The sequence below is a fragment of the Netta rufina genome (assembly GCF_964035555.1).
Source record: "Netta rufina genome assembly, chromosome: 9".
Taxonomy (NCBI): Eukaryota; Metazoa; Chordata; class Aves; order Anseriformes; family Anatidae; genus Netta; species Netta rufina.
Window position 1 is genome coordinate 12897738 of NC_140132.1, and position 243793 is coordinate 13141530.

The following is a 243793-nucleotide window of genomic DNA, read 5'->3' on the forward strand; positions in this document are numbered from 1 at the left end:
TTTTTTTTTTTCTGACATTTTGCCAATGCTGATACCTTAAAGAAAAATGGTATTCTGTTCTAAACAGTGATCCCAAACCCCAATCCTTATATATATTTTCCCAGATATTTTTCCTATATGTCTAAGGACTCCATTTACTCATCAGCTTCACAGAAACTATGTTCTTTAAGAACATAGAAGGTTATGCATACTTTTTTCACTCCCTCCATCCCAAAAAGCTTAGTTAGGTAAGTAACGATAACACATGCTTAATAGCATTCCAAAAATCAAATGAAATTTTGTTTTATTAAAAAAAAAAATCCTAAAATAATATAGAAGAACTTTTCAAATTGATCTTGGTCCTGTCAGTGGTAGTACCCCTAAAATCAGATTCACAGATTGTGAATTCACACAGTCTGAATTTTTTGTGATTCACACAGTTACATGTCTTTATTTATTACCCAGTTGTACATAAAGCCCTTTGCTATCCACTGTAAGTTATGGTGGCTCTGAATCTTTTCAGTAGCAAGTGCCCCACTGTTTTTCTGGATGAATTCATGTTCTTCTTGATCAGGTACTTCCCTTCCCTTGTAACATCCATTTTTAAAATACGCATTTAAAATCTCTGTCTTGAAATGAACACTGCAGACCTGGGGAACTTTCAGATAAACTGCAAAGCAGTTTGTTAAGAAGAGAAGGGAGAGTGAACCATCTGTCCGTATATACAAGTCTCGAAGCTCCAACTGTTTAAATAAATAGCATTCCATCTAAAGCAAAATCAGCTTATCCTTGAACAATGAAGCATACTAAAACTTCTCCTAGAATAGCCTTTAAAACTACCCATTTTTCCTCCATGCTCATTTTTAACCTGTTCTAATTGTCAGCTCTCTTTTGAGATAATTTCACTGATAGTGTGAAAACCAAAAAACTTTAAAAGCCTAAGACAGTTGTGAAAGCTTCTTAGAATGTTCTACCATTTTTTATTATATACATGTAGCTCTAAAATAAACCTGAAAACCCAAAATATTCCTATAACTTCTAATGCTTTTTAACATACAAGTTGTAGATGTCATTCAAATTTCAGTTCTTCTTTCCAGCTAGCAAGTAATCCTCCTCTTCATCTTCTATTTGTCCATACTGCAGTGATAGTTACCAGCCACTTTCCAAACTGGAGACTTGCTAGCCAGCAAGCCAACATCCCTTCTCCAGAACAGCCATATACTTCCTGCTGGGAATATGCCAGTATTTCCTCTAAGATAAAGAGCTGACGCAGAGATGAAGTGTTTCTCCAAGGCCCTATAGGAAGCTTCAAGCAGAAATAAGAATGAACAGAGATCTTCAGTGCTTTTGCAGAGTGTTGAGCAAATTTCTCAGACTGCAAAGAATGAAATCCACCATACTGGAAGTTTAAAGCTGGTTTGAGCACATCCAGAAATACAGTGCTGTTGGGATGTGTGTGGACCACCAGTGCAGGGCTCTGGAGAACAGGGTTTGCACACACACTGGTTCCAGCCAGGCTGCTGTGTGCTTGCAGATCCACGTAAGTGGTCTCCAACACAAGCAAACATCACGCCCAACAAGATCTCCAGGCACATGACAAGCAAGTCAGAGGTGCCTGGGCTGGCAGATACCTTGAAGAAAGCTGGACGAAATTGAGCACATGTCCACAAAAAAAAAAAAAAAGATGTTTGCAGAGCCCTAGTTTCAGCAAGATCAGAAATGTCATGAGATCACATTGAGATCACTTTCTTTTATTGTTTTTTCCACGTGCTGTCTCCCCTACCTCTCTAACAAAGAGGTACTCAAGCCAGGACATTTTCTGAAGTGCACTGGTGTGCTGTAAGAAAAAGGGGCGATTCAGTAGGCAGCTGTCCTCTCCCCAGGAGAGAGTGGTGTATCCAGGACTTCTGGACAATGTGAAACATTCTACCATTTATGACTGCCAAAGTTCCCAGGATGTCTTTAGTGCAGCCTTTGCCTGTTTCCAGCAGCAGCTTAAGTTCTTTTTTTTCTTTTTTTTCTGTTCTTTTTTTTTTTTTTTTCCCTAGGAAACTTTTCCATGCTTCCAATGCATTTTGCTGATGTCAGTCCCCCTACACTCACTGCTGGGCATCCTAGCTGGTTATTTATGTGGGCTGGGAAATGAAAGGCTGCACTTTTCAAATGAACACTTGCAGTACTTATGCCATTTACAATTTTTATCTGGGCTAAGCAAAGCACAAAAGTCAATCCAGCAGCTATTATAATCAGCATTTGTTACAAGCCAATCCAAGCTCTAAAACACTTGCAAGATGACTGACATTTTCAAGCATGAAATATTCATAGCTTGATAACTTTCCATTGTAAACTAATAGTTCAGTTTTCCTCTGCAGTTATAACACTTTCTTCTTTTTTTTTTTTTTATGACCTCCCCCCCCCATTCAGTTACTTGCTTCCAAGAGTTGGGACTTTCAGGGAAAAAATTCTAGTTTGAAAACTTTTCCTGCCAACATTATGAAAGCTATTTTCTCCTGAGTATTGCCATTAATAATATTTATTGCACATTCCAGTCTATCTCCCCCACGCTTCTCACCACACCTTAAGGGCCTTCTCTCTTTTTAGGCAGGGAGAGACTGGCTACCACACTGCGCTGGGGTTGCTCATTTTGCTAATAGGATTATAGCAAATAATACCCCTTAATAAAAGAAAAAAAATATGGAAACAGTATTAATCCCTTTTGCCTGCCCCACCCCATAACTTTCTGCCTGCACACAAAAACTATCTGTCTGCTTTGGCAGCAAAGAAACATTTTCAAATGTTTCCAAATACTAGGAGGTGGGTTTTTTTCTGCATTCTTTTTTTTTTTTTTTTTAGTTCTGCAGGAAAATACAGACAAGAAGTAGAACAAAGGCTATGTCATTCTCTCTTGTGTAATTAATGCAGGGCATTTCTATTCCTTTTTGGAGAATATCACAATTACAAGGAAAAGATAAAGTAAATACAGGAGAAACTGTAAATAAAGCCGTACCTTTTATGCTGTTCAATGTCTCATACAATGCCACCATAGTGTGTCACTAAGCAATATATAAGATTTTAGTAGCTAAGACTGCAACACAACATAGTATCACATTTTTCCAGATGATGTCCAAGTGACAGATTCATATCACCTGCATAATATAAGGGGATGCAATACTGACCTTGTTTGATTTAGAGAGTTTCACTTACATTAACACAGAGAGTTAGCAGTAATGCTTAAAGAAAGCAGTGATGCTGGAAACTGGTTCAGGTGGCAGGTTCACATCCTACTACATTGCCCCTGCAGCAGGGGCAGTATCCTCTGGCAGAGTGTCGACAGGAGAATTCGGAGTGGTAAACCTACACAGACACCTCTTGGAAATCTGCCTGTGAACCTGCCTCTCTGCCCAGAATTTGCACCTGTACTAAGAAATGTTACTGCCTCGATTCCTCTGCTACCAGGAAGTTCTCTGAACACCAACACTACGATCACATCTTGTGCACAAGTAGTTACTAAGGTTTATCCCATCCTTTTCTTTTTCTAGAATCAAAATAATGGTCCACCTGTAGTGAGCATTATCAGGATTACATAAGTTTCTCTAATCTGTGAATAAATTCACTGATTCCATCCAAAAACAAAGCTGAGACTTAAAGGAGACTTAAAAACTTGTTTTTCTCCAAGGAAAGAAATGGACAAAGCTATTAAAACTCAAAGCAAAGGGACTGCTTGTATTTGTTTGATTGATTGGTTGTTGTTGTTTTGTTTTAAATTATCTGTATTAGTGTACATTATTTTTACAGGAGTGGGGAAGTGTCTTTGAAGGTCAGATAGCCTTAAAAAAGGAGCTTTTCCACACTGAAACACATTCTTCCTCAGCGCAAATGCAAGTTTCCAAATAAATGAGAGAGGAGTGTGTGGAAAGGATACACTTGCAGGTATTTAGAAGTTCAAATTTGATTTTACTCCTTGTTACAAAATGGTAGAGTGATCTAGCTAATTTTTAATGCTGTCCTGCCCAAGCAACTTTGTGGTTACCTAGATATTGTGCTATCTGGCAACATCTCATTCAGGGCTTGCTTGTATTGTGCGGTTGTCACACCTCCAATTCTGCACTCTTTGCCAATTTTCATCCAGTTCTGTAAGTTTATAATAGAGCTTTTGGATCACTGTACTTGAAGCCTTTTTTGTTTTGTTTTGTCCAACACCAGCTCTGCTTTTATTCCAGCAGAAAATACCAGGAGGAGAGAAAAAAAAAAAAACACAGCACCTTCTTAGATGACTGTAATCATGAGAAACTTTCTAGGAAGAGCTTAAAACATTTCAGCATGCGCAGGAAGAAATCACTTGTTCACAGTCTGCCCTGTGTACTATACTAGACACTCAGGATTTCAGTCATTTTTTTTCTTACATAATTAGAAAGTAATAATTGAACAAGAAAAATTTCATAGAATGGTTTGGGTTGATAGGGACCTCAAAGATCGTTCAGCTCTAACCCCCTGCCATGGGTTCCTCCACTGTTTTCCATTTCATTGCTTTGTCTTTCTACAGTACTGGGTCCCACCCAGCACTGCACATACCATTTCAGGATAAGACAGGCTGTTTTAATATTGCTAGCCCAAATGAACCCTGAATATTTGGGCATAAATGAAAGGAAAACTGCATCAAAGAAGGTCAGAAATATTTCCCTTGAACAGTCCCATAGAACTACTCATGATGTTTTAGGAGTTAAGAGTGTATCTGATCAGACTGCTCACTCTAACAGCCTGTGACCCTAAATAAAATATTGGCAATTTTGATCAAATAACTGAAAGGAGATTGAGCATTCTCACTGACGCCTCTGAGAGAGCTTAACAAACCAGCATTCCAAGGGGGTCAGAGAGAATGTTTAGGGCTTCCTGAAATATATCCCTCTTCAGTTGTCTCAAGTTGCACTTCTTGAAACACTTGGCTTTCACTCTGAGGGCTGAAGGCTAACAGTAAGCTTCAGTGGAGTTCCATTAACAGCCAAATAAAAAAAACATTTTATAGGGAAAACACATATTTCTGCAAGCAGCTGAACCAACACAGTCTGGTTTTCTATGTTCTCCACAGTGGAAATGGAATCATTTACCTTTCCCTCAGGAGGGGCATTAGTTAAGTCTCTGCTTCCAATCCCTGCCTACCTACTTCTGCATCCCTGATATGAACTCTGCAGCTTCTGCCTCACTCAAATTTTGCTGAAATTGGCCACTACTCAAAAGTTAAAGGAGTTACAGACACAGCAAGTTCATGTAAACCATTAAATAACTAAAAAAAAAATCTTACTGTTTCCAACAAACACTTATGTTAAAACAGTCGGAAAATAACTGTGAAGGGCCTCAGCCCGGTCCCACTGCAGTGTTTTCATTTTTTGATATCAGACCGCAACCTACCAGCACAGGGCAGGAAGCACGGTCCACTGGCTAAGCCCTTGTCTCGCACTCTGTAGCTCAAGATTCATCTCCCTGCTCTGCCAAAAGCTTTCTGTGACCTGAGTAAGCTACATTTGGACCAAATTAAGAAAATATAGAAGAAAGAAAGAAAGAAAGAAAGAAAGAAAGAAAGAAAGAAAGAAAGAAAGAAAGAAAGCAAGCTCAAATTGGGTTTTCCAGAGCCAACTTCCTGTTTTTCTTAAAACATACAAGTGTTCTCAGCAGAGTACATGAAGTGTGTTAAAGACAGAGTAACAGCAGGCAACAATTATATCTGATCACTATAAAATAATGAAGAGAAGATCAGTCTGAAGTCCCTTTCCCCCTTCACTAGACAGCTTTCTTAGGGGTTGTTTTTTGCAATCCACAGACAGACCTCTCTCCTCAAGAAATCACCAACATCTCTAGCTTCCAGTCTGATGTGTGTAGATCCTGGAATGAGAAATAAGGTATACAAAACGTAACTGACTGCTCCAAAAGAGGCCACAATTTCACTGAAGATCTTTCAGAAGTCAGCAAATAACATAAGACTAGAACTTCGTATCTGCATCTTTCTGTTTTTTTTTTTTTCCCCTCAAATGGAAGGCAAACGAATGCAGGTAGTGCCACCAAACCTCCTTGTGACCAAAGCCTAATGGCTAGAGGATTTATATACGATATCTGAAAACCAGACTGCTCTTACTTCTCAAAGGGGATTCATCCCATGTTCTTGAACAGGCTGCCTTTACCAGTGCTACAGACATACGGAAAGATAATCCAGTCCTACAATGTTTATAACCTGAACTAAAAATCAAACTAAAAAAAAAAAAAATCAACAAATGTGTTTTCCCCTTGACAGACAATGAGCTGAGCAATGGGCAGTGAGACTATGATTGCAGAGTAATGAATCCATTGTACAGCTGAGAATTAAGCCCTTATGCTTTAAATCACAGGACAGTGATTTAAGCACTTCTATCTTTCATTTGGGATTCCTTCTGGTAGGTTCATGTAGCATGTCACAGCTCCTAGTGTTCAAGTTGTTATGCAGCAACAGTAATTGGAAGCTCCTTAGTACCACGAACTCAAAAGGATGCATACAGACAAGAAATTTGATTACAGATCTGCCTCACCATTTATTTTGCCTTTTATATAGATTTTGGGCTGTTAAGGAACACCAGCTGAGCTGACAGGAAATTCTTAAGGTATAATAATTAACAGGGATATCACGTGAACTAATCAACTGGTTTTGATATACAGCGGTACTAGATGTTACTGAATTGTTGAAACAGAAACTAAAATTGTGTTAAATCTTAATTAAAGCCTGCTATTATTGTGAGGTTTTGAAAAGATATTCTGACCTGAATTCTGAATAGAACAGGACATCCACCCCCTCTCCTTTGTGACTACCTTCCTTTTGTCTTAGTGTTTCAGAACTGATTATTTTGACCATTTAATTTAAGCTAGAAAGGAATCAGCTTATTTAAACCAGTATAAACCATTCTTATATACAACAAGGGAATTGCCCATAGGGGGCTATGACAATTTTATCATTTGTTTCTAAAACTTTTCTAAAGTTCATAAAGCTGTTTGCTTCTTTGTGAGCAAGTACCTTGGGATACAACACAGTAAGCAGGCAAGAACTGGAAAATGAAGGGATTATTTACGATGCAAAGGACGACTAGCAGAATGAAGACAGGCTGTGCTTAGCAAGTGTGAAAACAGACACCAATTTGTGTGCACACTCATGCAGTTTGACACAAGAAAAGTTGTTCCAAAATAATCAAAGTCTACCCCTGTGCAACAGCAACAAATGCAATTACAATGTGAGGGAAGCACTGCCCAAGTCTGAGATCCAGCACCAGACCGGCTCTCACAAGGTTTTCAACTCAACCTCACAGATCCAACAGATTGCATTACAATTCAGACTACTGGTTGCAAAACCTGCAGCCCAAGATGAGAACCTCAACAACTAATTTTGATAGTATCTGGGAAATTAGAAAGGCCCCGCCTATTGACAAGCTGTGCTGTCCAGCCAAATGCATCTTGGATAGAAGCAAAAAGCTTTATTTGTTCTTGTGCATCTATAAATGAGTGCATAGGAATTCCTTCTTTACAACCCTTCAGTGTTCATACATGGGGCTTGAAAAGGAGAACCAGCTGAAGGGATGGAAGAATAATCTTTGTGGCATATGGAACACTGAGAAAGATTCAAGTCGTCTCTCTCATCCTCACAAATTGTGGTGATTTGAAGCCTACTTTCAGACAGGTGACAGAGGGGTTTCCCAGGTGGCAGCCTGCAGAAGACTGAGCGGGTTATGTGGCTCCTTACACCACTTACACTCAAAGAAAGGCCACACAATTCTATTTCCCCTCCAGGGATAGCACTGATAACGAGTCATAGGCAGCCCCTGATGTATTTCCAGGCCATGAGCACACGGAGCCCTGTGTGTAGCCAAGAACTGGATTGGTTTTGATGTGCAGGGGATGTAGAGAGGCCATGAAATGAAGGTGGCTCTGTACACACCAGCACCATTTCACTCCTGTAGGCCTCACCTTGGGGCAGGCTTGCTGGACCCTGTTAAGCTACAGAACACTGTGCTGATTTTGTTCCTGTGAGTGGGAAGGAGAAAACAACTCACTCTTTTAATGTCAGCTAGGACTTGGAAGAGACTGAAGTCATGGAAGAGCATCAGGAAATAAGAAAATGGGGTCTCAAATCTGAGCAGTCTTTAAGAAAGCTCAGCAAGAAAGAAGCATTAATAAACGAAACGTTGCTACAATAAAGAAGTTTAGTTATCTTCTCAGCTTAGTCAGGGCATTTTAAGGTTCTCAGAAAGCTTTCTGAAAAAGCCTGTGATTTTAACAGAAGCTCTCCTCACTCTTTCATGTAGTATGAATTGTTTCTTCCTGAACTGAAGGACTAATATGCACTGTGCAAGTATAATGTTACATGCAAACAGATACAATCGCAGGCAGGAGCATCTTTCCTAAGTTGTGTGTTTTAATAGCACTTCCTGTTATTTACAAAATTATATCCTCTCAGTGATGGAGCAACCAGAGAACACTCCAGCCATAAGCATCTGTACAAAGTACTAAATGACACCGTGTAATTTACAGCCCAGTCCACATGGAGATCTTTGTGTAGTTACAGGCTTACATGAAGAAGGGAGGTGAAAGGACATCAGGCTTCCTTGGCTAGATTGTCCATTCCTGCTGCCCTGCATGGTACTGACATCTCATGCTTTTCCTTGCATCAAGCACTAGCTTTTTACCCCGTTTTGTTTGCCACTTGTCAGGTGTAAAAACAACCATTTATACTAATGGATAACATGCACACAAGACTGTTGTATGCATGCCACTTAAAGTTTTATTCACATGTCATGATTAATGCCCCCAAAATCTATGCATTGGCAATGAGTCCAAGGTATTAAACTTGCCGTATGCACCCAGATTGACCATTGGATGTAAGCCCACTAGCTTTGTCTCATTCTGCAACAGTTATGGCTCTTAAAACCTACAGATTCAAATGTCTGGTTGCAAAGGGGTCAAGTCACGACAAAAACAACAAAATAAATTAGCAACTTTCCAGACAAGGGGCAGTCTTCCCCTCCCGGGATCAGCACTCTGCCAAAACACCTGGAGAGCACCTGCATTTCCCCAGCATTGGGCATCTGCCCACATGATGGCCCTGACTTGTTGCTCTGGCATCTGCCCCGGGGGCTATTCATTCCCCCCCCACCATATAACTCAATGGATTCCGACCCCTCTCAGTCAATCTCACACAAGATGACTGCAATAAGCAAGCAGAAAAATTACAAGGAAAAGTCAAGTGGAGGAAAGTGTCTGTATCTGCCCCCTAAAGCAAGGATGTGGTAAACCCTACCAACAGGCACAGGCACTGCAAATATGGAACACATATGGAAGCAAAGCTATCTAACAATCTAACAGATGAAACTGTTAGCACTGTTCAGTTTACATTTTATAACATTTTTGCATAGCTACGCTGGAAAAAAATGATGCAGCTACTGACACAAAACTGCCACACATGGAGAGGAGCCCATAGGAGGGGGTTTGCTGCTGCTGAGGCACCATGTGGCCCCACACCTGTGGTCTGTGGCACATCATCATCATGTATTTCCTGTCTGCCACATACTTCTGAAAAAACAAACAAACCAACAAAACAAAACAAAACAAACAAACAAAAAAAAAACAGGAAAGATTGCTTTGACATTTATTTTGGCCTATCAGGTGAGCTTCCCATTGACTAAATACCTACAAAAGAAAGTCTTGAATGCAACAACACAGAAGACAAAGGAAGAAATAATACACATTCCAAATGTATTCAAATAGCATTGCTACACATAAAAACACCAACGTGCTATGCTCAAGTGTAAAGTCCTTCTCTGATTTAATCTAAAACCTTAAACCTATCATGTGGGTAGGACTGAATGTTTCATATGTAGGTCTGCAAATCCGAGCAGCTTTCTGCAAAGTGAAATAGCCTGAACTATAGCATTTATAATTGGTTTGATGCCTGATTTTTTCCTTAGTAACACAATAAGCAAAAGCATTTTAATTAGATGTGCTCAGATCACATTTAAAATAAGTGCCACCACAGTCTCTACACTAATTCTCCACTATAATTGACAAAATATTCCAAACCCCCATTTTTTGACTTTTATAATGCTTAGATTTTCAGGCCTGAAATACGTTCTGCTGCTTATTCAAAACAAGAGATGAATGTAAGACAATGAAGATCACCACAAGAAATTTACACTTAGAAAAATGCACTTAGAAAATAAGCTAAATTAATATCAAGTCCTCTGCAAGTAAGTAACAGAATACAGAGAGAACCTGCTTAGCAGTTACTAGTGTATTGCTTTGTATACTACTCCACTAGTAGTCCCTGCAAGTTTTCCCTTGTTGGCTGACCTATTTCTGGGTACAGCGTCAATATTTACAGTGCTCCTTTTACAATAATGAGTGAAGACAACTGTGTGGTACAGTTGTCAAAACTGTATGGTTCGTATTAACAAACTATCAAATACTTTAACAGAGATTTTGCTCACTCTGCCTTTTAAGCACATACACAGTTAACTAAAATATCATGCATTTGCACTAAAATCTCTTACCTTGTAGAGTTTCAGCAATAACCAGCACATCGAGTATGCTGTCCCGGTGAATTTTGCTTTCATGTATCTTTCAGGCAGAAAGGTAAGGTACATTTGTACCAAATCCAGCTCTTCATGGGCAACACTACTGCCAGCATTGTTAATATCATCGTCCCCACCCTCTGTTCTTCCTTCTTCTGCTGCTGCTGATGCACCCAAACATCTATTGAATTCCATTTTAAGAATGTTTTTCCCCCTTCTAACAAAGCCCTGATCTTTCCAGACACATCTCAGTAAAGTTTTTATCTCCTATAAGTAACAATATTCCTCACTCCTCTGAAACTACGTAGCCCTGTCTTTAAGCCAATCCAAAAAGTTAGCTTATGGTAGAACAAAGTTTCTTTACACTGCATTGACTCTTTGCCCTTCTCTTATTGAACAATCTCCTGCAAGCCTGCATACAGCTGCAAGATAAATATAGCACCAGCTAGCCTTGTCATACAGCACAAGAATACTCCTGCTGTTGCCAAGAGAGAAAAGAAAGATTCCATTTATTTAAAGAGCAAGTCCATAGCACCAGTACTTCCTCATTCATTTGGGATGGGAGGTGGGAAGATGAAAAATCTGTGATTTTTTGTTTGTTTGTTTGTTTGTTTTTGCCAACTGTGGCAAAAAAATGTGCTCAACAAATTCCAATTCTGTTAAAAAAAAGTTCTTATGGAAGAGGGTTTTCTTTCTTTCTTTTTCTTTAATCCTAGAGGCTTCTAGTCACAGTAGTTCATTGTTTGTGATGCTGTAGATGCCAAGCTTGTGAAGGCTACAAATTTCAAACGGATAAATGAGGTCTTGCAGATATACTACGGCCAAAACATTTTGAAATAACAAATAGCCCTTCCAAAGGCCAAAATATGAAGAAAATATGCAAGAGATCAACTAAGCAATTTTTTAGCTAAACATTAAGCAGCTCATTTGTGCTTTGTGGCAGCTCGAATTTGTATGTTAAGAACAATTCTAGCCCACTCTTGGTGACAAATAGAAAAGATCTTCAGATTTCAGCTTAATTGTATCAGTTTTGAGAATTCAACAGCATCAACAACTAAGTACTTCATTTTAATCAACAACATTAATTTTCCAGATAATTTCATGTAGCAAACTATGCTTTCTGCCAACTTTTTTTTTTTTTTTTTTTGGCACTGTGTGAGCACTATTCAAATAAAGGAAGGAATCATTGTGGTTTGCAGAAAAACTAGTCAAGTGCCCTGGTATCTAGGAACATAGCCCTCTAACATATTGAAGATCAGATACCCAAAGCTTCCATTGCCTTGAACCTTTCCTAAGCAACAGACATAGCAATTATTAATACTTAATACCAACTTTTATAGCCTTCAATCATATTAAATACAACCTTAATCTAATCTCAATGATTTTTACAGGACTACCTGTGATTTTTACATTGTTTTAACATTAGAATGGGTGTTTCAGAATATAAAAGGTAAAGACAGTTACTACACACCCATATACAGTGTGTCCATAATGAATGGCAAATGAAATGCAGAAAACCTAACACATATCTCCTGTCTGAGACATTCTGTGAGGTATCCAGCTCACCTGGTTCCCCTGATGGGTTCAGCTGCCACTATTTCCCTTTCTCTTCATATTCACACCAATTTGAGAAAGAGAAAATACACTGAATTCCAGAGCCAAACCTTGCTGTGGTTGCTTGCTGTTACAATGCAGAACACCATTTCTACTCCCACAGTACAGATGTTGAAGGTGAGCTGGTTCTAGCAACCACGGAGGAGTTGGATAGCATCCGAGCCTTCACTCCTCCTAGCCATATCCCTATGCTGCCAACAACACGTGCCTGCAATTCCCACATGATGCTCACTCAGATATAACACAACATTTGAAACATCTTCAACAGCAGTCTCTATCTTTTCCTACCTGCATCTGCTTGGGGTACTGCTCATGGAGCTACAGATGTCAGCAAGCAGCGACCACAGCCTTTGTGGTAGTCTTCTCTGCACAGCAAGCTAGTGCTCCTCTCCCCTGATTGTGAGAGCAGACTAGTTCATGCAGAGGAAAGTTTCACAACTTTGCTTGCTTGCTTGTCTCTAGAGGTGAATAGTCTATTATCTTTGTTTGAAAGTAATTGTGGTTGTGCCAAAAGCCTGTATCTCCACTGCTGCCAATTTTACACGTAGTTAAGGCACACTTGACAGAATATGACAGGAAAGAAGTCAAACCAAAGAAATGTCAAGAATCGAATAGTTAAGCTAGCTTTCAAATTTCAGCACACACTGACAACTGAGCTTGAAATTACAATAGTGGATGCAGATTTGTTTTTAAAACTAAAAATGATTCAAAGCCGAAGCATGATGTTACACTCCAGAAGGGTGTATGTAAGCTCCTGGCAGGTCATATCCAGCTCCCAGTTCCCTGTTCAGTTCTGCCCAGTCTGAAGTACAGCTGCTTACAAGAGCTCTAGATAGGAGGACTATGCTTCCCAATCCCAAGATTTAAAAAATAAAAACAGTTTTTATTTCAATTACCCTCCCCTCCACCTCATTTTTCATGCGTTTCTAAGCGTATTGTAAGAAGACTTTCTGCAAATTGGAATCAGCAAGTAGCTGATATTCTTCAAATCAGTATTTTTCTGGTATCCTTAGACAATCCATCCCCGACCTGTTAATAACATTAAGTAGCTCTGAGGTATGTAAGAGGTGACCAATGTTTGACATCACAACTATTGCATGTCCATTCTCAAAAGTCACTAAAGGCTGTATAGAGGAAGACAAGAAATTTCAGAGGAATGGGATTTTTGAAGGGCAAGCAGCTAGGACCTAATAAACTAAAATACCAGATAATGACAAAGAATTTACAGAGACAAGATAATGAGACATAAGGCAGTTGAGAAGCTGTTCCAGTTAGGAAGGACATATTGGCAGCACTACTGTGATGACTTAAATTAGGTGGTGAGATAAACTGATCTCATACAATGAGTGAATGGAGCAGTTTAAATCTCACTCTTTGCTTGCCAGATTCTACATTGATGCCTTTCTGAAGCATGGAGAACTCTTAGCTCAAAGACTCCAACAACTTTATCTAACTAAACGTAAAGCCCCAGGAATGTAGTTAACCTTGACTTGAACAATAAGACTGCTCAACCCTGATACTTTCCCTGAAGGCTTATATAGCTAGATTAGGTATCCTGTCATTATGTATCAAATTAAAGCTCCAGTTCTGAGAGGTTTCTACCAAATGTCTAGTTGCATACAAAGTACAGTCTGAGTATATACATAAGTTAAGTAGTGTAAATTTGTATGCAGCTGATATAATCAGGTTTTAGATGAACAATTGATGGTCACGGGCTCTAGTAATGCACAGACGAATGGTCCACTGAAATGGCAATAAAGAGCATTTTAAACTCCTACAAAATGTTGATAATCTATATAAATGAAATCCTGAAATGATGTATAGCCCGTTTCAGTTCTATTAGGACTGATCACTTCTTTTATCAGACTTAGTTCTAGCAGTGACAGTAGTAAAGATACTTGTAAACTGGCACTAATACTAATGGTACCTAGAATGTTCACAAAAAATAACTGGTTAAATCATGCTACCTCTAGTTACTCCATGACAGCACAATGGTCATTTTCTACTGTTTTGCTTTGTTTGTTTGTTCAAAAAAACAGAAGAAGCTTTTGATTTAATTGCTGTGGTAGGTGTACAGGGAAAGACAGGAGTAAATCCTTCCAGGATGAGACAACTCAAGATCTGAAACAGAACATGAATCTGTTTCCTCCTGATGGAGGACATAAGGCAGTGAATGCTCCCAGACTAGTGTTATTTAACTGGTTTGTGTACCAATAACAGTAACACTATTTCAGCATAGATTTTACAGAAGAAAAAAAAAAAAAAGAGGAGCTTTGGAATTAATCTAGTCATGAAGTGAACTCCACATCAGTAACAGGAAAGACGGAATGTGTAGATCTCTACACACCATCTTCTGGGTGATATGCAGCCTTTGTGCTTGGTGAATCAGCATTTTACCTCATACTAAGGCATGAAACTGGATCATATGAAAAATATGAGGCTTTCTCACATAAGTGCTTAGATTTGAAAGAATTCAGGACTTGGTTTAGCTAAACGTAGAAAGCCAAAAAACGTAGTGTTTATACGAACCCCACAGAGCACCCAAGCCTCAGAAAACAAAACCAATAAATCTTTTGAGAGAAAGCATCCTTTTTTAACATACTCTCTGATACTTGCTGCTTGGGATTGGGTCAGCAGTGTCCCAGGAACATGAGCTTGCTCTATTCTGGTACATCTGGTTCTTGTCCCAGACAGCTGGAAAGGTGTGAAAGTGAAAACTGTCTGGTTCCAAAGTTAATGGAGCTCCTCTGATCAGCAAAGAAGTTCAGCTGAGGTTTCAACCAGCAGCTTGTGGTCTGGCATGAAATAAACTTGTAGTTTATAGCAGGATGTAAACACCCTGTGCAAGCGTTATTCTTCCTTGGGAAAGCTCTGGCCACCTGCTTGAGCACTCATCTTTACTCCTAGCTTATTAGAAGTGCCCTGGGATTCGGTGCGGAGGAGTGGCAGTAAATGCATGTTTTGTTCTCTGTTTCTGAATCTCTGCAATATCCCAGGAGAAAGGGGAAAAGCATTCAGGCTCCCACACACACTGCGGAGGCTTTGCCCAAAAGCCTCGCCCCCCTTTTTACCTCAGAGATCTCCCAGCCTGCAGCACCCCGGGCTGCACCATGTAGCCTTCCCTCCCTGACCCTGGGCATGACGGAGCAGGGCCCCACAGGCTGCCATTAGCTCCCCAGGCCTCTGAAAAGCCATGCCCTGCTCATACTGCTTGAACCCTAGCACCTTACCCCAGCCTGGCTGCTGCACCCTCCACATACCTTCTAGAAGGATCCCCCCGGGCCTTCCTGGCACCCCCAGAGGGGTCTCCCAGCAGATGCCCGATCCTCCCCACCGAAGGGGTGGCCGCCGGGGCCTGCTTCTCCTCAGCATGACAGGAGGCTGAACTGCTCGGCTGTGGCCTCCATGACACCTCCATTTCGGGGCTGCAGCCTCCCCTCAGGGCTGGGCACGAAGAGCAGGTCAGTGCCCTCAGGCACTCTCACAGCCCCACACCAGCCAAGGGCATGCGGTCACCATTTTGCCCTCATTTTTGTGCAGAGCCACCATGAGGAAACCCTGAGGCCTTGAGGGGTGTTCCTGACACACAGCTGTCCACAGACATTAAGGCCTTGGTGTCGTTCTCCACAGCTTGGTGATAAGCCTCCAGCAGCAAGGTTTACACCAAACCAGGGCAAGGCCTGCCAGAGAGCCACTTAATAGTTACCTGTACAGTGACAAACACTAAAATCAGAGGTACGAGGTGACTGAAAATATTTGAGGCTTTTCGTTTGCTTATATTTTAAGAAGCTAAGTGTGTGCCCGAGATTGTGTCACTCTCTGGTGTTAATCGTGCCTGTCATTACCTTGTTTTTGATAAGGGTTCTCTGCTTCTGCTGGAGGCCCACCTATAGGAATATGTAGTTTGGTACTTTCTAGATTTGTTTGATTACTTTGGTGTTTCAAGTTATGGCAGCTTTTGTTGTATTGGTGTTCCATCATAGCAAGATGAGCTTCTTCCTTCCCTTTCTGCAGTTTTCTTCATATTAGAATTAATACATGGCTCTAATTATGTTAGTGTTAAGCAAATTGTTGCTTCAAAAAGCCCTTGTAAATGAATGACAGATGCTTATGACTAAATCCATTTTAATACTCAATTTGAGACAAGCGAGTACTCAGGGACCAACCTTCTTAGCATCCTGAGTACTCACCAACTTCAAGGGGAAACGTGGTGCTCAGCACCACACAGCCAGTTTGGAGTTCCCTGGTTAGCAAACATACATGTAGTTCGAATCAGCAAATGCTATGGAAGTTCAGACAGCACCTGCACAATGTGTGTCGAGGTGTAAATGAATCTGAAGCTAGGGTGGAATATAGATTGACAATAATTTAATAGTAGTGTAACAATTTTATTTTAAATAGTCTGTTTGCAATAACAATGAAAGGAATGTGTCTGCTAGCTCTCATTGTATTGTTCTGAAGTATTTAGAAAGTATGAGTTGTACAGATGTATTTAAAATACTACTACAGAAATTAAACTGATAAAAGTAGTTTTTCAGCTTAACAACATGAGGCATATTCAGCTTGCTGAAATTCTGAAGTGTTTGTAAATATACTTTTACTTAAATGCTTTCCCACAGTTAGAAAAATGAGTAAATATAACATGCATATATAATTAGTTTGTGTTAAGTTTTAAACTCCAGTCTGTGCTCTCTTGTGACAGATTTAACCCTTAATTTATTTTCCTTATTTCTTCAGACAGTTAAGACTTACGAAGATGGGACACTTAAAGATGCACCTGGAAATAAGTAGTTCCTTCAAGGAGTCAACCAACTAATTTGTAAAGCATGTCATAGAAGGTAAAGGTGATTCTTTGTTAAATAGTTAGATCAGGAGTAGTTTCTCAGAGTGGCCAGAACTTCCATTCCTCTTAAACATGGCTATTCTTAAAGCAGTAACTGGCTAAGTTTAGAAACTAATCCACTTTCCAAATGACTTCCTCAGGATAAGATTAGAGTACATAGTATTCTGATCTCAGTGTTCTGATTCTACCAATGCTGATTGACTAATATGCCAGGTTATTCTGTACAGAGGAGAAGAATTAGAGGGATAGTGCCTCTATAAGCCTCTGTTATAGGCTAGGGATTTAAAAAAAGGTATAAATTCTTAATAAGCAGTAGATCTTCTTTCCAAGTGATGAATTTTCAGTGGTGGAAAATAGCAATTCATTAATGTCATGTAAAACAATGCAATTATGTTGATTATAGACCAAATGTAACATAGAATTCAAGTGACTTTAATACATAATGTAGAATATGGTAACTAAAATATAATACATAAAGCATATATATATCAAATGTGACATATATGAAAAATAGTTAACAAAATATGTTAAACATAACATATAAATGCATGTAAGTATCATAATTACATAATAAATAATATGTATATGGTAAATTTTATTAATTTACTAGTTGGATTTTTTTAAATGGTACATGCTTCTTATTTCTTCCCTATTCTTGAACTCAGCAAGTTTGCATGAACCATATACATACAGTATGCATGCATATTTCAACCTCCAAGAGTACCACAGGTCTATATCCTTCTAATTGAGTAAAAGTCAGAATATGCAACATTTTTGTCTCCTGAAAATCCCTTAGTTTACCTACAGCTTTATTGTGCTTCTTGTGCCTTTCCTGCACAGTGTAAGGATTTACAGTATCTTGCCACCAAACACTCTAACTTAGTTAGGAGAATGAAACATTTTAAGTGAAGCAAAAAAAAATTAATCTTGAACTTTTTGTTAATTTCATGTCACTCATCTTTGATTGGAATACCCAAACTTCATTTTAATACTCTGCTTTTGGAAGGAACACTTACTTACCTGACAGTGCATGTATGTGTGATATTTCTTCATACATTTTTTCTGGACGTTTTTACCTGTATAAGATTATTTACACTCTGGTTCTCTAAAGTGGTAAGTGTTCTGTCCCTTCACAGCAGTAGGTAGTGTTTTATTAAGGGTACTCAGTTACCTGATACTTCATATCTGAAATTTAGGTCTATGTGCTGGAAGTTCCCAAAACATCTCTGAAACTCAAATGAACACTGCATTAAAAGAAGGAATGTCAAAGCTTGATGTCCTTAACAGAAAAAAGCTTTTCCAAAATAATCTTTTTCAGAACATTTTTCTACATTTTAGTGATCCATAAGAGGGAAAAACCCTCTTTTCCTCTTTCAAGGTTGTCCGTAGCACATAGGGTTTGTTTGTTTGTTTGTTTGTTTGCTTTCGAATTATTTTTCTGATCTTACTTGTGCACTTAACTATTCACTACTTCCATTCGTGTAAAAATAGGACAGGAAACAGACGAGCAGTTTCATAGAAACTTATCTGAAATTCTGTAGTTAAAAGTCTGTGCAAGTTTTTTCATCATTTATCTTAATTTTCTGTATTATCTATTTTAAGGTTTTAAGTACTTTTTAAGACTTCTAATTCTGAATGGGGAACAGTACTATGTTAGGCTCTTAAGCAGGCTGAGGGAACTTGTTCTCACAGCTACACCCCATATATGAAATTGAATATTCCCATTTATGGGCTCATTTCACCAGCATCTCTTTCTTTCCTAAGATGTTGTTCATCTTACTTTAAAGTAGTTTGCAGCCAATCCCAGTAAACACAGAATTCAATATGATCTCAAGGAAGTGGATTTTCTGTTTGTTCTTCAACTGGAGAATGATTAAGCCATGAAGATTTTGTGCTTTCCCCCAACTTTGCACTGGCATTCATGCAGCTCTGTGGGGAGAATTAGAATAGACTACCCACAGGTGTTTTTATTTTCCATGGTATATAATGCAGTTCCACAGTTGTTCATTTGGCAGCATGGACCGAACCCAGGACCTTTGAATTTCAGAGTACAATATGCTTTCTGCTACAGCTGGATGTGCCCATAAACTTAAAGGCTGGGATATAAGAGGAAGAAAAGCCCATTTTTCCTGTCTGCACTTGTAATATCACAAGGGATCAGTGGTCGAGCATTGACTGTGCCACATAGCCCAGCTTTAAAGTGAGAAGCACTCACTTCCCTCTGCAGTAAGGGCAGAGATCACAAGAGAGGAGATATGGGTACTTTTAACATGAGCAGCAGCAGGGATTGGGAAGCTCCAACAGATGATCAGGACTTGCAAGGAGAAGAGCAGAGAAAAGAAGACACCAATTTCAGGGAGAAAAAATGTTAGACAAATCTTTTTTTTTTGTCCTGTGCCTCTGTAAGGTAGGAGGAATAATAGTCTCCTTTGTCATAATGTTTCCTTTGCTATATGGAACAAAGTGACTTTTCTTCTCCTGAATTTTGTTTTAAAATGAATATTAGTTACCACTCATCTGCAAATATGGTTTCAAGTGTGTGAAGTTGTCAGGAACTCCTAACTGTATTGGTTGGTTGGACAGGCTGGCATGATCTGCTTCTGTGACCCCTCAAGTGGGACCTCTGGAGAGAAATCCTTGCTGAGTCTGACATCAATGTAGCGTTGTGGTACCCTGTCATGCGATATAATGTGTGGAAGGAGGGCAGCATCCAGGTCTAGAAGTGGATTCTTCAGCATTGCACCTGCAATATAAACAAAAATAGCCTAAGTTCACATTTATGTGTGATTTCTTATTTAACAATATATTGTTGAAAGAATGAACAAAGAAACATAAATAAAAATGGGAATAATTCAAAATGTCACATCACTGTCTCTGCTGTTGGTTTTCACGGTAGTGACGCTAAACCACATCAAATAGGCTTGGATGGATCCAGCTGTTTTCCTCTGGAGTCATTCATGTGTCTTCTTTCAGAAAGCCAGGGCCAGCTTAGCAGAGTCCTTTGCAAAGGCTCAGCAAAGTGACTTGCTTCATGGGTGCAAAGGCACTAATATAAAAAAGTCCAGGGAACTGAGAGTGCAGCAATACTGCGAGCCACAGCTTCAGGAGCTCCTAAGTCTCTATACCAGTGAAGTCCCTCCCAGCTGTTTTTGTTGTTGTCGTTGTTGTCGTTGTTGTTGTTTTGCTTTGATTTGGCTGGCCAGCACAGGAATTTGGGATATTCATAAGCTTTCTGCAGTTTATTTTCCTTGACCCAGGGGCTGTTTTTCCATGGTTTAAGTGACCGATGAACCAATTTCTTATCGAGCACTGTGCAATACAGCCCTGACACCTAGTGGCTGATCTTTTAGCTTCAAGACCCTGGGATGTAATCTCTGTGTGTCTGTCTGCTGTAGCAGCCTCAAGCAGAGGGGCCCTTGCTGCACATTTTTTACATAATGAACATGTTTCAACTTTTGGGCTTCCTATGCCCAGATTGATGAGGCCAGATTGGCTGCAGCTAGGAATTTATGGGGTAGCCTCCCAGGTTCTATCACTCCTAAGATTTTTGCTAACAAGTACATTTCCTTTTCTATGTCTCAAACATTCAGAGTGCTTGCCAAGGATGAGAGGGTTTTGGCACTTGAAAATCCTCACGTAACCTGAATATTGGCAGTCCCTGAACAATAGGGAGGTTTAGCATGTGTCTGTAAAACTGATCTGAACAGCTACTAAATGCAAAGGCATTCTTCATCTGTTTGGATTCCTGTGATTTCTTTTGGTTAAATGTACTCTGCTGGGCTCCCAGTGCATGGACTGTCTTCAGGAAGGTGTTTCTGGCAGTTTGCAAGTAGTGTGGTTTGCAGATCTCAGAAGCGTCGTCTGCTCTGAAAAATCTCACCAAAGCCCTGTTGCCCTGGTGAAATAAATGTCATATCCATTTTGCAGTGAGGTATGTAAGCCTCAGGGTGGTGGTGTGCTTATTCTAAATACTGCAAGTCAGCCTCAGATTTGTTAATGGGATTGGGGAGTTCTTAATGTGTGTCCCCTGCTGCAACATGCTTCTTGAAAGGCCAGAAGGTGAGGACAGAGAATAATACAAAGCCTCTAGTAGCAATAGTGAGAAATGTCCACCGTGCAGATTTTACTTGATGATTTGACTAGCAATGAACTCAAAACTATGCCAGTAAGCGCTAAAAAATCTGAAAACATCCATGGAGATCTTGACCTTCACAAGAATACAGAAAGGATGTTGCTGGTACAGCATTCCAGTGCTCATGTTTCCTGTTTATAGGTGCGTCATATGGCACAGACTGGCTTATGCATTGTTATTGACTCCAGGTTTAAGCCAGAAGGCCTGTAATGATCAGATCGGGCAGCTAACTCATTCCGTGAAGCAATGTATTGGCAGCTGGCGAGCACACGGTGGCACAGCAGAGCAGGAATCCCAGCCGGGTGAGCAGATCCGACAAGCTGGGCGTTCAGGTCCCGGCCGCAGCCTGGCAGTGCAGGAGTGCTCTGCAGCCTGCCATCTCCGAGGCTAAGTCCAGCTCTGTGTCACAGTGTTGGCTTCTTAATGTTCCCTTCTTAAAGTTCTTAGTCATTTCATCTGCAGATGCACATTCCCTAGAGTTATGGGTAAATATCAGCCCAGCCTTTATTGGTACCTAATTAATCAGCTCGTCTTAGCAATTCCCCCTGCAACTCCCCTGCAACACAAAGTTGCAGGTTTTGTGATATCTCAGCTGTACCAGCAAATTAAAACTGTGGGATAGTCTCAGTGATGTCCTGACTCTCAGTCTTGCCTCCAACAAGCAGATTTGAATTTTTTTTCTTAATTCTCTCGTGATTTCTTAGAAATTCAGTCAAATTTCTAAGCCTCACTGTATGTACTTGGATTTTTGCAATTATTTTTCTTTTCACATCATATACTTTTCTAGAGGTTTGCTAAGAAACATAACATGTTCTAATCTTTTGTTTAATGCAGCAGAATACTGGCCCTTTAAGGCCAGAGGGGATGTTTTGCAAGATTGGTTGTTCATGTGCCTAAGCAAATCTGTTTAAAAAACATGTGATGTATCCTTTGATAGAGAGAAGAGTGTCTTGGGAGCTATTAATGCCAAGGCAAGTTAGACTGGAGGGTCATTGATCCCTTAAGGGCATGGAATTAAGAATTTTGTAATAGGGCAATATAAAGTTTCTCTTTTTCTCGTCTGGGACAAAGATATGCCAGCATTATGAGCCTCAGAACTCAGAGTGGTTAGATGAGTGAAGAGTTAACCAGATACCTGAAGGAAGATTGGGCTAATGTGTACTCCCCAAGCTAGGAGAAAAGCCCGCTGATAATAGTTGAAGGGGAACAGGAGGGTGAGATTCTAAATCAACGTCAGGAGTGGAATGCTAATAACAGAATCAGTTAAGAGATCAGTTGAGACCCCAATGCCTCCCCCAACCCTTAAAAAAAAAAAAAAAGCTGATGAACTTAATTTAAGTAGATGCTTGGAAAGGGAAATTGAAGCAGACCCTTTGCAGGAGTTGTTTCTACCACGAGGGAATGCCCTGAAGCACTCTCTGTCTAGCCTTGCCATTTGAATTTCCATAACCTTGATGTCAAGGTTATTTAATAGCTCTGCTTTAGCATTATCACACAGAGCTCATTGCTCCAGCTGGTTATGTAGATTAGAAGTTAGCTGGGAATATTTTTGATGGAATGATTTGCAGATGGAGAATGTATTACTTTTCAAAAGTTTTGAATTTTGTGAGAATTCAGATTTACTAGAACAACAACAACAAAAATCCTTCCAGGAAAACCTGAAAAATGCATCATTGCCTAGAATTGCCTGGAATGCCTAGAATCACTTGCCCATTAATAGTACAGAATTGATCAAAAGCAGCAGATCCAAATCACACAGAGAAACTATTCCAACAGACTGCCATGGAGATATTCAGAAGCTCCTCTTCAATGAAAGATGGTTTTAAAATATTGTAATCACAAACTGGCCCATTTTTTGCAGGAAAAACTTTCATCTCCCACTCATCTCTGTTTCTCTGGGCATGCATCGTTTCTGAATAGTACCTTGTGCACACTATTGCACAATAACAAAAATAAGTGCAGTGATTTCTATTCAGAAGCACATTTTGTAGGAAACTTCCAATACTATTGGTAATACTAGGTTGGATTTCAGTCCTGCTGAAGACTCACCATTCAAATAGAAACAGCCCACAGCTATTCTGGCACCCCATGAGTTAAGAGGAACTCTGCATAAGAGTCTAGAGATATTGATGATGTCAATCAATCTTTTATATAATGTTATAACGCTGAACACTGTGCATTTTTGTTTCCTTGTAGACCTCAAATTCTCAACTTGAGTTAGAATGAGCTTTATGGCAGGCAAGAAATAGAGCGCAAGCTCTGCTCCCTTTCTTTCTCCAACCTTTAATATGTTCCTCCAGGGGTCTTAAAAAGTGTTTTCTAGGTAGGAGAGTCATTCATCTATAGCTCAAAGGCCAGGACTGTACTACAGATTTTGCCATGACACAGTTGGGCAGAGATCAACATGCTGGGGTGTGACCTGTCAGTAGTGTTGCCAGAAGCCACCTTTGTAAGAAAGCTTATCTGTCACTCCCAAGGAATCAAGAAGCTATACTGTAAAAACATTTTCTGCTGTTACAAGCTCATCTGCCTGAGAATGCTGTGCCAGCATAATACACTGCATATTATAAAGCATAATACCTGTGCTGACAAAGCACTGCCAGTCTGGACCTAACCTAACCTGCTAGGAGCAGCTTCCTGTTCCCCAAGCTACACAACAGAAAAGGCACAGAAAGGAAAAAAGAAAACAAACAAACAAACAAACAAACAAAACCAACAGCCTTTTTAACTGTTTCTTGTTGGAGAAACATAGTAATGTAGTAGTAATGTGGTCCCTGGTTGTGCTGCTGGGAATCAGGTCAGTTTATATCTGTCCCCAGAAGTCAGTGACAGACTTCAAATGTTAAGCAGCCACTCTTCATTTTCCCTGCCTTTCTTAACTCTATCACATGTAGTTTCCCTGAGGTCAGTAATTTTCTCTACCTTCATGACTGTATTCCTCCTTTGAACCTTTTCTTTTCTGCAGACACATCCTAAAAAATTTCAGACCAGAAGGTCAATTAGTAGAAGTATTCCATGAGCATGTAACCAAATGTGATTATCACAATGTGATAATGTAATTGATATATTGCTTAGAAATCTCTGTCCATCTGTCTGTCTGTGTCCCTCCTTCCTTCCCCTACCCCCCCATACCACCCCTTTTTTACCACAAGTGACTCAAGTGACATCCTTGTAAAGTGTTATTCCTGGGAGGAATAGTGTCTGAACTCAGTTGTGCTTTCATACATGTAGGTACCCAAATGTCCCTGTAAATTAAAGTATTGTCACATGCTTAGTGCACATGATTTCATGGGCAGGATCAGGCTGTCAGAATTTGTGTCTGTAATCTGTGGTTCCAAATGAAGTCTGCAGTTTTGCTGTCTGCAGCTTGTTCCCATCCTCGTTGTCTGCTTCACAGCTCACATTCAACCTCTGAGTCAAGGTCATAGGCAGTCTGAAAATCAATTTGCCTCCACTGCACCTTCCTCAACCTTATTTCTTTTCTTATCTCTCTTTACTAAAGAGCTGCCTGCACAGACCTATATCTGATGCATTGGGACAAGTTCACATGTGCAAAATCTTTGCCAAATAGGAGGCCTGTAATAAAATTGCCTGTAAATAATCTCTTTCCCTAGCTATCATGAACCTTTCAGATTATTTATACTGAATACTCATTCAAATCTTGTCAGTGCTGCATTTTGCGGCTGTTGATTGAAATGGTAATGAAGGCAAGTACAGCCTCCCAAATTGTTCAGTTTTTCACAAATACACTTACAGGCAGTTAGCAGTGTTACAATTGCATCTGGCTCATCGACTGTTAAGAACAAGCTAGCTGTGTCTGCAGGGCACAGTCGGCGTGGATCACAGTGAATCCTATATCATATTTGCCTTGCAGCTCCGCAGTATGCTTGCTGATTCCCTTAAGTGAAGATCACTGAAAAAGCCCCTCGCAATCATTGTGGCAGGTACTAAACTGTACAAAGTATGTTTACAAATAATTTTCCTAAGCCAACTCCTCTTTTTCTGGGCATAGCCCGCTATCCTGCCAGTTACCGCAGTGCTGTGATACTATTTTTGGTAGTAATTTATTGTTTAGCTTGCAATTATCTGATTTATGTATTACAGGAAAAGTAGAATGAGGAAGCCATCCATACTTTTAGGGCTTTAAAAACTATTCTGGTATTTAAAGAGCAATTGTCTTCAAATGCCCCTCAAACCATAAAGCTAAAGCTATGGCCATACAGCCATAAATGCCAAGATCTAGGACTGCCACCGCAGCACAGGCAGCTTAGGATTCTCTGAACCTTTTCTTTCTGGTCTCCATCAAAATCAGGCATTGAGGACCCTATGGTGCGGTCTTCCTTTCCATTCCTAAACTCTAGTTTGTTTCGTTGGCAGCAGGAATATTTTCTTCAGTTGACCTTCCCACACCTGATAACTGCGTTTCTAATCACAATCCACACATTGACCTCCTAACAAAAAACCTAAGCATTAAAAATGTATGAGACTAGTAAAGGGGGGACAACTGAATGGCTACATTAGCACTAAAGCTACGGTGGACCTGAATTATTGATAGAACGGGCGATTTATACTTTTCTTTTAGCTATTGAATAATAGATTAAAAGCTGCACAATAAGATTATTTTCATTACTCACATAAATAATTTGTTCAGTTAAAAAGAATGAGGAGAACAAATGAAAAGTGCCCTGGGGTGGCAAATAGATTTGGCTTTAAAATGTTATGTTCTAGAGCATATATTCATTTTGGACCTATTTTCCAATAAATGTTTTGATTTAACAGATAAATTAGGGAATGTTTTCTATAATTTAGGATTTATGTATACAATTTGTTTTCCCTGAGTGTAACTGTGATACTATCGATGAAGTTTATCAATAGAGAAAAATACGATGTATTCTGTATTAGTGGGTGCACATGCTAACCCAAATAAAACATGTTATTTAGCAGTTAAAATTACCAGACTGATTCATTCCTGCATATCTGGTCTTTATAATTGTTATGTTTTTGAATCCCTCATTCTTGCTCTGTACAGCATGACGCACTGAGAGGTCACCATCTACATAGCCATAGAGATGTATTAAGTTTGTTTGATTTTGCTTTTCCTATTTAGCCTGACTGCAGCAAAAATAACCCTTATGTAAGTGTTTCCAGGGATTAATACTGTTTGGCTTTCTAGACTGCCTTTGGCTATTAGATCTCCTGTCTAGTTATTGATGTACCCAGCAAGAGTCCTGTTGCAGATTTCTGTTAATCAGCAGCATTCTTACTGCAGGTATTAGATGTCATGGTTGCCCTGAATTGTGAATAGACAGTTGCCTCTACATTTCCACTTGTTCTACTCTTCTGCAGGACTGGGTGATGTTGACTTTGAACCGGACAGCTCCTTTTCTATCAGCCTTGAACTTTTTTTCAGCACAGTCTCAGCAAGTATCTGTTAGGCTGCCCGGGCAGCTTTCTGCTTATATCCCTGTGGCAACAATTTTAAAAAGAGAAAGAGGAAGCGAGTTTCCTTTAAATTAAATTATTCAAACTCATTTGTTACAGCCACTATGGAAAATTGGGACTTCCAGAATAGCGTGCTTCCATTCTTGTGTTGGTATTTTCTCAGTAAAAGAACCAAAAGTAACACAGCTATCAGTATTGCTTCATGTAAGTATCTCAAAATGTTATATTTCAGTCATGCTATGTATTGATTTAGACTCCCCTCAAGTTGCTCGAAAGATCTGCAGGGATTTGTGATTCTTTAGAGTATCTGTGGATGGGAGGCTTTCCATTTAATGCAGCAAATTGGGATCAAATTTATACAGATTTGTACCTTTTAGTAGTCACGCAGACTTGTTTCCTTGTACTCCCCCAGCTGACATGGAATAAGCAGTATCAATGCACTTATTGACACAACCTTCTGGATGACTCAGCCTTCAAACTACCCCACTTCAATCTCCATGCATGTTCAGATGACAAGTTCTCAAGAGGGTTGGCAAAAGTTGCTAGGTTTTGTGATGCTGAAGTCTGTCTGGTGAGAGGAGAAAGCAGCCAGTCTGAGTTCAATGTGAGTAGGCTGCTCAGTGACTAGTGGTGAAATGGAAATATGTACCACTGACCTACTTAGTGTTGGAAGTCTTCATATTCCATTATTGATGAGCTGATCTACTTAATGCCCCCCTTGTTGTGTGCAGCTAGCTCAGTGTCAGGGTGATTTTAACTTTCTTTCATTTCTGGACTAATGTAATTAGAATGTCCCTGTTTTAGAGTCTGACATTTTCACCCAATGAAATACGTACAGGCTGAGTCAGAATTTTGGATCTGCTTTTGAAATCTAAATTTAGACATGCAAGACTGTAAATTTTAGTCTGACTAATGTGATAGGGACTATAAGGAAAAGTGCTGATAATGCTAGAGTCTTGTGCTTTTTGCAGTTTAGAACCAATTGCTTTTAGCAATAGATTTAATTTAAGACAGTTTCTGCAGAATTCTGAAGTATTGGAGTTGTATTTTTGTTTCTTAAATACAAACTCCAGCAATCAACTATGTTTATCACTGTTAAAGAAACTCAGTTGCCTCCAACAAGCTAAAAAAGGAAGATTAGATCCCAACAAAACTAAGATGTTATTCTAAGAACTTTTTTTTTTTTTTTTTAAGATATTTTCAAGACTTACTTTTGAGTTTGGTATATGTCATGCAGGTAGCTAGAGATTTGAATGTAGAGGTACATCTTAGCTTGTATAAATGACTCCATTCATATTGCTGAAGAAAAATGTTTTAATTTTGGAAGCTACCTTCTTGTGTTTTTTTTTAACTGTCAGGGCTGGGAATCTGATAAATGTAACTGTCAGCCATGCATAGCATAGAGAGAAGGGAGAAAGAAATTTTCTTGTGCTATGTTTAGCAGTGTTTATGATGTAAAACAGCAATATGTCTGGACTGTCATAAGTTCTTTAAGTATTACAACCTTGTTATTTAGAAACTGTCTGTATGACTATTTGGGTTTAACTTAATAGTAGCCTCTTAGAAAAACAGGAAGACAAAGAAGTGAGTCAGTCCAGGACACATCTTGGTAAACACTTCAGGGTAGGCAAATGGCAAATGCCTAAATTATTTCCTTTGAGCATATAACTTCCTAGGTTTCTGCCAAGGTAAATAGCTTACATTGCCCAGTGATGGGTACAATAGGTTACAAGTGCTGTGAACTAAGAAGGGGATATTATACTGGGAGTTGAGGGAGATCCATTGAAGGAAAATGAGTCTCTCCTACAGACTCCATTAGAGTAAGTACTATGTTGAGCCATCTGGGTTTTCTAATGGTGAAAACCTCCACATTACGTTAGATATTGTGCAAACACTGTTAAAACATAACATACTTCTTTCCAGACGCTATTCTTTTTTTCTAATACTAAATATGAAACATGGTATTCCTCTGTGAAGACTGACAGGTCTTTCTGTTGTTGGTTATCACCATGAGCCAGGTAGAGTGAGCCACAGACGTTGCATCCTGGCAGATCTGCTTAGATAATGGCGGCAAACACAGAAGATAATACCTGTGTTACTGAACTTGCTCTAAAAGCAATCGCAACCTAGAGGTAAATGCAAACAAAAAAGCACAAATGCAGCTAAGTTTCCTGCAGTAGCACGAGCTATACCAGCACTGCTTTGACAGGTGAAGAGAATAATTCTGTGTTATCTTTCCATTCCTCTGCTTCAGTTATCTATGAAGGCTCTTCTGATGCCCTTGTTTCAGATCCTAGAGATCCTAGAGAGTTGCTCTGCCAACAGATTAGCCAGTATGAATGTGTGACCCAGAAGTGTTGCTGATTTTTGATAATATGATAATATTGTTGAAAGGTTTTTGTTTGTTTGTTTGTTTGTTTGTTTGTTTTTTCTTAGCCATTCAGCTAGTCCCTTTCCACAAAGGCACTCTTTGGAGAAAGGAACCACTGGATTTACAGTCCTTCATCAAACCTAAGGTTATGGCCTGTGATTTACCGTCTTCTTGACTGCCTATTAGGGTTGCTCACCCACCACTTTGTCAGAGAACGTTGAATCACTGACCTATTTTCATCTCATAACTGCAGCGCAGACTGTTTTGTTGCCTCTCCCCAACATTGTCCAAAATTAGGACACAGCCTATTGTAAACTTGCATGTACTTCAAATGATGTGAATATAGTATGGGTTGGAGTCTATGGGAAATTAAGTCCAGGGGTTCCCCGCTGCAATAAGATCAGCTGAACGTGGCTTTTTTTTTTTTTTCTCCTTCTGGGGAAAGGAAGCACCAATTGATAAAAGCAGCTGACTAACACAGTTAGCATTTCTGTATGGTAATTATTTGTGTTCTTGCAGATGAATCAATTAAAAGGTCATTACACCTATACAGCATTATCTACACAGTATATGGACATCCTGTTTATTTAAAAGATGAAAAGTGGCAACTTAGACAACCTAAATGAAGATTTTGTTGTCTTTTCAAGTTTTTATTTCCACTGCCTTAAGAAAGTCACTTAGAAGGTTAGTGGGACACAGTAGTCAGGGTTTTTCTAAATTTCATGGGTAACATTTGTAATAAAAAATTGTAGAATAGAAAATGAAGGGAGCAGTATCATATGACCCCTCAGTCCTGCTAATACACAGCATACTGCTGAGCTTTCATCACCTGATGAAAAATGTTAAGAAATTTGTATAATCTTGGCTTCTGTAATTTCAAGGAGAATAGTTAATATTTCAGTTGTATACATGTTTCTGTATTATTCTGTATATTGGAAAGGTGATTGCTAGAAATGTGAAAATAACACATAAATGGTACATAAATGGTGAAAAGGGAATGATTCTTTTTGTCATAGAATACAGGGCCTAATAAGTTCCCAAACACTGTTCAAGCAGTAGTGGTAAAGTAGAATTTAGTAGCACAAAATATCTTGGAAGCCGAAGTGTGTATTGGTTCAAAATGAGATTAAATAGCTAGTGGGAGATAGATCTATTTATTATATACGGTGGCATGAATGTTGTTTGCCTCTAGTTAAAATAGCTTAATGCCACTGATTGCCAGACAGTGAGAAACACAGGAGAATGTGGATTATTTTTCATTTGCCCAACTTTTATTCTCTTTCATAAGTGTTCTCTCCTGGTCACTACCAGGGAAAAGATAAATGGAGCTTTCATCTGTTCCAATATGCATGTTTTGCATATTCATATAAATGCAAATGCTTAGTGTCAAATCTATTAATAAAAGTATCCATCCTAAAAATCTGTCTATTTCTGTCTGCTGTAGCTGTCTGTGTGTCAGAACTGTCACTGTGTCTCTTCTTCTGTCACTCATGAGTACAGAATTCCTCCGGTAGACTGTTGAATTATGGAAGGTGTGAGTTCAGCTTTGTGAAATATTGCACAGAAGTTCAAGAATCTTATTTCCATTGCATTATTTTGTTACAAATTTAATCTAGGCCTTCATGCCTAGCTCACTTGTGATACCCATTGAAGTGAACCTCATTGATACTACAGCTGAGCTGAGCAGTGCTTTTCCAGATTTGCAATTTAGATGAAAACGCAAAGATTTTTTGTTCATTTTCTGTTATCTGCCAGGGTATAAAAAGCACAAGGCTTCCAGAAAATAGTGAAGGATATCATCCATTGCACCTTGTACTCTTAGGTATTTATGCTTGTGGAAATACAGTTATGAAATAATACTAACTTATAAATTAAAGGAGAGTTCAGAGTTTTGACTTTGGAAGGTGCTTGACAGTAGTGTACAAAACAGAAGGAAATCAGTCCTGCTAGTGATCCCTCCCCATCTTAAGAGATTGTCTTTGAAGGACTTCAGCCCTTCAAGCAAAATCAGATCCATTGCTATCCATTCTTGGTTGGTTTATGCTGTTGCCTAACTTTGGATTGATCTTTAGCACTGTTCAGTAGAAAGGAGGTTAGCCCAATACCATTAATAACTTTAAATGTGGAAAACTAGGTGAAGAGAAATAAAACAATAGTCACAGGAAACTGGAACCGAGTTTTCTTGAAAAGGCAGGTGCAATGACATTGCCCATCAGACTGCCCACCTGAGAAACCTTTAATATTTAGTTGCAGCTGGGAAAAAGACTGGGTTCTCCAGCTTGCAGACTGGAGATTTGAAAACATACCTGAAAAATTGGTGAAGTGTTCATATTCCCAGCATGGAAACTGGACAGGTAGAGAAGTGAAGAAAGAAACGAAAAACATGAGGAAATATACTATGTACAGATCTATAACTTTTTAGAAAAATTGCCAATTGGTTATTTTGGTTTGAGAGTATTTATATTATCATAGACTCATGTCCAAGAAACTAAGAAACTATTTCCCGTAAAATGTTGTGAATCTCCTGTCTCAAAGCATTGTAAATCAAGGTTTTCACCATTCACCAAACTTGACTTGATAATAGTCAAGTCCTTAATCAAATTCAAGATTTTTTTCCTGTATACTAGAGAAAATTCCCTTTATGGTAGGATTTGTTTTCCACTGTGAAATGTTTTCTATTGGGCTTCTATTCATAATTCAGTTGTCCCCACTTTAAATTTCTTATCTTCCATTTCATTGTTATACTAAATGGATTGCTGAGTGATGCAATGAGTGATAAAGTCCTGTTAGGTGAAGTTTATTGATTTATATTCTGTGGATGATTGCCTTATTAGAAATCAATACTTTTTACAGATTTCCTAGGTTAGTTAAATAAAATGAGGACTGAGACGATATCACATGCCTGCAGTCAGGTTAAGGGTAAGTTGTTCTCTCTGCTTTGAGTAGAGTAGAGTCTGGAAGTCCATTCCTGGAAGTCCTGAAGCTTTGTGTCCAGACAACATACAAGAAAAGATAGAGGGAGGTGGATAAGGAACTGCTCTCTCTGCAGCCACTTTTCTGGGGCTACCACATCAAGATAATGCTTCTAGTGATGTTATCTTCTGGTCTGCATCTCTTCCCCCCTGCAGAAAGGAATTGGTGCTAAGTGAAAGAGGCAGCAGAACCAGGGCAGTAATGCAGTATTGTGAGAGGCTGTGTCTGAAGATTAGAAATAAAATCTGGCATCCCGTCCTTACGGAGAGTGCTCAGGATATGCAATTGCCAAAAGGCAGTTTTCTTTAAAAGGACTGTTTTGCTGATTTTTTTTTTTTTTTTCCAGACCAGTAAGGAAGCCAGTCTAGGATCCTTTAGGAATCCAGTCTTTTTCCTCTGAACAATAGTTTGGTACCACAGGGCTGTAAACACTCATCTATTCTAAATATAAGCTCTCTTAATTTAAAATATCTTCTCTATAGCCTTTTCCAAAAGCTTCATGAATAATTTAAAACAAACTAATAAGAGAAGGTCAGTGGTAATTTACTTAGCCAGCAATTCTTGTAACTCTGCATTAAGAGGTGGTAGTTCCTTGCTAACAATGCTACTGTTGTCTGAGTCCTTCTAGGCAAAGAACCAGAAAACATCTCCAAGCTAATTGGAAGCTACATGAAGCATTCATCCTTTCAATGCATGTAGCATCCCATCAGAAATCCCAGTGTCTAACAGTGCATTTATTGATAGAACTGGCTTCACAAACTAAACAAGTCAGCTTATTGGAGCACTGCAGTTCTTGGGCCAAAGTCATTGCCTGTTTCACAGACACACTAGCATAAAGAAACTATATAATGGTTGGGCTGTGAAGCAGATTGTGAAAAGGAGATGTGAAAGGATGGTATATAGCATGTGCACTGTAGGGAGGGTGCTTTTCAGTAAATCAGTGCATAGAGTCAGAGGTGACCAGTAGATTTGCAATTACAGTTAATGCTCCATGATCCATGGGCAGTCACTCCAAACGTTGATTAAGCAGGCTGTGCGTGCAGGGCTGGCTAAGGTGCCTCATGATGCAAGTGCGTGGAAGCATGGTGTACCTGATCTGCTCTCCCAGAACGCAGGTTTATCTGGGTTTCTGAGCCCCTACAGCAGGTCAGGCCAAATGGAAGCTGTTCCATAAAAAAAAAAATAAAAAAAACCACTTTGTCCCACTGCTGTGCCCTCCTGAGAGTCCTTATTATCTATATTTTTCCACTATCCAGGTCTTCCCAGCCCCCTGAAGACTCCAAAGAATGGAGATCTGTCAGCACTTGAAGAAATCTGTTCCTCAGGAACACAGAAACAACTGTTGGGTTGATTGTGAAGAAACAGCTGTCCTTCCTCACTGCCTGTGTATCCTGGGCATCTGCAGGAAAGGGGTACGTGATTTTAAAAGTATAACAACAAGAGTGCCTGTGGGATAGCTAAATTGTGCTGCTTAGGTTATTGCCAATGTTTCACTAGCAGATTTTTAAGGTGCTGGTACGTAATAATAATGCTGGTTGTTCTTTTGAAGGTTATACAGAATATTTTAATTCTGTTAACTTTCTTCTTTGGAGTTAGCACAGCTACAGTAACTCTAGCACAATGCAGGAGGTCTGGACACCACCTCCATTTTGGAACTGTTCCAGTGGCTTCCTGGATTGCCAAGAAGTCCATCTGGTGTACAACATCCATCCTGCCCAAGCCAAGTGGCATCGGCTTATAGAGGATTGTGTTCCTGGCTTGCTTGCTTCTTAGTACAACTGAAGAGTAATCCAGCTGCTCTATTTGTCTCCTGCTGTAATCTCCTAGGCCTTTTCTGGGTGGTAATAGAAAAGTAAGCAGTTTTAGAGTGTATTCCTCCAGGAGATTGGTATTGCCTCTCAAGAAGATGTCTCTAAAGCTTAAAATACGTTACCACAATACATGCCAATTTATTATTCATTGTTGACTTTCAGCATAAAGATTTCAATGTTTGCTAGATGAAAAATCTTAATTATAGTCTACATCCATCCAGGTACATTCATTTGAATTGCTTGATTTTCCATTTCTTTTGGTAGACTGTAAGGTAGTCTTACATTAGCTAAAGAAATGGAGAAACTGTTTATTAGTTTCTTTTTTTATTTTTGCCAGTACTGCCTGACAATGTGGGCAACTTAGAGTGACCTCCCTGAAGACAAGCCAAAAACAGCTGAGGTCCCTCTGCTACTCAGGATTAGGTCAATAACAGTTACCATCCAACACTATTGTAGACTTTTTCTTTATTTCTTTAGCTAATAAAGGAAAATAGCATACCTCTAGACATATGATGATTTAGTTCAGGGAAGAATCCTACCCTGCTGATCTGAAGAGATAGGGCACAGCTCAGTGAAGCATGGTTCACATGAGAGTACACATGATGAGGATTTGTGACATTGATTTCTGAGGAAATCCTGCAGGTTTTAGGAGTAGTATGCTATCAGTTTACCGGTTGTTAGACTGAAAATGAACTATAGGATTTGGCACTGCAAAAACACAGCTTCCCTAAAACATGATTAAAGCATAGAGAGGAAAAGCAGGATGGGAAGGGTTATGGTATACAGTGGTGACTGATAAGGACTATAGCTAAGCTGGAAGGAAAAAGCTTTTATTGGAAGCTGACTAGAAAGGTGGAACCTCCCTTTTCTGGTTGTGAAATCTAGACTTTTTGGAGGGCTCAGAAAAACACTCCAGAGCTTGGAGTTCTGGGGTTACTACCAGTCTGTAAAATATTGGAACAGAGATAACTTTTGGGTTCCAAAATGTAATCTACAGTAGGCAGTAATGTTTGCACTTAGCGTTGTTCTCTCTGTTATTTATTTGATTTGTGCAAGCTCTTGGTTAACATGAATCTCTATCTTGTTTTTATAGATTAGTCCCAGCAAACAAGTACTAGAAAAATTTCCCTTAAGGGCATGAGGCTATGTACAATACTACTGGGAATGTTAAAAGTCCTTTTGTTTGACAGAGTAATCAAATGGGTCCATTTAATTGGGGATGCTTTATCAGCACTTCAAAGAGATTTGCCTAGAACTTTCTGGAGGAAGAAGGAAGAGAAAAAGGAGTATAGTGGGACATGTACATGCCTAATTCTTAAAATTCCTTCTGAACTTCAAAATCATAGACCTAAATTCCAATTCTGAGGTCAGTCTGTGGGTGCATTTTAGCCTGGAGAAGTAAGAATGTCAAACCAACATTTCTTGAATGCAAATACTGCCTTTTTCTTCCTTTTAAGTGTCTGTACATATGTATATCTGTATAAAATCTCTTAACATAAATTCTTCACATTTCTATTGCTGTCATCATACAGCTCTCAATCAACAGTAACTGTCCTTTTTAAACGAATCTCATCTGTGCTTAATTTGTATTTCAATGATAGCACTTAATCATACAGTGTAGCTGTCATCCCATTTAATAAACACTGAAGGAAAAACTAACATACCCTTTTTTAACATATTTTTTTTTAAATTAGCTTTATTACATGATTTTTACATCAAATGACTTTTGAATTGTGAAAAGAAGTGAAGGGCATTTTTGTATCTGTAAGTATGATTCACTAGGTGTTCCAGTTTTTTATAGATTGTAGTTGAAGAGCACTTTTGAGAGCTGAGTTGATTCAAGAACTGTCACATTATTAACTGAGGCTTTGAGGAAGCTAGCAAAAAAAAATATATATATATATATATCCTTGAATTTCAACCCTGCTTTTTCCTGCCATCTTCTCTGAGTTGCGTATAGCAAGCTACTTCCAAATAGCTAATCACTCTTACAAACTAGCCTAACCAACCTTGCCCTGATAGAGTCGAAGCTGTAAACTCATTTTATTTTTTTTGTTTGTTTTGTGTGTTGTTGGTTGTTTTTGGTTTTTTTTGCAAGATGTATCCTGTAGGTGGTTAGATCACCATCTTAATTATAAATGGATTTGAAGGAGTTGGTTGCTATAGCAACAGTCTATTTAGTGCTTTTTGCAGAGGAAAACCCAATTTGCCGTTATGTTTGAAGGAAGGCAGAATGGCTGAGGGAGGGAGATTGAGTTTGCATTTCCCTGAGCCGCAATTTGCAGCATCCCCTGTGTCAAGGATGTATGTGGGAGAGCTGCTGCATTTCCTCAGCATTTTTTCCACCACTGACAAACCCCTTTGCTGTTTTTATAAAATACAGCCTTACGTGGTTTTAGAAATGCAACTGCACCAGGGTTACTTAAGGATAACACCTAACTGATTAATTCCTAAACGTGCAGCTGAAAACAGAGGGCACAATCTCCCTTTAAAAGATGGAGCTCTGCAAATTTACAATACAGTGTCTTGCCCAAAGTTTCTACTGCCGTAAAGGAGACTCCCTCTTTGTCCTTACTGAAGTCAGATGTTTTTTAAAAAAATATATTCTGCTATTGATTCATCTGCAAACATCTCTGTGGTTGTGTATCATAGCCCAGAAGCCTCCGTAGCTTGTTTTTTTTCCCTTTATTGGCTGTGAGATGGAAAAACATAACAAAGGTGAGTGGTGGAACAAAAATACTTACTCCAGTGTAGTCTCAGGTTGTGATCCTTCCCTCACTGCCACCTTCAGTCACTGTGCACCACCTGCACCTCTGCCAATGTGGCCAAAGCACAGAACCCAAGGCTCAGTTTTGAGGCTGCTGTTGGAGTTAAACAGAGCTTTTGCAGGCATGGCACTGCAGGTGCTGTGCAAACCTGGTTGTTCTTGTAGTGTGCTGAGCACTCGATTTCATTTTGTGCATAACAATTTATAACATGCTGCAGATTGGGATTCTGTAGAGTCAGCACGTCTCGTTTTCAGAATGAAAGAGGGAGGAGAGGGGAGCCCACAGTAGTGCAGCCTTGCTGGAGCAGAGGGACGAGAGGGGAGCCCACAGTAGTGCAGCCTTGCTGGAGCAAAGGACTGCTTCTAAATGATGGCTTTGCTTCTTCTGTGTGCAATTGCTTTCCCAGGGCTTCCCCGCCTCTCCAGGCTCAGCCAGTGAGGTGGGGATGCAGGGATCTTATGAGCCCGGGGAGCAGGCTGTGTCTGCCTGAGTAGGGTTTCCAGGCTCTTGGTGGGAAGAGCTGTCTGGGAGGGATACTGGGCTGCCAGGAGGTGCAGGCTTGGCAGGCAGGTGGGAAGAGGGAAGGGGGGTGAAGGAGGTTGTGTCGACCAGGAGGGAGCAAAAGGAATGTACAGAATGTGAAAGGAAAGAGATGAACCTGTGCGAGGCAACTTGGAGTCAATGTTGTCCTGAATGGAAAAGGGGTAAATTTGGGAAGGAAAATTAATACAGTTAGAGAAGATCAATAATAGGGAGATAGGCCATTAAAATCTGCATTCTCCTACTTTGTTCTCTGTTGTGAAATGAGAATATTACAATTTGATATAGGGACAAAGAGGGCCTTCCCTTTTCTCAGATCTCAAATAACCTCCTTACCCTGACCTGCTGCCATCTGACGGTATCATCTGAGCAATTGTCATCACTGGCTGCCACTGGCACTAAGTGAGCTTTACCTGAATAGGCCTCCCACGGTGCTTGGAGAGAGAGGTTTAAATTTAACACCTTACTCAGCTGGAAGAATCTAACATGCAGCACCTCTTCGCTCCTTCTTACCCTGAGCTGCATTGCTGTCCAAGAACTGTGAACTTCTTTCTCACTTTCAAGTGGTGTAAATGAGATGCAGTCCCTATGCTTTGAACGAAACGAGAAATTTGCCACACCAGATGTATGCAGTCTAGCCTTTCTTGAAGAACTGAGAAGGAGAGCTGCTTAAACAAAACAGCCTTCCACGAGACCCGATAGGAAACTGTGCTCATTTGGGATATTTCCTTAGAAGAGTCCTTCGAAATGCAGTTCATTGTGCAGGCTCCCTGTGCTACTGTTCATTAGAACTGACTCACAACAGCAGAGCTTCATGCCTTTCACTGTGATGGTCAATTTTTTTGCTTTTCTTCCCACCCTTATGTCTTCCTGTGCATCACAGCAAAACAGAATGGAAGCAGGTTTTATTCAGGATATCAGAAACTGATTCATCCTCTCATTGAAACAAATGGGACGATATTCAGCTAAATTCCATGCAGATACTATAATGTCATAAACTTCCATAACCAAAGCCTGATTTGTATTTTTGCAGTTGTGTCACACCCCCAAATAAACAGTTAATTTGTTTGCATTCTGCCTTGGTTTCTCCCCATGTCTCATACAGAGGTGCTGTTTTTGTATACTATGTCCCATCCCTCACCCCATATGGCTGCCCAAAGAAACTGTTCTTTTTTTTTCCTTTCCTCCATCGCCACCCCCCTCAAGATCTCAGATGCAAGGCTGCAGAGACTGGGAGACAAATTCTGCTCAGTTTTAAATCTGGGAATCATTCCCCTGGCTCCACATTCATAGTGGTGCAGAGAAGAAGAGAATGTAGCTTTCTGTACTGTTGTCAGCAGGGGAAAAATAGAGTCCCTATAAGACTGTATCCATGGAAACCATCCTACTGCAATAGCAAGTAAAGCAGCAAATCAATCTCTTCAATTTTAAAATGAAACCCATTTAACAGCATTACAGTGCATCTGCCATGTAAGAAATCATCTGTGCTGATAACTCTGTTGAAAAACCTTTCTCTAGCAAATAAGCTGGCAAGAACCTTCCTTCATTCTGGTAGAATTCTGATTTGGGGTAGAATAAGCATTGATGACAAGGTCCCATGAAGACAGTACGATGAGACAGAGCCAAGTCCAGCAGCAAGAGTGTTCAATGAAGGAGAAAATTGTTTAATTTAGCATTTAGCCCAAGTATCTGGGCACATGGTGACTAACACTTGAATGTTTTAGCAGAGGCAATGACCTGTCACCTCTGTCTCCATGCTCCTTGGTTATGTGGTACCGTATGTGACAAACAGGACATTTGTACACTACAACGCTTTCCTCGGAATGGGAGTGTGTGTGTATGTGCTGGCACATGTGTGTGTGTGTGGCTGGTGGACTGTCAGATGAGATTTCAGTATCTGGTTCAGTGCAGGACAATCTGGGCAAATCACGTTATAAAGGTGTATGTTTCAGAGCCAGGGGCATTTCCAAGGCAGTGCATGTGCTGGCTGCCTGTGCATTTTATTGTTTTTACATTTTATTATGTGAGACTTGGGAGAGGACCTCTTTGCTATGCCATAGAGAAAGCATAGGAGGAATATATGGATTTATTACTCCAGGTTTTGAATATGTTACCCTGCTCTTTCTCTGATGTGTCCATTTCAGAGGGATTTTGCCTTTATTTTTTCACCTATTGAGGCATCTCTGTGACCATTTTGAGAAGTAATACTGTAGTCTATCAAACATTTGCCTATATACATACGAGGCACATTCTGCACTGCCTTTTTGTCTAACTTAAGTCCTGCAGTCTCTTCCTTTCCTATGTCTGGCTGATAGAGAAATACCTGCCTGGCAGAAATGCAGCTTTATTTTAGACAAAGGGGATAAAATTGAACAAGGAGGCAATTAAAAAACATTACAGAAACTGCCTAGACTGCATGTAGCCCTGCTGTTGGTAAAGATCAGATACACAATCCTGTGTCACTTCACAGTGTCTGGGCTGTATTTTATCAGCCTCTGAATCTCAGTTCCTTGATAACAGCAATCACATATGCCATGCTGCCTTCTTTCATCTACAGCTGCCCTATATATTATGACATCCCCTCTTTGATAGACAGTTATCTATTCTTTTCTGACCTGAGGGCAAGCTTATTCCAATGCACTCCTTTTAGTGCTATCGCTAAAACACAGCCAAAAGCATCAACTGGTGCATAATGTGGCTGCTCAGCATTCGAACGAAATGAGCACGTATTGGTGGGAGCACGTGTGGTTTTTGTCACTCCACCACGTTTACCAGTCAATGGAAGATGCAGTTCAAACCGCCTTAAGTGGTAGAAATAGCTCAGTGGTCTGAAATGCTGCTGTCTGCAGAGATGCCTTTGGTCTGCCTGAGTCAGGTGCTGTGACATGCAGTATTGTCTGCCTGTTCTGCCCGATCCAGAGATTTTCACAGCCAGGAGAAGAGATCCCAACACACTGCTTTAGGACAGGGGTCCCTTGTTGAGACTGAAGAGTTTCCTGCTTGAAGACAACTAGCTGGGGATTTCCAATGTCTGCATAACCCTTCTGTACCCCCATACAAGGGTGCTGTTTACTACCAGGGTTCAAAGTCCTGTTGAGTTCAAATATGAGACATTTGCAAATTTTTGTCGAAAACACCAGGGAAGAGAGAAACAGAAGAGGAACTGGGACTGCCACTTCTTGCACTATTCATCACTGAAGCTGTGCATCTATGTTTAGCATCTATGTTTAGAAACCCAGGAGGCCAGGTGTGGCTCAGGGAAACACCACGCACTAGTTGCAGCAGAGGGGATGGGTTCATTTGTTCCTGTATGCATGGGGACATGTGGAGAGGGTGGCAATGGATGGAGACTTAAATGGCTTTTTGCATCAGCTTTTCCTCAGCCTGTGATAAATGATAAGAAAGTTGACTTCCTTCCCCACCATAAGAGTCCATGGGAGAAGCAGGGGCTGCACTGGAGCTGCTCATGCAACATTTGTTTTAAGGGACAAAGCAGGGATCTGGCTCTGTCTCTGTCACTTCTCACAGCTCCCAAGTCTGCCATTTTAAAGCAGTGAACCTTAGAGCATTCTTTGTGTATAAGCTCCTGGGGTTTACACAGGCATGTCTGAAGTAGGAGTGTTTCTTGATGATGTCTGTCTCCATGGATTCAGAGTTGGTACCATGTTTGTATCTTGCCTCATACACCACCACCCCCGTGGTTAAGGTAAAGCTCCTGAGCCATATTCCAAAAAACCTAAGATTTCCAGCAAACCTTTAAGCCATCTGTTAATGTGGGCAGGCAAGAAGACATTGGGTAGGAAAACTCAGTCATATGGCAATGTTTATATGTGTCACCATAGCCATTTCTTCTAATAATGTTAAATGCCATTTTAATTATTATGTAAATTCATTTTCTGTAAGAAATTTGTAACCAACAGCAAGCCTGTAGTGAAATGATTCCTCTAGATGAGACCTTTTCTCAAAGTCGCTCAAATCCCATCTATATTTCAAAATGCCATTCATTTTACTGTTAGAAAACCTCTATCAGAAATTGGCAGGCCCCTTTTGGAAAAAAAGCCTGCGTTATCACTCTGGCACACAGGTAACAGGGCATGAGATGTGTCACATTTCTGACACCACAAGCATGAGTGCTGACAGGCGGTGACAGCCAGCAGCTGCCATTTGATACAAGGCATTAGAAAGTGCCCCGGGTGCAGTGATGTCTACTCCCATACGGTGTCTTGTGCAGAGCAAGGACACAGCCAGTTGCCACGTCTGACAGTCACAGCAGCTATGGCTCCATTCTCCATTTCTACCAATAAGCAAGTGAATTCTCAAAATTAGAATCTCTCTGTGAATTCCTAGCCTGCAAAAGCTGGGATATTCTTGGCAGTACCTGTGGATTAATATCCACAATGAACTGAAAATATTGGGCCAATACATACACTGATCTGCTGTTCTAACCCAAAAAGCTGTGCTGAGCACTGGTATCTTGCCATATATGATCTATGACCACAAACTGCTGAACAGGTTATAAATGGATAATATATTAGTAAAGGGTATTGAAGACTGACAGTCTCTGGCTCTTAACTTCACAGACGCCCCTGAAAAACACCTCTCCCATGCATTGGAAGACTTGTTAGTGGCGAAGGGCACTTTCATGAAGATGTGGATAGCAAAGTGGGTGGCTGAACCTCCCAGGACTTGAAATTGTAAGGATGCTTTGTGCTCACACACAGAGAGAAACACTGTTCTTTTTATTTTGTGCTTCTTGGGAAGCCTTTAGAGATCACCAGGAAGCAGTCACAGTGCTGTGAGCAATAAGAGCCAGGGAAGTGCTGTGCTGTCTGGGCCCCTCTATTCAATAATGAGCTGTTCCTTAATTCTCTGTCCTGTCCCTTACTACAGCCTCTTCTCCACCTTCCACCACCTCCAAAGGCTTCCTTCTTAGGACAGATTCCTCTCAGCAGCTGGAGGTCAGAGGATTTCTCAGCTGGAGTAGAGTTAGAGCACTATAAATAGAGTCTGCTCTGGCCTAAAGCCTTGTGTGATGGACAAATCCAAACGAGCACAGAGGCTGTGTGCTTGATCTGCCTGTTGTACCGCAGAGGTGTTTCTTACCCTATGTCAGAGACCAGTTGCTGGATGTCCCTCTGCTCTATAAGTGTGGTGCAAGGACTTTCAAAAGCTAGAGGTGCAGTGCAGACCCTGTAATCCCACTCCTGCACAGCCTGTCAAGTTGTGCTTGCCAACCATGAGGTTGTCTTAGCCCCAGCTTCCACACTGCCTGAGACCAGCTGCACTTTCTGGGGAGAGCCTTCCAGCCCGAAACCCTGCTGGGAAGAGCATTCTTTCAGTAATCTCAGCAGCAGCAGAGGACTGTTGTGGGCTTTCCCTTGTGCCTGAGGGTGCACCACATGCACACATCTGCAGGACACGGTATGTTTGGCTGCCTGTGACAACACTGTCAGTGCCTGGCTTTCTCAAGTGATCCCCCTGTGCAGCAGCTCACGCATAAGGACTCCAGCAGAGAGCTGTCTGATGTCCAGTTGTCACCAAGGAGGGGAAGCAGGGCATAATTTTGAAGCTGTCATTATGCAGCAAGAGCATGTCATGATGTGGTGAGAATCAGGCTGAATGCTTTCTGCAGTCTGTGGCCTGGCAGCCACGTCCCCAGTTTTGTTCCAAACACGGCAGATCCTGGAGAAGGAAAAGGAGAAAGTTTCCCTGCTTCAACTTGTGTAAAAACTGCTGCACTGAGGAGGAAGATTGGGCTTCAGCCTTTGCATGACATTCATAAGATTCAGTGAACGTGATACCTTCTGTACCTGGCCTCTGGTATGGAGAACTGTGTAATTGAAATTCTGATCACTCTTACCAACCACACTAATGTGACAATTATGTTTTCACATTTATTGTGTATTATATGTTTGTCATTCACATTTCACCTTTATTTTCAGACTTCCCGTAAGCACTCACCTTCTCTGCACAGGAGTGTTATTGCTGGTTCCTCCCCACCACTGCTGTGTCCGGGGCTGCTGCCTCTGGGTGAGGGGACAGAGCTGGTAACCCTGTCAGGCATCTGCAAGGGGACTCTGCATAATGCCAGGGCCCTGGGCTGCCCTGCTCGGCCTCCTTGTGCTGCAGTGACTCAGCTGGAGGGATGGAAGTGCCATAGGGAGCTGATGAAACAGTAGCAGGTATGTCTAAGCAGACAGAGTTAAAGAGAGGTAAAAATGTTGGCCTGCTGAGCATTGTAGCAGGAACAGAATCGCTTCCAAATGTGAAGTCTTGTAAATAGGAGAACGCTTGATTATTTAGCTGGGCATATTCAAAATTGATCTTGTCTCTAGCAACTTCATCTAGGATTTTTGCTCTACCTTTCTGGTCCTCGGAGCAAATTTGCTCCCCATTTTGTTTCAAATGATATAGACTGCTGGCTTGGAAACTTGTTTCATAATTGTATTGGTTTGTGCAAGCAATACTGGAGTATTCTGGCTTTTGAGCAACACAATTGCATTCATTTTGCAACAGTAGCTTGTTTTTGTACTGAGACATCTTACAAATAATGTTGTTCATTTCATTCCCAATGTATTTGTCTTCCAGGTGCTTGTTTTCATAGCCAAGTTTTAGTGATGCCACTTGCGTTACGCATCGCTCTAAGAGCTGCACGATGTTAGTGCTGCTCTCCCTTGGTGTGGGGCTGATGTAGCTCTGCAAGCCTCTGAGAGTAAGAGGCTGCGGTGGTTTGTCACAGCAACCAGACAGAGAGTGATACATTGGTTTATTTCTGTCCTCCCTCTCAAGGGCATCCAGAGGTGAGGTCGCAGCAGTCTTATAGGAGTAACATGATTCTACTTCATGATTATCATTTAACAAAAGGCTTTCAGAGCTCTGTGAGCTACTCTGTCTGTTCAAGCTCTCTGCCAGTGGAATTCTATCTTCAGATGTCTCGTATCCTTCTGAACTTGTCGCCTTCTCAGTTGAAGATGTCTGCAGATTGTCTCCGTTTGCCTGTGATTGTGGTGCGTAATTTGATGCACCAGTGGTTTCCGCAGTCCCAGGCACTGTAGATGAATGCTCATGGTGATTACCTTCCCTTCCTCGGAAATCCAAATCAGATGTATTAGTGCAAGAGTCCCTTTCAGCGACATTTACTGAAGAGGCCTGGGTTGCATCTTTGCTTTTGTCCACAGACACCCTTCGGTTAAATGAATCTTCCTTGCTTTGTTTCTCCCGCTGTGCTGTGCTCACGTTGTTCTCGGGACCAGGGCTGGGAGGGATTGGTGAATGATTACCCTTTTCTGGCTGTGGCTGAGGGCTCTGAAGAGAGTCTGGGGAGGAAACAAGCCCCGAGTGTTTTCGCAGCCAGTTTATTATCCCCATGGTTAGTGAAAGCTCAGTATCACAGAGCTTTAGCAAACATTCTTTGCCTTTCCATGTGCTGTGGAAAAAACCCTGGCTGATGATGTCTACAGCTGGTTGGGAAGCCGTGTTTTCCTCAGCTCCAACATGAAAGCTGTAGATGGACAAAGGGATTTCAATGGCTTGTTCTGAAATGCTTTCAGATGTACACAAGTCATCATCTAGGACTGGGTTTATTTTGACTTCATTTGAGTCATAGAAGAGCTCATAAAGGGCATCTCCACTGTAGCTGTCTCTTGGAAATCTGCCTGGGACCCCAGGGGTCTGAGCTTCCTTCACTTCGTCATCTTGTCCAGGAGAGAATGAATCGTAGTAGCCTTCGTCACTTGTGGATATAGATTCCTGGTTGTCACTTTTTGGTGTTTCTGTTTCTGTGGAGCTCTCTTTGGAATTGTCACCGTCTTTATCAGGTGACATCTGGGGGTCTGTCGCAGATGCAGCAGCTTGGCTTCCAGCCTTGCCCATATCAGAACCAGGCATCGTCAGTAACTTCTTATCAAACAGCGTGCTCTGATGTAGCCTCACTGATTTGTTAATGTTGTCCCAAAACTTCCCAAATTCAACAGTCTCATTCTGGCCAGGAGAGGCCAGCTGCTCCACACCCCCTTGGAAGGAGCCCATGATGGGGCTCTCTTTGTGCTTGCTTCTTCTCAGCAGAACTTCTTTACTGTTCTCCAGCTCCAGGTGGGCAGAGCTCTCATCAGCAAAGATTTCCCCACAGCCAGTAAGGGAGTCAAAGCTCTTCAGCGATGCAACATCTTCACACAGAGGGTTGCAGTAGTCATAGGAAGAGTCAGACTGCAGTTCACTGTCTGAGCAGTCTTGTGACAAGCAGTCGGCTGCAAATGGTTCTCCAGTTTTGAAAAGGTACTTTGCGAGACGCCCAGGCAACTCACTCTTGCAGCCTGGAGAGGACAGGTTCTTGTCCTTCTCAACCAGGAATGCGAGGCTCTCTGGTTTATTTTTTTTAATATGAAATATATCTCTGAGCCCTTTCTTTGATCTCTTGAGGGATATCCTCTTCCTGGGGATGGTTTTTGCAACAGCTGGTACAAAAGGCATCTGTGGCACAAAGTTCCTGTAATCAATCATCTGACTGCTGCAGGCAGACTGGCTGGGGCTTACTACACACTCTTTCTTACTGCTGGAACTGGACATCCCCGAAAAGCTGATGCTATTGACGAGTCGCCCTTTCCCCTTTCCAGAAAAACCTTCCTCACAAGCCCTATTGCTAGGGCTGCACTGCTCTGTTTTATCTGCTTCACTAACACAGTCATGGGTTTTACTCTTCCTTACAAGTTTGTAGGAGGACCCAGATGATTTGTCCAGGCTGTTGTCACCAGCGCCATTCCTTGCTGCTCTGGTGGAGAATCTGTAGTTCTTGTGTGCAGCCAGGTATGCCAGCTGGACTTCAGCTACACTTTGGTTTCCCTCCAGGGCTGCCTTTTTGTCTTTCCCTATATCATTTTTGTTTGTAGAAGCTGTGTGCTCTGGTGGCACTTTCTCGTGTTGCACACTGGATTTGATGAAGGTTTTTCCTCTCTTGAGCTCCATGCTGTTTTCTCACATCTGCTTCTGTAAAGGAATCAGCAGAACAAGAGTACTGTTAGGTTGATGGCTGGCACTGAGCAGTCAGCTAAAAGTCTCTGAAGAGACCAGCTGGAACAGGTGCTCATCTGTAACTGGGGAATAGAGGAGCAGATATTAAGCGTTATAGCATTATATAATTGTTGTTTGCCACCTGAAATTCCCATCACTGGTATTGCATGAGAAACAGAGCAAGTGAAAGTTGAGTTTGTAGAGGCAGGAAGATCCCGCAGGGAGAAGACAGAACATGTTGTGTTGGGAGGTGAGGCCCCAAGAACATTTTTTTCATTAGAAAGAAGGGGTATTTGGATTTAGGATTAGGACTGTGGGCATTGGCAAGGTGAATCTGCACTGCACATTGCTTAGCTCTTTCTAAACTTACTGTTACTTGTATCAACGTCAAGTTTGGTCTCTACCTATGTGGTGTAATATTGAACCTGTTTCATGTTTTCATACATCTAATTATTAATTTTGCTAGCTGTGACCTTTCCATTTTGCAGCAATTATTTCATAGAGACAGCTGATTCTTTCCTGCCTTAAGTCAATTTGAATTGTGAGTAAGGCAATAACAACAAATACTTCCTGAAAGATTTTAGAGAACCATTTTTTACTGGATGGGAAGCAGAACAAAAATTCTAAGTCCTGTTCTTCTAAGAGTCTGCTTGGAGCTTTCCTTAATGAAACCTCAATCAAAGCTTTATCTTGTTTTAAATTGTTTAGACGTAACTAAAACTGCCTGGAGCCTTGAACCCTGAAATGCATACAAACAATACAGCTCTATACCTATCAGTCCTGGACAAACCACATATATCAGCTCTGATGAAATGAAAATCGCTAATACCCACAAGAGAAAAATCTCATATAAGATTCTTGGACCCAGTATGAAGTAAGCAAGGGAAATTTTAAATTCAGCACCAAGACAAGCTTTTGCATACTCCTAAAGTAAAAGTTAAAGCTGTCTTTAGGCTTCCTTGATCTTCAGCAGCTGTCTGTAGCCTCCAGAGGCTTACCAGTTGCCAGGGTTTGCTGGGAGCAGTAATACTGTGACCAACACCTCACAGGATACAGGTCTGTGTATCTGCCAGCTCTGTCCCCCCCAGCACTTCTCCAACAGGCCGATGAGTGACAGCTGGCTTCTCATCCAAGCTGCAAACTGGCAGGCTATCAGCGATATTTACAACTAAATGTAGGTCACTGACAACAGGTAGGAAACATAAGGGTAGGGTGGGAATATTCTACATCAACAGAGCATGAATGCTATGGAAAATGTGGTGGGTGGTGTAATGGGGGGTCTGTCAGTATGACTGGGATGTTGGAATATTTACTTGAATTTGGGCTGCATGTGAGGATTGCAGAGTGTTCTTAATGAAAGCCAGTAAACATTTTACTACGCTGTCAGTTAGCTGGAGTTCACTGGTGCTGCAGTAAACCTGGTTTGCATATTCAGAAATAGGTCACTGGGACACGATTACACTCCTTGTCTGAAAAGCAAGGTGCAATTGAGAAGAAATTCAGAGCACAGAACTCCAACAGAGTTGTGAAAATAACCAGGAACAGCCGACACAAGGCCAATTAATAATAACCCAGAAATAAAGTGTCTGACATTTCAGTTCCTTGCAACGGTAGAAGCAGGTGCTGTGTTCCTGTGGGAAGTCCTGCTGCTGAGAATTTCCTTAGAGGCCTGTGACTTGTCAAATGCCAGCATTATAGGAATGTTATACTTAGAAGGGCTCTTTAAGTGTCCTACAGCTGTCTCTACCCATTCTGTGTGTTAAGCAAGGGTAATTTTTGTAGGAAACTGAATATTTCTGAATAAATACTTTGTTCCTGTCTTAAAAGGCTTTTTAGAGGTGGCTTTGTTTTATTGTCAAGTACGACAGTTGTTAAAGCGAAGAATTCAGTATGTTGGTCAATAATCTTTTGAGAAAAGAAAACTTTGATCTGGATTGTATCTCCTTGATAAGAGAAACAATGGACTACTGGTTTGGTAGCTGGGTGTAGAAACTTCAACTCTTGTTTTTCTTTCCTTTTTTATAGATTAGGTGGACAACTGTAACATGAAATCCCAAATGTCCTGAATAACATCTGCACTGAGAATACATATAGCATGCCTGCGCTGCCAGGGATTTTGACAGGGCCATCCTTCACTATCACGTGGCATCAGTTTTTAGTGAGAAAGTTATAAGGCAGAAAGGCAAACATTTTTGAGAGGTCTTCGGGTTTAATTTTCAGTTTCCTCTGATGAGAAAAAAATATATATTTTAAATGATCTGCTATGCATTTAATCATCATCTTTGCACTATGATTGTTTAATGTCTCTATTTAATTCCATGTATTCTTTTTCTCATTTCCCCTGGGATTCATGCCAGATTAGTATTTAGTTCATTGTGTCATCCTGCTTACCCTATTTGAACACTGGTACATCTTTGGGAATCTTCCCTGTTAAAATGTTAAAAATGAGCTTCAAAAAAGGAGTGCAAACTACCAGAACCTGCAGATTTTTCTGAGTATTCACCCCAGGTGTTGTTTTGCAACTTCCGCTACTATGAGTTCCTCTGCAGCCTCATGACATAAATTATTGATTTGCTTCTTTTCAAATATAGAACAAAAATATTTATGCATTGCCACTCTATTCCCATACTTATTAATGCTTTTAGCACTTTTGACTGTAATGGGCTATACCACAATACATATTTTTTTTCTTTCCATAGGGATGCAAATTGTAACCCCAGAAGTTGTACCAGTGAAGTTAGAATCAGTGTAAAAAAAAGTTACCCTCCAGTGGTTACGTAAAGCTCAACAAAATACTATGAAAAATTACTCATTTAAAGGTGGTACACCTCTGGGACTTCTTGACATGTGCACTCAGCCACACTACTGCCTATGTTCCTTTTTAATTATTCTCCTTTTGGACATAGCTTGCATTATCTCTCTTCTTCCACAGGGATCAAGAGTGTATGAGGGATTAATTTCCACCTTTGGAATAGAAATATATTTTGCAATTAAAAATCACTACAAAGAACAGAAACCTGTGGAAACCAGCGGTCAGTTTACTAAGGCTGGTTTGTTCAGTTTTGAACATACTCTGGATGTTTTCTTCCTTAGTGGTTCTTGGTCTCTTTTCCATGGAATTACATGCATGTGATTACTTATGGAACACATTTGGATAGAAGGCATCCTTGAATCTTCTATTGGGCTGCAGATCAATTGTCATTTGCAGAGGTGTTAGGTACAGCAGTGCTGAGGCTTCCAATCTACCATAACCTGTACTTCTGTCTGTCTTGGTCATACTAGCTGCTCACCTTTAGGATTTTACAAGTTTTTAAGCATGCAATTAGATCCGAATGTTGGGCTTATATGGAAATAAGGATTTTCTTTAAATTTGGATAACGTTGCTCATAGAACACAGATACTTTGTGCTCAGATGTATACCATCTGTGCAGGGTGTCTGACAGCCTTCTCATAAACACAGAAGGGTTTTACTGTGTCTGTGATGCACCTAAAAGTGAAGTGAAGTTTTAGAATGAGGAGGTAAATATGTGTGTGGGCTGAGGAGACTTGTTTTTAGGGCAGTCAAAGCAATTGCAAATAGTCCCGGGTTAAAGGACTAGACTGAATTAGGTAAGTGTTCTGGTTAATATGACCCATCTTCAGATGGCCTAAATTCAACCTCAGTGCAGGTCAACAGACGAGGAGACTAGAGAGGAGCGTGGGATGCCTGGTCTGGAGATTCATTAGGAAGCAGGAGGCAAATGAGTGGGGACAGGATTCAAACTGTCTGAATATTACTTCCAGCATGGAGAGTGGAGAAGAGATGGGCCACGTTTGCCTCTGTCCATGGATCCCAAAGACTTCAGCCAGGCTGAGACATGGGAATTTCCTCGGATCTCCCCCCTCTGGAGGAATGGGGGAAGACTGATTTTGACTTTTGGGCTGGTGTCCAAGTTATTATCTTATACTTCAACAGCTTATCTGTCAATGGAAAGGTTAGGTTAAGTTGTCTTCTCAGAAATGGTAAAACAGATTGTGCTTTAATGTGTCAGTACCTAAAATACCAGTCCTCTTGGATGTAATTCGAGGAAGACCAGCCTAATGGGAAACTAGGAATATTTGCTTCATTGAGTGCACAGATAGAAATAATAGGAATATGAAGAGGAAATTTAGATGAACTCTCTGGCTTCAGCACGTTTGGCTCAAAATTACTTTTGCTTTAAGCAGGGAAAAGTATAATTGAGGTTCATTTATTCTAAAATCTTTTCAGCTGTCTGCCTTGGACACTCTCACTTGCTTGTTTGATGTGTAATTTATATATAATTGTCTCTCTTGGAGACTAGAAATTAGCAAAATTCAGAATACAGATGACGTTTTTCAGAGTAGATAGGAGTGCCCTTTTCACTTTTTTACAAGCAGTTAATTCATAAAAACTGGCAAGCTGTGGAGGTGGTGCCTCACGGCCTTGTTGAGCAGAATTCTGCTTTCCACTTGGGGTCTAATTTCACCCCCCTTCAAGCATTTCCCTTTATTAAATAGAAGATTTGATAATCCTTGCATACTCCTCTAGTTTGTTGTTGTTGTTGCTGTTTTATTTATTTATTTATTTATTTAAAAATATGAGGAAAAGTATATTTGCACTGCTTTTGTGTTTTATGATAAAAGTCTGGAATGAGTCCAAAATCCCTTTTTCACAAGTGGCTTCATATCAATGAGACTGAAGATCCTGAGTATCAGTTACCTCTGAAAATGTTACTCCTGCTTTTCAAATGAAAATGGTAGTATAATTAAATCTCCTGGCAACATTTATCTGCTTTAGGCATTTGGACATGTATTATGCTTGAAATGGGTGCACTTAAAAATGAAATTTATTTTAGAATATCTCTTGACATATTGTGCAAAGGGAGAGGGAAAAGAGCTGAGTGCTCTGGCAGGCTCTCACTTCCTATGGCTAGTTAACCTCGAGAGGATTTTTGCTGGGCACCAGTTGGAAGTCCTAAAATGCATCAACAAATAAGCCTGGGGAGCTGAAAACCACAGCCACCTTTACAGTCAGTCCGTGGCTGATACTCATTTTTAATGCTTAGGATCCAATCAATTCGCAATGCGTGAAGAGCTTGTGCTCCCAGTAAAGCGGGGCTTATTTTTTGAATAAGATCATTTATTTACTGTTGAAAAACCTTAGCTCTAGCTCCAAAGATGAATGTTAATAATGGAAATACATACTAAAAATAATGAGCATACATTCCATTCTGTTAATTGCATTTTTAATTATAAATCAATACAATGCTTGCTGATGGGTGGTGATATCCTGTCTGCAGTCATTGTACACTGTTTCCAGTGAGCAAATAAGCATAACAGTTCCTACGGTGAAAACCAAAGAGGATTTTAAAGCAGTGTTCATCTTCTCACTTGAACTGATTACTCTTGGTAGTATCTCATCTCCATCAGATAACAGAGCAGAACAGGGTGGAACCAGGGTGGGAGGGATGGAGGATGTAATCAGGAGAGTCTTGATTCACAATGCAGAGGAATGTTTATTTTGAAAGAAACCTGTGTGACACACAAACCTGCACTGAGATCATGCTTCTTGTTTGGAGTATTCCTTGTTTCTGGCTGTATCTTATCCTTCCTCTTAATCATTTTTCTCTCTAGGGTAACCCAGGATGCCTAATTATTTGCATATACATTTAGGTCAGGCGGTGGCTTTCTCACAAGAACCAGGAAAAAGCACATTGTGTTTTGTTTTTTGTTTTTTTTTGTTTTTCTTAAATCTTAATTCCACTGAGCCCACAAAGTAAAATCTTATACTCCCCAGCAGAATACCAGAAGGATGTGTAGTTAAACGTTTAACCTTATTAGCTATGTACTGTAGGGAAGTCTGAACCTTCTTTTAAGCCCTGCCAACTGTTCTGTAAAGCTCAGGCTTTAGCATAGTAAAATTAACCACATTTCTACTCCCAACATAGTATCCTGCTATATGCTGACAGGAGGGATCCCTGTGGTACAACAGCACCCACTGGCTCCCCAGCCCCGTGTGAGGCATGAAGAATGAGGGTGAGACCATGACAAAAGGAGGCTCCTTCTCTGACAAAACCTCAGCACCTCTCCTTCAGTTTTCTTCTGCACCTGAAGCTGAAAGAAATGTAACTGCTCAAAACATTCTTAAACACACCATATAAAAGACACCATAAACTCCTGCACAGGGAGCTATTGAATCATCAGTCTATTGCAAGGAGAAGGCAGCTGAGCAGAAATTTCTGCTGTGTACCTGAAAGAGAAACAGAGCATCTTTACTTGCCCTGGCCAGCAGCCTGTTGTACCAGACAGCAAAGTGTTAACCCTGTCAGCTTTGGCCATTTTCAGTAATTTATTGCTTAAAAAGGAGGTGTACATTCATATAAACACAGGCATACACTTGTCAGATGTATGGAAAAAATAATTAAAAAGTGATGCTTCAAAATCAAGCAGTCATCCCCAAATAATAGTCCCTTGGAGTCTCTGTCAGAGCAAAGTGCCATTGCACCAGAGCAAACAACAAGGCAGATCACAGAAATCCTACTCACCATGTTTTATCTCTGAGCAGAAATCCTCTCCCTCCTAGCTTTGCTACTGAAGCTGGTCTTTATCCAAAGGCTCCGGTGATGCTTTTCAGATTCAGAGGGGCTGGATCACTGCTGCTCTCCAGTGTTACTCTCCACCCCCCGTCTTTTCCTCCTCCTTCTTCCTTCATCCCCACCCCCTCATTCCTCCTGCTAGCAGCTTTTTCATACCTTACATAGATTCTAGGCTTCCACATGTAGCTTGATTTAGGAAAGACGCTTATTTCAGCCATCTGCTTGGTGTCACAGAAATGCTTCCCTTGTTAAGGAATAAAAACCCAGAAGATAAGCCTGGGAGTTCTGAGCCAGCGTTTTGGTTCCTCTCTATATGACAGCTTATTAAATGGGGAGGAATACATCCGAATCAATTGCATTTCTCACAAAGATTTTTCTTTCTGATAGAATTCAGGAAAAGCAGTCATAACGTGTTTCTAGGTGAATGAGATGCAGATTATTGGACTGTGCCACACTTTGAAGAAGTGGTTAGTAGGGCTTTTGTTAATGCTGAAGTCAAATGGGATTTAATGTGGGAGCAAAGTGGCATAAGGGGAGAGAATAAGTATCTCTGCTGCCCAAAGCCAGAATGCCTGGTGTTAGCCTCGTAGTGCCTTTGCTGACCATCATTTATCAAGTTCTCCTTACAGTCTAACTTCTGCTTGAGTGTGCAGTGATGTGATGACAATAAATTTACGTCCGTAACAAAGAATGATGTCATCACAAACACCACAGCTTTAATTTCACAAAAGTATAATGCTGCCATCCTTGCCCCAGCCTTCCCTCTATGAAGGGCTCCCAACCTGATCACATCTTGATTGTCCCCCCCAATTAACTCTCTTCAAATCCCTTGCCTTCTCCTTCCTGTTTGTTAAAACATATCTGGGGGTGTGATAGACAGCCTCTTAAAAGCAAAAGTGTATGTTACAAAGCGCTGGCTTAATCCACTGCAGTAGCTCTCCTTCGAGCTGGAGTTTCAGAGCTGTGCTCTGGGATCCTGCAGTAGTTTGTGTACAGACTGGTGTACCTGTGGGCAGCATACCCACCCAGTACAGGGGCTGGCATCACTGTTAGTAATGACTGTACAGCTCTCAGGGGACTGAGTGAAACAGAGCAACTTCAGACAAGCCAGATCTGGGCAGGCATTTATCAAATGTGAAGCAAAGGTGAGTGTTCCCTTAGAAACTGGAGAGGGTGCATCGTTCATAGCTGTCCCCCATATGACAGCAGAAAGGGGACAGAAGCATTACTTAACCTGTTACCTGTTCTCCTGGTTTGGGCTGGGATACAGTCAGTTTTATTTTTAGTAGTTGGTACGATGCTGTGTTTTGGATTTTAGGACGAGAATAATGCTGACAACACTCATCTTCTGTTTCTACAGTATGTTTTAGCTGAATTTTGGAAACAGGGAAAGGAAGGAGCTTAAAATATTGTGCTGTCTAAGCCTCCAAAGCTAAAAACTTGGCCAGTGAACATTAAAGGAGGCAGACCAGAGTGCTCCTGCTCTGAATGCCCATCAGTAAGCCTCAAGTGATGGTAGAGGCTGCAAAGTTACATCTTGGAAAAGGCCCCAGGGTAAGTCCAACTTGCAGAAAGTAGAAAGTCCTTGAGTATGTTCACCGGAAGACTGGAGGGAGGAGGGAAAAAGTAGTGGGTGAACCCTAAACCTACAAGGGTGAAACCTAAAACCATAGTTTTAGAATTTTGACCTGAAAATTATGCATGCACATTATTTGTGAGCTCGGTTTCTGAACTCTGAAGTGTAGTCACTAAAGTTAAAGGTGCATCAGAAAAGGCATACCTAAATGTGCCACATGGAGAGGGAGATAGACAACAGCAAGCACTTGTAATTGGAGGTGAGGTCTGATTATATTCAGTTCAAGCTCGGTAAGACAAGCCTTAAATATCTAGAGAAAAGAATCTGGACAGGGAGAAATTCTTAGCCCCAGTTGCATTTCAGGTAGGTGCTGGACCTGCTGGCTGTAGGACAGTGTATCACTGCTCCTCAGAGACTGGGATAGCTCTTAGATAGGTGTTCTTGCTTCTGACAAGTAGTACCTGTTGCCACTTCGCTGGGCCTCTTAGAGGAGATCACTCTAGACATGGATCAGATACACAAATCTGTTCACGGTGACTCAGGTAAAGCAGCTCCTGTGATGAAAGAACTCCATAATTTAGGATGTTTGTATATTTTACGATGTCCCCCTGGACAAACATTTCCATCTTCTGAAACTGTTTATTTGTCTTCTGCAATGAAAATGGCGTAATCCATCGCTATTGCCGTATGTAGCGATAGCTATCCATGGCCTTAGCCGTCCATGGCCTTAGTAGTCCATAGCCTCAGCCCTGAAAAGCCTAAATCACAATCTCATTGCATGTGTCAGCAAATATGCAGTGCATCAACTGGCAGCTGAGCCATGGTAGCCTTTATATGTTGCAGTGGAGCTTTTTTTCTTCCTAAATAGTTCTCAACTTATAGTTCCATGATCTATGCCTTTCTGCTGTCACTTCATTTCAGGCTCTTTCACTCTGGTTATTGATCAGCTTGGTTCAAACGGTTATTTCTTGGAGAATCTAATCCTCTCTGATTAATTCAGTCTGTTCAGAATTGTTTTGAACATGTTGGGAATAAAAGAGATGGGAAATCAGAAAACTGCAAATGAGGGGCATGTGGAACAGCTGCCATCTGTTTAGCAGAAGCACACAGCCTTTGGTACAAGGAGTAAGAAAAGGGTCCTTGAGAGAAGAGGGACCAAGGAGCATACAGTCCCTGGCGTGCCAGGAGGGCAGCAGGGATCCCTGGTGTCCAGTGAGGAGGACTGGGGAAAGGAGGAGGAAAATCCACATGAGGGCAGGTATGGAAAGACAATGAGGGAGTCTTTAGGTGAAGCAAGCTCAGCCTGCCGGAGCTTGGAGGCCTGCATCTCCTCCGTGTGGGAAGCAAATGGTTGCATCAAGTGATTGAGGACAACTACTAGCATGAGAAACTCACAAAAAGAAAATTATACTGTTTTAGAAACTTCTTTCATGAAAGAATGTAACTGATTCTTTAAACCTGCAGAGACTCAGGAAAAAGTTGTTTGCTGGACAGCTGTACTTGTTTCCAATGAATTACTTCAGAATGAATTTGACCCAGGCTTTTTCCTGCCAGTGAGCCAGTGAAGAGTCTAGTTGAATTTTCTGCTAACGTCAGCTTAAATTTAATTATTCATGGACTCCTAACAGTATTTATTAGTTTTGCGTGTTGTAGAGAATTGGTAATGGGTTATGTAGGTTTTTCTCTCTAGTTCATTGGAGAAGACTCTCATAGGTTGAAGCAAACAATCTTTGCAACTGATCTGACTGTTTTCCAGGGCTTAGATTAATTGCTACTCCCTTCTCAGTTATTTGGTGAACCACTGTCTGCTGCAAAATTTAGGATTGTTATTAGCAACATCAATACTTAACAAGAAAATAGAAGCATTTTTATCCACAGGTTTCTGCAAGTGTATTCGACCTCACCATCTCCTGTCTGTCTTTCCTGTGAGGCAGTGTTGTTGCCATAATTGCTGCCAAGAGGATGAGATGGAGTGGGTAGGGCTGTGAGTGCCTCTTTCAGTACCAGTATTAAAGAGCTCAGCCAGCCTGCCAGCCCTTGGAGTGGCAGTAAGGACACCAGTAAGAACACAAAGGAGTGCCTCCAGGTGGGACTGCTCACATTCTCAGTGTTGCCATTCTGGGCAGTATGGATGACTGACTGCAAATTGCTTATTGCCTTAAAGGAGAATGAAAAGCGATTTGAGGGGGGGGGGGGGGGGGGGGGGGAAGGAGGACATTTCACCAGGTGCTCATATTAAAATAGTGGCTGCCATTAAACTTTTTGCTTTAAACAAAAAGCTCTCAGGCAATAAATGCTTACTTGTGCAGTCAGCATAAGAAAAATTTATTGCATTAAATGCAGTAGAGAATACTCCAGAAGAGTTGTTTCACCAAACCATGAAGAATGCCAAGGCTCTAGAGAACAAAAACAACACCTAGGAGGGGCATAACACCTTGAGGACATGACTACAGAAATGGTTAAATGCAAATATCCAATGCACATGTTCAAAAGTTTCTCCATTCCAGATATGCCTTTGTATCATAGATATCTGTCTAGACGAGGCAAAAATAGCTCTGTTTTATTGATCTTCTACTGACATTAATAGACACTTGCTGTCTCAAATGCAAAATAATCATTCAGCATCGAGCATGGGGGATGGCAAAATGCACTCCACAGGCATCCCAGTAAAACCTATAAGCAAAATTTTCTGTTGAAGAAGATGCTGGTGTGGTGACTTGAGGGAAGATTATAGGAAAATTTTAATGACTGTTTTGTGGGACTTGGTTTCCCTGCTTGATTTTGTATTGCTCTTTGCTAGAGCACATATAATTAAGTGCTCTGAAGTCTTCGTTAAATGCTTAATCGGGAAACCAAAAACAAAGATACGGACGAAGTAGACATAGATACACAGCTTCAAATGACAGAGACAGGCTGTCAGTAAGGGAGAAGCTGTTTCAATGGCTCTAACGGAATCGTCTTTCAAAGGCCAAAGCGGGGATCAAAGGAGGGCGAGAACCAAAAAGGCCTCAATAAGAAAGAAATTAGCCATTACATAAAGTTTCTGAGGCTAAGTGCAGAAACACAGCAGGCTGAGATCTGCATGCACAGATGGGGATACTGAACAGGGAGCGACACAGGCTGCTGCTCCCATTTCTGCCTTTCATTGTCTGTAGGCTTTTATTTTATATCTGTGAAAAAAATAAATCATGTTGCACAGAGACTCTGGCTTGGTCACACTGCAGATACTGTTCTTTTCACAGGTCTTGCAAATGAGTCCTCACGGGTTGTATGAGGGCTGTAGGGCAAATCACAATGTCTGTCCTGAAAGAAGAAACCTCTGGGCTGAATGTGTGTTTGGTGGGACCTCAAGGAAAATGAGCACTACAGATGCTAATTGCTACAAGGAGACCTCTGCTTTACATGCCGTCCCAATTGTCTGCCAATCAGTGTCTAACAACAAGCAAACAAAAGAAAATTTGAAAGATAGATGGAAAATGAAGCCTTTGAAATCACCAGCAGTACAGCTGGTAGTAATGCAGTTACAAATGCTTATGGCTGATTACTTGATCAAACATACATTTTGGAAACAGATCTGTGTGTTGGATTTGTACTGGCGGTGGTAATTAATATGTCAGAGAGAAATTTTATTTTGAAGTGGCAAGAGGTACATCTTAGAATAAAATACTGGCTTTGAACTGCTGTTTGCTAGCAGACCTAGAAAAATGTTTGATGATATGCATCTGTTTTGTTTTCTCACCTGCTGTGGGTTCAGGAATGGCCAACACTAGAAGCTGGCTGCCTGCTGCTGCCTCAGCTGCCTTTGCAGTTGGAAGGTGAAACTTCTGAGCATGGTCCTTGAAGTCTTTAAATGACATTTGTGGTAGAGTATGGCATTCCAAGTAAAGCTTTTATGGTAGTGAAACATGACTATTAATATATTTTTTCAGCTGCAGTAAACAAAACAGTAACACTGAAAGGACCTAGCTTCTGATGGAATGCTTCAATAACGTAACATGAGTATTGACAATGCCAAGGTCATTGTTTGGTTTGGAGCCACACTAATTACCTTAAGGTTTTAAAATACGATATGTTATCGGTCCTCTATCTGTCAGGCCATTTAGAGAGGGGTGATTTGTCAAGAGCTATCCTTTGGGCTTTATGCTTTCATGGCATTGGCACTTCCGTAGCTCTGGAACGGAACGATCTCTCCCAGCTGTTTGATTTTTCACAGAGGGGTTATTAAAGTTTCTAAACCAGATGATACACCTAGGCACTACTCAAGCGTATTAAACTGTTACATATTTCTCTTACAAATGTGCAGTAGCCATTTTCCAACCAGTAGCAAAGTGGCAGTGCAAGCCAGGATGGTGTGGTGACTGGAAGACAGGAGCGACATGCTCATGGACAGGAGGCTGGGAGACAAGTGCAAGCTGGGGCTCTGCTGGCTGGCACTGTGTTGTGGTAGGGTGGGTGCTGCATTCTGTGTTCCTGTGTGTTGGCAGGTGTGCCAAACCTGTGAAACAGGACACGTTTATTTGGGAAAAGCAATTCAGAAATCATTCTTGAGCTTTAAATACAGGGATGGCATTTTCTTGCCCTGCAGAAGTGCTACTACAATGTATACTTCTAAAGAGAACTAGATTTTTTCATTTATTTTTTAACAAGTCTGTTCTTGGATTCCTGGTTTGAGACATCTTATAGGGAGTTCAACTCTTCCTAAAAATCAGACACCTTAAGGTGTTCCAAAACTCTGTACTTACTGGGATTTACTGTAGGGAAAAAAGAAAAAAGAAAAAAAAAAGCGAAAAAAAAAAAAAAGCAGAAGATTGATGAATGCACAGAGCCTAGGTAAAAAGGTGCATGAAAATGTACGGAGAGGAGACTGCTGCTGACCACATTGTGACAGCTACACAGCCTGCACTCTCAGCTCCATAGGCATCATGTGGGGCCTGACAGGATTTCAAAGAGCCTGGTGCACTCAGACCTAACTGCGAGTGGCAAGCCACAAGGGACAGAAGCCAGCCACAAAATGAGTTCACTTCTTCCTCAGCCCACTGACTGGGTTACCCAGCCAAGAGTGGAGTCTGGGTTGACACGTAGGTACATGTGTCGTCACAGAAATGGTATGTGAATGGCAGAGGGACGGGGACCTTGATTTCATCATTTGTTCCTTCAGCCTGAAGTGCTGAGCAGAAGAAACGTCGCTGCATCTCCTCACACCCTGCAGGGCAGTCACAGGAGCCATTGCTGCTGGCTGGAGCTTGAGTCAGGCAGTCTTCTCTGCCTTGAGCTCGATCCTATTACAGGCATTTTCCCTAATGCTAACGTGGATCAAACCCAGGTTAGCCTGCCCCAGCTTGGGAAGTATTGCTCCAGTAATTAGAAATTACTTAAAATAACAAGGTGCTAAGATCTCTAGCTAGAAACATCAGTCAGCAAGGAGGCAAGCTGCAGCTGCCACAGGCCTCGGCCTGCCACAGCAGGGGACGCAGGCTGGAGTCGCCTCTTTCGTCCGAGCAGCTCCCAGGTGAGTGCACCCACAGCAGCTCGTCCTTTCCCCGTCCCATCGAGGTCTTCATCATGACCTACACGTGAATGTGAAGTTGTGATTTTTTTGGGCTATTCTACCCGCTGTGTGCTGCTGTCTCCACCTGAAATGTCTGACTTGTTTCTGGTCGTTAAGGTGCTAGCCTCCCACGTCCTTTCAGCATGCAAGGGGCTGGGCTGGGCAGAGCAGTGTTTTATTTCAGAGTTCTCATCTTCAATTCTTTTTTCAACCTCGCAGGTTGGGCAGAAGCCTTCTGTGGAGGTGATCGCCTGTCAGACTAGGGCGATCATCAGCACTGTCTGGAAGGAGAGGGAGACCGGATCCACTGCTGAAGCAGGTAGGCTTAATGATGCTGCATTTTAGCACCTCAGCACTAGGTTATCTTTGTGCTCTGGCCCCCCTCCAGCACTGGGGTAACAGGCTCAGTGACAGCCTGGCTGTGCAGTGACATGGCTGAGGACAGGGGACAGGGCAAGGGAATCAGGGTTGCTGCACATATGGCTGCTGCCTCCACAGCGTGTGCACGAGCTGCCAGCATTGCTGCTATGGCAGGAGGGCTGCAAGAGGGCACTGAGCAGCACCAGGGGCTCCAGTGTCTCGCTGCTTCAGGGGCAGTGCGTGCATAGTGACCCTGTACAATAAGAGAGGAGAGGAAAAGGGGAGTCAAAGCAAGCCAGGAAGAATAGCCCTGGTTTAATAAGCATTTGAAATATTCCTACACAGAAAAAATATTTAGGGAAATTTGTGGATTATTGCTGCTATTAATTCTTTATTGTGGGGTTGTTTTTTTCTTTTTTCTTTTGCTGGTTGAATTTGGCATAATTTGTATTCATAAATTAATTATTGCATTTTATTTGGTTGGTTAGAGAACAGTCCAAACTATACTCTTAGGCTTTGCATGTTCTTATTTAATATATTTAATATAACTGTGTCTGAATTTCCTTTGTACTACAGAAGAAGTAAGTATCCCAAATCATCTTTAATTGAATGAAGCAACTGGTTGCACCCTCTTACAGAGTTTTTAACAGGAAAATTTATATCAGTATTGTATATTTTTTTTTAGCTTAAATTTCCAGATCTGTCAGATTCTTGAAGTTTTATACCTGCCTGCTTGTCCCTGTCTTTGAATAACTTTGAATAACTGCTTCTATTAACCAGGTTTTTCCTAACTGAAGGGCTAACCGACAGAGCTCTTAAAAAAATACCTTTTTTCAGCTAGCAGAGAGGGGCCATGTAATTGCCTCCACTGGGAAAAAAAGTCTCGAAAGAAAAAAACAAAAAAAAAAAAGAAGAAAAAAAAAAGCATTGAAGGTAGATGAACATCTTGGGTACCAAAAGCAGTTAATCAATAACACATTGCAGAATCCCAGAAAGGTTTTGTTATAGTGCCTGAACTATTTACGTTATATGGATATCAGTGGGGAAAAAAATAAAATAAAAATCTGTGAAGCATCAATTGTTTATAAGCTTTAATGCAATAGTAGTTAAAGTATGAGAAAATGGTAAAAACCTAAATATACAAGATTTCTCCAGGCTTTCAGAAATCCTAGGTGTTTTTCAGATTTGTGGAACATACACGTACAGGCAACCTTACAACTGCTGCACTACCCACCTCACCTTCCTCTCTGCCCAGATGGGTGGGTGGAAGGATGAATCTGAACCTCTCTGAAATTGTTCCAGTATTTTCTGGGTTATTACAGTCCTTTAACCAGAGAATCTTGCTCAGAACACTCAATATTTCTGTGGAAAATGCTGAGTAGCCAACCAATTTCAGTCAAATGCCAAGGTTGCAGCAGCACATACATACTAATGCCTTTCTGCACTATCCCAGTATGCTGCCTGATAGTTTTGCTGAGACTTTTTGAACGTGTATTACTAACAAAAATTGAAACTAGGTTGGTTTTAGTTTGGAGTCTTTAGTTTGCTTGCTGGTGATGGTTTGGTTTTGGTTTTGGTTTTGGGAAAGCTTCCTGAAGTGATTTGCCAAGGGGAATTAATTTTAGGAAATGCACGTTTTATTGCAAATGGTCCTGCAGTAAGACAGGCTTGATTTTTCGTTTCAAAGGCTCTTCTGTGGATGTTGTAGGGGCTCAACAGGGGAGCCTTCCGCCTGAAAAGGGAAGCTCATAAATTCATTTGCAAGATGCTAACAAACAAGAATGCCTTTGTTCAGACTGTGCTGCAAGACACGACATGTAGTTCAGGCTGTTGTTGCAAACGCAGAGACTTTCCACTAGATGGCTCTCTACATCAAGCACTGAATACAGCTTGTAAACTGCAGTTTCTTGGCTTTGAATTTCAAATTAAGCTTTGTCAACAAGAGGTCCGAGGAGATCCAAACTTTCCATCCCGTGACTCGTATAGGCCAAACTCCAGCATTCCCCAGTCCTGAAACTGGGTGGCCCTATTCCTACAACCCTATACCTACATTAAAATACCCTGTGTTTTTTACTGTCAACCTATACTCAGAATATGTATTCTTAAAATCCTGCCAGTTTTATATGGGAGCTATCAACAGAGTTATAAATATAAGTGGCTTTTAATTGTTCTTGTTATCTACATAAAACAAATTGGGATCTAGGACTTCAGGTGGTGAGGTTGTGTGTGTTCATGAGCACAAAGAAAGCATTGGTGTCACAGTCTTGTTATTTGCCATGCAGCACCTATCTGCTTACCATTTTTACATCTGACAAGGTTTTCTAAGGGAAAAAAAAAATAAAAAAAAAAAAGAAAAATAAAAAGAAAAATAAAAAGAAACACTAAACTTTCAGAGGATGTAAACTGACATTATTCACATTTAAAGAGTTACATTATTCAACCTCAGCTTTGGCTTTGGTTGAGAAATACTGAGAGTTCCACTCTGATAATCTGCCCATGACAAATCAACAGGAGGCTATTTTTGGAGGTCTCTTTCTTGGAGTGGGGCAGAGAATACTTCCTTATATTTGTTGCTCCAGGTCACAGCTGTTTGTCCAAACAACGCCTTCCTGTGTTTCTTACATTTTACCGCTGCTGCCTACTGTTAAATTGCAGGATGCTTGACACAAGTCTCATCTTCCTGCCATGAGCTCCGTGTAGGTAAACTCCTTGTACACACTGCTCTTTCCAGTGCTGCTTATTCCCAGAGGACAGCTCACACATTGCAGTGCTACACAGCCCCTCCAGAGCTTTATAAATGGGCCTGGGGGATGTGTAGCAGAGACTGTCCAATTCGGCTGCTTTGCAGGTGGTTACAAAGGGAATTTCACCAAAGAGCTGATCAGAAGTTAATGCAAAACATCACTGGTGCTAACTTGATGTTGTATGCACAAATTGCAACTCACAGCACCTGCAGAAACCACACACCAATTTAAGAGATGGAAACAAGCCTGAGGAAGAGCATGAGACCAAGGGTAAGGTGTTGCTGAGGCTGGGTGTATTTTAGGTTGGTGGTAAGGAAGGGGTTGGAGACTAGGTTTATGTGTTGCAGACTGCAGTAAAAAGATGGAATAGAAGAATTTTGCATCCTTCCCCAGTGCAGTGCACATAGCCCGTTGCAGAGCTGGGAGCTATTGCTGTCCTCTCAGTCACTGCAGCTAACTGGGGTACTCCAGCTAAGCAGGTTGGAAATGTCTGTACTGAAACAAAAGCAAACATCTTCCTTCTCATGTTGTGACATTTGGACTTTGGGTCTTAGACTGATGCAAAACCTGAAATAGGCTCAGTACAATTTGAAATGGGTTGTGTGGCTGGAAAAGAGCAAACAGTGGTACTAATAACTGATGCTGGAATAAGTAAATAAGTCACAAACTGAGTATGTGAAGGAGGCATTCACCAAGCAACGCACAGAGGGATTAGAAAGTTGAAACTAAATGATTATGACTATCAAAAAAAAAAGAATTTTTAAACATACTTTTGTGAGTAGGCAAGAACTGGTATATTCACTGGGAAGGAAGTGCAGCAGGTTAACAAGAATGCAGCTGAATATTGCTGTGGGCCCTGGTGAATTCTCTTTGTTTTGCCCTACTGCCTTCAAGGGACTGGAATTGGTTTCTCTTGCTGAGAAGGGTGATGTTGCTAAATGGTATTAGGATAACTTAAGGAGAAATCAGAGCAGGTAAGTCTTGACAAGGCATCCGGCTCTCGTTAATTAAAATAAAGTCCTACCATGCTGCCAAGGGGAATAGTAAAAGCACAGACGGGCAGATTTGATTGCTTGCTGTGGATTAGCATGGTTAGTGCAGAGGTCTTCAACAGACAAAGGGACAGTCTGAACAACCTCAAGGCTGGAACCAGCATCCAAGAAGAGATGTAGACATGTGGACTGCAGAAAAGACAACTCTAAAAGGGTCAACAGCAGTGTGTATTTGTGAAGGAAAAGGCAAGCTTTAGTGTGAACCCAACTGCTTCACAGTTATGGGAATAGAGTCTGGGAAAAAGGGTGCTTATACATGGTCATGGATCATCACGGTAAGTTGGCCTAAAAATTAACTTCATGCTGTAGCAGAGACAGGCCCAGGCCAGAGCAGAGTAACAAAAGATCATCCTGAGCCAAACTGTTCCTAGTCCAAGCCAGGCTGGCCCATCCTTTTCAGCAGTACAAGGCAGAGGTAGTCAGAGGCACTCCCCCAAACAACCTTGTGAGTTGTGGAGTTACCACTCACAACTCTCCTGGGCTCTGGTAGCAAGAACCTGTCTGCCCTAACCCAGCAGGAGAAAATGCATGTCACAGGCTGAGGCTCCGGTGGTTCTTCTGCACTGCTTGCAGCAACCACAATCCTCTAAGGTCGAGTCCTTGCAAGAGATCATAGTGCAGAAATGTCAGTGGATCAGATGAAAGCACTGACCATACTTGCTCGGCCAGAGAGTCCTGTCGTCATCTCTCCTCCTCTGCTGTGCATCCTCTCACACGGGCTTAATTCCTACGTGGGTTTCAGAAGCATGGTACATCTGCTGACTGCATTTGTTGGTGTCTTCAGTGGAACTCCATGGAGATGCAGGAAGCCTGAGCTGATCAGCTTCTAGGTCTGGGTTTGTACACAAGAGCCCTGACCTTCCTTCCCCCTTCTCCCACACCCAGAAAAGAAAAGCTCGGCGTAGGCTTGATGTTTCACTGGGAAGAGGAAAACATTACACAGAGGCAGAAGGAAGTTCCAGAGTAAATGAAAATGGAGAAAAAATCCAGATTAGGAGAAGTCCTGAGAAAAATACAGTGCATGAGTGTAGGAACATGTTTCTGCCCACCTTGAACAGACTAGATGCTGCCTAACTTCAGACCAAGATCTCTGTCAGGTTAGAGATCTTCCTGTGCCTAAACAAAGCCGGCTGCTTGTTCCTAGGCTACTGTGTTATCTCAACACAAATACAGTAACAGTAGTTAGGAGCTGGTTTTGCTGGACCTCTGGCTGGAAATCAGTCCTGGTTATGCACAGATTGTCAGAGCTGCTGGTCATTTACAGCACGCTAAAACCAGAAAAGGACAGTGTAAAGGGTGGGCAGGAGGAACTGGCCCTCTCTCAGTTCATTTACAAACACAAGTCCATTTTTCTAGTTCTGTGTCACTGCAGACACGCTGTAAGACTCCGAGGACCCTGTCTGGAGCCTGGCAAACAGGGAGCTGTCCTGCTGCAGCTGCTCACGCAGAGGCTGAAAGGCTCTGCTCGATAGGGGAAAGGCACGGGGCTGGTGTTTGCCGAGGGCTGCTCATGAGACAGGGCGCTCTCTATTTTGGGAACAGGAAGGGTGGGCCTGGGAATGTTGCCAGTAAACAACTTGAGGGCCTTTACTTTCCTCTGGCCTGTTCTTACTCTCTCACTTTGTGGCTGAGGTCACCGCTGCTGCAATGTTTTTAGCAGATGTCAAGACGGGGCGCTTGCTGGGAAACCAACTGCAGACCTCACAATGGGCAGCCCCGCCGTCAGCCCAAGCAAACAGCACGAGTTCAAGAACATTTGGTTGGTGTGGAAACCCTGTGTGCTACTGCCTGTGCCAGTCTGAAGCTTCCGGTGCCGAGGGGCTGCCCCTTAGGCCAACTGCTCAGCCCTGGGGGCTGCCAGCAGCAGAAGCAGCCACAGATGTGTGTTGGCTGTGACTAGAAGAGGGGCACGGGGACACGTATCAGAAACCGGCTCACAGAGGGCATTCGCAGGAGCTGAAGCAGTTCACAGGTCCACAGCGAGAGAGGCTTTGAGGTCAGGTAGCTGACGTGAAAAGCGGTGTTGAAGCGATAATGAAAACGAGATGTGCAATCTCTAGAGGACAGGAGAGGGAAATAAGCAGTAAGCAGGGAGATGTCTGAGAGCTCAGAGCTCTCAGCTGAAGGAGTTGACATGATACTTGGCATGAAGGGAAGAGACCTGAGAGGGAAGGGGCTGGTACTGAGGTGACCATTCAAACATTGATGGTGGCAGTGCTCCCAGAACAGCAGCTGCACCGGGGGGTGCCCCTGAACTGCCCCAGACATCACGGAGGAGCTTCAGCTGGAGGACCAGTGTGGCTCTGAATCGGTTCAACTCACAGCTCATTAAAATGGTGCACATTCGTATCTGGGTTGGTAATTCATTTGTTTTTGTCCTGCATACATCATCCTGCAGCTCCTGTGATCTTGTACAACAGTTTCGTACACCTTGCATCGTTCATTGCTGTCTGTTGTGCTGGGCTGGCACTCAGCTCTTTTATTTGGAGCGAGAAACTGCTGCTCCATGGGAGGAAAAAGCAGCCCAACTACAGGAGCATAGGAATTCCCAGGAAAATGTCGAGAATGGGTTAGAAAAGTTGTTTGTTTTCTAGTTGCCCCCTGTAGCTATAAATATCAAGAACTCTTACAAGATGAGCATTTGCCAGTGGATAGCTGAGCTGTGCCTGAGCTCCCAGGAGGTATTTTGGAGCTGGTGGCCATGCCAGTAGGTTGCAAGCACAGAGAGGCTGGAAAGGCAGTAAGATATATCAGCACCCAGCAAGAACTCAGCAGATGAAATTATAATTCCTGGATCTGCTGCTGCTTGTCAGTATGATTTGTGTTAAATTAGTGAATGTGCCCCTGGCCTCAGTTCTTCATCAGGTAGCATCGCACCACTGTTCACAGGGCCTTTGCTGGCTCTTGGTGCTGCTAAGGACAGCAAAGGGAAAAAGGGCACGTTTTCCCCAGCGCTCCTCATGCACACACTTTAATGAGCCGGAACTTGGATGGAGATTAAAGAAACAAATAACTAAACTGGAAATGAACTTGATCACGTTTAGTGGAGATCTGAGCTTGTGGGCTGCCGTCAGCAATGTTCTCTCCAAGCCTTTGTTTCTGCCTGCGGTGGGTGCAGCCCCGCCAGCTGGGCGAGAAATTTGGGGCACACAGCAGGCGACTGCCCCCTGCCTCGAGCCTCTGGTGGTGCCCAGAAGAGTCAGTCTGGTGTGGACTGATGTAGCCCAAACATTGGTATTTTCTCTAACAAACAAAATCTTGGTTTTCTTTATGGACCTGGAGCACATGTCCAGCTGGCCTCCTCCCTTCCTAATGCTGCTTCCCTGCAGAGAGCTCCAAATCTCCCGCATGAGGTGAGGACAACACACTGCTGTGGGAAGGAGCAGGAGCAGTTCAAAGCCGCTGTGACGAGGACAAGGCAGAGTGAGGCCTCATGGAGAGAAATTTAATTTCAAGCACCTGTGCTGGATAGGTAACAAAAGAACTGCTGGGAAGGGATGACAGAGCTTGTGAATGGCACTGTGTATGTGACCCACGGCAACCCCCCCACTCGGCTAATAAGAGATGGTGCCTCTCACTGGGCACATGCTGGCAGTTAATCTCCCTGCCATATGGTGGCCGTGCCTGGCACCTGCTTCTTCCGTGTGAGATAAGGTCAGCGTCTCCCTGCGGACACAGGTATTTCGGAGAATCAATGTCACTTCAGCATCTCTGGCAGCCGGGAAGCGCTGCCGCTCCTAGGTGCAGTGCGGGGAGCTGGAAGAGAGCGTCCTGGCCTTGGCACTGAGGCTCCTTCCAGCCCAGGATGGCACCGAGCCTCGTGCTGACCCGTGCCCCACACAGATTACACCCCTTCATTCACAGTCTGTCATCTAAAGGCACAAATAGGAAGAGATAACAGATGTATTTGCTTTTGCGCTGCTTTTCTCCTCCTTTTTTTTCTGTTTCTACTCCAATTCTACCACATTTCCTTCCATGTTGCTTCCTGTATTCTCTTCGCCCCCAGCTCATATAGTGCAGGCAAACTCTGCCTGGCTGGGAGGGAGGAAGCGAGGCAGCACTCAGCTGTGGCTGGGGTCCTCCCAGCTGCTGAATCCCCACCAAAACCCCTGCCTGTCTGCCTCTATATGCAAACCTGTCTTTTCTACCCTTTTTCCTTCCATCTCTCTTTGGGTATTTCATTTTATCTTCCACTTTATGCTCTCCAGACATCTGTCTCCCTTCTCATCAAATCACCCTTAAAGGAAATACCATGTGTGAGACAGAGACAGAAGAATTTGGTTGCCAGCCATAACCAGAAAGCCTGAGATGAAAGAAGCTTGGTGATCTTAGGAGGTTGGTGGATATAAGTAGCTTCCCTGTTTGAGAAGCTTTCCTTCAGAAGAAGGAATTTTCTCCGTGACTTAAAGGACAGAGAGCCGCAAATTCAGACATATATTTCTTGTTCTGCTCATGACTCCATGTGATCTTGAATATGGTGTTTATCTGACAGCCAATAAATCTTTGGGTAAGAGTGCTATGGTATTGTTCTTCACCCAAGGCTTTATTTTTATGCAAGTAATTCCCATTAGTGCCAATGTTGTATGGTGTTGTAAATTATTTTAGAAATATTAGACTGATGAAGTTTCCTCTATATGAACTAAACTGCTTTAGGAAAGCAGACTGGTATTTTAAACGCAGGCCTTATTTAGTAAGGTGTTTCCGCTGTTTTGCAAATGCATTGTTGTAAAGAAGGTAGGCAGGAGAGAACTTTCAATCTCAGAAACAGCCTAGGATGCTTCTCTTGGTCTTCTGTGAATCTGTCCATAAATGACCATGCAGGTGTTACCATAAATCCCTGGTCATATCTGCAGCTCATCACATGAAAACACAGTAAAGGATGAATCATACAGATCCTTTCAGTACAAAAGAATCACTGTGGCAGAAGAAGAAAACCCATCTGGGTTTGCTTCTTTTTCTCAGGTTGTATAATTTCTTCACCCTTTAATTGAAATATTGGTCATGTATTCCAAAATCCTGTTCTTCTGACTTCCAGCTTAATTCTCTATATTACACCTGAAAGGCGAGTTTGGTACAAAATCTGCCTTGGCTTTGTGATCACGATGGCCTGATGGTATTTGGAATTAGAAAAAGTGATTGAGGGATTTCATGTTGAGCCTTCCCCGTCTCTCAGTGCCCTCTCTTTTCTTTGGGAAAATCAGATTTCATTTGACCTTTAAAATCATTGCAATCTGAGTTTTGTTTTCGCACCCATTTCTTTACTTCTTTAACTTTAATATTTGATATACCTGATTTGTGAACTTTGTACAGTTACAAGAGCAATGTGTGTGCTTCTTATCTACAGCAAATAACAGGCAAGACACTGAACAGATTTCAATAATTCTGGAGCCAAGTGGAGACAGATAGCTGAAACATGAAGATAACTGGAAATAAGATGAGGACAGTCAAGCTGTACTTCTGCACCTGGGGCTCCCGACCCTGAAGACTTGCAGAAAAGCTTACAGGGAATCTTGAAGGTTTAGAAAAAAATTGTATTTTAACTGACTTCCTATTAAAAGGAGAATAAAATGAAAAAGCTAGACCAGAAAACAGTATAGGTAAACTGTTCTGATTACTTGTTTTTCACTGGCAGTCATTTCCCCATCGTGAGAATATGGATATAGACAGGAAGGAATTACAGCTGGTTCTCCCTGCCCTGTGGGGAGAGCTGACCTGCTCATAGGCACTCAGCTGTTCACAGCTGGGAGAGCTTCACCAGCAGGTAAGGTGCCTTCTGGACCTCAATAAGCCCAGTTGAAGAAAAATTGAAGAAAATTGAAGAAATTGAAGGAAATTGAAGAAACTGCAATAGCATGTGAATGCTCCTGAGATCAAAATGCTGTTACTAAACCTGGCTGGAAATACCACCATGGAACAATAACCCTTCTCTTGTACGGTTCTTCCCAGATAATGTCATGGCAGCAGTGTGGTTTTCGACCTGTTGAATTGGTTACACTAATCTCTTCGTGAAACAGGAGGCTTCCCTGTGTGCACACAGTTAAATCCATAGCAACTTCTGTAAGAGGTAATATTTCTGACCTTTCTTTTTTTCAATTTAGCAATATCTGTTTATAGTCAGTACCAAGCTATAATAAAGTATAGCCTTTGCTGGATTGGTAGTGCTCAGTCTGGCTGAATGTGTGCTTTCTTAGATCCCCAAACTCAACAGATAAGATAGCTAGGCTTTCACTGAGATGTTGGTTGAAGCAGAAATGAGTAAAGTAATTAATAGTGTACTATTCAGTTTTAAAATCGATAAACTGTAAAATAAGACCCAGAAGAAAGATTGTTAATACTATAGGTCTGGATCAGCAAGATATGTAAAAAGTGAATCCATCTAACATAAATTCACCAGACAACATTTAAAAAAATCAATAGAGCATTAAGGCCAGATTTACAGGAAATTGCAGGAGAACCATTCTGGTTGGTACCACAAAACATTGAACATAATGGCAAGGCAGCTGCCCAAGGTCAATATCCTCTGGAGTGATCTTCAAGTTCACCATCTCCTTGCAAGCAGTCCAGATGTGGAATTCCTCCTAAGCTCAAGAAAATTAAAAGAAACAACAACCAGATATTCCCCAGAGCCACCTATTCTGTCTCTGTTTCAGTGTACCAAGGCGCTGATCTTTTGGATTAAGTCTAGCAGAACTGTACTCAACAATTACAAGACTCACATGGAAATCTGAGGGGAATGGCTCTGGGTGGACATGGCCAGGTCTGATGAGGTTTACTTTGTCTTCCAGTTATTTGTATTTTCCATTTCTGTAAAACTAAAGCCTACCTGCACTCCTAAGGCTTTTACAGGAGTACAACTAAAGTCAAACAAGGGAAGCCTTAGGGCTTACATTACCATCCTTAGGCTGTAGAGGATGATTAGCTGAGCACAGGATGTGCAAGGCTGTGAACTTCGGTTATCTCCTGGGCACTGTGGTGCTCTGCATGAAGGCTAAACGAGAGAACCGAGCATTTCCCACTTGCCATGGGGATCCCCGGGCTCAGAGTGGACCTGCAGCCAGCTACTGCAGAATGATTTGCAAGTTCATACCTTTGCTAACACTTCACATTATTTACCTGCTGATGCTTTTTTGGCCATAGATGTGGACTTTTAAAAGTGGTAAAAAATTACTCTTTTGATAAAATTTACACAAATGCCACAGCTGTACCAGAACTAAAGCTCTCTGCATAATCCTGCTGTTTGAACTTTAGTTATTGCTCTCCATAGTGATTAGCTAGGTGGTTCAGGGGAAGGTTTGCTGGAGTTTCCACTTTTGCTTTGTACTTTTTGGTAGTGAGGATGTCAGTGCTTATTGCTCTCCCAGATATAGCCAGCTTTTTCCAACTAGCTCTTCTGCACAAGAGGAAGGAATAACTCTGCTATAAGGAGGTTGTTTTCAGGCCTCAGGATAAAAACTGTTAGATAAAAACACAGTAATTATTTGTTAGCAGAAAAACTCTATGCAAACAAAAAGTCCTTGAGGTATATATTTGCTGAACCTACACTGCTGTGTAACATCAGTCTGCAAAATACTTGACTGCATTAATCCTGTAAATGCCAACAGATCATATGTTGTATTTGCATTTATTTTTACCATCACCCAGAAGTGTTCAGCTGAGATGCCAATGAGATTTTTTGTTTGTTCACATTTAATTCTGACCAGCTGGTGGAAAATACAGGTGTGATTTTACACAGAAACAAGACAGTCTGCTCAGTAATACGACATCCTGGGAATGTTGGGAGGCAGAGGAGACTTCCACTGTTAATAGAGGTCTGAAATTATAGCCAGAGGTGATTCACACACACTTGAGTTTTCTTTGCTTCCTTTCCATTTGGCAAGAGTACTATAATTCAACAGTTAGGATTTTGGGGTGCAGGACATGATCCCGAGGCCAAATGTATAATTGCATCATTATTGTTCCCATACTTTCCAGTGGATGCAGGACTGAGAAAGAAAAAATAGTCACTTTCTGTTTTGCCTTCCCAGGCACCATAGCAACTGAAAGGCTACTCTTAAAACAACCATTGTTTTTTCTCCTATCCCTTTGTTCCATATGGTGCCACCCATCAAACTGTACTGACATGCAGATCCATGGATGCCAGCTATTGGTGTGTAAGAGATGCATTGTACACAGGGTTTGATGACTGATGCTGAGTTTCGTAAGCTGTCTGCTTTGATACTTGGCATGCCCTGAGACAGTATGTCCAGGGCACAGCATGTCTTTCTCTGAGGTGAGACTATGCACTGTCACCCATGGACAGAGCCCCACTGATTACTGTATGCTGGCAAAGTGTTCAAGCATGCTGGGGGCTCTGGGGAAATAATCATTCTGTGTTGCTTGAGAAGAGAAGGAAAGTCATAGTTAAAACAATAGTTAGACTTGGCCACGCAGGTGAATGTGGGAGGTTATGTTGGACTTGTCAAGACTGCCAAAACAGTTGTCTGAACTTAGATAGTTTTATTTTAGGCACCTAAATGAATAATGTAACTTAAACGAGCTGAGCAGCCAGCAGATTTCACTGACTATTTTGACTGTAGTATTAGACGCTTGGCTTGAGTGCACGCTAGTTTTCAAATACTGGGAGTAATCCTTTGATGTTTGATGTTACTTAAAAAGCTTCTGGATACCCTTGCACCCCTGGTGAGAAGAGCACCTAGAGCTGGGAGGTGACAAATCTCTTGTCTGTGTTGCTTGTGTTCTGTGTAAACAGCAAAGTACCGTGATGTCGTAGCAGCAATGTGTGGCTGTGTGCGGTGCTCACCCAGAGGTAAGTGACTGCAGTAAACAGTAAGTGTCAAGACACGAGAGCTGTAACAAATTTACTCATTCTTTTTTCAAGAATAGTTCCTTTGCCCAAACCACAGCTTGGTCTTTTATAGCCTACTATGGATGCTTTTTTATGACTACTTAAAATCCACCAGTGTTTTTTCTGTATAACACATAATACCAACATATACATACCTTCCTTTCTGTGTTCTCCACAACATGCAAGCAATGTTGCTTACTTTGCATCACACAAGATGATGAACAATTGTGTTAATACAGTCTTTTTTGACTAGTTAAGACTGAAACATTATTAGCCAATGTGGAGCCTATGAAAAAAAAATCAACTTTTATTCTGAACAGACCACTCCTGAAAGAATATGAAGAGTTCCTTCTCCACAACAGAGAATCTTCCCATTCTCTCATTGCATCCCCTGCTCTGACACTGAGGTCTGATGGTCAGAGCAGTGCAGCACAGCACGGCAGCAGTGTGCTTGCCAGCAAGCCAAGAAAAAGTATCCAAATGGACGTTGGAAATGCCAAGTGTGCTGTAGGGTATGCTGGTATGTTACAGTGCATGACATTCAGCCTGGACAATTTACAAATTGACTGTAGGGCAGCAATAGATGAGAATTCAGTATTTGTGTATCATGCATTAATAAAGGCAGGGAAAGGTTTATCGTCTGTAAATAAGATGTTTTGATTCACTGAAGCAAAAATGTTTGTCATCTATAAATAGGATCATTTAATTCACTGGAGCCATTGTGACACAATTTTACAACAGGACTGAAAGCCATTTTTATTGATGACTACAAATCAATTGTGGTGTTTGACACAAATTGGTGCAAAACATCATCTGATCCCGTTTATGACTCTCCTACTTCGGTACGCTTGGAATGTTGTTCTGTATCATTTCACATCTGTTTAATCGAGCTAATATTCCATCTGCTTCATTGGAGTGATAATGTGATGAGCTCAAACTCAAATTACTGATAATGAGCAACTCGTTCATTTCTCATCAAAGAGCTAGCTGAGGGACTTGATTTTTTTTTTTCTAAAGCCCACAAGGCTTCATTCTCTTATAAACATTAGATTTTGCCGAAAGAAAAGAAAGTCTCCACTTCAGGCAAAAACGTCTTTTGGGACCACAGAATTTGCTTACAAGTTTCAGCTTGTCCTTGAGAAGAGCTGGTCAAATTGGCTAAGGAAAACACTTTGCTTCCAAAGGCATTTGCATCGTCTGCTTCATTTGCCTGTTTAAGGACTCAGCATAGAAGATTTTGCTTTTCTCCAAGTTGGACAATCATCCCCGAATCCTAAGGAAATGAACTTCTTTCTCTGTGGTTCGACGACAAGAATGAATGCAACTGCACACCTCCTCCGGGAGGCCAAGTCCAACAGCTCCTCAAATGTGAGCGAAGCTTCTTTGTACTACTTGCTGGAGGAATGGGCTCTCAACCCACAAGACACAAACATGAAGATGTTTTTAATTCCTCCAGTTGTCTGCCTCGTGGCAGGTGTCCTCATTATTCCTTCCATCTTGTTTGTGATCTTCTCGAGCTTTAGCATCCGAAAGGAAACGAGGTACATGCTGCTGGGGAATGCTTTGCTGTGTGATCTGATATACCTTTTGTTCTACACGCTGTCAGCTGCTCTCAGCGCAGCACATGTAAGTCTCCCAAAGGAAGCCTGTGTTCTCCAGTTATTTCTGCTGGCAGTGGCTTACTGCGGAGGACTGTTCACAGCTGCTGCCATAGTGGTGGACACGTACATAGCGATTTTGTTTCCTTTGCGCTACGTTACTATTTTGCCTTCTTCACGAACAAAAAAAGTGATTGTATTTCTGTGGATCTGTTCGGGGGCTCTCCCGGGGATTTTCTTCTTGGTGCTATCCAGCACTCACAACTTTGTGCCCTGCGTCCTGGAAATGTGCTCGATTCCACTAATAATAATATTAACTCTGAGTGGGACCGATGCTGTGAAGCTCTGTTTCTGGCTGTCTGCTATGGTTATCTTTCTCTTCCTTTCTCTAATATTTTGTTGCTATGCTATTCTTTATTTTAAAACCAGGCAATCAGGTATATGGGAGAGCATCTGTTCCAGAGCCAGTGTGACATTCTTAATGCACAACACTGTGTTGTTCTTTTATTTCTCTCCACTCTTGGTTCTTTTTGTAGAATCATTCTTGTATGTTAACATTGTCGTTGGACTGGAGACAGGAATCTGGGTCTCCCTGACAATCTGCAATGTCCTGATGATTCTACCTAAAGTTTTGTTCCCTTTTCTGTATGGACTTCGATACAGAGAGATCTCAGCATCTCTCAAATCCATCGTCAGAATGAAGCATCTTCACCTGGTGTCACCTGCTCCATCACCATCCTGAGGCAACGCAGAGGACAGCTACAACAGAAGAGTTGTCCTTAACTTGTTTGCATGCAAGCCTGATGGAAATCACTCAGCTTCTTTTGCAAGATGTGGGCTGATCACTCTGCCTCCTTGGTGCCAGAAGGGCACAAGTCTTTCATCACATCACAGTTGGGATTACAGCAGATGCTGCCGTGGACAAAATGCTACGTTTTGTTGTAATGTGGGAGGGCAGCGTATTTTGGAGGACATGGTGAGTCAGGATCATTTCTATCCATCCATGGCAGATGTCTTCCTGGAAAATAGAAAATGAAAAATAGATGGTGCAAAGCACACGGGTGCAGGGCAAAGGGGGTAACCGCAGGTCTCTTGACAGCACTGCCTACAGGAGACAGGATTCTTAACCAAACAAACGTACTGTGAGCAGAGCAGCTATTTTTTTCATTCATGGTGTACTTGTGCAAGGTTGGTAGCCACTGTTCTGTTCTGTAACACGTCATGAGATGCCTCTGGAAACTGCCATACTCAGTGAAACACTGTGCTTCACCTCAGGCAGTGTGCTAGAGTACTATCTGCCTTATGGATTCTGTCTGACAATGTGCAAAACAGTGTGGTTTTGTAAAATCTCAGTTTGATGGGAAGTCATCTTTGATCAGTGTCTGTCGGGCAGCTCAGTGAGGGAAGACGAGCAGGAGCAGCGGGTGGTAAAGGGGCAAGCAGGCAGTGCCTGCCGCGGGGTGCCAGGCTCAGCGCAGAGCCAGGAACCCTGCCGGGTCCCTGCCAGTGCTGCCAGGTCGCAGACTCTCTCTGCCTTCTCTGTACTTAAAGCAATATCCCAAAAGTGCTGTTTGTGTGTTTGGGGTGTTGCACACTCATCTGAAGAACGGCACTAAGCGGGAGCCAGGAGGAGATCAGTGTCTGGTTGCACAAGGTGTTTTTGGCAATGCAGCCTGTTTGAGAGGTTCCAGCTTCTCTCCCTCATTCCCCTCATTCCCCAGGTGCTGGTTACTCTCCTCACTCCACAGTTTGCTGATCTCCCCAGTCTGCTAATGCAACTGCTCATGGGGTTGCAGGCTAAAAATATCCCTCTGAAGAGAAGTGGTGTTGTTTTCATCTTAACCAAGATTATCCCAGGGATCTGTTTATTAGCATGTTCTGCAAACATCTGTGTCAGCACAACTGAGGGGGTGACAAATTTCATGTCAGAGGTGAGGCACCTTGGGGGCTTTGCTGTGAAGGGACACTTCTTGTGTAAGAGCATCTTTAAGCTAAAGTTGTTGCAAGTGAAAAAGATATATATTTGTGCATATTTGCTTTAAGCATGGTTCTGTGCTTCCCCTATTTTTACCCAAAGGAACATTAAATTACTGAGTAATTGCTTTGTTTTCCAGGAAAAAAATCTTCATCCTCTTCAATAAAAAATTAGGACCTGACAATTGCTTTTTACTGGCTGCTTTTATTTTTCTCCAAGATGAATGTCCTGTAGACATCTTCCACACAAGTTATGTTTGTATAAAGCCTTCAGTTTCAGCCTCAAACAAGGGTCTCCCATACCACAGTAAGGATGGGGAAAATACCTGTCCAGCAGATAGGTGCTTTCTGCTGAATTTCTTTAACATGCAGTATGATCAGATATGGAAGATATACCAGTGCCTCCCCAGGCTGCTCATATCTTGGGGCAAATCTCTACACCTCTGCCTTTTGGCAGAAAGGCCGGTAACTTACAGGATGGTTTCTCCATGGAAGATTCTTTCAAGCTTTATTGCCCAAAGTTTGTCTGTATTGTAAATTGTTGTGCTGAATAGTGAAGAATCCTGTGTAAATGGTGCAAAGGAAGGTGGTTGTACATATGGCTGTAGCTGACTCTGTATAGCTGCAGGTTAACAGTGCTTGATTTCCCAGCCAGCCTCTGTCAGTTATAAAGTTAACCTGCAGGACAGACTCAGACAAGAATAAAATGCTAGTTCTGTAACTCTTTCTTAATATATACATCCCAACGGTGTGTTTCGAGGCAACAACAAGTTTGGTATCATAAAGACAGACACTGAAAGAAGGAATTTGGTGATCATGGCAAGTTTATGTACATAGGAAATTTGTCTACAGTGTTATCATAAGCAAACAAAACAGTTTTGTGGAAATGACCTAAGAAAGATGAATGCAGTCATCTTACATGTGTCCTTGAACTCCTTCCTAGAACAGGTGTTTGCCTAAAAGAGTTTAGTTGAAGTGAAATTAGTTAAGTTGAACTGAATTCTAAAAAAGGCATCCACGTGGAGAGCTGATGCTATTTTATTAACTCATTTTAAGGTGGTTTAACATTAGATAAGCAAAATTTTCCAAGTGACTGCTTGTAGATCACTTCTTCCCATAATGTACTCCTGTGCTGTTTGATACAAAAGCAGCACGTACCAGCATGCATATGAGAAATACACCGTATACCTGAATCATTTACCTCTGGGGGTTTCCCCTGTGTATCTGAATAGGACCAAAGGTATCACCAGGGCAGAATCACAGGCACGAGGTTCCTATAATTCTTCTCATAAATGTCTTGAATTTCATCTTAAAAATAGTCAGGCCTCTTCATTTCCCAGAGCTTCAGGGCAGTAGTGATTAGCAGCCTTCTAAGGGTGTCCCCAGATAAGCTCTGGAAATTCAGGTTGAGATTATTTACCACAGCCCAGCTATCAGCCTCTCCAAGGTCACATAAGGGAACTTATTGGATGTCAGGGTGTCTGCCCAGCATTTTAATTTAAAGTGAAATGGAGAGCAGTTGACTCTAACATGTGATTTAGCAGCTGGGGGCAGTAATCCTTTAACAAATTGCTATAGCATGAGTCATGAAAAGTCTTCCAATTTGTAGCCTAAATGTGTTGCACCCCTGGTCAGTTCCTCCCCTCTTTTCTTGTGCTGACATTGTCACTGAGCTCACCGCATCTCTCTTCCCTCTTTAAGGTGGATTCACAGGGCAGCTGCATTCTGCCTGTAACCTGCAGAGCAGAGGGAGTCTGACCTGTGTTCCAGGAGCTGGCTCTGTGCCTTGCAGCGCTGGAAAAATTGCTAATTCTGTGCTTAGATCAGCGCCCCAAATTAGAGTGGTTTCAGTGTCAGGAGAAACAGAGTCCCCAGGCAGGTAAACGATCGTACAGCTTAGAATTTAGATTTCCCTTCATTTGCTACAATTTCAGTAATTATTCAGTAAAACTGATTAGCCTCCTGCAGTTTTAGTAATTGATATCAGAGTGCCTACTCCTGCTCCATCAGTTTACCTTGGCACTTTCAAAGGGAACTTTGGTACAGCAGGAGGTCAGAAGGGAACCAGCAATTGCCTGGTTGCACTGGAGGGAGCCCTGAGAAGCCAGTGCTGCCTTTCAGCAGCTGCCCTGAGATGGGTCCCACTCAGCTCTTGGCCTTGCTCATCACTCTTGTTGTACTCTGAGACACCGTGCACCCTTCAGACAGAAACCGTGCTTGTGGCCATTCCCTGTGGGAGGCGGGTGTGTGTGACAAAGGAGAGAGAACACCTGATAGGAAAAGGAAATGACAAGTTTCCTTGAAACTTGGTCTCTGCTGTGTGCGGTCTCCACCCTCGCCTCACTGCTGGTAGCTGAGGGCACAGCACTGTGAGTTGTTGCCATTTTTTCACAAGCCTCGTGATGATTTTTGGCGTCTTCATGAAACCACAGATGCTGAGTGTTTTTGTTTTTCAGCATGCTTCTAGTCCTTCCGATTGCAACATAAATCAGTGAGGTACAATATGGACAGAAGGTACCAATCTGAAAGGCAAATAAGACCAACTCTTCATGAACGGCTAATAAAACATCCAAGTTTCCAGGGGAATATCAGGAGCTAGGAGAGGAAAAGGAGCCAAGCTATGGTTCTGTGGTCTGATGGCTGTCAGCGAGGGATGTTCTTGCAAGTGCTTGTCCAAGCTCTGCAGGTTTGTCTGGGGAGCCAGCACAGATCAGACAAGATGTTTTCTGTCTCTGCTAAGCAGAGCTATGGATTTTGTGTGCTGAAGTTTATTAGGACAACTTTTTCCAACACAGTGGATTGTTTTTCTCAAGAGAAAAAAAAAAAAAAAAGGCTTCTGATGTTGCAGGGAGAAAATCAGCAAGCAGCTCCTGAGGGCTACTGGTTTTCAGGATGATTCCCAGTAGGAGGAACTGGTCAGCTTTGATGGCAGCTATCATTAGTTTAGGCACCAGGTGAAGGTAGGGAAGTGCGGATCCTCAAGGAGTAACGGGAGACTCTCCTACCCACCTGCTTTCTGCACACCTGCCAGTAATGCTAGCCAGGTCAAAGCTGGTGCCTTGTTCATGAAAACCTGTTGAAAATAAGTAGTTTTTTTTCAGAGGGCATTTCTTCACGCCCTCTGAAAAGCAGATCAGTCTGGACCTGTGTGGGAGTACAAGAAGTGCTGCACCCTGCAGAACAAGGGCATAAAGGAAGAGAAACAAGATAAAAATAGCTGAAGATTGAAGGTCTATAGGAAGATTTAAAATACAGAAATGTGGGGATGAGCTGGAATTACAGAACTGAGTTTGGAGGAATGGGGTAAATTGAAGAGACACGATTTCTAGTGGGTTTTATGGGGGAAGAACACAGTGGAGCCCCCCTGAGGGGCATGCACCTGCCCCACACTCTGTGCCTGTCCTGCACAGCCCCACAGAGTTGTGACAGGCTCATCGGTGTGGATGGGGGCCCCATGGTACCACCGAGCACTCTGGAACTAGTGTGCTGAAATTCAGGAAGAAACATTTTTATCTCAGAGCAGCATGAGAGAGAGAAGATTTTTAATACTGTATAAGGCAAAATGAGACATTGCAGAGAGGGAGGGAAGCTGGAAGGAGTTGGTGCTCTCTGCTTGAAGAGATTTGTTTTGTGAAGTGTTCTCTGGTTTTGATTTAATGGTGGGTTGGCTCTTTCAAGCAGCTAGGCAGGGGAGGAGGGATGGGAATATGTTCCCAGACTTTGGCCACAAGTGTCCCAGTGTCCCAGGCATGACCTCTTCAGTGTTTATTTTTCTTTCTCTACAACTGACCCAGATGCTGAGACTTGAGACTCCAGCCCTCCTGGCCTCTTCTGGTACAGCATGTCATGGTCCCAGGGATAAGACTGGGTACAGTACCTGGAACTGTTTTTCTTTCAAGCATACTGTTCTGTCCATTTGCATTCCAGGAAGTCAAAACCCACGAGGAAAAGCCTGGGAGAGCACTGCCACCCAGCGGGGACGCAGGCAGAGATGTGAGCAGCCCGGGGACACTGCTTTTTTCACTCGTGTACCTCGCTAGAGAGAGGAGAAAGCCTTTCAGACAGAAGAGTAAAGCACACCATAACAGAACAAAGGGGAAGCTAGGTTTTGGTCTGCTTTATTAGAAAACAGCAACAACGAACGTTCGCTGGAACGAGGTTAGCGTTCGTTTAGCGTTCGTTTACATTTGCAGCCTGCATTGTCTCCTTCCTGGGACTGACAGCAAGGCTTGCAAATTGAGATGGATTTTATTTTTTTTCATCACTCAGAACTGAAAACCTAACAAAGTGTCTTCAAGTGAACAAACAAACAAAACAGTTTTAACTTAAGCTGATGTGCCAATCACTAAGAAAAAGCACAGCTTTGGAGGAAACAGCATTGAGTTCTACCAAAGTTACAAACCTTTCATTCCAAAAAGCATCTTCTCTGTTTCACTAGTAGGTGCTGCAAATCCAACTAGTCACAATAAATAGTTGAATAAACTTCAGGGCCAAGCTGAGCCAGTTCAAGCATGTCTCAGGGCAGATATAGCAGGGAAGTAAACTTCCCACCTTCGTATCACATTTCTTTGCCTGATGGGAGGTACTTTATTGGCAGAAGTAAACTACAGCTGGTCCCTTTCTTTTTTTCTGGAGGGAAGGAATTAAGATAATTTAAGGATGTACTGTACAGAGGAAATGCAAGGGCTGAGCATATATACAGATATTCCCCAGACGACCCTAGTGGCTGTATTGCCATCCATTGCTACCTACAGCTAAAAAACATCATCGTTGCAGTCTGTGCCACCAGGGCACTGAGGTATTGGGTTTCCGTGCAGTTTTCCTGCGGTCAGACAGAAACTGCCCCGGGCACAATCCTACGGATGTGTGTGTAAGACTTCCTGAGGGTAACGCTCCCGTGATGAGACACCCCCCGAGGCAGGACACACTCTTCAGTCAGCTTCTGAGTTTCAGGGTCCCAGCACAGCACTGTCGCAATAACTTCGTTCTTTTCATCTCGGCCCCCAGTGATAAACAGCTTGTTGTTGCAAGGAGAAATCCCACAACTGGCTCTCTCATGGGTGAACTGAGTCACGAGGCACCACGTATCTTCCTGGGGGCTGTACGAGTAGAGTGCTTTCATCGCCCCACCTGGAGAGGAAATGGATATCAGTTTGCGCCAGCCATTCCTGTGAGAGATTTTAGCTAAACAGCCCACTTCTGCGAGGCTCCATTCCTGACATTTGTAAGAATGATTTACAGCCCAAAGCTAAGAAAAAACAAGGTCACAGGATACTTTATTGTTTTGACAGCCCGATTCACAGAAGGTCACTTATTGTTCACAAGGCTGTGGAATTTAAGGCCAGGACATGCAGCAGGACCACAGTGCACCCAGCAATGGACCTTTGTCATATCTGCTGTTTCAGCTAAGGACATGACTTTAGAAAAATACAAACTTGTCTAAAAGAGCTCAGATCATGAGGGACTGTGTGTGATAAGCTGTCATGATTAGAAATGGATATGTGATTTCTGCACTGACTCCTCTAAAGGCAGTGTCCACCTTCCCATTAAACTACCTTCAGCCTGAATCTGGCTGTTTTCAGAAGCCCCTTCCTCTTTTTAGGGGTTTGTTAAACTAAGCTTGTACACTTCTTATGGGTAAGCTAAACAGAGAGTGACCTTCATTTTCTCCATGTTTTCCAGTCATTCTTGAAACGTTTTGTACCCCTTTCCCGATTTTACCAGGTCCTTTTCTTTTGAAAAAAAAAAAAGTCAATGGTTCAGTACCCAAGAAAAGCTCTGGAAATTTATTTCCTCCTGAGAGTACTAACAGCTGAATGGTTCCTATTCTGAAATTTGCACAGACTGGGTGTGTTTTCTACTTCACCTGTATTGAGTAGGGCCAAGGAAACCTAGAAGCCATGGTCTTATTGATGAGTTATTGATGCTACGAAGCCTGGGATCCTACCTGTTGCCAAAGTAAGCATTTATCTGTTGTATTGTACTAAAAGTTGCTTTGGACAATACTAATCCAGTACTGGAGGGATGGTCCAGCCACTGTGACACACATGCACACTATAGATCTGCCTTCAGCACACCACTTACTATTTGGTGATTCTCCTTCTCTATGCCAGCACTCAGCACCGTATTGATGACACTGTACGAGACAAAATTTCTGCACCAAGGCTGAGAGAGGGGAAGGGAATTTTTCAGGGCTCAGGTTTTTGAAACAAATGGTCCTCATCCTTTTGGCAGGCATCATCTGGAGATGTGCACAGGCTCCTTTCTCCGTCCACAGTACAGCTCACCACTGTAATCCTGTCTTTGCTTCCAGTTCTGGTAGTTGACAGAGTTAGCCCCGGCCATGATCTAGTGAAGAGGTGGGCATCACTGGCTTTGCTCCCAATAAGTGCTCCTAGTACTCATTTCCCTGCATAAATCCCATGTGCATTGGGCTGTGTAATGCTCCTGGGGAGGAGAGGGAGACACAACACAGCCACAAGCTCATGCCCTTGCCTCTACACACCCACCTTTGGACGGCTTTAAGTTCTCTCTGAGCAATCTCCAGCTTTCCAAGATAGCTACCACGCTGTCAGGGGGTTTGACTTGGTGACTCCTCACTACTGTTTGTAAATGTACCAGATTCCCATCCTTGGTAGGCTTAGTGGGAGGTCATCTGACTGTTTGATTACACTCCATAGGGTTTGTGGGTAAAGCCAACACGCAGAAACAAGCCCTGGTGTGTCCGGACAAGACAGAACATTAATGCTCCACCTACCCACAACATAAATGTGATCACGGAAACTCGCAGCATTGATGCATTTGGCTTCTACTGGCATGGGAGCTTTCAGGCTCCACGTGTTGTTTGCAGGGTCGTAGCACTGAGTCTTGTCCGTCGCCAGCTTCCCGTTGGGTCCTCCCCCGATCACATAGAGCTTCTTCTTGTAGCTCGCTGCTGCAAAGGAGCTTACATTGACCATGAGGGGAGCAGCCTGTGTGACCATAACAAATGATTAGTGGCTGTTTTGATTTCAGGTTGTGAAACTGACACCTATAGGGTGACATCCTGCTGAATATTAAGTCACACATCCTTTTTAAGGTGATCAGTAGGGTAATGAGAATAACATATATTTAAGAATAAGGGAGAAGTATTTTTTTTTTAAGACCATAAATCCCTTAATAAAAATATGCTGAGTTCAAAAGCTGTTATTAAAATTACATTGTCAGCAATTCAAAAGCTAGGAAATGTCAGAATTGCCCCAGATCTCCTTACATACTTCTGTACATCAAAAACAAACAAAAAGAAAACCCAAGAAAGTTTTTCATAGTGATCTTTGGTCTTTCTGCTTGAAGCTGCAATTGTTAGATTTCTCTGCAGTGCTTTGCATCATCTGAAAACTAGGATTTATCTTCTTTTATGATGCCTAATCTCACTAATTTCATGGATTATTGGCTGTCTAATACTCTGAGCATGTGAAGTAGTTAGAACTATTTTTTCTCCATCCTGTTTACCTTGAAACCTGCACTTTCAACACAAATGTGCAACCCATGGCATATATAATGCACAGGTTGATATATCACTTTTGTATCATATATCAGAGGGATAGTTTGGAACCTGTACTCTGGTTCATACATACTGTGTTCTTGCTTGGTGCTTGAAAAGCCAACTAAGAAAAGGAAAGTTAGGCATTAGATGTCTCACAATTTGTCAGGTAATCCTGTGATTTCTGGTTCTGGAAGGATGTCCATTTCTAGAGAGGAAATGGTTAGGGTGCTCACCAACCAGAAGTGTTTTAAAAGAACTATACTAGGTCTGTCTTCTTCAGTTTTATTTTTCGGTACCTTAAAGTTTTCTGATTCAGATGTTCCTAGTAAGTCAGAAGTTGTATGATGCAGTCTCTTACCTCTGACCAGCAGTTATGAAATGGATCGTATGCCTCCATGCTGTTGATTCTCTGCAGGCCATCAAACCCTCCAATGGCATACACTTTGCCACCCAACACAGCCATTTTGTGCCTCCACCGCCCAATATTCAGATACTCAATCTGTATCCATTTGTTGATGGAGGCGTTGTATTTCCAGACATCATGCTGTGTTTCTTTGCCACCTGCAGTGTACATGACACCATGACACATGTAAATATGATACCGTAGCTTGTATTTCCTCAAAATCTTCAATATGTTTAAATTTTAATAAGGCTTGCTCATAAAGAAGTCATTGGTCCTTACTGTTAGCTTCTTAAGTTTCCTACACCACTGGCCTGGCCCTGTTACACAAGGAGAAAATTTCTTCATTTATAGTTTATTTGCTAGTGAAGGAAACTGAACAATTTCTGCAGCAAATATTCAGGAAATAGAAATCACTGTTCCTCACTTCCGTGCACCACAACCTTTTCTTTGCCACTTTGGCACTTCCATTTTAACACCGAGTGCAATGCCAACCGCACAGGGCATGGTAATATGCAGGAGATCTTTGTGCACTGCAGGGGCTCTGCAGGATGCCGAGAGCTGGCAAATAAGCAAATGTGCTTTAAATGAGATAGTGGCGACTGCTGCAGTCCTAAGTGCCAAATCCCTTGAAGACAGGCCTGCTCTGGGGAATTGCCAGTTTGTGCAGGGCAGATCTACCCAGCCAGGCTAGTGCTTTATACGGTAAATGGAGAAGACCTGCCTGAACCCCCAGTCCATAGTAGTCCTGCATGAGTGTTAGAAGTTTCCCTAGTCAGCCTTGGGGCCATATGTCCGGGATCCCATTTTCATACCTCTCCTTCTGGTCTCTTTCTCTGCTGACATGGATTAATTTAATACTTGAAGATCAGAATTGGACCCTGTAAATTCATCCTAAAGCTGGCTTGCAAGTAAATCTTTCTCATTCTAAAGCAGAGAGTAATGTTTTAACCAGTTCTTTTGGTTACATATCATTTTAGATGTAATTGGAATACAAACAGAACTAGTTAAGTCCCAAACCCCATGAACAGATGAGTAGCTTGCTCTGTCATCAGATTAAATATTCGCTTCACTGATGAATATACTGAAAAGAGATTTCATATTCCATTGAGAAAGTGTCTGCCTTCATTGGTATTCTGTACAGCAGCCAGATCACTGCAAAGTGATGGGCTCATCTCGGGGCCAAATAGCAGATTGAATAGGAGATAATTAGCATGCTAGAAAGAGCCGTTTGTAATGCTTTTGTCTAAGTATTTTTCACATGTATGTGTCGAATTTTATTTGCACTCAAATAGCTCAAGTGGCTGAAGGGCCTGAATGCAGCATTCATGCGTACAATAGGGCTGAGAGGCTGCAGGTGTTCCCCTTACCCCCCCTGAAATCCTCCATTTCCATGAGTTTGTGCTTCCTTGCACAGGCTGAAAACTCTGGCAGGAGCCTGAGCTGGAGCAGGGGGACGAATTTGCTGTACATCGGGGAGTGGGAAGAGATTTTTGAGAGAACTGGAGATTTATTTTGTTTCTGTTCTTTCTCTAGACCACAGTTCTTTCTAAGTTCAGGAAAAAATGTAGCTACATTAGTGAAAGTAACAGAATGGTGAGGACAGTACCTGGCATTTTTAGTTACACTTGACATGTTTCTATCCATCTAGTCAAACCATTCAAACTGCTCAGGGAAATAGCGATCTAAAAGTAGTAATGCATCGTGCAGAGGACTTTCCTATTGTTCAGAAGCTAAAAGAGCAGGGAAGACTCCAAACAATATACAGAGGGAAATGAGCTTGTGGGAGGGGAGATCATGTTAGGAACGATGTAAGTCAAGTTAGAAAAGAACCAAGCCACAGGAGCTAGAAGAAAGCAAGCAGAGTGGAAGGAGGCAGATGTTTAAAAGGGAACGAAGTGTGAATAATTTGGTTTAGCTGGAAGGATACTGCTGAGGACTTTGGCCCACCCTTTATTTGAATGGAAAGGCTGAAAAGCAGGTATAATAAAAGAAAGAGGGAATGGAGGGAGAGAGGGAGGGAGTGAAAGACGTGAGGCAATGCAGAGAAGGAGGACAGAGGACCTGTGAGACTGGCAACAGGAGGAAAGCCAGCTGATACTCACCGCAACGGGAGCTGTGTTAGCCTGGCCTGGAGGTAGCCTGGATAGAACATAAAGGAAAAGCGAAGAGTCACTGGAAAAGATGACAGGAATAGGAGAAAGCAAAAAGCCTGTGACTTTGAGAAAGAGGAACGGGTAAGAGATTAAAGGCAAATAGAAAAGAGACCTCAGCACTCAAGGGTGTGAAGGTGTGAAGGATGTTCCCTAGTCAGGGTGTTTGACTTAGGTTCCTCTCCAGAGCTAACCTTTAATACAGGGTCTGCCACCAAAGTAAGAAGAAACTCCCTGTGGCTGGCTGAAAGAAAAAAACTCCTTTATTCGTAAGTAGGGAAGGAATAGTCTAATTCTTATCTGAGGATAAAAATTGAATAAACTTTAAATTGGAATGAAGTAATAAAAATCTGGATTCCCAAAAGAGAAAAAGCAATGGAAAGTATTTGAATGAAGGCAAATCATACTTAAACAAAGCATTCATACTTTAGCCCTCCCTCCTCTATTCACACATCCTTTCTACTTTCCTGTTTTAAGCAAGAATAGCATTTGGTGGATGATTGTGCAGGAAAAGGTTTCCTACCCGTGGAGGCACTGCTCTGTATTATGTTCTGTAATGTGACAATAATTAAACGATTGCTATCTTTTTTTTTTTTTTTTTTCCCTCTGGAAAGCAGATCAAGAACACCAAACTTGATTTTGACAGACCATCAAAACGAGCTGTCAAACTGTAATGATTAACAAGCTTGAGTTTAACTTTTCTGATCATCAAAGTAAAAACTCCATAGCTCCAAGATCAGCCTCTTACATGGAGCTCAACTGTAGCAGTGTGGGAAGGTAAACACACCTCCTGAAGCTCTCAGGATGAGGGCCTGTAAATGGACCCGTGCTGTGTGTCTGAACCACTGGGTTTCTAATAGTGCCTCTGGCAGGTGGGCTCTTCGAGAGTCCTGGACTGGACTGCTGAAGTGAAGCTGCAAAAGTGCTCCCAAAAGTGCAGTTTTCAGGTAGCAGCCAAGCAGTGGTGACAGTTCTCTGCAAATTCTGGACTGATCCTTGCGGAGTGAGTTAGATTCTGGCAGATTATTTCTATGCCTGCAGAGCGGCTAGTGGACTTCTTATAAGAAGATGCTGGAGCAAGCATTCTTCATTTGATGTCTGGTAAACAGGTTTCTGGGGACCTTTCTGTGGCCATGGTCACTGGGTGTTTAGGGTGCTGCACACAAGTAGACCTGCATATGGATGAGTATTGTTTGAAAAGGAATCCTGTGCTAAAACTCTTGCCAGGGTCAGGCAGTGTCCTCGTCCAGCCTGCTGAAAGCCAAAGTGTTAGCAATATCTGCAGTGCTTAATTCTTCTAAAGCAGCCTCAAGCATGCTCTCAATAAAAGCTGGAACTGATTGTGAGAACCGTGTGCGCCCCCCATCCACTCCCCAGGTCTTGTTCCTTACCCGATATGTAGACTTCATTTTTTAGCGTAATGCATGCAAACTCCACCCATTTTTTATTCTCATTGTCCGTCTCCTGCTCTGTGATTGGTAATTTGGCTACTTCCAGGCGGCTTCGCCTCAACGGATCCAGGCAAGTCACTTCTGCTACAAATTTCTCATCTTTAGTACAGCCCCCTATGATCATAAACACCTCAGACTGGAACTCGTGCATCCTGGGCTTGGTTCTCTCTGTAATAATCTAAATGCAAGCAAAAATGCAAGTAAGACAAAGTGAGTACACAGGGCACTTACACCTACAATTACAGAAAGATCTGCTTACCTATTTTTCGATTACCTATTTTGCAAATCCTAACTGGCTTACAATCAGCCGAACCAGTTATCAAATGGTCTATGAGCTGAAAGCCTAGAAAACATCCCAGAAGCATTGCAATAGAGGTTGCTTTCAGGATTTCTCCAGCACTAGACTTGGTCATTTCTGATTACCTGCAAGGCTCCTTTCAGATCCCAGCACCCTCCTGGGAGCTCCCAGTGTGGCACCGAGAACCATTACAGTGAGAGCAGGAGTGACAAGGCTGCATGTGAGTAGCTGATGAAGAGAGGTTTCCTTGGGGCTGGCAGAGTGAGGACAAGGTAGAAGGAGGGCCACAGGGTTTGTGCCTGCCTTGGGGAGCCTGGAGAGAGCAAGACTGCTGGGAGTGCTAGCAATTAAACTAGAAATGTTAGAAATTAAACACTCATTATTTGTCCTGAAGACATACGTTAAAGTGTCAAAGCAGTAGTAATTCTCTAATGTATTTAAAAAAAAAAAATGTTTCTTTGTTTATAAGCTTTTATTGTAAGCCAAAACATGAAGATTTACGTAAAACCAGCACCAGATTCTGAAACGTGGTTAGTTGTAATTTACTGCCTGTTGGCTCACTCCATCAAACTAGATCTTTGTTTCAGAGACCCTGGAAAAAGTCACCTCCCAGGTAGATGTTCACCAGGAGCAAAGAATGCAGGGGGTGCTTGGAAACTTCTGCTCTGCTTGGAGGAAATACTTGCAGGCAAGTGCAGATGAGTGTGTTACTGTGTCCCAAGGTATGCCAGCTCTGTGCTTGCTGAAGGACAGAAGGAACAATTGCCTTCATCCCCCTCAGTAATTCATAATGGAAGAAATGTGGTCTTAAAGGCAAGGGGAACACATAAAGCTGTTCCTCTGCTTCTGCCATGTAACGGGGCATCTGCCAACCTGCAGACCCTCGAAGTGTGCTGGGAGAGCACTGCTGGTGAGAATCAAGTTGCAATTGTTCCCTTCTGCATGCCCCAGAGAAGCAGACCATGAACCCCAGGTTAAACACTGTGGCAAAAAGCAGCATTCTTACAGTTTTAAACTACTTGTAATATGTTTCTATAAAATGGGATAATGTATCTATATTTACAAAGATTATTTACACAGACATAGACCTTTTATTCTCCCTATGCTTAAGAAACCATTAGGCAAGTTTTTTTAGACATCTCAGACCTTTCTGGCTTTCATAATTCTCTTTTTAAGCCATCTGTCACCATTTCCAGGCGTTAGCCTCAGGCAGGATAGCTGGCAGGACTGCCTCTTACCATGGCTGCCCCTTTGAAGGTGAGTGTAATGAGTGTTCAGCCCTGAGCAACACTTCTTTTATCTGTCCCCCACCGACCTGAGGCACCGCTGGCACTGAAGAGCAGGCCCCAGTCTGCGGGCGCGTGGGGCAATGCCTCCTCGGGGAGTTCCCACCAGGCCAGCCGGCCTTGCCCTGTGTGGCTGGGAACCATCTAAGCCAGCCACCAGCACCCAGCTCACCCTTGGCCTTCTTCCCCTCCAGTGGCTCACACCCACCGCTATCAATGGATCCACAACACCTTCCCTGAGGCCTCCTACCTTCTTCTGGCTCTCTGACTGGGGAGGCACACACATTTCCTCACACTCTCACATGCCTTTGCTCCGGTTATGAAATCCAACCTCTGGTTGCTCTCCCCTCTACCCCACATTTTGGTCCAGGAGATATGACTGATACCTAACTTTCCAGAGAGGATGGGCAGTTGAGGAACTGGAGATTTACCACAGCCTCACTTGAGCAGGCAGGACAGAACTCAACTGGATGTCAGGATGAGCCTGTCTCTCTGAATGTGGAGAGCTGTGAAGTGAGGAAGATGGACACATCTCTCCTCTGGGGAGAGACCATCCTCCTCCCCTCCTTCTGAAAGGTTTCTGCCCATGTGTAATAGATGGAGGTGTTCTATACTCAGATGTGAAAGGGTCATTGCAACTTGTGACAGAGTTTAGTGTGGAAATTATTTTTCCTTTCTTGGGATTGAAATATTAGCTAAGGTGGTGAGATGTGAGGAGCAGCACAATTTGCTTTGCGTTTTCACTAGGGAAGTCATCTGGGTTTTTTGTTCAGCTCCTCAAGTCTGTATGAAGGTTTGAGCCCAGATGTTCACAAACAGGAAGCTGTATGCTTTGATATTAAAACAGGCTACCAAAAGCTTCCATGCTTTCTAAATCGTCAGGATAACTGGTGAGGCCAACCTTGACTTCTCAGTAGTACCAATTAGTGAAAAGTCAGTGTGAATACCTTTTTTTCTGCTGCATAGTAGTGCTTCCTTCCCATGGGATTTTTGAGCAGAAGCATGAGGCATTTCAAAGGAGCAGCAAATACCTTCCTTTTTACTCACCTCATTGCCTGACAGATGGTACATTCTTGCTTCCTGGAGCAAAGGAAAGACATCTGGACACTGTCTAATGAGTTGATCAGCTTCAACAGTCTCAACAAAATACCAAGGGTCCAAAAGGGGCAGACGGACATTCTCCAGCACATAGGGCAAGAGAGGAAACCTTTCCGACTCCTTGTAACGTACCCAGCTCATTACAGTTTCAAACACCTGTGCTTCTTCTGTGACATAAAGGTCGTCACTCTTCAGTGTGCTGCAGAGGACATCGGCTGGGAGCTCCAGGAACTCCTCATAGTGCAGGACCTGGGTGAAATTCTGGATGATGTAGTTCTGCACTTGTTGTTTCAGGCTGCTCAGGGAGTGGGCATCAGCCAGCCTCAGGATGCCGACGCAGTTGTCTGGCTGAAGGGCTTCGGTGAGAAAACTGGCACAAGCATCTACCATGCGAAGGAACTGTGGACAGAAAAAGCATACATAGCACAGAGCAGTTACTTGTATGGCTACAGCACAGGGGAGCTTAGCAGCTCTGCACCAACCATGCACAGTACAGCAAGGAGCTGGGAGAGACAAGAAACCAATAATCCAAGGACAAGGTGTGTCCAAGAATCTGCAGTCTGAAATAAAATTTTCCTCTTCCTGCTGTTTTGGTTTTGTTTTTCCTCTGCATCCATATTGCTCCTTCTTGCTGGACACAGACAACCTGTGACAGTCATGAGTTCAAACTGTTTCACAAAAGTAAAAGTATTTCTACCATTCTTCCCTCCATGAGATCTGAAAGCAGTAACAACCATGGAGTTACAAAGCACAGATAAGATCCTCAGGGTTCAGATGTGCTTACCCTCCTTCATCTTGAATGACAGCTCAGATCAAACAGAAGAGACTCTGGTTTTGGAGTGCAGGTGGCTCCAAACACTGTCTGCATTGATCCTCCCACCATCCAAACTTTGAGTGTGTCTGAGGCCTTGCAAGGGTGGTGGAAAATGAGTGCTGAGGTGTGCAAGGTTTGGACCAAAGCTTTGCCCTCCCCAGAGCCATGCTGTTCTGCTGGGGGATGTGGCAGCAAGAGATTCAACACCAGCAAATTTTTGAGTTGCTGGACAGCCAGGGATTTCTGGCTAAGGTGTGTTGTGGGGGAGACCTTTGGACATCTTAGTGATCTTTGTTTTCCTTCAAAAAACATAGATGTGCCTTCTTAACCAGAGTCGTCTTAATCAAAGAATTTCCCATGTTTGTGTTTTATAGGGCATCAAAACTATCATCATTAATTTGCTTGGCACAACAGCCCCACCTGAGGATCCCAAATGTGCAGATCCTGGAGCATCAGTGGGGCGTTTGCCGTGAACTACAAAGTGAGCTGGGTTGCTGGTGATTATTCAGGAATTGGGAACCTGTTTTGTGTAGGAAGGTTATAAGTTTTTGTCCTGGGCTTTCCTTTGCCTCTGTGGTTTTGGATGTGGACAGGACATCAGTATTTTGTATTGGTTTTGGCAGTGAGCAATGCAAATAGTAACATCCAGAAAGATGGGTCAGGACCATTGCTGTGCATTTCTGCCCATGCCTTTTGGGTCCTTTTTCCATCCAACGTCATCAAGCAGACCGTTTTAACTCATTCTGTCCCACGGGGGAAAGTTGCACAACAGTAATTCAAGGGGAAAGAGGAAGTGAAACAAAGGAAATGCACTTTTGAGCACTATTTAGATTTGTTTCAGTAATTAGGGTAGAATCTTCTAGACCCACAATGTTGTGTTGACACATTTAGACTGTTTACCAGAGCTGAGCGATCGCAGACGCTGGGCGCAGACTACCTGGTTCCTGTTTTACATTTAGATGTGGTCAAGAGTTTAGAGAAATGCAACTGACTGATGAACGAAGCTACGCATGGTCTCAGAATATGTTGCTGCCATATGTGTTGAACACGCCAGCAGCACGCCACAGGACCGCAGCAGAGCTCGGCAGCCCCTCAGTGCTGGCTATGCTCACGTTGGCTGTTCTCTGGGCTAGCAAGAGGCCCGTGCTAAGAAACCACCAGTGCATTTCCCTGAGGACCTGGAAGGATTTTACCAACACCGGGCAGTTCACGGCCCTGAGGAAGGTTAAGCATTAGCTCTTTCAAAGTTGGCAGTAATGAGATGCAAGAACAAAAATAGGTGGGATTTGCCAAGGTCACCCGTGAAGTCATTCACGAGTCTGGGAACAGACCCTAGTGTGACGTTGACACCATATGGCCCAGCCATGGTACAGTGCTCTGATTACTGACACATGGCTTGTTCAGAGCAATACTCATCAGGTGACACCGGAGGTTTTCTCCCAGGCAGTGCTGGTGTAACAGCCACGTAGGCACCTCTGAGTGCCCCGGGTCACTGCACGTGCAGCCAGACAAATGAGGAACTGCGAGGCGTGGGTGTGAGAAACGGCCCCTGCCAGGAGCTTAGCCTGAGACCAGGAGTGTATCAAGTTAGGACTTCCCCCGGCTGCTGCACCTCACCTCAGTGCTGCTCTGTCTCCCCATGTAGAGACAAAACTCCCCCCAAAATTCCCCCGAACGTTTGCTTTCCTTATGCTTCTGGCACTCAACATTTCCATAATTTTCTCCCATGAGTATCCCTCCTCATGTGACCTGGGCATTTTAAAAGCCTCTTTGAAAGTTCTCTTCCCTGAGAACAGTTTCCCCAGTAATGGGGTCCTTCTTTTAATACCCTTTTGAATGCAGATTCTTACTTGCTGGAGACATCCCATATGCTTGCTTGATCTCCACTTGGCCTTCTCTCTGAATAATAAAACCTTGTGCTCCCAGTTTAAGTCCTTGCTTGTCCCAGTGTTGATCCAGCCCTTCTAGTGTAAGCAGTGCCAGTAGCCCTGCCCCTGCTCTGACCCCTAGAAAGGCAGGGGAGTGGTGGCTGAAAGCCCACGTTCATAATCCTGCTGTGTGCAGCATGCTCTGGGGTCAGCTCCTGCACCCTGCAGCTGCTCTGTCCCCGCACGCCCTGTCTCGTCACTGACACCTGCATCCCCCAGGGGCCCAGGGCAGGGAGCAAAGGGACACGGTGACCCTTGCAGGGCAGCTCTCTGGGGACTGGCAGCCTTCTGAGCCCTTTCTCCCGTGAGCCAGCACTGCCGAGGAGCCCTTCACTGGCAAAGCAGGCCTTCTGGTCTGGTGCTGTGCAGCAGCTCAGTGTAACTACCTCAGCCCAGCCACAACCACCCTCGCTGTTCACTGCTACGTGGCTACAAGGAGCTCCTCAGATAACTGCCAAGGAGGAGCAGGAGCCTACTTTCTTCCCACAACCTCTTCGTTTTCAGCAATGCAGCTCAGGTGCCCGCCTCACACACGCCATGCTGAGGCAGCGGGGTAGGAGAGAGGCGCCGGGGGCCATGAGGAAGGGAGGCAGGTGTGAGGGTTGTTGTGGAATTTCATCAGATCGAGCAGCCCAGAGAAGCAGCTGAGATGCTGGCACTGAAGGTGAGCAGGTGAGCTGTGCTGCTTGCTGCTCTGCACGGCAGCGGGCGCCGCGTGGGGCTGAGGTGGCACCAGCCAGGGCAGATGCGGTGGCAGGACAGACGCAGCAGAGGAGGCGGCTGCCAATGTGAGTTCACACACTGCAACTGTGCTCTAGGTGGAAACATTCCTCGGGGTCACTTCAGGGTGAGGCTTAGCTGTTCGGCTGCTCCCTGCTCGAAACCCTTCACCTCTTTACCCCAGAAGGCAATGTGTGTGCACAGAGCACACTGACGGCGTGGCCTCCTGCCCGCCGCACAGCCTGCCACCTCTCCCTGCTGTCAGTTTTGGCTGCGTCTGGCTAAAAGTTATTAGAAGGGCCTAAGAGAAGGCATAATTATGTAAAACTATTTCCTGTAGGAAACCAGGCAAATATAGTTTCTAGAGAAAAGTGGAGTGTCTCTATTGGAACCTCGAGAGCTGGGCAAGTTACTCCTTTTCTGGTTCTCGGTCAAGTCACGGAGATCGAAGAGAAGCACTGCCAAAAACTGTTACTAGTTGGGTAAAAAAGTTCTGTTTGGAAATCAGTTTTGTCACATCATTAAGTGGAAAGGAAATAAATCTCTCTCTTCCCCAATTACAATAAATTGAAGCATTAATCTTTTGAGCTGCTAATATATTGAAACGAAACATTTGACTCTTTTTTTTTTTTTTTCTTCAGCATAAATCGGAGAAGCAAACTGGCAAATGCTCATAGTTACTAAATCTTTTTTACACAAAACAGATTTTCAGCCAAAAGCCTTGCCCTTCTTCAATGTGAGGCTTTAAGGCCTTATAAATCACAGTATCCAAGACAGTTGCATTAAGGCTTGGAATCACTGCTTTCAGTAAAACATTCCTAGTTTTCCAGGTTTTTGTAGTTTGCTTTTCTTCCTCATGGCACTCATGATTTTACCATTACTATTACACTGGTTAATAGTTTTCTTAAAGCACCAGCTCTGGCAATCAAATTTAGTCATAATTTTCAAGAAAAATAGGGTAAAGAGAAGAAAAAACGTAAGTGTATGCTCTCAATAGTTACAGGGGAAAAAAAAAAAAAAAAAAAAAAAAAGAAAAGGAAAAAGAAAAGGAAAAAGAAGAGCCTGAGGAATGATCCTAAGGAAAAAAGGTTCAGAAAAATAAATAAATACATACATACATAAATAAATGAACAATAAAAAAATTAGGAAAGTGTCCTGAAAATGAGCCAAAAACAATCTCTGAGTGCTGCCAGTTTGCAGTATTCGTCTGCTGCTGAAAACTTCAACAATCTACTGTACTCCTGCCCCAGACACCATTAAAACTGCACCACCTTTTCCTTGCTACCTTAGGGAGCACCTTGAGATAACTTGCCCTTCTCTCCCCACACCAAGCGCCACAGGTCATTTACCCCAAAGGCCACAGGCTCATCTCGGAGTAATATGTGCCATGTGTGTAAGATTCAAGAATCCTAAGTGCATAATGAACCCTGGTGACTATGGAGTCGGGTGTTCTGACCTTCCTGGAGGCACAGACCGGACACGCATACACACATTGGCACTTGGCAGGTTATGCTGGTTGCAATGGGTTAGCAATTTGCAGCTTGGTACCATGGACTGCAATTTGCTAGACCTCACAGGTGATTTACAGGACATGTGAATTCCTCGTGGATCAAAGGCTGAGTGAGGCTGTGCAAGTCTGACTTCCCACCAGTCCCCAGCCAGGATTAAAACCCTTTACATCACGAGTCCTGCAAAGGAGGATGCTGATGTTATCTGGTGAGCCTAGGCAATGGAGAGGGATGAAGCTGGCTTCCTGCTCCACTGACTTGGCTGGGCTGGGCAGCAACCAGCCTTTGTGGGGCCCTGCGGAGCTGCAGCCCTGGCCTGCTGCATGGCGAGCACCCACGGGGGCAGCTCCTGCAGGCAGAGCCCAGCTGGCTGCCTGTTTGTGCACCCCAGAGCAGGGATGGGACAGCCAATTTTTACCCCAGTGTAGGTGCCTATGAAGGCGAAAGCCCCTGGAAGGCATGAAATCGGAGAAGCATGCAGTGTTGTAACTGGGTATGGCATGGTGTTGCCAGAGTGACAGGACTGGAATAGTGCATTGGGATTATCTGTACCTGAAAGAGGCTGGCGGCTTCCAAAACTTTCTGTACATTTTGCTTTGTGATGAGCATCTTGCTGGTGTAGGTATAGTCCAAGAGTATATTCATGGTTTCTGCATCAACTCCTTTGAGTATAATCTTCTCTTCGTATTTCTCTCTTAAATCATTACAGAACATGGCCCTGGAAAGAAAGACATTTGTCTTTTACTGCAGCCCAGACAGGATGAGGCATTCTGAAAACATTTGATTAGATAGATTTCAAAACAAAATACTCTGATTGCTTCATATTCTATGCAATTAGCCCTATAGCAAAGTAATAAGGAAAATCCTTTTGTTGTCTTCATATCTTTTTACTCATTTGATAAGGTGCACACAAATGGTTGATACCCCAGAGCTGGACTTTGCAGCAGACCTGGAGCTCCGTGGCAGCAAAAGGCAGCCCTGGGAAGTGCTCTGTATCTGGGCTGATGCTGCACAGTGGATGTGCCCACACCGATGTCTCATCTACTGGACTCTTACAGATGCCCTCACATTTCTAGTACAGGCACAGTTCATTAAGCCCAAGCCTCCAAGCCACTGGCATTCTCCATACTTCATTAACCCGTAGCACGTGTATTTTATAATCCTGGCAAGGTCAACACCCCGGGGCTTCAGAGATGCAAACTGCTGCTCAGACAGCAGTTTGCATCTCAGATCTGGCCTGAGGTCCAGGCCAGATCTGTGTGTCTGACAGCCTCACCTCTCAGCTTCCCGACTTATCTCTGACCCCATTAATACCAGGGATAGGCCAGGAGGGAATGACTTAGTGATTTGCTTTTAATTAAGAGGCTGACTTTTTCCTCTGCTAAATTTTGGGAGCTTCTGGTAGGACTGCAGAGTCAGTACCTCTGGCCCAGAGGAGCGTCTAGATAACCATGAATAGGAACCAGTGTTAGCCTGAAAGCCCAGTGTTTTCATGCATAGTGGTAACACCTCTCCTTCGATGGCTAATGCTGAATTGGAAAGGCAACAGACACATACAAGTTTGACACTAGTCAGATTTTTCATGCGAGATATAATAAGAAGATTCTCTAAGAGCTATTTAAATCCTCCTTGCCTTGTGGAAGATGCAAGGCAAACACACCTTCATCTGCATTTTCAATCCATAGTTCTAAGTGTTTCTTGCAATGCTTTTGATTTTATTTACCAGGTCGATCAGTCCAGTCTTGCTCACTGCATTCAGGGTGAGATTTCACATCACTTGGAACCTGGCTCAACAGATGAGAAGCACATGAGCCCTCTTGTATCTGCACTAGGGAAACCAGGCAGAGCTGAAGTGTAATTAGTGGTGTTCTTTGCACTGCATGCCCTTCTTTGTTAGTCACATAAAATGTTGACAGGACACTGCAACCCGGGAGATGTCTGGAGGTCAAAGGTCTTCTTGGAAAAGTGGTCCCGGGTTTACAGCAAGCGAGCTGTCTGACTGGCACATCTTACAGCAGCCCAAATGTTAACAGGTTTTCTTGCAAAGCAGTTAGGCAGGTGATTGGCAGATGGATGGAAGGTATCAACTGCTCTGCTCTAATTGCTCCCCACCCCTCGTCTCAGAAGAGATCTTATAGCAAGAGAAATACTGGTGTATAAGGCTGCATTTTGGTAAAGAGACCTATCTTTTGAGCAGAATAGTTGGGGAGAGAAGTTAGTTGCAAAAGGTGTTCAGCCAAAAGTCTCATTTTCCTTTCACTCATCTCAGCTCACAAGAGATTTTTGGGGCACTGCCTCCAATCCATGGCCGGTTGCTGTTACCCCTGAAGTCTGCGTGTTTGAAAAGCACGAAGACAAAATGCTCCTTAACCTCAGTGGGCGCAAGAGTGGGCTCCTCTTCAGCTTGTCCCACTTGTGGTGGTGTTGAGTGTTGTGTGTAAGTCAGGGGCATGGAGGCAGGTGGCTATTGGAAGACAAAAGCACTTGGTGTCCACTTCACCAGGGGAATGGGATTTCAGTGTGGAAAGGGAGCTTTGTACAAAACTGCTCCTTCAATTGCTCGGAGCTGACAGGCACCAGAAACTTTGTCTGAACAAGAAATGGGCTGTCGGAGGGTGCAGGTGCTGTCTGCTCTTGTTCCTTTTATCTCTTAAACTGGTGGCTCCCATCTTGTATTGAATCTTCTCTGTCAGGGAGGGAAGGCAAAGCTTTCACTTCTGTTCCCCAAAGCTGGAGTGCTTGGTAGCTGTCAGCTGGGGATAGCCATCAGTACTGCCTGCGAGCACCTTCACCCTGTGAGCTGACGGGGGGAAAGACCCTGACACCATGCTTCTGGGGACAAACGTGCTGCCTCTGGTCTTCTTGGTTTGCCTGTGCTTACCTGGAGAGGTTTGTCATTATTTTCTCCAAGGTTCTAAACCCTTCAGATGTGGCTACCAATTTTGTCTGTTTCCGTGGTTCCCGTTCCCTGTGTAATTCTAAGCTAGGCCTTTGAACCAATGTTTATTTTAAGAAAGGCATATCTGAAGTGAGGAGCTCAGGGCCAAATTTAGATGCCTAAAAATGGGTAAACTAACAAAAAAAAAAAAAAAAAAAAAAGAAAAAAACAGGGAGAAAGGGAGAAATCTCAATGAAATAAATTAAGGGTTACAGTTTGTGAAGCGCATTTTAAGCATCCACCCATGCTGGAATGCTTGCGCTTGGAATTATGAATCTGACTTCAAACAACTGTGCTGGAGGTTGAGGATGCTCTGGAAAATATTGCTCCAGCCTCTCCCAGCCCTGTTCTCCCACTGCCTTGGGTGATGCAGGAGCTGGGGCTGCTCTTCTCTGCTTTGGTACCTTCGCACGGGAGAAGTGAGAGAGTTAATTCTTTTATGTTCACAGATGCAGGATATGTCAGAAATACTAGCCTACCTACTCTCAAGAAGTGCTGAAGGAAGAAGTAGAAGTTGTTAACTTTGTTTAACTGTGCTTATACCAGCTGCTATGCATTGCTTACGTTACGGCACCCAACGGTCAGGAAGGGGGTTGTGTAATACACTGCTGCAGGGGACAGCCCATGGCAAACAGGGTCCCTTTGTTTTGCTCCTGTGCATGGTTCTTACAGGCCCTATAATTGCATGGTAAGGGCTCACAGGAATGGTGTGGTTCAAGAGTTTCTTTCTTTCAGCCCATGCAGCTCCCGGTGAATGATGGCACAATGAACAAGCCGCTTTGTGAGGCGCAGAACCACTGAAGTTCAGTCCCCTACAGACTTCTGTCCTCCTTTCCCCCTCCATAGGAACCTCAGCTTCCCCTCCTCAAGTCCTCCATTCTCATTACTCTGCTCGCAGGCATTTTGCTACCCCATATCTGACTGAGCAAACGCAGCGTGTGCCTTGGTTACTTCCAAGCACCCAAGTGGTGGCTGGCCCAGATGCAGTGCTGGTTGCACAGCTGAGCACCACGGGGGCCCAGCCCCAGCATCCCACCTCACCTCACTGCTGATTTCCATCAGACCTGGGGGAAATTCACAGTTTTAAGATTTCTGCCCCTTTGCCAAGTTTGGTCAAAAGTTACCCGAAGACTTATGATAAAAGGCACTGACAGACAGGCAGACAACATGCTATAAGGAGTCCTAGCTCCCCAGGAAGCCAGACCAAGCACTAACAACCAGGGGGGCAATCCCTGCACACACGTGCGAGTGCAATGAGATGGGATGACCCATCCCATGGGCTGAATGCAAAGTTGACTGACAGTAGATAGCAGAAAACTGTCTTGGCTGTTTTTAACTGTTGAGGTCCCTTCTGATTGCAACACCTTTCCAAGAGACCTTTTTCCAATTGCCATTTTTCAAAGTAAAATTGTCATTCTTACTTTAAGCTGTGCATCTGCTGTCCTTCCTGCATACAGTGCTGGTAAGACATATGTGGGCATCTCTGCTTTTAGTTGCATATTTTCACATATATCCATAGTTTTCACACTATATCCGTAGTCCATCTGCAGAAATAACACCTATCACCATATATTCACAGACACCATCTCTGTTATGAGATGACAAAACCAGAACTGTTCTTCCAGGCGGTGCCAGCACAGCTTACTAAATCCATTAAAATTAGCTTTCTGCTCATGTCACAAGTGGTCACAGGTTCTTTTCTTGCATGTTTCCTCTGTAGCTCTTCAGTCATCTGACCACTTCAGCGGTAAAAAAAAAAAAAAAAAAAAATCCCAGCCATGCAAATGTGATTGTCTAAACGATAGTGGAAAATCTGTGTTAAAACTGATACCAAGTCCCTCTGTGTGTCTAAAATTTGTTCTTGCTTAGATATGCTGTAGTAGTGAAAGAATGCATAATTCAGGATGACCAGGAAAAGGAGGTGAAATGGTAAAATTGCTTTCAAGTTGATATTTTCCATTGCAGCTGATTTTCAGTAACACTAGGAAAAGTGAAAAATTCCAACTCTTTCTTCCTCAACGATTTTATGTGACATGTATTTTTCCCACAGAACGATATCACAGTATTACAACACCACGTCTATCACAGTGAAAATACAATCTGAACAAAAATTCCTCTTCGTTTGGGTCTCAAAAGGATAATATAAGGGGACTATGGTTCCAGATATTTGGTTAAAACACCATCTTCCACTTGTCTGCCAACCATTCATTTCTCTACATTCCTCAAGCAGACGTGTTGGGTGCTGGTACCAGAACCCCAGCAAATCCAGTTTCACACCTGCCTTTTTTAAGTCTTTAACTTTAAAAAGAGCCAAAAGGTATCAGGAACCACAAACTTGCTCAAAGCTGCAGAGCTTACTGCCCAGTTTACCCTCCTTGGAGATCTACAGTTCAAACGTAAGACACAAATTAAGTTTCTCGGTTTGGTTCTTAACATGCCTTACCTGAAATAATTGCTTGCTGCAGCCAGGACCACTCGGTGACAAGAGAATTCCCTGCTGTCCACACACAGAATGACGTCTGTGAGGGAGTTTTCAAGCCGAAGGTTCTCCAGGCCGTTCTGGAGCACCAGGGAGAGTCCTGTATCGTCAAACTTGACCTTTTCACCATTCGAGACTTCCACCAGGTCCCCCATTTTCGTAGCACACTCATTGTCCAAAGCGAGCGCGGGCTCCTCAGAGCTCTTCTCCAGCGTGTCGCCCATTTTCTGGCCAGCACCGGCGCATTCTGCTGGGGCTTCGATCTAAAAAGAGTCGCTGAGCTTCAGACGAGTCACACTGCAGAAGTTAGGCGGATTTCCTGTCCAGAGCTCTCCGCTTATCTGTAGCTGTCACACACACATAACAGGAAGCCTTGCACTTTCTCATCCTGTTAACACAAACAAAGACTTTTTTTTTTCTTTCTTTCTTTGTGAATTTCAGGCGGTATCAACGTGTTTAGAAAGGACTTAAGATGCCTCTGCATGTGAGAAGATTACAAGTGACAGGGAGGGCCTGCTTCCCACCCTGAAACCAGCCCTTTGCTCTTATCCAGGCCGGCTGGTTGCAGCGATAGGTGCACCACATGGCTATCAGGTCACCTCTGGCAGCCTGGGCAGCTGAGGGGAAGAGGGTATTATTTGAAATTTATTTTTTTCCAGGTATGTGGTAACTAATCATGGAGCTGTTTGTTTTATTTTGTTGTTGTTGTTGTTTTATTATATGGTCACATATTCAGATAAGCCTTCCAGGTGGCTGTTTCTGTCCATCATGACATGCTAGCTGACAAACATCAGATAACTTCTTTAAGGTAAAATCAGTGTAACTCTCTGCAGAACACGAAGCAGTATCAAAAAGCTCCCAGCTGAGGGTCTTCAGGCCATGCTGCCAGGCACAGTGATGTCTCTCGTGGGTCTGTGCAGCCAGTGCCGTGCCACCAGTTCTGGGTAGGAGTGGAAGCTAAAGGGGAGAACCCAGGGAGCAGTGGATATGCTCATCCCCATTGTCCCCGCTGCTAGAGGCAGCTGGAGTCACATCTGTATTGAACTCGCAGCCCCCAGGATGAAGGTGGGTGGTGGGGGGACCGCAGGGCAAGCACCTGGCTGTGGGGATGCCACAGGGGAGCGCCAGGGTTAACCCATGAGAACATGGCTCAAGTTTTCCCTTCAACATAAGACTGAATTGGATCAGACGTCACCTAACTAAGCTGACCCATAAACACAAGCTGACTGAAATAATAAGCCACACAGCCTATTGAAAGTAACAGGGTAAATCCCTTGGCAAGCTCGGGAAGCTCTCACACCAGAGGGTTAGAAAATCACCCCCGCAAAGAGGAATACAGGGCTAACCTCTAACCCTGCTAGCCTGAGTGCCAGCAGACCTTGCCTTTGTGATACTCACTTCTAGGAATCCTGGTTTGGCCTGTCCTCAGGTTTTAATTGTGTGTTTGGTTTCCTCTTTTGTCTTCCAGTTTGTATAGCTGAACTAACAGTGTTAGGGGAAGCTCAGCATAGAAGAGGGAGGTGAAAGCAGCAGTCAGAGAGGGCTGGATTCAGGCAGTTTTTGTGTGTGATCAAGAGGAAGGAAAGTGAGAAATCTCCTGCCAGCCTTACCCTATTTCCTTGTAATATGTTTTTCTTCATTTTGTGTAGTCAGTGCACAGCTTTGGCATTTGTCTTTCCCAGCTGATGTAACTCCCATCTTCCCTCCAAATACTGATCCGGGAATACAATAAGGCAGTGAACAAGGCCTCTGAGAAATAACAGGTGTGATTTTGAAGTCACAGTATTTTAACCCTGTCTTGGGTTAGGTTCTCTTTGTTTATCATCATGACTTTTGACCTTAGGGAATTCATCTTATCAGGCCTTTCTCTGCGGGTGAGAAACTTCATATTTTCTTTATCAGTTTAAGTGAAAGCTGAGATTCAGCAGCAATCACTTGATTCCAGTTGCTGAAGCTTTAAACAAAGCATTAAAAGTTGCAAAAGTTGCAGTAAGATTGTGTTAGGTGTGAGTACTGGGAACGGAAACCTTGCAGTAAATAGGTCGGTCGATAGCTGTGGTATTGTCAGCATGCTGCTCATTAACTGCACTGTGGAAAGGCTTCTTGGTTCTTTAAGCAAGTGTTGACTAGTACTAGCACTGATCACTATCTGCAGTCTGTCTCCTGTGTGTTGCCAACCAAGTGATCTATTTTTAACCCTTAAAATTCTGTTGTTGTTGGTTTTTCTGCCAAGCACCTCCCCTCCTTCCTTTTTCTGTTTGTTTTTATAGGGCTGCCTGGTGTTTACAAAATCCCTTGCTCAGGGATTAATCTGCAAACGTAGGAGCTTGTTTCAGTATTTGGACAAGAACCAGGGCAGCACTGAGGTGAAGTTGTGTTTTTGCAAGTAGAAGAGAACACATCATCCGGGAGCTGCTTGCCCGAGCCGTTCCATCACACAAGTCTGCAGCAGCAACATGTTATTTAGTCCTGGGGCAAATCCAGGTTGTTACTTCTTGGTAGCAGCTTCCAAAAACATGCTTCTTTTTGGCCTTTAGAAACTTGTTCTGGCTGCACTCCTACTGTTTTCATTAAATAATTACCTGCTAGCTAAAAGAACCAGCTAATGTGGTAAGAGCTGAAGGCTTGTCTGTTCTTGAGGTGTTTGTCTATTGTCTTTGGTTTACACATATTGAATTACCTGTGTTGATTCTATGCCAGCTTGAGAAAACTGGTTGGAATTACTGGCTAGATAACGTACTCATGACTTCTTTTGCATAGTAAGTTTACAGAGCGATGTAACATCACAGATTACTGCTGGTGTGTATGTGTCTGGTTTTTGTACATGCTTCACCAGCTATATGCAGAGACTACTTTGTGTCCTGTGCTGATCTTCTTACCTTTGCATCCTCTGTTGCCCATTGATCATGCTTTTTGCTTAAATGTTGACCTGCAGCCAACACCAGACAGAATTCAGCTGTCTGCTGAAAGCAGCATCTCATCGCTGTGGCATTTCAGTACTGTAAAGCTGGACTGTGCCAGGTGTATCTGCCTAGACTGGCCAGGAATCCTGGTTCCCATCTTGGAAAGTGAAAGATTCAGGGAGTCCCTGGGAAGAGGCATTTCTGTAAGGATCTATATGGGGCTATGATTAAAAAGAGAGACAGAAGTCACATCTGGGACACTCACCATGAATGAATCAACAACAAGGAGCTGAGACACTCTTAAAGCAAAGGCAGAAACAAAGAAGCAGCTTCCTGACAATTCTTGCTATGTGTTTTGCTTCTCACAGTCCCTGTACAGAGACTTGATGAACTTAGCAAGCCTGAGAGGGACCAAGAGGAAAGAGGCACATGACTCAATGCCACCCAGCAACATATTGGCAGCTGCATCTTCAGATCTTAGCATACTTCCTAATCGATGTGGGAGGGAGCATTCTTTCGTCTGAGGTTGCCCGTTGAAAGATACGAGCCTCCAACATGAGCAGGAGAGGAGTCTTGGGAAGTTGGAGAGTCCTATCTGAAGTCCCAGCACTGTAATCACTTCCACTGTGCTGCCCAATAAATACCACAGAAAAAGCCTACAGTGCACAGGACCCTTCTGTGCGCACAGAGCCATTGGGAATACTGACTGCTTAATGCAGAGGTGGTTCCTGTTTGTGGAAGCAGAGATGAGAACTGCACACATGCCAGGGTTCATCTAACCAGGCCCTATTTTCCAGCACAGTGCAAAGTAAGATCGCCCAGGCCTGAGATAATCTTATCAACCCTGGAAAGTTGCTGGATTCTTTGTTTGTATTTCCAATACATTGGGATAATGCTCACTACCTTAAAATAACATCCTTATTTTAGCTATTAGGAAATAAATGTGATTTTTTTTAATATACATCCAAAATTTGTGGACCTAATTTTCTATAAACTGCAAGCTGGCATCTTTGTTTTGATCACAGTTGTCCTCCCTCTTCTGCACCAGCATCACCTTCCATTTCAAACCCCCCTCTTTGAGCCTTCTCATATCCCTGCCTCTGGGCATGTGCAGTTGCTCCAAGTTAGCACACCGTCCTTGTATTTTATGTCACCGGGATGTTTCTGCAAGAACCGCTGCCTCCATTTTTTGTTTTCCTAGGAACAGTGTGGTGGACAGGCATTGTGTTAAGGATGAGTGACACCAAACTGTGCTATCACCTTGTATAGAGGAGAGGTCCCAGTAGAGCCAAACAGAAAATGCCAGTTCATTTGGACTTAATACTCTGGTTGTTGTCCTAATCATATTGTTCCCCTTTGTGTTATTGGCTATAGAGGTCCTTAACCCTCATGTATAGATGGCCAGTAAAGCCTGAGAAATCTTTTATCCCCTTCTCACAGGCTTTTGAGGGAGTGGTAGAGGAAGACTACTATTAAATAAAGTGCTTATTCTGTTTGAAGAAGCTGAACTGCGGTCTGGGGGTGCAGTATGGTCACTCCCAAAGCTGCAGGCGGAACAAGCTGAGACACCATTTAACACTGTATTTTAAGACCTTACAGCCCAAGACGAGATGCACCTAAATGAAACTGGAAGGACTGGAGACTAGGAATGAGGCTGAGGGTAAGACTCAAAAGAAATGCTGTAGGTGTGGGCTATGGGAGCTGATGAGTGCTGTTGCCAGCCTTCCTCATTCACAATAGTCTTTTCCTTCTCCATGGAAGAAGGATAGTCTTTCCTCAACACCTTAACACTACTACAGGTTTTTAATGAGAACAGGAAAGCCCTTCCTCTTTTCACTCTCAAGAATTTAGTCTTTGAAACAGAAAAGCAGCAATTATTTCCATTCCCTGTTTTATGCAAACAGGGAAAGAAATGTGATTCTTCTAGTTAGTTTCTCACTAAAAGAGAGGAAAATATCCCATTTGCTCTTAACTTAGTCCTGGATTGCTCTTGAAAAGATTTTGCCGGCATTACTCACAAAGAGGTTTTGTCATCAGCATTGAACTCCCTCCTGCTTTAGTTTATGTAAGTAACAAGATGCTTGGGTCACTTGTCTAATGCTGGCTGCTATGCTGCCCATTTGAATTTAAAAGCATCTTCTCTGTATTATTAGTTAATGGCCATTTATGCGCAAATAATTCTCCCTCTAAGTAAATTACACCTTTGCTCTCTGTAAGTGGTCACAAGGGACTGTACCCATTAGAGAAGAAGTAGAGGCCTGTGGTGCTCAGTGACATTTCAATCTCCTATTCCTTGGGCACCTCCATCTTCTGCTACAGACAGGCTCTGGTGTTCAGAGTGCCCAGGTAAGAAACCCAGCCCTGGAAGGAAGAAAAAGTGCTATGGTTCAGGCACTCGTGTCACAGCTTGATAAAAACATGATTACAACAGTACCACTTGAAATGAAGGGAAGCTGTTCTGAATAGCAAGGGCTGGGAAATGCACGAAACTGCCACTGACAGTGAGTTACACGGAGGGCTCTGCTACAGCGTGTGCTTGATGTCGATGAGGTAAGGACATCGGTTGGGCTGAAACTGCAGTTCTTGAGTCCATTCACAGAGTATGTGAAGTGGCCTGGTGAAATGCTGAAGGTGTGACCCCAGAGCATGGGAAATAAACCCAGTTTCAGGTTTTGTTGAAGTCTGAAGCAGTGCTGGCTTTATTTTTCATTAAGGCTTGTTGATCGCAGCCAGTTTTGTGCTCACATACCTAACTGATGAGTTCGCACTGGACTGGAGTTCACACTAAGGAGCGAAGCTCCAGAGCTGTGACTGAATTTTGCTTTGGTTTTATGACTGCCCGAAGCTTAGAAGTGCTGGCCCCAGAATCGGTGTGGTCCTTACATTCTTCACAATGTTTGTACCACAGATTTCTTCTTCAGGTTGTAAAAGCTCTCGACCTACTATTTGGGAAGATCTTAAGAGGAAAAGCCAGTGTGCTGGTCTGTGTGCTCTGTGGGCATAGAAAAGCAACCTGTCCTTCCTAGCCTCACGCTGCTTTGTTCACCTCTCTGCAGGGCTAAAAGGATAGCAGACTGGAAACCCTTATGGACCCAAAGCAAAAAAACAGTGTTCAAGTGAAGCCAGATCTAAACGTGATGAAGCCAAATGAGATTTTTTGCCACAGACAGTAACAGAGGAAGGGTGCGGGACACGTTACAAAAGGGAGCTGCCATTTTGTGTGATGCTCACAGCAGCTCACAGAATTCACTTCTTTTGACCCCTGTCCAAGGTGGTTCCCGCTGCTGGCTGATGAGGTGCCTCTTACAAGTTTCTCTCATTATCCAAAAATACGGATGGTGTTGCCAACTATTACTACTGTTGGAACACAGGGGTTTTTCACTGGAAAACCAACATTTGTGTAATTAATTCTTGGGTCTCATTTTCTGACATAATGAAGGGCAGAATCAGTCAGCTGCCTGGCAGCCACTTGCTGAAAGAAGCAGAAATTTACATATTTTCCATAGATAAATATATAAATGTTGGTCAAAGTGCAATTTGACTTAGTGCACCCCCACATGTGCTGTCCTGTACAAAATCAGTGTATATATTCGTCTTGTTTCCAGTTATTTTTTAACCCCAGAGCTATTTTGTTTAGCTTACAGTTGCGGTTTACACTTTCAGCTTGATGGTGAGAAAAACGGTGAAGGCTTGATGAACTTGAACATGAGCTCAAAAATATCAATTACAGCACTCAGCTAGTTCCGCATCGCTCTTATAGCAGCTGAAGTTTCATTTCAGCAAGTTTTAAAATACTGTTAATTATTTTATTTTATTTTATTTTATTTTATTTTATTTTATTTTATTTTATTTTATTTATTTTTTTGCAATTTCTTTTGCAAGAAATCTCAATGTCTGTTAAACTGGTCTTCAGGCAGTGTTATCAGACAGCTTTCAAGACAATTCTGCAGTAGTTATGCACAGGAGGGCTCTGTAGCCCCCTTCATTCCTTCCCAGCTTCCAGCTACCTGCAGCCAGTGAGGGAACTGAGATGGCAGACTGCCGGTAGAGTAGCTGAGCTGACAGAAAAAAAATAGCAGCCTGAGCAGGGATTCTGCTATAGAAATGCACAACCAGGTAATTATTACCCATAGCAAACATTGTTACTGCATTTTACATAATGGAATTATGAATGAGCTAAAGTTAGAAACAGTGTAGGTGAATTGTTAATATCCTTATGCAAATATAGATGCTGCATGAAGTACAGTGATCTAAAACATACAAAGCAGAAGTGCTGAAGAAGTTGTAGGATGTCCTGACAAGGAAAGGAAATTATCCGAGCATCGAGCTGCCTGCATGCTGGATTGGACGGTGCTACACTTAGCAGCCTGCACATTTGTTAGTTGTTTTTAAAGCCGGTGCGAGTGATCTGGGTTTAATCCGGATCGTGGTTTAATCCAGGTCACTAGCCGCAGCCTTCTGTCTGGGAGCACAGCACATTCCAGGCAGCGTGGCCAGAGAGGAGCACCCCAATCTCCTGGCCCCGTGTGGCACAAACCAGCAGTCCCCCCGTGCCAGGAGAAGTGTGGGGCAAGGTGTGCCTGTGGGAGCTCACGGGCTGCTGGCTGGCAGGGCCCACGTACCCAGCAAGCCTGTCGTGTGGCGGCTGCAGGTCTCGAGGGCTGGCAGGAGCTGGGGCCTCGGGAGACGCTATGAGAGCTATCCGGGGCTGTGCGACACACCAGGGAAGCCGCTGGAATGTAGGGCATTGGGACAGCTGCACGAGGCCAGGCCAGCGGCTCGGGCAGGCTGCAAGGATTTGGTTTGGAAACCATGACAGATACTTATGCTGGCTGCTGTCAGGGCCAGGAGGTGGAGCCCGGCCGGCCGGCTGCGTTAAGTGGCACCGAGCTTCGGGGAGGGAGCCGAGGTGTGCCCGGCTGCGCGTGGGTTTTGGAGGTATGGCATTGGAGAAAGAGGAGACCAAATCATCAGAGGCTTGAGAACGCAGGTAACTTTTAAACGTTTGTCACTTCTAATGTTAGAATTTTAACCCTGGAAATGCTACTTCTATTTTTCTGCCAATTGATACTGATTTTAAAAATAATGTAGTTTTCCCATTAAAAAGAAAATGGAGAATTTTTGTTATGCATTTTCCATTTCCTTGATACCTGTCCCAGGGAAAGACGGAAGAGCTTCAAAATTTCATACTCTTGTCAGTGTGCTTCAGTGTGAGGAAAAAAAAAAAAAAAAAGGATTGATATTAATAGGTTTATTTTAGGAAAAATATATAAAAATAACATAAATATAACAAGTATCTAGAGAAATGAGACATGTATTTGCCTTTTTATTGCTTCCTGTCTACAGTAATGACCTGTTCCTTGTTTCACTTCTCCTCTCCTTTTAAAATTACAAAATACTGTCTCATACATAAAAATGTTAATGAAAAAGGCTAAGAAAACCTGTCATACTCTATGCAGTACTTTACATATTTCATTGTTCCTTCAAGATTCAGTACTGGATTGATGTATACTAGAAAAGTCTAATAGCTGGCCATGCTATGAGAAAAGAATCTGTTTATTATCAGAAGCTCACCACCTGACCAATCTTATTTTTATGATCGTTTCCGTCTAATGATACTGCTTATGAATAGATGCGTAGGGAAGGCTTAGGATCAAAGAGTAAACCACAGATTTCACAATGTTTCCTTGGCAAAACAACATGTTGATTTGGCTACTGCACTGGAATCTGCAGACCTTCATTAAGGGTGTTTTTCCTGGGATTACATGGGCTGCCCTCTTCTTTATTGCCTTCCTAAGACAAACCTTTGTCCAGGACCAGCGATCAGCAGTTGCTGCAGGCTGGCTTAGCACTTTGAGCAGAGCTGAGCTGTCTTAGAGAAGCACACAGCTTTTTCCTTTAGAGCTATTTCAGGTCTGGGAGCAGTCCCATTTCAGGCCTCAGAGCAAGTCTCCAAACCTTGTTTACGAAGGAGTCGGTGACCGGGGCATTGATCCGGGCAGGGATTTTGTGTGCCCTTCCAAAGCAGCTGCATCCACACAGCAGCTGTTTCCACATCGCTCCCTGTCCGCTCATGCCCAGGGCAGCCCCTGCTTTTAGACAAAGGGCACGGGCTGGGAACTCAGGTCGGTTAGTCCCACCAGTAATTTCTGGAGAATAGGGGGCTTTTTTCTGTGCTGCTCTGCTGGAGGCAGTAAGCCTGGGATTTAAGAACAAACTTGTCGGTTGTCCTGGTATCTGCCTTTTGAGAGTCAAGTCCTGTCACTCATCTTGGAGAAACACTGCTTGGCATGGCAATGCTGTTAATGGAGAAAAAGGCAGCTGTGCGTGCGGTAGAAAGGAGGGGCAGTGCCAGTCAGCACACATGGCTGCGAAGAGAGGAGGGAAAAATCACGGAGCACCTGCAGAACTAACTCTTCATGGATTAACTTTACCTTTTGGGCCTTGTTAAGGACCAAAGTGAAGGCGTATCCCAAACTGTAAGGTGGCAAAGGCCATCTGGAGGTTTGCCCCAGCATCACCGCTGTGTGGACCTGCTCAGCACACGGGGTGGCTGCTCCTGCAGCTGGCAGCTTGGGACCCGTGGCCACTGCTGGGTCCGTGCTGACCAGTGGGTAAACGGGTATGGGCCTCACCCTGCTGCCGGAGGTGAGCCAGAAGGAGCTGGTGGCATGGATCTGCAAGCACCGGAGATGCTACCAACTGGTAGCTTTGCAAGTCTGAGATTCCCAAACTGGGGATGGAGTGGCACGCGCACATCAGTTCAAAGTCTTGTTTTCAGGAAACCTACCTTATATTCTGCTTCACTGGCAGACAAAGCTTTTCACAGTCATTTGGACTGGAGAAAGGATTTATTTAACTTGAGAAATGCCTGAAGGTCTTATAGATGAAGAGGTGCAATGCTTGTGCCTATTAATTGGTCCCAGCATTGGCAGATGGTTTGAGGAGAGAGCTATTAAGTGTGGCTGAAGGGCAGAGCTGGAGCTGTGCAGTGCTCTGCCGCAGTGTGGCATAAAGGGAAGGCTTGTGGTGTAGGAATCAGTGAAAAAATGCTATTGCCCTTAATGCGAACATGAAGGAGCTGTGGTTGGGCTTGTGGTTACGGGGCTGGGTGGGAACATTTTCTCTGCTGCTCAGGGAACTGTTTTTGCAGGTACCTCGCTCAATCTTGTGCTAGGCCAGTGACTGCGGGTGTCAGCTCTCTGCCATTCTGCAAGAGCAGCTCCCTTCAAGTCTTCGCCTGTGTGGCTATGAGAGCTCAAACAACTTTTGTTTCTCTGCCTCTTTTTTCTCCCTGAAGAGAAGATCCAGACAAACAGCGGCAGATCCTGTCCCTCTCTCGCTGGGTTAGGCACTGTTTTCATGTTCTCTTGGTACTGTAAGGGCCATAAAAAGGAAATAGTTCTGTGTTTATAGCAGCGGTGATGCAACACTCGTTCTTTTCAGCTTTGGAATTCCACTCCCAGTCTTCTCCCATGCTTGGGAGATGGGAGATACTGGGTGGAAAAGTAGACACTTCCTCTCTGCATGGGAGGACTATTCCCATGGACCTTGTTTTGAGGCTCGTGCAGTGGCGAAAGGCTGCTGGGATGAGCAGGAAGAGCAGGATTTGCATGGGCTTGGAGCCTGGGCTGCCCAGCGAGGACTGGCATGCAGAGGGGGATGCGCAGTGCTGATGGCAGGGCTGAATTGGTAAATGCGTCGCCGATGTTTTGCCAAGTGGCTCTCGTCCTTCATTGCGGTACGTGCTGCCTGTTGGCCCTTCTCTGCTGCATTCAGGCAGCTGCTGAGCATGTGGGCGGTGGGACTGCGCCCCAGCCCCAGCCCTGAGTGCTGCATGTGGCCATGGAGGATGTCCCATTCTGCTCCTTGGGACACGGCCTGCGCTCATCCTGCCACTTTGGCAAGAGATGGCGTTACCTGGTGCAGCTGCTGTCTTAAGCAGGTGATGGGAGGAGAGGCTGACAGTGAGTGGTCCTGGAAAGCCTCCTTCCACGCTGAAATGCAGGTACCTGCTGGTTATCCACAGCAGTCAGTGGGACCTATGGAACCCACAGAGATTTGGGCAGGATGATGGTTAAAAACTATTCACAGTCAAAGGAAAGAATTTAGCAAGGTTTGTTGTATTCCCTGTACTCCTTTGAGAGGACTTTTATCACAGGAAGAGACTGCTGTCCCCTTATCCTCATCAAAATCCAGCCTCTCTTTCAATGCTGTTTCCTTCATTTTCACATACTGCAACTTAGTCAGCCCTTTTTCCTGGCATACTCAAAAAGTAAATTCCTCAACAGTTACTGAACTCACTCTTTTGCTCACAAATTGCTGTTAATGTCACCTTTCCTTTTGCTCAGTGCTGACTGCCTGTAATCTTGCTGAATGGCTGCTGTTGCTACTTTTAGGTTTTGTGCCAACTTGCATCAGGACGTACAGGGATGTCGTCACTTCACACACTTTTCGTTTCAAAGCTTTCTGTCCACTAAAACTACTAGCAACACGAGAAGCTATTCTTCCTGGAGCTGAGAGGTGTTCACTTCGTTGTGTCACAGCTCTTCGGGACATTCCTGCCTTTGCTTAGGCAGGGTCAGTCATTACCTGCCTGCGTTCTCTACCTTCAACTCTAATGTCTCTTCTCACTCTCTTCTTGCTCTGATGCAATTCCTGTGTGGCACTGAGGCTTTTCAGTGCTGCTCACTTACCAGGTGGTCTCTGTTGCTCTCTGTTCTCCCTGCTGAGCAATCAGTGCAAGGGGTTTGGTGTTCAGTTGTCACCTCACTGCATGTTCTCCTCCAGCTTCCTGCACTCAGCTTGTGGTGGCTACGGCTCGCCTTCATCTCCTCCTTCCTTCAGCTCAGAGACCTTCCTTGAACTGTTTAGGGTAGGTGTCCATTAGCAGTCAATAGCTACTAAAAGAAACCATGGATTGTCCTTGGGTTTTGTTTTCTGTGTGTACAAACTACCTGAGGACCATTGGGGTTCGCTAAATTTTAGAAAAGCCTGATAAGGAGTTCAGACGCTCCCCACAACAGAGGAAAATTCTCAGGACCATACTGGCACAGGACTTCTTAAAATAGTTAACGTCTTCATCCGGAGGAATGCACTGACCCGTTTAGGTGGCGCACTGACTGCATTGTTGAAATGTGTGTGAAAAGTGCCTGACGGCGGTGGTATTCAAATACAACACCGCCAGAAAAACACATGAACAGCACTGGATGCGTGCCAGAATGTGCAAGTAGGCTTCTAATTTTAGTGTAGAGCTTTCCAATGGCCAGCTGTAGATACCTCAAAATCTCCAAAATCCCTGACCTCCTCTGAAAATATTGGCCTAAATGCTTTACAAGTCATTTACATTGTTAAAAAAGTATTAACAAAGCTTTATAGAAATGAGTAATCTTTAATAATTGGCTTCATCTTCTCACGCAGCACACAACTGCTTATTTTGAGAGAAATGCTCAGCGCAGCTTGAAAAACAACAACCAATGCCCCTGCTAGCAGAGGAATGAAGACCAATAGGATGTCATAGCAACTCAGCTATCCCTAATTTCGGTGACGTTGGCTTTCAGAACTGGAAGTGCCTGGATGTGACTGCATGCATACATGTGCACATTATGAAACAATTGATTGCTCAATGAGCATTTTTAATTAATATTTTCATTTTAAATGCCCCATTTACCCTCTTCACACAAGGTATTTTTGCCACGTGCAGCTTTGATTGGAGTAAACACACTCCCTGCAGATAGCTCCTTCAAGCTGACTCACTGATATCTTTTTTTTTAACTTCCCACGACTCATCCTTTAATCCCTCTTCTGTTTTCTGAAGTGATCTGTACACAGTCGTAACAACCCCAGGAGTTAAAGAATCAGAGGACTAGGGCAGACAAAAGGATGTATCAGGTAAAAAGTTCTGTGAGGTAAAAATATTCTTCTTAGTCCATGTACTTTTTGGACTTAATATCTTTGTAATAAGTAACGCTTCAGGTTACTAATTTCTCTATCCTCAGTATGTGAAAAAAGTTATTGTAATGCAAATGTACTAAACAAGGTGAACTGTCTGTTGGTTTTGTTTGCTGTTTAGTTTGGGGTCGTTCTTGCAGCAAATGAAAAAATTGACTGAACTGTCTCAGTTATAATTAAATGTGCTAAGCAGTTCTGAGTTTTAGCGCAGCCAGAAAATGGTTGAAGGCTTCATTTTTTTAAAAGATCTTAGTGAAAACGATTTACATGCCAGAATCAATTGATATCTTCAGTCTATTTTCAGAAACTTAGCTTCTTAATTAGGGATTTTAATTCTGCTTTGCAAAGCTCCAATTTGCCCAACTAGGGGGAAAAGCAGAGCTTATGCAGCCTACGAAAATCTGAGGTTGGTTTGCTCCAGTGCGGATCAACCCGGGAACCCCAAGTACGTTCTGCTCCTCCAGGTGATTTCCCCAGTGGAGGAGCTCTGTCAGGCAACACAAAGACACAACACGGCGTGCACTCCTGGTGGAGGGTGAAGGCAGGAACTGGCAGGGCTGGCCTGTGGTAAAGGTACATTGTGCTTGTGATTGATGCCCAGAATTCAGGAGAGCGAAGAAGGTGGCACCTAAGAGATGCCACATTTCTTCCTTTCCCTCAGCCAGAAGTGGCAGTACGGAGAGGGCGTCCTTCTAGGAAGCCAAACGCAGCGTTACCTGCCGGCATCGGCTCCGCAGGGTTGCATAAGGCTCATTTAGTGCCCGGTAATGAACTTAATTTAAGCATGCACGTCCCTGCCCTCGCCTTCTTACTCCGCGCCGCGGACTTGCGAGTTTGCTTATGCTAAAGGGCAGAGCAAAAATAAATTTCCATACTCCAAGGCATGTTCCATCGGCCTGTGCCGGAGCGCGGGCCGCTGTCCAAATAGTTTGGCTATGAAGTGCGCTCGGGCTGCGGGACAGGCTGCGACCTGCCCTTGAAGCGGTGGCACGGGGTCCGGTTTCCCTGCCTGCAGCCCCCCGCCCTCACACCACCCTGGGCGCTGTGCGGTGCCCGGGAGGGGGGCGAGGGGCTTTGCCATTGGGGAGCGTGAAATACGGGTCGGGCAGGGTTGGGGTTTCGGGCAGGGCCCCTGCTTGGTGCTTGGTGCTTGGTGTGTACCAGGGGTGCCCGGGGGGAGCCCGGGTGGAGCCCGGGGGGGTCCCAGCACAGGGCTTTGCGGGGCCGGGGCCGTGCAGTGCCCCCCCCCCCCTCACGGGACTACAACTCCCAGAGCCGCCCGTGGGTCACGTGGTGCCGCCCGCCGGTCACGTGCCCCGCCAGCCCCTTTGTTTTGAGCGGCGCTGGCAGCGCGACCGGCGGCGGCCGCGGGGAGAGGCCCGCACGGCTCCGCTCCGCTCCGCTCCTGCACCGCACCGAGCGCCCGGCTCCGAGCCTCGCGGCAACACCGGCACCGGCAGCAGCACCGCGGGGCGCGGCCCGGCGCAGCCCCTGCTCGGCTGTGAGTGCGGGGCGGGGGGCGGTTGGCGGTTGACAGCGCCGGGCTCCCGGTCGCTGGGGGGTGGGCACCGGGCGCTGCGCTGCGCTGAGGCGGGGGCGGACGGGGGGCGGCGCGGCGCGGCCCGTTAGGCACGGGGCGGCGGTGGCACGGCGTCACGGCGGCGGAGAGACGGTGCCGTGCCGGATGCCGTGTGTGTGTTGGGGGGGATGTCTCGGTCCCCACGCGGGACCCGGGCGGCGGAGCGTGGGGCCGGGCGCTCCCTGACCCCCCCCCAGTGCCCCCCGGTGCCCGCGGCCGTTCCGCCGCTGCCGCCTCCCCGCGCCCCCCGGACGGCGGGGAGGGGGGGAGAACCCCCGCGGGCGCTGATTGGGCGGGCGGGCGAGGGGAGGCGGGGCCGCGGCGCGGAGCTGGGCGCGGATTGGTTGGGGCGCGGGGGGGCCGTCGCTGGGGCGGCCCGGGGTGAAGGTGAGCTGGAGGGCGCGCGTGCGCGCGGCGGCTGGGGGCGAGGGGAGCGGGCGGCGGCGGCGCGCGTGCGCCTGGAGGGGGGGGGGGGCGCCGCCATTTTGTGCTCGGGTCGGCGCCGCCCGTGAGGGAGCGGGGCCGGTGGTGGCCTGCCCCTCGTTTACCCCGCTCATTTAACAAAAACTTGCCTAAAATCTGCACCTGATAAAGGTGTTCTGACTTTCTTGCTTTTTTTTTTTTTTTTTTTTTTTTTTTTTTTTTTTTTGCCTGTGCTTGTGGCTTTTTTGGACTTAATTAATCATAGTCTCATGTCCAAATCAGTTCCTGTTTTTGCCTGATGATTTTTGAGGGCACTTAAGCTTTTTATGTGTCATGACCTTGTTTATTACTGAATCTCGGCATTCGGAATATTTTTTTACCCATAGTAGTGACTTACATTGTAGTAGAAGACTTGAGTGTCATCCAAGCACTAAATTTCTCCTGCAAAACAATAAATAATGGTAAAAAATGAGTCCCGTAAAACCAGTATCTTTCTTTATATACATCACAGAGAAGGAAAAAGAAATGCTGTGTTTCCTGGAGGGAAAGCTTATGCTTTTTTCTGTCTTTTTTTTTTTTTTTTTTTTTTTTTTTTTTTTTTTTTAAGAACTTTGAGCACATGTGGGTTTAGCAGCGTGTTGCAGTGGATAACAGTCCCTGACTGGTGTCCGTGGTGTCCGTACACCTGAGACGAGGCACGCGTGCAGGTCGAGCTGTTTGAAGCTGTTAGCCAGAGCTGCACTGGAGTTACTGGGATTTGGGATGGAGAGGGGAGAAAACTTCATTTTCTGACTTCAGTTGTGTTACCTCAGGGGAGCTGTTAAAAATACTGTGCCAGGTAGCAGCAGGCATGATGTTCTGTGGCAGTGCTGGAGCCTGGGGACAATCTTTGCCCTTCCCTGTGGCAGCCACGTGTACCCAATACCTCCTTTTTCTCCCCAAACAGATGGTTGCCGGTCCTGCCATGCCACACAAGCACCAGCATTGACCTCAGAGAGCAGCGGGTGCCAGCACTGGGTGGAAGCCACCTCCCCTGGCATCAGCAGAGGCTCAGCTTCAGGTACTCTGAAACTGCACCCTTAGGGCGAGCTTTGAGGGAGAGCTCAGGCACGCCTGCTGACGAGCTGTTTGTCAGCAGCCTCGCCTCTGTGTGGGCTGCACATTTCTCCTGTTTCTCTCCGTCAGTTCTGCTTGTGAGCCCAATTGGCTCTGCGATAAAAAGCAAAACCAAATCAGCTAGCACGTGGTTAGCTGTTGACAGAGCTGTGGAGGAAAGGGGAGGGATAAAAAAAAACATGGGGGTGTTGCTGTGGGGGCAGGATGAGTTCAGAGTAACAAAGTAATTTGTACAGGAACAGTTTACTGATACAAGGTGTCAGGGCAAACATTGTGTGTACCTGGTTTACTGACCTCTGAATGACAGCTACCCTGAGGTTATTTCTGAGGAACCTCTTCTGTAGATAAGCCCACAAACAAGGTAGACCTTAAGGAAGTAGAAGAACTTTATCTTCAGTAAACCCAGCTTAGTCTAGAGATGTGTGTGCAGGTAATATTCATGTAAGAGCCATGTCGTTAAAGCATTTTTAAAACCTGTTGATGTAAGTGTAATTATTTTTTCCTTTCCATTTCTTTTGAATAGATAGCATTGATTTGTTTAAGGTCCTTTTTTGGTGCCCCTTACTCAGACACGCAGCCCAATGCATTCTGTGTTTTTTTAATATATCTTGTAATAATTTCCAATAGTTGCCTTTAGGGATTTTTTTCTGCTTTGTCTAAACTTACTGTAGAGATCTCAGTATGAAAGTTACCCAAAAAATGCTTTCTAATGCAGAGTCTGCAGGCATGTGCACCTTTGTATACACTGAAGATGCAGCCAGGTATGTCTTTTGTCCCCCTTTGTGTGTCAGACAGCTCAGCATCAGGCACAGATTCCCCTCTTCTCTGTCAGCTATGAGACTGAAAGATGGGGCAGGCAGCTGGAAGTAGTGGCATTTTAAGACTGCCAGAGCAAGATTTGCAAGAAAACTGAACTGTAGGCATGTCTGATGGAGCTGAACATGTGGTAGTGTTATAGTCTTACATAATTACTTAGTTTAAGCAAACCAACAGAAGTAATTAACTGGGTAGAAATCGAATCCTAGTATATTCAAAACCAGTCCTTTCTGTAGTGGAATATAACTCTTCCATTCTGGTCTCTTATCCATGATGATGTGGTATTTATCCCCGGCTTAATTTTTGCTCTATGGATTTTTTGGTCTCTCATCTCTTTAACCCATTATGGCATTTAAAAACAAACAGAACCACCATCATTTGCTGACCAATTTTGTCTTATTCCAAGTTCCCAGCATAAAGGTGATGTTGCTTCTTCCAGTGAGCAGTCTTTACCCAGAGGCTTTATTTCTGTTTGTAGTGATTGCGTTATACAGTTCTTTTAAGACTTTTAACTGCTCACATAATTGATTTTTGAACATGTTTTTTTCCCCCTCTCATGCAATATGCCAGTGTCTTGTTTCCGATTCCAGGCTAGCTTTGCTTTGGAAAAGCTCCATTAACTTCATTGAAATTCTGGCTTAAAACTGTGACACCAGAATCAAGCCTTTAGTGTTTGTTTTCATAGGTCTGTTTCCCTTTTCTACTGCTGGTGCTTTGTTTCTGCCCTCTTTCTCACTCTGAGTAGCGTGGAGTTAACTGCAGATCGAGCCCTGTGTAAGGGTTAGGGTGTTAACAACAGAGCCGTTGAGAGGGTGGCTGCAGCAGTGGTGGTTGTTGTTCTTGGTTTTTATGTGGCCTGCGTCATTATGGGGTAGAACAGTTGTGAAATATCTTGGATAGAGTATCTGTTGCAGATCAGGCTGTGGAATTATGCCTTGTTAACTGATTGCCTCAGAGATCTTACTAGATATGCTCATCACAGTGTTTTTCAGACAGTGAAGTGACACTTGATCTCATTTTAATTCAAGTTAAAGGAAGTATTTTGTAGGATAAATGAGCCGTACCAAGAATCTGCTGTGTAAATATGTGTGAGGAATTCTTTATGGAAAATGAGAATTCAGAAACGTCTTTTCTCAACAAGTAGATGTATAGCATGTATTCTTGGTCTTTATAAAGACAGTATCTTTTAAAGGTGCTGTGTGTTTTTTTTTTTTTTTTTAAGGAACAATGCCTTCTTTTTTGGGGTATTCTATATTAAGTGATGGTGCAGCCAGATTTGGATTGGGTAATTGCAGCTCTGAAAGACACTGGCATGTCAGGAAATGAAAATTAGTTAGGTGCTAATGTTTACTGGCTGTAAGTGGGGAATGAGGGAAACTGAACATAACCTCTTGGATTATTTAGGGAATAAATACTTCTGTAAGTTTTAAAATAATTCAGTATATGTCTTTCTAGACTTGGAAGTGCGTTTGGAGTGGCATCTGTGTCAGCCCCATGTGGGCGTTCTGCCCAGCTTCTTGCTGCCTCAGTATATTTTGGTGGGCAGTCATCGAGTTCATTTTAAAGTTCAGGAGAGGCAAAGAGCCCTGTTGCTGCTTGATTGGTTGATCATGTTATGTCTAATATGCAGTATCTGCAGAATCAGCTGCATTTTCTTTACCTGAAAACTTGAGATTTGGCATTTACTAACACAGTATTTTTGCAACTTCAGTGCTCTGATAGTATTACTGTGTGTTTGTGTGCTGGGGGAAGTTGTACACCATGTTCTTGAAACCGGAAGGTGAGCAGAAATGTTGCTAGTAATTTTTTGCTAGTTGTACTTTGGAAAACAGAAAATCTGCCTTTACTCAGTAAATTCCCTTTGGTCCCAAGTTTCAGTATTTATTTATGCAAGTAAATTTAATCCTTTCTCCATTCTGTTTTGCACATTAGTGGTTTACACTCATAACTGATTAAATCTTATCAGTGAACTAACTTCTAGGTGTAGGGAATAAAAATGTAAAAACAGTTCTTACAGTCCAAGTTGTTCATTGAGGTAACTGAAGGTTGTTAAACACTAGTGTCATAAAGCTGTGTTATGATCAACATAAATCACTCCTTTATTTTCATTATTATCTCAACTGAATTCTTATGTTGCAAATTTCATTCTTCTTTTTTTCACCTTTCGATAGTGTTAAGTGGAGGCTCCAGCTGAAATGAGGATTACACTGAAAGAATGAGAAAAGCCCAAGCTCTCAGTCTTTATCCAGGAAGGCCCTTGGTTTCTGTCAGTAAAGTGATTTGCCAGAGCTGAGGCCTCACTTTATTTATCTTGAATGCTAAGGCAATGCCTGCGGTGCTGGGACAGACAGAATTTGTCATCAATAATGCCTGTGCATAATATACGTACACTGCATAGGGTATGGTTTGTATTTAACACAAAACAGATGATGCTGCATTGCCCTGCACAAGGTCATTTGCCCTGTAATACTCTGTCACCTCTAGAAAAGGTCAAAACTTGTGCCAATTATTAGAGTGACCAAACAAGTGTCTTGTCTAATTATTGTGATGTAGAATATACCGAACTGAATACTGAAGTGTTTTAATTTTTCAGACCGTAGCACTGCAAAGGAGAAACTCAGACAACTTTTCTCAATGACTCTATAGCCAACTAATGTAACAATGGTACTAATATTGGGACGCAGACTGAATAGAGAGGATAGTGGGATACGAGATTCCCCTGCAACCAAGCGGAAAGTTTTTGAAATGGACCCAAAATCGTTGTCAGGCCCTGAGTTTTTTGACTTCTCCTCGGGATCATCGCATGCTGAAAGCATTCTCCAGATCTTCAATGAATTCCGAGACAGCCGGTTGTTCACAGATGTCATTATCTGTGTGGAAGGACGGGAGTTTCCCTGCCATCGAGCAGTTCTCTCAGCCTGCAGCAGCTACTTCAGAGCGATGTTTTGCAACGATCATAGAGAAAGCAGAGAGATGTTGGTGGAGATCAATGGCATTTTAGCCGAAGCCATGGATTGCTTTCTGCAGTATGTGTACACTGGCAAGGTGAAAATCACCACAGAGAACGTGCAGTATCTCTTTGAAACATCCAGTCTCTTTCAGATTAGTGTTTTACGTGATGCCTGTGCCAAGTTCCTGGAGGAGCAGCTGGATCCCTGTAACTGCCTGGGAATCCAGCGCTTTGCCGATACGCACTCGCTCAAGACACTGTTCACCAAGTGCAGGAACTTCGCGCTGCAGACATTTGAAGACGTGTCCCAGCATGAAGAGTTCCTTGAGCTGGGGAAAGATGAGCTTATTGATTACATTTGCAGTGATGAACTGGTGATCACTAAGGAAGAGATGGTGTTTGAAGCTGTCATGCGCTGGGTGTACCGGGCAGTTGAGTTGCGAAGACCAGTGTTGCATGAGCTGCTGACACATGTCAGGCTCCCACTACTACACCCAAACTACTTTGTTCAGACTGTAGAGGTGGACCAGCTGATTCAGAACTCCCCAGAGTGCTATCAGCTGCTGCACGAAGCCCGGCGGTACCATATCCTTGGAAATGAGATGATGTCTCCCAGGACTAGGCCACGCAGGTGAGGAAATAATTTTTTTGACTTCTTCCTGTAATAGGAGGAGAAGGTTTGATGTACAGATGTTTGGTATACACTCCCAGAACAAAAATATTTTTCAGACAATTTTATTCTCTGTTCTGGAGCACTACAGTTACACCTGTGTACTTCCCCACAACACATGAAGCCCACACATGTCTACAAAATAGAAATAAAGGAGTTTTTTTGCATAGATCGTTCCGTTGCTATGGAGTAAATGACCACTTGGGTAAGTTCAGCTATTTGACCTTGTAAGTAAAATATTTTCTGAAGGTTAATGTTTGCTGGCTGACATCTTATTTCATACAGTGGTAACATCTTGAAAACAGCTTACTATGCTGTAGCAAGTAAACAATTCCATTTCCCAACCTTCTTTCTTTTTATAACAGTTAAGTGCACAGTGTGCCAAAAAGGATATGGATGAGGATATGTATACAGAACACGTTGCATTGCAGAATGCTTTACGAATGGAGTAGTATAAAAAGTTGCAGTAGACAACAGAACAACAGGTTCTGAACAATAAAGAAACTGTATCTTTCATTTTTAAAGAATTACAAAACAGTTCCTGAAATACTTCATACTTATTCCATGACATTTGAATAATCCAGTATTACTGCTCCTTAATAATGTGTCACAAAAATGCAAATGGTGACTGAATTTGCAAGAGGAAGACCATACCTGGCATTTATGGTCAGTGGTGGCTATGATCCTCCCCCTGCCCCAAAGAGAACTTTCCCAGTAAGAGCTTTACCTCTGCCTGGTAGTTGACATGACAGTTTGTTAACTCCAGCTGATTTAAGTTGCAGTTTTAAAATCATGTGCTGTGCTGAGGTGATGCAATGCTCTAGTCTGGACAAACAGTTAGATTGTGTTAGGAGTTACTCCTCTTTGTTTATTCTTATTCTTAGTCATACGTGGTTGCTGTGCGGTGACTGTGCAGGAAACCTTAATTTTTTTGGCATGTGTTACAGGCCTTCCTATAGGGCAAAAGACATTTGGAAACCATTTGTCCCATTAGTGGCTTTCCAGTCTTGAATCCTGCTGTGAGAGAAGAAATTCCTCTTAAACTCCTTGCAGCCCTGCTGTCTGGCTTTCAAAGCTGTACAGTGCCATGGAGGGTCGAGGCTTTTGGTTTACTGCAGTTTGGAAACTGGCGAAGGCAAGTCTCAGAAGCCTTCCCTGAGCTTGGACCTGTGGGGGGAGCTGTGGTGATCTGAGAGCTTAGACCAAAGACCTTGTTTTGTGAATTGGAGAGAGGGCTGCATCTTCTGGTATTTGGTGTGGTGTTTGTAAGTTTGTTATTCACTTTGATAAACAACAAAGCACCTTTGCTTAGACCCAAAACCTTTCTCAGAGTGCATGGTACCTGGGGTTCTGAATAGACTCACCATGGCATTCCCATTTGTAAATTCAATTCCTTGTCTAATGCAGGTGATTTTGGGGTGGGTGTCTGTGTTTTCACTGCTGGACTTAATAAGCCCTGCTGAATTTGAGTAGGCAGGAATGAGAGAAGTAATTTACAAAGAGAAGCTGGCTGGCCTCCCAGCAGGATTTTTTCCCCCTTTTCTATATTACATTCATGAAATAGTTCTTTGTCGTTTGTTTCTGTTGCCTATTTGTTTTGGTTGCCTATAGCAAAAAGAGGTCTTGTTGTAAAACAGTTACCAGGTCCCACTTTGCTGATGTTCTCATCACACCTTTTCTGGGTGTTTCTTGTGGTTTTAGGGAGGAAAGGACACTGGGAAGGTTTTTTCTTTCTTGACTTCCTCTAAATATTTTTTAAATATATGAACCCTTTCTAAAATGAAACTGTGCAGGATCAGAAGCTTCCAAACCAATGCTTTTACTGAAACTTACAGAAATCGTGATTCCTTGTATGTGTATATATGCAATTATGGGTAGAGTGGGTTCTACGTGTTTCTTTTTAGGAGAACAGTGTAGATTGCATTTTTTGGTTAACTTTCTTTTTTTTAAAGCTACTAAAGAGTTAATCTGAAGTAAACAGAAGTTTAAAATACGGGGTAACCTGCTCACTCTTTTAATGTTGTATGCCACTAGCCATTGTAGACAAACACACAAGGTCTTTCTGAAGTTCTTTCCAGTTACATTTATGCAATGACAGTGACATCTTGAGGTTGTCTCACTCCTTTCAAGTCTCTCTTGTCCCCTGCTGGCTGTGCTGCACAGCAAATCTCTAAGCCAAGGTGAAGCAGTGAGCAACAATGATTTTCCATATACAAAACAAAGCAGGCTCTTACATCTGCATGGCTCAAATTATCTTCAAATTTTCACATATCTGTGAGTTCTTTAATCACACAGCTCCTTTAAAGATGTCTGATGGTGTGAATGTTCACTTTAACAGGTTAGATGTTACTACTTTTATACATCTCAACACATTCTTTTTGGCTTTTAGTAAAGTTTTAATGTAATTCCTTACTTTTTCTCCCAAGGAGGTGACTTTATTTCACTGCACATTTGTCGTCCCATTTGCTACACAAGTGAATTAACAGGAGAAAATGTACTAACTTAAAAACCTTGTAACTTACCTCCTGAGCTTAAAGTGTTTTCGAATGGAATCTCTTCAAATTACTGAAAGTTCTTCATTCCAGCTAACACAGTGATGGTTTGCATTGTCACCTAGGCTAAAAGTCTGCATACAGCAGACAAAAATACAGGAAACCTCTTTTTGTAATGTCCTGGATTATGATATTCTGTTACCTGTCTTCCACTCTTCCATTATCTGACCTCTAAGTAACCACAGGGTCTCTCCTGGAATCTCCTAAGTGCCTGTTTTAGCTCACCTCTGGTACTCTGCTCTCACTGTTACCTTTGAGGGCTTCTTGTACTACTGGCTGAGATCATGTCTTCTCTGGGAATGGCAGCTTCTAGTCTCCGTTCATCTACAGCATTAGTTCTTTTCTGGCATTAGATGTTGTCTGTATGTTCTTTGTGTGTATTCCCCCCTTATGCTTTTTTAATTGATGTGTCCTCTGTCACCTGCTAGAGGGCTTTTGATCTAACTTTAAAACCTCTGCAGTACAAGGCTCCTTTAAGAAGTAACGGAGAAAAATTTTACTTTTTTTTAACTGAAGTAATTATATGGCTATGTAGGTAATAAAATTTTGAGAAAACACTATTCCTGTGGATTTAAAATATTCTACTGAACTAATATTTCCTTTAAAGAGCAAAACTCTCATTGCAATTCATAAAGAGCCCTATCCAATCCAGGTTTTTAAATTTAATTTTAAAATAAAGATTGCTAGTCCAGCACAGTAAGCTTTTCATTAAGTCAAAGCCTTGGTTCTAGTCTAAAAAGCAATCAACGAACAAACATCAACTAACTGCACATACAGAAGATATGTTTGGGCTTGCCTCTAGGCAAATTGAGACAAATATCTTGGTCTTGAGAAAGCTCTTTTCTTTTTCTGGGTAATACTTTGCTGGCACAGAAAGTTCCCCTCCCTTAATCTTTGAGAGATTCTTTTCAGAGTCATTCCTCTTAAAAACAATAACAGTAAATACATAGAAACCAGGAACCTGTGTCGCTTCAAAGCTGAGCAGCTGAAGAGAGTGTTTCTTCTGACTAGTTCAGGTGCGTAAGTGTGCTTCCTCTGTTACAGATCTCCACTGCATAATCTTATAGTGCATTTTCATTTATTGTTGTCTTTATGTAAAATATTTGGAGAAGAAAGTGAAATGTATCTTGTGATGTGTGGTGACAAGGAAAGTAAGAGCTAGTTTTGTTCTTGATGCTTCAAAATGGGGGAAATGGCATTGGGTTTTATAAGCTAGTATGTGTGTAAGTCCACATAATAGGAAATTTGGATACAGATCATGAGATTTATCTCAAATACAATCAAAAGGAGATTTTTTGAGAGGAGACTGCAGTTTGCAGCAACGATACAAATGAGTTCTCTATTCATTTGGATATCAAAGTTAAAAAGATCAAAGTTAAAAGAAAACACAGGACAACAAAAAGGCTTACTAAAAATCAAGTCAGTGTTGCATTGTTATACTTGGTTAGTAGACAACAGTCCTTGAAATAACTATCTGCATAGAATTCTTTTTAAAAAAAAAAAAAAACTTGAAAAGAGTAGATTTTGAGAAATGCTAATAACTTATAGGTTTTAACAATTAAATTGAGTCATAATTTGATTTGTATGTAAAAGATGTTTGGTACATTCAAATGTGAATTAAAATACAATGAGTTTCTATTACTGTGAACATGGAATATGTATAATGCAGAAGGATCAGGCTAGTTGGAGAAAAAGAGCATGAAACAGAATTTAAAAAGCTTATTTGTATGTACTGCAGACTGTCTAATGCTAAACTTTTCACCAAGTTCTAGTGCTCATTTTAGGATTGAATTTTTGTTTTAACATTCCTTAATGTCTCAGTCTGTCACTACACTTATTCTTCTATATTTGTGGTGCTTTTTTTTTTTTAAAACTGCATTGTTTCTAGGATTTTTTTTCTTTCCTCTTTATTTCGATGACTCTGCCTTCAGTTTTCCTTCTCCAGGAAATAACCTAAACATTTTAGAGGTGTTTTAAATTGTGTAATACTTGAACAATGTGAAGTGCTATAAATTTCATAACATTTGATGGGAATGGGGACTGGTTTCAGTGTGAAGAATAGATAATTACAGTTCTGCAACAGATTACTCACCTAATTGCCTAAGACCTTGAACATTTTTCTGATATCTCTATGCACCCAAAATCTATTAGACTATGGGCTTCCTGTATTTTTAATTTTTGGGATTTCTTTACTAGACTATTCTGCAGTATGACTCCATGTATGCAAAAAAAAAAAAAGTCTGTGTGCTAACATCTTATATAATGAGACAAGAGGAAGCAATGAAAACCTGTCATTGTTTGGGGGCGGAGTGGTTAGAGGAGAGGGATGGTATAGGAGCAAATAATAAGCTTTCTGGTTATTACTTCTTAAGCAGTTTTTGTAGACAGTGCTGTTTGACTTTCATGTTCTAATAAATAACATTAACGTCTTAGTTTTCTGGCTTTGCTTTTTTAGATCAACTGGTTATTCAGAGGTGATAGTTGTTGTTGGAGGCTGTGAACGAGTTGGAGGCTTTAACCTGCCATATACCGAGTGCTACGATCCTGTAACAGGAGAGTGGAAGTCTCTGGCTAAACTTCCAGAGTTTACCAAGTCCGAGTATGCAGTGTGTGCCCTACGGAATGATATTCTTGTTTCAGGTGAATAATCATTTTGACTGTTTTGACTTCTAGCACCTGAGTTGGGGATATATTTATGCCAGCCTTTATGGCAAAATGAGCAATGTTTTAAGACACCTCTCATTCAGCCTTTTAGGAAGGGTAGATATTATGGTACAGCTGCTAATTTAGGTATTAAGTACCATATGTTAGTTTAACCAAAGAATCTGTCTCCCTTTTGTCATTTGAGCAAAACTTCCACAAAGAAAGTGGATGCATGGATCAAATAGAGGGTAACAGCTAAGAATGTGTCATGAGGCATGAACCCTTAAGGTAACTGTTTGGAGTGTCTCATCCAGGTAGTGATACTGAAGGAAATCTGGGCAAAAAGCCATTAGATTATTTCTTGAGATTTGAATGCATTTTAGTATGATATCAGCATGTTATGGTTCGCAGAAGTAAAGTCACAGAATCATTCAGGTTGGAAAGGACCTCTAGAGCATCAAGTCCAGCCTTTAACCTAGTGCTGACAAGTCCACCACTAAGCCATGCTATTAAGTTCTACATCTACATGTTTCTTGAAGACCTCTGGGGATGGTGACCAGCCACTTCCCTGAGCAGCCTATCCCAGTGCTGCACAACCCTTTCAGTAGAGAAGTTTCTCCTATTATCTGATCTAAACCTCCCCTTGAGGCCATTTCCCCTCAGCTTATCACTTGGTGCTTGAGAGAAGAGCTCAATCCCCACCTCACTACAACTTCGTTTCAGGTAATTGTAAAATACAGTAAGATCTCCCTGGGCTGCCTCTTCTCCAAGCCAAACAACCCCAGCTCCTTCAGCCACTCCTCATAAAATAGCTTACTGTATCTTTTTATTTTTTTTTAAATCCACTGAAACTGACTTTTCCAATCAAGTATAAAGATCTGTATTGCTGAAACAGGATATAATTTTATTACACACTGTGGAGGGGCATGTTGGGAGTTGACCGTTCTCATTCAAGCATGAATTTATTCAGATTGACATATTTGTTTTTAAAGGCGGAAGAATCAATAGTCGGGATGTTTGGATTTATAACTCTCAGCTTAACATTTGGATCAGAGTTGCCTCCTTAAATAAAGGCAGATGGCGTCATAAAATGGCTGTGCTTCTTGGTAAAGTAAGAGAAGTATATTTATAATTTCTTTAGCCGTGATATTCTACATGTATAAGAAAATAGTGGAGAAAGACATACATGTACATATTTAGTTTTACCTTGTTGCACTCCCTATCAAATAACTTCATATTTTCAAATAAAATAATGCTTTAAATAACTGTACTCTTGATCAGTCATATGCTATCCATGGATATGAAAATCATGTTACTTGTCAACAGTTTTTTGATCTTTTCATTGAACTATCTGATCTCCAAGAAGCAACTTCTTTGCAGGCAAACATATATCAGGATTTGTCCATTCCAAAAATGCTTTCAAAGTTTAATGGTTTATGTAGTTATTTAAAGCAGTACTGCTTTCTGTTACCCATTTCTGTGCTCTTTTATTTACTATTTTATACTAAAGTTAAATATATTACTACGAGAAGATAGAAATTTTTACTGTATTTTAAAGGCATATATGCCTTTAAAAGCAACTGAATCCATTAAAGAAACTTAGGGAAGGTGTGTGTGTTGCCCCTTGGAAGATTTCTTTTTAGAAATGGAACAAGTGAAGGGAAGAAGGTAGACACATGATAACGAACTCTGCTTCTTAAATATGAGAGAAGCAACAGGAAAGAAAGGAGGCTTATGAACTAAGAACAAATATCTTCGTAAGCAAGGTAGGGGGTGAAGAAGGAGAAAAGCAAAGATGTGCAGGTGGACTTTTTGCTGTTGCTGAATGTAATCTTTAACAAGTGAAATGCAGAGAAATGCCTTCTCTTCCAAGTGCCATTCAAGTAGCAAGCTTCTGTGTTTTATTATAATGCTATGCTTTGGATGTCTGTTTCTTCCATGTATGACTGAATGGAAACTCACCTGGGAGTTTTTGACTATTATAAAGAATATGGCCTACCAATTTTTTTTATAATAGTACCCCTTCACTAATATAACAAATTAGGATTTCTGCAGCATTAAATTAATTGAATATTTAAATGTAATAACTAATCTAATAATGAAATGATACTTTTCACCACTCTGCATAGGTATATGTTGTTGGAGGATATGATGGGCAAAACCGCCTCAGCAGTGTGGAGTGTTACGATTCATTTTCCAATCGATGGACAGAGGTGGCTCCCCTTAAAGAAGCTGTGAGCTCTCCAGCAGTCACGAGCTGCGTTGGCAAACTGTTTGTGATCGGGGGTGGTCCTGATGACAACACGTGCTCTGACAAGGTTGGTTAACTGGGATTGTATCTTCTATCCACAGTAAAGGGAAATGCTATTGAATGTGTAAATCAAAGTGTTGGGAAAACGGTGTTAAATATAGTGCATATAAAGACATTATTGATATATGGACCTAAATTAATACTGACTTCATTCTGTTGCTGAGTTATTGATTCTCGTTATAATCTCTGTGGGTCTTCCATGTCATAATTTCAATTAGACTTCTAATACCATGTGCCTGTTTGTTTTCAGGTTCAGTCTTACGATCCTGATACTAATTCTTGGTTGCTCCGTGCAACTATCCCTATTGCGAAAAGGTGCATTACAGCTGTGTCATTAAACAATCTGATCTATGTTGCTGGTGGTCTTACCAAGGCAATATACTGCTACGATCCAGTTGAAGACTACTGGATACATGTACAGAATACATTCAGCAGACAGGTAATAAACACTGAAAGGCTGTAGATGCCTGAAAAGTATTCATTTCCTGTCAATATGTTCATGTAAAAAAAATTAGAGACTTGTTTAGCCCTGGCAAAATTGCATCTCTGATTCTACTTCATCTATGTAATTCAAAACCACCAAGAAGAGTTTCTAAACTAGTAGTATTTCATCTGAATGTCAGTTAGCCAGCACTATCTGTTTGAGAGCAGTTACTGTTGGATGACACTATAACAGTATGATGGATAACATTTAAGTGTCTAGAAATTGATCTCTGTCAAGCTCTATTACATGTTGTTGTTTTTTTAATTTAGATTGAAAATAGTAATTTCCTTTTAGTTGATTAAAGCCTTTCAATGCAACAAAAAGCATTGAAGGATGTGTTTACAGTGTGGAAAAAAAAATACTATTTAGCATGAAATATCTGACTTAAGCAGTGAGAGCTGTATCACTTCAATTTATCACAGAATCACAGAATTTCTAGGTTGGAAGAGACCTCAAGGTCATCGAGTCCAACCTCCAACCTAACGCTAACAGCCCTCCACTAAACCATATCCCTAAGCTCTACATCTAAACGTCTTTTGAAGACTTCTAGGGATGGTGACTCCACCACTTCCCTGGGCAGCCTGTTCCAGTGCCTCACAACCCTTTCAGTGAAGAAGTTCTTCCTAACATCTAACCTAAAACTCCCCTGGCTCAACTTAAGCCCATTCCCCCTCGTCCTGTCACCAGGCACATGGGAGAACAGGCCAACCCCCACCTCGCTACAGCCTCCCTTGAGGTACCTAAAAAGAGCGATAAGGTCACCCCTGAGCCTCCTCTTCTCCAGGCTGAACAAGCCCAGCTCCCTCAGCCGCTCCTCGTAGGACTTGTTCTCCAGGCCCCTCACCAGCTTCGTCGCCCTTCTCTGCACCCGCTCAAGCACCTCGATGCCCTTCTTGTAGCGAGGGGCCCAAAACTGAACACAGTACTCGAGGTGCGGCCTCACCAGAGCCGAGTACAGGGGGATGATCACCTCCCTCGCCCTGCTGGTCACGCTGTTCCTGATACAAGCCAGGATGCCGTTGGCCTTCTTGGCCACCTGAGCACACTGCTGGCTCATATTCAGCTGACTATCCACCATCACTCCCAGGTCCTTCTCTGCCTGGCAGCTCTCCAACCATTCCTCTCCCAGTCTGTAGCTCTGCTTGGGGTTATTGCGCCCCAGGTGCAGGACCCGGCACTTGGCTTTGTTGAACTTCATGCAGTTGACCTCAGCCCATCGGTGCAGCCTATCCAGATCCTCCTGCAGAGCTTTCCTACCCTCGAGCAGATCGACACACGCACCTAACTTGGTGTCATCTGCGAACTTACTGAGGGTGCACTCGATGCCCTCGTCCAGATCATCGATGAAGATATTAAAGAGGACCGGCCCCAGCACCGAGCCCTGGGGGACGCCACTAGTGACTGGCCTCCAACTGGACTTGGCTCCATTCACCACGACTCTTTGGGCCCGGCTATCCAGCCAGTTTCTAACCCAGCGAAGCGTGCGCCAGTCCAAGCCAAGAGCAGCCAGTTTCTTGAGGAGAATGCTGTGGGAGACGGTGTCAAAAGCCTTGCTGAAGTCAAGGTAGACCACATCCACAGCCTTTCCCTCATCCACCCAGCGCGTCACTCTGTCATAGAAGGAGATCAGGTTCGTCAGGCATGACCTGCCTTTCATAAAGCCATGCTGACTGGGCCTGATCGCCTGCTTCCCCTGCAATTGCTGCATGATGACTCTCAGGAGGATCTGCTCCATGAGCTTTCCTGGCACTGAGGTCAAACTGACAGGGAATACTTATGGAATACTTGGCTACACTTAAAAAAAAAAAAAAAAGTGTCCCCTCAGTAGTACAGTGTGTGTTGAGTTTTCCCTATGTTCTTTAATATCTGCCAGTCACCTCCTCTGCTGTTCCTACCTTGACAAAGATGGTTTTTTTCTTTCCCTCTCTTTTCTATATTTTCTGCTCAGTTCTCTGTTTTACTGTTTTTAAGGAAAAAATAAAACTCTTAACTTTCTTGTCTCAAATATGACATAGTGTTGTCACCTCTTACTCATTCTTTCTTAGTCATGTTTTTATCTTATCCCCTGTTTACATCCCTCTTTATCTGTTACTCCTCCAAGGTGCTTGTTTCTTTTTTTCTTTTTTTTTTTTTGCATCAATAGTACCTGCTGTGGTCCCTTTTCTGAAAACCTTTTGTTATCTTTCCCCTTTCATTATCTCACCTATTTAAATGATCATCTCTGAGTATGATATTCAGCTGTATTCCACTGTATCCCTTGAGTGAGCTACATAAATTGAAGGCTTGGACCTGAAATAGCCCTTTCTGTAGGATTGTGTTGCTGCTTTCTCCAACTGCTGAGCTTTCTGCTCTTTTTTTTTTTTTTTTTTTTTTTTTAAGGAAATAAAAAAGTCTGTTTACAAATGGCAGTTACTATGCTGTCCTTCAACTGGGGTAGACGTGCAGGAATTGAGATCTTGTTGTTTTGTCTTTTTTTCAATAATCATGTATTCACTTGTATATTTTGAAACAGGAGAATTGTGGCATGTCTGTGTGTAATGGAAAAATCTATATCCTTGGTGGAAGACGAGAAAATGGTGAAGCCACAGACACTATTCTTTGCTATGATCCTGCAACAGGCATTATCACAGGAGTAGCAGCTATGCCCAGGCCAGTATCATATCACGGCTGTGTGACGATACATAGATATAATGAAAAAGGCTTTAAACTGTAATTTTTTTTTTCTTGGGGGGGAGGAGGAAATGGCAGGATTGAATCCAGTGGTCTGCTGCAAGACGGGTTTTTAAATCCTGAAGTGGGAAAATGCCCTTTCCTAAGTGTCATGAAAATTGTATCCTGTGCCTTTTAAAAAAAAAAAAAAAAAAAAAAGCAGGGGTTAATTTAAATTAAAACTAGTCTACAAATCTGTATAGTTACCAGAGTATGTTGTACTAGTGATCAGAGAGGTTGCCCTATGTGTGTTAAGTAGTTAAAATCCTGGAAGCTTTTTGGGAAAGTGCCTTCACAAGCAGTTGTGCCTGTGTCCTAAGAAGCAATACCTACAAGGTTTCAGGTTCTGCTAATTGAAAAAATATGTAGCAAATAAATTTTCAAAGTATCTAGTAATAATTACAGTTAAGAAAAAGCTTGTCTAATTACAATACATATGCAAAGCATTCTTACAAGCAGATTATTTGGCTTAACCAAATACCTTTTATTTAAGATCATGCATGATTTGGGATTTAAATAAAAAGGGGGGAGGGGGCGGTGGGATGATTTAAGCTACATAGGACAAATATTAGAATACTTGAGAAATGCTTTTCTCTGAAGGAGAACAGTGACATCTTGGTGGTTTTGTGAGCCACTGCAACATACTACAGTGCTGATTGCATACCTTAACACTATGGACCTTATTCATAGTGTTACTAAATGCTTGTCAGAAGTACAAGGCTACATGACATGAAAAACTAGCGACTACTGGGGTGCAGGTATGCATCTGTGAAGCAGATTTGGCATCCTGGTTTTTAACTTCCTGAATAATATGACTAAAGCCTGGAAGTTGCTGGGTTTGTTCTCTGCTCAATGTGAAGCATCTCTAAACTACTCAAGGAATAAAGGAAAGAACTCTCAATTCTACCGCTTTTCGGAATTGCATTATAAATTACCTGGTAGAAGAGGTAGGAACTCAGGTTGTACCCTACAGCTTACAAATTGGTCTTCCAGATCTGTCATCTGCAGAGATGGTGGAGTTACCCACCACGTATTTTCTGGCCTTCCTTCAGACAATCACTCTAGCTCAATTTGACTACTGTATAACCTGCTTGGCCACAGATGGAAGAGATTCTTGAAAGGTCCCTTATGTCACTAGAAAAAGAGCTGTGGAGCTGACCACATAGCCATATGAGGGTAACTCCCACAAAACATGTTTGGCTAATTTTGAAGCCTAGAAAGTGCCTGTATTTCAACCCGGATTTTTTTTGTAGTAAAGGTATTTCTTTAATCTTTAAAGTCCTCCTTATATTTGTGTACTCTGTCTCATAGTTCCAGTATAGTTATACAACTGAGGCACAAATTCTTGAGAACTGAGATAGCACTTGAGAGTTGCAAAATGTATAGTACTTTCTATGTACCAGTTTGCTATTAATCACCAAAAAACTCAGGAACTCCGTTTCAAAGGAATTCTGAGGACAGCAGCCAGTAGTGAAATTGGTCAGTGCCAGGGCAGAGAAAAACGTAAGGCTCCTGCAGAAGCACCCTGGCCTCAGGGTTCTGGTCTACATGCTTGCTCAGGAGGGTGAAAACAAGCACCATCTCTGGAACGTCGTTTGTTCCACTGGACTCTCTTCACCATCTGTTTTCCCAGAGTATTTCTTCATGAGATGGAAATTCTGACCCTCAGTGAAGCTATGCCAAATTGGGAGTCGTCATTTTCAGTAACACATGGTCGTGACTTTTAAAGAGCACTAGGAGCTGCACTTTTGTGATGCATTAACTTGTAACCTCAGGAAAGGACGAAAATAACAGTTTTGGGCTGAATACCAAACGCTGCTTTGTATATGTTAAGAATATTGATAAAATCTCTGCATGTCAGTGATGTGATTAGGAAATGGGTCCCTGAGAACACATTCACAATGCCCAGAATAGGAAGCCATTTGGTAACATAAGATTTAAATTTAATCCTTTTCTAAGTTTCTTGTGCCTGCTTGCCAAGTGTTACTTTGAAAAGGTTATTTCAGTACCTGTGAATAAGGTCCATCAATAGCAATAGCAATTGCCCAATTAATGATGTTATATACTAACACTGTATAGTTTGTGCTATTGTTGTAAATGACAATGTAAAAAATGATAGGAGCACTTCATTAGAGATGCGGTTTGAAAAGTATTCTCCCTTCCTTTGATTTCCTTCTTGTTTGTATTAAGATGTGTGATGTTGATTGTCATGCTAAACTGTTTTTAAACATTCTTGAGTCAGCATCATCTAATGTATAGGTATATTTTAACCTTGTTATAATACTGCACTATGTAAATACAGCTTTTTCTGGTTTTGAAAATACAGCTATAAACTGAAATTTCTTAATTATGTACCGCTACCTATTTTTGAAAATGAAAGTGTTTAATGAACCAGTAAATGCAGAAATGTAAAGAAGTTTTCCTCTACAGCTACAGTTCTTGAACCTGTACTCAGTGCTGAACAGTTAGGCGTGGAGTATTGCTGAAAGGGCAGTTACTCATACTATGATTTCCTCAAAACAAACAAACAAGTCTTTTGGTTTGAATCTGTAAGTAATTTTCACTTGTAACCTGCTCTATTTAGAACAGTATTTTTAGATTTACTAGAATTGAACAATTCAACTTTGGTTTAATGAAAATGTACTGCTTTCCTAGAAGGATGCTTTATTCAGGAAATTGCTTTCCTGAGTCACCTGTTCTCTGATGTATTTCATTTAGGTGTAGATGGATTCAAAGATTAAAACTCTGACTTTTCTAGCTGATTAGTTTGCGGTTGAGCAGTAAGTTGTGTTGTTCGCATGTTTCATTGTTTTCCTCTCAGCCAGGAGAGAAAACTTTGAATGTCTTTCAGTATAATCAAGACTTTCATCATGCATGGTAACAGGTTGGCACCAAAGCAGGGCCACCTGCTTAAGATGTAATTTCAGCTTAATCATGCACAAGAAGAGGGGATCAGGTGTCTCCAAAGTCACACGTAGAACAAAAATCAAGAGTTGGCTAGTATCTCACTCCACTAAACAGATAAATGTTATGTGTTTCACTCTTAAAAAGAAACCAGAGTGAATGTTTTCCTTCTCCATTTTGCTGTCCACTACTTCCTGCTTGAAACTTCATGAGACATCCTTCTATTCTTAGCAGTATGATGTTAACTGAGAAGAAAGGTGATCTTGCCTTGTGGCCTGGCTCTGTATGGAAAGCTTGAGTATTGTGTTGTAGCGTAGCCCATGGCCACCTGCTTTTGGACAGCCACTGCATCCCTTTATCTCTCAGTTGTCAAGCATACAATGTTGCCTGATAATCATTTGGCTTAGCTGTAGGCTCCCCTCTTAGTACTGCCTAAAAAGGCATAACTTGTGGCATCTCTTCCATTTGTACTGCTAGACAGTTAATTTTACAGTATGGGCCTCATGTACATTTTGTCAATTAAGCTCTGTGCTTTCCAGGCTATAGCAGAAAGAATCCATAGTTGTTTGTTTTTAATTAATTACCCATGCAATTCTCATCAAAGGCTGCCTGTTTCATGGGTATCTTTAATGCAAATAATGCTGATATGGGCCTTTATGATAATTCATTCAAGCTTTATAAATGAGGTTTTTACCACTGCAAGACTCAGAGGCTGCTGACGCAGGAACTGGAGGTGCTCACTTTGACAGGCTCACAGAGGAAGCTTTGATTACCTGTGCTTGATGGTCACTTTGCTTGAGAACAGGGGCACAGCTGGCTGCTCCAGCTTCTTCCTCAAATAGCTGAGCTTACCACCCTATTGTAGATAAATGCTCAATTTATTCTGTATTTGTTTTATTTGATGGCCAAGGACAAGAGAAAGCAGCCTCACTCGCTTTCAGTTTCCCTCCCAAGCAAGGCACAGGGGTGTGCTGGAGCTGCGCCTTGTAGCGGGTAGGTAGAGCTGTGAACTTGCTCCAGCTCCAAAGAGACCACAGAGAAGCTTGAGGGGAGGATGACAGCAAGAGAAAACAAGGGATTGTGCATTTTCTGGGTTTGCTGAACCAAGACATTTAGGATGTTCAGCTTGCAATTACAGATGCTGAAACTCAGTTGGTAAAAAAAAAAAAAAAAAAAAAAAAATACCATTTATTGAGACTCCTAACTCAGATAAAGATGCATACTTGGTCAAGGGCTTCTAGAGGCAATGTTCAGGAAATGCAATGGTTCATTTCTCCTGCTTGCCTAACTGGACAAGTATATCTTTTATTCCATGCCTGAAGATGGCAAAAGCCAATTCAAGAGCATTAAGATGTGATCACTGTGAGGCAACATGAATGTTTTTGTCTGAATGTAGACCTGTGAATACAAGAAAGTACAAATAAAATGTTTCATTGTGCCTGGTTAAAAAATCTGATATATAAAGGTTCTATAAAGTAGAATCTTTTTCAGATGAGATTTTTATGCAAAGATTTGCAATCTGATTGGGGGCCAAACAGTGATTTTTTTTATTTATGTATCTAGTATACAAGTTTCCACAAGTTCCATGATTTCGTATGGCATTAATAAATATCCATCTCACTGTCGTTTAATATATCATGGTCATGTCAGCGCTGCGAGTGTTACCACAAAACAATAAGCAGCCTCATCCTGGCCCCAAACCAGATGCACCATGTCCTTGTGTCAGCTTCTCCATAACTAATGCTATGCATAAATTTGTTACTCAAAGTATATAGCCCTGATAAAATTACTAAGAACTGTACAGGAACTTTTTTCTACTGAAATGCTCCAGTCTATACTCCTGTTTGCGTGCACATCCATGTGTGAATAGTTTCTTGATCATTTTATGATAATACTGTTCTGAGTAAGGCATATAAAAAGGCCCTCTGTACAGCGTGTTGATAATGTAATTATGGCTTCCTTTGTGTCATTAGTTCCAAAGAAAATAGCGCGTTAATATTGAAAAATTATCTGTGCCTTGAATTCACTTATATTTTTATCTGTTGTGAAAAAGAGTTTGGATTATTCTTCCTGTTTATTAGGATCAGTCTTACTGTCTAGACTGTTGATGTCCTTCTAAAAGAAATAAATCATTTGGAAGAAGAACGGTTAAACCTGTTGCTTAGAATGCTTTCATTATTGCAGTGCTATGACAGACTGAATCTAGGGAAATTTGTTTTTTTTTTCTCTTTGCTGTTCTCAGCACTCCTTAGTGACAAGATTGGAGTTCAGTCTTTGACTTCCTGTCCTTAATATGTACAGTTCTCTGATGTTTCTGAACACGCTGACTTGTCAGTTGTGAGCGTCTTGTTCAATATACACCATACAAAGCAGTAATATGATGCAGCACGGCAATAAGCGAAATCAAGAGACTTGAATGTAATATACTATTACTAATTTCGTCTATGTAAATGCTAGACCTATGCGGGTCGTTCCCTTTTTGGTGTACCTGTAGCACTTTGGATGAATAGGAACTACTTGGCCATGGAAAGAAAGTTTACCTCCTGAACTTTTATCCAGATGATATTTTTCTCTTCACTTGAAATCATGCTTCGATTTGACTGAAGAAAACAGCAGTTCGTGTTTCTCCTTGCCAGTTTCTTTATTAACTGAAACGGGAAAGGTTTAAGCTCTGCTGGGAGCTGATCTTGCCTTCAAGGACGATCTGGTGCAGCACAGATGATGCCTGGAGAAGCGGCGCAGACGGCTCGGTGCAAGTCACGGCGCGTACATCCCCAGGTTGTGCTGACAGCAGGAGAGCGACTTTGTCATGTAGTGCAATCGCAATAACATTTACCTGTTACGTTTAAATGTATTTCTTGCATAATTCTTTGAAAGTTGTGTTGTATTTTTTTTTTTTAAGTTCAATGTACCTAATAAACATTTGCCTTTTGAATAGTTGGCTGTGCTTTATTTTAGGTCTGAGATCCAGGGGGTGGCTTGGTGGTGTAGGGAGGAAATTCCTTCCTGTTTTCCTTAGGTCTTGTGTTAGATTCCCACACAAAGAGACTGCCAAGGGGCAGAGAAGTGACAAATGTAACAGGGCAGTTGGTGCTGGGTACTGGGAAGCCAAAAGGATGCGAAGGGGCTCTGAAGGCAAAAATGGCAGGCACTGAGGACGGAACGGCAGGAATGTGGCCGGGGAGGGAGCAGCACGGCTTGGCAGGAGCCTCGCACACCGATGGTTCCCCTGCACCTGGGCTGCTCCCGGCTCCTGCCGCTGTCCTGTGAGGGGAGGGAACCGTGTGTGGGGGGGAACCGGGCGGACTGCGCCCGGCCCCGCCCCGCCGCCGCTGTCCGCCTGCGCGGGCCCCGCCCCGGCGCTGAGGGGCCGCGCGGCGCTGCGCTCATGGCGGCGGCGGGGGCGCTGCAGGCGGCAGCGGAACGGGGCCGGGGCCGGGGCCGGCGCTGAGCGGGGGCGGCGGGGCCGGAGCCGGGGCCGGGGCCGGGCGGCGCCGCGCGGGTGAGCGGCGGGCAAAGGGGGAAGGAGCGGGAGAGGGAGGGGGGGAGCGGGGCGGGAGCGGCGGCGGCGGCGGCTTTGTGTGAGCGGGGGAGGGGAGGGGAGGGGAGGGGAGGGGAGGGGAGGGGAGCAGCGCACGTGGGACGGGGCCGAGCGGGCACCGCCCCCCCCCCCGGGCCCTCAGGGGGGGTTCGGCGGGGAGCGGGGAGCCCTTGGCCCGGTGCCGGTAACGCCTCCGCCCCTCCCCTCGTGGCGGCAGCCGGGAGCATGTCCGGGATGAAGAGAGCGGTGGCGGAGAAGGACCCCGACTACGAGGACATCGCCGTCGCGCAGCCCAGCAAGAGGCACCGCGCGGCCGAGCGCTCAGGTGGGAGCCGCGGGCACCTTGGGGGGGCGTCGCGCACAGGGGGCTGCGGCTGAGGCAGTGCCCGGCACGGGCATGGAGCACGGGAGCTGGCACGGCCGGGAAACGGCTCCCAGACCCCTGCTCCAGCCACCCCCGACCACCAGTGTCACCACTGAACCCTGTCCCCAAGCACCACGTCCAACCTCTCCTTGAACACCCCCAGGGACGGTGACTCCACCACCTCCCCGGGCAACCCGTCCCAGTGCCTGACTGCTCTTTCTGACAGAAATGTCTCCTCATTTCAACCTGAACCTCCCCTGGCACAGCTTGAGGCCATTCCCTGGTCCTGTCAGCAGTTAGCACGAGCTCCCCAGGGCCCCAGCCATGTGTGCTGGTTCCTGCGGGTGCAACATGCTCCTTCCCAGCAGTGTGAGGGGTGAGGCAGGGAGAGAGGTGCTTGGGAGGGTGGAAGAGAGGAGGAGCGAGGGAAGGAGGTAGCTGCTGGGTGGGTTTGCGCTGGGGCTGTCAGAAATCTCTGCTCTGGGAGCCCTCCCCCTGGCTGTGTGCCTGGGGCAGGTTGCAGACTTTGGGCAGGTGAGGGTAGAGCTGCTTGCCCCAGGGACAGGGAGTGGGCCAGTGAGAGAGGATAACAATGGGAGGAGCTGAAGAAATGAAGAAAATACTAGTCCTACGAGGAGCGGCTGAGGGAGCTGGGTTTGTTCAGCCTGGAGAAGAGGAGGCTCGGGGGCGACCTTATTGCTCTTTATAAGTACGTTAAAGGAGTCTGTGGCGAGTGGGGGTTGGTCTGTTCTCCCACGTGCCTGGTGACAGGATGAGGGGGAATGGGCTTAAGTTGCACCAGGGGAGTTTTAGGTTGGATATCGGGAAGAACTTCTTCACCAAAAGGGTTGTGAGGCATTGGAACAGGCTGCCCAGGGAAGTGGTGGAGTCACCATCCCTGGAGGTCTTTAAAAGACGTTTAGATGTAGAGCTTAGGGATATGGTTTAGTGGAGGACTTGTTAGTGTTAGGTCAGAGGTTGGACTCGATCTTGAGGTCTCTTCCAACCTAGACAATTCTGTGATTCTGTGAAATGCGAGCTGAGAAAAATGCAGCTGGCTGTAGGACCTGAGGAAGATCCAGGGACAGCAGGATGCTGCAGCTGCTGGTTTGAGAGGGACAGGGAGTGGCTTTGCAGGGGATGCTTTGCAGGACACTGTATAAGTGGACAAGTTGGAGGAAGGTGACCTGCAGGTTTTCTGGGCAGGTCTGTTAAGGGGTTGGCAGGGGAGCATTGCTGGAGCTGGCTGGAACCTGCCACTCGCTCTGGTCATGTGTATGTGTCACTGTAAAGGTGTTTGTAGCCTGCTTTGGAAGCCACTCTTTGGAAGATCTTAATGGTTAGCAGACTTAGGGCCTTGGGACGTGTTCCTTGCCAAAGAGAACTTGTTATTCAGGTGATTCTTCCAAATTGACTTCTGTCTTTCTCTCTTAGAAGATCCCCCCATTTTCCATACAATAATACCTTAAGAATACAAATTTCGCTAACAGTCTTAACTGAGGACTGTGGTTGATGCTAAGCAGGACAAAATATGAAAATAAAGCGTTCTTAAAAGCCTCTGTAATGTAACCACAAATTCTAAAGTGCTTTAATTGTCTTAATCCTGGTATTGCACGGCCTCAGTCTTGGGAAGAGATGCAGTTGTCTTTGTCTGAGCAGCACGTTTCATGGCTTACTGTGTTCAAGTTTAGTTTATGTGTAGCCTTACATGCGAATTTCCCAAGTACGTGGTTCATGTACAAGTTCGTGGTTGGGGAGAAATTATATTCTGATGGTTTTTAATTTTGCATTACTCATCCTATCCTACCAATTCTATCATAATTCAGTTTTAATGTGGGCTTGAACTAATTCTAGTTCTAGATAGTGTGTGTGTATATATATGTATATGGAAACCAGTAAATAGCTGTAGGATACCCTCTTGCAAATGCAAGCCTAGGTTATGTTACTCACATTGTAGGTACCCAATCAGATGGTAAAAATCCTTGTCACAGTAATTACCTGATAGCTGTAACACACCAGCAATTTTTGCCTTGCTTTTCATTTCTTTGCTCTTTCCATGTAGGATCTTAGAAGCCTCTTTGAATAGATAAATGCCCTTTAGTCAAGCAAATGCTTCCTCTGAAGCTCAAAACACAGCCTTAGTGTTGTTGCCTCCTGTTCTGTTGAGAAACAACATAAAATTTTTCTAGGGAACCCAGGCTGGTTTTTCTCTCCTCTGCCTTGTGGTGTGGTCATTGTGCTTCTGACACAAGCTGGAGGACCTTTTTCAGGCTTTCTTCCAGAAGTACAACTGCTCTTCCAAGTCCTTACTTAGAACCAATAAGAACAGGTTGCTTGGATTGCTCTGATTCAGCCCTTCTGGAAGAGGATTTTGTAGGAGGTACACCAGCTTTCAGCAGCGTAGTTCCTTTTGTGGCTAATAAAAGGCTTGTAGGCACTCCAGAGCAGGCTGTGCTCCATGCCAGTGCTAAACATATAAAATATTGGCTTGCATTATTATTGCTACATGAAGTGTAAATTTCCTGGATATGAATTAGGCCAGGGAGAGACAAAAATGTACATAGCATTCCAGGGTACTCTGCACAATTGCAGTGGTAGCTGCACTTGACAATAACATTTTTTCGTTTGTTTCTTTGTTTTTTGTTTTACTGTTTACAGCTTCAGTAGGACAGAAGTAAGCAGTTCGGTCATATGTTGTTTGTCATCTCAGACCTAAAAAGAAAAAAATAGCCTTCCACGTAAGCCAGCTTTTAAAGACGCATGTGATTTTTGTTAAGACAAATTACTTTTTTTGCAGAGAAGTTATCCCTGACATTTTTTTGATGTTGAAATTATCACATCACTTCTCACTTGTTAATGATTTATCTTCGTTTTTTTTCAAGTGGAGCATCAGAGATTGAAATATTTCTTCTTTATTTTTCATATGTGGCCTTGTGCAGCTCGAGATGTTGCTGTGCAGAAGATTGAGACAATTATTAAAGAACAGTTTGCTGTCGAAATGAAGAATAAAGAACATGAAATTGAAGTTATAGATCAGGTATAAAGGTTTTCTTACTAAAAAAAAAAAAAAGTTAAAGTCCTGTGATTTGCTTCTGGAGATTGGGGTAGTGGCTATCTGTTCATTGTTATATATTCATTGCTATATGTTACCTCTTCTTTTCTTTTCATAGCGCCTGATTGAAGCAAGAAGGATGATGGATAAGCTGCGTGCCTGTATCGTGGCTAACTATTATGCCTCTGCTGGTCTTCTTAAAGCTGGAGAGGTAAAGATTACTTTGTGAAAAGACAGGCTTTGAGGGGTGTTTGTGAAAAGAGATGTTTAGCCCACTGGTTATACAGCTAATGTTGAGGTTTGAGGTGCAGTTTCTGAAGTAAAAGAATGTGAACCCGCGCTGAGAGCAGTGGGAGAGGTGACCTGGTAGGTGTCGCTGGCTGGGCCTTGGCCACGTCAGTCATCTTGACTGAAGTGAGAAGCCCCTGGGCAGCGCTTGGTTCTGCCTCCTGAAACACTCGGTACTTTTTGTCATGCAGCAGAGCACCTGGCTTCTCCCACACCTCACAGTTATCCTTGCAAAGCACTGGAGAGTGAAGACCAAATTTTCCCATCTCACAAATGGAATGAAAGTAGATGGGCTTAGAAACTTGTCAGAAAAAAACCCCACACACATTTCTTAGTCCTGGGCAGTGAAACAATCTTCCTTTACCCAGGCAGTCATTCTGTTAATGGTGTGTTAACCAGGCTGATAGCAGCAGTGAAGCATGAGGTAAATCAAGGAGCTATCACAAAAGATTAAAAATTCACAAAGAGGTTAAGAAATAAAACAACAGAAACCCTACAAGTTAACTCTCCCATTCTGAGCACTGATTCTTTAATGGCCTGGTAATTGTGGGGTGTTCCAGGCTCACACTGAGGCTGAATGCAGGCTCCTGACATGTAGCTCCCTGCCAGTTCACCTATTTTAGTTAACTCCCTGAGTTGGAAAAATGGTAGCCGTTTTCCAGGAAGAATCTAAACTGATATTGAAACCTGTTAATGTGTGCTGAGAGCTGAGGTTTCACTCCAGTGCCGTAAGAGTTTCTCTACCAAGCAAGGGCTCTCATTGTTATTCCTATTTTCCTATTTTGATTTCCAGAAGACTTGGTGGAGGACAGAAAAAAAAAAAAAAAAAAAGTAATGGTCCACCTTGTTTTTCCTCCCACTGAACTTGAATTGAGCAACTAGAGCTGAGAAAGATTATGATGGGAGGCTTGGAGATCTCTCCTCTGCTTTTGGTTTTGTGTGGGTGGCTGAGGAATTTGAGCTAGATTCTGATCTTTTAAAGTACTTTATACAGTGTTGTCACATGTCAGCAAGAGCTTGTTCTGCCCCCTGTTTACTTGTTTTGCCATGCAGGGTGTTTTTTTTTTCCCTTGCTGAGTTTTACAGTTTGCAGAAATGCTAACGTTATATGTTGTTTTGGAGTGTTTGTAACACGTACTGGTGTGACCTTGCTGTGTTTTTCTTGTAGTTGTTACGAGCTCATGGCTAATATAGCTGTACCTTTGATTTCATTTCGTATTGTTTCTAAAAGTCCTGCTTTGCATGCTGGCTGAATCAGGTCTCTTTTTAATTTGAACTTGTTGCTGGTTTCATTTTTTTGGTCTGTTTTCGTTGTGTGGTTAACGTGCTCGATTCTTCTGGCAGGGAGTGATTGCCTCTATGTCTGCTTTAGGGAATGGGTATTTTTGTAGTTTAATTCAGTGTGCTTAATATGTAAATGTTTGTGATCTTGTAAGAAGATGACTTGCAAATTCCTGATCTGTTCTCACAAACAGTTCTTCAGCCTGGTGCTTCTGGGTTTTGGGGCTTCCTGTTCTGTACAATTCTAGTTGTTTGTTGGGTTGTTTGTTTTTACTACAAATAAGTGGACAAGGTGTTGGTCAGTTCACTGGATGAAAAAACAGAAAATGTGTTGGTTGTTTATTGATTTATGTCTATTTTGAAAAGGCTTCAAGGAAGCTTAGGCTTTTTCTTGTTTTAAAGATTTTTATATATGTGTGTGTGTGTGTGTGTGTGCGTTTCACATAGAGCTCTTGCAAATGCTTGGACAACCAATAGGATTTGTGTTGTCCAGGTATCAAAGTTCAGGATTTTGGTTTCAAAACTCTTCTAGGGACTGTTGAGCAGGGAGAGTTGGCAGTTGCTTAGGTCATGTGCCTCACGGGCAGCTGGGAGGAAAGCTCTCAGCTGAGCCCTTAACTCCAGGGTGGGGGACTATTCAGCTCCACTGCTGCTGCCACCTCCTGAGGGCAGTTCTGCCCTGTGCTGGTGCCCGTACTGGCTGCATGTTAAACCTCACAGGTTCTGGAGGGTCTAGCATTAGCTCTGAAACATCCATTTTGATGAAATTCTGCAAGCGTGCGTAAGCATGTTCCTCTTTAGCTTCTGTTAAGCTTTGGCAGCAGGCAGGCTGCTAATAAATGTATCTTGCCTCATGGGCATTGGCGAGACCACCAGTTGGTAGCAAAATTAAGGAGCCTCATACATTTGCATACCCTGCTTGCCTGCAAGAATCAGGCATCTGTGGTCTTTCTGTGTACGCTGAAGGCCTGCAGAGGAGGGGATGCTGTTATTTTCAAGGGGACATTGTAAGTGTCAGTGCTGCAGCCCTCCTTTCCAAAGCTAGGTAGATTTGGGGGATCAGAGGCTCTAAAGAAACAGATTCAATCTGGGGTCCTACTTCTATAGAACCATTGTCAGCTTTTCTCTTCTGGGGTATATGTGTTTTTTTTTTCTGTAAGGCAGCTGATTAAATATTAGCTCGTTATTTGCATGTTGAATTTTCCCCTTTGGCACTGCCTCGTTTTATCTGGGCTGCGGGAAAATAAATTACTGGATCTGCCTGGCCTCTGTTGCAGGGGACCAGGACGTGTGACACAACAATTCTCAATCACCCTTCAATCAAGAAGTTCCTGGAATCGCCCTCCAGATCCTCGTCCCCTGCTAACCAGGGCTCAGACACTCCATCCGCCAACCACTCCGAGAGCGACTCGCTCTCCCAGCACAATGACTTTCTCCTGGACAAGGACAATGGCAGCTTGGACGCAGACGAGCGGCTGACAAACAGCCTGGACCAGAGACAGAGCAGAAATACTGGCCGGGTAAAGTAAAACGCGAGTGGTGGTGAAGTTGTTGGAGGTGTGTGCTCTGTCTGGACTCGGTGCTGGCACCAGGAGCTCTTCATGTTGTCACCCACCTTGCTGAAGATCTGTTTCTTACCCTCTCCAACCGCTTGCTTCCACTCTCAGCCTGGCTTTGCTGTGAGGCTAACTGAAGCGTATGTAACTTGGGTAACTCCTCTTCGTTCAGTCTTACCCAGCAGAGAGGTCAGCCAGGCAGCAGTGACAGCGTTCGTGGTAGCACTGCTGATCTGCTGCTGTCTGGGTTGGGAGCCTCTGGGGAAGGAGCTGTTTCACGGCTTGAGCACAGGGTTTTGCTGTGCGGATGGAAGTCGGGTCAGGAAGGGTAGAGCCTGGAGGGAAGAGCAAGAAGTGTCATTCCCAGTGCTGTGCTCTGGGAGCTGGTGATATTCCACGTAGTGATGCTGCTGGGTGCCCCTGGGGACTGCGTTGCTCTGAGTGATTGAACCTTTGGGGCTGGGGCTGCTCAGCACTGTGTGCTCAGCCTAGTGGGGGGTGGGTTGGCCCCTCCTGGGGGTGCACTATGTGCTGGTTTTCTCTCGGTGGCACTGCTTGCTCTTGAACTAGTGTTACCATTTGTTTAACTGAACCAGACTGATCCACGTTAAAAATACCTTCTTTCGTATTTCCCTGAGCTTTTTTCTGTGTTACTTTTGATGTGGATCCATTCCCTGTATGGCTCATGATGGAGCTGCAGAGATCATTGTACAGTTGTGGCTAAGAACCCACTTAGATACAGATACAGCTGCCCAAAAGGTCCTTCTCAAGCCATGTCCTCAGTACCATGTGATTAAAACGTAGCCCACATCTCGCAGCGAGCACCAGCTTCCCTTATTTTCATCTCTCTTGCTCTAGGAAATAGAAAAGAGCCACATTCTTAATCACAGGGGCCATTAGACAACTGAAGAGAAGCTTTGCAGAAGAGAAGTGATTTCTCCTGCAGAGAAGCTGCAGCTTGCTGAGCATCCCAGCTTGCTCCTCTGCCCCAGCTGCTTCCCTTACCAGAGGCAGGTAGCTTCCCGAGGGAGATGCTCACTGGCTGCAGGTGAAATGCTGAATGCTCTCTGAGAGGAAACTTCTGTTTCGTTTCAGTTTCTTCCATCTCGGCCATGCCAGAGGAGAAGAGCCTCTGACCCAAATTAGAGATGTGTATACCACCACATATGGCTGCATTCTGCAGTTGGACAAGTTGCCATGTGGTGTGGCAGAAAAAGCATTGTTTCTGCATCCAGTGAGCAGGGTGGCAGCTTTGGTAACAGGCCTGCGGTGTGCTGAAACCCTTCCTAGGGTCCACAGCAGAAGCACGCAGACAGCGTGTACCTGTACCATAAACCACCAGCCCAGTATAGACAGTTTCTGCAGGGGGGGCTTTGGTGAAACAGCTGGATTGCTTGGCTGTAGCATGGTGGGGCATCTTTGGCCAACACAGAGGTGGCTGAAAGATGAATAGAAGCTGACACCATGCCAGGCTTCTGTGACTGTCCTTGCTCCAGCTTGGGGCATCACTGGGTTGATCTCTCCTTTAACTATGTGGGTTTTCTTTATTAACAACACCTTACTTTTCTAGTGCCAAACAACGTAATGTTTAAGAGGAATGCTTGTTTTTTTTCTGTTTGCCTTTTTTTCTTCCCCTACCCTCAGGACAGTTCGGGTGTTTCAAGCTCTCAGAAACCAGGACAACGAAATGCCGGGCTGCCAACCGACGAGACTTCACGGCTGTATGTGAAGAAAACGATTGTGGTTGGCAACGTCTCCAAGTTAGTATCCAAAGTCTCCGTGATGGGCCTTTACTTCACAATCAAATGGAATAAGAGGTTAAAATTAGGAGATAAAGTTGTTAGGCTGCTGCAGTGGGAGGTATTGCTCTTGGCACTGGACCCAAGGCTTCCCTCCTTGAGTATCTGCAAGACCTTTTGTTGGGGGAAGAGGTGTTTTAATAGGTAGTATAAATAGAGGTTTTAAGGTCTGTTTCTTTTGAGGTGATTAAGCCTTCTCTGTCCATTATAAAATCCCAGGTTTTCCCACGAAAATGCTGAAAAGCAATTTGTCCTAATTGCTATTTTGATGCGTGCATAGGGATGTGTTTAACAAAAAAAAAAAAAAAAAGAGGCAACCACCTGACTCTCCCCCTGCCCCAAACAAACCAACCCCAAATGAGAAATTATGAGAAAAACTCTGTGAAATAGTTTGAAGAAATTTTTTATGGTTTTTATATTTCCCCCACAAAAAAATTGAAGACAGGTTAATTTATCTAATTGTTGAACTTTGAAGAAAGTAGCGAATAAAAGCGTTCATTTTTGGAAGCTATGGACAAGTCAAGGTTTTAACTCTCTACCCTGTACTACTGAAGTTAATTTTCTTTTGCACAGAAAGTAGCAAATGTTAGCTGATGAGACTTACGGTATTAGAATTGTCTTGAAAATCTACTTAATCCTAGACCCAGAGCCAATCATTGACTAAGAGCTTCTTTAAAATGTATAAGAATAATTGCTTTTTTTTTTTTTTTTTTGGATTTATGGTAGCAGAGTTGCTGACGCTGTGTTTTAGAGCAGTTTGACTTCTTGATGTCTCACAAAAGATGAGGAAAAGGATTTGAAGCTGACAAAATATTAAAATTAAGTCTTCCTGATTAAGAATCAATTTTTTAACTGGATGAATTTCTTATGGCAGTTGTGCACTGGAATGAGGGAATATATTGGGAGTATAGAGTAAATTATGAGATTTCTGTTTCTGGAGGAGTTTTTTTCTGCAGATCTTGATGAACTGTCAGAATATAGAATAATTAGCAGAAGTATACATTGGATAAGTTACACGTGGACATTTTACCATCCTTTTTTTTTTTTTTTTTTTTTTTTAATTTCTCTGCCAGGTACATTCCCCCTGACAAGAGAGAAGAAAATGATCAGTCAACCCATAAATGGATGGTGTATGTCCGAGGCTCTCGGAGAGAACCCAGTATAAATCATTTTGTCAAGAAAGTTTGGTTCTTCTTGCATCCCAGTTACAAACCTAACGACCTGGTAGAAGTGAGGTAATTTCCAGTTGTCACTCTCCTATTTATGCTTGCCAGGCTTACAGTGCCAAATTTTTTTTTGAAGTTAGCACCTTCTTTTCCTGGTCTTGTGTTTCATGTCTTTCTTTAACCTCCAGCTTGGCTTGACAGACTCTCAAAATAACAGCAGAATTACATTATTTTTTGTATCAAATGTGCCAAACTTTTTTTTTTTTTTTTTCGTACTGGTGAAAGTTATCTATTGCATTTCCCCTGTTATCCCTGTGAGTTTGTACATCTGTATGCATTATACTGTCTGCTGTGCAAGGTGCATTTGGAAAGATGATGTTCTCCTCCTTCTTCCCAGTGGTATGTGGAACAGAAAGAGAAGTTTCAGAAAGCTGTTTTACCTGTAGCTTTAATTGCGTATATATGTTTGGGCAAGTTTTATCTTTCTCCCAGGTATTTCTGTACTGCAGTGAGATCAGTGGCATTGACTGCATGGTTTGTGGAATTAATTTCCCATCAGTATCATGGTATTGCTGCTACAGAAACAAGGCAGTTTCTCTGTCCTCACCTAATCTGCAGTCAAAATTGTGACCCTGTTGTGATCAGCAGGCCCAGTTCTGTGTTTGCTACTGCAGGCAGGTGCCCTGTCAGTTTTTCATTCTTGTTCTCTGGAAAAGATAGTCCAAAATGCTTCGTGTTTTCCTGAAGAAATTATTCTTTTAGGGTTCAGTTGCCTGCCTGGAGGGAAGTGGGCAGAACACCTCCATACAAAATGGCAACTTAATTCTGGCAAAATTAAATTGGCTAATGGGCAACTCCAGAAAGGCGTATCTGAGATAAGAAGTGCTAGTGCTAGCTAATGATTCTGAGAAGGTGATGCCGAACAGGATGAAAACAAACTCCTTTCTGTTTCAGGTATAGCATACTAAATTAGACTTGACTGCTTTCTTTTTGTGCCTTTCTCAGTTTACTGTATCTGATGTCAGTGCTGTTTGTCTTCTGTTTAATTTCCTGTAGTTAATAGATTTCTTCTTGTCATACAGCTCTAGTCATTTCCATGAACATTTGTGTTCTGGACTAAGAAGAAGTCAGTGTTTTGTTTCATTGCAAAACTGCATTTGGGATTTACAACAACAAACTAAAATATTAAAGGAAAAAAGTAATGCTAAATGCTAGAGATAAATCTGCCCTTCTTTTTCAGATTAGAGAATGACATTGGTTGAGTTAGCTTTTCCTTGTAGTCTATGTTGTTTCATTGGCCTTACATGAAGCGTATGCCTTTTTGCTACTAGACAGGGAACAGCAGAAAGATTGCAAAATGTTGCAATGAAAACTCACCTTGCAGCAGTGTCCTAGGTGCTGACTTTTTTTTTTTAAAGCAAGTATTTTTTGTCATTACACAGTCTTTTTTTTTATGTTTTTCCTGTAGTCTTTCATCCAGCTCTTACACCATTTCCTTCTCTGTCCACTTGTGTGAAATAAAAGCAAGTTTTCAGCTCTCCCCAAAATTAGAATTTGTGGGTTTGATTGCATTCTCTCTGTCGTGAATAGCAGGCCTTAAGCTAGCTTTGGTTGTCAGTTAGACAAGCAGTTTTTGGCTTTCTGCAAAAGAGGTAGGTGAAAGCTCTACCTGTTCTGCATACAAAATGTGAATCACCATTTGTTTCCAGAGAACCTCCATTCCACCTGACCAGGAGAGGCTGGGGAGAATTCCCTGTGAGAGTCCAGATACACTTTAAGGATAGCCAGAACAAGAGGATTGATATCATACACAATCTGAAGGTATTTGAATAGAATGTTTGAGAAAGGCAATTAAATGAGCTCTCTGCGTGATCTAGAAGAGCATCCGCTTGTATGTGTGTGCTTCTGTCTCTGTATTTTTTCCCTGCTGTTCTTTTACACATGAACAGTTGAAATGAAGAATCAAAAAAGATCCAGGAAAGTCCCTTACCTTGCCTGTGTTAAAGGCCATGCCGTAGCCAAGGAGCCCAGCTTTGCAGAAGCAAAGCATTTACCTATTGTTCCCCTACAGCATGAGATTTTTAGCATGCTCTCGCTGGCTTTAGCTTGACAGGTTGCTGCAGGGCTGTCTTTCCGCTGGCAGTGATTGCTGTAACTGTTGTCTTCCTTCCGCACCTGCACGTACCAGCTAGAGATTATCTCTGATGGCAGAGTGGGCAGGGAGAGGCTGAGATTGCCGCTCGTTCCTTCTGAACAGAGCCTTCTTTCAAATCATTCACCTGCCCTGTGACATTCAATAGGATTTATAGCATGCAGCAGCCCTGGTAAACTAGGCCAATCCTGTTGGTTTTGTTTTAATTAGCAGTGCCTAGCATTAGAGGCATTAAGTCCTGGGCTGGTTTATTTTCATGTGAGCAGCATGATTAGTTTTATTTAAGCCCTACCTGCAATTATGGTTTTCCTACTAATGTAAATACCGAGGTGTAACCACATATGGAGACAGTAGAGAAGATTGAAAATGTTTCCTTGGAACTTGGGAACGTTTAATGTAGACTATGAGAAAAATGTGCTTGGAGAAAAACACTTGCCTTTGAACACTTGAAGCGTATAAGCTGATGCAGTTTGCTTTACGTGCTTGAGTCCCATTCCTCCTGTGTGGGCTAGCTTCCTTCACTGAACCTCCTGTGATGCATTGCACCTCCGTGTGGCTGCGTGACTCAAGCTTCTGCTGAACTTCAGAAGAAATTGCGAACAGCATGGTGGGTGTTGTGCAGCCTACAGAGGAAAATGGAGCCAGTCTATGGCATAAAAATAACTGAAAATGTTACTTGTCATGCTTCATAATAGAAGCACTCGTGAGAAGACTCTCTGATGCTCATACCTGGCAGAGTAGTGTGAGGATCTTGAGTCAGCAAATCCATGCTGTTTATTTCTTTATTTAGGCCTCAGGAATCAAAAAAAGATATTCCTCAAAGGCTATTCTTAGACGAAATAGTATCTCCCCAACAAATCTCATTTCCTTCAGCTTTTTTGCTCCTTTCTACTTCAGTGTGGGCTTTGGGTTGTGGTTGGCTTCTTAGCAGAAGAGGGTCCTTAATAGTGCACGTTTTTCTGGCCCCATGGGTTCAGAACCGACCTGATGCACTGCTGCTTGTCTGATGTAGTTTCAACTCCTTTCAAACAGGTAGTACTGTAAATTCTAGCTAACGTGCTGCCTCTGCATTGGTTAATATAAACATATCTTATTGCTTTATCCAGCTGGACAGGACTTACACAGGCCTGCAGACACTCGGCGCAGAAACGGTGAGCCAGCTGTTTGCGGGATGGATGTTGTACTTTGATTCCCTTAAAGATGTTTAGAAAGAAAAAGATAGAAGGGACTGAGCACTGAGTCAGACCCATTTGATTTCACAATTTCTGGAATGTAGGTTTTGCTCTCTTGTTAAATGAAACGATTATGACACCTTGTCACTGTTCACAACAACAATCATTTTTCCCTTTCTAGTTCAGAGGAAACTGTTTCCAGCTCTTTCATAAAGAATTTAACTTGTACTACAGTTCTTTGTTTCTTTTTGGAGCCTTTGGTACCAAATGTCTTGATTTGCTTTCTAATGTGCTACAGATTTCGAACATCAAGAATTTAAATTAAAGCTAGCTATTCTGCTGAAAATATGCAGTAAATTAAGAAAAGGTCTGCCCACGTCAACATTCAGTACCTTCATGGAAAATTAACTCTGAAAACTTTAAATAAAAGAAATGAATGAATTACTCAGTTTGTTATATCCCTAAAGTTTCTTTTATTATTTTTTCCCCTGTTAGACTGTACTGAATGGAAATTTTTATTCTGAAATAGCATTGCTTCAGCTTTTCAATCTGTAGAGAAAACTTTAACATGAAATTGCTATGGTGATGAAAGTACGTTTTTGAAGAGTAGATGATGTAGTGGTGCCTTTCTGAGGACCTTATCAAAAAGGCAAGCTACAGTTTTGTGCCTGTCCCTAAGGAGCTCACCTGGAGCCTGGGCTTTGTGTTCCTTACGGTGTTTGCTATTCAGATTTCCCCGGGGACTGAGAGATGCTCTGTTTTACCATGGTGCTTTAGTGTTGAAAGATTCTTGTCTTAGCCCTGGGGAGCTTCATGGAAATGGATGGAAATTTTATGCGGAGTTTGGGGGAGGAAGGGCAGAGGTTTCCAGACATTTAAAATAATAGTTAAAAAGGCATAGTTGTTTTCACAATCTTTACCTAACTACTGGATACTAATGTCATCTTTTCACCTGTTTCTGGAAGGTAGTGGATGTGGAGCTACATAGACATTCGCTCGGCGAGGAATATCTTTTTTCCCAGTCTTCAGAGTCCGACCTTTCTGATGTTCCTACATCTTTACCACTGCCATTGAGTATCCCAGCACCAGTCAAAGCTTCTTCGCCAATTAAACAGCTGCGGGACTCCAGCCCAGATGCTTCTGCAGACAAAGGTAAAGCAAATGGGTATTGGTGCGACTGGAATTCTTGGAACGGCTTCTGGGTACTTTCTCTTAATAGTTCCTTTGGCTTAAAGGTTGATACCTCCTCTTTGCTTACCTCAGACAATTATTTTCTTATTGTACTAGGAAACATAATTTAGAAATTGTTGTCATTTATTTGATTTTTTTAAATCTTTTTTTTTTTGAGTTTGTTGAGCGAGCTCTGTTTTGTTAAACTTAGTGAATGTGGAGTTTCGTTCAGTGTGCGTAGTTGGAAAAAGGTTGTTGAATAGCACTTGTAGTTTTGTTCTTGGCAGACTGTTTTCAGAGGGCTTTTAGGTTTCTGGATGTCTTGGGGACTGTGTATACATTTAAGGAATTAGTGTAATGATGTGTTCAGTTATATTTGTTGGTTCCTAACATGCGATGTGTTTGAGGAAAAACTTTTTGTGTAACTGTGATGGTGAAAGTAGAGAGTGGAAGACTTAGTGTATATTTGTTGGTCTCATTCCCACCTGTAAGATCTGGAAATGCAGTGCCCACTGCAATGTGCTGGCAATTGATGCTGTAGCATCATTGGAATTGCCTGAAGCAATCTAGGTACTGGCCACTTCAGCACACTATTCTGATTTCTAGATTGTGGGAAGTATTAAAAACTGTGCCTCTGATACTGTTTTTTTTTTTTTTCTTTTTTTTTTCTTTTTTTTTTTTTCTGTAATATATAATATTAGGACAAATCTCAGTTAACTGCTCAGAGAAACAAGGAGGTCTTTATGGTTTGTATGATTTAGTGAGAGAAATTTGCTGGAAACAGCAACTGTATTTCAAAATATGATCACATGCAACACGGTTTCATTCCTTTAGTAATCTGTCCTGAATTCCTGTGTTAAAGGAATGGCTGTAATGCTCAGGTCTTGCATGGTGAGCTTTCTGCTCAGTGGTGCAATGCCAGGGGCATTGTCCTGGCTTAGCAAGAAGAATGCTGTTTAAGTTCAGTGTTTTCTTATGGCAGCACAGCTAAAAATGAGGAAATGAAGCCAAATTTTAAATGCACACCGTTTTATTGAAACATGAAAATGGGCAGCACCTTCAGGTGGAGAAAGGAGGTAAAACTGCCTCTTTCTTAGGCAAAATGGCAGTGGCTTCTCTCATCAGGTCAAGGTTAAATAACCTCCTTTTACATCAGGTAAGACTGATTCCTTAGCCCGGGTCAGAAGGCAGCAGTTGGTTTCCTCGTGCTCTTACTCCAAAAAATGCACTGCAAGATTTCCTGTGAAGGAAATTCTACATTAGTTGTGTGAAACCCTGTCTGTGGACACAACACTATCCACGGCTTTCTGTCAGTGGAAGAGTCTTTTAAAGAAAATGTGTAAGAAGTGGCTGATGACCTACCAAAGCTGAACAGGCTGTGTATGTTCACATTTTTTTTCTTTGGTTCAGAGACAAACCTGACAGATGTGCGCAGAAGCAACTCCCTTCACACCTTTTTCTCCCTGTTGAGCACTGCCCACCAGTTGCTTTCTCCTTCCTTCCTTCCAGAGGGCATTTGTCATACGTTTGTTTTGTTTGTGTAGAGAAGCACAGTAAGGAATTAGATGTCTCAGCCTAAGATCTATTTCTCTTCTTTTCCCTGTTTTAATCAGGATTCCCTGGGAATGCTGAAACCGAAAGACATGCCACGTTTTATTCCCTGCCATCTTCGATAGAACGGACTCCCACCAAATTAGCCACCCAGAAAGTTCCCTTTGGCTCTCATGGAAATTCAGCCTTCCAACCCATTGCAGCTAGCTGTAAAATAGTGCCTCAAGGTCAGATTCCAAGCCCTGCAGAGTCACCCGGAAAATCCTTCCAGCCTATCACCATGAGTTGCAAGATTGTATCAGGTGAATGTTAGTTTACCTATCTGAGTGCTTCACCCTGGAAAGCAAGAGATTGAACAAGCTGGACTCGGTTTGTGTCCTTCCCCTGATTGCCTGAATGTTTGAACATCAGGCAGTAGGAAACTAGAGTAAGGAGCTGAACACACTTCTTAATGGTCAAGGAAAAAAACGCAAGTGTGAAATACTTCACATGAGATCAAAAGTGGGATGAGAGCTGTGCTCTCCCTTTTCATGAATACTTTTAGGTGCGAAAATGATAGTCCTTAACTGGACTGCTACCCACAGAAAGGCCCAGGCAAGGACACAACTTCCATGCGGGCTGTTTGTATGTGGGGAAAAAGCCGTTCTTCTCCCTCCCTCTTTCAGACAACGGGGAAGGATTAAGAAGAAATCCCTTTCTGATTACTTGGCAAATTATTTTCAACCTTGTTCACTCAAATGGTCCCTCTTATACTTGTGATATCTCCTCAGATGGAACAACTTCGGTCTTCCTCTTCCAGACATGCAGCCTCTGCATTAATTTTTCAGCTGACTGCAGTGAGCAATGTGATGCTCTTTTGATAGTTTCCCAGCCAAACACGGTCAAGGTGCTGTTTACTCACTTTACATACAGTCCCTTCCCTGCCTGGGCATGGTGCCATCCATTGGATGATGTTTTACATCAAAAAGTTTTAATGTATAGCTCACTGTGTCAAATATTATGAAGCTGAAAGATGACCCGCTACATTCCTTCATTTTCTGGTGTTCAGGTTAGAGGATGTAGCATCTTAGGTGATCAGTGTGTGTGATTTCTAATGGTCACCTTGCTCCCAGCTCATTTTCCTCAACTGTGCTTTTTTTATTCAAAATTTCAATATTTCTCCTTGATACCTTCAAAGTGCTAGTGATTTATATTTGAACCTATGCCAAATGTTTTCTTCTTTCCCAATAAGCTCTACTCCTAATCTTTCTCCAAGGCTGTCCAGAAAGCAATAATTATAGTGCGTCCTCTCTTTCTTAAAATCCTTGTTAAAATCCTATTTCTTAAAATCCTATTCTTTGTTGCTCTTTGCAATATAAATGTTGCTCTGCAAAGTATTTTCCAAGGCTCTCTGTCTGCTGAGAAAAATCACCCCTTTCCTATTTCTAGAGCAGCTTATAAGAAAAAGAATTTATTTGATGAGCATTTATGTTCCATTTTAATAGTCAATTGCTGCCAAGAAAGCAGATTGACAGGCACTTGAAGTTTAGCATGCTTGCTGCCTTCTTTCTCTGATGACTTTTCTTGCCTGTCCTTATCTCTGCATTTCTTTCTTACCCCCTTGTGCATCTTTTTTCTTCTGTTTCTCTCTCTCTATCCTGGTCCTCTTAACCAGAAGATGCACATTCTATACTGTTTGCTTTCAAGGTCTTCTGCTGTAATGAGAGCAATGAAGAGACAAGAGTGGTCTGGCCTGCCTGCTAGCTGCTGTATCACACAGCCTGTTGTGTGAGCTGCTTGGTTCTTGGCTTGGGGTGCCTGCAGCATGGGCTCCAAGAGGGAAAGAGAGCACACATCAAGGAACTCTGCTCTCTTTCTTCTTCTCATTGGGTGGACTCATTGGCAGTGAGAATGATTTACATGATGATAATCCACCTCAGGATTCAGGGGTGGACTAGGTAGCTTCTAAAGTTCCCTTTGGACCCTGTTTGTCCTGGCAGACAGAGAATGTCCGGGGTAGGTATGAGCCGTAGTGCTTTACACTCCTTTTAACTTTCATTCTATTCACCCTTTCTTCTCTAAATCCTAACATCTGTCTCAGGCTGGGAAATGCATCCTCAAAGATATTCCTTCTCTAAACCATTTGTACAAGTACTATTGCTGTATTTTTGTGTTCTCACAACATTTACAAGATAGAAGCATTGGACTTTTTTTCTGAAGGTTCTCCAATATCGACCCCTAGTCCATCTCCGCTACCTCGTACCCCAACCTCCACTCCGGTGCACATGAAGCAAGGCTCTGCTAGTTCAGTCATTAATAACCCGTATGTTGTTGTGGACAAGCCTGGACAGATGGTTGGAGCAGCAGCCACAAGCACAGGTGTGTAGTGTGATCAAAGAAGGCAGTGACTTAGTCTTACCCATCCAATTTGCTCTCCCTTTTAAGTGATGACTGCAATAACTGCGTTTCAGTCTGTGCTGTTACAAGAGCACTCAGCAAAGGAAGAGTGGTGGTGCTGCTTAAGTGTCCTGGAGCATGGTTGAGGGTATGGTGGAGCTTAACATGACTGACTCCCTTCAGGGAACAGCACATGGTGTAAGCCTGAAGGGAATTTGTAGATCTCTATTTAGAGAGAGCCTGATCTGTACAGCCAAAAGGGAAGGGGAGTTGAGGTTGTGATGAACGGAGGTTTTAAACAGAAATGGCACACGGGTGCTTGGGTGAGGACTCTGTCTTGGGCATGGGCAAAGAGCATGGGGAGCTGGCAGCATCTTACGGGTCTAGTCCTAAGTCCTGTGCTGTAAGCGTGTTGAAATGGTTGATAGAGCCAGGTTACCAGGAGAACAGAGGTTAGTTCTTGTTGCTGCTCTCAACTTCTAGCTGGTCTGAATGCAGCCAGTTTGGATTCCTCTAACTGGATTCCCTTGGTGCATTGAAAAGGGACAGAAGCCTAGGGCCAGGAGGGGAAGAGCACTGACCCCCAGGAGACTGGGTGATGGCTGTGGTAGTCAACTGCTAATCTGTGTGGAAGTGCTGGAGGAAAAATCACTCAAAAGCCATTTATGTGTTACAACTTGTGGCCAAGAATGGCTTTCTAAGAGCGCACTTGTTTGTGGATGTGTGTGCTTACCAGCATCTCAGAATGGTTCTGCAGAGCTGTGTGTTGAGCTGCAGTGTCCATGTGACACAAAGTGGCTGTTGTGCACGGCTATAAAAATGCAAAAATAGATCTCTTGGTAATGTTCCCTTTTCTGTGAGGGAACACAGCTGCCATGTTGTGCACATTTTAATTTCATCACAGGGGGATTTAGTAGGGAAAGCACAGCTGAATGTTTTAAGTGTGTTTTGGGTCTTTCTTGGTAATGCTGAAGCTCTTTTACCAGTAGGGCTTTTCATTTTGCTTTTCTTCTGTTTCTTCCTTTACCTTCAGCCTGACTGTCTGTTCTGCATACGTAGTTTGTCATGGTTTGGGTAACTTTCGTATTCTCGTAGTAGTGATTTTTGCACAGAGGATAGATCTGTAGAAGTACCAGGTGGTTTGGACGTGCAAGTCTGAATGCCACTAAAGGTGCACCTTCCCACTACATCAGTGTTATTTAAGTACAGACTGGCCTGAAAGAAACTGCCTGCTGTCTCTCCTTCCCTTTGTAGTCCTGCCACTTCCCTTTATCCTACATCAGCCAAATCAGATCAGCAGCAGAGCAGGAAATTAATACCTTCCCCTCCCTAAACTGTTTTGTTGTCGGATAGCCACGTCACCAGACCCCATGTGGAACAAGGGGAATGTGGGACTGGGCTTTGGGAGCTGGGTGGGATTGAGGGTAATGCGTATGGACAAAGTCACCAGGATGTTTTTTGATAAAACTGCTGATCATATTTAAAAAAGGACTAAGGTCTGAAACTTCATGTTTTGTGTAAGCCAGACTTTATAAATCCCATTGTTTTGAGAAATGGCTGCACAGTTTACTTTTAAATGTAAGTGCGGTTTGTAAAACAACCGTGTGAGAGACTATGACTGTGTTTTCATGTGTGAGCTGTGGCATCTCTTAAACAAATGGAGCTACAAAATCAAACCTGCAGCAGTAACCAAAGTGCTGCTAAGTAGCAACAGGTTGTATTCATACCCTAATAATACAGGGCCAGTTCAGCGCTGACCTTTTGTGCCTGAACTCCCCCACCCATCTCAGGTGCAGGAGGAGGGCAGTGCTGTGGCACAATTTTCCAGGAGCAGCGTTCTTTAGCCACAGGAGCCTGTCTTTGTTCTTCGTTTTTAGTTCTTCCTCTTCCCTGCCTTGCTCTGTCCATTCCTCTGGTTACTCCTCACCCAGTGTCCCTCCTTTTCTGACCTTCCTTTTTCCTCCCAGTTTCCTTCAAACCTTCCCAATACCAGTGTTTAAGGCTAGCGTAGGTTCAGAGGGTTTCTGGGCAGTGGAGGGAGCTATGTTTGCATCAGCAGATTCTGCCTGAATTCTCACTGGTAGCTGCTATGCTCACTTATCCAGGAGTTACTTGACCCTTTGCAGCAGACAGCTCTGAGTGGACAGGGAGTTGTCTGGGGTGTGGATCCTGTATGTGAAAATTGTGCAGGAGCATCACGGAGCCATGTTGGGTTTTAGAGCCACCTGGGGGGAAGTACAAGTGAGAAACTCTTAACAAACACTGCAGTCTCCTTTTTCATTTCATACAGGTGATGGAGACAAAGACCTAATACATTTGTAATGAAAATTGATTTGTTTTGTGCCCATGCTAACTCCCACTGATGTACCGACCTCGTTATGTGTACCTCAGGGGCAATATAGATTCGGCTCTTACCTGAAATCTGCTTTATTTCCCGATGCACAGGGAGCCCAACCAGCAAACTGACAAATGTTTGTCAGGCTTCTCACAGGACTGGATCTCCTGTATCAAAGACCCATGGGAGCGGCTTTGTAACCTCAGCTGTCAAGGTAATGTTCTTATTAGGTGTATACTTTCTGTTTAAAACCCAGCTTCCTATTCAGTAGGGCTTTTTAGTATTATAAATTCTACATTTCAGGCAACTCTTTTGGTCCTCATTTCATATGAGGATTTACTCAAACAGCTGTACCCATGAGAACGTGGTGGTTATACAAGATGATAGCGTTGATTCATGCAGCTCTAATTAAACTTGCCTACTCCTCTGTTTAAAGGCACCATTTTTTTGCTATTCTACAAGGAAATCTGTAAAGGGCATAGCTCGCAATATGTCTTATCTGTCAAGAGAGCTCTTCTCTAACTGACTTTGATCTTTTTCACTCTGTTAGTGACAGTATATGATTAAACCAGAGGTGCCTACCTCAAAACCTCCACTTGGCTCATTATCTTGTGCAGCAGCTTTTCCTAGCAGCCTGAAAATAGGTCATTTAATGGCTTTACAACTGCCTACGTTTAGAAAAACGTTCATGTAAACAGTAGAGTAACTGAATGTATAAACAAACAGTGATGAATAAGGTTCACGCTTCTAGCTGCAAAGCCCCAAAGGTATGGAGCTGAATTATCTCAGATAAAACCTCTCCCACGTCTTGCACAAGGAACGATATTTCTGTCAGGCAAGTGGCGTCAGTGAGGTTCTTTCTGAAAGCATCTGGTGGGTGTGCTGCTGAAAACAGGAGCGTTTCCCTGTCTCTGAGTCACAAGAATGTTAGTCCTGGATATGGTGGGGAAGGGGTGGAGGTTTTTCAGTCAGCCTGCAGAGAGCAAATGGTTTCACATTTGGAACTGAAATGCGTCCTACATCTGTTAAGAAAAATGTGTTGACAATTGCTCTCGGGAGCAATTACTTTGGAGTAGCATTTTAAATGTCAGGTGTGCAGCTGGCTATTCTGCTTTTTAAGAGCCTGGATGTTAAGGATTTCACTTAACGTTAAAAAAAAAAACAAAAACAAAAGATTTATTTTTCACTGATTTGGGACAGTTCTTTCTGTAAGGTTTTAAGAGAGTCAAAGTAGGCACATATCATTAATAAAAGTTGGAATCTGTATTTCCAGGGCAATGTCAGTTAAAGTCTGAAGGTATTTTAAAAAATAATAATCCTAACTGTAAACAGAAATATACTTGATTTATGTCCATGACTTGATTTTATGCCTTCTGGTTAGTGGAAAAGTGATAATTTGGTAATTTCTTCATAGAGGTTGGGATGTGTGATAGTTCAATGTGATGTTAAGAGATTATGCTTCACTTACCACTTTTTCATCCCTTCGCTATGTGGAAGTGCTCTTGGTAGTTTTTAAAATTACTTCCGCCTGTGTTCCTTTAGGCACTTTAAAATGCCCAATATGCACGCTGCTCTTGAAAAGTCTGGTTGTGCCTCTGAACTTATCTTCACACCTTTTCCTGTTTGCTAGCAGTTGTGTAGCTATGTGGTGAACCAGAACAAACAATTCCTCTGGTTGAAAAAGAACCTATTTTCAGCTGTGTGTCAGCACAAGGAAGATGGTAGGAGCATTGGTTTAGAGTCCGAGGCCTTTTTGGTCATGATCCAACCCCAGGATGGACTAAGTAGTTGTGAAACCGGTCTCAGAGTTCACGTTGCTTGTAAAAGAGTACAATTATTTTAATTAAGCAAAACATAAGGCCAGACTTCCTCAGATGCACGTGATGCCTCAACCAGCCTCGGATTGAGGAATGACAGATGCACCATTTTGCAGGTGTAGAAATGTTTTTTTTTATTCCATGTAGGTAGGTAGCCTCACTGTTTGTGCCAATTCATGAGTTCTGCCTGAGAAGATTGTGCCATCAGTATCTGAGATAAGTTTGCTTGCAGATTAAATTGGATATATATTTTTTTTGTTCTCCGTAACTTGTTTCTTCTCAGATACTCTTCTCTTTCTGAGATCGGGCATAGATTGGCAGAGTGGTTGAGGAGACAGGGTCATGTGGAGACCATGCAGTGCGACTTCTCTGCCCAGAGCAGGGTTAGTTAGACCAGGTTATGCACAAATGTGTCCAGTTGGGTTTTGAGTATCTACAAGGCTGGAGAGGCCACAGCCTCTCTCAGCAGCCTGTTCCAGTGTTCAATCACCGTAAAAAAAAAAAAAAAAAAAAAAGGGGGGGGGGGGGACAGGAAGAAAGAGGTTTTCCTTATGTTTAAGCAGAATTTCTTGCATTTCAATTCATGCCCATTGACTCTTGTCCTTTCATTGCATACTATTGAGCTCTGTCATCTTCACACCCTCCCGCAGGTATTTATTGCACATCGATAAGATGCTCACCCAGACTTCCCGTCTCAAGGCTAAAATAGGCCAATTATTAGCCTGCCTTAATTTTGCAGCTCTGAAATGCTTTGTATAAAAAGCTGCTGGGGGACACATGTTGATTTCTTTTATTTGTGTATGATATGGTAAGAAACAGTTACTGCTGTTGGAGATACAATCTAGAAAACAAATTTTAATTAAGCAAATTGTATTAAATAAATTATATTCTTGTTACATAAATGTTGACTGATTTTTGGAAATGGCTTATTTGTACAGGTAATTATTTGGGATTGCCCAGCTTGTCCATGCTACCCTCTGTTACTAATGACTTGTTTTCTTTCTTTTGTTGGATGTTTCACCAATTTTTTTTGGCCACATCTTCCTATTTGCAGCAGGAGGATTCCCTGTTTGCCACCATGCCACCCCTTTGTCCCATTGGGAGTCATTCCAAGGTGCAAAGCCCCAAATCAGTCACTGGAGGACTTGGAGCTTTTACAAAGGTATTCCTCTTGGCTTTTGTGCCTGGACAAGGAGCACAGTATTAGCATTTCATGCTAACTTTTGCCACAGACTGTATAACTTCCAGTGCATGTAAAACTTAACTGGAACCAATGTGTCTTGCTGCCGAGGGCTCTCTATCACCTCTCAAAAGATGTATCTTGACTTCTTTTCCTGTGGCTCTGCTGTTCCTGTGGTCTTTCTTTTCATCATCTCTTTCATCCTTTCTTGTTTTTTCTTTGAATCACTGTCATATTGAGGCTGGTTTTTAAAGTTATTTTTTGGTGGGATACAGAAAAGTAGTCAGTAGAAGATATGTCAGGAGTTTGTAACAAAATGTTCTAGTGATTTCTGAGTGTCAGATGTTGTCATGTGTGTATACATTTCCCTAAATGTTACCATACTGAATTTAAGGCTTTAGGCAATATTTGGTGATTCGGCTAAAAAGTTGAAAAAATGCTTCCTACTAGTTACAGTATCTACAGCAGTCTACCAAAAAAAATAAAAGGCAAAAAAAAAAAAAAAGCAAACAAACAAAAAAAATCAACAGCCTTTCCTGAGTTGCTGATTTTGGTGATTTAGGTTTAGTGATTTTAGGTTTGGTGATTTAGATTTAGGGCCTGTTCCAGAGAAATACATTGTCATGTCGAGCTACACACAAGAGAGTAATATGGTCTTTAACCAGTTACAGTATCTACATCTGGTTATATCTACACCTATAATATTAGCTATAATTTTGCAAGATAGAGGGGAAAAAAAAGGGGTTTATAACATGTTCTGAGCAGGAAAATACTTAGGTATTTGAAACCTTAAAGTGTTCTGGTTCCTTCCTGAGATGGAGATGTTAGTGATGTTAGTATGTGAGTAGAACCAGTAGTTGTAGTATTATTACCACTGTCTGTGGTTCTTTAATTTCTGTAAGCGCCTTTCAAATTTGGAATGCTCTGTAAGTACAGACCCCCCGCACACTTTTGTGCTGGGAGCAGCCCTCATTTTAGGTTTGGGAGGTGAGTTAGAGTTCCCTTGATGGTGTGTGAGAACCACATCTGAGTTACTGGCTGTTGTCTGTAAGAAAGGGCACACAGGCTGTTCCAGAAATGACTCCCAGTCATTTAGAGTTGCTTGTTACTTTTTTTTTTTCTGTTGTGGTGGCATTATTTATTTTTTTTCTTCATATCTAAAAGGTGATAATAAAGCAGGAACCAGGAGAGCTGCCCCAGCAACCCCAGCTACCAGCAACAGCGACAGCCCCGCAGACCTCTGTGCAGCAGTATGTCACTGTAAAAGGAAGCCACATGTTAGCCTTGTCACCGCAAAAGCCAGTTGTGAGCACAGGCGAGGGGACGGTACAGTCTAAGGTATGAGGCACTTGGGCATCTTTGGGTTGGTGCAGGTCATCTGTCGGGTAGTTTCATTGCAACACCTCGTGCTTGTCCTCGGGGCGTGGGGTTAGTTCCATCTCAGAAAGAGGCAGGGGCACCCCGACTGGCTAGTTTCCTCCTGTGCACAGAGTGGCTCATGCCATGCTTAGCTTTTGTCCTTGAGAAGGGAGCAGAGTGAGCAGGCACTATTGCATTTTGTTGTTCGGGGAAAACATCTCCCATCTCTGTCTAGCCCATTGCAACAGTGGGGTGGAGGTGGTTTTGAACTGGATCCTGACAACCCAGAAAGTTGGCTGCAATCATCAGCTCTTGATGAAATTCATCCAGGTCTCTCTAACAGGAGGTGAATTCTTTCCTTGGACAACATGCCTGCAACAAAAAAAAAAGAGCAGGATAAATAAGGGGTAGGGGTGAGGGCTGGGATAGAGCCAGTGTAAGGTGGAAGCAATCCTACCTGAGTGATTGCAGTGCTGCCGTGACGGGTGACGCAGCATCTCAGAAGACATCAAAAATGTTCAGTGACAAGATGACAGAGGTTTATAGCATGTTCTGAGCAGGAAAATATGTACGTATTTGAAACCTTAACGTGTTCTGTCTCCTTTCTGAGATGGAGATGTTAGTGATGTCAGAAGTTCTCTCCCTTCTTGCCTCTTTGCGTGATAGATACGGTGAAATCATGTGCCGAGCACAAGGGACTACATATGGAGGGCTGAATTTTGCATAAGTAAATACATATTTGCATTTTCAACAGTTCATTGACTGTTTGAGCAGGTATGCAAACTCTGTGTTTGCCTGTGGATATTGTCAACAGACAAAATTGAAGCACTTGGCAGGTTCTAATTTGAGGCCATAGTTTTCCCAGGGAGTCTGTTCCTATGAATGTGTTGAAACTAAATCTTTGGATTTCTTTGTTTCACCAAGGCAAGCCTTATCCTCAGTTGGAACAAATCTGCTGTTTATATATCAGAGAAAAATGAAATTGCTCTGTAATTTGAATGTACTCAGTCTTCTGTAGTTACTCTGAAATCCTGACTGTGTTTAACAGTTTATTGCCTTTTACCTGGAGCTGGCCTCTTGCCAATCTAATTTTGTTTCAGAATGCATAGCCTTTATACATGAGTAGACATGTAGAAAGCATCCTGAAATGTCTAGAGATGGAGGTAGCATACCAGCTAGATTTCAAGTGGTTCCTCTTGCAAGAAGCACATCACCCAATACTTATTTGTTGCAGGTTGTTGGCGTTCCAGTTGGTTCTGCTTTACAGTCGACAGTGAAACAGGCGGTGGCTATCAGTGGTGGCCAGATACTTGTGGCAAAATCTAGTTCTTCAGTAGCAAAGGCTGTTGGTCCAAAACAGGTTGTGACTCAAGGTGTAGCCAAAGCCATCGTGAGTGGAGGTGGAGGAACAATTGTTGCTCAGCCTGTGCAGACTATAACAAAGGCGCAAGTTGCTTCCACAGGTGCTCAGAAAAGTACATCTCAAGGATCAGGTAGAGTAATTTTATACCTTGTTAATGGCTCATGATGGCTCTATAATGATTCTTTCAACTTTAAAATAATTGTTTGATGGTAAAGCTTGACAATGAATAGGAAATTCTATGGAAATTCAGGCTGACTGAGGCTAGTGTGGTAATAATCACAGAATCTGAACTCATTAACTGTAAGGGAAGAGAGCACAAGTACTTCACAACACGCAGTGTTCTTTGAGTAGAGTACACAGTTTGGTCAGACCTGCAGATGGCCCTCACTTACATTGGTAGGGGGTGTTTGAGGTGTCCTGGGGCATGGAGATCACCGGCATATGCTGGGGAATGTGCTAGACACCTGGTGGACTTTCACGGAGCCAGGTCTCATACTTTTGACCAGCATTGTGGTCTTTGGATGTTCAAAGGAACTCTTGAACCCAACAAACAAAAGTCAAACTGTTCTTCCTGCATCTTCATATCTTCCCCTATGCTTACAGTTATGGGAATGTGGACAGAAGCCCCCAGCCTGCTTGTGTGCGCCGCTGGCTTTAGCTGCACGTCTCAGCTCAGACCCTGGACAGTTTGAAGGGTACTGTGTGGCTTCTAGACTCAAGCCTGCAAACCCCACCACTGTGCTTCTTTAGCCTGCGGCCATAAGTACTGCACACTGAGGTTTTTTTCAGACCTGTTTAATGTGTTTGTGCGTCACTGGTGGAGTTAATCTCAGTTAGGCCAGCTAAGCATGGATTATCAAAGGCTAGATCACTCCCAGTACTTCCATTCTGTGCAGACTTCATTGCGTACTGGCCTCTGCAAGCAGTAATTTTTTTCTTTTTATTCCTTCTTTCTAGTCATGGCTACGCTGCAGTTACCAGCCACCAACCTGGCAAACTTGGCAAACTTGCCACCGGGCACCAAACTGTACCTCACCACCAACAGCAAGAATCCTTCCGGGAAAGGAAAACTGCTTCTGATACCCCAAGGAGCCATACTGAGAGCCACAAATAATGCTAGTTAGTCTTACAGGGAAATCTAATGCCTTAAATAATGTAATCACTGTGTAATTAATATGTTTGGGTTTTTTGCTATAATGCATCCTGGTACTGTGAAAGTCAATAATGGGATGGGGGTTCTTTGTTCGCAACAACACAGTACATGGAGCTAAAAAGCTGAGATGTCAAAAGTGTCTTCCATCTTAGATGAAACTGCTTTACATTCAGGGTTCCCATGTCTTACTATTTGTGCTGAAAGCAGACTAACTTTCCCCATAATTCACAGTGAAAGATTGCCTTCATTGTACAATGATGCTTTCTCTGCGGGGAGACAACTGCGTTTTCATAATGTAGAACTGAGCTGGATTTGAATGCAGTTGTGAAATCTATTTATAAGTAATGGAAAGAGACCCTGGAAAAACTAGAAACGTAATAAGCTAGCTTTGAAAAGGACAAGTTAACTGTATCTAGAATGATGGAAAGAAATAGATTTGAATATTGATAAAAGGCTTGACCCCAAGTTGACACCAGCAGAAACGCTTTGTTGGTAATGGGCTTATGAATCAAACTTGCCGTGAAATACCTGGAGAACAGCACTGCAAAAATACTTCAAATGAGCAGTATTTTTTCTGCAGTGTGCTCTTGCATTGTGTAGCTTAAGAAAAGGTTGGTTGTGGGACATGGCTTAGTAGGTAATACTGGTGGTAGGGGGATGGTTGGACCAGATAATTTTGGAGGTCTTTTCCAACCTTTATGATTCTATAGGAAAAGAATACAGCAGGTTTGGGACTGTGTAGATATAGAGTTTTGTTGTGAGCCTTCTTCAGAATGTCTCTGTTTTTGGGGCTGGGTTTTAACATGGGAGATGGATTGGGTACAAGGTGTTTGCTCATAGTTCTGATACTGACACTGGGGAGGAGAGATTATTCACCTTAATATATAAGAAGGTAGATACCAGCAGCATAGCTAGTATTTGAAGTATTTCCAGAGCTTCTGCTGCAGATTCATAACCTGCAAAAGACTGATTAGAAACAGTTTACCTGTTGGACAGTGTTTTCTTCAATAGAAATTTCACATCAGCCTGAAATGAGCTTTTCATGCCCACCAGTCCTTACTCCCCCCATATCTCCTTTTGTTCATGGTATTTGCTGACCTATAAGAGGGCACAGCAGTGCTTCTGAACTGTGCTGTACTGGGAAATTACGGTGTTTGTGCCTGGATATTACTCGGTTACATAATGTGTTACAGCAAGCATCTTGCAAGCAGTTCTCAATTATTTGTGTACACAGGGATACTTCAGCAACTGACATTGTCTGGTTACCAAAGAGCCTTTTGTCCTGGTTACAGGTCTCCAGTCTGGTTCTTCTACAAATAGTGGAGGAGGAGGAACCCAAAGCACAAGCAGTAACTTGTCACAGCACCTCACCTATACATCCTACATCCTGAAGCAGACACCCCAGGTCAGTAGCATAAGCATATTAATAGAAGCAGTTCAGTTTTTCAGGCTGCAGTGGATCTCTCTAGCAACCCTTGCCTTTTTCTCTTCTGCCAGGTATCTGCTTTACCACTTGCTTATAACTATTTGCACATATCTGCACCTTACCTCCCCTTACAGGGTGGGACTCCCTCAGGGCTTGGCGCCTTGTGGGCTGAGAAAGTAGCATGGAGCACTTTCTCAGGGCAAGTAGTGGGTGGTGAAATAAGAGCCCATGATGGCACGGGAGCAAGGTCTCCACACTAGGAGAGGTGATAAGACTAATAATAGTAGAAAATCCATCTTACATAATAGGATACATGGAAGTTCTAGGAAAGCTTTATAGATCGGGGAATAAAGGAGAGTTATTAGAGAGAAATAGCAAGGCTGAGAAAGGAAGAAAAATGATAAAACAGAAGATTGTGTGAAGGGATCCATGTTTGACTGTAGGTGAATGAAGAGAAAAGAGCAACAACTAAATAAGGATGTGAAATAGAAGGGGATGCAAGGCTTCAGATGGTAGGTTGTTAGTGGATGCCTCTGAGTATATAGGGAACTGTAGCTTTTTCACCTTTACCTTTGTGTTCGAAAGTTTTCTGCACCGAGATAGCTATGTCTAGCTCTGGGTGCAGAATCCTCCATTGTAATTAACAATTATTTAATTAACAATAAAAGCTAATTAACAAAAAAGTAAAAGTAATTAACAATAATAATTTTAGAAGACAATGTTTTGGGGCACTGGCATGCTTTCTGCCCTTGGAAGGTGGACAGAGAAGGAGACTTCCTTTCAGACCTTTCAGTAGTGTTGCCAAAGATGAGGACTTCAGATTTTTTTTTTGTCTTCTTTAATTCAAGTGTTTGTGATTATGCAGTACAGAAAGAATGTCAAAAGCCTGCTTAAAGTATTATTTTGCATCACTGAATACCTGCAGATGTTGCTGTTCCTCTACAGCTGCAGGCTGTAGCAGTATTGTCACTCTTAGATTTCTGTTGACTCTTAACTGTGGTTTCAAACGCTGACCTCCCTGACTTATTTCTGGAGCAGGGCACCTTTCTGGTTGGCCAACCGTCTCCTCAAAGTTCTGGGAAGCAGCTGACGCCAGCATCTGTTGTTCAGGGCAATGTCGGAGTTGGAACATCTTCCACGCAAGGACAAGCATTAAAAGTGATAACTGGACAGAAAACGGCTTTATTTACACAGGTAACTTGCAAATGATGTGTTTCTCTTACTGGTCAGCATTTTGACAGATAAAGTATAGGAACCACAATTGCACGTTATGAGAGCTTCCCCTTTTGTAGTCAGTTTTTTCTTTGTACAGTTACAGTTATGGCTGCACTATGAAAGCATACAAAGATGTACTTTTATATGTAGATATTGGACCACAGTTTTCCAGTGTTCTCAAAGTAGGTCATTTATAAGCTTAGGCTGCTAGTTTTTGAATGTGCTCCAGGATTTCTTAACGATAGAGTATTAAAGGAGTGAATACAGATAAATGTAAAAATGTGCTTAAATATTTGAACCTTAGAAATGAATCACCTGTTACATCTCTTAGAAATTTTTGGTCTCTTGAGATCACTCAAGAGACCTTTCTTTTCTGAATAGTCCCTGTGAAACTCAAACTCCAGTTCCAGAAAACTGTCCAAAATTCTAAATCAGTAGGCTTTAAAAAAAAAAAAAAAAAAAACACCAAAAAAAACCCTCTCTACAGCTTGATAAATTTGAATTTGAGGTAGTCATTGTGTTCCAACTATTCTTGTCCCGGAATACCTCTTTCACTGAAAAAAGTATTTTTAAAATATTTCCCAGTAATATAAGAAGCATTCATCTTGTTTTTTAAACAAGCAAACAAAAAACAACAGATACAGTATTGATATTGTTTATCCTATGCTGGATTTATTTTCCAAGGCTGCACCTGGTGGACAGGCATCACTGATGAAAATATCGGATGGGTCTCTGAAATCAGTGCCTGCCTCATCCCAGCTCTCCAAACCTGGTACCACTGTGCTGAGAGTATCAGGAGGTGTTATCACCACAGCTGCTGCTGCTCCTGCCGTGGCCCTTCCCACAAATGGGGTGGCCCAGGTGAGAAACAACCTTGCCAACATACTAGGAGATGATATTTGCACCGTACCCAGTATAATCCCCAAGAAAGGTTGACTTCTGCTTTACAATCTGTTAGTGGTTTTTCTTCCAGTCAGCATTGTTGGTTTATCTGCTTTTTAGTTGTTTTCTGGTTTTGTGTACAAAACTAACTCCTTTGCAGATTAGTTGCTTGTTGTTCTACATAAACTATGTAAAGAAGCAAGGGAAGAAGGGAAACTTAAAACTTGCACTTCTTAGCTTTTAAAATTCAGGTAGGCAGGAAAAGCTTTATCTGAAACAGCTTTTGTAGTCATACAGATTAGATTTTTGGACTACCTGGCTTTTAAACACCAAATCTGTCACTAGCACAAAAATTTGCAGAAGAATGTAAAATGCCTGAAGATCTGCATCCAGTAGGCCAGTGAAAGCCAACAGTACTTAGAGCGTAGATTGTTCCTCTGAGATCATAGACTCAACGATGTTCAGTGCCCAATCTGTTGTGAATAGGCTTCATGGTGGCCAAGGTTCAGGGTCCTTTGGTTCTGACCGCATTCAATGGATGTCACTCCTCCCTACCCCTGAGGAGTCCTAACAGTGCAGCGTAGGAATGGGGGTGCTTTGCCATGAAGTGAGGTTGAAAGTAAATCGTTTGTGTTCCTGGAGTGAGGGGGGCATGCAGCCATGTGTCCAGCTGGTACAGGTTGTCCACCAGGAGTGGAGATAGAGTTCATCAGGTGGGGATGAGGCAGTGAAGAGGAAAGTGTGTTCACTGGGAGGCTTTCCCAACCTTCCTGCTTTTCCCTATGGGGAGGCAAAGGTTTAAACAAGTTGAGAGTTGAGGCCGTGCTTCCCTTAGAGAGCTGAACCCTGGCACACACAGCACATATTGGTGAAAATACTGAAATTTGCTTTAAATGCTACTTATTCTGTACAGCTCTCAGTGAAGCTGCAGAGGTTCCAATTTTCCATCCAACCTCGTTATCCCAAAATCACCGCCATCACCTGACTTCCCAATGACAGTTATTAGCACCCTGTTGGCCTACCTATCCCTGCCTAGGGCACACAGCAGCCAGGACACCAGGATCTGCCTGGGGACTGAGCTGATGAGTGTCAAAGAGGTTGTGGCTAACGTTGTGAGATATCTCATCTGGAGTTTTGCTTGCTGGAGTTAACGGACCTAGCTCCAGGTACCATCGCAGCAGTTGTGGTAGCGGTTCCTGAGTGCACAATTTCATGTTATTTCTGCTTTAAATAGTCTCCATTCTCTGTGTATCATATTGTTGTATATCGTTGTATATGGGCTTTTTGATAAATGCTTGTAAATTTCTTTCTTCTTAGTGATAGAAAAACAGAGTCTTGCTTTTTCTATTTCTAGATATTCTATCCTGTGTTTATTGCTGAATCATCTGTGAAATTACAAAGAATTGTTATCACTGTCTTCCTCTTTCATGCAGCAAATAGATAATGCAGGTTCCAGTTCATCATCTTCTGGAGCTCCTACAGCAAAAACATCTGGACAACAGCAAATCTGTGTAAACCAGAGCCAGTCTACTTCATCAGTAGTGAATAAGACTGCTACTTCCACTGTTGTAAGTGTTGCTTCTCTGGTGACTACACCAACGCCTGTGACTGGAAAAGCTGCAGTATCAGGTATTCTCCCTTCATGCCTTTCCTACAGAAAGTTAAGACTGTGTACAAGTTCTTTAGATGTCTTCACTGTGAAAGGAAGAACGTGGAAGCATCTGCCTTTGTGAACGGGTGAAAGTAGAGTCATGCTTTCTAAAATAGGATAACTTTTGGCTTAGCCAAAGAGATGTGTAAATAATTTGGCATCCTAATACAGTGCATTGACTGCATCTGATACAAGTAACAGTGCAAGTTGCCTACTGGTATTGGAGAGGGATTTTAGGTTTTCATGCCAAATCCTCTGCAGAGGATGCATTCTGCCTCTTCAAGGTATCAGAGGTACTATAAACTTGATTCAGTTTGTGAAAGTGAACTGCCACTGAAGTTGGAGAAGTTGCATAAGCAGAATTTGGCTCTGAGACTTTGCATCTGCTCTTTTTGGCTTGGAAAAAGAGAGGTTTTGATTTAAGGAAAATGAACATTTTAAAGTCATAATCCGTTGAGTACAGCAAAGTGGATTTGATCTGGAATCTTTCAACTTAATAAAGATAGAGCAATAAAGAGGAATGCCTCTAGGTAGAGGGGTGTTTTCCTTATTCAGTTTTATAGTCTCCCAGTATATTTTGTATTACAGAGAGCAAATATAGCAGGTTTAATATTAGTATCATGAGTTAACATTAGACATCTTCATTTTGACTTCTAATTTACCTGCTGGTATGTCATACTCATTTGAAATGGCTCCTTACTAAGTGGCAACAAAACAAAAAAGAAAAAGAGAAAGTAAAGTGACATGGAGCCAACCTAACAGTCTCTTTTTAAAGCAGCTCTTCACATTGCCGTTGTACACAGTGTTCCAAACTCATCCTTTCCTCATCACACTGTGTTTTCCAAAGCTTGAAAATAAACAACACAAGCTGTTAAGACTGCTGCAATTCTGCAATAAGCAGTTGAGTATTTTCTTCTTTCCAAACAAAGCAGCAAGAGTTTTTGTTAGAAATATACCATTCCAAATAGCTTTCCGATTAAGGCTGCCATATATAAGAATATCATCTAGATATTTTTTTAAATCTGAGACACTGACTTCATTATTAAAAGCAAATTCAAGGATCCCAAAAGAAGCAATTGCTATAAAACATGTTATTTCAGTGTTGGAGGGGGAAATACTATGTTAGAATTCTTGAGATCTGTATTTTTAAAGGCAACTTTTTGAAAAGAATCTCAAATCTTCCTGTTGTTTTGCAATGGGTAGTGTTGCCTCCCTGTCAGGCTAATAGGAATAGTTGCAAATGTCCCTTTCTACTTTCCTTGCAGTTTGGGTCCTTTGCCATGCTGTCCTGACATCTTTGCATCACACAGTTGTGACATCCCCTAAGCCACACTTATAAATGATAACACTTTCTTGAAGTGTGAGAAACTGTTCTGGAAGGAAACTTGTGAAGCCCTGAACACTTAAATACTTGCTGAAGACTGACTGTCCCCAAAGAGAGCTTTGGTTTACTGTTTAACATCCCTAGAAGAGCTGTTTGGGGGCAGTGCATCAAAGAGGAAGCCAGCAGCCACTGAGCTTGAGCATTGTGGTGCTGCGCATTTGAGAAGGCTGGAGGCAGAAGAGGAGGTTTTGCCAAAATGTGTGGCATCAGATACTTAATTCTAAAAATGTATTTTTTTAAATGGATCTTAAATATAAAGTTCTATAATGTTTAAAAATGAACTAGGCTAGCCTTCTTGCCCAGTGTTCATTGTCTAACTGACCAGTGTTACATATCTTTCAAAACCAAGGGACATTTTCATCAGACCTTGCATGTCTGGTACTTGGAAGGCAGTTGTTTCTTAAACAATAGTAATGGCTTGTAAGGGGAATAGAAACTTTCTTGAAACAAATTGTGAGTATAAAATTACCACTGCGAAACTAGGAAGTGCGTTGTTTGCAGTTTTCTAAAACAAAATCTGAATAAAAGTTTATTTAGTCAAAGCATTAAATAAAATTATATAGGAAATAGCCAGTTTACTAATAAAAATGATAAGCCTGGTCCCATATCACAATGTTAGAGTCCTGGTTCTGGTGGTCTGGGATGTCATCACTGTAGGGGTGGGAGCTGGGGAACAGGAGATGAATGCTCCTCACCCACTGCCCTGTGGTTCAGCTTGGAGCCATATTGGCTTCCACCAAAGTCACTGGGTGCTTCCACTGTTAATGTTGTTAATATCACAATGTCCTGCCTGTTCTTCTAGACTTAACTAAAATCAGTTATTTAACTCAGTCCCCCCTTTAACGTGCTTCATAGCTTGATCAGCCATCTTTATGGATGCATGCATTGAGTGCTTGTAACAGAAAGACATGGGACACTCAGCTCAGGTATATTCTTCGTCAGACTGGCTGCACAGGCTTGGGTTCATCATTTAGTTAAAGCATGGTTGATTTTGCTCTGCTAACTGCAGTGGGTGCTACTAAGCTGAGCTGCAGAGGTGAGAGGGGCTGTGTAAGTAGGACAGCTGTCATTCACTGGCTTACCAGATGCTTGAGGAAAGGAGAGGAGAGCTGCGAGTCATGCTCCAAGTGCTTTTGTCTTGTTCTGTTAAGAGTGTTTTACTCTTCATTTGAGAGGTTTGTTTTCCATCAACTTTTGCTTAAGATTACTTAAGTAATTGGGAACTTGCTTCACAAACGTCAGAGTGCTGTGCAGCACATAATGCATCTCAGTACTTCAGCAGTCATCCATGTCAGTAAAAATTTAACAGGCAGTTCACTGAACTGTGGCTTGGTAAGACGGTCACAGTGGTAGCTTACGTGCCATCCTACTTCAGTCAGAAAGGGAGAGAAATAACTGGAGATAAACAAAATGGTGTGTTTTATTTAACATTTTGTCTTCCATTCTTCTTGCAGGGTTGCTAAAAATCCACTCAAATCAGTCTAGTCCACAGCAGGCTGTTCTGACAGTTCCCAGCCAGCTTAAACAGCTCGGTGTAAACACAGCTTCTGGAGGTGTTCAGACTATACTCATGCCTATGAACAAAGGTAAAGGGCAGAGGAGGATGACAGATGGTGTTTGAAAATCCCCTTTGACACAGGGTAGCTCTTCGTCACTGTTGGCATACCTGGTCCAAAGGTTAGAGATAGAAGAAAATGTAGCAAGGAAATTCATCCCTAAACTTTGTGTTGCAAACATTTTATTGCTTCTGAATATGGTTATATGCCAAAGTTTGATTTTTATTTTTTTAATTTGTTGTCCTTTTTATTTCCTCTCCAGTGATACAGTCACTTTCTACCAGCAAAGTTGCAGCTGTTACAGCTGTCACATCAGCAAGTACAGTTGTCCCGAGTCCCTCTACAGCATCCGTTACTAAAGGTAACAAGAAATTTCTCTGTAAGATAAGGACTAGAAATATGCCAGTGCTGCCTTATGCAAGTGGTCTGACTCTGAAATTAGACCTTGTGACTGTGGGTTCCGTTATTTCTGTTGTTAGCAGGGTTTGAATTAATTTACAATGACATCTGGGGACTGGGAAATTTACAGTGACTTCCCCCTCAACAAAGCCAAAAGCATAGGCAAGTACAGAGAGGAAAGAGAATATTCTGAAAAATTACTATTGAGTACTATAAACATCCATCATTTCAATCCATCATTGCAGAAAAGGACAGAGCAGTATGTATTTAATCACAGTCACTGCTGTCCTCAAAATAGTGACAAAGTCCAATTCTTGCAGAATTGCTATGTGTCTTTCCCCTCCCCTGCCTGGCTGTCTGGTCTTTCAGCTGGGAACATCTTCTGCTCCTGCCTTGGCAGAGTTCTGTCCTAGATGTGAGAGCTCACTGGTGACAATTTGAAATCCCACTAGTAGCTGAAATTGTTATTAGCTTTCTGTCCAGCTCTTCATTTAAAGTAAGGCCAGCATATGTTTTTAAGCAGTTCAGTTTAGGTCATGCAGTTATATGCAAAACATCGGCAATTGATGATGTGCATATATATTTTCTAAAAGGGATATCATCATGAGCTTTGGAGGGGGAGCTGGTCATGTTCTGGTGGCATTCCTGCAGTATAGATGAAGCTTATGTTCTTCACAAGGTCAGGTTTGTTCACGTTTAAAGGAGAATGCAAACAATAAATTCAGTGATGTTATTTAATATGTTAGACACTTAGTCTTATTGGAGTCTTACTCAAGACATTATTTATCAAGCTGACGGGTGCTCTTCCTTTTGAAACGTGTTCTGTTTCTTTGAAGTTAAGATGGAGCCTGATTCAACGGGACAGAACTGCAGCTCTGTGGGTACTCAAGAAGGTCAAGCAGCAGTAAAAACAGAAGAGAGTTCAGAACTTGGGAATTACGTTATCAAGTAATTGTTCATTTCTTTGTAAAGATTTCTGGTCTTTGAAACTCCAGGGGAGTTGGAGGAGACTCTAGGGATGTATGCAGCATTGTTAAAAGTTTGACTCAGAAATACAATGTAAAATGTTCTGTTACATACAGCCTTGTATCAGTGCTAATCCTGTTGGATGGTGTTTGTTTCAGGCAGTGTTGCAAGTCTTCCATAATGGATTTGTATTCAGGGCTCCTGGAAAGGGGAGGGGGGCAGAGGGGGAAATAAATAATTGTAGTTGTTTTGGGGTTTGCTAAAATCTCAAGCGGCTAAGATATCCAACACTTGGACAATTCCCATTGTCACTGTGTGTTTTTACTGAGGTCAAACTGTACACAGTGAAATTCAGATTTAAAAGGGAGCATCTGAAATAAGTTGAACTGTCTCTCTTCTTTCCTCTCTAGTCTTCATAAGAACATATACTTCTGTAATTACTTAATATGACAGCTTCTCAGTTCAGAATTGGAATTAGATGATAAATATCATTGGAGTATTTGTTCACTGGATTCTGTGAAGTCCAGTGCCTTATTTGTGATGCTCTTGGAAGTACTTTTCAGTGGTATTTCACCAGAACTCAGTTTGCAAATTTTTGTCTGGAAATTTCTTGTAATGTGTAGGATGTCCTTCTGCTCTTGATTCTTCAGTGGCATATTTCCCAATCTCCATGTTTTGAAAAGCGTTGTCTTGATACATCCCTGTAAACACTATCCTGATGGAAGGTATGTGTAGCAGACAGGAATAAATATCAAGTCACTACACAATGGAAATTGTCTTCATTGCAACTGTATGAAGCAGATGGCCAGAAATGTACTTTCCATCAGTTAAACAGTACGATTGGTTAAGTGAGATTTACCTCAACTCCCATTAGCACAAGTTTTAATGTTAAAGCAAAAGTGCTGGCATCAAATGAGCCACTGAGTGCAACCTTCCTCTATAACAGGAACCTCTCCTTCTTACAGAATTTTAGGAGATAGTCAGCTGATGAGCAGCAGCAGGGACTATAAAGCTTCCCATGCAGTATCCCGTGTTCCTACTCTGGGACAGCCTGCACTAATAGGTGCTTCTTACCCCTCAAAAAAACCTTCAGTCTTCAGTTTGTTCAGCTTGACAAATGCAGCTTCACGTGTGGATGCTTCAGCAAGAGGAAGGGCTGCTTGAAATACCTTCTCCAAACTGGGGCATAACGGTTTATCCTCACTATTACTGCTGTAATGCTTTGGATCTAGGGGCATTAAACCATGTAGCAATTTTGAAACTTTTTGCATCTGATTTATTACTTCCAACAGTATTCTTTATTGTGATTCTCTTTATCCTTTGCAGCATCGAGTATTTGGAGAACATCCAGCAGCTCTTAACAGCAATAGTGAAGAAGGTTCCATTAATTGCTGAAAAAAGTAAGCAGTGCATGAAAAGGCTTTGCTTTGTATTTTCAATGTATCAACAGAATGCCTTGCATACTCTGTAGCTGAAAAATTAATGAAAAACAGAACGAAATGAAGCCATTCTCCTAGAGAGCTTACTCCGTGGGTTATTCTAAAGACACTTAAAATTAGGTCCTTCCAATAAAGCCAAGTATGCTGTAAGCAGTTAACTTTTTCAATTACAGATAGATTGTATTTCTTCGCATAATGGTTGCGAGTAGGTCCTCATTTTCCCTGGTTTTCTCCTTAGTAGATGTGCTATTTTTTTAATGCCTGGGTTTCAGAGATATTTGCAAATACGATAACAGCTCAATATTGGAATGCATTTTTTTTTTTTTATATCTGTCTATCTCTCTATTTGTCTATCTGTCTTCCAAAGGAAGAGAGTTTGACCAGTAAGACAGACTGAGAGATCTACATCATTACAGTTCAGGGGCAGGAGAGAAAACTTAAAACAGTCTATAGTCACTGATGTCTGGGTACCCTGACCAAGAATGATGCTGTTTCAGCATCCAAAGAACATTGGGTGCTGCACACCTCTGTGGTGTTCTCCGAGTGAGTGAGCACAACATTTGTGTGGCCCTTGAACCTAAAAGCAGAAATGCATTTCCTCCTTTCTCCTTACTAGGCAACATTGTAAGCAGGATGTATTTTATTTCACCTAGTAAAATTTAATACTGTTTTTGTCTTTGTGTTTTCTAGGTGAAGATGCAAGCTCTTTTTGTGCCAGTTCAGTGGAACAGTACTACAGTTGGAATATTGGGAAGAGGAGGGCAGCTGAGGTAATCTTCTCCTTTGTTTTATAAGCAGTCATTAGGGACATGAGAGAGGTTTCTGAATTACAGAACCTGCCTTGTTGTTGGTTGTTCTTGTTTTCTGAAGCAGCCTGTTGTATTTTAAATGGAAGCATTCCTTACCACAAGACACACTAATTTCTGCTCAGCTAATGATCCAGTTTATTGTTTGGAGCCTTTCTCAGACAGAAGGGACTCTAAAGGTCACTTTTCAGTTGAATCAAAGTTAGATGCTTCTGGAACATTTTAAAAATCAGAATTTTTGCAAACTGTCCTGTTAACACTTGGTCCTCATCATTCCTCTATGGCATTGTATGGTCTTGTGAATTTTCTGCAATATACTTTGTCCATGTTTTTGTAGGATTGTGGCTGTTTTCTGTAGGAAGAGCATTCAGAGTACTTGTACTGAAATACTATGTCATAGCTTGTCTGTTCACCAAAGACAAATAATTCAGTTAATCTGGATCTTTTTGTGTTCTGGTTGTTATATTTCCTTGTGTTTCTTAACAATTTTATCACCTTGCCATGGACTTTTACAAGGAAGATTGTAAAACTGATTAGATCTGTTGTCAGCAACATGAGTGGAAAAAAGACTTTAGCCAAAACTTTAAGAAGCATCTTTTGCTCTAGTGGATTTTTTGCATCTTAAGATGTTATTTGGAAGAGGAAACAGTTCAAGTCAAGGCAAGTGTGCCTGGGCTCCTGTATATTGCTCTTTCTTGAGGTTTTCGTTGCTTGAGAGAGAGTTTAAATGATCTGCCCAGAACTGCCAAAGATAACAGCATTAGGACCATCTCCCACATTTTTATTTTATTTTTTTTTTACCTTGTCATTCTGACCTCTGAGAAAATCATGTTTCTTTTGTTTTCCTTGCAACCTGCATTGTTGTTCTAGGTCATATCTAGCCTTAAACTCTTCAGCCAATGTGACGAGCTTTTTCTCTTTGGTTTGTCACAGTGGCAACGAGCAATGACAGTGAAGAAGATCCTTCAAGAAATCATAGAGAAGTACCCCAGGTTTCACAACATTACGCCCCTGAAAACAAAGCATGTGGTGCAGTGGTGTCGGTGCCATGGCTACACTCCACCTGACCCTGAGACCTTGCGAAATGATGAAGACTCGATTGAGGATGTGCTGACACAGATAGACAGCGAGCCAGGTGAGCAAGCAGGGACAGAAAACTCCTTTTTGCCAAAGGCACTGTTGATTAAATTGTCTCAAGAATGGGTATGCTTCTCCATGTGCTGCCTCTTTAGGAAAGTTTTTTTTTTTTTTTTTTTTTTTTTTACTTAGTTCAGTCTGGAATAACAGATATTGAAGACCCTAAGAGCAAGCATACAAGTGAAACTGTCTCTCGTGTCTACAAATACTGATGCTCTGTGGGGCCTCTTCTGGGTTTCATTGTGCTTTGGGGCCCCTGGAGGCCCAGTGTAGGTATTTGTTCATAGAATCATAGAATCATAGAATATCCTGAGTTGGAAGGGACCCTTAAGGATCATCAAGTCCAACTCTTGACACCGCACAGGTCTACCCAAAAGTTCAGACCATGTGCCTAAGTTCACAGTCCAATCTCTTCTTAAATTCAGACAGGCTCGGTGCAGTGACCGAGGTGTTATGAGAGATGATTCCAGATCTGCAATGCAATCATTTATAAGTGGGTACAGAAAGTCATTATTGGGTAAGCTTAGCCTCTGTTCAAAGACTTACTGTGCAAACAGTGTGAATGAGCTTCAAGTACAAAAGATTGTCTGGCAACAACAGTGTGGAGCACATTGGGCGTTAACTTACCTCCGGAAGTGAAGTGAATTGGCATACATGAAGCTTCATGTGGTGGTAATATGGTAATACAGCTGCTGCATTAGTCCACTAGGCTTAGCTCTGGGATCTCCGCAGTCCATTGGAGAATATATTAAACATTCATCTTTAGTTTCATCCATTCTTTTCAGTGAAGCTCCCTTGTTTCACCTTCAGATAATCCCTTTCCCAAAGTTGAATGTTACTCTGTCCTGATTGTACTTGAAGTCCTTGTATTTCACAGAAGTTTGTGATTAGTCTTTGCTAAGCCTGGTCCTGCACTGCAGTTGTTCAAGGAAGCATATATCTACCTTTTAATCTTTCTGTCTAAATAACTAGGTTTGTGTTTATCTTTGAAGAAAACAATCTATTTACTGCTTAGCTTTTCATAAAAGGTTTTTTCTGGTTCATGCTGATCATGCAGAGAAGAGGTTACCCTTTTGTAATTCTATTGGGAATCTGTCTTCTGATTTTTTTTTTTAAACAAAACCAAAAAAAACCACCATAATACTCATATAATACTCATCACAGCGTAAAAGGTGAGTTAGTGTTAAATGGTGCCTACATAGTAAAACTTCACATCTCCAAGCAAGTTGAAGAGCATCAGACTGCCTTGTGTAGCCAGTTGATAAAAAAAACTTCTGTAAGAATGTTTAGGAGCCTGGTTTTGTTTGGAGTACAGCCTTCTTGATTGGTGTAGGGGCAGATGAGATAAATAAAGACACAATTAGAATTCTCTCGGTGACTGTTAGTGTTTGTGTTCATCCATGTGTTTGGTAGGAACTGCAAAAATAGCTTCCAATTACCTCAATTTCTTGCCATGTTTTGGGTATGCATCTGTTTGTAAGCAGCTTTCCATAATCTATCATTTGTTTAATTGATTGCTTCTTTTTTAGAATGCCCATCATCTTATAGCAGTGGTGAGGATCTGTGCCGAAAACTAGAGGAGCTACAGCAATTTCTGAAACGAGAACCAGAACATGAAGAGGAAGTAGATGTTCTCAACTTTAGTGAGCCATTAAAAATAAACATTAAAAAAGAACAGGAGGAGAAGCAAGAGGAGATGAAGTTCTATTTGTCTTCCTTGCCCGCATCAGAATTTGTGAGGGACACAGCAGAGAAGGTAATAAGTGAATCATAAAGCTAGTACGAGTTGCTGCTCAGTTGTGGCCTTACATTCATTTAGTTGCCTTTCTTTCATCTTTATGGGCCTCTGGATTCTTTATTAAGGTTTCTGTAAGTGACCTGGATAAATCTGGCTTTCTGGTTCATGATGCTCAGCTGGTCAGTGCTGGCAGAAGTGAAGCATGCCAGCTGCTGGGAGATCACTTCAGAGAAGCTGTGTTGCCAAGCTTAGCACCAGAAAAATTGGTCTGGAAAGCCAGAAGCAAGGGTTAAGTAAGGGAAAAGAAGCACTGGCATGGAATGCCTCCTGTCCTATCTTGTGAAAGATCTGGGCTTGTTGCCTGGACTGATGCTGATCCTGGAAAGGGGGATGCACTAAAGTTAAGATCCCAGCAAACTTCTCTACTGTTTGGTCATTCCCCTGCACCCACCAACTCAAACTAGGGCAGAAGAAAGGGAGGGAGTGGCCTTCCTTCACAGCAGCAGGAAGGAAAGAGAGGAGGTGGCTTATTCAGGTTGTAGGAAAAGGTGCTCTCCACTGAGAGAGAGAAGCAGCAGGAGGGTTTCCTTGCAGCAGCTGAGAGGAAAAAGAAGCATATCTGTCCGCCTCAGATGTTGATATCAAGGCATGAAACTTTGGTTTGCAGTATATCCAGTCTCTTCCTACATGTGTGACAAGGGCACAGGCGTGATGGGAGTGGAACTGGGGGATGAAATTCTTTCGATGCAGACATTTTGTGCCAGAAATAGTTTAAAGCTGTTTCAGTTGTCATAAGTGCAGGGAAGATTATGAACACATGGACTGAATATATCTTCAGTTTTAAAATGGAGCTTCTGTTTGTAACCCAAAATACCTAATACAACTTTTTCTTTGTGGACTCCCTGCAACAAAAATGAAAATCTGCTTTTTTTGTTGTTTGTTTTTGTTTGAGAGGCATTTCTGCAGGCTACTGTAATGTTCAAGCTTCATTTTCTCCAGAATTCTTTTAAATGAGGCGTGAGATTATACTGCCTGAAAATTCTGCACAGCCTGCGTGCTTGTTTTTTAAATACCCTTTATAATAGATTGTTTCTATTATACCATTGCCATCTCATCTGTAGCAAAACGTGGGTTGTGCTACTTGACGTACTAGTTCTTTTTCCCTCTTCTATTTTATAGATTGGGATTTCTTTTCAGCCTGCTGAGGTACAAAAGAATGTTTATGCATCAGTAATAGAAGATATGATTTTAAAGGTAAGAAATCACTTTACAATAAGAAATTTTCTACAAATGTATTAACCCTGTAAGGTAGGGGGAAAAAAAAGATGTATTATCCATAGTAACATGCATTTATGAAATCAGGAGATGCAGATTCTGATGTCAATATAATGTGTGTATAGAAGGATATATAGCTGGATGCAGAGAGTTGTGTATTTCTGTGTGTGTAGTTCCAGCTTCTTAATCATTTGTTGGCTTGAACACAGGGTGCTGATTTGCACGTCCTGACTTGCAGTAAGATACTGGCTCCTCTTTAACTTAGAAAGTACCATCTTGTTTGCCCTACATTTTGGAATTGTAGGGGGAAAATCTGCTAAAGGTCAATAAGACTTGATTATTTTATGGGAGGATTAACTGTTTTTCCATAAATACCATTGAGTTGCTTTCTGCCTAAGTTGTCTCTACTGGGAGACTGCTGAATTCCTGAAGTCAGTAGCAATTGTCTGTTGTGTAAGAAATTATTCATCTGTCATTCAGCTTTGTAAAAGCAGAGAATCTTTCTTACCAAAGCTTTGAACAGCATGGAATTGGAGTTCTCAAGTTTGGACTGAAGGCTAATACAGATTATTTTTAGCAGTGCTCTGTTGTATTTCAAGCCAAAGATGATTTTTAGGTTGTTTATGCAACAGGGTTTTTTGTTTGTTTGTTTGTTTTACAGTTTATACAGTCTGCTGTAGATAATTTTTATAAAGTTAATCAATTCCAGGTTATATGTATACTTGCATGCACGCTTCTCCTGTACTGTCACTTACTGTAGTTGAAGTCAGATATATCTATATCTGGTTTTAGATACAGATTATAATCATCAGATTGCTCTAGTATAATTGATGAGTATTACCAGCTTTCCTGAGTAAAAAATCCCAGAAGCTTCTGCTGAAGTTTTGATACAGGCTCAGAAAGCCGAGAGCCCTAACTGACTTTTAATTGAACCTTGATTAAACCAGCATGTGGGGCATACAGCTGCTGTGCATCTGCTGTCTAGGATGGGAAGTTTTTGTGTGTCTTGATGCAAACCTGGTGGGCCCTGGCTAACAAGCATATACCAAGTACCAGGAGAGCATCTGGCATGTGCCACTTACAAACAAGCTCTAGCATGTGAGGCTGGGCCTTAAAATGCTCTTGGAAATGCACCTGCAATGTGCATATGGGTGCATATTGCATCCATCCATCCTGCAGCACATGTGCTCTGCGGGTCCAGAGAGAAACCAGACTGGGCAGTTGTAGTCATGAGCTGTATGTATCCATAGGCCTCTTTCTGTTAAATATATACTCAGTTTTTATCACTGGGCTAATAAAAGTCACTTGTGCGTCTTGAACTGCCTGCCCCCTGCTAATTTAATACAGGACTGAAGTGAGTCAGATTTCCAGATGCTCAGTTACACTGATAATCTGGTGAGTAGCATGCTGCTTTCCTCTTTTATAATGCTGTCACCCAATGTTGCCTTTTGTCACAGGCCACTGAACAGCTTATGAGTGATATCCTACGGCAAGCCCTGGCAGTGGCGTACCAGACAGCTCCTCACAACAGGTACAGCACTCGAACTACTTATGCTAGCACTAAGGGCTGAAGTAGTTGAGGGGTTCAGTACTTTTGTGGGGTTCAGACCATGTGAGCAAGGGGTTTCCAGACAATATGGGGTAGTGTGTGTGCGTGAACTACAGGGGTTTGTCATCTCCTAGCTCCATAGTAGCAAATTAGTGGAAACACAGACATTAAAAACTGAGGCAGGACTGCTGGTGTTGCCATGCTCAGAGGCAAATAACTTGTTTTAGCAGAGCCCTATTGGAAGGACCTTCTCTCATGCAGTTCAGGTCACCATGTAGACAACTTACCTGTGGCCCACCAGTACTTCAGCAACCTCAATATTCTGTATTTTACTGATACACTCTTCTGGCTCAGATACTGAGTGATTTTAATGGTAACCATGGGACCACATTTGATTTGTGTTTGGCAACATGAAATTGAAAAAAAGTAAGACCATGAGAAAATGGACAGTTTAAATATTACCTAGATACACTATATAAATATAAGATCTATAATGTAACTGTGCACACAGAGTTTGTGCTACAGAAGCTGAAGAATTAATACTAAAGCACTTCGTTTTACTGTGCCAGCACCCAAAATGTTTCCCCTAGTCATCTGAGTGGTTCTTTTGTGCTGTGATGTTTTAATGGTTGTTTTTTTTTTGGTGTGTGTGTTCCTCTAACCACATGCTCTTTTATCCTGTTTTTGATTTTTATTATTTTTTCTCCCTGTTAGTAAATTGAATGACTTGCTGCTTTATGGGCATGTCTTTTTCTGTGTTATAAAAACACTCTGATGCATTCCCTGCAGGACTCCAAGAGAGATCACAGTGATGAATATTCACAAAGCCATCTGTAACATTCCCTTTCTTGACTTCCTCACAAACAAGCATATGAAGATACTAAATGAGGAACAATGAAATAGAGCAGAGAAGATGCTACAGGAAAGGTGGATGTACAACTGAAGCTGGGATGACAAATCCAGTATTTCTGTAGGACACTCTTACATACGTTTATAACATTGGGCTACTAGATTGTTACCTCCAATTAAAGATGCACCTTAATGCAACAAAATGATGCTCTGTTCCAAATCAAGTTGTTAAATGTCAGTGTTTACTTGGTAAGTGTATGTTCAGTGGCTGAACAAACATTGTCAGTTTGTGTCAAGTTGCTAGCTACAAGAGGCTCCAGTGTCCTGGTCCCCTGATGACAGCTGTATTGATGAGATTGAACATTTTCCTAGAAACAAAATTAAGCTTTCTGATGCAGTCTACATACCATTTGGTTTTCCATGCAGTGGGCAGAACAGTTGCTTTGGCACTCAGAATATGAGAAAATTTAAATTCAGTTTTTATAGGTGGGTTGTTTGAGTAGATGGGTTGAGTAGATGGTCAGGTTTGGGTGCGGGGGAGCAGAAGGTTGCTGGCTGCACCAAATTCTGCCAGTTCTGTTTGATTGTCATGTATGTGGCTGAGAACACAGCTAAGGAGGCTTGTTTGGTTATTCAGCTACGTGCAACCTAACCAAATTACTGATCCTTCTTTAGAGGAGGTGTCAGATCTCACCTTTCTCAGTCACCACAGAATGGGTAGACTGGCATGTGCTCAGTCAAGACAAGTAAACCGTGGTCGGGCTTTGTAGGAGTTGTCTGGCCACTTCTGCACAAGAAAAGAGAAGAACATGGACAGTATTCAGTGTCTGTGGGCTTGGACTGGCTGAAATCCTGTGTTTGCCCAACAAGTGCCTCTCTAGGCTGCCAGAAGTTTTGGAGTGTTACACTGGAAGGCCAGTGACCAGCTCTGTTGTAGTCGTAGTGTTTTAACAGCATTCTCTTAATCATCACTTTGGATTCGGAAGTGCCACTTCAGCTAAAGTTCTGCTGAACACACAGAGGCCTGATAGGATCAAAAAACCCAGAGGTTTGTTGCTTGTAGTGACCTCCTCTGATATCCTGACTGCGGGAGGAAATTCTGCTACTAACCCCAGCGCTTACCTGTCTTGGGAACATTGATGGTGTAGGAGAAATGTCTGTAGTCTGGCTATCGACACGTTTCTGAAGAAGGCTTCAACAACAAGACCCTGACCACCACCCCCTCTACTACCCCACAGTCCTGCCCCATGGGTGCTTGCGAGTAGTGCAAATGAGCCATGGCAAAGTCGGATGGGACCCCTGTTGGACTTCCATGCTTTCAGGCATGTGAGGCAGCTCTGTCAAGCAGGTGGAGCATGGGTCAAATAGCCAGAGCCTCCATTGTGCTGATCTCAGCTGGGTCACTGATCCGCATGGCCTTTGATTTAATCACTCTGTGCCTCAGTTTCCCCATCTCTGAGTATGGGGAGCAGGATACCTACCTCACAGGGGTGTACTGAGGCCTCTCACTCTTGTTGGTGCCGTGCTTTGGCAATACGAAGCCTTTTATAAACATTAAACTGCAGTTATCTTTCCTGGTCTGGGATAGGAACAGAAATCTTTAAAATGTCATCTTTTGGTGCTTTTTTTGGGCTAGAAGACAGGTGATGATAACTCTAGCTGTGTGCAGGAACAGTGGAAGATGGTTCACATAGAGAGTGATTAAAAGCCTCAAGGAGAGCTGACTTAAGCTGAATGCAGTTCTTGATCTGCAGAAGATACTGCGTACCTTAGATGAGATACTGCCTTTCTTCTCCATCTGGAGTAAAACCAGGGTCTGCAGATAAGCCCCTCTTAGTTCATGAGAGCTGACGGGGTGTTGCAGTTAGCTTGAATACAAGTGACAGAACCTGGTCCTTGAATCTATGAAATGAGACTGATGGATGAAATCCAAAGAACATTCAAAGAAGGATTTAGATGCCCCCTATACAGGGCGTTTCAGATGCTCTGAATTCAAAAGATAATCCTGGCTTTTTCAAGTGAGCCTGAGGCAGGACTGCCTGCACAGGAAAAGTGTAGCCCTGATGTTAGTTTTCAGGTGGAGGTCAGCATGGAGGAGTTGAACATGGATTATGTCCCAGTTCAGCAGGGAGGAATCCAGGTAACTGGGGAGCTGCTGGCCCCACGCTGTCTGCAGGCTGTTGAAAGCTCCAAGTACATGGTGCGTTCAGGCCCCCCTGTATGCAGCTTTTATAAAAGAGGCCATTTCTGAGTTATCTGTCACTATTGCTATGACAGCCTGCAGGTTGTGTGGGAACAGCCTTTTGGGCAAACTCAGTTCTGCTAGGATCTTCTGTGATGATACACATTTTCAGCCCCCGTCTTCTTGTGGGCTGAGTTTCTGGGATTTCATTGTGCCCAGAGCAGTTTTTCAGAATGCAGGAGCTTGTACATGTATTTGGGTATCCGTTTGCAAGCTGTAGCTTCCTTGCCTGTGTCCAAGTTGTGGAGTCTCCTCTGGAGATAATCAAAACCCACCTGGATGCCATTCTGAGCAATGTGCTCTAGGTGACCTTGCTTGGCAGGGGGGTTGGACTGGGTGATCTCCAGAGGTCCCTTCCAACCTCGGCCGTTCTGTGATTCTGTCCTGCTTTTCCATGAGGAACGGTTTTTCAGAATTGGAGTCCTGAAGCAGGCAGGTGGGTGCCTGTTGTTCCTAATGGTGTTCTTGTGGAGATCTGCTGATAACATTTCCTAGCAACCACAGGTTATTCTCCTAGGAGATGCTGTATTAATAATACATAAAGTTTGCTGAAGAGAAATAAAATCTGTTAAAAGCAGATAGAAAATAACACATTTGTTATAGCCCTTCAGATGTAGGAAATGTTTGCAATGCATCCTTTTGATTTTTTTTTTTTTAAGTGGTGGGAGAAAAATCTGTCAGCGAGATGTTCCTGTGAGAATTGGCTTGGAGATGAGCGAGGTGGTGGAATTGCTCACGCCTGCTCAGGTGCGTGCCGAAACGTTGCGGTGTATTTCTCTGTAAAGAGTCTTAATACGAGTTACAGATCTCTTTACAAATATTGCCCCTCTTTGTAACGCCGAGTGTTTAAATCCTTTGTGTTATCTGTATTATACTGTATAATTGTGTAAGATACGTATGTTTACAATAAATCCTTTTATTAGCTGTGATAGGATTGCCTGACTGTCGCCTGTCACTCAAAGCAAGTTCCTCAGAATTCACAAAAATAAGTGTTGTTTTGTTTAATACTTTAGTTCTGGATAACATCTGGTGGAATCTGTTCAGGCACTGGGAACACTTCTTGCTCTTCCTTTCCCTCCTCTCCTGCCCTCACTGTCCCCTCATGGCGGCCCGGCTGGGGCTGCTCCTGTCAGCAGAACCGGCCAGAACCGGCCCGAACCGGCCCCACCCGGGTCAGGGCAGCGCCGCCCTCTCCTCACAGAGCCCCTGCTGGTGCCTGGGCGCCGCCACCTCATACAAAAAGGGCTGGAGAAAAGGAAGACAAGGGGATTTCTCAGTTTTCCTCAGACTGCAGGGGTTGACTGTGAGTAGACTTCAAACTCAGTTGTCTTTCGGGATGCTGCAAAACTTGTTGTTTGTACTAAACCCCATACAAGCGGCCTCCTCAGTGTGAGTGTAGGCTTTTGCACTGCCAGAGCCAGGACCGGCCGACAGAGGCTGACAAAGCGCTGTGGGCTGGCTCCTTGACGCCGATCCCCTTTGGGATCCTCCAGCTGATGCCTCCCTTGGTGCATCGTGGCAGCCCTGTCCTCGCGTTCATAACCTACACGAAAGAATGGCAACATGGAAAGTGGAAATGTAATCATGTAGAGCTCCTCCCGCAGGTGTGCATTCATCCTGCTTTCCTCGTGCTCCACCAGCCAGCCCTTGTAGCAAGAAGGGGCTCTGCCAAGCAGCAGCTATCCGGCTCTGACCTGTAGGCGTGTGTGTGTCCTGCTCTGGTCCTTCCTCACTGGCAAAGGCCTGAGAACATTGGGCTGACCTGTAATGGGGTGCCCAGAAGAAACTGAACCATCTGCTCAAGGAGGTGAGGTCCTTGGCACAGGAGAGCCTGCACCACCCAGAGCAAGGGATCGTCTGTCCGTTCTGTGCCACCTCTGCCCTGAAAGCACACAGCCTCTCTGGGGTGAACAGTACCAACAGTCAGTTGCTGTAAAGCAGACTGGCCCTTAGGATTGTGCATTACATTGGCAGACAATACAGAGATGATCTCTATGAATAAGGCAGAGGTAGAAAATTCACATCTGATATTTCATGCCCCAAGAAATTTCATGCAATGCGAAGAGAAATGCACGGTTTATAAAAGGAAATCATGCTATGCACAGAAAAATCATTAATGTGCTGCTTGTGAGCTTTCCAAGTCCACGTGATGAGAACTGTTCTGAGTAATCCAGTATTTCACATCAGAGCTTCACCTGAGCATGCAGAAGTGCAGGTGTTCCCAGCTCCCTGGCATAACCAAGGCACAAATCGCTCTCTCAGCATCCCAACAGGCTAGCTATCCCTTGTCAGCAAGACTAGTCGAAACAAGTACGTTCAGTGTCATGCTGTAGGTAGTAAATACAAAGCTTCAGGTATAAGACTTTCCTTTTAAAGGATGTTTTTCTGTGCATCCGATAACCACTATTTCCAGTGTGATTCGCAGTTTGAAAACACAAGGTAGGCTTGTATGTTAACCTAAAGCAACTGGGAAGACAAATATTTGTGTGAGAGCAATGTTGGAAGACGTCCCAGCGTCGTGACTCCCTGGAGCCTGCAAAATCTGTAGATCTGCCCTCGTCAGCGGAACTTGGGCTGATACCTTTTGATTTTGCTAAGGTGGGCACTTCCTGTGGAAAAGCAGATGAGTTGCAGATGTCAGCAGCCAGTTGCATTGCTCTGTCCCTTGCAGAGGTAAGTACCTGCTTGGTTTTCCTTCTGTTCTTCCTGACAGTTGAAGTCAGGCAACAGCACCATGAGCCTTTGGCTTTCTTCCAGAAGTCTCCTGAAGCATCACTTGAGGAGCTGGCATTGCAGTGGACAGGGGAGTTAGTTGCACAGTCAGCATGTTCCTTACTTACTCGACAAAATGTTCTTAGGAACATTTGCAAAGCTATGGTCCATGTTAAAATTGAAAGCTAATATCATTTTCCCCTGATCTGTGTGAGTGAAACTAAGGTCAAACAGTGTGTTGCTTGTCCATTTCTGTTAACCGGGCACGTGCTGTGCGCACCACTGAACAGGGAGTCCTGAGAGCATGGTATCTGCACTAGAATAGGTGTAGCCTTGGTGTGTCTGGTAGTGGAACACAGCAAATCAGTGTCAGTGGTTCAGCCCCCTTTTCCCTGTGTTGGTGAACTGCATGCTGAATAGCTTGCTTTCCCTTTGAAAATGTCTGGGAAAAATCCCACAAGTAATTATGAATTCTGCAGCTTTCAGCTCAGCACTTAGGTCACAGCTTGAAATGTGCTTTGCAAGCCATTGCTACCGGGGGGAGCTGTACCTGCAGATAAGCTTGAGGAATAAGGAATTGACTCTGATGGCTGGGAATGCAGTCAGGGATCTTCCTCGTGTCCAGTGTGCCCTGCTATCCTGCAGGTGCAGCTGTGAGAAAGAAATGCAGTGACAAATTGCGCTGCTGAGGTTGAATATCCAAGGGTTATGCTTTACAATTAAAAAAAAATGCTGGGAGAGAACCAATAGCCAAAATACATTTTAATTTATTAAATTAAATCCAGTCCATTTGATAAAATACAAGCTCATTATATTTCCAGTTTGTTTAAAACTGGGTTGATTTTTTAAGAAATACACTGAATTAAGAGGAGAGACTTTATTTTCTTCTGTTAAAGCCCAGGATTGAAATGACTGAAATTGTTTGAACAAAACTGTTAAAAACATTATAAAGAGGTTAATCAAGCAGATTGATTTTTTTTTTTCTTATAAACATCTAACATGCAAAACATTTAGTACGGTTTGAATGTTTCAAATTAATTCCTTGAAAAATGAGTCTCCTGAAAAATGATTTTGGCAAGCACTGGTATTACTGTACGTTCCTCTGGGTCCAAAAGCAAGAGTGAGTGGGAGAAGTGTCATCCATGTCCAACCAAACGCAGCTCACTGCAGATGTTGCCTGTTCTTGTGGCTGCATTCAGTCCTACTGGTACAACCAGCAGAGGTGGCAATATTAAATTCTCACATAATGCAGTGAGAAGGTAATGTCTGCATGAATTCCTGATGTAATCCACGTGCCAACACTTTCAATACTGTTCTTATGGGAATTTTCAGCAATGGTTATGTGTTTGCAGAGTCCCCAAAGTTCATTAAATTTGCCATTGACTTCAGCTAGAGAGGAGGTTAAGAAAGAATCCCCTGTGTTAAAGTCCATTTCATTACAGATGAATGAATATCTGATCATTGTTAGAGTCGGCAGAGTTTCTTTTCATTCTGCCAACACATTTGTGTGTTTCAAACACATAAAGTAAATGTTTTACGATTTTTATATCTCGGAAAAAAACAGTAAAAACATAAAGTAAGCAGTAAACTACTTATATTGGATAAGTCCTTGAGATAAAAACTGTAAACCCACTACAGTCTGGATGAACAAAGGCTAAAGAAAATGGTTTCTTGTACTTCACATGTACTTCAGCAAAAGTTAAATCCATGCCAATGTTAATAAATAAATAAATAAATCAGCTTTAGGATAATGACACTTAAAATGGCTCATCTTAAAAATGAAGGATGTCTTACATTCTATGTTACATTTCTAAGAGTTTATAAGTAACATTCACTTCTGGTTGTTCCTAGCATTAGCATTACCAAGATGCAGGCAGTAATTTAGGAATTTCAAGGCAATATTTTCCACCTTGCATATGCAAAGAGTTAACATTTATTAAAATTATTAGCATGTCCTTTTCATTAAAGGATCACAAATTGCTTTAGGTAAAATCCATATACAGTATTTACACTCAACAGCTATACAAATTACACGCATATTTAAATCCTCGGGAGCCTGGTATGTGTTTAGCTGACTCGGTGTCCATGCAATCCTCTCCGAACCAAGCTGGTGCATGCCCAGGGCTGTTTTCAGAAGTTCAGTCCCTTCTTGCTCTGCCGCCAGCCCTCCAATTTTGCAAATACCCAGCTTTCCATCCTTAAAGCCCCAAGTCACTGCATATGCCGGATTCAAAGTTCATGAATGCTGGCTTGCCCCTGTGCTTCCTCCAGCTTCTAGAACAAACCTGGAAGTTCAGACCAGCCCCTTTTGATGCTGTGAATTCTGGTGATGCCATCTGAGGACTGTGTGAGAGGTTTGTCTTCTAGTTTCCAAAAAACTTCAAGAAGCTGAGAAGTCAGCCAGACATTCCCTGTCTTTCACTGGCCTGTTTAGAGGGTGCTACTAAAGAAGACTTGTTTTGGTTTTAATCATCTGTCCTGCTTATTGTAATTGTTTGCCCTCCTGCCCTGTGCAGTTCAGCATAGGGATGTTGTCCGCAATACTCTTTGCTGCCCAAAGTCAATCTCCCAGTGTGACGCCAGCTGGCATAGTAACGAACCCGCTGCTGTGAAAAACTAGGTCGTTCCTTGCAGTGTGTTTTGCCAGTTCTGAATTGAGCGCTTTGCGTGTTCAGAGTAACTGCGTGCACATCGCTAATCACTAGAGCTGCTTTTGATAATATCGGAGCTTTGATCTTAACACTCCTCATGAAAATTGCATAGTGGTACATCTCATCAGAAACACATTTAAGCTGCCTGGGTGTGAGAAGGGTCCAGGTTCATACGTTGAGGATCCGTGATGGTGCCTGGAAAACAGCAGAAGGATTGGGGGAGAACCTGGTCTTCACCTCTGGGATCTAGTGGGGTGAGGGGGGAAGAAAAACATTAGTATGACACAGTGCAACTGTCCAGAGAGCTTGAGGGGTCTTGAGCCTTGTGCCAATCTCTGCAAGACAAAGAGCTGCCCTCTTCACAAATCCCCCCTGACACATACTCGACTAGCATCATGACAAATTCACTGCTGGACTGGTGCTGGATTAAAATGAGGGGAGTTTTAGTGACGTGTGTCTGGCCCCTTAGCTTTTTGGAGACTGCCATCATGGTTCTGTCAAAGTGCTCCACTGCAGTGTTCTAAGGAGCCACAACTCCACTGTGCTGTGAGCAGACCTAGCACAGACCTGGAGTACCTGGCAGAGAAAGGGAGAAAACTGGGAGGCCACTGGCTGTGCCAGTCTGTGAAACTACAATTCTAGCAGGGATATAAACTCCTCAGCTCTGGAAGAATGCGGAGATAACAGAAGTGATCAGAACTCTTGTGTCTGTGGAGTCAGATTTTCACTCCTTATGTAGCTGTTGGACTGGTGTATGAAGTTGGTTGTACTGAAGCACAGCTGGGTGCTTTGTGTCCTTCCTAATGGTTAAAACCCGAGGGATTTGAAACAGGACTGGTCCTAGGTGTGCATTCAGCCCAGGACACTGAGTGAATCTGGCCATAAAACGTAACAGGGGTGGGAAGCTTTGCTGGGTACTGGGGTTCTGACAGCACCATCCAAGCAAAAAAGAAGAGTGAGGCCCCAGGGAAAAAGTATAGGAAAAAAGCTATTGATCTGTTTGTTGTTGCATTGTTCTATGCTTTCCATCCCTCTGGGGATGCATCTGACATGCTAAGGAGCAAGAGGAATGTCCAAAATGACCTGTCCACAGCTCAGCAGCAGGGTACAACCTGCAGTCTGAGTCCTACAGGCAAGCTGTGACAACACGATGTAAAGCCGATGCTCATGTGCCCAGTGAAACCATGGGCTTCAGGCAAGAGGTAATGTCTGAGTGGCTATGTGTAAACCAGGGGGAGTCCCATTTCTGTTTGAACTGGTGTTTCTTTGGCACCTTGTCCATTCCTTGCCTGTGCTGGCTCTGCCAGAGGGGTTGCAGTGGCACCCACAAGCTCCAAGAACCAGGGCCTCTGCATGGTCCAAGGCACGGTGTCCTCGGTGCTGTGTTTTCATGTCTGGGATTCCAGTTTTCTCTTCCCCTTCCTCAGGAAGTGGGAGCAAGACTCTGAGGGTACTTCCAGAAGCAGCTCCTTTGGATCCTGCCTGCCAGGTTGGAAGCACAGGAGGGCAGCATGTCTTCACACAGTGCTGCGCCCTTGGCCAGCTGAGGAGCCGTGTTCTACCCCAGGGCAGTACTGCCTGACGTGTGTCTCCCACTCCTCCCCTCCCCTCAGCTCTTTTTCCCTCCTCCTCCTGCAGGGGCATGGGTCTCAGGGTGCCTGAGCCCAAGGCACTGTCTTTTGCCCCTCCAGGGCCAAAATACACACCCTGAAACACGAGGGTCAAAATACAAGGTTTAAGGGTTAACCCCCCTTCTGGCCTCGTTGCTGCAGCTCAGTGAGCAGCCCAGCCTCGTCAGAGCGAGGAGGAAGCTTTGGTGAGCTCTGCAAATTCTCTCTTTCGCCTGAGGTGCCTGTCCCACTTTCAGTGGAGCTGGATATACCCATCGGGTGCCTCGTTGCAGCAGCACACCGGCAATCCTATGCGGAGGAGGTACTTTGCTGTCTGCTGATTAAACATTTCTTCCTTGTCTCCTCCAAGGCAAAGATTTACTTTTTACATGTGGCCCTGGAGGATCTGCTGCTGTCTGACGGTACCGCACGCTGCGCTGGGGAGCTCAGCCCCGGCTCTGCTCCCTGAGCCACTTGCTGCTTGCCTTGCCTTTGGCCACAGGCTGTGAAGCGCCCTTCTCCACAGTGGTCTCAGGCAAGCAGCTGCTAGCTAGAGCAGAGGATGTGAAATGGGCCTTACGCAGAGAGAGGCAATATATCTACATCTACACAACACACCCAATTGTGGGAATGGCAATTCCTGGACTTCCTGGCTTTCAGGCAATTTAAAATCTTGGTCTCGGGCTGAATTACGACATGGTATTGCTTCCTCTAGCATGGTTTTCTGAAAGCAAAGGGTTGCCGCAGTCAGACAGGACACGGCGATACTCTACACACACCACACCGGTAACAAATAAGGAGTTCCTGATGCATACCTTGGGTTTTAGCCCAACTGACTTTGGGATTTAAAAAAAAATATATGTTTTTTACCTTAAAATCTGCCTTGTAACTTGTCTCTTGAACAAAATGGTCTTCTGGGATAATGAAGCCTTGCTTTGTCTTTATAGGCTTGGATGGTTTTGCTCCAGTCCAAGGGCGATACTCTTGCCTGAAATGAGATTGTCAAGACAAAAGAACCCATAAACCACAACATACTCACAGGGTACTTCTGCTCAGAGTGGTTGCAAACCCAGAAGGCAAGTCGGGTTACAATCAGCTTACGATATTGAATTTAGATAAGGCAATCTGGGAACAAAAGAACTTAGCCTAGAGGCCTGACTTTCTCAAAAAGCCCAAACTGAAAGATGCATTAGGGCATAGACCCGTCTACCTGGCTGCCCTGGCTTCTCTCTTTTATCCTTGGCAACACATGTATGTGCTGTGTCTTGGAGGTGCTCGGTGCTTTCTTCCTGAATAAGAAAATGGCAGGGTCACTTTTTGCTTGCTAGCATTCACTGACTCATTGGTCACTTGCAGTGTAAACCATCTTGGTTTGGGGATCCGGGAGTGCCGTCTGTGTGTGCACAGAGGGAGGCCACCTGCTGATGTTGCCTTCCTTTTGCTCTCTTGACACCAGGAATGTTTGCCACTGTGTTCTGTATTGCACTTCGGTAGCAATGTAGGCTGAAATGCATCTGAAGGGAGACACCATCACGCTTGCCAGATGCTTCAGCTAGTGGTTTCCTTCAAACAGGGGCAAATGCTTTTACTCTGCACGATAATGTCTGAGAATAAGGCACTTGGATACCTTATCATTGGAACTGTGGCATCTGTGGAACGGGTACAGAGACGGCACGCTTGGAAAGAGGCGTATGTTTTAAGAGCACTGAAGAGCATGCAGCTTCCCTCTGCTTTTTGGCTCGTCACAGCCAGGCTTCACTAATGGCTTCCTCATTAGGACTTCTTAGATGCTGCAGTGGCAGGCAGCTGACCTGGCTTGTGTGCTCACAGAGAACAGGCTAAGTCTGCTCTCTCTGCATATGCAGCCCTGACAACCAGTTTAGGCAGCTTCTGTAGCAAAAGGAGAGGAGGCTAACTAAGCTGTGACAAGTTGATGTTCACACGCTGGTATACCCCAGATAATAACTGTACTTAACTGCACTTCACTTGATGGTTGTAGATAGGATCCTGAGTCATGACCCTGGCACAAGTCCTAAGCCATGTCCAGGCTAGAAAAATCGGCTTTGTTTGTAACATGCTGAGCCTAGCTTTGACCACAGCCCTTCTAATTTTAATTTTTTTCCCAAGCGTGCTATTTGCTATTTTGATAGTGGCTGCAAACTCCTCTTTAAAAAATCTTATTTAAAGTATATAAGTATGGGGTAGTAGTTTAGCATGCATAGTTTGATTCTGATCTTTTTAATATATTGCTAGAATACACACTGCCTGGATTGTGCTTGAGTTCTAAATGCAGTTTCAACCTTAAAATGCTGCCTCTCTTGTTGGTTGATGTGTAGACGTGGGGTACAACCCTGGAGCACACCTAACCTAGAGACAACCCTGCAAACTAACAAAGTTAATTCTGAAGAGTTGTTGCTATTCATTTCCTGCCTGCGCTGCCCTCCTGGAGCCCACAGCCGGGGCTGGCATCAGCTTGTGTACTGGCAGGGTGAGTTCTTAAATGCACTCAGAGTTAGTGACAGATGTTGCCCTACAGGAGAGCTTCCCACTCCCGGGAAAGCACAACCAGGCCCTGCTGGGGCTGTCCAAGGGCCCTGCAAATCTTGTATGTAATCAGTTTGTTCCTGCTGTTCTGAGCTGCCACCTCTTGCCTTCTCAGCGTCTGGCTTTTCAGGCTATCTCAGGCAGCAGATAAGTGCCTGCGTGGCTCTCCTGCTGGCAGTGGTGCAATCCCTGAGGCTTTAGCACCTCCAGGTAAGAAAGCACCTCTGCAGAAAGGTGATTTTGGCTAAGTGGTGCCCCAGGAAGGCAACCTTTCAGCAGGGAATCCCAGACAATTGTGAATGCCGAGCTAAATCCAGCTCTGCTCTGCTGCACAGCCAGAGGGAAGATGCTGGCTGGGCAAACTACCAGCAATATGGTACAAAGCCATCAATTACATCCCAGCAGTTCCAGCCACTCGAGCCTGCTATCCCCCAGAAAGCCCCAAGGATGCTGATGGCATCGCTTCTGAACCACTCATTCTTGCCACAGCTGGCCCCCCTGCTGCACTGCCCTGCAGGGGAGCGTGTCCCCAGCTTTCAGGGAACAACTGGAACCACTGTCTGCAGCCAGCTCTGGCTCAGTGGTCTGCAGCAGATCATTTGCTGATTTGGCAGGCCCCCAACCCCAGTTATTTTGGACCACAGGACCTTCATTTTGGCCGGAAGCCAAGTTGTTCTCCTCACAGCCTGGAGAGACAGAATGACTTCTGAGGTATCCACATGCAGGAGGTGCCTTGTCCAAGATCCCAGGAATTGCAGTTACTTGCAAGAGAACGATGTCACGGGAGGGGGAATTACAGGAGTGATGTGGAGTTGGGGAGAACCCCACATGGTCTGACAGCCAGCTGCTGCTGGGGATGAAAGTGAGCCACTGCCTGCTGCTGGAGGTGGTCATCTTCATCCTTCCTGCACTACCCCTCTCCCTCCTCCCCAGACAGCAGCTCTCAGTTTACTTTGGGGTGCTCAAAGCAGCACTGGGACGGTGACTGTTTTGCTACCCTAGGTGTTAAAAGGTGTTCCCAGATGGAGCCTCAAGGAAGGAGCACTTGTGGTGGGATGAGAGGATGGGCAGCTGCCATCCTCTTAGCAGAAAGCTATGGGAGGGGGGCTGAGGGCAGGCCTTGGGGCTTGGTTTCTGCCTTTTCCCATTTCCCCTTCTTTCTCCTTTTCATCTAATGTCGGTTTGGGTGCACTTTGACTGGAGGAAATTCCTCCGAACTTTATGCAACAGCTTTGAATCTTCCCCGTTTCAGTTCTGCAGCCTGCTTGGCAGCACAGCCAGCTTCTCCTGTGCCTTTCCACCCGCCTCGTGCTCTCCTCCCACGGCCCCGTCCCCCTTCCCCCATCCAGGCTCTGCAGAGCATGTCTCTCTGGATCTATCCCAGTGCCTGCACCAAGCAAGCTTACTTCTTAAGTACCATAAAAATCGGGGCTTCAGTATTAATTTCCCCAAGCAGCAAAATGCTTAAGAATGTAAAGATAACATTAAGCCTTGATTATAGAAGATTTACTCCTATTATGAAGGATAAGCGTGTATTTAAATATCTTGCTGGATCACGGATGAAGCTTCTTGCACACAGTACTCCTAACCCTGCCAGCTCACGTGTGCTCTGAATTTCAGTGCAGGTATTTTTTTTCTTTCTGCACCTCTGAAATAAAATGCTTTTCACTGGGCAGCAGTGACTGCAGCTCACCTTGGCCTTCTGTGGAAGCAGTAGTTGAAGGCAGGCAGGCAGTACAGGCAGCAAAGTGATGTGCTCTGAGACTGCATCTGTAGCAAGGGGGAAGAAGGATCGTTCCCCCTCGTTCTGTGGTATCTCCTCTGGTGGGGAGATCCCTGCTCTGCAGTCACAGTGCTGAGCACGTGCACAGGAAGGTGGGAGCTCAGCTCACCACGGGATCCCCCACCCTGCTGTTTCCAAAACCGTTCATGAGGGCACCCCAGGCCTTCACCCCTGAGCAACCCCAGCGCTTCACATGTTTTCTTTTCCTCAAAGCACCAGACCAGAATTGCTCAGTCCCTGCGAGCAGGAAGCCCTGCTGATTTCAAGGCCTCCAGTTTGGGCTGCTTTGCTGCAGCGCCTCCACACCCACACACAAGCCGGGTGCTCTCAGCCCTCACCCCCACCCAACCCACTGATGGTGCTGGAACGCCAGCTTCAGCGATGAGGCGCTGCTGGGGGCTGGCACTGGGTGTGTGTGCAGAAACTCAGAGCTGTCCTCCCCCTTCCCTGAGCGCAAATCCAAGAAAAGCTGACGGCTGGGGGAAGATACAAAACAGTCACAGCTCTGGATGCATTTGAAACGCTTTCTCAAGGCTGGAAGGTTACGGAAGGGGAAGCCGAGTAACTCAAACACATACAGCTGAGCCTCAACCAGGGCTCTCCTCTCAGCAGGACTAGGACCAGCTCCAGCAGAGCAGTCGTGCCCATGTCCCATTGCCTTCCATCGAGGCAAAAACAGGTGCTGCCCAGCAAACAGGACCTGCTGGAGATGCGTTGCTGATAGGACCAGCTTCTCTCATCCACTGAAGCAAGGAGCTAAGTAAGCCCCTCATCCAGGACCTAGTGCTACAATTAATGGCACTCAAGTCTCTGCTGTGTCAGAATTACATAGCACCTGTGCCTCACTGCTGAATGCCAGGAGCCCCTTCCATGACCCCAAAGGAGGTGTGGAGGGGGGGCTCAGTGCTTCCTTCTGCCTCCTCCTGTGTCCACCTGATGCAATCTGCTGCAACCCTCTGCAGCAGTTCCCAGGATCTTTTTGCAGTTGGAGCACATCCCATTTTAGCCTTTCAAGTGCAGCTCCTATCAATCCACCTTGGTCTGCGTGCCTGAGCTCCCCCTGTGGAGCCTGGCGTGGCCTTGACTTCAGTCAGAGCCTGCAGAGCTCCAGCTGTAAAATCCACGCAGAGACCTGAGGACACAGGGCAGTGTTCTGGAGAGCAGGCTGCCATGTGCCCTCCTACCCTTTGTGCTGAGTTGTTAGTTCATAATTAAAAATTTGTCTCCTCAGAGAGAGGAAGGAATTTTTCCAGTGCCCCCTCTACGTTTATCTTTCATTTGGCTCTGGAAAGACTCCTCCAAAGTCCCAAGGAATGGGACTGCTCTTTTGGGCTTAGTCACTGATGTTCTGCTAAACATAAATCTGCCTGGCTGCACCATGTGCAAGGAAACAGCTGGGTTTGTATGCAGCTGGGTTTCCTTCTGTGCTTAAAAAAAAGAGTGCAGAGAGAAAGATGGAGCAGGAATGTACAGAAGGAAAGTCTCACCGAAGGATTGAACTGATGCACAAAAGCAGATCAAGCGATGCCGGATGGTGCTGGGGACTCCCAGCTACGCTTGTATGCTCCATGAGAACAAACGTGCACTGGGGGGTTGTAGAAACATGCCGCCAAAACCCCCAAATTAAAAATAATCAAACAAGAACCCCAAATACAAAAACCCCATCAGCTTACTGAATTAAACAAAAAAATGCCAATGCCCTTAAAAGCTTGGAGTGGACCAGGTCCCAATGCCAACTTTCTGCACTTTTGAAACCAGTCCTTCCCTTAGGAGCTCATCTCTTTAACATAAAAACAAACCCAGCTGGGGCTTGTTTTGTCCACCCTTGTGATGACCCAGCTGAACTACCTGCAGTGCATATAAATCAAACGGCCACCTGTCCTGAGTGGCTACAGCTGGTCTAAACACAGAGGCTGCTCCTCAGGGCTGCCTGGGGCCACAGACAGCAACAGCAGGAAAGGGGAAATTTACACCATGGTCCTCCCTCAAAAGGAAATGAAGGCACACCCCAAAATGTGTGTGCTTTCCACCTTTGCTCCCCATGTCGTTTTATTTATTTTTTATTTTGAGTATGACCACCGAGGAGCTGCTGTGTGCACAAGGGGAGTCTCTCTGGCCTTCACCAGAGGGGAAGATGAAGAGCACCAACACCGAACAGCGCTGCATGGCTGCTGCCTCCAGGTAAGTGTTCACGCACCGTGCTGCTGCCTTTGGAAGACAACAAGGTGCAGAGGAAAAGTGGCCTGCTCTGTGCTTGGTGAAGGTGGACTTGTGGTTGTGCAGCCTGAAAACAGTGCACGTGCTGCAGACAGCCGTGCCTCAAATGGAACTGGAAATGGGCAAATAGCAGCCAGGTACCAAGTGCTCCCCTCCTGCTCAGTCTCCCTTGAAAAAGGAAAAGCGTGAGAAGGAAATGCGTGAGAAGATATTTTCACAGCCTGCAAGGCTGTTGTGGGCTTCTCTCTTGCTGTTGATTGTGGCTCCTGTGATGCACCTAGGGTGCAGTCAGTTATCGTCAGTGTTATGGGGATTTTTTACACTTGCAGTATTGCACTAGGTGGTACTTCAATAAAGCTGTGGGAATTACTGGGAATAAGACAAATGTGGTTTGACTTGCATAGGGCCTGTCTGCAGGTAGCCTTCAGGCAGCTTAAACGTGGTTCATGGAGAGCCCTGCTCTGGGGCAGCTGCCCTGCTCGTGCCTCAGCCTGCACTGCTCTGCTGGGGTGGGTTCCTTGGCTACCTGCAAGCCTTACTTCTTGTACAATTTCTGTTGTGATTTGCTCCCAGGTATCTCGCACAGCCAACATTGTCCTGCGATCTGCAGACTCTTTCCCCTTTTATTACATAGGGAGCCCTGGGTAGGAATAGCCGAGCCGGGGAGGAAAGGCGTGCAAAGTGGCTGGGCAGGGAGGCTGTGGCTCGGATGCGCTCTGCATGGGGGGTGTTTGAGCAACAATTTGGAGCCGGCTGCTTTTCTGAAAGCTGAATCTGGCTGCTGGTGTGTTAGAAAGGCTTCCTTGACACGGTAATTCCTGCACTGCTTTGAAATCTCAAAGTGCTCATCAGGACCAGCTCTGTGACCGCTCGGGGGGATGCAGCAGCGGTGAGGCAGGGCGAGCAGTGGTTGCGCCTTCTCCAGCCGGTGCTGACCGCGAGTGGCGGGGCGCAGGATCGGGGCTGCGCTCCTGCAGGGCACCGCGCTGCAAAATGTCACAGACCGCAATTAGCGGGGGAAGAAAGCGCTGCACGGCTACCCGAGGCACAACCAGCGACTGAACACTTGTGGCTCTGTCAGAATAGGATGAATTCCTCCCTTAATCCCTCTCGCAGCACACCACGGTCCCCGCGCCCCGCGAGGAGGAGACGGGCGGTGCGAAGGAGCCGCAGCCCGAGTCGGGCACCTCCCGCCCGGCCCCGCCGCTCGCTCGGGGACCCGAGGGGGCTGCGGCGGGGCTGAGTCCCCGGGGCTTGCTGAAAGCCGGCGCCCCCCGCCCCGAGCCGCCCGTTACCTGTAGGACGTGGTGTGGCCGCCGGCTGGAGGCGAGCGGGGCCGGAGCTGCTCGGGGCCGCCGGGGCCGGGCAGGGGGCAGGCGGCGCGGCTCGGGGCGGCCGCGGGCACGGCGGGGGGCTCGGCCCCGGCCCCGGCCCTGCCGCCGCCCCAAGGGAAGGGTGCCCGCCTCGGGAGCGGCCAGGCTCGGAAATCCCGGCGGTACTGCGTCTCCGCCGCCGGGGGCTCCCCGGCAGGGCCCTTCCTGCGCCCCCCCGGCCGGTCGGGGGCGGCCCGCGGGCGGGGGGCTGCGGGCGGGCGGCGGCAGCCCCGGGGCGGGGGGGAAGCGCCGCCGCTCTCGGGTCCCCCGGTCGCCTCGTCGGGTTCGTCGATGGCCGAGTAGTTGTGGATGGTGAGCGGCACGGAGAGGTCCGACTTGTCCAGCTGGCTCCAGAAGCGCGCCAGGCAGCACACCCGGCTGATGCAGGGCCAGGCCATGGCCGCGGCGCCCGCAGCCGGCTCCGGTCCTCATCGGCGGCTCCTCCTCCTCCTCCTCCTCCCGTCCTCCCCCCCCCGCCGCCCCTTCCCCGCTCCGGGGCTCGGTGCGAGTCCCCGGCAGAGCGGCTCGGCTCCGCTTCGGAGGCGCTCCCTGCTGCCCCAAAGCCGAGCGCCCCTCGGGCGTGCTGCTGCGTGCGCGATCCGCGGATGGCAGCGCTTGCTGGGGACCGGAGCTTGCAGGTTTTCTCTGGGGGCTCAAACCAAAGGGTCCCGGTGCCGATCGCTGACGCCCACAGGATTACGCTGGGGATAAATCTGGCTTTTGAAATTGGACATCTTATGTAAGAAGTGGCTGCGGGCCATGATGCTCCTCCGCAATTCCCCGTTCGGTGTGTTAGGGAGGACTCTGAATCTCCTGGCAGGTCTCTGAGCTGTGAAATACGGAGCTGTAAAAGTGAGGCATAAGCAGACTCCACCTATTAGAAAACCATCTATTTAAAAGCTAGAGGGTACCTCATTTTAGAAAGTAATCTAGTTACAGATGGATGGTTACCTGGTAAGACTAAAAAACAAAGTAATTGTGCAGTGAAATTCAGAAGGCTGAGATCTACTGCTCTCCTTCAGCTAAGCCATCGAACCTGTGGTGCATTAGCACCCCGAACTTAGGTGATGTTGGGACCTGATTCTGGTAAGGAAGGACAGACCCGGCTATGGGCTATGACCAGACCTCTCCTTGAGTGCCCGGCCTCTTTGTGAAGCAGCTATTTGGATGGATAGACATCCCTTACAGATAATTGTGTTGTCCAAAACATACACTTGACACTTTTTTGTTTTGACACAAAACATGACACTTGCTGGCGCTACTAGCTGTTTTGATTACTTATTTTTATGTGTGTCAGGGCAAGGAGACTGAAGTTTGAGATAAAATTTTGGTCCCATGGAGAAATCCTGCCTAAATATGTGGGATATCAGATGCTCAGTTTCACTTGTTGCCCCCAAACTCCAGACTGTACCCTAGTTTTAGGAGTAAGTGAGGAACCACTTAATTTTCTGGTGCTCTTTATTTATTATATCTAGAACTGTTCTGCTCTATGTAGTAACTTTACCCAAATACCATTTATTTTTAACATTTAGACACTTTATCCTGGTCAAGAAAAATGTTTTTACAGTCCGGGCGAAGACAGAACATTCATTTGATTGTGTTATTACTGGCAAAGTACAAATGGTGCTCTGATCCTTGTTCTTAGGCCTGATTGAGCAAAATACATCAAGGAATAAATGGGATGTCTCTGCTGCCACTGTGCCTGCCGCTTCCTGGTACTGCTCTGGCACTGCACATCTCAGAGCCCACCTACAGCATCCGGGAGGGCTTTGAGTAGCTGCTCGCGCCAGTGTGTAGGATGAGGTTAGCACAAGGGGGTATCTCGGACAGGGAAACCAGGAGGAGCTGGATGAGATTAAAAAGTAGGTTGCATTTAGAAGAGATTTATCATGATTAAAGGGGGAGTGGGGCGGGGGGGGGGGGGGGGGGGAATACTGCAACAATAAGACAAAGACAAGCCTGTGAATCATAAAGCAAAACAGCTTTTACTGTCAGGGATGGGGACTGAAAGCTCAGCCAGCCTGTTCTAATGCTAAACTGAAACTCTTACTCTGGAGCAAAATATTCCTTAAACATGGCAGGGACACACTACTTTCTTAAAACCCTTGAAAAGGTGAACGATTGTGCTTATTCATGTTTAACCATGACTTTATACTTACAACTGTTTCCCCCCCCCCGACACAAACACTAGCTGATGTCTCTGCCAAGCATCTGTATAATTACCACATTGTATTTTTAGTCACAATAATAGGCTCTTTGAAAAAGGGGAAAGAAGCCTTTCCGTGCTAGCATGTGCTTGCTTTTTTGCTTTATTTTTTTTTTTCCGTTGTTTGTGGTTTTGTTGGTGATAGTGGTGCTCTTGCATTCTTGTAACTTCTTTGCCATTCAAAGATGTGACTGAATACTGAGATGCTGGCACATTGATGCTAGGTTTTGGAAGAAGGGCACTTGTTTGCCAGAGAGGTATCTGCTGCAGTGAGCTGTTCTAACTCCAGGCCATTCCTCATCTGCCTGAACTGAGTACTGACTTTCCTATTGCAGTCTGAAAGTTGTTTTGGTCCAGAGAAGACCATTTAACGTTGGTAGACAAAATAGTGCTGCGTGAAGGCTGAGGTACAAGGTGACACAGAACTTGCTGCTTGGCTGCGTGAATGCTTTTGTACCACCTTGCTCATGAAACTTCTAGAAGTATTTAACATTTGCATGGAAAACTCAGCTATTGACTAACCTTTAGAAAGGTGAATGCTGCTAACCTCAAGCTTAAAGTATGGCATGAAACCCTTAATCACAGCTGCTGCCTGAAATAAACAGTGTATTCTGAACCTCTCTGGCTGTTTCAGGGTGCTTTTTTTTTTTTTTTTTTTTTTTTTTTTTTTTTTTTTTTTTTTTTAGGAGCATTTAGCTCCTGCAACTCTGAGAATCCTTCAGAAGTGCAGGCATTGCCTCTGAAGGATCAGCCTGAAATATCTCAGTCCTCATCTGCAACCTTTCAGCAAGCTGAAAGGGTACAGCAATACCACACTGCTCTTGCAGGTCTAACTGACCACAGGAGTAGGATTGCAGTCTGTGCCAGCGATACGGGGACATGACTTTCACTTTGAGGCAGGCATCAACCAATATGGTAAAGAACTTAACTGTGATCTTGGCTTATTCTTCTAAGCAGATCACGTCCTTCAGGCTTACACATCTCCTGCACTGTTACTCCTTGCTGCTTTCACTCAGGATCTTTAAATCCCATTCCTCAAATAAAGTATTGTTGAAGAGACTAGAAGTTGTAGGGTAGACAAGATGAAGGGGGGAAATAAAAGAAAGTGGTCAAAGACACCACATGAGTTTAAAGTATGAGCAAAACCAGCATGGGAAACACTGTGAGCTACAACTTTTGAGCTGCTTTTGGCATGAAGCATTCCTTTGTGTCATAAGCCTCTTTAATGGCCATCTGCTGCTGCAGGCACTGGCTCCTGCTGGAAGCAGTGCATCCTGCTGCACAGCTGGCTGCCCTCTACTGTGTGCAGTACTGCACTGGGCCCAAAGCCCCAGAAACCAGCATGGTTAGCCCTGAGTATCAGAGAAAGGAGGAGAAAAGGAGGGAGAATGGAAAAGGATTAGAAATGTGAAGCCGGAAAGCTTCTGGCATTGAGCAAAAGGTACAGTAGGTACTCTTTCATTTTAAGCATCTAAGTAAACAGATAATTAAATGAACAAATCAAAGTGTCTCATTTTCCAAGGGAGGAAAAAATGCTTTAAGTTTTATTAAGTAAGATGACGGACTGAGCACTAGTCTATGACAGTATGTGAGTTCACAGCAAGTTTGTACTCAATCACAACAGCTGGTGCTGTTTAGCACTGTTGTTTACACATGCAGAAAATGTGATTTCTGTAATGCACTATGCTTAACTGTTTTTAAAAAAAAAAGTGCAAACAAGTAGACCTTAAAAATGCAGCATGTTCCTCAGCAGGTCAGTCCATCTGGAATGACTAATCTAACCTACAGCATGGAGTTAAGGGTTTGTTTCCCCTAGTTTGTATCTGGGCGGACTCCTCAGCCTCTTGCAAGGGACAGGCACAGAGTGGTAGCAGACCCAAGATTCAACTTGTGTTTTTATTTGTATAATTAGGAACATTGATCACAGTACTGTGGCCAATCTTAATTTAGCAGTGGCTTCTGATTACAGTATTATTGATCTCACTCCATTTTCATTGGAGCTGCTTATTTCTTTTTTAACAGCAGATTCTGAATCAAATGTTACTGTTCTGAAATTCTTACAAAAAAACTTAAATCTACCAAGAGAGCACAACTTAAAGATTAATGCAGTAGAAGAGAGAGAAAGCAGTATAATTTAAGGTAAAAATGTTTAAAACCCCAGTGTAGGAAATTCTTCCACTCACAATTATGAAAGAGATGAACAGATACCTTGTTAGTGAAGTGTAACAACATACAACAGCATCTTGGAAGCACAGATGTTAAGACATTGAATAAGCTGAGGAATAAAGCTGGACCATTAACCAGGATGTAGGCTATGTCTACCTGTACAAACCTGTCAGTATTGCTTCGTGTATTTCAAGTTTAGATCAGAAGGGACCATTGTCTTAACTAACCCAATCTTTTTGATGATAAAGACCACCGAACTTCATCATAGTAGCATTATGCTGAGTCCAATTAGGCTATGTCTAAATCTAGACAAGCACCCAGTGTTGACTGGTGGACACCAGGGGATACGGATCTGTTAACTCCCTCAATTTTTCAAATAGGTACCTTGCTAAGTATTAACCAGCTATACTAAACTTACAGGTTGTTGACAACTTTATTGGAAAGCTTTGTGCATCTTTTAAAAATATAACACAGGCTGCTACTGCAGGGAAATAGGATAAAAATCTTTATTGTTCCACCTTTGTCAGAGTTCATTTTCTATTGATATGCATTTCTGTAACTGTAGTTTATGTTAGGCCTCTAAGGAGCTGAGGTTTCTAATATGGAGTAGCAAAAAAAACCAACCACCTTCAAAACCAATTCAATCCCAGGTCTTCAAGTAATATACCACTTCAGCACAAGGAACCTCCATGATTAGGGTTAATTAGATCTTCCACCTCCTTTTCCTGTGTTCTTTGTCCTCATTTCATGCCAAGCTTTCACCAGAGGTTCTCTGTTCTTCCATATGAGCTCATGACCGTAAGTCACATACCACCTGAGAAAGAAAGTACTAGTTAAATTTAACTGCAACTTTTCTCAGCACCTGAGGAACAGACTGATCACTAAAGGCAGCTAGATGCTTGTAACAGTAGACAAGATTAAACTGAGGCACAAGTAACGTTCTTGGAGAGCAGTGATGTTAGCTAAGCCACTTGTTCTCTTGACTCCATTTAACTTTTATGTCCTTGCTTGTCTTGGTGCTGAGCATTAAAGGCATGAACACCTTCCAATTTCATGCTCTCATGAATTCTATTTAAAAAGATACAAAACCTACTTCCATTTAACACTGTTAAAAGAGTACAGTTGCTTGTGCTAATCCTTACTACCCCCACCAGATAAAAGGTATTTTTCTTGCATGTAAAGACAACAGAAACATAAACAGCCACACTCCTTTAAAGTGAATTTTCCACTATAAACAACTCAGTGAAGAATTAATCTATTGAAGTGTTCTGAATCCATTTATACTGATTTTCATACAGTTTTGTATAGATATAAGTGATTAAGCAGGGGAGGTTATGGAGGACAGGAGAGGGAGAAGTGGAAAGGGAAGCAATAACATAAAAAGATGTTGACAATTGTCTGTGAAGCAATGTATAGAAAACATGCAGTTCAATCTGGGAGCTAGTGGCCCTGTTTAAGGATGAAGTGGCCAAGATGATCACTGAGTAGAAAGTATATGCACACATATATGAAAGTTACTTGTAAAACTTGTCTTTACTGCATCTGCTATCATATTTTAATAATATACAAGTCTGTATTGAAATGAGCAGCTGGTATAGCTGCATCAAGGTAGGAAGTAGCTACAAATTGGCAAGTCTACACCAACTGCCTCTGTGATGCCAGAGAAAGGGTGGAAAACAGGCTGTGCAGAGCAAAACTTACACTAAAGTAAACAGCAAGCACAGGCAAACCAGTCTGGAAACCAAAATTAGTACTTTCCAACTTCTAGAATATATCTTCCAGACTAGTCACACTGTGTGAACAAACTGTGTTAATCACTGTGCAGTCTGATCTCATGAAAAGATCAAAGGAACAGCATTCTGCAAATTTCCAAGTGATCCTAAGTTCCTTGATAAGTTTGCTGCAGAATAAACTCACTGGGCACACTTCTGCATCAAGCTTTAAATTCATTTTTTTAATCTGTCCTAGTTAAAATTCGGGTAGGCTTTTAACCTATGTTTAAAAATGCTCTTAGCAATAAGTGTGCAAGTTAAGACAACAGTCGGTGTGAAAAGGGGAAAAACTCATTAGGTAATACAGTTCAAACATGAACAATGCAGAACTGTTTGCTAGAAACTAGTTTGTAGTAGTTCTTCCCAATTAGGCTTCACAAAAAGATGAAAGCAGCAACACTGATAAACAACAGTAGAGGCTGTTTGAAGAACTTGGCCTCAGCTCATTCTCATTCAGCTCTTTCTAAACTGATAATTAGAAACAAACATTCATACATGAGGATTTTGTTAGCTCTTCAACTCAAGAGATGTTTTAATTTGTCCATGCCGTGTTTTGTGAGAATCTACTCAGTCCTGTGACCCTCTTCAATGTTCTGGGGAGAGAGCAGGACAGAGAAAGACAGTCCAGGCTACAGTGACAGGACAATCAAATGTTTAACCTGTCATTTCAAGACAGTTCAGCTTCTAAATTAGGAAAGTGCAGGAAGAAAGCAAATTTGTGAGTATTCAGAAAGTGAATAGGAGGAGTTTAAATATAAACCAGACTTACATTCCAAATAGAGCTCCCCCTAGATGTGCAGCATGGTCAAAAAATCTCCAGCCTAGAGCAAGCCCTGCAGTGTCAAATGCAATTATGGCTTTTAAAGCCTGGAAAGGAAGAGAACATGGAACAGAAAGGATCAGACACAGTATATAACGAGCACTGGTAACAAAGCTTTATACACAGCAAACTTCTGGATCAAAAAGCATCCCTTAAACTTTTTATCAATGCAAACACTATAAAAAATTTAAAAAATGGACTCGGTCTGTTAGCTGTACTGTAGTGCCAAAATACAGTCATGAGCAACCACAGAATAATGGTGGATAGGAACGTTGTCTTCTCAAATAATCTATTTGTTCAAAGCTTTATTTCTACAACTATGTATATTTTAATCTTAGGTCAGTATATCTCCTAAACTTAGGTCAGAGAAAAAGAGAAAACTACCTGGGAAGTAGTACAGTCATAAAAGACACCATAAAATAAAAAAGAGTAGTATTCTCATTCACTAATTCTGACATAGCTGAATGACACAACCCTCTACTGGACAGAACAATGTGGGGCAGCATCCCTGTCTTCCCCTCTGACAGCTATTGATAGTCACACTTTCCTAAATGACCCATCTGTTAGAAGGAAGAAAATCAGGATGACAGTGAATAATTCTGTGGCAAGAAACATGAGCAGGAGTTTAACATCCTCAGGAGACACAAACCACCATAGTTGTAATTATGCAACGTTTTACTGAATGCATCATTTCAAGAGACTGACAGAAGTAACATTAGGATGAAGTGTTACTTTAAGTAGAATTTCCTTCCTTGAGCATAGGTGTTAAAATAGCAGCTATGTTGCTATATTGGCTTTTTTCTTTTAAAAGCCCATTACAGTATACATGAGGTAGGCTATAGGAATACATTAAGTTTAGAAATTACTAAGAACTTCTAGCATTTAAAGGCTGTATCAGAAAATATTCTGAGATTTACACCATAATAGCCAGTGTTGTTCTTTATTTACTGTTGTAATGAGTGCTTCCTCACGGCAATGCTATCTGTGGCTCTGACAGTACTTTCACCCTGGTTTCTTTTCAGGAAAGATGCAATTGAACATTAGCATGCAAAAAACTAACAACACCATAACATATCACATAACTCAAACAGAAGGGCACAAAAAACATGAAGGCTATATTTGAGAACATTGTTGAAATCTGTAAGCTGTATTTACAAAAAATAATAAACTGCATCAGCTTAGGAAGACAAAGATTAACAGCCTTAGGTAACATAGGAAAGCAACTGTTAAGTGGTGGACCACAGGCAATTAACTTATTCGAGCAAGTCAAAATATACATGAGAAGCTTTTCTTAAATGGTATGTGTATGAACACATCTCAAAGCATTTAATGAAAAATGGACTGCTAGTAGTACACATAAAGGGAAGTCTCAACAGTTTATTTCTAACCCAAGAATGTTCTTGCAAGTATCAACAGGAGGTGTTCTTCCAGTGCTAGAATGTTATTTCCCTTGAGACGCAAGACTCTGTTTTCTCAGTCTTGACCAATCTTACTTCAAAAAGAGAATCTAAATATTAGTCTGTAATAACTATTGCTATGCAAAATATTGCCCTTCAGAAAGACTTATATCTTTCTAATGTCTGAACAGTTTATGCACATAGTCCTCAGACAGAAGAACTCCCAATTTCCTTCACGTCTTAGTATCAGATTCGCAACACACCCATGGAGAGGATGAAATTTAAGATAATTCTGAAATCACTGCACGCTTGTGTAAGTGACTCTGCCAGGCTGCGTTAACTCAGAATCAGTCTCCAGGCCTTCCATGACCTTGTAGTCTTTTTCAAAGCAAATTTAACAACTTAGAAACTCAAATGAAGAGGACATGCCTTAAGATAAGGGATAGGCACACAAAAAAGCGTTTTAAGTGTAGGATTTCTTTTGAAGTTCAAAGGTACTTACACTTCCTGCTGTAAATGTGAACATTGGAAGAAATATGATTGCTAGTTTTGCTTCAGGCATCTTTGTACATACAGCTGCAAGGACAGTCATTATAGCTCCTGACTGTAAAAACATTAAAATATATTAGAAGTAAGCCGAGATATTACGTAAGGGTAAAAATATTTTTCTGAATGTGAGCCTTTTTCCTTTTGGCTTTCATTATTTTTTCTAACACAGCCCTGTGATAGGTCATGAAGTATCACAGCAGCGTTGAGAACAAAAATAAGACTTTAATGTCAAAAACTACAAATACTGGGAAAAACTCATGCTCTTACCTAGCCTCCAATAATCAAGAAAAAAAAATCCCATTCTTAAGATATCTAATGTTAACATGCTTTTTCTAGCGAGCTCTATAGAAATTTTTATATGCATTAAATCAGACCCAAACACTTCAGAAGGGATTCTGTCTGAAGCTTGTGCCAAACAAAACAACGGAAGTAAGAGGGACAGGAACAAGAAGTCTTTCATTAATGAAACAACAAATCCCTGGTCTGTACTGAAGTGACTGCAGGCTTTTCTATCTCTTGAAAATTCTCAATGGAAAGGCTGTGAATACCATAAACTAATGCAACGTGTCAATTTCAGTAAGTTCAACTCAGTAAAAGAAGTGGAAAGTCACATGGAAAGCGACTTGCTCCAGATATAATTTATTCATAAAATAAAGGGAAAATAAGACAGCATTAACAAAACTCTTAGAGACTTCCGGTAACATTTCTCATTCCCATTGAAAAACAAAAACCTTTGTTAAAAGCTAAATGTTTAGTAAAAGAGGAAGACTGTAAAACTTGGCAAATGGCTAGGTTCACTTCAAATTTATAGCAAGTTCAGTGTTTTAAAACCTTATAGTACTAAAAATACCTGTAAAGAACAGACAACCATAACACATCCTCAACCTACCTCGTACCCTTCACGTAGTAAGACTTTGGGCAGCAGTGCTGCTTTCTGCACGGTATTCCCTATAGCTTCCACTAGCATCCCATGCTGACTCTGACTGGTTACATGATTTCTTTCAAAAGTAGTGTTTTCAGAGGAGACAATTATACACAATTATATAGTAACAGTTTTGAAATAAGTTGTAGAACTGAACTCTCTGCTCAGTGACGCAAGGTCCTGCTCATTAAGCACTCATTTACAACCCACTACAACATCTGGTAGTTCTGGGCTGTCACTGCAAGAGTTGAAATATTTTAAGAATAGCCAAGTTCTTGCACAGGAGTAACTACTGGATTGCTTGGTTTCAGTAACCCTTCCTTGTTTCTATCATACAGAATATATTATTTTAAGCAGGTAAAAGAAGACAAGAAGACAGCAGGCTATGAAACTAACATTAGAAACTATATAGCGTCTCTTATATTCTAGATACTCACAGCTCCAAGGGATGGTTCAAACTTCCCAGTGGCCATTTTAGCAACATAGCTGACAAAAGTAGAGACAACACCTAGAAAGGTAAAGCGACAATTAGAAACCACATCTGCAATGCAGGCAAGCATCAGAAAGCTAAACGTCATTGGTACATTCTAAAGAAGCTAATGGCTTCTTTAGCCATTAGCTAAAAGCTAAAGCTTTTTTTTTTTTTTTTTTTTAAAAAACTTGAATAAACTGTAAACTTTTCATAGGAAATTCCCGTATGTCTGCTCTAAGAGCTATTTTGTTTTGGTGACTGTGGTGGTTTTACCTTGCTAGGCACCTGAACTCTACCACAACCGCTCTCACTCCCCCCCTCAGAAGAGGAAGGGAAGAAGAAAAGGAAAAAAACCTCATGGGTTGAGATAAGGATAATTTAATTAAAGGAAAAATAATTATCACAGGAAAATTAGTATGAACTAAATAATAATGCCAAAGGGAAAAGGGGAAAAAACAAGTAAAGGCCGTGCGGAAGTGCAGAGGAAAGAAATTGCTCTCTACTTCCCACCAGTGAGTGATGCTTGACCACGTCCTTGAAGCAGGGCCTCAATGCACATAGCCATTGTTCGGGAGGACAGACGTTTTCATGAGAGCCTGCCCCTCCTCTCTTCTTCCTTTTTCCACCTTTTATTGCTGAGTGTGACATATGGTATGGAATATCCCTTTGGTTGGTTTAGGTCAGCTGCCCTGGTAATGTTCCCTCCTCCCCTCTTGTCCACCCCCAGCCTGCTGGCTCTGGGGGATTAGAGCGAGTCCTGATGCTGTGCCAGCACTGCTCAGCAGGAGACAACACTGGTGTGATACCAGTGCTGTTCTAGCTACAAGTGCAGAGCACAGCACTGTATGGGCTGCTGCAGGGAAAGTTAACTCCATCCCAGCCCAACCCAGTACAGTAACTAAGTATGACTGAAAAACAGATACTTGGATTTTCATGGTATTTTGAAGCCCAGTACCCTAAAGCCATCAGACTTCCATGTGACAGCAAATAAGCACTGCAGCTAGCATAGAGCAGTGTGTGGGGCTGAATAATTGCTATCTGTCATCATATGCTTATTAACCATGTCCACTTTATTTGCATGAATACATATTTTTATATGTTGCAAATATATGTATTTCACATTACCAGCAGAAAGATACACTGCAATGAACTGCTCACATCCCAGAAGAGAGACAATGCTGCTGGAAAAACTCCATAAAACATACATATTTGCTGCCATGTGGAAAAGAGAGAAGTGACTAAACGTAGAGAGCAGCATCGGAGAACACAAGGCTCCTACAAGAAAGAAAAATTAATGAAAAAAAGTCAGTGGTTAACTTGAACATCTCACGCAGACTAGATAGATATTCATTAAGAGACACTATAAGCTAATTGTATTTAGAATCCTCAAATACAAACTATGTAATAAAGCCCAAAATGTAACAAGCTTCAAATTCCATGCAATACCTCTTGAAAAATAGTACACCCCAAATATATGCAAGCTCTATGAACAGCTACTTTAGAAAGTTTCAGTTACCTACTAGGAAATGTTTCACATAAAATTTCAATCTAAAAACACTTGTTCTATGCTTTGGAGAGAAAGATTCTGCTAAATGTACACACCAAAAGATTTAATTATATTAATAGGAAAAACTATATAAAATTATTTTACTAGGAAGACTGATTCAGAATGGAAAATTTTCTTCTCAAAAGAAAAACTAGTTCTTTGTGCAACAGCAGCCTTGAAAATGTAAAAAGAAAAAAAAAAGCCTATTAGCAGGTTTAAAGGTCAACATTATTTAAGCAGGAGAGTTTGGGATGACTGCTTTGCATAATAACTAGCTTTAGCTTTGGAGTGTGGGAATTGGTTGAGTTTCCATTTCGGCAGAAACTACTTTCCTCATGCACATTTGTCTCATTCTTTTAATTCTTTTCTCTACTGTGGAAATGAAAGTTAATTGGTCTGCTATTAAATACTAGTAACTTACTTCCCTAAGTTAACCTCTTCAAAATATTTCACACACAGCGAAAGCCAAGTTTGTTTGTTTGGCAAGACGGGGGAACACAAGACCACCCAGAGTTTGAAACAAGGTGCCTGTACATAGCATACTGACTAACGTTTTATGAAGACTGGGATGATTAGTGTTCTGTCCAGGAAAGCAGCTGGGGCTGATATCACTAACAGAAGTGCCTCTTCATCTTTAGGAAGGCAGGAACTGCATCCCACTGAATGCAGTAAGAGGCCAGGCAACAGTTCTGATATTACAGTATTTAGAAAAGTACTGGTGGTGGTTTCTTCAAAGAAATAAAAAAAAAAGAAAAACAAACAAAAACAAAACAAAACAAACAAACAAAAAAACAGAAACAAAAAACCTACAAAATGGATCCATTACCTCTGATTTTTTCTCCATTCAAAGAGTTTCCTATCTAGACAAAATGACGTGTTTGGGCATGACTGAGCTTACCTGCAGCTCCATCACCCACAAGCAAAACACCATCCCAAGCTTTTGCGGTATGATCAAAGGCTCTATTATATACCAACATAGACAAGTCACCCAAATTACTGTTGACTTACTGGAGGATGGATCTGAGGTGAAATATGTAAACATAATCCGTCGCATACCAGGCAGCCTCCATAAACAGAATACGAAGACATTTGCAGCTATAATACCTAGTGAAAGGGAAAAGTATAAACAAATTTTGAATGTAACATGCCAAAATTCTTACTGTAAACAGGCATTCATAAGTACACTTGCAAAAAATCATACCATAAACTTTATGGAGTTTAGAAAAAGCAAAAAGAAATACAGGAATTCAGCTTATATAATGGAAATCTTAGAAATAGAACATTTAATTGCAACTGTTTTATTTTGACGTACAATGTAACAAATGCGGCAATCCAGGAAATCTGCACTGAAAACATTCAAGATCTGGTTTCAAACTTACGTTCCACTATAGAGCCAATGAAGGAAAAAACAGCTAAAAGAGGTCCATTTCTTGCCTCTAGCTGCTTATTCCCAAATACCACCAACCAGCTGCACTTAACTGCACATGGAGGAGAGAAGGCTAAGGGAACCATACAAACATGCAGTATACATCCCTTCCACTTTACAGACAGGTTTGGGTTTGAAGGGATTCTATAATACCAGTTAAATATGAAGCGTAAAAAGTTGACTTGGCATTGCTAAAGCATAGTCATCCCTGTGAGATGCAAACACACGATTTTTTACTTCAGATGTTTACTGTGGTCTTATTTTAGTTTAAAAGAGAATATACAATATTAGGAATACTGAGATGCAAATTTGTTTCTTGTTTACGGTGCCTCCTCTATTATTATAGGAACAGCCATTTACAGCATTTTACAATAGCTAAAAACATTTAAGGGGAAAATTGTGCTTCCTTTACAGAATAGTAAATATCACATAATGATTCTCTATTTGAAGTTTGTAACAAAACGTAAGAATGGTGAGAAACTGCAATGTGTAAGTCCTAGAACCAAAACTTCTATACATCTCTTGACACTCTATCTTATTCCATGATGTTAGAGGAAATATTTTCCTTGTATGCTGCATCAAGATGTCAAAGAACCATCAACCGTTTCGGTACAGTAAGCCCAATCTTGTGATGGCAGTCAAGGGCAAGTATCCCAATGGCTCAGGATACACCAGCTAGAATTTAGATAGTTTATTAGATTAACCAGATGTTGAGAGATGCTCCAAAGAATAGGAGTCTTCACCCTCCAGACCCAATGCAACGCTTATTTGTATTGTGACCTGACTGGAGGTTGAAAAGTAATTCAAGTCATTGTACAATGTAGAAAAATAAATAACATAGCATAATGTTATATTCCTCCCTGTGGTGGTGAACACAGCCATACTATTTAACAGAGTACGCAATTCCAGCCAACCTTTGTTGGGTGAGAAAAATCACACAATTACCTAATCTTTCAAGACAGTGCTTACAAAATTGCATGGAAAAAGCACGTAACTAGCTCATGTTACTTCTAAAAGTATTTTCTGTTTTTCTGCGGTTCCTGAAAAAAAAACATTCCAGGGGTAGGATTCTAGCTAATCCTCTTCAATCTCACACAGATGCACAGGAATTTTTGATGCATATAAAAATAGATTCTGAGAAAGAAGTGTAGCAGAAACCACATATGTGCAGGTACAAGTTTACACATGCTTGGTGCCTAACAACCTAAACGTGGTATGAAAGCCATCTGTTTTAACATACTGTACCTGTTTGCCATATTTCTCTTCCTGTGAATGTCTAATACTTGTAAGCTAACACAAACCTGTCACAGTCCGCTGACCCTCAGTCAGGTTATTCCACCAGCTGTTAACCTGAAACAGAATTGGTATTCATCAGCGCCATTGTGGGGTATTTGCCATTTCAGAAATAGTCACAGAAAGGTCTACCTTTTTAAGAAAAGCATTTGTTTGAAATCTGTCAAGGAAATCAGCTTCAAACTTGTTATTTTTCTTAGTGATTTAGCTTTTCAAGTCAGCATTTCCTTACTCAAGAGTAGTTCTACTTTCCTTCTCATTTAATATCCAAGAGTAGATCAAGAGTTTCTTCAAAAAGAATGAGGTTATAGCATTTTGCAGAACTTTTTGCAGGGTTACCTCTGCTTGTACTGAAGAAGGATATAGCCCATAATGCTTACTTTAGCAGGTTACCAAAGATAGCATCGACCTTGCCTCGACTAAGCCTCACCCTAATGCTATCTAACATCACACCACCCACCTTTCAGAGATTCCACTTTTGTGCCAGGGTCACTTTTGCAGAGGTGGCTCACAAGATGTGGAATCCATTCCCCCTTGCGTCCAGCTCACCCAGCCCTCCTTCAAGTTTAAAACCCCTGAAAAAGTTTATTTTGAGTGCAGTCAGCCCACATGCAAATTCCATCCCCCGCTTTCCCTTTTTAAGCTTTCCGAATTATTTTGGACAAGTATTTTCTTGCTAGCTCCACGACCTTCCAATCATATCAATGGGGGCAACGTCAAAAACTCAGTTATAGGCTGGAGGCAGGAAGAAATAATGCTCTATGAAACTACCTGTGTGCGACCTGGTACCTGTGTAACAGCTTCACTGCATTTTTTGTTTAATGCTCTGGCACAGGACAGATATCAGTATCTCCTACCAATTTCTCCAGTACAAAGACCATAAACTAAGATGATTTTCCTATAACACAGTAATAGAATGCTCTCAGAGTCTATTGGGAGTTCCTGAATCTAAAACCAGAACTTACCTACTGAAGACAGGGGCTGGGAATTTAAGCCTATTAACAACAGGGTGGTTTTATTTCTGGATAGCTAGTCAGCAAATCTTTCCCTTCAGGTTTTGAAGGAAACCAGAAGTACAAAACCCAAACTATTTGACATATAATTCAGGGGCAGTCATAATCTCACCTGCACTTCATATAAACTGAGCAGGAAAGCATGCCCATTTGGAAAAAAGTACCACAGCGCACACACTTGGCATTACAAAACCAGCTCCCGTGTGCCATCCAGGACACCATGTTCCTCCAGCGGCCCCACCTCCCTCAAAAAAGCAACCAGAACAAGCCTGGTCTGCCACATGCTACAGCAGTAACCTTGAAACACACGTGTATTTTTTAGTTTTAAATATGCTTAACTGAACAGTGAATGACTGGTATCTTCTGGGATGCCAACTAACTGTACAAGTCTTGCAGCAGTTACGTTGTTCTTACTGCCCAAATGTCAAAGTGAAGTAGCTGGATGGAAACCTTGGCTTTCATTACAAAAGCCCCTCAAACCCTGATGGTTTGTGCAGTAAAGTCTGAAAATCTGAATGCGTTTCATTCAAAAACAAGGAAATACGCTTATTGTCCAGAATTTAAGCCAGTTCCATCACCTCTGGGAGCTCAAGTTTGGTTTTGAGAAGGCTTAAAAATGGCAATTTGAAGTTTTTGATAGTGAAGAAGCAAAAGGTGTATTCTTTAGCTATTTACTGACTACTCCTGACCTCTCCTCCACACATTTCAGGGTGACCGTGGCGTTTGTCTGCTATGTGGGTTGCGCAGTGATGCTGTGAATTAGTTTGTTATCGCTGGTTCTACCATTATTTTTCCTGGAACAAAGTAACGTAATTTGCTTAGAATGAGGAGCAGTTTGCTGGGCGCCTGTCCCCTCTCGGCGTTACAAGCCTGAGCCATACTCGGTGCAGGCACACGTACCTGCTTTCTGAAGTCGCCCCTCTTCTGCGGGCGGATTCTGTCCAGCCAGTCCGCCCGAGCTCCCTCGAAATACGTCTGGACCCGGGCCTTGAGCGCCTCGTACTGCCAGATGGCAGCGGCCCCGAATGCGGTGCCTGTGAACTGGGCAACGGCGGGACAGCCTCAGCCCGGGCCGGCGGCCCGAGGCCGGGCCTCCGCCGGCTCCCTCCCCGCCCGCCGAGCCACTCACCCCCACGGCGAACAGCAGCGGCCTGACGAGGCGGCGGGCCGGGGGGCGGCCGGCGCGGGCGGGCGGCGGCGGGCAGAGGCTGCGGCGGGGCGGTGCGGGGCGCGCCTCAGCGGCGGGCGGCTCGGCGGCGGCGGCGGGGGGGGGCTCCTCGGTTCGCGGCCGCGCCCGCCGGAACCCCCGGCGCGGCTCCAGCAGCACCGTCAGCCTGCGGGGGGAGACAGCGGTGGGGCGGGGAGCCGGGATGCACCCCCCGCTCCCGGCCCGTTCCCTCCCGCCCCGCCCCGGCCCGGCCATACCTGTGCGCCCGCGGGCCGGCGGCGCGGGCCCAGCACCACCACGCCATCTTGGGCGCCTCCCCGCCCGCCGAGCGCTTCCGGGGCGGCCGGCCGCCATCTTGCGGGCGCGGCCGGGGGAAACTGCCTCAGCCCAGCCCGCCCCGGAGGGGCCGCCATGTTGGGAGGGGAGGTGGGAAGGAGGGGCCGCCATGTTGGGAGGGGAGGTGGGAAGGAGGGGCCGCCATGTTGGGAGGGGAGGTGGGAAGGAGGGGCCGCCATGTTGGGAGGGGCGTGAGGGAGGGGCCGCCCGGGGGTTTGACTGACGGGAGCGGGGCTGACGAAGACCGACAGCGAAATAAATAAATAAATAAATAAATAAATAAATAAATAAATAAATAAATAAATAAATAAATGTGTTCGCTTTGTAAATTGCTTAATGGAGTTTGAAGAAGCGGTGTGCCCGGGGGTTTGACTGACGGGAGCGGGGCTGACGAAGACCGACAGCGAAATAAATAAATAAATAAATAAATAAATAAATAAATAAATAAATAAATGTGTTCGCTTTGTAAATTGCTTAATGGAGTTTGAAGAAGCGGTGTGCCCGGGGGTTTGACTGACGGGAGCGGGGCTGACGAAGACCGACAGCGAAATAAATAAATAAATAAATAAATAAATAAATAAATAAATAAATAAATAAATAAATAAATAAATGTGTTCGCTTTGTAAATTGCTTAATGGAGTTTGAAGAAGCGGTGTGCGCCTTTCTGGTTATGTCCGTTGGCATGGGCGCGGTGCGTGCCAGGCACGGCTCAGGCATGAGCGAGCGGAGCTGCCGAAACGAAGCAGTTGAAGAAGCAGCGGGTTATCTGAGGTGTGCACCAGGAGGGAGTCACATGCTGCTGCAGGAAAGGTCCCGCATGGGTGTGAGGAAAGCATTTCACATGCAAAGCGGTTGTGTAACCTGCAGCCTTGGAGTCGGTTTTGTTTTGACTGGACAAGCCCCGAGCCACCCGGCCCATCTGCGCGGCGGTGCTGCAGCAGGAGGTGGGACAGCGCTGTCTGCTGAAGTTCCCTCCAGCCTCAGTTCTATAATTCATTGTATGGAAGGAAAGTTAATAGCAAGCTGGGAAGATTTGTATGTTTTAGGAACTTCAGGTGACTGGTGACTACAGGCTTGATTAGAATATTAGCAAGCTTATCTGCTTCAAGAATACAGTGACAAAGTCAAATCATTTGGAAGTAGAGGGGAAAGCAGTTGAGGTTGTATCTCTTTTCCCTTTTTCTTAACACGTGAAAGATTTTACCTTCTTAAGTCAAGGCCATGACCTGAGGAAACCTCTATAAGCTTGTGATGGAGGGCTGCTTATGTGCTATAGCACTGTATTTAAGTCTGTATTTTATCTCTTTCTAATTGCACTGTTGGTCATGGGTCAGCCTTGGGATTTGCTTGAATAAAGCAATGCTTAGCAGATTGAAAGCTATATGTTGCTGGTGTTAAAAAACACACATATATAGGTACATGAAAACTGTGGTAATCAGCTCCCTGTTTTTCTATGCAACAAAATTAAAAAGAAGTAAAAAGAAATGTTTGATTTAACTTGGCAGCTTAGAGTCTTTTATCACTTTTTTTTTTTTTTTTTTTTTTTTCCAGGGACCTTATCAGGAGTGTTTTGTTTGTTTAAGTGGCTTAAATGTTTTTATTTGTTAACTCTTCCCGTCCTGTGTTCAAACCCCATACAGTTTGGCTGTGCTGTTTTTCAGACTAAGGTGTTCTTTTTGGTCCCCATGGCTTATTTTTATCACATTACAGACCTTAGTTGTATATGGCCTATGGGTGAAGTTTGCAAGGGATGATGCTCTGGGCACGTTACGTATTTGTTTAAACATAAAACATTGTTTTGTGGTCAGTTATACTTGAATAGTTGCAAAGCATATTTGCTGTTAGTTGTGCTATCATTTCATTTCTATAAACAGTGAAAGTTTATAGCACCTAGTAAAACCAAGTCCTGAACGGGTGTGTGCAATACTTGTTGAAAGAGGGGGATAGACATTGTGGTAGTTGAAAGAAGCTGCTTTTGAAAGCTTCTTTTGCCAGTGGGAAAATGCTGCTGGGAGTATATAAAGAATGTAAGGAAAGTGGATTTGTTTAAACAAATTAATGGCTTCCCTCTGTTTCTTCCTCTGGCTGTTGTTTTACCCACTGGAGACTTGCATTTCAGGAGGGACTATCTGTTCCTGCCCTGTATGTCCTATCGATAAGTGCCTCACCAGGCTCCCAGTCCCTGCTGAGAGACCAGACCCACCGCCTGCCCCCTAAGGATTCAGATACCAGCACTGTGTGCTTCACTTTCCAACTAGTAGAGGCTTTCTCAGCATGTTTGGAAAATAAGATGTTCTTCAGCTGATCTGTCATATGTCGTGCCATCAGGGTTTAGTCATCCTCCCACTTTACATTGCCATGTAAATTGAATTGAAATATCACCTTGTAGTTTCAGACCCATTCTGCATTTTACTTGTGAGGAATATTTACACACAGTATGGAGCTCATGGGTGTTATTGTTGGTACCGTAAAGGAAGCTCTGGTACAGGAGGCTGTAGCGAGGTGGGGGATGGTCTATTCTCCCACGTGCCTGGTGACAGGACAAGGGGGAATGGGCTAAAGTTGTGCCAGGGAGGTTTAGGTTGGATATTTAGGTTTAGGTTGGAAGAACTTCTTTACTGAAAGGGTTGTGAGGCATTGGAATGGGCTGCCCAGGGAAGTGGTGGAGTCACCATCCCTGGAGGTCTTTAAAAGGCGTTTAGATGTAGAGCTTAGGGATATGGTTTAGTGGAGGACTGTTAGTGTTAGGTCAGAGGTTGGACTCGGTGATCTTGGAGGTATCTTCCAACCTAGATGATTCTGTGGTTCTGTGTTATATTACCTTTAGCTGACACATTAATACTGGACAGTTATTTTAAGCATGCTGGGTAGAGGAAGGTTGTTCATCTGTATTTTTGTGGAATCTAACTTCTAAGCTTCCTCACTTGGAAGCATGTAATATTTCAAATTACAGTATTTTAATGAGAAGTTTATGCTTACACCTATGTCCTACCCATAGTGATGGCTTATAGTTTTACCTTATTTTCCTTACTGTTAGGAGTGAATTGTGATTGCCTGGGTCATACCAACGTAATGTAAGACAGAAACAGTCATTTGAATTAACAGTCTGTCCATGTGGTACAAAGTCTGCTTAAATTTATTGCTTAATTTAAATTTATCATTTATTTCAAATATTTTCAGTTGACAGTTGTGTGTGCTTTGAAGAGGTTACACAACCACTTGAGAGAAAAGTGCTCCCTTCTCAACAGGAGATTAAACTTTCATAGTGGAATATACATGCTTTTAGGAGTGGAATAAAAGTGATCCTGCTTCCCCTGTGTGAATGAATTCCCGCTGTGTTGTAGTCATTTAAAATGAACGATTATGGGAGGAGGCTTGAATTTTTTTTTTTTCTTCTTCTTAATGCAGAAAACTTGTATATTCCATTGCAGTGTGGGCTCCATCCTAAAACAAATCCCATCTTCTGTTGTTTGCCTGTCTTACAATAAATGCAGGTTTTCATGAAAGCAGCGTCTTGGTGACAGGTGCAGCAAAAGCTTCACGTAAAACGCTCATTATGAAAATTGTAACAGTATTTTTCTGCATTTCCTTGGAATCTGATGGTGCGTGGGCAGCTCAGCGGCACTGACAAAGCAAGTTATATGCCAGTGATTACCAGGTTAATCTCAGTGTTTTGCTAGTAACTTGCACAATTTTGTTGTAATTTTCTTGGTTGAATCATCCATTTCACTGAGACTTTGCTGTCGCAAAAGGCCATGTCTGAGCCTTTGTGCAACAGTTGGGCAGTGCTATAGCCCTGGGTCCTTGATTTTTAGAATGGGGGGAAAGGTCCTAAAGAGTACAAACCTTACCCTTCTGTTTGATCAAACTGATCCTCACAAAGTGCTGACATTACTGTCTGGCAGGAAATGATAGAGGCTAGAAACATATCATAAACGTGAGTATCACATGCATTTTGCTTTTAATTTGTATCAACAGGCATTGTAATCAGGGAGTGAATAACTTATAAAAGCATTTGATAGTTTTAATTTAAAAAAAAAAAAAAAGAAAAAGATTGAGTTAGCAAACAAATAAAGAACTGGTGACACGTTGCAATTTCAAAATAGAGAATTCCTCATTTTGATCTTCTGGTTTTGCTTTGTTGATATTTCATGGGGTAAACATCTCCGATAATAAGTGTCCCAAACAAATACTAAAGTGTCATGGAATATCCGAGTATTCCAATTATTTCATGAGATTTAGGCTCCAGTTCCACATCTTTCTGGTGTAGTAAATTAGTTTGTAGGTTGGCACCTTTCTGATGTTTTCCTAAGGACTTGTGACTTGTGTAAAGATAAGTCCACCTACTGTATGTGTATGAACTGTTTCAACAGGTTTATAATATCAGGAATTTTGGGAGGCTACCCTGAAAACAACTTCTGTCAGAGGAATGGCATCATCTTTACAAATTTGTGCATTGCTGCTGGCTTTGACAGGATTCACCATTTTGCTTGTCACTACCATGTCCAACAGATGGAAAATTTCTGACACTACAGCAGTGCTAGTTCCTGCAGAAAGGATTTCTGAAGGTCTTTGGATGGAATGCACAGTTACTGAGTTTGGATCAACACAGTGCAAGAAGTTTCTCTACATGTTGAGTTCAGATAGTAAGTGTATATATGCATATTAAATCCAGGGATATGCTTTTATTCCTTCTTCGTGGACAGTATCTTAGTGCAGTTGGACAGCACGTACTGCAGTTGTCACAGAGGTTCTCGTATGGACAGGATTTGTCCTTTATTACTTGCAGGCAGGTTAAAGGACCCCAGTGAAATCCATATGCTCTACTGCACAATCCAGGTCAGTAAGTACGACAGCTTTGGTGCTGTATCGTATTATTTTACTCAGTTTCATTCTTAACTACAAGCAGGCAGTATGTCAGTAAGTGTCAGCGTTTGTGCTTTGGTCTGGGAAAGGACTTGGATATTCCAGAACTCATTTGACTTTGTGATAAATCTGTGTATTTGTTCTAGAATTTTTCAGAGGTGGCTAGCTTAAATAAACTGTGTTTGTGTTAGTAGTACTTCTGTGCTTTCTGAGGTAGAATTAATGTGCTAGTGTGGTGGTTTGTCTGCGAAGAGAAAAAGAAAAATTGTCTTTCTAAGAACTGAAAATTATTTGTTTGTATTCTTTTTTTTTTTTTTTTTTAAATATTTTTCTGTAAACACCTTTTATATAGAAAAGGACCAGAAAGGACTGACATTTAAGTTTTCCTCAGAAGATTTTGTCTTAGAACTTCCAGAGCTTCCCGTGTATTTGTTTTCAGCTTTCAGTATTGGGCAGCCACTTTGTGCGTTATGTTACAGAATCATTTCTTCAGGTGTTCCCTTTTTTATGGATCCATGATTATTGTCATTGCTGTTTTTCTGGATTCTTTCCAGCTGATTTATTCACACACAGTGCTCAAGACTGGAAGCAGGTCTTACAAATACCACATCTCACAGACTTTGAAAATGTTGTTTTCTTGACAAGACGTGGACTCTGCTGCAGTCAGAACCACCTAACTGTGTAAGACAGATCTCTAAAATGGGACCACCTGAAAACTCTCAAGATTCATGGGTCTTCCTCAGGACCCCAAGTCCAGTGACCTCATTTGCATTCTTAACGACAGTGCCAGCTTAAGTATTCAGCATGCTGTAATGAGGCCAGAATTTGTAGCCTCAGAAAGCAAGTCATATCCTTTCAAGGATTTTAAAAACTCTGATCGTTCAGTCAGAGACAAATCAGCTTTGCCTGCCTTTCTGGTACCCAGAAAGAGTGCTCCTCTCCAAGTGTCAGAGTGCTCCTCTCCAAGACTTTCTTTATGTAGATAACAGGTTGCCTAAAATTCATCTAGAAACATTGATCTGATTTCTGGAAAGCAGAATGATGAGGCCAATAGTCCTTCTGCTCTCATGTGCAGCAGCAAGCTGGCACGGATGCGTACAATGGCAAGCAGAGACAATGTGGCACAGCCTCCTCTATTTTCATTCAGTTTCATTGCAACCAGCAAGGAAAAAAAAATAATTAACAGGAACAGAGGAGTTCCTGGTACACTAAAGCAGCCACCTTCCCCAGGGCACCTCTGTCATTCTTCCTCACAGAGCTATAGGCAAGGACTCCTGGTGGGTAGGGCTCAGTGGATCAACTTTAGCTGTCCAAAGAACTGCTTGTCACCTAAAAACAGCGTGGGGTTCCCCGTGCCAACCAACAGACATGTCATGTGTCTGTCTGGAGAGTTCTCGCTGTCTGTTGGCAGGGAGTTTCTCTTCTTACAGTGCTAAGTCAGCATTCCTGGGTCTTGAAGCAAATCCACAGAAGTGATTGAAAAGTTACAAGCTTCTGTTGACCAAACATTTAAGTTGTTAATGTTTTCATTCCTTTTTTTTTATTATTATTTTTTTATTTTTTATTTTTTATTTTTTCTTTCTTCCCTGTATTGGTTGATCTAATTAAAAAAAAAAAAAAAAAGAAAGAAAAAAAAAAAGAAGAGTACAATTTCTGCCTGTAAGCCCTATCTCAGCCATATTGCATGCTCTGCAACCATAATATGCCCTGTTTTGAGAATATCAGAGGGGGTGAGTAGCAATTTGTCTCTGGCTGTATATTGCCTATATATCAGTATGTCTTCGTTAGCATTTTACTTGCAGCATTTTCCAATCGTTCCCATCTGTTGCACACAGAGTGCATTTGTTTGCATTGCGGAGTGGCCTTGGAGTGCAGGAACTGGATCCCTCCTGGCTGAAATGAGGTAGGGAAAAGGTCTCAAGGAATGCACCTCGTGACTGCCAGCCGTCCGGTGGCATTTAGTTCACCCACCCAGCTGGACCAAGGCTGAAATGAAGCTCCTGTTGTAGATGTTGTAGGCATGAAGCTATCAACACCAACTTTTTTATTCTGATGATGCAGATGCTATTGCACAGCGGCACCGGCAAGCCCTTTGCTTACCAAACCATAGTTCATGAAATTTAAGCAATAGCGATCCTATATTCTACAGCATTTTTATTTCCTTTAAAGAAGAGTGCCTTCCTTAAGGGAATGATTAAATTGCCTAGTAACACGTAAGAAAAACTTGTGCATTCCAGGTCTACAGTTTAATCTGCTCTGTTTATACGTGTGCTTTATGATTGCCTGTTGAAATAGCCTTCTTAATAGCCTTTAGGAAGAGAGAATTTCTTAAATGATCTTTTTTAAAATAATTTTTTAGTCCTTGGCAGGATTGTAAAATCTGGGGAAACTTGATTCGAGTTCCTAGCTCAACTCAGCTTTGGAAGTCATATAACCAGAAGTGATTACTGAGGTTGCCAGGGTAACATCTGTGTGTGGATAAATGAATCTGAGACTCTTTGAAGGGTTTTTAACGGGATGCAGATATTCCAATATACCACCACAGTGTATTCATTTTACTGTGCCATCATTTTCAAATTGCAGTGATTTACCAAAAGGAAAAACCACATGAGAAGATCACTTCTCACCACATCACTGTGTATTTCCTTTGAAAGACTGCAAGTACAGTGCTGCTCAAGGTCATTCTGGCTGCGCTGCCCAATCTGTTCTTACTTAAATCAAAGAACCTCTTGGCTGCCAAGGGAGGAAAATCATCACAGTGGCGTAGTAGTAACCTTTTGTGAAAAACCATTGAGCTTTGGCTCAAAGTGACCAGTGAATTTTGAAAAAACGGTATATCTGCGTCGGGCTAGTTGTGGCTCTTACAACAACTAATCCTTCTGGGAGTATTTATGTAAACGTCGTGACTTTGCTACCATGCTGTGTCATAGCAGAGTGATTTTATGAAGAAACTGTGACTCCGTTTCCTGGAGATAAGAGCAGGTTATCACTATGAGAGATGGTTAACCTTGCTTGGATACAGAGGCCGTTTAAGGTATTAACGTTAGTGGATGATGTGAATTGAGTTTATGATTTTGTCTAGTGAATATCACAGAAGCAAGTAAACGAAGTTTAACGTACTTCTACTTTGTCTAGAATAGATTTTTTAATGCTATAGTAATCTGACAAACAGACACAATCAACTGGTATGTATTATTCTCATACAGCTATTTTGCTTCATCATTGTACTCCTTTTGAGATAGTTCTGTCGCAATGGTTCGTTCTGTCCCTTATATTTAATTTCTATGGAATGCATATCACATGAATGTTATCACAGTTGTATTCCTGTGTCAGTGGGACTGTTTAGCACTGTGTAACTATGGATCAATGGACTGTGAAATATTAATGAAAACCATTCATCCACAGACTTAACATTCCTGAAAGAAGCTGGCAGTACAGTTGCTGTGGATCACTTATGACCATAATTCCAAAAATGTGCTAAATTTTCTAACAACAGAAAAAATATTCCCGTTTTCAAGCTCTTTGTCACCAAGAAAATAACACAAAAAAGATGTTTTAAAAAAAATTGAGATCATTAACAAAATTACAAGCAAGTTTAGTCATGTGTGCACCTTAGTTGATTGCAGAGAAGGAAAGAGAGAAAATATTTGCCAATATCATCAGTTTTACAAAATATTTTCTAGGAATACTGGCTAGACTTTCTAGGCTGAGGGTAAGATTAGGCTCAATTTGACACTTCTCACTAGAAAAGTAATTAATATTGTTGGTAGATTTTTTTTAATAGTAATATATTTATCATGAACTACTCCCACTTCTTATTGTCGTAGACTGTAAGCCTTATCTCTGGGGTTGAGCAAAGAGCAAAGGTAGCCTCATTTTGGAGTGAAACCCAGAGGTAAAGCAGCAAGGAGGCTTCTGAAATACTTCACTTGATGATAATCTAATTATAGGGATACTTAACTGTTACTATTCACAAGCATGTCTGCTGCACTGGAAATTATTGGTTTTCTTTTGTGTTTGGTTGGATGGGCAATTATTGGAGCTACTTTGCCGCATAATTATTGGAAAGTCTCCAGCATATATGGTAGTGTGATCACAACGTCTACGTTGTACGAAAACCTCTGGAAGAGCTGTGCAGAAGACAGCACTGGAGTATCCAACTGCAGGGTATTTGACTCTATGTTTGCTCTGCCTGGTATGTGACTTTGTGCAGTCTTGTTTATATTGCTTAAGAATTTTGGGGGAAAAAATAGTAAGATTGTTGATTTTGTGATCTGATAGTACTGGAAAATAACATTGGCTTTCTGGCCAAGACAAACTTTGTAGACTGAAGTTATAAAAATCTTCAAATGATGTAATGTGTGGAACGCATTAGGAAGGGCTCTAGAATAAGGCAAATGAAGCTGCTTGATTGAGCATTTAATTTGGTGGGCATTTTAAATATAGTGTAATCTCTTTTCTAGCATCGCATGGGAAGAATTAATAGAAGTAATCTTTAAGACATCTTGTGGGAGTTCCATATTTGTATGGAATTATTGTTTGGGCATTCGTTTGCAGTGGTTGATAGCCAATGTTATCTGGAGTTTTTTCATAAAGGGGCTATAAATACTATTTCTTACCTAAGAAGTGAGTAGTGTTTTTTCCATGTTGAGACTGAAAATTGCATACAATGGAACAAATACAGTGAGTATATGAGTATATGTTTTAACGTACCCGTCAGAAGTTACTAACTAATGTCCTGTTGGATGTGGTTCTAAATATCGGGAAATTCACCAGAATTGTGGCGTGTGCTCAGATGTTCATTAAGGCAGTAGTTTGCGGATAATAAGCATGTTTATAGGTAGTAAAGCTAGTTTTTATTAATCTTGAATACTTCAGACTTATCCCGGATAAAACATGTCTTCCTAATTAGTTGGATCTACACCAGGAGTTGGCTAACCTCCTTAGAAATCTTCCTAATCTGAAGAATAGCTACCACAGCATTAGTGGCCATGAGGGGCTGAAGTCTCTTTCGCAGTCTGACCTAACCTGCTGTTACTGACCAGCTCTGGAACTCGCCCGGCAATGCTGCGAAGCTCTGTGTCCATCCTGGGGGAATAATCTATTCTTTGCTTTCTTCTAACAGTTTCCTAACAATCTTTCTAGCAAGTTGTTCCCCGACAGCTGGTTTTAAAATGCATGTGTGTATTAATAGGACCGTAACAGATACCCTACATAAACTCCTAAGCATTGCCACCAGCAGGATGAGTTTTTTTTTTTTTCTCTGCAGGGTGCTCATGCAAGTATGCATTTGGTTCGTTTATAACCCCCTTAATGGGTCAATTCTTAACTTAGTGCCCAAGACTCTGCACAGCATCTTGCCACTGAGCTATTTACACAGGTGCTGGCTCCCTGAGAGTGCCGTGCTGCTGCTCCTGTGTAGGTAGGGGCAGCAGGGCCACATCAGGTCAGGAGCTGCTGGTGAAAAAATGGGTTTCAAAGCCATCTGAGGGAGGCAGGAAAGAACATCGTGAGTGGAGGTGGTAAAGCAAAAGAGAAATGAAGGCAGACAGTGGGAATGCTTCTGGAGAACTGCTGATAACAACGTGGAGTTAGCAGGAAGGAAAAATGGGGGCAGTCAGAAAGTGAATTAACAGGCCAGGCTTGGAAAGTGAGTTTGTGGAGATAAGATGTGATCCACTGAAGAGGAGATCACTCTGTCAAGGAGATGTCACTGTGCTTGCGGGGTGTAGGCAGAGGAAAGGGGAAGGGAAAAAGCAGCTTGCAGAATTGAGAAGAAGAATTGAGAAGAAAAAGTTTTATAAAAGAACAACTGAAAAATAAACAAGTTAGAAAACACAGAACTGTGGGAAAAGTCAAGGGGACAGCTAGGCAAACCAGGAAAGAGGAAGAGAGTTGGACTGGGATCAATGAGAGATAAGCAAATAGTGGGACCTCCAAGAAATGCCTGTAGCACTCACAGATACGTGCCAAGGTGGAGTGAAGTTATTATGGTTAATTTAGGTGTGTATCAAATTGCTGCTTAGAAACTTATCTGAAATTATTACAGCAGAAGATGCCAGATTAAAAAAAAAAAAAAAAAAAAAAAAAAAAGGTGTCTTTGTTCATGGGGTGATGTCTCAATAGAAGGACCATAAAGATTTACTGTAAAGGCTTCCTTATTGGCAGCTGAGCTCTGTTGTACACGTCTGTTTGTGTGTTTTATGTATGGCAAATATCGGACTTATTTTTTTTTGAAACAGATTTAAAGCTTTTGAATTCAGCACACCATTAGCCCAGGTCACAAATGTTTGAACTGGGGACCTTTTTTAAAGCAGTATTGCTGACGATTAACACCACAATTATGTATAGTTAGCACTATACATCTAGTCACAACTAGATGAAACATTTGATAAATCAATTAGTCAGCTACCAAATGCTTTATATATATATATTTATATATATGTTCTTTTTAAGGTGTCATATGTGTTTCCTTCAGTGTCAGGGCTTAGGATAATTTCTTAAAATTAATATTGATAAATAAAGTTAACTTACTTTATCTTGTTCATTAAGCTCATTTTTAAGATAAAGACAGCAGAAAGTTGAGCTTTCAAATTGTGAAGTAAAATCCTCAGTTAAGGTTGGACAAGATTCATTGCTTCTGGTAATTTTGTCACTGTTTCTATCTTTTATACTTTGGCAGTATAGGCTTAATTTAATTTCTGTATAAATCCTTATTTGTTTTCTCTTTTTCTCTCTCACTCAGTCCACATTCAGGCATGCCGTGCCTTGATTATTGCTTCCATACTTTTGGGATTTATAGCTGCAGTGCTCTCACTTCTTGGTTTAAAATGCACAAACATTGGGATAAGCGATGAAGATGGAAAAAGGAAGTTTGCTGTCACGGGAGGATTTCTCTTTATTTTAGGAGGTAATACCAAAGCTGAAATGAGAATGCTATCAGTACTTTGCATTCCTGTCACAACTAGACTAAATGAAATGAACACTTACTCTTGTTTTAAAGCTGTTACAGACGTTAAAGGACTCACTCAAGTATGTGCTTTTAAAACTTTTTCTGGTAGGTCTCTCTTCGATGGTGGCTGTTTCTTGGTATGCTGCAATGATTACTGCTCAGTTTTTTGACCCACTGTACGCTGGAACCAAGTAAGTTAATAGATCTGTCACACCAAACCTCGGCATGTGTTAAATAGCAGGACTAACCTCAGCTGCTCCAGTGTTTCAGAACCTGGATCCTGATATGCAGCCCTGCAGAAGGAAACATTTGTTGTCAGGAAAATTTTTCACCTCAGAGCTGTTTGCTGTTGGTGGGGAGGGAGGAGAGGTCTCCCTGGAAGGTTTAGTGAATGTGTGGGGAGTATCAACCCCAAATTTGTATCGGGTTGTTGGCACAGAGTGCTCCCTTGTACTGGAAAATCGTGATCTCCTGCAGTTTCCCAGGAGACCCAGAACTGAATTTAATAGTGCTGAAGTTCCCAGCAAGATTTTTTTTTTTTTTTTTTTGATCTGCTGTTGTGCTTGAGCCAAAGTGATTCCTTTCTTCTTGTTTGTATCTTTGTCTGAGCCTCTCTCTGTCCCCTGATTATCTGTTTGCCCTCTGTAGGTATTCTGATATTACAGAGGACAGTGGAATACAGATTTGGTAAACAATGGTAGATCTACTGTCCTTTTTCAGAGCCTTCTTATGCTAACATGAAATCTCCTTTCCTTATGGCTTTTTTCCCTGCAATTCCATTTGTGGAAAAAAGACTGTTCTTAATCCTCAGGTACAGTGCAAAAAATAAATAAATACATCTCTTTTGTCCTCTCTGTGTACAGCATCACTCTTCTGCCATACTGGCTCATAATCTTGGGCATTATGTTCGTGGCACTTCTGCTAGATCCTTACCTCCCAGTTGTTTTTAAGGAAAGCATTCATTTCACCTTAGTTTAGCTATCTGAGGTTTAGGCAAACAATCTGAGTTATTTACCTACATGCCAACTGTGGTGAGTAGAGCAACAGACTTCTTGACTGTGTCTATTACAGCTTCAGATGGGACCTGGTGAACCGCCTTAAGAAGTTAGGCATCTTCCCTCTAGACTTCCACATAAGGGTTAGACGATCACAAGCTAAGGCTCATGTATTTCTCATCTGATTCCAGTCTTTACCATGCATGGTAACTGCAGAAATTGTTAATTATGTACCCTTGACAAATATAGTTTCCTGTGCTACTATTGGTTATGAATGCTGGAAGCAGGGTTGTTCCTGGCTGTCACTTCAAATGTTTGTTTTTTCATGGCTATGCCTTCATTGGCATCAAATATGTGCTGCATTTGTTCCCTTTCATGTCCTTCGTGATCTGTCTGCCTTCTCCATCATTCATTGCTCTTTGTTCAAATGCTGACGCCTGCTTCTGGGAAGGCCACAGTACCAACAGCCTTCACTGTCTGTCTGTTCACTTTTCAAACATGTATTTTCATGTTTTAACCTGTGCTGCTGCTCCCTTTTGGGAATAGAGTAAGATGTTCAGATGCCTCAGATATACAAATAGCCATGGATATATTTTGTCTAAATGACAAAGAAAATTAAAACTTCTACCTTTTATTTTTCTTAGCACTGAGATGTAGACTTAATTGAATCTCCACAAGCAAATGTAACGAAAGTACAGAAAACAGCCTGAACTGAGTGCTAGAGACCTGCAGGTAGATAAAGAATACCACTGAGGTGTCCTGCTTGTCTTAAAGAAGTCAATCCCCCCCATATGATAACAGCTCAATGTTGGATTGCCTTATGAATTAAAATGACGCAAAGTTTGTGGGACTATCAGCTCATACAGTTGCGCACAGCCAAGTTTTGAGGCATAAAAACCCTTATTCTTATCTGATATAGAAGCAACAATCTTCAAAACTAAGCGTCCGTTTAGGATAGCTTATCTTGACAAACGGATTTATCAATGAAGAGCAAGGGTAGAGGGAAGTGACAGGGTGTCTCCTTCAAAGAGGGAAGAAGGGTGAGTGAAACAAGTAACACATTGTCTGCAGAACATGAGAGAGGTGGGTTGAGGAAGAGGGAGGGTTTATAATTTGCCAGCACCTCTACCAAGTATATAGTTTTTAGCTCAGTAAACTATAAAGCTTTATTTCCTAGGATTATATTTGAAGTGTTTTACAGGTTTCCCCTTGAGGCTCAGTTCAGGGGAGTCAGAAGTGAAGTGCTTTGTTATGAATCAAAGTACTTTCCGCAATTGCTTGGATGTTTGTAAGTTTTCCTTGCGTATCCAAACAAGCACTGAGAAAGAAATTGCACTTCTAAGACTTTTTTGTTTTATGTCCCCTTGAGAGAATTATATGAAGAGTAATAAATACGTTAGAGGATTGAAACGACTGATGATAAGGAATTGCAGTTTGTAGAATAGCTCGCGAGTTTTATAGCTGTTTATAGCTGTTGGGCTCCAACATCAGTGTGTGTTAATCAGTTACTAGATTGTTTGTATTCAGTAGCTAGAGATTTTTTTTTTTTTTTTTTGTATCTAAACTTCATGCTTAAGACTATCAGTTTGCTAAGCAGTTCTTGGTGAAATAACTTTGATCATTGGTAAAGCTGGACATGCTCTGTTCTTTTAAGGAAGTTTGTCCTCCTTGGACTCTGTGAGAAGGGTTTAATTTCAATTGCAGGGCAGTATTGATCTTCAGTCTTAAGAAACTGGGAAATCTGTTTTTCAGTTTACTTTTTTGTTTGTTTGTTTGTTTTGTTTTGTTTTTCTATGACTGAAGCAAATTAGTAATATTAACCTCTATTAATTCTTAGAGGAATTTCTCATACAACTATGAAGGGAACCTAAGTCCTCCATGGATCCATCCTATTATACTTCCCTTTGGTATGATGTCTACAGCATTCCTGTCTTCAGGCAACTAGTCAGCAGAGCCCATTGCATGCACTAGTCAGTGCTCTCTGATTGTTCCTTAGTATTCCTCCACATTCTTCCAGCAATTTTTCCTTTTTTTTTTTTTTTTTTTTTTTTAGGTAACGATTCTCTCTCTGTTCTGTGTTTGCATATTGCCTAAAGCAGCAGGGACATGAGCTCTACTTGGGGCTCCAGTGTATGATGGGAACACAGAGAGCAGTGAATGTGTGCAAGCCTTAGAAACCTACCTGATACCAGCTAGTTCTGGAGTTAGAAGCATTGACACTGTTACATAGTGACTTTGTATTTTCAAATAGAAAGAATATAAACAATCTGATTTCAGTATATGTTCTGCACAGTCCATGACACTTATTTCGTCCTTATATTGGCCTTGCCAATGTAAGTGAAACTGGAAGATTACTTACTTACTTGCTGTCTGTTTCATGAGGAATAGCTAACCACAGGAATTGTTTTTATATGGACGTGATACTGGATCACCTGTAAGTAGCTGTTTTTATAGAACTAGTTGTTCCTTTCTAGTAGGAAAACCAGGAAAGGCTGATTCTTTATTATATAGTTTCATAACAAAATTACATATCCTAATGAATATTCAACATTCTCTGTGGTTCTGTGGCTGAAATACATTTATGAACAATCCCAGAATGAGAAAGAACAGTTCCCAGTTTTACTGTACAGAGCTAGACACTCCAGAAAATTTCCCAGTCCAGGAATTTCACAGATAGTGAAGTTAACTCACAGATTAGACCTGACTGAACCTGGTAAAGTCTGGCAGGAGCTTCACAAAAAGAGGAAAACACATTTTTATATATGAACAAAGACTATATGTGCAACACAGGTATATCTCTGTGGTCTAAGAAAGTATGGCAAAATTTCTTTCTTGGCTGCTTCTGTCACATCTATTTATGCTCAGCATGCTCCCTGCCCAAATGCTATCTTGAAGAAGTCCTGAACTTCTTCAGTCTTTGGGCAGCCTTGTGCTGGTTTGACTTTTAGTAGCTTCGTTCTGCTGGGGACCGAAGAGGCAGGTCTCTGATGGAGAAAAGGCAGTTGATGAGTAACAATCAGACCACTGATATGGAATTCAGCATGTGTAAAGGAGTATGCATACAACTTTTATTTTCCTCTTTTCCTTTCAAAGTACTCATGCCAATTGCTTTATATGGATTCTGTTTTAAGATTCAACTTCTCTCTTTTATTATCAACAGTTTATTGAATGTACGCAATTATTTATTGCTACTTGTCTTTATGTTGCTCAGTACTTTCTGTCCTGTCACCAGTTTGGCAGAGCACTTGAATACACACCTAAGAGTTTTACTGAACAGACATAAAACCAGGTCTGTTCTCCTCTGTTATCTCCTGAAGTACCTTTTTGTGAGCTGACTTCTACCAGCATGGAATTTGTTTGTTTGGATGTTTTGTGTAGCTTATGGCTCAGTGTAAAGTAATGGCTTTGTGATCCTGTTATATGCTGCTTCCATAACATCTTTCATGTTTCAGATATGAACTAGGAGATGCTCTGTACTTAGGCTGGGCTGGATCTATTCTTTATATGCTTGGTGGTATCTTCCTAACCTGCTCGTGCAAAGGGAAGAAAAAAATGGAATACAGGTAATCTTGAATTTGTCAGTTACAATAATAGCTGTCGATTATGTACCATTTTCTGTCTGCATACTGTTATCTCCTTCACCCTGGTTTACATCTGCACCCATATAAACCGGAAACTCTACGTACTAATTCAGTGCTCTGGTATATCACAGACTTGTGATGGGGGTGATGCTGTACTGAATACTTGTACCTCCCAAATGCTTTACCTGTTGATAATTGACTGCAATCAGCAGTCACCTATAGCTAGTCTTAGATAATTCTGATCATGCATCTAATATCTATGTGATGAAAATATGCAGTTAAAGAGCAAACTATGTTTTGCCCAAAGAAAAGTATATCAAAGAATATAGTGTGTTGTAATTAAATTCTCCTGTGATACTCACTATGACTAAAATAGTCAAACAACATTTAATTTTAAGAAAATGTAATGGCATTTTCCTCCCAACTTGTATCCAATTGATTGTTAGAAATGTATGATATCTTCTTGTTTCTTGTGGAATGTTTTAGTGTGCATCAAATCAGAGAAATCAACATTTCTGGCCTACATATTTAACCTTGCCTGGATTTTTTTTTCCAATCTTTAATTATTCATACATACGGAAAGTCCTTTACTCAAAGAGAGGGATGAAATTGCCAGAAATAGTAGAGGTCCATGTCAACCCAGAACTCAAATAGCTTGGAGGATGTACTGGCTAGGCCTGAGAGGATCATAACACGGAAGCAAGAAGCACAATCACTGCTACTATATTTAATCTTAGGAAAGTTATGTCAAAACACCTAATAAGTGAGAGTGTTCCTCTGATACTCTGTTGCCTAATCTGAAACCAGTGAAGTTTTATGGTAATATTTTATCAGCCCTGTTGTACTTTAGATCTGACTCACTGTGCTTTAATACAAAGTACCAAATACCCTGAAATATCTTGAAAAATCAGGTAAAACCAAGGAAGGCAAAACACGTTCAACATGAATGATAGATGAAGGGGTTAGGCTGAAGATAGTTCTGTTTTCCTTTCTCATCATTTCAATTCCTTTATTAAGAACTGCAGCTTGCACAACGGCATTGAAGTCTAGATTCTTTTCAGCTTTAGGTGCTTGACTAAAATGATCAAGGAAAGGCACACGTTAGTTAGGAATGCAGAGTTTGTTTCTAGCTACCAGAGAGACAGTTGTGCCACAAGCCGAAGAGCCTGTCTCTTTCCCCTTAACTACAAGACTGATGAGAACAATAAGCTTTAAACTTCTGCACCTTTGGGAAGCGTGTGCTATCACTGCATTGGATACAGACCGTAACGAGTATCTTCCTAATTATCTGAAACTGTGGCTGTGAGTGTAATGCCTATTCTTTTTTATCTTTTTTTCTTAATTTACAGTGCCAGCAAATACAGATATTCAGCAGGCCAGCCAGCCCTTCAGCAGCAAATTTACACCAAAAACTCTGAGACAGTCACAAGTGCCAAGGAGTATGTCTAAACTGATATTTTTACATCACTTGTAATGTTAGTAGGTTATGAATTTAAATTAGCAAAGTGAACTACTTCCGGTGTTTCAGTTCCAAGTTGCTATCTTTCATCTTAATTTGGAGATGATTTACATCTGAGCACCTCCTCCTGGAAATGGTTTTAAAGTGGAAATAGGTTTCTGCAGAGAATGAAATCCTGCAGCATGAAGATTGTCTGTATGCTGAGAAGCCTGGTCAAATTGAATCACAGAGTGTGGTACATCCTGATAATCAAGACCAACTTTTGCTATTTCAGAAAACTAAAAAATGTGGAACTTATATGCTGTAGCTGCCTGCTGGTTAATATAGCTCACTGTTAGAAACGTATTGTATTTTCGTTAATGTTTAGCAGCTTTGGCTTTTGACAGTAAAGCTTTATTCCACTGACTGACTGAAACAGATTTTTCGATGAGAAGCATCCTGGCAATTAATGAAGATGCAGCCTGCGTACCAGGGCTTGAAGTCTCATGGTATACTGAAATACATATGATGTATATAGTCAAGATTTATGAAACCTTCGAAAATCCTTTAGAAACATCCATTCGCTTCCGTATCTGCAGATGTACAACTAATGCCTTGTTGGTTGGAATGCAGCTAGGAAAGATAAATGACACAAGAATGAACCAAACACAGCTGGGAGTGGAGAAAGCATTTGGTCAGAATATGCCTTGTTGTAACTAGAAGACAGCCCTGATTTTTTATTTTTATTTCTATGTTTTCAGGTTTTAAAATAATTCTATTTTAACTTCCAGCAATCTCTTACTTTGGGAACTTCTCTTGCATCTGAATTGCCTCATTCATCAGTTGCTTTATTCTCTGTCGTGATTCCAGCTTTAGAATTTCTGCCTTAAACTACCCCAATATTGGGAGCATATGTTTGGCTTATGTAAGCACTTACGACGCTGAAGATGAATTAACTTTCCTTCCTACTGATGTTTTGAGCAACGTGGAATGGAATTTCACTCTGTAGGTTCTTGGTGTTCGTAACTTCCCTCTTAAATTATAAATGTTTTAATACAGTTCAACAAAATACTTGGGTATTTCTTTCTGCTTTGAACAACTTTTGGCAAAACATAGCAGTACTCTTCTTTAGAAGCTTCACGCCATCCTCCTGAGCCTTCCTTCTTTGTCTATCCAAATAGATAATTTCACAGTGCAATCTGCAAGTACTCTTAGAAAAAATAGTTTAGCCACGTTGCTTGCATACAAGTACAGCTGAACAGCTGACTTATAAACTGACCTATTAAAGCATGAATTTGGGCACTTGTAGATCTTTTAAAACTTAGTAAATAAAGCTAAAAGGAGTCATAATTACTATCGTGTTGCCAGTGTCATCTTCTTTCCTCCACTATGAACTATTCTTCTTAAAATCATCCCTTTGGTATATTGGCAAATAATTTCAAAAGCAGAAAAGCCACTTAACTTGCAAGGCAGGAGCTGAACACCTTACCATCACCTGAATATTCTGTCCTCTGGACCTTTATGTAATTTTGTGATGGTACTTTAGTCTAGTTGGAAGTAAGGAAAATTTAGGTCTCAAGCGGAGCAGTTCCTTTGTCAGCTTCCCACTGGAGACTTCAGCTCATGAAGATGAATTATGATCCTGTAGGTGAGAGAGCAATTCAGAACTTCCTTGGTCTTGCATTGGATCTTCTAGTGACATCACTGGGAAGTTTAATGAACACCAGAAGATGAGTAAAAATCCCCATGTAGTAACTCATTCGTTCATTCAATACATGATCTTCATATTCAGTGTTACTCTGGGGAAAGTAAACGTTGCAGATACCATGTCTTTCATCTGTTTACAGCCCTTCCAACAATTTTGTGTTTTTGCTGTTTTCCCCTGTTTATCTGCCCCTTTTTCTTCAACAGCAATGCTCTGAATGAATTTAGTGGACCATCCACTCAGTCTGGGGAGTAAGACATTTTATGTTTTGGTGATAAGGGAAGTGTTAGTGTTTTTTTTTTTTTTTTTTCTAATTTAGCTGTAGCAAGCCACTTGAAAATAGCAATCTGTGAAGATGTTTTAAAACGAGTTAAGTCCTTTGTTCAGCAGATCAGACTGCTTTGATATTTTCAAATCTTCTTCATATCTCTGTAGCTGAGACCAAAATCCTGCATTGGGTTCTGCTACTGGCCTGGCAGCCTTCACCGTCTAGAAAAAAGGAGAGATGTTGTAGAAGCAATGGAGGTTATAATTCAAACTGATTCTTCCTCTGAGACTTTTGAGATTTGCTTTGGCTTTGATTTTGCGATGGAATAATAAATCAATATTTTTGATGTCCTCAATCTGTGCTTGGTAAAACCACCAAGTTCCTGGTCACGGCATGGATAAGACATGAAAAGGAGCTGTTGAATTTGCTGGAAATGTGAATCTCTGCCATGTACCTGAAAGCCTGTGTGTAGTACAGGCAAAGCAGTTATCTAAATTAGACACCTAAATTATACATATATATATATTCACCCAAATGGGTGAAGACTAACAGACTGTAGAGCACAAGTCCTGTTTATTATACAAGAATCCTTATAAAAGGTAGGTGCTATTATTTGTAGCTAGCCTCTCACTGTTTAGCAGGCCTAAGAGATGTTTCTTTGCTACATTGAGATGTCACACAGATGATATGTATGTGACAGCTTTAAGAGCAAATCCTGGAAAACAACTTTTGCAAATACTCGTTTTATTTTCACTGAATTGCTTCACGTCTCTGTCTTTAAGTTCACTTATCATAAATAAGGAAGTGATAGGGGAAATGATAGCAAACAAACCAACTTGGAATGTGTCCTTTGCTACCAGTGTTAAAGCATATCTGCATTTGTAATTATGTTTGTCCCAGAAACCTTACGTTGAAGGCTTATTTGTCCAAGTGTGTGTGGGGAGTAGGTGTGTGAAAAAAATTACAGTGGAATTATATCCAAATGTTGCATACCCAAATAACAGTTCTTAAATAGGTGAGAGCACCAGAACAGCTGGGAGAAGTCTTTCCATAAGAAATCATCATTATTCATAACAAGCGTTGCATTTAGAGCCCAAAAGATGTCTAAACAGAACTGTGGGTGTAAGTACAATACCTCAAAGGCATCCTTGAGTGGGAGTTTTCGGTGTCTCATCAGGTAAGCAGTGCAAATAGCAGCTGATCTGCTGCGGCCGTTCTTACAGTAAACTAGGCACTTCCCACCGCCCCGGACAGCTTCTTCTATAGCATCGCTGCACTGCTCGAAATACCTGTACAGGTCTTCTGCCGGATCATCAAAAACAGGGACGCGGATGCCTCGGACCTGCTGGAGGCCGGGGAATGGCTGCTGCCTGGTGACATTGACGCAGAAGGTGACCCCCTCTCGCGCGAGCAGGTCCTCATCGCAGGCTGTCCTGGCGTTGCTGATGAGCAGCGAGGCGGTCACCTTGCCTGGCTGGAGCATTGGAAGCCGAGGGCACGGTGCCACCAGCACCAGCACCCCTCTGCACAGCTCCCCGGCTGCTGCCGCCGAGCAGCCCTTGCCTGGGGTATCGGGGGGCAGTTTGCCTCCAGCAGTAACCTGCGCCAGCCTCGCTGTCCTTCATCCAGCTGCCTGGGCTATATTTATTCCCTCCCTGCAGGCTTGGCAGTAAAGGATTCAGGCAGGTCCTAGCGCCTGCTAGCTTGTGAGAGCGCTGTTTAAAAAGCTGAAAACAACCTCAGAGCCCCCGGATCCGACTGTAAAACGATCAGATTTGTGCAGCCCCTGTTCCTGTAGCTGTTTCTTACTAAAAGACAGAAGCCTCCCTAACAGGAAGCCAAGCAGCAACAATGCAACATTGATCTGAGAGCCAGCTTACCCTGCCCTTTGCTTTTGTTGTAGCAAAAGTGGCTTCTCCTACCCAGAAAATATTCCAGCAGAGAGCTAGATATAGCAGCTGTACTCTTGCTGGCTGTCAGTAACGCTGCAGGCGTGGTGCCCTGGAAGTGATTATCTTCTGGGGAGGGTGCAGGCAAGTGCTCAAGCTGTAAGGGGCAAGAGAGGGAGGACAAGGCCAGGGAACTGGGGATGGGGCTGCCACATGGGCTGGTGCCAGAGAGTGCCGCAGGGCTGGGTGCAGGCACCAGCAGGCATCCCTGCAGGTCATGCCTGCCCCTCACCTCCTTCAACACTTCCCTGCCTGGCCGTGAGGCAGCAGGAGTCCCTGACCGGCACTTGCTGATGACACAAAGATGCCCGTGGGCTATCAAAGTGGAAGGACATGGACGAGTTGGACTAGCATGAAAAGCAAAGTCAGCAAGAAGTCAGCCATGTGGGATGAAGATGCATTTTTATTTCACAGTGGAGATCCACGAAGCTGGCCTGCACACAATTGCCTGCACACATCGCAACAGTGGCGTGCCAGAGGGAAGCCAGCTCCAGCACTGAGGGAAACGGCTCTCACGCAGGCACAAGCCCTGGTGTCCCACCTGCCTTTTGGCACAAGCCTCACCTGCCCAGAGGCACGCAGCTCTGCCCCATCACTCCCATCATCTTTCTCCTGACTGGAGGAAGGCCCTCATGGCCAAGGAGGTGCGTTTCAGGCTGGGTCCCTGGTGTTGGAGAGCAGAAAACTTGTCAGGAGCATGTGGCCATGCCACTGCCTGCCCTGGGGACGGGAGGGAGGGCTGTTCTGCTTGATGTGCAGTCATGAGCTCTGGGAGCCCTGGGGCCTCACCAGCGCCACCCACCTTTCTCCTGGAGCTGTTACCCAGGGCTGTGCTCCCGGCTGGGTGCTGGTGGCCTGTCAGAGTCTCTTCTGGTGGAGGTTGTTTCCCACTGAGGGAGCCAGGCTCCAGGCTCTGCTCCCTGGTGTACCCAGGGCACGTGTCGGCACCAGTTAGGAGCCTTTCTGCAACCAGCACCGGGGTTTGCTTCATTAGATGGGAACAAATGGTTTCCCACGCTATAGCAAGACACTAGCTGCTACGTTACCCTTCTTGTCCTGCCTGGGAGGTCGCAAAAGCACAGCTTTCTTTTGCCTGCATTCATTGAGGAGCTTGTTGTGGTAGTCCCTGAGCGGTGTGCCATGGGCGGTCTCCAGTTCAAACCTGGATGTGAGGAGAAGACACTGGTGTGACTCAAGGCACCACAGCTCCTTGGCAGCTCTCATCAGAGCCCTTTTGGCCAGCCTTTCCCACAGCAGAGCACAGCACAGCCCCAGCAGAGCAGTGCAGGCCCTGAGTTAGGAGTGTTTCCTCAGCTCCTCTGTACATCCTCTGAGCTCTGCCCGGTGGCAATGGCTGTGCCATGCAACAGCCCCTCTCCTGTGGGCCCTGCGTGAAGCCACATGTAGGGGTGAGAAGCAAAAGCAGCCAGGGCAGTTGTGGGGAGAGCATCTTCGTACAAGGCTTTTCCCTGAGTGCCCACCCGGCAGAACCAGCACAGGGCTTCGGGCACACGCACTCACTCTGGGAAGATGATGACGCGCCCAGAGCAGGTCAGGGACGCCGCGGTTGCTGTGCGAGGGATCACCAAGTCCAGCATCCCTGGGACCTGCAACAGAGGAGTGCAGAGCTGAGGAGATGCGATGCTGGGGAGATGACTGGGGCAGCTGGCTTCCCACTGCTACACGACCACATTGCCTCTCTGAAACACCCACAGCTCATCCCCAATAGCCTGTTCTCCTACTGAGCAGGCAGCCTTGATGCTGCATCATAAACTTTTTGTGAGCGCAGCAGCTGGGATGCTGCTGCAGGGACCAGTCCTTGCTGAGACGAAGGCCCAGGTTCTCAGGGGGCTCCCCAGGCCACGGCAGTCCAGGAGTGAGCAGCACTAACAGGCGTGTGGCAGCAGGATTGCAAAGGGTGCACTGCAGCAGTGGAGAACAGAAATGCTTACCCTCAACAGAGCTTCTTTCAGCGTGTCCTTCCCCGTCATCATTTCCAGAAAGTCACGGTAGTATTTCATTTGCACTCGTGTGCCCTCAATGAGGAGCATGCCGATGTCCTTCAGGATAAGCGCGACGTTCCTTCCCTTCCTGATGCAGCGGGAGAAGAGGGACATGGTGGCCTGGATGCACCCCACCACTCGTTTTGCAGACACAAAGGTGGCCGCAGCTATCTGAGCGTACTGCAGGGGTTCCAGAAGTTTGTCACCTGGAAAACCACACAGGAGGGTTGGGGATGGGGCAGTAACACAGGCTACACCTGCACCCCAGCAGTCCCCAGGCTCTCGGGGATGCCTTGCAGCAGAGGACACGGTGCCGAACTGTGTCTGGAGCCAGCAGCGGAGCAGGTTCCAGGGGCCTGCTTCCCTCCAGGCAGTTTTTTCAGGGCTGCTGGCTCTTGCAGCTGTGGCACACAAGGAGCCTGTTGTGAGAGCGGCTCCACAGCAAGCAGTTTGTGTTTGAGGGGCATCAGCAACTCTCCGACCTGGGAGAGGGATGGGAGCCATTTGGTCACCTTGGCCATGCGGTGGGGGAATGTGCACCTCCCTGAGCTGCCAGGGCTGTAGGCAGACAGCTCACCTGGCAGATAGGCCTTGTCGTCCGTCAGCTGGTGAGCATCAGCGAGGTTCCTGGCCAGGCGGAAAACAGGGCGCTGCACCGTCAGGTCCCTGGCCCGAACCCGGAGTCGTTCAGGGATGGTGTCGAAGGACCCAAGGGTGGGGATGCGGACACCCTGCAAGCAGCAGACGGACCCAGCAAGGCAGGAGGGTGAGGAGAGCAGGAGGGAAAACAGGCTGCCCTGCTGGAGTGCTGGACACAAGCTGCCAACTCTGCTTGGTCTCCGTGAAAGCCGTGCTGGAGCCAGCAGCATCCTCAGGCCTGTGGCTTTCAAGGGGTGTCCAGCAGCAGTTTTGTACAAGCCGTATTTCTCCCTTGGCCAGGTCTCCTAAGGGGAGGTCCCTGTCTTCTGGGGAGGGGCAGATTAATGGCAGTTCCTGGCCAGGGAAGCATCAGGCCCTTGGAGCCCCCAGGCAGAAAGGGAGAAGGGGGTGAGCCCACCTTGCACAGCAGGAGCTGCTGGTGGACGTAGCCAGCCACGGTGTCCCAGACGGCGGCTCTCACTGGGAAGCAAGCGAAGGCCATGTCACCCTCTGCCAGCTCCCAGCCCTTCGGCTCACCCTGACAGGGGTGATGCGCTCAGGGTGGGTGCTGGCCTTGCTGCTGCAGGGGCTGTGTCTGCCCTTACCCACAGCAGTGAACGGCGGCACCATGGGGCCCTCCCGGCTGGTGTCCCAGAAGTCCATCCTGGGCCGCATCCCGCTGGCGAGGCGCTTCCCACGGAGAGGGCAGCCAGGCCCCGGGGGACCTCGGGGAGGGGGCAGCACCCCGCCACCCCCACCTGCTCCTGTTGTGATGCAACAGGGGCCTCTTGTTGCCTTGGCAGGGCCCAGTCCCCATTGGTGCGGGGAGGCACCGTGCCCCTCTCACCTCTGTGCCCCTCTCACCTCTGTGCCCTGGGAGCACGCAGCTGGCAGCAGCTCCCTTTGCAGCCTTTCTGCCTGCCACCAGGCTTTGGTGACAGGAGACTTCATTGTGGTACCTGGCAATCACTCGGAAAGCTCACCTGTAAGTGAAAGCTGTGATTGCCTTGGTTTGTACAGCTAAACTGCTCCTGCTTTATGGTAAAAAACAGACAAAATAGTGGTGTTTTCCAGCTTTTGCTCTTCTTAATCTCAAATGTAGGGCTGAGCTACTAAGCAGCGACCTATTTGGCACAGCCTACTGGTGTGTGGGGCTGTGGGCATGGGCTTTGTTACTGCTGAGGTTTCTTTTCTCATCACGGCCGCTCTTGTTACCCAAACTGTGGTCTTTATTTGTGGGGTGTGAACTCTCCACTGAGCTGAAGGGCAGCAGC

The 243793-nt window shown here is 43.1% G+C and overlaps 9 protein-coding genes across 19 annotated transcripts; 4 read left to right on the forward strand and 5 right to left on the reverse strand.

The window, feature by feature from the left end:
* Positions 1–43029: 43029 nt before the first annotated feature.
* AMER3 (APC membrane recruitment protein 3) lies at positions 43030–52637 on the reverse strand (the record flags this gene model as incomplete). Its single annotated transcript, XM_084292130.1, has 2 exons — positions 52602–52637; positions 43030–46032 (listed from the first exon to the last, which is right to left on the reverse strand). Exon 2 carries the CDS (start codon positions 46009–46011, stop codon positions 43030–43032), a length of 2982 nt encoding a protein of 993 aa, XP_084148256.1. The 5' UTR covers positions 46012–46032; positions 52602–52637.
* Positions 52638–74091: 21454 nt separating this feature from the next.
* Positions 74092–75117, forward strand: GPR148 (G protein-coupled receptor 148; the record flags this gene model as incomplete). Its single annotated transcript, XM_084292131.1, has 1 exon — positions 74092–75117. The coding sequence occupies one exon, from the start codon at positions 74092–74094 to the stop codon at positions 75115–75117; it is 1026 nt and encodes a 341-aa protein (XP_084148257.1).
* Positions 75118–80530: 5413 nt separating this feature from the next.
* On the reverse strand, positions 80531–101171 carry KLHL6 (kelch like family member 6; the record flags this gene model as incomplete). Its single annotated transcript, XM_084291618.1, has 7 exons — positions 80531–81479; positions 83107–83320; positions 84233–84435; positions 87819–88056; positions 90510–90959; positions 96083–96248; positions 100912–101171. 7 exons carry the CDS (start codon positions 101169–101171, stop codon positions 81178–81180), a joined length of 1833 nt encoding a protein of 610 aa, XP_084147744.1. The 3' UTR covers positions 80531–81177.
* Positions 101172–108697: 7526 nt separating this feature from the next.
* On the forward strand, positions 108698–137895 carry KLHL24 (kelch like family member 24). Of its 5 annotated transcripts, none has more exons than XM_084292235.1 (8): positions 108698–108840; positions 116750–116863; positions 120329–121316; positions 126363–126547; positions 127543–127661; positions 128680–128868; positions 129112–129300; positions 131858–137895. In XM_084292235.1, exons 3-8 carry the CDS (start codon positions 120397–120399, stop codon positions 132056–132058), a joined length of 1803 nt encoding a protein of 600 aa, XP_084148361.1. In that variant the 5' UTR covers positions 108698–108840; positions 116750–116863; positions 120329–120396; the 3' UTR covers positions 132059–137895. The 5 variants fall into 5 exon arrangements, with proteins under 5 accessions (XP_084148361.1, XP_084148363.1, XP_084148365.1 ...); XM_084292236.1 differs by lacking the exon at positions 108698–108840 and adding an exon at positions 115107–115302; XM_084292237.1 differs by lacking the exon at positions 116750–116863.
* Positions 137896–138406: 511 nt separating this feature from the next.
* YEATS2 (YEATS domain containing 2) lies at positions 138407–187089 on the forward strand. 7 transcript variants are annotated; one of them, XM_084291918.1, is made up of 31 exons: positions 138407–138460; positions 138717–138824; positions 141803–141900; positions 142034–142126; positions 144762–145004; positions 146685–146800; positions 147913–148074; positions 149715–149826; positions 151264–151308; positions 152295–152481; positions 154113–154352; positions 156250–156408; positions 158872–158975; positions 161633–161740; positions 162923–163096; positions 164352–164610; positions 165438–165599; positions 166926–167038; positions 168098–168253; positions 168959–169135; positions 170590–170785; positions 173646–173777; positions 174010–174108; positions 174983–175094; positions 176439–176512; positions 177242–177321; positions 178291–178492; positions 180024–180250; positions 181412–181486; positions 182965–183038; positions 183846–187089. In XM_084291918.1, exons 2-31 carry the CDS (start codon positions 138725–138727, stop codon positions 183952–183954), a joined length of 4188 nt encoding a protein of 1395 aa, XP_084148044.1. In that variant the 5' UTR covers positions 138407–138460; positions 138717–138724; the 3' UTR covers positions 183955–187089. The 7 variants fall into 7 exon arrangements, 5 of the variants coding, with proteins under 5 accessions (XP_084148044.1, XP_084148045.1, XP_084148046.1 ...); XM_084291919.1 differs by lacking the exon at positions 161633–161740; XM_084291920.1 differs by lacking the exon at positions 156250–156408.
* Positions 187090–191678: 4589 nt separating this feature from the next.
* Positions 191679–201435, reverse strand: MAP6D1 (MAP6 domain containing 1; the record flags this gene model as incomplete). Its single annotated transcript, XM_084292371.1, has 3 exons — positions 191679–191756; positions 193991–194108; positions 200960–201435. The coding sequence occupies 3 exons, from the start codon at positions 201433–201435 to the stop codon at positions 191679–191681; spliced, it is 672 nt and encodes a 223-aa protein (XP_084148497.1).
* A 4462-nt stretch (positions 201436–205897) lies between these two features.
* On the reverse strand, positions 205898–218106 carry PARL (presenilin associated rhomboid like). Its single transcript, XM_084291929.1, has 10 exons — positions 218045–218106; positions 217749–217953; positions 217520–217660; positions 215615–215663; positions 213896–213991; positions 212467–212616; positions 211307–211377; positions 209901–210002; positions 207951–208048; positions 205898–206223 (listed from the first exon to the last, which is right to left on the reverse strand). Exons 1-10 carry the CDS (start codon positions 218089–218091, stop codon positions 206109–206111), a joined length of 1074 nt encoding a protein of 357 aa, XP_084148055.1. The 5' UTR covers positions 218092–218106; the 3' UTR covers positions 205898–206108.
* Positions 218107–222552: 4446 nt separating this feature from the next.
* On the forward strand, positions 222553–235976 carry LOC311212619 (claudin-15-like; the record flags this gene model as incomplete). The annotated part of the gene is made up of 5 exons (XM_084292115.1): positions 222553–222769; positions 229735–229899; positions 230051–230132; positions 234389–234499; positions 235867–235976. 5 exons carry the CDS (start codon positions 222553–222555, stop codon positions 235964–235966), a joined length of 675 nt encoding a protein of 224 aa, XP_084148241.1. The 3' UTR covers positions 235967–235976.
* Position 235977: 1 nt separating this feature from the next.
* On the reverse strand, positions 235978–239545 carry DUSP28 (dual specificity phosphatase 28). The gene is made up of 2 exons (XM_084292116.1): positions 239064–239545; positions 235978–238149 (listed from the first exon to the last, which is right to left on the reverse strand). Exons 1-2 carry the CDS (start codon positions 239409–239411, stop codon positions 238021–238023), a joined length of 477 nt encoding a protein of 158 aa, XP_084148242.1. The 5' UTR covers positions 239412–239545; the 3' UTR covers positions 235978–238020.
* Between the last annotated feature and the right edge of the window lie 4248 nt (positions 239546–243793).

What these genes read in the sequence shown, in the direction of transcription:
- KLHL24 (XM_084292235.1), top strand. Translation starts at nt 120,397, where the DNA reads ATGGTACTAATATTGGGACGCAGACTGAATAGAGAGGATAGTGGGATA. An exon ending in TGGCTGTGCTTCTTGGTAAA is followed by an intron (nt 127,662 to 128,679) that starts GTAAGAGAAGTA and finishes CACTCTGCATAG; the next exon opens with GTATATGTTGTTGGAGGATA. An exon ending in ACAACACGTGCTCTGACAAG is followed by an intron (nt 128,869 to 129,111) that starts GTTGGTTAACTG and finishes GTTTGTTTTCAG; the next exon opens with GTTCAGTCTTACGATCCTGA.
- YEATS2 (XM_084291918.1), top strand. Translation starts at nt 138,725, where the DNA reads ATGTCCGGGATGAAGAGAGCGGTGGCGGAGAAGGACCCCGACTACGAG. An exon ending in ACTCATGCCTATGAACAAAG is followed by an intron (nt 173,778 to 174,009) that starts GTAAAGGGCAGA and finishes TTTCCTCTCCAG; the next exon opens with TGATACAGTCACTTTCTACC. An exon ending in GGAAGAGGAGGGCAGCTGAG is followed by an intron (nt 177,322 to 178,290) that starts GTAATCTTCTCC and finishes GGTTTGTCACAG; the next exon opens with TGGCAACGAGCAATGACAGT.
- PARL (XM_084291929.1), bottom strand. Translation starts at nt 218,091, where the DNA reads ATGGCGTGGTGGTGCTGGGCCCGCGCCGCCGGCCCGCGGGCGCACAG. An exon ending in GCCGGCCCGCGGGCGCACAG is followed by an intron (nt 217,954 to 218,044) that starts GTATGGCCGGGC and finishes CTCCCCCCGCAG; the next exon opens with GCTGACGGTGCTGCTGGAGC. An exon ending in GGGGGAGCTCTATTTGGAAT is followed by an intron (nt 206,224 to 207,950) that starts GTAAGTCTGGTT and finishes TTTCTTTCTCAG; the next exon opens with GTGGTATGTGACTTACGGTC.
- DUSP28 (XM_084292116.1), bottom strand. Translation starts at nt 239,411, where the DNA reads ATGCTCCAGCCAGGCAAGGTGACCGCCTCGCTGCTCATCAGCAACGCC. An exon ending in CACTCAAGGATGCCTTTGAG is followed by an intron (nt 238,150 to 239,063) that starts GTATTGTACTTA and finishes CCTTTTTTCTAG; the next exon opens with ACGGTGAAGGCTGCCAGGCC.